At 48.8% G+C, this 260,185-nt stretch overlaps 5 protein-coding genes, 1 long non-coding RNA gene and 2 other non-coding genes across 23 annotated transcripts; 2 read left to right on the top strand and 6 right to left on the bottom strand.

Moving 5' to 3' along the window:
* Nucleotides 1-9,115: 9,115 nt before the first annotated feature.
* TRPV4 (transient receptor potential cation channel subfamily V member 4) lies at nucleotides 9,116-29,907 on the bottom strand. 5 transcript variants are annotated; one of them, XM_047088348.1, is made up of 16 exons: nucleotides 29,834-29,907; nucleotides 29,522-29,731; nucleotides 26,999-27,171; nucleotides 23,063-23,215; nucleotides 22,163-22,303; nucleotides 20,848-21,146; nucleotides 18,656-18,835; nucleotides 17,266-17,424; nucleotides 16,913-17,005; nucleotides 16,587-16,660; nucleotides 15,743-15,908; nucleotides 15,452-15,518; nucleotides 12,380-12,696; nucleotides 11,236-11,363; nucleotides 9,728-9,849; nucleotides 9,116-9,273 (listed from the first exon to the last, which is right to left on the bottom strand). In XM_047088348.1, the coding sequence occupies exons 1-16, from the start codon at nucleotides 29,905-29,907 to the stop codon at nucleotides 9,116-9,118; spliced, it is 2,514 nt and encodes an 837-aa protein (XP_046944304.1). The 5 variants fall into 5 exon arrangements, with proteins under 5 accessions (XP_046944304.1, XP_046944303.1, XP_046944305.1 ...); XM_047088347.1 differs by having other exon boundaries at nucleotides 29,522-29,907; XM_047088349.1 differs by lacking the exon at nucleotides 22,163-22,303 and having other exon boundaries at nucleotides 29,522-29,907.
* Nucleotides 29,908-54,972: 25,065 nt separating this feature from the next.
* On the bottom strand, nucleotides 54,973-77,739 carry GLTP (glycolipid transfer protein). The gene is made up of 5 exons (XM_047088383.1): nucleotides 77,548-77,739; nucleotides 61,965-62,023; nucleotides 60,795-60,928; nucleotides 57,979-58,129; nucleotides 54,973-56,140 (listed from the first exon to the last, which is right to left on the bottom strand). Exons 1-5 carry the CDS (start codon nucleotides 77,648-77,650, stop codon nucleotides 55,958-55,960), a joined length of 630 nt encoding a protein of 209 aa, XP_046944339.1. The 5' UTR covers nucleotides 77,651-77,739; the 3' UTR covers nucleotides 54,973-55,957.
* Nucleotides 77,740-97,220: 19,481 nt separating this feature from the next.
* TCHP (trichoplein keratin filament binding) lies at nucleotides 97,221-112,826 on the top strand. 2 transcript variants are annotated; one of them, XM_047088129.1, is made up of 13 exons: nucleotides 97,222-97,405; nucleotides 99,174-99,367; nucleotides 100,574-100,784; nucleotides 101,378-101,434; nucleotides 103,125-103,193; nucleotides 103,864-104,037; nucleotides 105,168-105,280; nucleotides 105,427-105,493; nucleotides 106,412-106,584; nucleotides 107,441-107,522; nucleotides 109,515-109,700; nucleotides 110,279-110,422; nucleotides 111,559-112,826. In XM_047088129.1, exons 2-13 carry the CDS (start codon nucleotides 99,174-99,176, stop codon nucleotides 111,589-111,591), a joined length of 1,503 nt encoding a protein of 500 aa, XP_046944085.1. In that variant the 5' UTR covers nucleotides 97,222-97,405; the 3' UTR covers nucleotides 111,592-112,826. The 2 variants fall into 2 exon arrangements, with proteins under 2 accessions (XP_046944086.1, XP_046944085.1); XM_047088130.1 differs by lacking the exons at nucleotides 110,279-110,422; nucleotides 111,559-112,826 and having other exon boundaries at nucleotides 97,221-97,405; nucleotides 107,383-107,522; nucleotides 109,515-109,640.
* Nucleotides 99,361-121,340, bottom strand: LOC124518239 (uncharacterized). Its single transcript, XR_006963640.1, has 3 exons — nucleotides 121,299-121,340; nucleotides 119,078-119,271; nucleotides 99,361-99,512 (listed from the first exon to the last, which is right to left on the bottom strand). It is a non-coding gene; the product is annotated as an uncharacterized LOC124518239 (long non-coding RNA).
* A 375-nt stretch (nucleotides 121,341-121,715) lies between these two features.
* Nucleotides 121,716-173,764, bottom strand: GIT2 (GIT ArfGAP 2). 11 transcript variants are annotated; one of them, XM_047088204.1, is made up of 20 exons: nucleotides 173,592-173,757; nucleotides 169,281-169,414; nucleotides 167,652-167,764; nucleotides 166,682-166,787; nucleotides 164,582-164,668; nucleotides 164,338-164,468; nucleotides 162,081-162,175; nucleotides 154,217-154,262; nucleotides 153,035-153,083; nucleotides 149,649-149,721; nucleotides 149,299-149,396; nucleotides 148,176-148,287; nucleotides 143,460-143,602; nucleotides 141,231-141,380; nucleotides 137,294-137,542; nucleotides 135,607-135,696; nucleotides 131,322-131,404; nucleotides 130,548-130,736; nucleotides 125,747-125,810; nucleotides 121,716-125,039 (listed from the first exon to the last, which is right to left on the bottom strand). In XM_047088204.1, the coding sequence occupies exons 1-20, from the start codon at nucleotides 173,641-173,643 to the stop codon at nucleotides 124,827-124,829; spliced, it is 2,277 nt and encodes a 758-aa protein (XP_046944160.1). In that variant the 5' UTR covers nucleotides 173,644-173,757; the 3' UTR covers nucleotides 121,716-124,826. The 11 variants fall into 11 exon arrangements, with proteins under 11 accessions (XP_046944160.1, XP_046944159.1, XP_046944163.1 ...); XM_047088203.1 differs by having other exon boundaries at nucleotides 153,035-153,086; XM_047088207.1 differs by lacking the exon at nucleotides 141,231-141,380 and having other exon boundaries at nucleotides 173,592-173,758.
* Nucleotides 147,892-147,953, bottom strand: LOC124518562 (U7 small nuclear RNA). Its single transcript, XR_006963691.1, has one exon. It is a non-coding gene; the product is annotated as a U7 small nuclear RNA (small nuclear RNA).
* Nucleotides 173,765-176,464: 2,700 nt separating the features above from the next.
* ANKRD13A (ankyrin repeat domain 13A) lies at nucleotides 176,465-209,632 on the top strand. Its single transcript, XM_047087937.1, has 15 exons — nucleotides 176,465-176,723; nucleotides 187,041-187,173; nucleotides 188,001-188,125; nucleotides 191,770-191,815; nucleotides 192,969-193,112; nucleotides 194,173-194,362; nucleotides 198,202-198,268; nucleotides 199,634-199,715; nucleotides 200,558-200,619; nucleotides 201,309-201,439; nucleotides 201,949-202,106; nucleotides 202,818-202,931; nucleotides 204,830-204,990; nucleotides 206,546-206,613; nucleotides 207,558-209,632. Exons 1-15 carry the CDS (start codon nucleotides 176,628-176,630, stop codon nucleotides 207,751-207,753), a joined length of 1,773 nt encoding a protein of 590 aa, XP_046943893.1. The 5' UTR covers nucleotides 176,465-176,627; the 3' UTR covers nucleotides 207,754-209,632.
* LOC124518563 (U7 small nuclear RNA) lies at nucleotides 193,607-193,667 on the bottom strand. The gene has a single exon (XR_006963692.1). It is a non-coding gene; the product is annotated as a U7 small nuclear RNA (small nuclear RNA).
* Nucleotides 209,633-260,185: the final 50,553 nt, after the last annotated feature.

The following is a 260,185-nucleotide window of genomic DNA, read 5'->3' on the forward strand; positions in this document are numbered from 1 at the left end:
CGGCAACAGGTCTGCGGAGCGGCTGAGACAGAACCAAGCCCGGGCCCCTTGGCTCCTTCCCTGAATGGTGCCGAGGTGGTCTGGGGATGGTGTCTCCCTGCATCACGAGATGCCTTCCCAGCTTTTCCCCTGTGCCTGACCCGCTCCAAGCGTCCACGGGGCAGTATGGCCGTGGGCAGGCCAAAGTGGCTGTGGCAGTGACCTTCTCCCTGGCCAGCCCCGGCACACACCCACTCCAGGCCCCGGCGCCTGGAGATCTGCAGACCCCCCCACCCCGGGACACTTGGCATTCATCAGGCACCTAACTTTGTGCTGGGCACGTTCATACACACTGTGCCTCACTGGAGCCTCGCCACATCCTTGCAAGGTAGTAGGTGTCTGAGAGGAAGAAACCGAGGCTCAGAGATGTTAGGTGACCTGCCTAAGGTCACACAGCAATTCTGAAAAGTTGGGGTCTGGACCCCACAGCATGGACTCTTTTTCACATCCTGTCTCTGCCCTCTCCCCGGGCAGGGGAGCCCGCCATCTGGCCTGGGGGACCTGGGGAGCCCCCAGTTTGTTTTCGTTGTTATTTTTTTTAAGTTTTTAAATTTTTTTTTTAAGTTTATTTATTTTTGAGAGGCAGAGCGAGCAGGGGAGAGGCAGAGAGAGGGACAGAGTTTGTGAAGCGGGCTGTGTGCCGACAGCAGAGAGCCGACACAGGGCCTGAACCCATGAACCATGAGATCATGACCTGAGCCCAAGTGGGACGCTTAACTGACTGAGCCCCCAGGAGCCCCACCCCCAGTTTGTTTGATGCAGGCCTCCCTTCCCATGCTCCGAGCCCCACCTGGGTGCCAGGGCGGGACCCAGGCCCTTCTGCACATCACTGTCACGCCCTGGGGAGCAGCCCCGGGGTCCTGCTGGTGACAAGCTGAGAAGGTACTGCCAGGCAGGCCGCTGGGGGTGATCATAAGTGGGAAGCAGAGAGCAGTTGACAAAGAGCTTTTCTGACCTCCCGAAATGGGAGTCTCACAGCAGCTGCATCAGGTACGTATGCAACAAAGTCATCCCCATCTTAGGGGATGAGAACGCAGAACCTGAGGATGGCCTGGCAGACCGACAGGAGGGGTGCGTCAGGCCCCCCACCGGCTCGGGCAGCCTCCGCCCTCACGCAGAGCTGCAGCCGGCCTGGGGCCGCGCAGTGCCGGGGAGGTCCCTGGAGGTGGGCAGCCCAGAAGGCCCAGCCTCTGGAGTGAGCTAGAAGCAGACTGGAGTCGGAGCTTTGCTCCTCCGAGTGACCCTGGACCAGCGAGGGAATTCAAGAACACGAAAGCACCGTTCTGGAACTTGGAGAGGGGCAGAGGGACAGGGTCTAGGGCTAGATTCAGGGCTGGGTGGCGGCCTGTGGCTCAGCTGTTCCCAGGGGCCGCCTCCGCACCAACGTGATCTCCCGGTAGCCCAGGTCCCCACGTCCTGGGCCCACGGCCAGGGGCATCAGGGGAGCTCACCGAGGCAAGCCTGGAGCCACAGGCCGAGCCAGGTCCCTTCATTTGGAGATGCTGGAATTGCAGATTGAGGACCCGCCTCCTATCCGGGAAAGGCTCCACTTTTGTGGGGCGGGGCCTGCGCGTGGGCGGTGGGGGCACGTGGCACAGACAGACTGGGCCGGCCCCAGGGTCCGGCTGGGGTTCTGGCCCTGCCCTAGCACCGGCTTCCCCCGGCGCCTTGGCCAGGCTCCTTCTTCCCAGGAGCTGAACTAGCTGAGCGCGAAGAGCCTTCCAGAATCACCATGCTGACATGCCGCAGCCCTGCCCTTTATATCATCGCCTCGCAGTGCAGGCGACCACGACGTTACCATCGACGCTACAATCACCAAGGGCCCACAGTCACCCCAGGCACACTGGTCACCAGGCTCGGTGCTAAACGGTGTTAGTCGCCACGACCATTCACCACGATACGGGTGCACGTCCCCGTGTCCCAGGTGAGGCTAGTGACGCCCCCAGGGAGGGCAATCGCTTTGCCCGGCGTCAGCTGAGGCCGGAGGAGGGCGAAGCAGCTGGGATCGAACCCAGGCCTGTCTGATTCAGAGTCTGACCTCTGACCTGCCGCGCTTTGCGGAGAACAATAAACTACCACCAAGCCCCAGATGTGGCCCCCTGGGCTCCAGCACCAAGGTCCAGCCTTGGGGCCCCCACTGCCGGCTGCAGGGTGTGGTGCTGGGTGAAGGGGCAGAGGGGACAATCTGCCCTCTGTCTGTCCCCCCCCCCTCCCCAACCAGAGCTTGTGCAAGCCCTTCCCTGTCTCCAAGCCCCTCCTGGCGACCCCAGGCTCCTCCTCCTGCTGTGGGCTCACACCCCTGAGAGCTGAACTGTCCCACGCGGTAGCCACACGCGGCTGGCACGGAACTTCGAGGATTATTAGCACTTACTTCATTAACAAGGGCTACAAGACCACCCCATCTTACAGACTCCAGAGCTGCCCGCGAGGGGCTTGAGAGCCTGGGCAAATATTTCAGTGGAGGGTCCGGTACAGGGGACACTCACCTTTCCGGGAAGCTCTGTGCTTTCTTGACCCATGTGCCAGCCTTCAGAGCCCCTCCCCACTTCCGGAGAGGGGAACCTGAGACCACGTCAACCCCTGAACTTGCCCGGCAGCAGCCAGCGACCTCGAACCTACGCTAGGGCTTCCAGCTGCGCCGAGACTCCGCCCCCACACGTGCACCCTGTCCCACTGCGCCTGCGCATCCCAGGCTCCCTTAAAGGGCCCTGGTGGTCCTACCCGCCCCCTGCGCGGGCCTGGAAGGTGGAGCCCAGCTAGGGGGGCGGATGGACTGAAGGATTTCTGTTTAAATCACCAGCACGGCCAGCTCACTAGGACTGTGGTGGCGGGAGGGGAGGAGGCCGGGAAACTGGCTTCAGTAACTCTTCCACTCCATAGGTGACTCGGGGGGGACTTGTGTGACCTCGATTCCAGATCTGTCAAAGGAGGTCGTGGCATCTGAAGGACGGGATGTCACCAGGTGATGTGTGATCAGAATGACAGGGCAAATGGGCCCTGTGAGAGGGACCTGCCTGAGGGCAGTGGGGTCTAGCGGTTAGAGGATCAGACAGACCTGGTTCCAAGGTTGACACTGCCCCTCATGAGCATGTGGCCTTTGGCAAGTGACCACCCCTCTCCGAGCTGCCTATTTCTCCACTGTAAAGAGACTGGTATTACCGCATTATCACCGTGTGCGGTTGAACATAGGAAACAGGTGGCCAAGTCCCCTAGGGAACACAGTCCGCTTTAGAGAAGATGCCCCCAAAGTTAGGTGTGTTATTTCTGTCATCACCTACTCCAGCTGCTTTCACCTTGGAAAGTGCGTTTCCACGTAAAAAGAGGTCCAAAAACAGATGCATCCCTCTCCCTCTACCTTGGAGACGCCCAAATCATATTAGCATATTAAAGGCTCTGAAAAGTCCTTCAGGCAAAGTATCCATCCTTTTAACCCAGCATTTCCCTAACTTTTTTTTAGTTCCTTTTTTTAATGTTTATTTTTAATTTTTTTTAAGTTTATTCATTTTTGAGAGGCAGAGACAGAGCGTGAGCGGGGGGAGGAGCAGAGAAAGAGGAAGACACAGAATCCGAAGCAGACTCCAGGCTCGGAGCTGTCAGCACAGAGCCCGACGTGGGGCTAGAACTCACGAACTGCAAGATCATGACCTGAGCCAAAGTCGGATGCTTATTAATGTTTATTTATTTTTGAGAGAGAGAGAGAGAGAGAGAGAGAGAGAGAGACTGAGCATGCGCAAGGGAGGGGCAGAGAGAGAAAGGGAGACACAGATTCTGAAGCAGGCTCCGGACTCTGAGCTGTCAGCACAGAGCCCAACGCGGGGCTCGAACCCACAAAACTGTGAGACCATGACCTGAGCTGAAGTTGGATGCTCAACTGACTGAGCCACCCACGTGCCCCTATTTATTTTTGAGAGAGAGGGAGAGAGTCGCATTCGCAAGCAAGGGAGAAGCAGAGACAGAGAATCCCAAGCAGACTCGAACTGTCAGCGTGGAGCCCAACGGGGGGCTCGAACTCATGAACTGTGAGATCATGACCTGAGCCAAAAACCAAGAGTCTGACGCTTAACCGACTGAGCTGTCCAGGTGCCCTCCCTAACTTTTTTGATTACCTAAGTTTTTGTTTCTATCCACTAATATCCCAAAGAACAAATACTTCAGGAAATACTGAGTCCTACCTCTTGTACTGCAATTAGGGAAACTGAGTAAGTCCTTCTCTCTGGTGATGTGCTGATCTCAGTTTCCCCAGTTGCAGCACAAAGACTCCTAATGAATTTGTGGCAGAGCAACGGCTGGAATCCAGCCCTGGCCTGGAGTCATTGGGCCTCAATTCTGGGGCCACCACATCCTAGTTGGTCTTTGTCCACCGTGTTGAGCTAGGCCCAAAGAGGGGAAAGGACCCCCAAGAAGAGAGGGGAAGACTTCATTCGACAAGTGGGAGTGAGTACCCCTATTTTGAAAATGACAAAAGTGAGGTTCAGAGAGGGAAGGCAACTTGCCTGAGGGCACACAGCAACTAGGTCTAGACTCTCCCCAGGCAGATCTGGGCCACCTTCTCTCCTTCTCTCTTTGTTGGGAGGTGCGGGACTTCCCGAGTCTTACAGCCTGGGGACATACCCAATGGGGAGCTCAGCTAGGGGTTCTTTCCAAATAAATTGGCTGCTTCCAAGTTCCCTCTGGCCTCCTCTGAGGAGGCCCCCGGGTGTGACCACAGCGGCCCCTGGTGGCCAATCTCCAGGATCCGCAGTCCCACCCTGCTCCAGCCAAAGGCTGCTGTGTGGGATCCACTGGATGCGTCCCAAACCGAGGGGGGCTAAGAGCAAGCGGGCCTCTCTGATGTCACTGAGCACCTGGATCTGGGCACCTGGATTCAAGTCCCACTTCCACCCAAACTCCTCTGTCCTTTCCTGCTAGAAGCCATCACAGATGTTACCATGGAGAAATGGAATGTGCACATGCTCTGGAAAGGCCAAAACACTAAGGGGAAAAAAAATCCCGCCAACCTCCTAGAAGGGTTCTCCTCCTAAGACAGAGGGGGCAAATCCTGACCCCACCACATCTAAGCTGCGTGTTCTTAGGCAAGGTGTTCACTTCATGGGGTGTCACTTTCTTCATCTGTAAAATTGTGATAAAAATGTATTCTGATTTGGGCAAAGTATCAAGAAACCCTGACTCGGTTGTTAAATGAGAAAGAAAAATGATCATCTCAATCATAAGAAGCCTTAAGGTAGGGCGGCCCCAGGGTTGGTTAATTCAGCAGCTCAACGGTATCATCGAAGACCCTTTCTCATCCTTCTATTCCACTAAACCCCTTTATGGTCACAAAATGGCTGCTGCAGTTCCAGGCATCGCATTACAGACCTGAGAGTGCCCAGCAAAGGAGAAGACAGTGTCTTCCTAGATTGCCCTTATTTTCCCAGAAGCCCCCTCTTCCTTCAGCAGACTTCTGTCTTATAGGTCAGAACTGGTTCACATGGCCATTCCTCTACCAATCCCTAGTAAGGGAAACAGAGTCACAGTGGTTGGCTCAGGGGAGCGCATGACCGGAGGAACAGAGTGAAGAACTCTGAACTAAACGGGTGCTGTGGAGAAAGAAGAGGGCATGTGACTTCTGGAAAGGCACCAAACACCTGTCTGTCAGTTCCCAAACATGGTTCCTGAGACGTGAATGCAGAACCCTGAGCACAACGCCTAACACTCCGTGTTCACCTGCTTCCTCCTTTCTGGGATTCCCCCCGAGACCAGAAGATGCCGAGCCCGCTGTCCCTCCCTGGGCTTGGGTCTCCGCTGCCAGCACCCCTTCCATCCCGTCCTCTGCCTCCACCACTACCCCTACTCTTCAACTCATAAGCTTGGGCGAACAAAGATCTCCCCATTGTCCACGGTGGCTTTGAACTCCTAGAAAATAAAAGGTAGGGGGTGCTTGATTCTCATGCGAATGCTTTCAGCAGGGAGCCAAAAATTGATAACAGTAGGAACAGGGGCCTGGAGTATTTAATGGCTCCGTCCAAACAACTGAAACGATCAGAACACACGGTCGTCTGGGCGAGGCGTGGAGACTGCCGGCTACGACATCATTACATTCGGAAATGTCAGACGCGTGCGTTCCGGGGAGATGAACAGTGTGGTTGAAAATGGCTTTTGATTTTTAAAAAATCCCCAGCATTCATCTAAAACAATAATAACAGCTAATAATAACAGGGCATGTAATAATGAAGTATTCATAGGCATAAGAGGTAATTGTTCAATTAAGATCTGAGAGTTTCTGAGACTGTCTTTTCTGATGGGGTCCCATTGTTTTTGACTCTGGTAGCACTAATTATTTCCCAGTAGTGCTTTAAACTTGAGATGAAAAAAGCTCTCCTGTCAAATATGACATACAAGTGCTTTATCATTATTAAATACACATACACGCACATAATAAGAAATCCGGGTTGGAATAAAGTTAGGGGTATGTTCAAAGAGAGAGAGGGTTCTAAATGGGAGCCGACAGTCTCAGGGCTCAGCCAAGACAGCAGGCGACAGCCAGGGTCTTCAGGGCAAAAGTGACCTGGCCTTGTCACCTCTCACCCTCAGGGATCAGTGTTTTCTCTCCAGGATGGGCTCTGCGGGCACAGAACACCTGGGTTCAAATCCCCAGCCAGGTGCCCTGGGCAAGAGTCTTCACCTCTCTGAGCCTGGGGTTCCTCATCTAAAACGTGGGGCGCAGTGGACAGTCTGCCATCCGCTAGCTATTGCCATAACATCGATGCCTGCGCTTAAATCACAAAAACTCATCGGCATTAAAAAAACCCATTCTTCTCATGCATCTTTGGGGTTCCTCTGATCTCACCCAGGCTCCACAGATCTCCTCCCATCCTCCTCCCCGGGGGGGCTAGCCCAGGCATGTCCACTGGCATGCGGTGATTAAAACAGATCTCACAGCCAAGCCGGGGATGCAAAATTACGCTTTGCCCACGGTGGGAGAACACCATGAGGTTATCTCGCAAAGGCACGGACAAAGGGAAGAGTGGGGAATTGGGGCCGTGGACACAGTCTAGCACAGGTACCAACCTTGCAACTTCCCGCGGTAAGCGTCCCCCATTCTCGGTCCCCGTGGGCTAGGGGAAGCCAATGCCATCCCCGGCGCCAGCTCTGCCTTTCAGAGGTCCTGAGCCTCAGGCTTTCTCTGTTACAGAGATTGGCAAGTGATGGAAGAAAGCCGCTGAGGTGCAGCTGGGCGTCGGGGGAAAAAGCCCCGTAGCAAGCAGACCCTAGTGGGCCCGCCCAGGCAAGAGGGATTGCTGGCTGGGGACACTCTTTCTCCAAGTGTCCCTCTGCTTTAGGACACTGCTGCTTCCCGCCGGCTGAAGCAGGAGACACGTGACCCTATTCTGGCCAATGATACAAGAGGGGAGGTCATTTGGGGAAAGGTTTCCTCCCTTATAAAGAGAGAAAAAAGAACCACCATCATCATTCTCTTCACTCCAACATTAGTCTCCCCAACTAATCCTACTCTTTCCACCAATATTACTTTCCCACCAATATTACTTTCCACCAATATTACTCTCGCCCGCCATTATTCTTCCCACCTGCATTACTCTCCCTCCACCAACATTACTCTCCCCAACCAATCCTACTCTTTCCACCAATATCACTCTCCCCCCAATATTACTTTCCACCAATATTACTCTTCCCACACCATTACTCTCCCCCCACCAATATTACTCTCGCCCGCCATTATTCTTCCCACCTGCATTACTCTCCCTCCACCAACATTACTCTCCCCAACCAATCCTACTCTTTCCACCAATATTACTTTCCCACCAATATTACTTTCCACCAATATTACTCTCACCCGCCATTATTCTTCCCACCTGCATTACTCTCCCTCCACCAGCATTACTCTCCCCAACCAATCTTACTCTTTCCACCAATATCACTCTCCCCCCAATATTACTTTCCACCAATATTTCTCTCCCCACCATCACTCTTTCTCACCCACATTACGCTTCCTACTAACGTTTCTCTCCCACTGTTACTCTTTCCCACCAACATTCCTCTTCCTCATCATTACTTTCCCACACCAACATTACTCTTCCCCGTCAGTATTACACTCCTCCACCATTACTTTCCCCTCACCAACATTACTCTCCCCTGCCGGCATTGCTCTATCGCACCATTATTCCTTCCTGCCAACATGACTCTCCCCACACCTCCGTTCTCTCCCCCTACTAACATTCCTCTCCCGCCCAGCATGATCGCCCCCCCCTCAGCCCGCGTGACTCTTCGCCCCTTCCCTGCAAGTCTCCGTCCTCTCCAGCTCGCCCACGTCCCTTAGGCTCACGCTACCACTGCCGCCCAGAGCCCAGCTTCCAACCGCCACCCTCGCGCCACCCTGGTCACTGCTACTGTTCCTCCTTCTCATCCCCGCCCCCACCAGCATCTCTCAGCTCCCCCACCTCGTGGCTGTCATCCCCACGCCCATTACCACTCCCCGCCCACCATCATCCCTACCATCTTCACCATCAGTGAATGCGCATTTATTGAGCACCGACAAATCCCAGACCCTTTACAGAACACACCGCAGGCGCGGCCCCACGCCCTAGGGCCCCGGCCCCACAGCAAAGCCACCCTGCTGCTGCGCAGGGTGCTGTGCGCAGCCCAGGGCGCCGGCTGGGGCTGGGGGCTGGCCGGCAGTGACCTGGAATGAGGTCCTGAGGCCTCGGCCCAGGTTCCATTTGGGGGCAGGGATCACACCACTTTCCTGAGTGCAGAGCAAATAAATAATGGAGAGGCAGGTGTCGGGGCCCCCCGAGACAGAGAGGCCCTGGCATTGGCTTATGTGACTCCATGGGAGTAAGACAGGCAGCCAGGAGCCTGGTGGCCCAGGTGGGGAGGCAGAGCTGGGGGGGCGGCAGCCTGGGGACCAGAGGGTCCTGGGGCCTCCCCTTCATCTCCGCCCGGCCCTCGCCTCTGGGGGTCAAGGGAGCACGTGGGGGATGCCCTGGGAGGCACCACTGAAATGCGGGTGGAGTAGAAACAGGTGGGTGGGGGGACGGGGCTGGACGGCAGGCCAGAGACCCTGCCCCGCCCACAGCCCCTAGAGGGGAGCGGCATCTGTCCTCCACTTGGGGGGGTAACTCTGCTGGTGGCCGTCGCAGCTGGGGGTCCCCATGTTGTCCAGAGGCACCACCACGTCGTCTGGGTTTGAGTTCTTGTTCAGCTCCACCACGCGCGGCACCACCGAGGACCACCGATCTGTGGTGAGCACGACGGAGGGAAGGATGAGGGTAGACAGAGAACGTACGGTACACACCGAGCACCTGCTGTGTACCGGGCGCTCCGTAGTGCTCTGAAGGGGCAGGTATGCTTCTCCCCATCGTTATAGACAGGGAAACTGGGGCTCAGAGAGGTCAAGGCGCCGCCCGGGAACACACAGCAGTAAACGGAAGGGCCAGAATTCAAGCTCAAGGCAGAATGCCTGAGGGCCCATGTCCTGTGTGCGGCGTCTCATGCACTCGGCGTAGAGGAAGGGGATCCCAGGGATGCACAAGCAGCGAAGGCAACAGCCAGCCCATCATGCCCTCCCATTCTATAGATGCGAGCGGCGAGTCCCAGAAAGAGGAGAGGACAGCTCAGAGCAAATCGGGGATGAGGATGACCAGGGCCCCCCGCTCTGCACCCCCGAGTCTCCCCACCCGCTTGCACTCACCCCTCCGGAGCCGGCCCACGGTGTGCGAGAAACCATAGTACTGGTAGTTCTCGCTCTTGCCCGGGTCCTCATTGATGATGCCCAAGTTCTGGTTCCAGTGAGACCAGTTCACCTCGTCCACCCTGCCGGGGCCACAGCAGACAAAGGGTTCGGGGGGGGGAGCCCCCGCCGAGACGGCACCCCTTCCCCGCCCCCAGGCAGCCGCCCTGCTCCAGCCCCCCCAGCACATCCTCCTCCTTTTCCTAAAACTTCTGGTAAAATACACATAACATAACGTTTGCCTTTTGATCCCTTTTTCAGTATACACTTCAGTGGACTAACTATATTCCCAGGCTTGCGTTACCATCACCGCTCTCTAGTTCCAATATTCCCATCACCCCACACAGAAATTCTGTACCCGGGAAGCAGTAACTCCCACTACGTGCCCCGCCGGCCCCCGTAACCCCCGTACCCCGTGTTCTGCTTTCTGTCTCTGTAGATTTCCCTATTCTGCACATTTCACGTAAATGGAATCGTACACTGTGTGCCCTTCTGTGTCTGGTTGTTTTCACGTGGCATCATGTCTTCAAGGTCCAGAGCGTCCTGAACTTCCTCTGGGTGCACCCCGTTTTGCTTATCCCTTCATCTGCAGTGGACACCCTCCTTCCTGACACTCTCTCCCCGGCAAAGGCAGGAGGCAGCCTCTTGGGCCCAAACTGGCTCAATACGCTTCTCCCCTTTTAAAGTGACTTTTTGTCGTTTTCATTCGACCTCCATATTTCGGGCAATTTCTGCGTGCTAGGACCCAGCAAGGAAGATCCATCCCTCGCTTAACAGCGAACTGAGGTTTCTGAACGCTGTTCCCGCAAGGTCACAAAGCTGACAAATTGGAGTCCGGATTTGAGCTCTGGAGCCAAACAGAACAGGACCGGCTGGCTGGCCCGTGAGGTGGGTGCTGTCATCGTCCCCACTTCACAGAGGAGGACACTGGCTTTGCCTGACCCCAAACATGATGGTTGTACTCTATGCCGGCAATGGCTTTACAAAGAGTCACCTTAAAAGAAAAGAGTCACCCAGGGGTTCCCCTGAGAAGGTGGCTCTCCCCGTGCATCCCGGGTAATGGCCCAAGTCCAGGAGGCTCATTCCTCAGTTTCCCCTTCCTGCCGAAGCACTGAAGTGCACCTGTTGTTTTGTCAGTAGAAGATAATGCCTGCAGGTCCCTGCTGTCCCCCCAGCGAGGGACAGAGGAGCTATGTGGACAGCCCAATGGGCACGGGGTGCTAGCTGGGCTTCCCTCACGTGCTAAGGCATCTGATCCGCACAGCTGGCCTGGGTGGGGGGGATGCTATCATCCTCCCCATTTCAGGGATAAAGAAACGGAGGCTGGGAAGTAAACCGACTGGCCCAACATCACCCAATAGCACCGAACTCCACTCGGGCCCATCGGGGACTCAGTGGCTTGGGAAGTTGCAATGGGTAGAAAGCATAAGGAGGCTCCATCTGCGCAGGATGGTTCTGCCCTGCCTCACCTGAAGCACCACCTGCGGTCTGGGGTGCCATCTGAGCTCTTGCCCACGGTCACCATCTCGCCAGAGCGGAAGGCCTTCCTCAGGAACACGGGGAAGGAACGCTCGATGTCCAGAATGGTGGTGGCCCACTGCAGGGAGGAAGGGGCGGGCAGGCCATTGGTGAGCACCCGCTCCCCACTCCCCTCCCCACCGCCTACTGCCCTCAAGGTGCCAGGGTGGGCGGGGTTATCCATTCCACTACCCACAGGGGCCCCGGCAGGAGCACAAATGAGTGAAGTAGGATCCGAGCCCTGTGACGCACTCACAAGGTCACCACTCACTGTGGGGAACACTAGGGCAGGTGGGGAACACTAGGGTGGGGCAAACCAGGGAGCATCCGCCCCACGTAAAGGAGACAGCTGCTGTCACCCATCCTCGCACACCTTGCCAGGCTTCCAACTTTCAAGAAAGGCCAGAAGTCTGGATTTTTACATGCTATCTCTTAACTGTAAATTTTTGCGTTCACTTTTTTTTAAATATGGCAATGCAGAAAATAAGTAAATAAATCTTTGCTGGTCAAACCCAGTCTACAGGCTGCCAGTCTGCATTTTATGAGTTACACCCAGTGGGGAAACTGAGGCCTGGGGAAGTAAGTGGTGTGCATAAAGAGCAAGAGAAGCCTGGGGCTGGTAAAAGCCCCCCCGATACAGATACTGATGCCTCCCTGCGCTGGGGTGGCCCACATCCACGCCAGCCTCATCTCTTGGGCTGTTGGGGGGAGGGGGGCCCAGAAGCTGCCCCCGGGCTTCGCACGGGGCCCCTGCGGAAATGCCCACGCTCTCTGAGCATCCTGTGCCAACAGAGCTCGCTCAGGGTCCCGGGGGAGCCGATGTGTCCCGTAAGCCGGACCACAAGGTGAATCTGAGACCGCTGCTGGCGGTCAGGCAAGAAGCCTCTGGAAATGCATTAGGTACCTCTGGGAAGTAGGCCGTGGCCTACAACATCCATTTTACAGACAGGGTAGCGGAGGCAGAATGAGACGAGCAGTTGGCCCCGAGCAGAAGGCTGAAGGGGGTGCAGTGGGCCAGTCTCTCCGTTCTGGAAGGGGGCGGTGGCTGGCGGGGTGGGGGTGGGGGTGGGGGTGGGAGACCCCCCGGGGCGTCACCTGCAGCTTCCAGATGTGCTTGCTCTCCTTGGACACCTGGCCCACCGTCTCCCCCATGAGGGCGATGAGCATGTTGAGAAGTAGCACGAAGGTGAGGATGATGTAAGTGACAAGCAGGATGATGAAGACCACGGGGTACTTGGTGCTGCTCAGCATCTCCAGGTCACCCATGCCGATGGTCAGCTTGAAGAGGTCCAGGAGGAAGGTGCTGAAGGTCTCGCTGTCGCGGCAGGACGGGTACGTGGGCACCGTGCAGTTGGTGGGGTCCTCGCCGCACACCTTCATGTTGGCGCACGGGTTCAGGAGGGACACCAGGGCTGTGGGAGGGACGGGGTGACATTCCCTGAGTGACGACACGTGCTGAGAGGTGCAGAGCGTCATTCCCATTTGACAGCAGGGAAAACTGAGGCTCGGTGAGGGGAGCGCACCGGCCCAGGGTTACCCAGCCTATAAACCAAGCCGAGGGTCCACAGCCTCTGCTCTTTCCACAAAGTCTTGCTAACGAGGAAGAGGTTCCCAGGATCTAGTCCAGCGGTTCTCAACCAGGAGCCGCTTTTCCCCTAGGGGACATCTGGCAGTGTGTGGCTGTCACAACCAGAGAGGCAGGCAGTGCTACTGGTACCTCGTGGGGAGAGGCCGGGGATGCTGTTAACCACTCCACCATGCACGGGATGCTCCCCACAGAGAATTATCTGGCCCCAAGTGTCAGCGGGGCCAAGGCTGAGAAACCCCAATCCAGCCTATTGCTCTCAGAGGTCTTGGGAGCCTGGAAGGCCAGCATTCCCAGGGGGCAGGCTCTCTGTCGTGCTCCTATTTCCCAGCCCACATCAGCTCAGAGAGGACAGGTGGCAGCCAAAACCAGGTACCAGCTCTGACTGTCCCAGGAGCCATGCTTGCCAAGGCCCTTGCCCTCCCCAGACACCTCAAACCGATCATGGTGCACATCCCTTCCCACTGAGCCCAGACGAGGCTTCAGAGTCCTTCTCAACACAGTTTAGCAGCAACGATTAACCCTACGCCGTCCAGGGCAGGGGGCACGAGGAGGCCGAGCCCCTTCAGTCAGCGGGGCATATCTCATAGCGCCTCCATCTGGGATTGCGGCGAGCGGGTTTCAATACACATGCCGCGGCTGTTGAGTCGCGGAGTGGCTGCTGACCCGTGTGGAGAAGGATTCTGAGACCTTATCTGGACCTATCGGAAAAAAATCACTCTACGATCCATTAGCAATGTCTGCCATGGGCACAAAACAGAATAGTGGCATGTTTGTGTTAGGTCAGCTTCAGGTGAGGGATCCAGTGTCCCCTATCAGGAGAAGCCCTGGAACCAAGCTGACCACGAAGTTGCTACTTTAGCCTCTAAGCCTCTGCCTCAGTTTCTATAATGAGGACTGCAGTGAGGCTGGCCTCTTGACCCGAATCCCAAAACACTGCAGAACCCTTGACGCTCTGTCTAGTTTCTTCCCAGTCCTACCCCTGGGAGGGGGCAGCTGTATCCTGTCCCTATCTCCCCAGCTAAGGCTACAGTTCTTCTCCAGCATAATCCACACAGAACCTTGGCCTCATCTGGGTTAAAATCTCACCATCATCAGATTCCTGTTTCAGTGTTTGTCCCCAGACGAACCTCCTCAGGTGTGAATGTGGCCTGGTGAAGTTTGAGTCAGCTGCTCCCTTTTGGATGCTGGGCGTTGGATGGCAGCTCACCCACCCCTTGGGGACCAGCCCAATGGCTCAGTCAGTTTCCCCATCTCTGGGCCTTCCCTTATGGCCTGTGCCACTGAGGTCCCCTGGTATCATGACATCCCGGAGCAGGCATATTGGAGACAGCCAGAATTGACCTGAACTGTCGGATTAAGTATGAAAATGCATCCTTCCCGGGGCGCCTGGGTGGCTCAGTCGGTTGAGCATCCGACTTCGGCTCAGGTCATGATCTCACAGTTTGTGGGTTTGAGCCCCGCATCAGGCTCTGTGCTGACAGCTCAGAGCCTGGAGCCTGCTTTGGATTCTGTTTCCCCCTCTCTCTGCCCCTCTCCCGCTCATGCTCTGTCTCTCTCTGTCTCTCAAAAATAAATAAATGTTGGGGCGCCTGGGTGGCTCAGTCGGTTAAGCGTCCGACTTTAGCCAGGTCACGATCTCGCGGTCCGTGAGTTCGAGCCCCGCGTCGGGCTCTGGGCTGATGGCTCAGAGCCTGGAGCCTGCTTCGGATTCTGTGTCTCCCTCTCTCTCTGCCCCTCCCCCGTTCATGCTCTGTCTCTCTCTGTCTCAAAAATAAGTAAACGTTAAAAAAATTTTTAAAAAATAAATAAATAAATAAATGTTAAAAAAAAATTTTTTTTTTAAATGCATCCTTCCCTGTCCCCATGTCCCTTCGATGTGGTTTTGCGGGTCTTTTCTTCAAGAGACAGAGTCTATCTCCCGCCCTCTGAATCACAACCGGGCTGTCACTTGCGTTGGCCAAAAGCAGAAGTGACGGTGTGCCAGGCAGCGACAGTGAACACTTCTACTTGCGTTCTTGGAACCCTCAGACCACCATGTGAACACGCCCAAGACGGCTGGAGGATGGGTGACCACGAAGAGAGCAAGATCACCGTCCCCGTGGCCATCCTCTCTAGACGGGCCGGCCAGCAGCCAACCCACAGCTGACTGCAGACACGGGAGCCCATGGAGATGGGCCAGACCTGGCCCGGGTCGGCATGACCACCCAGCTGACCCCAAGACGTGTGAGCAATAGTAGACGATTGGTTGTTTTAAGCCCCTAAGGTTTGGGTGGCTCCTTTTGCAATAATAGCGAATCCACCAATTTTACCATTTCCTAGCTTTTGAACTTGGGACGAGTTATTTAACCTTCCTAAACCTCAGTTTTCTTATCTGTAGAAGGGGTAGTAAAGGCACTCACGCCCCCGACCCATCAGGGGTACTGATGAGGCAGGGATGGGACAGGACTCAGCCCAGTGCCTGGCGCACAGGAAGAACTCAGCACATGCTGGTTACCGTCCTCCGCGTACCACGGCCACCCCACCCCGTGGGGTCCTTGCCCCACCCCGGGCCCCGGGCCCACCTGGCTACCAGAGCTCACCTGAAGCATAGCCAATCATGAAGAGCAAGTAGACCAGCAGGAAGCGGAAAAGGTCTTTGAAGAGGATCTAAGGACCCCGGTGGGAATATGGAGACACAGATGAGACACGTGGTTTCTCGCTTTCCGGTCTTTTCCATCCCAGATCTTCCCACCTCCACCCTATCCCTTCCCCCTCTCCAGCAATGTCCAGACCCTGCCTGCTGCCCCCACAATGCCCCATGTCCTTAGGGCTGAGGGCACCGTCTACATGCATAAGACGCACACAGTCTAGAGGGTTCCCCGGGCCCATACCTTCTGGATCATGATGCTATAGGTTCCCGTCAGCTTCAGCCCGCGGGTAAAGTAAAGGGCGTTCATCCAGCCCAGGACCAAGGCAAAGACCATGACAGCCAGGTAGGCTTCAATTCCCGCCAGGTAGAGGGCCGCTGAGACAATCACTAGCACAGAGTAGATGAAGCTGGAGGGCAGCAGGGGCCAGAGGGGAGAGGGGATAGGGGATGATGAGGCCCTGGAGGTGGAGACGTGCCCCCAAGCCCTCCAGGGTACCAGGACATCCCGATGCCTTCTAGACCCCCAGAAGAGAAACAAAGTGGATGCACTGGGTTCCCCAGCATTCCTGTTGGTCAGAATGCTCAATTAGTTGGCAACTGATGTGTGCGATGGCCCCAAGGCCCTCCAGGATCCCAAAGTGATGCCCAGTGGAGATTTTGTGGCTAAGTGAATTTCATTGTTGTCTAAGAAAAAGGGAAGAGATGTAGTACACATACAGCAACTCATCCTGTGCCCCAGGCAGACATCATTAATCAAGCACAGCGCTCTTACCCACCAAACACAAACATGCCTGAGGATGCTTCACATGCCACTCCTGGCAGACATTAGCAATCAATCACCAGCATAAGACATTGCATTATTTCTATAGAGGTGTATATGGTGAGAACCCTCTAGCAATCATGTCTTGCTTTAAGCAGAAGACTCTATTGCTTGACATTGGCCTTGTCCTGATGTTGGGCTACAGCTGTCTGGGCTGGGTGAACCCGCTCCTAATAGAGTCACCTCCCCAGCAATCTGGATGCTGTCCCTGCCCCAACCGTGCCTTCCTCACCCAGAAGCTGCCAGCCTGGGGACCTCTACTCACTAGAGTAGCTGGAAGGAGCCATCGATGAAGAGAGAATTCACTCCCGGGCATTTCTTCATGAACAAGTCTTTGATCTGGAAGAGGGGAGGAGGCATGTGAGAGCGGGGTAGAGATGGCAGGAGTGCAGGGGGGAGGGGAGAGGAGAGAGGGAAGCAGAGACCAGGTGATGGGTTCTTTTCTTTTGGGGGAGGAGGAAAAAGCAGAGAAGGAGGGTACAGGCTTAGAAGAGAAGGCAGAAAAAGGGAGTGGAAGGGGGGACATAAAAGGAGGAAGGAGGAAGGGAGGAGGGAGGGCAGGGTGGATGGGGTCGGGGGCCAAGCACTCACGTTGGTAAAGAAGAACAGGATGCCGGTCAAGAGCGTGATGATCTCGCCCGCCAGCCTCAGGTAGTCCACGGTGGTGCGGTAAGGGTACGGAGGCTGAGGGGGCAGGTGGCGCACGGGTCCTCACCCAGCCCCTCCAACATCTGGCCCTTGATCCAGACGCGCCCCAACGCCCCCCACACACCTGGATCCTGTGGACCCTCCTCCCTCACTCTCTTCCCCCTGAGTGCGGGGGAGGGGGGCACCCCCCATCCTGTTCCTCAGCTCTCTCCTGTCCCTCCCACAGGGGACCCCGCCCGGGGGTGGGGGGAGGCCCCAGCTGTGCCCCATCTCCTGCCCGGCTCGCAGCCACTCACAGTGCCCTCCAGTGGCTGGTAGTAGGCGGTGAGGGTGAAGATGACCATGGCGCACAGATAGGAGACCACGTTGATGTAGAAGGAGACAGCCCCGAACTTGCGCCACTTGTCCCTCAGCAGTTCATTGATGGGCTCCACGGCCAGCATCTCGTGGCGGTTCTGTGGGAGACAGGGTGATCAGGGGCCACCCTTCCCGGCACGTGGGATCTAAGCTGGCTGACTCTGGCACGCCTTCCCCCACCCTCTGCCTCCTCCTGACCCGCTCTTGAGCGACACTCGAGGATTCATGGGGAACTGGATGGGGATTCAGAATCAACACCAGACTACGGGCTCAGTATTCGAGGCTCCGCCCAATTCTGCCCCAACTTACCTCTGTAGCCTATTCTAGGCTCAGAGAACCCAGAGCCGGAAAGCTATTCTCATGATCCCCAAACTCCAACCTATGGATTTTGCTGGTAGCAAAATCACCTATGTAGCTCATCAAAAATATAAATCCTCGGGCTTCAACCTCAGAAGTTCTGAGTCAGGAAGCAGGAATGGGAAATTTAGCCCCAGGATGACAGACAATTGACTCACCCCGATGCTGAACCCTAGGAAGACATCAATAATTGAGCCCTGCACAATAGTTCTCTATACTGTTGTTTCCCAGGCAGACACTGCCAATCGATCAAAGCTTGTACCAGAGATGCTAAACCTCCCACCACCCCTATTCGAAATCAAGCTAGTCACTAAGTCAAGTTAGTCACTACTTCCAAAGATGAGGGAAGCGAGCTCCAGCAAGGGAAGGCATGTGTCCCAGCTCACAGAGCCGGGGAGGAAAGGGAGACTGTCCGCACCTAGTCCCCAGCATTTGATCAGTGTCCCGTCCCTTCAGTGACTTGACTTTCTTCATAACCATGGATCTGGGCAACAGCATAACCACAGAGGTGCTATTGCAGTGTTATTCCTGAGAGTTAAAGGCAGAAACAAACCCGGATGACCAAGAATAGAAGAATGGTTCATTAAAATGTGGTACATTTACTCGCAGCAATGATATTGCAGAAGAATATTTAATGGTGCAAAACAATGTTCACAAAATACTGCTAAGTGAAAAAAAGAGCTTTCATAACTTCATCTAATGACTACTGATGATAATAGCTGACATATAATGTGTATTCTGTGCCAGACTGTTTCAAATGAACTCATTTGGTTCTCCCAACAACTCCAAGGGATGTGAACTATCCTTATCCCCATTTTACAAAAGAGGAAGCTGGGACTCAGAGAGGTTGGGTCACTTCTCTGGAGCCACACAGCGTGTAAGTTACAGAGCCCCTCCCAGCCCCGGGGTCCCTTCCCTGATCCCAGCCACACCCTTCCTTCCCTAGGCTCTGTCCCCTGCCTTGGTGCTCACCTCGATCTTGCTGTTATACACCAGGATCTCCAGCACAGAGGCCTCTTCCCCACATGTGTCCAGGGAGGAGAGGTCATACAGTGAGGAATACACCGGCCCGTAGGCCCAGTCCTTGAACTTGCGGGACAGGTGCCTCGTATCCTCGTCTGTCACCTCCCGGCGAATGATGTGCTGAAAGACCTGCACGGGGTGGGGGCGGGAGGGTCAGGGGGCCCCAGGGAGGGACACCAATGCTCAGCTTCTCGCATCAGAGGGACCCCGGGGGCCCTGCACAGCCCATCACATGGTGCCTCCCCAGAGAGCAGCACGTAGTGGGGAGGAAATATTTACTTAGCATGTCCTGGGCGCCGGACCCTGTGCTCACATCATCTTGTTCTTACTCTTACCATCTTAGTTTTCAGATGAGCAAACAGAGGCTCAGAGCAAAGAAGGGTGTTCCCTGAAGCCACACAATCAGTCAGCTGAAGCCAGACCGAACCAGGCCAGCCATAAAAATCTGAATTGTAGGGACGCCTGGGTGGCTCAGTCGGTTAAGCGTCCGACTCTTGATTTCGGCTCAGGTCATGATCCCACGGTCGATCGTGGGTCTGAGCCTCACATTGGGCTCTGTGCTGACAGCGCAGAGCCTGCTTGGGATTCTCTCCCCACTACCCCCGCCGCCCCCCGCCGCCCCTCCCCTGCTTGTGCTCTCTAAATAAATAAATACATACATACATAAATAAACTTTAAAAAATGTTTTTGAAAATCTGAATTGTAACGAATATCTTTTTTATGTAATTAAAACAACAATTAACCAGCTTTATTAACATGTTAAATCTAGAAATAATTGTTATATCCAGTCCCTCCTGATGCCACTGCTACTGTATGTAGCCTACACACAGGATATTGAGGAACAGAGAGGGGGTGGAAATTACCCAAGGCCACACAGATTAATAGGGCAAAGCCAGAATTTAAACTTAGGCCTTTTAAACAGAAAATCTTAAAAAATAATAATAATAATGGGGCATCTGGGTGGCTCAGTGGGTTAAGTGTCCAACCCTTGGTCTTGGCTCAGATCATGATCTCATGGTTCATGAGATCGAGCCCTGCATCAGGCTCTGAGCTGACAGTGAGGGGCTTGCTTGGGATTCTCTCTCTCTCTGCCCCTCCCTGCTCATGCTCTCCCTCTCAAAATAAATAAACTTAAAAACACACACACACACACACAAAAAACCTTAAACTCAGGCCTTTTCCACCACCTCAAGACTCTTTTATAAATTGGAATTTTAATAACTTTTGCTATGATTTTAATAGGACAATCATAATCTCTGCCATTTACTGAGCACTTACCACCCACGCCAGGCTCTTTATTAAAAAGCTTTAAATGGATCACCTTATCTAGTTGTCATGTGATCCCAATGGGCACTATTTTCATCCCCATTTTACAGACGAGGACACTGAGCACAGAAAGGGGAGGGGAGATGCCTGCAGTCACACGCTAGGAAGTGGCCGAGCCAGGCTTTGGACCCAGGTGCTCCAGACTCCAGAGCGCCCCGGGTTTTGGTTCTCAATCAGGGCAGTGGTGCCCCCCCCAGGGGACGATTTGGCAATGCGTGGAGACTTCGAGGGTTGTCCCAGCGGTGGGGAGTGCCACTGGTATCTGGGGTTCGAGGTCAGGAATGCGGCTAAACATCCTTCACTGCACAAGACAGTGCGCACACCCCAGAACAATCTAGTCTCAAATGTCAGTCGTGCCCAGGATGAGAAATCCCCTCTGGGCCCTGTGCTGTGAGGCCAGAGGGGGAAAGAACCTGTGGAGGGCCCTGGGGTTGGGGGCTGAGCTAGGACCCTGACAGCGGATTATAGGGGAGTTCACAGGGGTGGGGCCCTGCGGCTTAGATTTCTACGGAGTGCCTTGTCCTGGCTGGCGGGAGTGGGGCGTGATGCTCCCAGTGGCACGGGATGAGGACTGAGGCTCTGGGATGAAGTCGAGCAGTTTGGCTGGACAATAGGGAGCCACAGCAGGTTCTTGAGCCGGGACATCTGCACAATGGGGTTGGCATGATAGCAAGTGGGTGTGCATATTAATAATAATGAATGTCAGCGCAGCCCCCTCCAGTGTGTGTGTGTGTGTGTGTGTGTGTGTGTGTGTGTGTGTGTGTAGAGGAGCGGGGGAGGGGCTGCTATGCCCCACCCCCCCACCCCCCACTCACCCCAATCTTGCCGGTCTTGGCGGCCATCATGAGGGGCGAGAGCCCATCGTTGTTGAGCACGGCCTCCAGGTTGCTGTCGGGGAAGAGGCGAGCACACTTGAGCAGCAACAGGTCGTACATCTTGGTGACGAACTTGGTGTTCTCACGGGTGTTGTCGGCGATGGCCACCAGCGCGTGCAGCACCGTGTTGCCGCGGGAGTCCTGCCGCCGCATGTCCGCCTTCTTGTGCGGGTTCTCTGTCAGGTAGTTGACGATGTGGGGCTGGTTGGTGCAGGCGGCCAGCGACAGGGGCAGCTCGCCTGCAGGCCCGGGAGGAGGCAGGGAGAGGTCAGTGAGGGGGGCCCCGGGGCAGGGCTCCGCCTGTGGGTGCTCGGGGAACACGCGCGCCCCGGGGACACGGGACACAGTGCCAACAGTCCGTGTCCACGTCACGCCGAGGCGGTTGCACATTTCTGCGGGAGACGGGCTGTGGGCTTGCGATTTGGATGCTGCGAGGGATTCTCTGAGGGACCTTGTCCCTGAACTTCAAATAACATGTGCCTTTAAGCAGGGGTGAAATTCAGGGGCGCCTGGGTGGCTCAGCCAGTTAAGCATCTGACTCTTGATTTCAGCTCAGGTTGTGATCTCACGGGGTTCGTGGGTTTGAGCCCCGCTCGGGCTCTGCAATGACCGTGCAGAGCCTGCTTGGGATTCTTTCTCTCTCTCTCTCTCTCTCCTCCTCCTGTCTGTCCCTACCCTGCTCGTGCTCACTCTCTCTCTCAAAACAAATAAATAAAAAATTTTTTTTAATATTTTTTTAATGTTTATTTATTTTTGAGACAGAGAGAGACAGAGCATGAACGAGGGAGGGTCAGAGAGAGAGGGAGACACAGAATCGGAAGCAGGCTCCAGGCTCTGAGCTATCAGCACAGAGCCCGACGCGGGGCTTGAACTCATGGACTGTGAGATCATGACCTGAGCTGAAGTCGGCGCTTAACCGACTGAGCCACCCAGGCACCCCACAAATAAATAAATTTAAAAATATATATAAGCAGGGTGAAATTGAGACTCTTTCCTTGGTTCAGCCGGGACGTGGTGGTGATGGGGTTTGGGCCCTGCGATCGGGCCACTGGTGGGTCTCAAGGACATACTGACAACCTGTCCCAGCCCCAGAGGCTTTCATGGTCCCCACTGCACAGACGGGGAAGCTGAGGCTCAGGGAGGTGAGGCGACCAACACCGACATGGGGCCAGAGCCCTCGGCCAGCAGGGGCTCTAAGTGTCTGGGGAGGGGTCAGGGCTGTGGACACCACCAGGCACCCCAGCCCCCTCCTCACCAAAGTAGAAATAGCCTCCCTCGTCCTTGGGCTGGAAGAAGCGCCCCCGGGCCTGGGCATGGACGTCAGCTCCTTGGGCCACCAGGAGCTCCACGTAGTGTTTGCAGCGGCGCTCGATGGCGATGTGCAGGGCAGTCTGGCCTGGGGAGGGGGGTAGGGACTGTCACCGCAGGCAGAGACCGGACCAGGCTGCAGCGCGGTGGGGTGCAGAATGTGGAAATCAGGCGAGGGGCTGCAGGCCCAGGCCTTGACCGTCTCCACCCAAGGGCGGCAAACGGACCTCCAGACACTGCCCGGATGTGGGATCTCTGACGCACGAAGCCGTGACGTGCTGCACTGTGCATGCAGAATTTTAGACTCAAAGGAGATCCCACATGTAGGATCCCAAGTGTGGGGACTTTGGTCAGACTCACAGGAGGCCTTAATCCAGGAGGAAGCAAAGACACTGTGGTCTCACAGAGTTTGGGACTCGGATAGAAAGTTCACAGACTTTGAATCTTCATATCCAGAAATCTGAAAGGTCAAGTCTGAGTCACAGAACCTCAAAGTTTAGACCCTGACACCTTTGCCTCTTAGCAGTGTGGGCCTGTACAACTATTATCATCGAGCCTTAGGGTGTCCGGAACCGTAGAATCTAGGGATCCCAAACTCCAAGTTCACGGATCACTAAGCTCCCTGCATCTCAGAGTCTTGGATTCAGAATCTGGGATTCTGAAACTCAGAATATCGAGACTGGAAGGGGTAGTTATCGTTCCTTTGTTCATTCAGTGGCCGGTTCCTGGACGCAATGCCGGCACTTGGGGCACAGATGGGAGCTCTTGGGGTGCAGTGGGAATCAGACAAGCAAGGACGGTGCCCCACCGTCACCCTGTGTCACCCCTGCCCCACCCGGGGCCCCACCTCGGTAGTAGATGTCCCGGAAAGGCGAGTTGATGAACTCCCGCATGTTGCCTGTCCGCTCGGCGATGTCCAGGAGCACAGGGATGGTGTCATTACGGCCACTGCTCAGATTCAGCAGGGCCTTGGGCAGACAGGTCTTCCCTGTGGATGGCTCTGGGGGGAGAGACGTACAGGAGGAAGGGCCATCAGTCTGTGGTACGGAGCTCCTGGGCTGCAGGGGACAGGGCACCGGGCAGGGAGCCAGAGGTCCTGGCCCTGCCGCACCTCCCCTCTGAGCCTCTCCCTATCTGTGCCCGTGGTCCCGAGGGGTCCAGTAAACTCAGAGGGGCAGTTTTTCCAAATGAGGGAAGCTGCGGCCTACAGAGATTGGGATTTTCCAAAGCATAACTGGGAGGGAATTTTAAAAATCAAATAAGTGGTGAGGAAGGCTGGGTTAAACAAAGCCAACCATATTTATTTATTACAGGACTTGTCAGAGCCTTTGATATGCCAATGGGGACTGGGAAGCTCTAAAAGCCAGACGCAACAGGCAACGTTTGCCACCTATTGGAACACAGGATCCTCTTCCCGGGAAGCATTTACACCAGTGTCCCTAGAAGGGAGCAGAAGGGGTGCAGCAGTCCCCGACGTGCAGACTGCCCCCCAGAGTGGATATGAAATTACCCAGGAGGGGCGGGAGAGGGTTTTGACCCAGCACCGGTAACACTGAAGGCCTGCCTGCCTTGAGCAAGGTTTCATCTCATTGTCAAACCTCTCTCACGAAGCCGGTCTCCATGTGGTCCCCAACGGGTCCCCACACTGCCCACGGACACTCGCTAATGTCCCTTTGCAATTTCCTTTCCCTTGTGTTAACTTCTGTGATTACACAACTTGACTTACACCTTGAAAGAACGAGTCGATGGAAAGAGAACTCCCCCTGGGAACCCGGCACGGGGCATAATCCTGCTGGGGACTCAGGAATGGTCGCAGCAGGGACGGGATCAGGAATGGGTGAGCTGAGCTGCCTGCTCTGGAGCCAAGCACCTTGGGGTTCAAATCCCGGCTTCCCTCCCAGTTTCCGCGTGACCTTTCGTCTGCTTCTCTTCCCTTTCCAGCTAAACTGAGGCCACGGAGGAAATCGAAGAGCTAATGCATGTTTGCTGATGAGCCCGGCACCAGGCAGATCAAAGTCCTCAAGACATGGGGCTGTTGTACCTGTTACTCCAACTCCGAGGGAGGTGCTTTGGGAATTTCTCTCTAGATGTCAGGAGTCAGTGGGGAGAACGTGCAGGACTCAGAGACCTGAATTCGGTCCCAGTGCCCTCAGGACTGAGGTCTCCTGGACAAGCCTCGTCCCCAGCTGCTTCCTGCTGAACCCCTGGTGCCCAGAGTCACCAGGGAGCTGTTTTCATGAATGAAAAGCAGACTCCAGTTCTCCATCTGTGTAAGTGCGGGGGAGGGGGGGCCTGAATGCTGACCTCAGCATCTTTCCCTCCCCAAACCCACCCCCCAGCCTGCATGTGTCCCCTCTGCAGAGGATGGTGTCCCCATCCAGCCAAAAACCTTTGTGACACCCTTGTCCTTGCCTCCTACAGCCACCGCCAGCATTTCCTATTCAATCCCTCTCCCACTCCCTGTGTCCACTGCCACCCCCCTGGCCCAAGACCCCTGCCTGGCTTCCACCAGGCTCTCAAGCTTTCCTTCAATCCACACAGCAGCTGGAGTGGTCACCTCAGAGTACAGCGTTGACCACAGTGAGCCACAGGGCCTTTGCACAGGCTGTCCCTTCATCCCCTCCATGGTCTTTCTTTCTCTTTTTATCTGGTTAACTGCAACTCATTCAGATTCAGCCTATCACCTCTTCCGGGAAGCTCTCCCAGATTTTCCTGACTAGGTCAGATCCTCCAACATAGCCGCTCGTTGGCACACATTACAGACTACAACTGTTTTTATTCCTGTGATTGCTTGATCAATGTTGATCTCACCCAGGAAACTGTGAGCAACCTGGACAGTGTTGTGTCCGCTTCATTCACCACTGTTCACCCCGTGCCCAGCACAGCATCGGATGAGCTGATCACCGCATGTAATTCCAAACCACAGATCACCGAAAGGGGCTTGTGCAGAGCATGGAATCATACCTTGGATTTGGGTTTCTGCACCCCCAGACCCAGGCTATAGCGGGGTTGGGGGGCTGCCAGCCTGGGTCCTGGGATGAGATGCCCACAGCAAGAGCTTCCCAGAAACGCCAAGGGACACGCAGTTCCAGGACTCCACCACCAGGTGGCGAAGTGGCTCTGCCCTGGGAGCCACCAGGGGAAGGGGGACTTAGTAAATATGTCACATTGGAGGGTTGTCAAACTTTGAGGGGTGGTGGCCACAGACTCCCCTGAGAATCAGATCAGCTCATGAGCCTCTGACTAGAAAATCATGCGGCGGCGGATCCAGGCTTTGCGGGGCTCAGACTTACAGAATTTGGGGGTACTGTTTATGAAAAGAAACATGCAATTATGAAATCAGAATTAGCTCCAGGGCCTTAGAAGGGGCCAGAGCAAACGAGCAGCCCTACAGATGGCTTAATCTGCGTCAAGGACCTCCTGATTAATGCCCCTCTACACATGCACTATTCTCTGCAGATTCAGGGGACCCCCCCACCCCTGCTCATGCACACAGATACGCTTTCCTGGGGGTCCCTCGCCCGGGCGAAAAGCCCCTGACTCGGTCCTGAACTCAGGAGAAGCTGGAGCCTTGCTAGCCCAGCCTGGAGCTGCACTGTCTCGCTGATGACTCGGGTTTGCTCTACCCCGAGGTTTCCCTCTTGTGCCTAATGAACTTGGGGAGGGGCTTGGAAGGGCCGTTTGGTCGGGGCTTAAATGTGGGGTTACCTCCAAATGAGATTATTCACGTAGTCACTGACACCCTCCGGGGGCAGGTCGGACCTGCCACCCCAAGCTGCGGCAACCCTAAGCTCGTGCCACAAATGAGCCACATGGTCTGGCTGGGCACCACGAAGGAATATTTTTTATAAATCCAGTCATTCTCCTCTGACCGCCATGACGATACTGCACAGTATCATTCTGGTGTTCAAAGAATCTGGCCGATAAAGGCATACGTGAAAAATGTACCGCTGGCCAGGTCACCCCGTTTGAGCACTTCATTTACCTGAAGTACTCGAAGCCTCAAAAAATGGGGCCCTTCACCTCCCCGAAGCTTCGTCAGCCCCGAGCCGCAGACTGCCGCCAGCCTTCTCGAGACCGGACCTCCCTTGTGGCAGGTGCCACCGTTCTTAACATTTTACGCTGATTTGTGGGGTCGCTTGGCCAGTGAATTACGGCTCCTCAACCTGGTACCTGGCACGTAGCAGGTGGCTGACGCGGGCCCAGGGGCTCACAGGCAAACTTTGCCAATTTGCAGGGGAGGCCTGGGGTGGCAGAGGGAGCTGAGGCCCCGAGGTGACGAGGCTGAAGGGTGAGCCCTCTGGGCTGTTAGAAGTCCAGGGCAGTGGTGACTGTGGCCTCAGCCTAGGGAGGGGAGTCCAAAAGCTGGGTGGGGGTAGGGCAGAGCCCAGGAGCAGAAGCAGGAATATTCGCTCTGCCAGGACTATGCTAGTATTCCCTAGTTTACGGACGAGGACATTGCGGCTCAGAGAAGCCATATATCTGTAAGCGGTGGAGGTGGGATTCGAACCCAGGTGAGTGGACTCTGCTTACCTCCGACACTGACCTTTCCATAATTGAAGGCTGAAAGAATGAACGAGGGTAGCCAAAGCTACCTTACGAGAGGTAGGAATATGTGAGTAATACGGTGAAGGACACAAGGGTCAGATTCCCTATCCAGTGCTCTTCCTGGCCAGTGCAGCCCATTGACCCAGGGGAAGACGCTAAGAGGAAAGGTGGCCCCCAATGCCAGGCCTCCCCAACCCCCGGTGGCCCGCCCATTACCCCCACCCGGGTGGCTCACCCCGGAACTCCTCGTCAGTCAGGCGCTTCTTGTGGGTCAGCAAGAAGGGAAGCAGCCCATCCAGGTCAGTAGTAGAGCCCCGGGACACGATGTCAAAGAGGATAGGCCGGTTGAAGACTTTAAGGATGGGGGGCGGCTGGGGTGCAGGAGCTTTGGGGCTCTGCGGCTGCTTCCTGGAGGTGGGGGAAGGCAGGATGATGGGAGGGCTCATCCCCCGCCCACCCCGCTGTCTCTGGCCTGAGGGGCCCAGGGGTGGTGGGGGGTGGAAGGGGGCAGCTAGAGCCCTAGGGTGGAACCAGACCGAGGGGAGGGATGGCTGGAGAAACAAAAGAATGTTTTATCCCAACAAAGTCTGGTGCCTACCGTGCCTAGTAGGCACTGGTGCCTAGTGCCTACCGTGTGTTAGGTGGAAACAGACAAAAGAAACAAGCCTACCCATCCATCCACCCACCCACCCATCCATTCATCCACTCTTCCATTCGTCAGTTAGTGAGTACGTACCAAGCCAGAGACCGAAAGAGACACAGATAGTGAGAAAATAAAGGAGGAACACCAGACTAAAAGATAAAGCAACTCATTCATTTATTCAACCACTCGCTCATTAATTTATTCATTCAACAGACTTTTGAGAAAAATGAGCACACAGGTGCCTGGTTCAAGGCCCACCACACAGTGAACACTCAATACACGTTAGCGGACATTGCTTTGTTATTTAGCGCCCACTGTGTGTCCGCAGCCTGCATGTGTGTTTGAAACACTGAGCTGCAGGGGCAGGTAGAGACAGGACGCGACCCACAGGGGGCTGGGAGTGGGGAAGCAGAGAGACAGAGTAAGGGAAAAAATGGATAGTCCTTTGGTCATTCGACAAACACTAACTGGGCACCTACTGTGTGCTAGGTTTTAACAGACAAAGAACTGGGAGCAGCGTGAGCCCAGGGGGCTCCACGAAGGGCAAGAATGCTCTCAGCCACGTCTCCACCCACCCAGTGCCTGGTGCATACGGGGCACACTAAGAATCTGTTAAATGAACGGAGGAAGACAGAAACGGAGACAGTGTAGGGAGCCGAGGAGAGAGGAGGGGAGCCGAGGGGGAGCAGTGACAGAGGCGGGCGGGCAGGAGGGGAGACTGAGGTCAGGCTGTGGGGCAGCAAGAGGGGCTGAGGGGCAGGGAGAGCCGCTGGCAGGCCAGGCGACGGGGACAGCTGCTCTCCTTCCTTCCTCTGCCTGGGCCCCAGACCACCCCCCACCTTGAGGCAGGGCTCCAGCGGCAGGGTGCCAGGGCAGGGCTGCCCCCCCTGAGGATGAGGGCACAGACCGCTATAATCCTGAGAGCACCTGGGAAGCCCCCGTTTCATCCGCTCCCGACCTGTGAACTTGGAACCAAAAAACGAAACGGGAAGGACACCCTCACACCCACACCACACTAGGTGGTGCTTGGGTCTCCGGAGACTTCAGCCACACCCCCAGTTCCTGCAAGGCCCCTCCAAAGCCACTAGCCCTGACTGTCTGGGGTAGGGGCGGGGTGAGGCCCGAAGGAGGGGGTTGGGAAGGGAAAGGGAGGCACGGGGCCCACCAAGCTTCCAGCCGGACCTGGAAGAGATGGGGACACCGGGGCGCTTTGCTGTCCTCTGAGCACAGGTGGAACCGATTGTCCAGCAGCGTGTGGACGGCCGTGAGATCTCGGTCTTTGGGCACACCCAGCCTCTTCAGCCTCGGGCCCTGGTACATGCACTTCCGTCCACTGGAACACCACCCTCACCCCGTGTGGCTGCCCCTTCTCATCCCTTAGCTTTGAGCTTAAACGTTGCCTCCTCCAAGAAGCCCTCCTGGAATACCTTGCCCGTATCAGCTCCCCTCTCTGCCTCAGCACCTCCCCCAGCTCGAACTGTGTGTTCACGTGCCCATTTGCTTGCTTATCGCCTGCCTCACCTTCCACAATGAAGGTAGCAGTGGAGGCTACTCAGTGTCTGAACTCTGTAGGAGCGGTACCTGGTCTGGCTCACCCCTGGAGCCACGGGGCCGACCCCCCTGCCAGGCACGTGGTGGGTGCTTGAGAAACATCCACTAAACGAATCGGTGACTCAGTGAACAAAGAAAGGAGACAGCTCCTGACCGAGCAAGGGCTTCATCCAAGGGCATAAATGAGTCTGTGATCAGCAAGGAGGACAGACAAGGACCAGGCAACAGGCCATCTCCAGACTTCAAGACTGTCCTCCAGACACACACAGAAGCCTGAGAGGGGTTCTTAGGGGTTTTCACGGGGGGACAGCCGGATAGATAGATGACAGATGGGGAGGGAGATATCTGATGAGTGGATGATGGACGGGTGGACAAGTGGACGAGCAGGTGGACAGACAGGTAGCTGGATGAATGACCGAGGAGATGACGGATGGATGGACAGACAGGTGAACAGACAAGTGTATGGAAAAGTGGACAGGTGGGCGAACAGGTAGGTGGATGGATGGACGGGCGGACGGATTCAACACAGAGGAGACCATTGGCCAGGTAGCCAGCAATACTCACTCGATGACCTTCTTCCTCCACCGCCTGTTGTCGCTGGGGTGATGACGATAGGTGCCATAGTCAAAGAGCGAGTCCATGGGTGCCTTCTTGGGTCCAGGCACCACCGAGGACTCATACAGGGTGGACTCCAGCAGGTCAATGGGGTTGGGCACCCCCTTGCGGAAGGCACCCTGGAACTTCATGCGCAGATTTGGTCGCCCATCACCTGGCCCAGCGGGGCGGCTGGTGTCAGCCGGGGAGGGGGAGGGGGAGCCATCCTCCCCTTCAAACAGGTTGGCCAGAGAAGAGAGCGGGAAGGCCTCAGCCCCGGGGGTCCCGCTCTCGTCCCCGGGGGTCTCAGCCACCTCCCCGGGCCCTGCGTGGGGGCCTCCGCTGGGATCCGCCATGCTGACCGGGGACCCGTCTGTGCTGCTCGGCCTGTAAGGGAACGGGAGGGGAGTCAGGCGGAGCCTGGCCAGGGGTGGGGGCTCCAGGAAGCCCCCTCCCACGTGGGCAAACAGCTCGGCTGCCAGCTGCTTCAAAGCCACCGTTGTAATGACAGGGGTGCGGGGTGACCACTCCCAGATGTGGTTGGCTGGCAGCCCCAGGCAACAGCTACAACAGGAGCCTCTTTTAGGGACCTGGAAACGTAAACGGGCCTCAGGTCCAGCTACCCCGGGCATTAGGTGGAGAGAGGAGGAAGGGCCTCAGAGTCATCCTGGGACCCCAGACCCGGAGCCTGGGGCTTACTCCCAACCAACCCCACCAGCTTCAGAGCCCCGCAGAGCAGGGTTCAAATCCAGGCTCCACACTCCGCAACTGTGTGGCACTGGGCAAGCTGACATTTCATGGCCTCGGTTTTCTCATCTGTCAAATGGGGACATCCAGGCAGAGAGCATGCATTCCCGTGGTCAGTGCCTGGCACACAGTAAGCACTAAAACATAACCATTAAATGCATGCTTCGGGCCCTGCAGGTGCTCAGCAAACAGGTGCAAACCCAGTGTGAGCCAGCATTACTCCGTCTCTCCTAGGGCCATCCTTATGACTCCCATTTTGAAGAACAGCAAACTGAGTTTCCAAGACTACAGCTAACTTCCCACGGTGCAAAAACTCTGCTTCCCAGGGCCGAGTGCCGGTCCCTCCCCTCCCCTGTTGGCCTGCCTATCCCCTACCCATCTGTGTCCCCGGCTCAACTGTCCCTTCCTCTGGGAAGCCCTCCCTGACCATCTGTTCGTGGGATTAGTTCATTCCTGGGCCGTGAGCACCAGGAGGCAGGGAACACATCTGTCCTTGTTCACTCCTGCATCCCCAACACCTAGAAAGGTACCACGCGGATGAAGGTATAATTCGTTCCCCCCGTTTCTCAGATGGAGAGACTGGAGGTTTTTGTTTTTGCTTTTAATTTTTTTTTTTTAATGTTTATTTTGTGAGAGAGACAGAGACAGAGTGTGAGTGGGGGAGGGGCAGAGAGAAACAGAGACACAGAATCCGAAGCAGGCTCCAGGCTCTGAGCTGTCAGCACGGAGCCCAATGAGGGGCTTGAACTCACAAACCGCGAGATCATGACCTGAGCCGAAGTCGGACGCTCAACCGACTGAGCCACTCAGGCGCCCCAAGAGACTGGAGCTTTAAGAGGGGCAGTCATGCAGCTTGTAGGGAGAAGAGCTGGACTTGAACCCAGGTCTCTCCAGCTCTGGGCGCGACTGCTAACCAGGAGCAAGGACAGGGAGGCGCAAAGCCCTGGCAGGCCCCTGCCCTCTGCGGCACACTGCTCGGTGGGCGGGGCTGGGCACTGAGGGCGAGTTTCCTGGAACTTTCACCATCCCACCCGGGCTGCAGGGAGATGTCTGAAAAGCTCTCTTTTCTGTATCTTCCTCTGCCTGCCCAACACATTAGCAGAGGACCAAATAAACACTGGTTCCCACCTTGTTTGTTTTCTGGCCGCCAGGAGGGAAGCCTGGGCCAGAGAGGTGAGGGCAAGAGGCCCCTGTGGGTGGGTACAGCGGAGCATCTCGAGGGTCGGAGCTCCTGCCGGGGATGGGCCCTTTTCTGGGCACCAGTGGGGAGGGAGAGCATGGGCTTTAGGGTTATTCAGGACTGGGTTCTAAGCTCACTTGCTATGGACATGCAGCGTGACCTTGGGAAAGTTACTTTAGCTCCCGGAGCCTCAGTTTCCTCCCCTTTAAAATGGGTGCAAAGGCAGCAGCGTTTCATAGTTTTGCAGGAAGAAGTAAATGAGGTCAGGCATTCCCAGTGCCAACTCTGGGAATAAGTTGGGGGCTATCGATGATTCTAATCAAAGGAGGAAGGAAAGGTTAGGAGCACAGGTTCTGAAATCAGATACACCTGGTTCCTGTCCTGGCCCTGGTAACTAGCAGCTGTGTGATCTTGGACAAGTCACTTCCTCTCCCTGGGCCTCGGTTTCTCCACCTGTAAAACCGGGGTGACCACACCTCCTCCTATAGATCTTGGGAGATGTCGGATGGTTTTGTTCTGCAGGAGTGGGGGGCATGATGAGGCAGGGACAGGTATCCATTGGGGTGCAGGCATCTGAGGGGGAAGATTACATTTCCCAGGGCCCAGCCCGATCCACCTCATGGGGGACCCAGGGGTCAGGGGAGAGGAGGCATTGGGGCACATGCCTCCGCGGTCAACACCCTCCCAATTACCACACCCTTTCCCCCACTGGAGCAGAGCCAGACGGACACCCTACCTCAGGGAGCTCCCAACCCCCCACCATGCCTGCGCCCCCTCTCCTAAGGAACCCCAACCCAGACGGCATCCAAGGTTACTGAGGCCTCCATGACAAGGAATCCAAAGTCAGCCGGCCCCAGATTCAAATCTCCTCTCAGCCGCTCACGCCTCACTGGTAGCCTCAGGCAAGGCACATGTGACCATTATTAGCGTTGAGTTACAACGAATAATCATCACGACAATGCACAGGAGAGTTCCCACCACAAGGAGGGATCCAGGCCCAGAAATATCAATAGTGCTGAGACTGAGAAACCCTGCCCTGGAGGGAGGTACGGCTCTCATTCCCACTTTACAGATGAGGAAACGGAGGATCAGAGAGGTTAAGTGGCTTGCCTGCGGCCACACAGCAGGTTAGCGACAGAGCCAGGATTCAAATCTGCACACTTGGCTACAAAGCTTGGGCTACCCTAACCCCTCAGTTGACTGGGCAGGGGCCGGCGGCCAGGCACAGGGCCGGGCACCTGCAGTATCATGTGCGAGCTGTACAACCTGAGAGTCTGGGAGCTAAGGATTATTACTACCAGCCTGGGCTAATTTCTCTGAGCCTCCGTTTCCCCACCTGTAAAATGAGGGTCGTAATGACAGCATCTGTCCCATAGGACTGCTGTGACATAAGGCAGGTCACCTGTCTCTCGGGCACCTAATAAGCACTTGATGAGCACTTTAATCGTCATCGTCACCGACGTGGTACAGCGTGTTCATCTGTCCTCCTCACCCCCCTCCACGCACACACACACACACACACACACGACAGCAAAGCACCCAGCCTGGCATTCATGGCCCGCCAGAGCCCACAAAGCTGGACTACTGCTCCCATTTTATAGTCGAGGAAACTGAGGCCCTGAGGGACCCCCCCCAGGGAGCAAATGGCCATGAAGATGGCCTCTGAATCCTAACTCTGCTACTGCTTCCTCATCAAGCAATGTACACACCAATGAGCACATATGCACACACATGCACACGTGTGCACACACACACACACACACACACAGCCTGCTCTGCTGCTTGCTCTGTGGCAATTCTTTCCGCAAACGCTACCCTGTTCTCTGTGGTCAGGGAGAGTTCACTCCCTGTTCTAATTTGCCCTGTAGCCTATTATTACACGTTCCAAACCAATGCCAGACTTGGGAGGGAAGGGGGGTGCGGGCAGGGAGAGAGGCTGCGAGTCCTCGTGGGTCTCCTCAGCGCGTGAATGTCGCGCATGCTTATTCGCGTCTTTCCCCGTGTGGTATGCGCATGCGCATGCCCGTGGTGAGCCCACCGGGGGCCCACCCCTACCGGGACTCACCCCTACCCAGGACCCACCCCTACCCGGGGCCCACCCCTACCGGGGATCTTTGCAGCGGGCGGCACCCAGCTGGCAGCAGGGCGCTGGGGGCTCAACCAAGGACGTTTATGCCTCAGTGGGAACCTCCCCACACACTGCGCATCACCACTGCATTCACTTCAAGCGGTGGAATCACACATCTTAAGCACAGAGCACGTCTTCTGAATATAAAAACCAGACTGCAGTCCACGCAGAGGGTGGTAGGACAGGATGAATGGGGGGGGGGGTCTGAATCTCAGGGCCCAAGGAGCAGGATTAGAAACCACTCATCTATTCGTTTATTGACCAAATATTTAGTGAGCACCTACAGGGTGCCAGGTGCAGGGGACATAGATGGGAACAGACCTGAGAAAAAACCCCGCCCTCCCGGGGCTGGCCTTCCGGTGGGGAACAGAGTAAACAGCCAGACAAACCAAGAAGCAGAGTCATGTCCAGTGGTGTTCAGAGCTGTGTAGACCAGAGGGGCTCAGGAGTGCTGAGTTAAGGGGTGCAGAGGTCCTGAGCAGGGTGAGGAGATACAGTGATGAGCCAAGGTCCCCAAGCCTCCCTCTCTGCCCTGACAGAGGTCCCAGGCTCTAAAGGACCTGGGGACTCGGTGAGGATGGCCAAACCCACTCCCTCTCCCCCGAGGAGGAGCCCCTGGAGGGAGCTAGTGGAGCATGGAAAAAGTGTGCATTTTCATCAGACAGATCAGGGGGTCGGCTCCCATTCCCACTGCTCATCAGCTGCGTGAGCTTGAGTTAAGTGACTTAACCTCCCTGGGCCTTGCTCTCCTCACCTGTCCATGGGGATCTTAACTGGGTCGTTGTGCGAATTATACAAGTTGAGTCAAGCACCTGGCACAGAGTAAGCCCTCAATAAATAGCGAACTACACGCTCCATGAACGGCAGGCACCTTCTCTCTGAGAATCTCAGACCCAGTGGGGGCGGGGGGGCCTCCTGCACCATCTGCCTGACCCTCCCCGCGCAGAAGGTGGAAGGGGCCCATCCTCACCATTACCCGTGGCTTTGCCTGATCTCATGGAAACCCTGGCACATATTTGTCAAATCCCATCCTCCTGATTCCATGACCCAGGAAAGCTGCTTAAATCTGGTGGCAAGTTTGGGCGTGCAGGGCCACTCCACCCCAGGGAGAAGAATTCCAGGGAGCTAGTTCCTCTCCGTTCCCTCCCTCCTGGGATCGATTCACTCCAACGGGCATCTGTTGAGTGCCACCTGTTTGCAGGGCGCCCAGGGAAACATAAAAGAATGGAGCTTCGTAAGAGTCTGGGAGAGGGGGAGGCAGAGGGATTTTTCCTTCTCCAGACCTTAGCCAGGGCTGTCCCCTCTTTCCCCCCTGGCTGGGTCCCCTTGCTCAGGTCCCCCTCTTCACAGGCACTTCCTGTGAAAAGCCTCCTTGACCTCCAGTCTAAACCAGCTTCCTTGTTCCTCTTTCTGAGAGCAAACTACGCCTCCCTTTATAGCTCTTCCCAGGATTAAACTTGTGCATTTACTTGTATTATTCCTTTATTCATCTTCGCTCTTCTCTGGAGTTTTAGTTCCACGAGGGAGGGACTACTTTGTGTCTGTTGTTTCCCCAGCATCCAGCACCGGGCTGAGGCAGAATGGGACATCGATAAATACTTGCTTTCGTAAACTGTAAGGCAGGGTCTTTCTGAAGCCCCCGGAGGGTGCTTGCAGATCCTTTGACAGGGATGGGGACAGGCTGCAAGGAGGAGGGGGTCTGGCCTGGGCCCGACAGCTGGGACAGAGACAGCAAGGTCCAAAGTGTGGGGACAAGAGAGCGTAGAAGGCACGGGGGACTGATGTGGCCTGAAGCAGGGGAGGAAGAAGGTGGAGGAAGAAAAGATGGGTAGGTGGGTGGGAAGAAGGCAGAGCAAGGGGGGGGGGGGTAGTATGGGGCTCCCAGACAGACCCAGGGCACTTCCTCCCCCCTCCAACCTGGGGCTCTATGCCGCATCTTTGGGGCCCCCATTTCCTGCAGTCCCCTTGGAATAAACACGTCTGTGAGCACCAGTCATTCCAGGTCAGTCTTGGAGGGGCGGTGTGGGTGGGGAAAGGGTTAAGAAAACAGGGATCCCGGAGAGAAAACACCAGCTCTGTCCAACCCCCACCCCCACCTTCCAGGTGAGGAAACTGAGGCTCAGAGAGGTAGAGTCACTCCGACAGTGTTGCCCAGCTCCTGAGAGGGGGAAGCAGGATTCAAACGCATGTGGTCCCAGAACCTGTGCCTTCAGTGGATACTTTACACAGACTGGGGACTCCCGAAGGGAAGGGTGGAAGGAGGGGGTGGGGAAAGCGGCGCTGGGTGGGTAGTAGGGACCACGGGCCCCGAGGCAGATGGCCAGCTCGCCAGCGGTGCGCCCCTGAGCAAGTCACCTGGCCTTCCTGTGCCTCGATTTCCTCACCTGTACCTGGTGATGGTGACAGCACCCACCCCAGGGGACTATTGCGAGGCTGAAATAGGATAGTGCGCGAAATACCGAGCCCGGCACCTGGAGAAGGCACACTCCATAAAGAATGCTGTTGTTAGCGTCCTCGACATCGCTGTATTATTATTATTATCATTGTCATCATCAAAGGGTGGATGAACAGATGTAGGACCAAGGGAGGTATGTATGCCTGCCGGGGAGGGCGGAGTGGCTGGGCCCAGAGCCTGGGACTCTGGCAGCCACCTTGGAGCAGCCGGCTGCGAGCTCAGCCCCTTGGCCAGGCGAAGCCTGCTGCCTGCCAGGCTGTTCGAGGCTCCCTGGCCCCTGGCGGGCGGTGGCCGCAGGGGGCATCACGCCATGCCAGGCACCTTCCCCAGCCAGCCCATATTTACCTAGCAGGTCTCGGCCCAGCCCGCTTCCTGTCTGCTGCACAGCGGCCGCCTGTCCGGCGCAGACAGAGCCCCAGTGTCCTGTAGCCACCACCCCCCCCACCCAGGAGGACGCCCCTCTGAAGCTCACACCACCCAGGCGGGGCAAGGCTGGGGTGACTCATCAGGCCCCACAGAGGGCAAGGCCGTGGGGCCACCGCAGTCACTCGGTCATGCTGCGGGTCCTTGGCTGGAGGGGTCCTGACTGTGCACAAACATCTCCCTGAGCTTTCGCGGGCAGCCATTCACGTCCAAGGGGCCCGAGCCCTGGGGTAGGGGCCACCAGGAGGTAGTATGGCTCGGTGGTTTTAAGAGCGCGTGCCGTGGATCGCAGAAGGCCACACGCTGTCCGATTCCATTTACGTGACATGTCCGGAAGAGGCGAATGCATAGAGACACAGAGCTAGCGGCTGCAGGGGGCGGGAGAGAGCGCGGGGATGGGGACTGCCGAGGGGGAGGGGGTGCTTTTTGGGGTGATGAAAACACACTGGAGCTAGGTGGTGGGAATGTACGTACAACTCCAAATACACTAAAAAACCACTGAATTGCACACTCTGAAAGGGTGAATTGTGTGGTACGTGCACCACATCTCAACTCCCCTTCCTGGCTTGGTGACCTTGGGCAAGTGGCTTCCTTCCCCAAGCCTCAGTTTCCTTGGTGTAACACGGGGATATCGTGGGGCGCCTGGGTGGCTCAGTCGGCGAAGCGTCCAACTTCAGCTCAGGTCATGATCTTGTGGTTCGTGGGTTCAAGCCCCGCATTGGGCTCTGTGCTCACAGTTCAGAGCCTGCTTGGGATTCCCTCTCTCTCTCTCTCTCTCTCAGTCACTCTCGCTCTCTCTCTCTGCCTCTCCCCTCTGTTTCTCAAAAAAATAAACATTAAAAGAAAAAACCACATGGGATGGTCATGAGGATTAAAAAGGTGTAAAGGGTCCAGCAGAGGGTCTGGCCCAGAGCAGAGGCTCAAGAACATGGTGGCCCTGTCGCAGAGGGCAGGGCAGAGCGGGTGCTTGGACCCAGACTTATTGGCTCCAAGGCCAGGGCTCAGGACCGTGCTTGGAGACCTCGCCTTCCAAAAAGGTCTTCTGGCCCCTCATGTCCTTCTCTCACCACCTCCGGGAGGCCACACAGCCCCATTTCCCAGCTGGGAGGCTGAGGCCCAGAGGGGACAAGACCCCCACCCGCCCATGCAGGCATCCCTCCTCCTCATTCTCATGCGCAAAAGGCCTGAGGCTGCCAAGTCAGAGGAGGGAGCAGATACCCAGGGAATGAATGGGTTCACCGGGCCTGGGAAGGGAGCCTGACGCAGAGCAGAAAACCAGTCTGAGACCCTCTCTCCGCCCCAGCCCGCCTCACCAGCAGCCTGTGCCAACAGCAGGCTGTGTCTCTGGTTAACTGCTTAAAGTCATGGCCAAGGCTGGTGCCTGAGATCCCACCGTTAGCAGGGCCTGCCCTCACTGGCACCTTCCACACAGCACCGTTCTGTCTTAATCCAAGTCATGACTCCAGAAGTTAGATACTAGATATTATTGTCTCCATTCCCACGCGAGTGAACCACGTCCCGGCAGAGTGGAGGTGGGGCGGGGGAGGGGGGCTATTTACCCAACACCCACCAGGCACCGAGCGCCTTTACATCTGCCTCTCCCGTGAGGGAGGCATTATCGTTATCCCCGTTTTACACAGCAGCCAAGCGAGGCGCAGAGAGACAAGGGACCCAGCCGAGGTAGCAACTCAACAAGAAGGGACTGTGGCTAGGATTCCAACCGTTTGCTTTTAACCCCATGTGAGTTCATCGCTTTAGGCTCTCTCTGGGGTCACCCTACGAAGCCCTCTCTCTGGGGTCACCCTACGAAGCCCTCTCTCTGGGGTCACCCTTCTACAGCCGCACCCTGTGGAGTTCATCAGGCAGGTGGTGCAGTAGTGAGGCGCTGGGATTTGGAGTCTGAACCTTGGCTCTGCTGCTGAGTAGCTGTGTGACCCCCTCAACCCATGGGTCACTTCACCTCTCCGAGCCTCCGTTTTCTCCTTTCTAGAAGGAAGCTAATCACAGCACCCACTGCTGGGTTGCTTGTTCATCGTGGGTGTCAGATCCTCATCGAGGGCAGCCCCGGGGTGGCCCAGTCGGTTGAGCGTTCGACTTTGGCTCGGGTCACGATCTCACGGTTCGTGGGATGGAGGCCCGCGTCGGGCTCTGTGCTGTCAGCACGGAGCCTGCTTCAGATCTTCTGTCTCCCTCCTTCTCTGCTCCTCCCCTACTTGTGCTCTCTCTCCCTCAAGAAGAAATGAAACATCAAAACAAACTAAAAAAAAAATAAAGTGCAGCCCCAAAGGCTGTGGGGGAATAAAAGGAACTTTTCTGTCCGGTCACCACTGAGTCCCCAGGGCCCAGAACAGGGCCTGGCACTTAGTCGCTGCTCAAGATATACTTGCTGAATGAACGAATGAAGGAATGAACGAATGACAGAACGAATGAAGGAATGGCAGAGGGACCTCTGCCCAACTACCTGCCTAGGTGGCTAACGTCCTGCCTCTCTCCCAACCTTTAACAGATAATTTATGGAGCACTTACAGTGTGCTGGGCTTTCTGACCTGTGAGACCCACACCCACCATGAGGACGACAGCTAATCATGAGTCCGTTTTGCAGGTGAGGAAACTGAGGCTCACGCAGACCGAGACACTTCCCCAAGCCCACTCCGTCTCAGCCAGAGTCTGAATTCGAGTAGGTGGTTTTTTCTGATGCCCCTGCCTTGTTAATTTGTCTGTTCAGTCACCTCTGCCTCCCTCCTTCCCACCTTCCTTCCTTCCTTCCTTCCTTCCTTCCTCTCTTCCTTCCCTACGTCTACAGGTTTTCCTGAGCTCCTCGTCTTTGCAAAAGACAGGAGTGAACCGGGCCGACAGGTCCCTGGCCTGAGGTTCACTGGCCCCCTGCCCACAGGGGTCTCCCCTGAGCCTGTGGGGCACACTTGGGGCATGTGTTACAAGTGCCCCCCACCACCACCAGTACACACACATGAGGAACCATCCCAGAAGGTGGTCACCCTCCCGGTCAGCTGGGTGGAACCCAGGCCACTCCACCCTCAGGGAAAAACAGGCGCCGGTGAGACTGAGGAGCCCTTTGTGCAGGGGGGTGGCAGGGCGGGCGGCCGTTACTCACCACCCAAAGAAAAATAAGAGTATTCCCATTTGGTCAATAGCCTTCCTGTCTGCCCCCCACACCCTCTCCTCCTTCTGCAGCCTTTCCCATCCTCTGACCTCATCTGGAGCAGACCCAAGACCTTTTATGGAGGGCTTCCTATGCCCATGGCACGGTGTCTGATGCTCCCTCACCAATGAAGAAACATGCTCAGAGAGGTGAGGTGACCTACTTGGGGTCACACAGCAGTGGCCAGGGCTTAGGACAGAAAGGGGAAGCCAGTGATCAGGAAGGGGCTCAGAGGCAGGAAGGAAGTCAGAGTCACAGTGAAAGTAAGGGCCTGGCCTCCCTTCCTCGTTCCTGTTCGGCCAGCGTGCCAGTTCACGGGACCCAAGGGAAACCCAGGCAGGGGGGAGTCCAGGCTGGGGCAAGCGTAGTGGCCAGAATGACTCAAATCCCCCTCAAGCTGACGAAGTTCCAACCTCCAGCAGATCCCGGGTGGCAGCCCCAGGAACAGAGAGGTCAAGCTGCCACCTGAGATCACACAGCAGCAAGTAGCAGAGCTAGAATGGGGACCAAGGTGGGTCTGACTCTAAGAGGGGCTGGTCCAAAGTGGAAGCTGAACTGGCCACCGGGCTTTCCAGGGACCCAAGGGGACCAGAGTTGCTTGCTTCTCCCTTGGAGCCCCGGTTTTCTCAGCCATAAAATGAGCTTCACCTTCCGTCCTCTGCCCATCTCCAGTGGGGGCAAGGCTGTGACATCATCGAGGTGAACATCAGGTGACACACTATGTGGCATTGGAGACTGCCCACATCCACCCCACAGAACAGGCACTCTTATTATCCCAATTTTTCAGATGGGGAAACCACAGCCCAGGGAGTAAGGAAACTTACTAAAAGCCGGGAGTTAAACCAGATAGCCAGGTTCCAGCCCTAGTATTTTTGTTTTTATTTTTATGGATTTATTTATTTTTTAAAGTAGGCTCCACACCTGTGGAGCCCAATGCAGGGCTTGAACTCACAACCCCGAGATCAAGACCTGAGCTGAGATCAAGAGTCGGATGCTCAACTGACTGAGCCATCCAGGCATCCCCTCCAGCCTTAGTCTTTAAAGCATTAAATCAGGAAGTAGGAAACGTTGACGGGCTCCTGGCACTCAGTCAATGCCCATAAATATCTCACGGCTGAAAAGGCATCGTCCTTTGTCCAAATGCAAGTCTAGCTTTGCCCCTGCTACGTTCCGCCCACCTGCCTGGCACCGAGGGGCTCTCAGAGGGTGCCCTAGGGACGAGCTGGAGGAAAACGTGTCCTGGAACAGGATGAGGATGAAGACGGTGCTCCGGAGCCCCATCCGTGTGCCTCGGACTGTCTTTGCAAAGTGGCATCTGAGAGCGCCATTTGACAGAAGAGGAAACTGAGGTTCAGAGAGGCCAGGTGACTTGCCCGAGCTTCCCTGGAGAAGGAGCAGGAGACCTAGGACTTAAAGCAGGGCCTGTCTGAGCAATCCAGATTCTTCTCTCTACACCGCAGAGTCTCTTCCCCATGACTTCAGGACGGGACAAATGGGGACAAGCCACCTTGGAAGTTAAGGGCATGGATTTTGGAATCAGACAAACGGAGTTCAGATCCCCGCTCTCCCCCTCCCCAACTAAAAGACCCTGGGCAAGCAGCTTCACTACCGAGACCTCGCAGCTCCACCCTCTCAAAAATGGGAATGATAATAGTTTCATATCCAAATGTACTAAGAGTGTTTGGCTCAGTGCCTGGCACATAGTAAGCGCTCAATAAATGCTCGCGACCATCATAAGGACTACTAATGCGGCCCAGGTTTGGCTTAAGCCAGGCAGAACTCAGTGATCAGAGCACCAGCTTTGGGGCCTAGGGCCACAGGTATCTCAAGAGATCTGAATTAATCTTTAACAGGTGAATTCCACTCCAAATGGGCCATGTGGAGCATTCCAGAGGGCCCGCTGGCATGCAATGTTCTCTTGGCTCCCCAGATCTGGTGTGTGATGAGAAGTGGAGCTGTTCTGTATGGCCCAGTGATTTGGGGAGGGGCCTGCAGTGTCTTTCCCAGAATCAAATGGGGGAAACTGAGGCAGACAGCAGGTCAGGGGCCTGTGAGGGGTCGAGATGCTCACTCCATGCCAATTCCCCCTCCCACCAAGGAACAGGTAAAGGACCGCAAAGGACTTGGGCCCTCTCAAAATGATGTAGTTCAGTCACTCAACTGTGCAGTACAGATTTATGGAGCACCTGACCTGTGCCGGGCACAGTGAGGCCAATCCCTGCCCGATTCTCTCCCTCCCCCCGTCGCCTGCCAGCCACCCCTCTCCAGTCGCCATCCTGGGCCTCGGGCCCCGGGCCGGGATGGCTTCTCCAGCCTGGGGACCGGCCTCCTTGCCTGGCCCTGACTCTGCAGTCAGAGGGACCTTTCCAGACCACACATCTGGCATGTCCCTCCCAGCCTGGACTTCAAGGCTTCTGGGTCTGACCTAGCCCCTGCCTGCCCAATCCCTTGCCCTTCCTGGTCACGTCACACATTCCAGACAAACGGAACAATGTCTTGGCCTTACAAAGTCTAGCTTTACCCACCTGGCAGCAGGTAGTGGTCAGGTCTTTGCTCATAATGTCCTTCCCTTTACCTGAGTGCCCTTTCCCTTACTTATTCTTCAAGGTGTGGCTTGAACCCCCACCTCGATCAAGCCCTCCCCGATCCCTTCCCAGACTTCTCTCCTGGCCCCCATTCATTTGAGAGCACACATTTGCCAAGCATCTACCATACGTGCTCACCTTGCTGGGTGCCCACCTGCCTGGAGGGCACAGCTGGCCGGAGAGGCAATCCCAGTTTGGGGGAGGCGGTGGAGGGGGCCAGAGCCTTCCGGCTAGACCCTGCCCAGGGTCTGAGGCCGACACGAGGTGGAGGGGTGGGGGGGCTTTCCAGGAGGCCTTGCTAGACACAGGAGAAAGTGGCCAAGGCCCTGCTCCCACCAGGTGAACTGCCAGGGCGCCCGCAGCCACTCCCCAGCACATCTTCTCAGCTCTCACCCACACCCCCTCCTCTCACAGTGACCCCCACCCCCCCCCCCCCGACCCCCGGGGTTTTACAAGCCAGACCCTGCCTTGGCCCATGACCTCCACCTGCCATTTGTTTGGGGAGCTCCTCCCCACTCTGATTTACCACCGATTTACCACCGACAAAGGTGGGAAGAGGGGCTCCCTACTGTTATTCGAACAGAATCAACTAGAGAAATGGGGAAATGGCCAGTTACCTGTTTTCACCTCTTCATTACCGGAGCAAGCAAGCACAATGACACTGCTGGGTGAGTTTTGGGAGTGTGTGGCCAGCTCCTGCCAGGAGGTCTGTCCTCCCCACAGCCCTGGGGTGGCCCTCATTTCACCCCCATTTTACAGACGAGCTGTCTCTCAGACAGCCAAAGGACTGACCCAAGGTCACACAAAACTGGGGTGGCACGGGGGGGCCCACATAGGCCTGCCCCTTCTACTTGACCTCTCTAAAGAGACCACCTTTTCAACTTCCTCATTTGGGTCATGGAGTTACCCCCATCCTCACCCCACAGATAAAGTGGCGAAGCTTAAATCCCCGAGTGGGTCTTAGCTCCCAGAACAAAGCTCACACACAGCATCACACAACCCCGGCCCCAGCAGAGCCCAGCAGTAGAGGCTGAGCCAGAGCACCTCCCCCCCCCCCCCAGGGCACCAGGCAGGGAGGGCTCTGGAGCCCGGCAGCCCTGGGTAAAACTTCCACCTGGCTCCACCCCCGACCAGAGCCTCAGTTTCCTCATCTGCAAAATGGGGAGGGCAGACGGGCCGAAGGGCTGGGCAGGGCCAGGCAGGCGGGGTGGTGAGCAGCCCCCGCAGCAGTCAGTCTGTGGCGGGTCTCTGCAGGCTAGTGGGGCGTGCGGGAGGTCTCTCCCCGTCCTGGCGGACCTCCCAGGAGGCTCTGGAGACACAGCCGGAGGTTAAAGATTGTCCTGCCTCTTGGAGGAAGAGCCGTCTCTGGGACTAACTGAGGCCAACGAAGAAGTGGGCCTCTGGAAGTTCCAGACTTCCAATTCCCTCCCGCTTGCTTAGCCACAGAAGGCAGACCTCAGGGCCCCCGACTGCCCCTTCCCAGCCCCCCGAAATGGGGATGCCTCTAAGGTGGGCTGCAGGGCCTCCTCGCCTCTGATTCCTGCGCTTGGCTCCTGGGGACCCCGGGACCTCCCTCCCGCAGACCGGGCGACCCCACGGCCCACGCCGGCGCCCATTTCACAGGTGATAAAACAAACCGAAGCCGAGAGAGACGAGGGGGCGGGTGCGAGGGCACGCAGCGGGGCAGCGGGAGCTGGCGGGACCCCGCGCCTCCTTCCCGCGCCCCGGACCGGAGCCTCGGAGCCTCGGAGACGTCCCCGGGGGCGCCGGCCCCCCTCCTCCCCAGGATCCCTGCCCCGAGGGCCCCGGCCCCACTCACCTCCGGGACCGCGAGGCGCTTCCTGAATCCCGGCCGCCCGGCGCCCGCCCGCCCGCGCCGCGCGACTCTCCTCCCCCGGCTCAGGTTCCAGAGCCGCGCGCCGCCCCCCGGCTGCCCCCGCCCCCGCCGCTCGCCGCCTCCGCTGGGGGCGTGGGGGGAGGACGGAGAGCGGGCTCGGTCCCCGACCCGGGAAGCCGGGCGTCGCGATCGCGGCCGCGGGGCCACAGGCGCTTCCCGGGGAGGGCTCTGCCTGGGGCCCCCGAGATCCCTCCCGGGCTCCTGACCCCGCCACCCCCGGGCAGCTCCTCCTCTGGTAATGGGCGCCTGGAGGGTCCTCCCACCCGGGCATTGGCTCATTCATTCATTCATTCATTGGTAGACAGCCCCCCCCCGCCCCCCGACAGACGCGGCTGCGGGGGACCCTGCCCTGGGGTAGCCCCAAGTCCCACAGAGGAGGCATCTGAGATCCAGACCGTGCTGTCTGGGGCTAGATTCACGTGAGCTCCCTTTCTTCCCCTCTTTACCAGCGCTTAGCAAGGGGCCTGACACCTAGGAGGTGATCAAGGTGTGTTTTTTTTTTTTTATTTTTGTTTTTTAATTTAAAAAAATAATAATAAGTTTTTTTTACATTTATTTATTTTTGAGAGACAGAGACAGAGCGTGAGCAGGGGAGGGGCAGAGAGAGGGAGACACAGAATCAGAGGCAGGTTCCAGGCTCCGAGCTGTCAGCACAGAGTCCGACGCGGGGGAAAAACATGACCTGAGCCGAAGTCCGGCGCTCAACCGACTGAGCCGCCCAGGCGCCCCTGTTTTTTTAATTTTTTATTGGATGGTGAAAGTGAGCTCCTGACATGCAGTCTCGCCTTTTACTTGAATGCCTCCACAGGACGGGCAGCTCACTTCTGCTGGGACTGGTTGGAAGCCCGGTGGGCCTGAGCTCCAGAGCCAAGCTCCCTGAGCACCCCCCACCACAGCTGTGGCTCTGTGCCCTACCCGAGCAGCCAGTCATCTCCACCTCTGCGCCTCTGTGTCCCCACTGTAGAGTAGGGTGTAGGTATGTCCCCAGCCCACAGCCACAGTGGAGAGGCTGGGAGCACCAGGTCCCTGCAGAGCACAGGGAAGGTTCTTAGCCCCTTTATCATTACTGTTCTTCTTTACATTGAGCTGGCTCCACAAAAACAGTGGGGTCCCTCAGCCTGCAAACAGAAATGGCTCCCATGAGGTGTCGGTTCAGCAGCGAGAAAGTCGGATTTGGGCATTGCTGCAGAGGGAGAGAGAGAGAGAGAGAGGGAGAGGAGAGAGAGGAGAACCTGAACAGACATGATGTGTTCACACTGCCAATGCAAAACATTTACAAAAAAAAAAATAAACCCTAATAATTAACTCACCGAGAGTGGCGGGGGTGTGGGGAGGGAGATTTGTCAAGTAAACCTTCCTTCCAAGCAGGCTGTGAGGCAGGGATCGCCCGTGCTCACTGTAGAGATGGGAATCTGAGGCTTGGAGAGGAGTGTGGCTTCTCCAGAAGCGGCTCCCTCCATACTGGGGAGGGGAGAGAAGCTCTTCCGTCTGGGTTTTCAGGATCTTAGAGCAAACAGGCAGCTATCTGGCTGTGGTGAGGAGTGTAAACAGAAGAGGCTCCCTCAGGCCTTCAGACCCAAAGCCTCTCTGCTGGGGGCCTTGCTGGCTGGGAGGAGCGGGCGTCCGGCAAACGAATCTGGGGCCCATTTCTGCAGAGAGGCGCCTCTCGAATGAAAAGAAAATGACAGGATGATCCTGGCTACCAGGAGCCTGATGGAGACGGTGGGGCACGCTCTCCTGCACCAAGCAGGTACCTTGGTGGGTACCTGCTCTCCTCCAAGGTCCGGGGTTAGAGCTGTGAGCCGTCAGCACTAGGGCAGCTAACCTAGGCCCCTCCGGCCCCACATGTCACAGACTGGGCAACTGAGGTCCCATGCAAGGAAGTGACTTTTTTTTGGTCCAGGAGGCGGGATGTTGGCTGCCGCTGATTCAACGGGAGCCACGAGCAAAAGCCTCCCCTTCCAGTGCCTGTGTCCTTATCTGGAAAATAGTACTGGTTTCCATGAGGCAAGGGATCACATCTGTCTTTTTTTTTTAGGTTCATTTATTTTGAGAGAGAATGAAAGAGCATGCACGTGTGCACGTGTGATCGGGAGAGGGGCAGAGAGAGAGAAAGAGAAAGAGAGAGAGAGAGAGAGAGAGAGAGAGAGAGAATCCCAAGCAGGCTCCTTGCTGTCAATACTGAGCCCAGACTCAGGCTCATTCTCACGGAACCATGGGATCATGACCTAAGCCAAAATCAAGAGCCACCCAGGCACCCCCACATCTATCTTGTTCGCAGCTGCAGGACCAGCTTCTGGCACTTAGTAGGTACTTTAAAAATACTGGTTGGGGCGCCTGGATGGCTCAGTTGGTTAAGCATCAGGCTCCTGATTTCAGCTCAGGTCATGATTTTTTTTTTTTTACTATGAAATTTACTGTCAAATTGGTTTCCATACAACACCCAGTGCTCATCCCAACAGGTGCCCTCCTCAGTGCCCATCACCCACCCTCCCCTCCCTCCCACCCCCCATCAACCCTCAGTTTGTTCTCAGTTTTTAAGAGTCTCTTATGTTTTGGCTCCCTCCCTCTCTAACCTCATTTTTTTTTTCCCTTTCCCCCCCACCCCCACCATGGTCTTCTGTTAAGTTTCTCAAGATCCACATACGGCATCTGTCTTTCTCTGTATGACTTATTTCACTTAGCATAACACTCTCCAGTTCCATCCACGTTGCTATAAAAGACCATATTTCTGGGGCGCCTGGGTGGCTCAGTCGGTTAAACGGCCGACTTCAGCTCAGGTCACGATCTCGCGGTCAGTGAGTTCGAGCCCCGCGTCGGGCTCTGGGCTGATGGCTCAGAGCCTGGAGCCTGCTTCCGATTCTGTGTCTCCCTCTCTCTCTGCCCCTCCCCCTTTCATGCTCTGTCTCTCTCTGTCTCAAAAATAAATAAAAAGTTAAAAAAAAAATTAAAAAAAAGACCATATTTCAGTCTTTCTCATTGCCAAGTAGTATTCCACTATGTATGTAAAATGATTTCATGGTTCATGGGATCCAGCCCCGAATCAGGCTCCGTGCTGTGGGCTCGGAGCCTGCTTGGGATTCTCTGTCTCCCTCTCTCTCTGCCCACTGCGCGCTCTCTCTCTCTCTCTCTTGCTCTCAAAGATAAATAAATAAGCTTTTAAAAATAATAAAAAGTAGTAAAAAAAAAATACTGGTTGATCGAGAGCATGGAGGTCTGCCTTTCAGGGAAGGGGTGAGTAGGAAGGGGAAGTGAGGTGCCTAGGACACCCCACAAACACTCGCTGGATTTACTGAACGTGAACAAGGGCCACTGCTAGGATGTGCCTGCCATTATGTGACTGTTTTTGTCACTGGCGAAGCTCTCTGGCCTCTGTCCCGGAAGGACAAGGGCTCTTAACACACAGAAGGAACGTGTCTTAAGGAAGGAAAAAATGTCAAGGCCTTTAGCGCAGGCAGAATCCTGTAGAGGCTACAGCCCGGCCTGGTCCTCTGGCCCACACAGGTTCCAGAGAGCCCCAGGGGGGCTCAGCCGCTATCACAAAGGGAGGTCCCGAGCTGTACCCAGGGTCTGCACTTACCAAGCACCTAGTGTATGCCAGACTCAGGTCCGGGCACCGGGAAGAGATCAGTAGGCCAGATGGGTCAGCATCTCAGGGACTTCACACCTGGTGCACCTGCCCCCAACCCCCGGAGGGTGGTGCCCAGTTATGAAAACAAGACGGGTGCACCTCACTTTCCACTTGGCACGGCTCTGATGATGTCTCCAACCCATCTCCTGACAGCCTGGGAGGAAAGGATTCTTATACCATTTTCCCAGAAAAGGATGCAGACAGACTAGTCATCTGAGATTCCACAGCTGGTAGGATTTGAACCCACGCCCAGGAGACTCTACTCAGGGTAGCACAGCCAGTAAAAATATGGTCTCAAAAAGACAATGGGGTGCCTCAGTCGGTTATGCGTCAGACTCTTGATCTCGGCTCAGGTCATGGTCTCATGGTTCGTAGGATTGAGCCCTGCCCTGGGCTCTGTGCTGTCAGCGAGGAGCCCTCTTGGGATTCTCTCTCACCCTCTCTCTTTGCCCCTCCCCTGCTTGTGCACATGTGCGTGCTCTCTCGCTCTCTCTCTCTCTCAAAAATAAAGAAGTAAATAAACATTTGAAAAATATATGGTCTCAAAAAGACAGACAATGAGAGGCTCATGGGTGGCTCAGTCTGTTGAGCGTCCAACTCATGATTTTGGCTCAGGTCATGATCGCAGGGTCGTGGATGGAACCCTGTGCCGGGTCCACACTGAGTGTGGAGTCTGCTTAAGATTCTCTCTCTCTCTCTCTCTCTCTCTCTCTCTCCCTCTCTCTCTCTCTCTCTCTTTCCTGTGGCCCCTCTCCCCTGCTCTTTCTCTCAAATTAAAAAAAAAAAATGACAATAATAAATGTCCGCGAGGATGTGGAGAGACGGGAGCCCTCACACACTGCTAGTAGAATGTAGGATAGTGCAGCTGCTTTGGAAAACAGTCTGACAGTTCCTCCAAATGTTAAATGTAGGATTACCACAGGAGCCAACAATTCCACTCCGAGCGATAAAGCCAAGAGAAATGAAAACATAGGTCCACACAAAAAACCTTGAATATGAATGTTCATAGCATCGCTATTCGTAATAGCCCCAAATAGAAACAACTCGGATGGTAACTGGATAAATACGATGTGGCATAACTACACAGTGGAAATTACCCAATGATAGAAAGGATGAAGTTTCGCCACTGGCCGCAACATGGATGGGCCTGCAAAAGGAAAAAAGCCGGACAGACATCGGAGGCCACATGTCGCGTGATCCCGTCTGTGTGAGATGCCCAGGACAGGCAAGTCTACAGAGACGGCAAGTAGGTGAATGGTCGCCAGGGGCTGGGGGGAGGCGAGGCTTGGAGGGTGTGGCCCAAAGCGTGTTGGGTCTCTTTTGGGGGTGGCGACAATGGGACAATGGTTCTCGAGCTGATGGGTGACAGTCTCAGTGTAAATATACTACCACGGCCTCAAGGCGGGGAGTCTTCTCCAGCCCCTTCCGCAGGCGGATACACTGAGGCTCCGAACAGTGAAACCCCTTGCCCAAGGTACCTGCCGGGATGCGGTCAGGATTTGAACCCGGCACCGTCTAAATTCAAACGCCACCCGCCCCCCGCAACCCCTACAGCAGCCACCTGGCACTGCCCCAGCCACTGGATGGGACTGGAGAGTGCGGGGCTGTCCAGGTGAGAAATTCTGGCCGGCCTTGTTGTTCTTTCTCCAGTGAGTGCACGGCGTGGATGGGCCCAAGCCGCGATGAGAAGAAAAGACAGAAGAGACAACTGGGGAAAGGTGTGTGCCAGGTGGTGCGTAGGGCTTTCTCCTCATGGACTCCTCCCAGCTACAGGAGAGGAAGCGCACCCAGAGAGGTGAAGGAACCGGCCTGAGGTCACACAGCCGGGAGGGAGGGAGGGCGCCGTGTCTCCACAGTCTCTTCTGGGAGCCTGCCCCAGGAGACAGCAGGCCCCCCATGAAATCACATCCCCCACATTTGCCAAGAAGCCACTGAGACAGGATGCAAGAGGCTGGCGACAAATCAGCTGGTTTGGCCACCCCAGTGCTGCTTGTGACTGGCCCAGAGACCGGAGGCCCTGCCCGGCCAGACACCTTCAGTGGGGCTCCTCTGGAATTCTCCCTGGGGCAGAAACCTGAGAGCAGGTGGGAAGGAAGCCCTTCCCTTCAGAGGACCGTTGCCATGGGCACAGCCACCCTCCTGTGGGTGTGGTTGGGCCTCAGCTGCCCACTGGCATTTCAAAGATAGCCTTCATCTGGAGTTGTGGCGTGGGTGCCAGCGGGGTCTGAGTGATTCAGGGCTCCTCAGCTGGGGTCCCGAGGTAGGCTGCTGGGGGGGTCCGTGAAGGTCCCTGGAGTGATGAGTGAAATCCTCACAGGGAACTAGCACTTTCTGGAGGAAGTCCCCAGGCTTTCGCAGAGGCCTGGGACCCCTCCCCACTCACACATACTTGTGATGAGGGCTCCATTTTCTCAGCCAAGAAGAGGCACAGGTGGGGGGTGGGGAGATAGCCTCTTTTCTGAGTCCAGGAAAAGAACCCGTGGAGATCCTAGGAAAGAGCTTTGTAAACTGTGAATTGGCTTCCTCGCCCTCTGTTCAGAGGCTTATGACTTCCCTTGCTCTTAAAACAAAAACCACACCCCACCTTAATCTCCAGGCTCCAGCCACTCTGCCCTCTCTCCCTCCTTGGTACAAGCTGCTTTTCCGCCTGCCTCAGGGCCTTTGCACTAGTTGTAGCCAGCCCCTTTTCATGGCCTGTTCTTTCTCCCCCTTCAGATCTCAGCTCAAATGTCACCTCCTCAGAGAGCTTTTGTGCCCTCCCCCATCTCCGTCTCCTCCAGTGGTGCAGGAGCCCCTTGGAGGATGGGGCCTTATCTGTCCTTTCCCTGCAGGACCCCCTGAGCCTAGCTCGGGGCCTTGCACATAGTAGGTGCTCAGCAAACAGCAGCTGAACGACTTGCCTTCCAGACAGTTCTCTCTGGGCTAGATGAAGGGCTGCCGAAGAGCGAGTCATCGAGTCATCATCCTCACTGTCCTTTATCAAGCACCCTGTAAGTGCCAGGCCCTGTGCTAAACGCTTTGCATGTGTCATTCCCCTAGAGGTCACGAGAAAGGACTGATGTCCCCGCTTGAAGGTGTAGTGTTGATTTCACTGGAATCACGCGTGCATACCAGGGGCTCCTTACGAGTGACACGAGGTGGCTCCTGGAGATTGACAGCAGGGAGGGAGCTTTGAACTATCTAACCTCCTGATATTATAGATGAGGAAACTAAAGCCCAGAGGGGAGAAGCAACTTGCCCAAAGTCCCACAGCAGATCAGGGCAGAGTTAGAAAAGCAGCCAGGCTGCACGATGTTTCCTGGGCTTTTCGGCTGGCGTGTTCACATGGGTCCTGCTCTGTATCTTTAAGAACGAGGAGTGTGTGAACATGGGCGTGTTAACTGCATTAAGGGCCAGGTTGTCCCTTCAGAAGCCCCTGGTGTGTATCCATAACGCTATCGTGTTCAAACGCCATGACGCCATAGTAATTTTAATAATGACCATCATCATCATATATATATATAATCATAATATATATGATAATAATCATAATACTTTTAAAAAGTGAATAAAGGCCATTTCTTGAACATCTTCTACATGTCGGGCACTTTACACCCATTATATTACGTACTCCTGCTAGGTAGAAGTGTTCCTGTCCCATTTTACAGATGCAGAAACTGAGGCTCAGCGTGGTGAACTGACTTCCCTGGATCACGCAGCTACAAAGTTATAGAACCTGGACTTGAACCCCAAAATGTGCTGGGTGGTGGTGGCGACGGTGGCGGTGCCTGACAGGTAGAAGATGTATCTCGTAGGGGTATCTTGTACGGGAAGTAGCAGCAAAAGCAACAAGATACACCTTTGACACAGAGGCTGAGCTGAATGAAGTCAGAACCCCAAAGCCTCCGCTTGAGAGGCTTCAAAGTTCCCCACCAGGATTCAGTTGGGGCTCCTCACTTGGCCCTTGGAAGCCACCCGGATGACGCTAGCGGGGCCCGGGCGGAGGCGGGGAGATCCGGTCCGGGACCGGCAGGGACTCGCGGCTGTGCCTCGGGGGCACAGTGCCCACAGCGCCACCTACCGGGCCCTGCGGGAGCCGCAGGCGGTCAGCGCGCAGGCGCGCGGCCCCAAGCTGGGGGGGGGCGGGGGAGCGGATGCGTACACCAGGGGAATTCATCCACCAACCCACCAAACCCGAGGAAGGGAGGACCCCTCTATTCTCCTATAACTCTCTGTAAACGAAAATCAGGCCAACACCGAACGATCACGCAGCCCAGCTCCCTAACAGGCAGTTTCATTGACTCTCAAGTGAGCTGGGGACTATTACATCCCCCTTGTACAGATGAGGAAACTGAGGCTCAGAGAGCCGCAGTGGTTTGTCTGTGGCCACTCAGCTGTAACAGAGCCAGGATTCCCTACTCCACCACATCATCCTATACACCCGAACGCATAAATATATCTTTGCAGTTTTATTTAACACTAAGACAGCTTTCTATGCTTCAGACACTTCTAATTGCTTTGCAAATAGTAACATTTATGTTATTTTTTAAGTATATTTCTTTATTTTGAGAGATAGCATGTGCGCAAGCAGGGGAGGAGCAGAGAGACAGAATCGCGTAGGCTCCGAGCTGTCAGCGCAGGGCCACACGGGGCTTGAACCTTGAGATCATGACCTGAGCTGAAATCAAGAGCCAGTGGCTTAACGGACCGAGCCACCCAGGCACCCCAGTAACATTTCATTTAAACCTCGCAACCCGTGGGGCGCCTGGGTGGCTCAGTTGGTTAAGCGTCAGACTTCAGCTCAGGTCACGATCTCACCGTTCCTGAGTTCCAGCCACCCATGGGGCTCTGTGCTGACAGCTCGGAGCCTAGAGCCTGCTTCAGATTCTGTGTCTCCTTCTCTCTTCTGCCCCTGCCCTGCCCACACTCTCTCTCCCTGTGTCTCTCAAAAATAAGCATTAAGATTTTTAAAAACCATTTAAGCCTCACAACCTGTGAGGTGGGTATTAGCAAGACCCCTGTGTTACAGAAAAGGAAACTGAGGCTTTTTTTTAGGGAGAAATGGGTTTCAGTTCCTTGTCTATAATAGAGATGTATTATGATGGGTTTGAAATATTTATTACGGGCTGGAACAATTGTTGTGTTTAGAAGAATGAACCAACAGGTGAATACACCGGTCAACCTCTGTCCAACTTTTGGGCTCATCCAGGTTTCTGCGCACTGTCAGGTTAACGTGGCTCAGGTAAGTGACTCCCCACAGAGGGATGTCCTGGCAGGAAGATGTGCTGGGAGGCGGGCTGACTCTGTCAGCTGGCGCAGAAGTGGCCACAGCTGACGGGAGATACAAATTCAGATGTGAAACCCCAGTGCCTGGCCGGGTCACCCTGGCCAAGTCCTCTTGCCCTGTCCTCGGGGTTCAGTTTCCTCATCTGACAGATGGGGCTCCTGATGCCAGCCCAGGGGGTTCTGAAATGGTGCCTGTAAACCACTTGTACTGGGTGGGCTGGGTACACAGCAGGCGCTCAATGTGTGTTCCTTCCTCCCTGGCCCCGGGGCAGAAATCAGTCCCACTTTGACAAAAACGAAATGGGAGGACGTGGATGCACTGCTGGCTTTGTCTCTGGGCACCCAGTGTGCCCCCTGGGGCCCAGCAGGTGCCAGGAGTGAAGGAGGCTGGCCTGGGCAAATGCCGACCTTCCACAAACACATTGCCTTCCCGGTCCCATCGTATTATGTCAGAGACACGAAGAAAGCCTCTCTTTTTCTAAAGTAATTTCTATCCCCACTGTGGGGCTCGAACACACGACCCCAAGATCAAGAGTCTCATGCTCGGGGGCGCCTGGGTGGGTGAGTCGGTTAAGCATCTGACTTCAGCTCAGGTCATGATCTCATCGTTCCCAAGTTCCAGCCCGGCATCGGGCCCTGTGCTGACAGCTCAGAGCCTGGAGCCTGTTTCAGATTCTGTGTCTCCCTCTCTGTCTCTACCCCTCCCCCACGCGTGTTCTGTCTCTGTCTCAAAAATAAATAAAAATTTTTTTAAAAATTAAAAAAAAAAAAAGAGTCTCATGCTCTACCAACTGAACCAGACAAGCGCCCCAAGAAAAGCTGTTTTTTTATTTTTTTAACGCTTATTTTTGAGAGACAGAGTCAGAGCGTGAGCAGGGGAGGGGCAGGCTCCAGGCTCCGAGCTGTCAGCACAGAGCCCAACGTGGGGCTCAAACCCACGAACTGTGAGATCATCACCCGAGCCGAAGTTGGACGCTTAATCGACTGAGCCCCCCAGGCGCCCCTAGGAAGGTTGTTTCTAAAATGAAGACGCAGAATTCCTTTTAGTTGTGGCAGAATTAAAAAGCCTAAAAAGCAGTTGGAGCTTGGAAAGCCCAGTAGCATTCCTACCCCCAGCAACACTGGAAAATATAATGAAATCAGAGACAGTAGAAATCTCAGTTCGGGCGTCCATCCCTTGGTCGTGCGAGAGGCAGCCTTCCAAACTGGTTACCTGGCTGATTGAACAAGGACCCTTGAAGGTGCTCCATAATTTTCAGGGTCACGTTCATATCCTTTCATCACATGATTTCACACACACACAGCCTGCCCTGGGTGTCTCGCTTATGCCTTGGAGCATCCGTCCCCTGCCCGCCCTCCTCTGCCAGGCTCTTTCCCACCCCACCGCTTCCATGGAGGCTCAGGGCAAGGCATGACTCTCTAAGAGGCATCCCAGGATGCGGCCCCTCATCTGTGGCCCCAGGCACCCTCTGGGCACGGACTACTCTGTATCATCCCTATTGATTTACTGGCCCATCCCGCCCACTAGACTACCAACTCTGTAGGAGCAGGAATGAAGTAAAACAAAGATCCTCTCTCCATTTAACCCAAGTATCAGAAAAAGCATCAGCCTACGAGCAAGCGAATAACTTCAGGTCACAGGTTAGGGAGGCAAGAGGGATTGGTAGGGACTGGGGCAAAATGGAGAATATATTTGTCCACTTGTCCTACCCAGCCAAGGGGGCAATTATTCCCCAGCTCCTGCCACGCAGTCTGATTTTTCTTCTAAAGAAGCTAGAAATCAAGATTTGTGTGTGAAATTTCTCCAGTTTCTCAATGTGGCAACCACTTCTATTTTTGTAAACCACGGAGGCCAGAAAGCAGGGCCCTGGCTGGCCCCCAGTTGTAACCTCTTATCCAGAAGCAGGGGGGGTGGGGAAGGGATCAAGAACCAAAACCAGCACACCAAGGTGATTCCAAAATAGAGATTTGTTTATTAAGGATCATTTAGTCTCTGCATAAAAATCACCAATTGTTCCTCAGTGGGTTTTTAACACACATCAATTCTTTTGGGGCTGCTCTGTTCGCCCCAACACTTTAAAAAATACAGCTCTTTTTAGCGCCAAGAAGGACAGTTAAGGCAGCGAGGCATTTTTCTTGGGTCTCAGTAGATGGAGGGTTCATCCTCTCCCCCTTGAGAGAGTTCACACAGTAGGTAGTTTCTTAGGTTGGAAAAGCTGTCCCTGAAGAAAATAACTATGCAGAAAAATGCAAATATAGTCACATAGGGCCACTCATTTGTGCCTGATAGCTTTAAAATAACCCTCCCCGTGGCCATCAAAGGCTTGCTGGTTGGTTTCGGCTATAAAAAAACTGTCTGGCAAAAGACAGTAAGAAAGAGCAGTATCTTTAATGACTGTTGTGAGGTCGGGCTGTGCAAACCACATGAGAACACACGCCAGTTTGCTTTAAAAAAAAAAAAAAATCCCACAACAGGGGCTCTGTGTAATTTCAGATCAAACTCCTCATGGTCCTTAAAATACCCAAAACATCATTCAGCCAGATCCTAAGGACACATGCTTCTTTTTCAAGGGAGGGGTATGACACACAGTTCCCCCAGAGTTATGCTCCGCGTGGGGGGAGAAAAAAAACAAAAACAAACCTTAGAACTTGATTAGAAACATTAATTGATCTTTCCCACACTGAAATGAAGGGATAAAGTCAGTCTGTGCTGTTGTGAAATTCAAAGGAGATTCGGAAGTAGGATCGTTATTTATTGCTCCGTGAGGATAAACCCCCAAAAATGACTTAAAAATAAAAACCTGGGCCGCCCGGCCCCTGCAGACCCCGGCCGGACTCTGGGCCGCTCCGGGGTGGGGGCACGCGGGCCGGTGCGGGCGGCCCGCCAGCTTGATTCACAGTGATTCGGGTTAGCCGGTTGCTGGGGCGCGCGTGCCTACACCTTGTAGTTGAGCTCGGCGTTCATCTTGGTGTACATCTCGTAGATGACGTCGATGGTGGCCGTGTAGTTGACCAGGAAGAGACGGACCTTCTCCAGGCACTCTTCCTCTGTCACGTTCTGCCCCTTGGAGAGCGCTTTCAGGAAGTCAGACTTGTAGGGTGCCGCGTAGAGCGCTGCCTTGAGACGGGCGAGAGGGGAGGGGGCACAGAGTTAGGGGACCAGCAGGGGCCGCCGGGCGGGGCACAGTGGGGTTCTGGGAGGGGGTGTCCCCGAGGTCCCTGCTACTCATGGTGTCGGAAGGGAAAGGAAGAGGGAGATGCGTGTTCCCTTCTACCCCCGTGAGGGACAGCAGGAAGGACACCAGCTTCGGGGACAGACAGACCTGGGTTCAAATTCCAGCTTGTGCCGCCGACTAGCTGTGAGCCTTGAGCAAGTTACTTAGCCTCTCTGAGCCTCAGTTTCCTCATCTGTAAAATCGGGATGATAATGGCACCCACGGGCATCAGGTTGCTCTCGTAAGGATCAAGGAGGTTGTGCAAAGTACTCAGCATGGCACCAGGCACACAGTAGGTGCTCAGCATGGACGAGCCGCTTCCCTCTGGGTCCCCTGCTCTGGAGAAGGTGGACTGCTTTTTCAGAGACCGCACTTTCGGACCAGGGGAGAGGGCTGCTGACATGGACGGGGGCCTCTTTTCTCCTTCGGGGGGGGGGGGGCAGCGACATGTCCCTAAATTTCAAGGCTCCCCTGACACTTGAAAAGTACAGAGAACAGGTAACGTGCAGAATTGCAGAGCCAGAAAGAAAAGGTTGCAGCTGAGTCAGAAGCTTAGGCTAGGAGTTAGACAGGCTGGGGTGGGTATAAATAATAATATCATCCATACGAACAGCAGCAGTAAAGCTTTGATTTACTGAGTGTAAACCAGGCACCAAGCACTTTGTACATATTAACTCCTTTAATCTTTACTACAACCCTTGGAGGTGAGGCCTAGTTTACGCCCATTTGAAAGATGACGATGCTGAGGCTCAGGGAGGTGGAATCCCAGACCGCATCTTACTGTGTGACCTTGAGCGAGATAATTAACCAACCTCTCTGAGCACCAGATTCCTCATCTGTGAAATGGAGGTGAGGATGTGCGTTCGTGAAGAGTAGAATGTGTGGGCAGCCCGCCCTGGGCCAGGCACACAGGACATGCTGTTATCACTCAGGTGTGGGTTGCAAGGACTTTGCAGGGGGCAACACAGCGTGGGGGAGGGGGAGCAGGGCTTCATGGCACCCACCTGGGCCCTGCCCCCAGCCCCACCAGGGGGGACAGTCAGAGGTGGCCCAGCTCTTCCTGCCTGTACCCAGACTGGCTCCTGTCCCAGCCTGTGCCTTGTAGGAAAGAGACCACCCTGTTGGACCCCGCTTCTCAGGGGACAGGGGATGGGCTGCAGGGGAGGGTGGCCAGGACAGGCTGGGCCAGACGAGGGGCCAAGAGACGAGAGTTAGCCAGAGACAGCATGGGGGGCACCCCAAGGACCTCCTGACATCTTCCCGATGGGCCTCTCAGCTGGCGATCCTGGGGGCCCCCAGGCAACCAGGCTGGTGCTGAAGCCCCACTTCCAGAAACCCTGGCTAATGTCACCCCAACATAAGCCACCAAGAGCCCTGTGGACCCGCGTCTCTTTAGCAGATGCCCTGGTGGGTACAGGAGCCCTTCTTCCCCTCCCTTCCCGGGGTGAGGATCCGGGCAGAATCCAAGGGGCCAAACAGGCCTGCCCGCCAGCGACCCTCGGTCTTCAAGAGTCTCCGCCAGGGTTGCTCCCACAGTCCCCCGGTCAGGCGTCACGGGACACTCAACGGAAACAGCACGGAGCAGCTCTAGGAACACCCACCGCGGCCACAGATGGGGCTGGGCGAGCGCACGTGACAGGGCCCCTGCGTGAGCCAGCCTCACCCCGAATAGGCTCAGCTGGGCCCAACCAGGTCCCCCAGGGCCGCGGCTAAGCCATGGCAGGGGGGGGGGCCGGCTCACCTGGAAGATCTTCTGCACGATCCAGCCGTGGTACTTCTTGAGGGCCATCTCGTAGGCCTTGGTGGCGTTGACGCGGATGAGGTTGGGGTGATTCTCGTCCCGCTCCCCGTCGCAGATGCTCTGGAGGAAGACCTGGATGAAGCGGAGGCCCCTGCGGCCCGGGAGAGAGACGGCGCTTCAGGACCGGGCGCGCTCGGACCCGCCACGCCGCCGGCACACCCCTGCACAGACCCTGACGCACTTGGACCCGAGCGCCCGCTCTGAGCCGCGGGTACGCACACACACGCACGCGCACACACGCTCCCGGTGGTGGTCACTCCTCAGGTGATAGCTTCGACCCCGCTTACGTGTAACGTGACCAGCCGGCTCAGCGCAGCGGCTCCCGAGCACCTTGTCCAGAGGAGACCTGCCGCTGGCCGCTGGCCGCGCTCCCCGCCGGGCTGCGAGGTCTACGAGGCCGGGTCTGGGCCTGCCTTGCCCACTTCTGTGTCCACGCGGCCAGCCCCCGCCACGCGTCAGCTCGCGGACCACGGACTGTGGACACACTGACGGGCCCGCCTTGTGCCTGGACGCCCCGCCTCCACCACCGCCCCAGCCACTGTCCACACCCTCCCGTGGCCGCTTGAGCCCCTCCTCCAGGCCCTTGAATGCACGGCATCTCCTCTCCGGCTCCCTCGGCCCCAGGAGGCTAGGCTCAGCACAACCTGCCCGTTTCACAGAGGAGAACATCGAGGCACCCCCGAAAGGCTCAGGCAAAGGCCAGGATGCGAACCCCACTGTCTGACCCTGGAGCCCGACTCCTTCCTTCCCCATCCTTCCCTCTCCCCCCCGGAGTCCCTGGATGAGCTGCTCTGTTCCTTCCCTGCAGAGAGGTGGGGATCAGGCTGGCGGGGGAGGAGGGGAGGCTTTTAGGGGCAGGAGCACTGGGACTAAAGGGTCTCTTTGTCACCTGTGAGGTAAAGGGAAGTCCTCCATACCTGAATCAGAGCCCTTAACCATCAGGGATCAGCCTGGGCTGTGGGACTGAGCCCAGGGGACAATCCCAGCCCCGTCCTGCCCGGCCACCTCTGCTGAGCCCCTGCCTCGCCACAGCCCTAATGACCGCCCTCTACCCAGCAGCCGGGATGGGGTGCCATCTGACCCTGTGGCTGAACACCTTCATGGCCCTCGGTGGCTCCCCAGCACCCCGATCAGGCTGGGACTCACCTCTGTCCAATCCCGCCTGGTCCCTCCCTGCTCCTGCCTCACATCCAGAACCTGTGAGACCAGACCCTCCGTACTAGCAGGCACCGGGCCTCTCCTGCCCTCCCACCTCTCCAAGGCCTCGTCCTCCTGGGACCCTCCTGCTCAGTCCCAGAGACTCTGCCTGGCACCTCTCCTCCAGGAAGCCCTCCCTGACCTCTCTCCGCTCTAGGCACTGCTACCCTGCTGTCAGGATGCACCCACCAGCCAGATACCCTACTCAGGCTGTGGTATCTGAAGAGGGACCCCACTTGTTCGATGCGGCATCCCACAGGCCCAGCACACAGCAGGTGCTTATTACGTGCTCAGCCAGTTGGCGTCTCCCTTCACCCGCCCTCCCAGTCACCCGGCTCTGCCCGTGTCTGATCGGGACACGAACAATCTAACCGAGCTGAACATCACCATCTGCCTTGCTCCTCCTAAGAAACCGGCAGAACTTGCCGATGGATGAACCAGGGAGCGGGCCTCACCCAGGCCTGTGAGTCTCTCACCGAGAGACAAAAGTGGGTGGGGGTGGTCCCTAAAACATGCTGTGAGGGCGTTAACTGCAGCCCACCCACCCCCCTGACGTCCTCTCGGCTGCGCCCTCCAGGCGGCAGACTCTCTCTGTTCCATTTCACCGAAGAAGTATGTGGTGGGGAGAGGCGGCCGGCTGGGGCTGGGGAGAGACACAGGGGAGGAGCACCCTTCCTGACTGCAGGCCCAAGAGAGGGCAACACTAGGAACATCCATGGGGCGGAGTATGTGCCTGGCTTCATGGCAGCTGCCAGTGGTGTCTACACAGCTAAAGGAGAATTCTGTGGCTGGTAGAGAGCTGTGTGAGCTCAGCCAGCCAACTGCCTGGGCTCTCTGAGCCTTGGTGGTCTTATCTGTGAGATGAGAACAACTGGATGTGGGTCAAGTATCTGCTGGAAGGATGATATATATATATATATATATATATATATATATATATATATATAGTGATTATGAGCGTTCTCAAGTTTGGGGTAAGACTGTCTGGGTTCAAATCCCCTATCAGGGTACCCTGCCTCCAGCCCACGGGACAATTCTGTGCAAATCAGAGAGAGTGCCTTCTCCTCAAGACGCTGTATTTCTGTCAAGAAGCTCTCATAAAGTCGAACCTGGCACGTGCATGATGCAACCAGCCTTAGATAGGACACCTTTGTGCAGTGTACAACCTGCACAACTATGCTTGGCCATTGGGGTCCAGCTCTGACCCTGTGACCTGGGCACATTACTTGGCCTCCAGAGCCCCAGTGGCCTCCCCCTGTGAGATGGGGATGATCACCACACCTAACTCACAGCACACGAAATACGATCAGGCGTAAAAAACGATTAGAACGATGTCTAGAGTGGGCACTCACTTGCTATGCCTCTGATGGGACTGGAACAAGGGAGCATCACCAGCAGGGGGGCCTTGGCCCTTTGGGCACTTTTTCTCGGCATTTCACACACGTGAAAGGAACGGGGGTGGCCTCGGAGGGCAACAGTAGGGTTGGACACTCCTAGTCTGCAGAGCAGGGCCCCCGGGGCTGCACGGCCACACACGCCCTGCCCCCCAAGCCCATCACCTTTTCAGCCACATCAGCGCCAGCGTGGCTCCCACTTTGGGCCACTCTGCTCCGTACATTTCCTTCTCCACCTCCAGGATGTTCTGCAGGGTCCGGAATTTGGCCGGGTTGCTGTCGTACACGGCTTTGATTTTCTGAAACAGAGCACACGGGGTTCTCCCTTGGAAAGGCCGTCCCCACGGACGGCCGGCCCCCACGCCTGGTCGGGGAGCACCCCTCTCCTTCCCACCCGCGCCAGCACCAGCAGCAGGGGCTTGTGCCAGTAACTACATGACAGCAACTACCATGACTGTTCACGTTTACCGAGCACCTTCCGTGAGCCGGGAGGGTTGGCAAAGCCCTTTGTGGGCGCTGCTCTACTGGATCCTCCCAGTGATCCTGATGTTGCTGTCATGATCCCCGTTTGCAGTGGGGAAAGCGAGGCTCAGACAGGGGAAGGGATAGCTGGCAGCGGGATCCGCCATAGACCGGTTCCAGGGTCCATGCTCTCCAACCACGATCGATGGCGCCTCAGACCCTGAGCATCGGAAGTGGACGGTCGCCTTGGGATTCAAAGATGCCCGGGAACAAGGCTCCTGAATCGGAGCTAGGCACTTTGGATCTGAATCCCACCTCCGCTCCTTTCCTTGCTGTGTGACCTTAGGTGAGCCCTTCCACCCCGCTAAGCCCCGGCTTCCTCGTCCGTAAAATGCGGATAATGACAGACCAGCCTCAAAGGGCCGCTGGGCTGACAAAATGAGACAACCCAGCGTGGCCAAGCGGCAGGCCGGGCCGTACGTGGATCCTCACGGGGAGAAGGGCAGTGGCTGGGTGACGGCAGTCCAGGGGATGACCCAGGAATGGGGAGGGGGGAAGGGCCGAGCCAATGCACCCGTGGACTTTGGAGTTTACTTCTCATTTGGTCGGGGTGGATACAAGAACCAGGAGGTTCCTTCCCAGGTCAACCCTTCAGACGGTCATCCCCGTCAGGCTGTGACTGTGAGGTATATGATTTCAAAGGAGCACCAAGAGCCCTGGGCCAGATGACCTGGGGGCCAAGCCTGTTTTCCACGTCTCCTTCCCGTTCCTCAACCTGGGGAGCCTGCGGCCAGGAGCAGGGCACTGGTGACTAATGCAGGTTCACAGTCCCAGTGGAGGTTCCGGGTTGTGGCTGCTGGGCCAAGTACATACCGTGATGTTGCCACTTATGTCTGCCTTGATGGGAGTAAACACTGGGGACCCGAGGCAATCTGGGGACAAAACCAGAAGAGAGATTCAGATTCCCAACAAGGAGGAGATTCAGGAACTCCATAGGCCACAGACGCTTGGGAACCGGAAGGCAGTTCACTTGGTGTGTTTAGGGACGAGCGGAGCTGTTTATAGGTGGTAAGAAGGCTTGTGGGCGAGTTAATTTGGAGCGGTGGGCTCCAGGTGAGACCAGTTTCTTGCTGCAGGACTTGTCAGAGCCTTTAAAATCCAACTGGAATATCTGGGGGGCAAATCCTTTTATCCACAGCGCCCTTTGTTCTTGGACAGCACTGCCCAGAACTTTCTGCAGTGATGGAAATGTTCTATATCTGCATTAATATAGACCCCATGTGGCTACCGAGCACTTGAAATGTGGTGTGACTGAGGAACTGAATTTGTAATTTTACTTGACTTTCATTCATTGAAGTGTAAATAGCACACGTATTGATCAGCACAGCTGTATACAGTACCTTGCAGAAATAATCTTCTGAGAAACCCCTCTTGGCCAACAAGGCGGATCACCGCTAATAGACCAGCTGGCCAGGAGGCAGTCTGAGGAATCTTATGAGGCAGAAGGGCCAGATTTATTAAAAATGACCTTCTCGGGCGCCTGGGTGGCTCAGTCGGTTAAGGGTCCGACTCCGGCTCAGGTCATGATCTCACGTTTCATGGGTTTGAGCCCCGCATCAGGTTCTGTGCTGACAGCTCAGAGCCGGGAGCCCCTGCTCCCAAATCTGTGTCTCCCTCTCTCTCTGCCCCTCCCCTGCTCACGCTCTGTCTCTCTCTCTCTCTCAAAAATAAATAATAAACATTAAAATTTTTTTTTTTTTAAATGACCTTCTCATTCACCAGCCTGTAAGAGAGAAAGAAACTGGCGACGCAGAGGCTCCACGGTTCGGAGACCCAGCCTCAGAGCCCGGGAGAACACGTCAGCAATGGGGTCCCAGTCACTTAACACAGCGTGAGGGACGCGGGCTCAACCTCCACCCTGCTCTGCAGGCACTGGCCTCAGCCTTCCCATCTAGCCAGTGGGGCAACAGGACCGATCAGAGATGCCGCGGGCAGGACTTGAAAGAACCCACCTCCAAGGCACACGTTTTGTTTAGGTCTGGAATCGGAATGTTCTTAATTGGAGGGGGTTTTCCCTTCTTGGTGTTACTGGTGACACCGTTTTTTGTCTTTGGTTTTGAAGTTTATTTATTTTGAGAGCGAGAGAGCGAGCGAGAGGGAGAGCACGGGTGGGGGAGGGACAGCGAGAGAAGAAGAGAGAGAGAGAATCCCAAGCAGGCTGCACTATGCCAGCACAGAGCCAGACTCCGGGTTCAAACTCACGAACCATGAGACCGTGACCTGAGCAGAAACCAAGAGTTGGACGCTTAACCAACTGAGCCACCCAGGCGCCCCGCCAGTGACACCTTTGAGTCGATGAAAGGCAGACCTCGAAATGGGCGGGGCCTGGGACTCTGAGCAGCCTGCCCCCCTCCTTTCCCTCCTTTGTGACCCTCTGGCACTGTCGTGAGGACCTGAGACACCCCACAGGTCAGAGCCCCTTGCTGAGGGCTTGGCATGGAGGAAACACGCAGGGAACGGCTGGTTCCCTCGTGAGCAGGTTCAGCGCGACCCTCACCCTCAGAGCCTGAAGCCAGCTGTGCTCCCCCAACACGTTCTTCCCCCCCTCGTTGCTGTGTCCAGAGACCACAGGGCCCCGGGGACACAGACGCCCGAGCAGGCCACCGTGGGTACCCACGGGAGGGACACGCCAGACTCTCCTCGCCCGGCAGGTCAGGCAGGGGCCTCCGTGTGCACGCCACCTTGGCCACACGGGAGCAGAGGCTTGGGGGAGGGGCAGCTGCAGACTGAATTCCACCCAAGGTGACCCGGCACACCTGGCCAGCCATCTGGAACAGTCCAAGCACAGCTGTTAAAAGAGGTGCATTGGGGAAACGGCTTTAGACACTATAAATGAAATACCCCAGAAGCCAGTGGAAAGAAAGCGGGGAAGGCATCCAGACAGACGGGGTTTGTTTGAATCCTGCCCCGGCCACACCCCAGTTGAGCAAGTCTCCTCGCCTGGGTGCCTCGGTTTCCTCTCATGTCAAATGGGGCAGTAATAGTACTTAATTCATAGGACTGTCACAGGAATTAAAAAACCATGTACTGGACGCATTTAGCAGAGTGCCCGGTGCACGAACACTCAATAAGATGGATTCTGACCATGTTCACGAGTTCAAGCTCCGTGGTCCTGCAAACGTCAGCCAGCTGTGCTCAGAAGCCACGGGCCCTGCGGAATCTCTGCCCAACGGGAACACGCTTGGCCTGTGCCCACATCCCTCTATCCTCTGCCTTCTTGAGGCCCCTCGTCAGGCCCAGGGCAGGCTTCAGGCACAGAATCCTCGGGCTGACTGGCCAGCCTTCTGTCATCCACTGGGCTTCTCTCCCGTGCCTGTGGGGCCAGACCTCCTTCCACGGGGCCGTGCAGGTGCGGCTCCCGGGTGCCGGGCTGGGGGTCCAGACGGCCTGCCCCACTTAATCCTGAGCACTCGGGCCTCCCAAACTACCCCATCCCAATCTTTCATCTTGCCTGACGCACCACTGACTTCATCCAGCAGGGACGGTCGTGGAATTTGCTAACCCTGGAGCACATGACTACGGGCTGCCGCAAAGGACGAGGCGTTCTGGACTTAAATAGTAATGCAAGCAAGCCAGTCGCAGTGACTGTTCCCCTTGACTGTGCAGCCAGGGGTCACCAATGCTGACCCTCACAGGGACCAGGCGGGTCCCCTGGATGTGCTGCATGGGGACTGACTGCTCCTCAGCTCTGGCTGATGGCTTCATGTCCTCATCCTCCAAAAATGCATAATGTCCAAAGATACAGGGTGAACTGATGGATGGAAAAACAGGTGCAGTACAATATTAATGGCAGAATGCAGGTGGTGGGTGTGCAAATATTCACTGTAAAATTCTTTCAATTTTACCTTATGTTTGAAAATTGCCGGGGCACCTGGGTGGCTCAGTGCGTTAAGCGTCCGACTTTGGATCAGGTCGTAATCTCACAGTTCCGTGGGTTTGAGCCCCACATCAGGCTGAGTGCTGACAGCGCAGAGCCTGGAGCCTGCTTTGGATTGTGTCTCCCTCTCTCTCTGCCCCTCCCCTGCTTGCACTTTGTGTCTGTCTCTCTCTCTCTCTCTCAAAAAATAAATAAACATTTAAAAATTAGGAAAAAACTTGTAGCATTTAACATGCTGGGGGAAAAGTCAGGGCTTGTGTTTTTTGTGGGGGTTTTTTTGCTCATAAAGTCGTATTTTTTCCTTTTACTTTTTTTCCGAGTCCGTTTCACGGTGCTTGTGGTTACACGTGTCATTCTATTTACCACCCATCTCCCCCTTGGACTTGAGCTCTGAGAGGGCAGGGACCTGGTCACCTGGGTCCCCCCTCCCCCCCGCCCTGTGCCCCCTGTGCCCAGCATGCGTGGCACGAATGAGTGGCCCGACGGTGGAAACTTCCCTCCAGTCCCACTTTCTATCCACCCACTGGTGGTGCCGATTGACCCGATGCATGGTTCTAGAGGCACCCATACCACCAAGATGGCGGAGAATACGGGGAGGGGATGGGGCCCCAGTTTCTCTGATAAAGGAGAACGTAGGAAGACTGGCCCTGGGGGGCCGCGCGACGTGGGGAGGCATCATACGTGCCAACTGAGTGCTCGGTCCGCGTGTGATCGCTTTCCCTGCTACGGGCCGAGTCGAGGAGAACCTTCCATGGGAGAACGTACAGACCCGGGGCTCCGGAACCAGTCATTGCCAACCACGCATGGGCGGTTTACCGGCCTGTCCCAGTGACACAGGTCATTGAGCATGCATTTCAGAGACGCAGAAAAATGTTATCTGGCCTCCTCGGCTCTGAAAAGAGCTCTTGTGCAGTTTCTGAGCAGTCCTGCCCCGGTGGCAGGGAGAAAGGCTTTTTGTTTCGCGTTCTCCTGACAGTGCGCTATGCGGGTCACGAGGCCGCTGTGGTCAGCAGGAGCCGGGCCCTGGGAGCAGTGGCTATTGTGTGCCGTGGCCACCATGCAGGGACACAGCTTCTGCTCCACCGGGGAGGGCAGGGATGCAGGGCCTAAGTGTACTTCTGGAGCGGGGAGCGGAGGAGGAGCTGAGAGGGACGGCGGGGGGGTGGGCGGACCCCAGGAGAGAGGGGTGGGGAGGCTGACCCCAGAGTCCACTTCCAGCAGGAGAGGCATCTCTGTGCACACACAGATACGCACGTCGGGGTCAGTTTCGGAGCACCTGGGAGCAGGGAGGAGGCGGTGTGGTGCTCTGAGGTCTGCTGGTCTGGGTTCAGGTCCCAGGTCTGTGACTTTGGACAAGTGACTTAACCGTGCCGGGCTCAGGTCCCTCACTGTCTGCAGCCCACAGGTGCCGTGTGCAGGTGCAGTTGAGGCTGAAACCTGCTTCAACATGACCTGCTAAAAGTTCCGGGCTTGTCTGTCTTTGGTGTCGTCCAAGGCCGCCAGGCCCAAAAAAGTCAAGGGACTTGCCTAGGGTCACAAAGAGGAAGCCAGGCACTCAGACGTAATTACAGAACCAGGGCTGGTTCCACTTCTCCCTCACCTTTCTTTCTAGAATGGTCCCAGCCAGGTGAACTCACCAAAAAGGAGAGTACTCTGACAGGAAAACCAGAAGATGATTTTAATCGCCAAGCACATGGTGGCCTTTTGAATAGTTTAAACTCAGGCTGGCCCCTGCTCTGGGCAGACTGTGACACTACCCAGCCTTACCTTTCCTACAGAATGTAGCCGTGCCCCAAAATTACCTTTCTTGTTTTACCAGTTTTGCAGATATACCTCCAAGTTGGTTTTTATTGTTGTCAGCAAACAGACTCTTTAAAATGCCATCCAGAAGCCCTCTGCCAAAAGGGAGGGAGGGGGTTTGGATGGTTTCCTAGTTCCTCATCTTACCTCCAGGGAGAAAGGAAGTTGTGAAAGTTGTGAGAGTTTCTTTCTCCATGAAAGAAAGAGAAAGAAAGAAAGAAAGAAAGAAAGAAAGAAAGAAAGAAAGAAAGAAAAAAGAAGAGAAAGGGAAAGAAAGGAGAGAGAGAGAGAGAGAGAAAGAAAGAAAGAGAGAGAAAGAAAGAAAGAAAGAAAGAAAGAAAGAAAGAAAGAAGAGAAAGGGAAAGAGAGAAAGAAAGAGAGAAAGGGAAAGAGAGAGAAAGAAAGAAAGGAGAGACAGAGAAAGAAAGAGAGGGAAGGAAAAAAGAAAGGAGAGAGAAAGAAAGAAAAAGGGAAAGGAGAGAAAGAGAAAGAAAGAGGGAGAGAGAGAGAAAGAAAGAGGGAGAAAGAAAGAAAGAGAGAAAGAAAGAAAGAAGAAAGGAAAGGATAAGCTAAAACTCCAACGTCTTACTCCATAGGACTACTCCTAATGGGCACAGATTCTAAATACAGATAAGCCTTGGTTATCTGGAATATGTGGCAAATGGCCACTTCTGTTTGGTGTGGAAGGTTTTTCTAAGCATGCTACTCAATCCAGAAGGCATAAGGAAAATACCACAAAGCTGATTACAAAACCCAGAAACCTCTTACATGGGGCATGAGGAGATATCCCATCACCAATCACAGGCAAACAACAAACTGATGGTCGGAGGGCTGGTCTGTGAAACAAACCATAGACTAAAGATAATTATCCTTAATATGTAAAGAGCTCTGATAAATCAATAAGAAACAGCCGAACCTGATAGAAAAATGGCATAACATAGAACAACAACAAAATGTCTTACCTTGACAATAAAAAGAAGATAAAATTAAAACGGCGAAATATTTTTTAGCTGTCTAATGTAACGAATGCCCCAACCTTCTCTAGTTCAACCACTCTGGATGAAACGCATCAAAATGTAACACAAATGTCCCTGCTTTCGTATACCAAGCCACGCACGGTTTTCTAAATAGGGCCATCATCGATGATAGGAATTATGATAAAGGTGTGAGCCAGTAACCTCACAGGCCCCCTGAACCCTTCACTAAATGGCTCTACGTGGCATTTTCAGGTTTTCAGGACCATGTTGCCTAATCGAAAAGAAATTGTTCTTGACGGGCAAGGAGCACCACTCCCTCCTGCTTTCTCTGTAGCGCTTTCATTCTGCTAGATACTTGGGAAACAAATAACGAAGGGGGTCAGCATCAAGGTCAAGCATTTTGTGCATGACCTCCGTGACGATTCTGGCTGGACAACCTCCTACCTGGGATTCACCAGGGTTCAGATGAAGGAGGTTGCCAGAGAGCAGAATGCCCCACAAGCCATCGGTCACCATATGCCACCCAGAATCAGACTCGTTCCTGCTTTTTCCGGCTTCAACGTGGTTGGAAAGCAACAGTTGTTACGAACGCTCTGAGCACGACCACAGCACATATGCAAGCTTCCCCACGACACCTGCCGGACACTGGGCAACGGGGCGACTGAACTGCCCTGCCTGGACCCCCCTCTCATTCCATCTCAGGAATAATTTTGGCAGAGGAATAAAAAGCACTCCTCTTCTTAGACACAAGGCTTTGCTTTCAGCCTGTGTGATTCACGATGGAAACCCCGACCCCAACCAATACTTACTTCAAAAAGGAAGAACAGGATGCCTGTGTCGTTGATGCTAGGAGCCTGGTTTAGGAAGGTTCTATTTCATTTTTTTTTAACGTTTTTATTTATTTTTGAGATAGGGAGAGACAGAGCATGAACGGGGGGAGGGGAAGAGAGAGAGGGAGACACAGAATCTGAAACAGGCTCCAGGCTCTGAGCGGTCAGCACAGAACCCGACGCGGGGCTCCAACTCCCGGACCGCGAGATCGTGACCTGAGCCGAAGTCGGACGCTTAACCGACTGCGCCACCCAGGCGCCCCATGAAGGTTCTATTTCAAATTCAATTTTTTTTTTCAGTAGCTGGATAATTAGGTTCCGTTGTTAAAGATACGGGGCAGATAAACTTTACAGGTCCTGGGTTTTCAAGGACCATAATGGGAGGCACTCAAATTACAGCCCATGGAAGTGAATCATTTATTAATCCACAGGCATGTGGTGTGTGTGTGACGGCTCAGTCTATACTAAGGCCTGCTTTGAGAATGCCCACCTTCGTAAAACTAAGACTTCTCGAGATAAGGCATTTTATTGTTGTGTGAATTGTCATTTTTAAAATTTTTACTGTCTAAAGAGGAAAGGATGTTTACAAAACAATCCTGTGGCACCCGGGTGGCCCAGAGGGTTAAGCGCCCGACTCTTTGATTTCAGCTCAGGTCACGATCTCGTGGGTCGTGGACTTGAGCCCCGTGTCGGGCTCTCTGCTGTCAGCGCAGAGCCCGCTTTGGTTTTCCATCTCTCTCTCTCTCTCTCTCTCTCTCTCTGCCCCGCCCCACTGTCTCAAAAATAAATATTTAAAAACAAAAGAAAACCAATCCAAAACACTGGTTATAAATTAAAAATCACCCCCACGGCATGCCAACTCCCTTTGTCCACAGTTGTCCCCTTCAACAAAAGCCACCCCTGAAGTGGGGATGTGGCTGGGAAACTCATTTTTCTCTACTTGCTGTGTGGCCTGGGAGAAATCAGTTAACCTCTCTGAGCCGCGGCTTCCTCATTTGTAAAATGAGGCCGACAACGGACCCCACCTCAGGACCCTCACCTCATCGGGTCGCTGGGAGGCTTAAATGAGGTGTTGTTTAAAGGGCTTTGCACGGTCTCTGGCACCTAGTAAATGCTCAGGAAAAAAGAAAGTATTCCTTATGCTTATTATTATTATTTATAACATCGTTTTCATCTTTCTCAACAGACAAAGCTTTTCTTCAGAGAGGAAATCCAGAGAAGAAGGCTCCCAATGACTGAGAAATCACAGAAGAAAGAGAGTAAGGGAGGGAGGAGAGAAAGTGGAGCCTACTGATGGATATGGATACAATTAGCAGGAAACCTCCTGTCATAAAATAAGGACTTCGAGTGTACTCCAGACCATTAAAAAAAAAACGGGCTCTCAGACGAGAGTGGAGTGAGGGAACTTGGGGGAACGGCAAGGCAGAAAATGAATCACTTCCGAGCACAGGAAAGTGTGAGCTGGCTGGTTTTTATAGGACCCTGGAGAGGGCGGATCAGCTGTAATGACTTAAAAGCTCAGATACAGTTAACACGCTAACCAAAAAGAAAAAAAAAAAAAAAAGCCCCCGATACAAGTAACACTGTAAGAAAGCAACAAAAGGAGTGAACATCCACCCAGGCGGTTTTTAAACTGAAACAATGAAACCTAAGACCAGAGCCCCTCGGGGTGGCTCACTGAAACCAGCGCTGCTTGGCCAGATGGGGATTTCCTGGCATTCCCCTCCCCCACTCCCAAACAGCAGGGAAGGGCCAGAAACCGGGCTACTTCTGCCCGGAGTAAGACCTCCCGGGTCTTTGAGTGCTGCCCTCCCTTATCACAGGGCCAGCCCACTTCTCAGCCCCGTGGACCACTTCCCAGCTGTGCCGACCTGGTCAACTCCCTTCCCCACTCGGAACCTTGGTTTCTTCTTCTGTAAAATGGTGCTACTCCTTCTGAATTTGTAAGGTCATTAGAAGGCTTAGAAATGAGACAGAGACTCGTTCAAAGCTCGGCACGTGGGCGCCACTCAAGACAGGAGTCACGCTAGCTGTGATCGGGGTCGTGCGTTATATTTTACAAAGCCCTCTGTCACTCGCTCTTCCCATTCCCTTTCAGGTCGACACCTCTGGACAACTCCGCTCTGCTGGGTGCACTGCTGGGCCCCGGGAGGGCCCGACCTCTGCCCCTGAGGGATTCGCAGCGGGGCACTGTTCCTCCAAGCAGCCCTGTGCTGGAGGTGAGGCAGGCCTGGATGAGCTAGCAAGAGACAGAGTGGACACTTTCCCTCCTACTTGTCCATTTGAGTCCCTCCGGGAGCAGAAGCCAGACTTCAGTCCTTGACCTCAGGGCCAGACCTTTCTGAACATGGGGACGAGGAGGATCTACTCGCAGTCCATGGAGGACAAAGCAGGCGGGCACCGGTGGTCTGTGCTCCGCGCTGGTCTCTGGATGTTATAAATGAGGGTGCTGGAGCGGTCTCAGACCAGAAGCTGGCCCCAAGCCCTGGCCGTCGGTCACCAGACCCACAGATGGAGAGACAGCTTCTTTCTGGAAATCTTTGTTTCTTTCCCAGGGGCTGTGTGGCAGTGTCTGAAGGCCTGAGGCCACCCGTCCTATCTGGGCAAAGATGGAGCGATTCTGGGCGCTGAGCACCCAAATCATTTGGGAAGGTCACCTCCATCCTTCTTGGGAGGCCAAGCCCAGTCGGGGCTGGAGGCCTAGAGAGGGGATGAACTTAGGCATGGACACGGCCTTGGCACCGTGGAACCAGGACTCAAGCTCGCGTGGGCTCGGCCTGCCGCCAGGGCCCGTGTTTCTTCCCATTCATCTACCTATGATTTTCAGAGCAAGGCCTTCAGCAGACAACGGACCCAAGTTCAAAGTGACTTCTCCCGGTTGAGCCTCAAAAGCAGCCAACTCACAGCTGTTACAGACACAACCGGCTAACACAGGGGAGTCAGCGGCACCTCTTTCATCAGGGGTCACGCAGATCTTCCCTGGGCCAGGTGAGATCATGAGCGTGACACATCAGAAGGACATCGGGCACACAGTAGGTGCTCCTCAAGTCTAGTGGACCCCCACCCACTACCTGCAAAGGCACTACCAGCCACTAAGAGTCTCCTGGTAGTTTCAAAATGGCAAAACCCTATTGCAGAAAGTGTGTTTTTGGCCTCTTCCTCCCACAGGGACACAGTTTCCTCTAAAAGCATCCCTCACAGGCACACAGTCTATGTCCGGTCCCTACAGAATCCAGCCTTCAACAGACACTCAACCAAAATGATAACTAACCTGCTATAGTAAGACGGTTTAATCCAGTTTCTTGCTCATCTCTCTTGCGATATTAGCTTTAAAACACCGCAGAGATCTGATAGGTGGTCCCGAGTCCCAGGAGGTATTTGTTGCCCTGGGGCAGATAACTTCCCTCAAAGAAGGGGAACTTCTTACTCCCAGGCCAAGGGGTGTTAAGTGGGGCTGGTTCCCAGGCGGTTAACGCCATGTTCCAATTACAGGAGAAGCTGACCTGTTTGGGATGACTGGGTGACTTCTATATCCCAGTCATTCAAATTTGCATTCAAATGAGCAAGGGTTGCGGGGCCCAGCTTGGAGGGCCAATTACGAGGCAAACACCCGGGAGGAAAGCTGCATATCTGGTTTGCGGTTCCGCATCTTGAACCCGTCACTGTGCCCCCTGGACTCTTTAGTGGCCATGCAGGTGGCTCCACGCGGGGCAGAAGGGGGTTTCTCCTCTGCCGGACAGGAAGCCAGGACAGCAAGCGGCACATGGCCAAGACCGCTGCATAAGGAATCCTGAGGCCTGAGGCCCGAGTTCTGGTTTGACCTGAGCTGTGGCTGGGCTCCACTGGTTACCCCCTGGCTGTGTGACCCTGGGCATGTCACCTAACCTCTCAGGCCTCGGTTTCTCTGGCTGTATAACAAGAAGATAATTCTGTCCTTCTGGGCTGCAAATGTCCCCCCCCCCCCCAAATAGAACGAGCACTGAACCAAAGGGATGGGAAATCACTCTTTCTGGGGTTTCCCCTACGACTATTTAATGAGCACCAGATACCTGTAAGGCCTGATTCTCTGAACGTCCATTTAATTACATAAGAGATCTTAAGGAAGAAAAATCATCCCCAGAAAGTGGATGTCAAGAACTGAGAGACGGAGATCATTCCCTTCCACTTCTGCATCTTTAGTTTCTCCCTAAACAGTGAGAACAGACAGGCGTGACTTCATGCACCACGTCCGACTGACCTGGAACAGCGTGTTAAGAAAAACACCGAGGCTGTGTCTAGACTAGAAGGGAGAGAGCGGTATCATGACTGATTAATAATGTCATGTCTGCCATGGGTACGGTTTATGAGTTATGTATTTTTTTAAATTTATTCATTTATTACTATTTAAAAAAACTTTTAATGTTTACATTTATTTTTGAGAGAGAGACAGAGCGGGGGCAGGGGAGGGACAGAGAGAGAGGGAGACACAGAATCTAAAGCAGGCTCCAGGCTCTGAGCTGGCAGCACAGAGCCCGACACGGGGCTCGAACTCACGAACCCTGACATCATGACCTGAGCTGAAGTAGGCTGCCTAACTGACTGAGCCACCCAGGCACTCCATGAGTTATGTATTTTAATTCAGAAAGAGAGAGAAAAGCAAAATTTCTTCTAGAAAGAACCCAGGAAAAAAAAAAAAACAACATGGGAATGGAACCAAGAGCATTCACTCAGCAAATATCACCAGCTCACCTGGGGCCAGGTGCTGAAATAGCTCAAAGTCACAGAATGTGATAGGTTCTGTGGTAGTCTAAGGGAGTCAGGAAAGACTTTCCGGATGAGGTGACTTTCCCGTAGGGATAAGCGGAGCCCAGCCAGGCCAAAGGAAGGTGGTAGGCTGGAGAGGAGGAGGGGTGTGCCGGGCAGAGGCAAGTGATGGCACGGCACCACTTGTGGGGCTGCAAGCCATCCAGAGAGGCTACAACACAGATTTCAAGGTGGGGTAATAGGGAGCCACCGAGGCTTCTAGGCAGGGAGTGACCAGATGAAATGACATCCCTGTCTCTCCCTCCCCCTCTCCCACTGCCTCCGCCCTCTAATTGTTAGTACTGTAGAACATTGCTGCATAATTGACCTAAAAGATGAGAGAGGAAGCCTCACAGAAGTCAGTTGCAAGCTGATCACTCAGACATGAGATCCAATTACTGGGTCAAGGTGGAGAAAGAAGCCAGACAAGGGGCTGGACTCTAAGTGGACATAGTAACGCCTGTACCAACGCCAGAGGTTCAGGCCAGAGATAAGGACGAAGGGCTAGCCCAAGATGTGGACGCTCTAAGCCACACCAGACCCGCAGCCCGAGGAATCAGCATTCACCCGAGCTGACCAACTCTGTCACAAACCACACCCGACAAAAGTGAAAGAAATGTGATTGCTCTAAAAGCTTTCGCATCCTTCAACCCAGCAATTTCACTTCTAAAAATTACAAATAATGAAAGAAGTACACGAAGAAACATATACGAGGATGTTCACTGCAGCGTTGTTTACGAGAGTTGTTTACGAGAGCAGACCACGGGAGAAGCGATGTGTGTGGCCCACAGCAGGGGACTGGTTAATTAAAGGATGACCACATTCAAACAAAGGAATTCTAAGCAGCTGTGACAAATGGTGACAGGCATGGGAAGATGGTCATGCTATACAGTGGGCGGAAAAAAGCAACTTATGCATTTTCCCTTAAGACGGACAAAAATGAGTCCAATAGGAAAGTATTTCGGAATGTCAACAGAGATGCTCTCAAAATAAAAACAAGCAAACCAAAAAACCCGACCTCAAAAGGTTCTGAGAGGATTAGAGTACTAGCACATCGTAAGTGCTCAACAGATGACAGGGAGATTTTTATTTATCATTTCTTCTTGCAAAGTTTTTCCTTCGATACACAGATCTTCCTTACAGCATTCAATACTTTTTAAAAACACAGCTTTCTGGGGCGCCCGGGTGGCTCAGTCGGCTGAGCTCCCGACTTTGGCTCAGAGATCATGACCTCGCAGTTCGTGAGTTCGAGCCCCACATCGAGCTCGCTGCTGTCGGAGAGGGGCCTGCTTGGGATCCTCTGGCCCCCTCCCTCTGCCCCTCCCCCACCTGCGCTCTCTCAAAAATAAATAAACATTTAAAGCAAAACAAAACAGCTTTCAGCCCTTTGCCCTATTTATATGAAGAACAGTGGTTCTCAAACCAGATTTTGTCTCCTCGCACAAGTCGTTGTCCCAACTTGGGGACAGGGAGGTGTTACTGGCATCGAGTAGGTAGAGGCCAGGGATGCCACTAAATGCACAGGACGGCGCCCACCACAAAGCATGATCCTGCCTCAACCGTCAGCCGTGCCATGGTGGAGAGACCCTGATTTAGAGGGAAGCGTGGCTGCAACCTATTTCAGACTTCTTGCATCCACTAAGCCAGACCTGCCCCATTCAAGAAGACACACGCAAGCCACCCGGATCCATCCAGGTGACCACACGCCCCCAAGATGAGACAGAGCCCCTTGTTAGAGCCCACGGTGGATCTCAACGGACCCCTGAGTCCCAGAGAAACGCCACTGGTGGGAGCATCCTCCTAAACCTGAAATCCTCAGGAGAAACTCTTCTCCCAGACAAGCACAATGGTTCAAAATGGATTATCACATTTTTTTTTAAGAGGGCTAAGAATTATTCTGTGTGGGCCAACCCACGGAGGCGTCTGTATAAGTGGGGCCTCTGTCAACAGATGTGCTGCCCCACGGCACATGGCTCACAGCAAAGACAAGGGTCCTTTCAGATCAGAGGAAGGGAGGAGGGGATGCTCTTCAGCCCTGGCATCCTGGCCCTGCTGGCTCCAGGGGCCACCGTCCCCTCTCCTCTAAAAGCAGCCAGATGATCGCATCCGGTGAGGGTGCCCCCAACTGCAGAACCGTAGTACGGGCACCTTTGCCGAAGATAAAGAGATTAACTTGGGGTTTCTCACCTCGACAAGGCAAACATTTGGGGCTGGATCAATTCTTTGTGGTGAAGTTGTCCTCTGCATCGTAGGGTATTTTGCGGCATATCCCTGGCCTCTACCCACTGAATGCCAGCAGCACCTCCCTGCACGCCACCCCCCCCAGCCCCGCCCAACACACACACACACACACACACACACACACACACACACACACATGCACGCACAAGCTGTGACAAACAAAAATGGCTCTAGACATTGCCAGCTGTCCCCTGAGGGGCAAAACCGCCTTCAGTGGAGAACCATTAGCTTAAACAGATTCTGAATCCTTGTCCAGGGCAAGCTGGCTGAGTCCTGCCAATGTTCACAGAACAAGAGGTGGTGGGGGGTGGGGGGAGGCATGCAAATAAAAAGTTCCTCAGTGCCAAAGCCAGTGAGTTCCCGAGCCCCTGCCTGGAGAGTCAGTGTTATTTCAACACTGAGATAACCGATAAGAACATTTCAGACACGCCATGAGGATGGACTAAGCACCTACTATGTGCCAGGCACTGCTCTGGGTACTGAGGGTGCAGCTGCGGACATAAAAGGCCAAGACCCTGCTCTCGGGTTGCTAACCCAGGTCTGAGGATCATACGAACCAGGTGACTGCACTCGCTCCAACCCTGATTAATCATCTACTATGTGAAGGAACCAAAACTGGACCAAGGAACTGATGCGATAACCGCTCCCCCCACAGCCAAGATCCATTTGGCATTTAAGGCCTCACAGCTTTACACACATTTACCCCCTCGCAGCTAGCCTGAGAAATCAGCAAACCCATTTCACAGATGGGGACCACCCACTTAGGGGTAATGGGAGTGGCTGTCCGTGTGCCAGATCTCTTCGGCCCCAGGTCGGTGTTAAGGTTCTGTCAGTTTGTGGGTCACAGCTGAACTCTGTCCTGGGGACAGGTATCTTCCTGCAAGGCCACCGAGTGAATGAGCAGGGCAAGGCGCAGGGCAAGCCCACACGGAAGGGTCAGGTTGCACCTTTAGCCAGGACCCGAAAGGCAAAGGGCAGCGGCCGGTGGTATTGTCTTCTATTTCCCATTTTCCATCCAGGGCCCGGGCCGGGCTCAGGGAGGTGAGGAAGGACGCTCTGAAACTGGCTTAGCGACTGCCTTCCTCATGCTCCCACAGCCTTCCTGGACCTGCCGTATGAGGCAGGGGTCTTCTTCCAGAGCCCATGCCAAGCACTCTGTGTCTGACGTCACCCCACAAAGCAGCTTCCCCTGACCTGACCCCTGTTCTAAATGGAGGAAAAACTTTAGGTGGTTCCCCCTAGAAAGGGGTGCCAGAGTTTCACGAATCCCTCTTCAAAACCTCCCTCCTCATCCTTCCTCCCTTGGAGCAGGGGTGGGGTGTCTTTGATCTGGAATGGGGGAATTCTGAGGACAGAAGCGTTCACACCTGCGAGGGGGAGGCTGGAGAATGTAAGGAAAAGAGAGGGCTTATGGAATGGGAGGGTTATGTTAAGGGGAGGGAGTCGAAAGCCATTCTGAAAAGCAAGAAGGGAATGATAGGGTGAGGGATACAGGATTTGGGGTTGAAGGGGCGGGATGCTTTCGGGGAGATGGGAGGATTGGAAGTGTCAGGAGTGTCTGGGGGAGAGGGATGATTGGGGGAGCCCAAGGAAGTGGAGAACTGGCGCGGCGGGAGGGGGGTGGGCATCTTAAGGAAACGGTGGAGTGTGAGGTGGTGGAGATGAAGGAGTGGAGTGTCTGGAGGAGACGAAGGATCTGGGGGTGTCCGGGAGAGGGAGAACCTGGGGTGCCTGTAAGGAAAGGGGGTCTTGGGTGCCTGGGGAAATAGGATCTGGAGTGTCCGGGAGAGGGACGGCTGGAGGATGCTCGGGAGAAGGGGGGTTCGGGTGCATCTGGGAGCGCTCCGGAGAAGAGCTGCGGGCTGGCTCCCCCATTCACCCCTGCTCACCGAAGAAGGGCGGCAGGTGGGACACCGCCTCGAGGAAGGGCCCCGTCTCGATCTGCTTGTCCGCGGGCAGCGGCTTCAGCAGGTGCTCGGCCAGCAGCGCCATTTCGGGGTCGAGGCCGGCGGTGATGCCCCAGCCGGCGCCGCGGGCGTCCACGCCGCCCCCCGGGCCGCCGCCGTCAGCGCTGGGGCCGTCACTGCCGCCCGCCGCAGACTCAGGGGACGCCAGCGTCGCCACTTCCGCCCTCGCCGCGCCCGCGTAGCCGAGCGCTCAGCGCCGCCCGCAGGCCAAGCGCCTAAGCGCCCAGACGCGCCGCCCCGCCCCCACCCGCCCGCGCCAATCCGCGCCCGCCGTCGCGCCCGCCCGTCCAATCCGCGCCCGTCGCCGCCCGCCTCCCCGCCGCCATTGGTCAGGGGGCGGGGCCGGCCAGTCCGGCCTGAAAGCGCGCGGACTCGCCAGTCTAGGTCCGCCCAGGTGAGCCGCTCCCAGGTGAACCTTCTGCGGGCGTTCCCTGCGGCCCCGGCGGCGTGTTCCCCCTCCGCCCCCAACCCGGGAGGACCGGCTCGGGCCGGGTCCTCGCCTGATGGGGGCGTAGAGCTGCCCAGGTCACAACTCCACTCACCTACCAGCCCAATTTTACAGCCCAACACAGCCAGCACCCCCGAGGACACCTGTTTCCCCAAGAACAGAGCCTGTCTGTCCTCCAACAGCCCCAAGCAACCTGTTGGACGCTGTTCGGGTCGCAGTTCTCTTTAGCTGCAACCAATGGGGACGTTTGACTGTTCTTCAATGATCTTTCACCTGTTGGACGCTGCTCAAGTCACAAGTTTAACTCGGCCATGCCTAGCTAAGACTCCCGTTTCCTGAAATCTGGGGTCCTGTCTGACCTGAACGGTCTGATGTTACCTAAGGGACCTGGCCCAGTTTACCATCCAACTCAACCACCATCAGACTGAACCCTTGTTTCCCCAAACCTAACCTCAGACCAATAGCCCAGGATACATGCTTGTCACCACTTGGAGCACAATTCACATCAGCCACAACCCACCTAGATCCTTGTGTCCTAAAACCCAACACCCATCTTCTCCAAAAAAATCTAGCACACAGTTGTTGAGAGCTTCTCATTCATTCTGGAATTAATATTTACTTGTGCCCAGTCTGTGCCGTGCACGGTGCTAGGTAGGAATTGTGGATAAAAGGTGTGAACCGTACAGCAAAATTCCTGCTCTTGTGATGCTGGCTTTCTAGTTTGGGAGACAATACAATACGATACACAAGTAAGACAATTTCGGACACTAATAACTATAAATGAAGAAAATAAAACAGCAGAATGTCAGAGGGTGACTGAGGGAGATAGGATGTAGGAGGTTTGGGCAATAAGTATCTACGAAGAGCTGAGATCTGAAGGAGTATTAGGAGACAGCCAGAGTGGCTGGAGCATGTGCAAAAGCCTTAAGGTGACAAAGAGCTTGGGTGTGTGCAAGCAACCGGCGGGGGGGGGGGGGGGGTATGAGAGTGGAGAGATAGGAGTTTATTTTATTTTTTCAACGTTTTTTATTTATTTTTGGGACAGAGAGAGACAGAGCATGAACGGGGGAGGGGCAGAGAGAGAGGGAGACACAGAATCGGAAACAGGCTCCAGGCTCTGAGCCATCAGCCCAGAGCCCGACGTGGGGCTCGAACTCACGGACCGCGAGATCGTGACCTGGCTGAAGTCGGACGCTTAACCGACTGCGCCACCCAGGCGCCCCAAGAGTTTATTTAGCTAAGGCAGGTGAGCAGGGGCATGTTGGGTTAGGTAGGGGGTGATACAGAGTTTGGACTTCATGTTAAGGGCAATGAGAAATCACTAGTGCCAGAAAAATCATTGCTAAACTATATGAAATATTCTTTTTTTTTAAATTTTTTTTTCAACGTTTTTTATTTATTTTGGGACAGAGAGAGACAGAGCATGAACGGGGAGGGGCAGAGAGAGAGGGAGACACAGAATCGGAAACAGGCTCCAGGCTCCGAGCCATCAGCCCAGAGCCTGACGCGGGGCTCGAACTCACGGACCGCGAGATCGTGACCTGGCTGAAGTCGGACGCTTAACCGACTGCGCCACCCAGGCGCCCCTTACTTTTTTTTTTTTTTAATTTTTTTTCAACGTTTTTTTATATGAAATATTCTTAATTTAGTCTTTCAGGAGGCAGATGGGAGAAGAGAGAGACTGTTCCACATCAAGGCTATAACCCAAGTGCAGTTGGGAAGTGAGGGGGTCTGTCTGAGGGAGACAAAGCTATCATCATTCTTGCTCATGACACAGATCTTGACATGTCCCATCAAGTCAGATCTCTCACTGATAGGAACCCAAGTCATCAACCTTGGCTTGTTCCCACCCCACCCAACCTCCCCACCTCAGGCATCTTAAGATACCATCTCCTTGAAGCCTCACCATCCTACCCAGCACCCTGACCCGGTGCCAGTACCCCACCCACCTTTCAGACACCTCCATCAATTCCACAGAGAGATCACAACCTACTACGAGGACTTCCAGCATCAGACAACACCCTGATTTCTCAACTTGCGGCATCCCAGCCAAACCACCCGGAGACTATGGCCACTACAAGAAATTCAGGTCTAGGGGTGCCTGGGTGGCTCAGCTGGTTGAGCGTCCGCCTCTTGATTTCGGCTCAAGTTGTGGCCTCACGGTTGTAGGATCGAGCTCTGCGCTGAGCGTGGAACCTACTTGAGATTCTCTCTCTCCCTCTCTCTCTCTGCGCCCTCCCCCCACCAAATAAATAAATAAACATTAAAAAAAGAAATTCAAAAAAAAAAATTAAAAAAAAAAAAAAGGGGCGCCTGGGTGGCGCAGTCGGTTAGGCGTCCGACTTCAGCCAGGTCACGATCTCGCGGTCCATGAGTTCGAGCCCCACGTCGGGCTCTGGGCTGATGGCTCAGAGCCTGGAGCCTGTTTCCGATTCTGTGTCTCCCTCTCTCTCTGCCCCTCCCCCGTTCATGCTCTGTCTCTCTCTGTCCCAAAAATAAATAAACGTTGAAAAAAAAAATTAAAAAAAAAAAAAAGAAATTCAAGTCTATAAGAATTGTCTTGCCATGGAACATATATTTAATGTGCTGAGAAAGGTCATTGCTCTTGGTTCATAGAGTATCTTGAAAGTTCATCTATCGACCCATCTTGCCTACCCAGACAGCCAGCCAGCCAACAAATGTTTTAAGTACCTGCTCTGGGTGATTCCCATAGTTTATCATAGAGGTTGGGCTGGTCCCAGGGGGCAGGCTGGTAGCATCACGGATGCTGTGGGCTAGGTTTTATACAGTAAGGAGTGGTGGGGACTGTGGAGAAGAGGTCACCTGGCCCATCTAAAGGGCGGTGTGGCTGTCCACCTAGCCACTCATTGCCCAGAATTGTTAGCATTTCAGATTTCTCAAGAAGTCAGAAACCTAGAATAGGGGGTAAAATCTCTTGATTTTTAGGTATTGGCAGCTAATTCAAAAATTTTTAAAAACATCATGTAGGGGCAACTGGGTGGCTCAGTCGGTTAAGTGCCTGACTCCTGATTTCAGCTCAGGTCCTGATCTCAGGGTCATGAGTTCAACCTGTGTCGGGCACGGAGCCTCCCTAAAAAATAAAAATAAAAATAAAAAACACTATGCAAGCCACACAAAACATTTCTTTTTTTTCTTTTGACACAATCTCAAATTTACAGAGAAGTTACAAGTACAATTCAAATAGCTGTTTATCCCTGAACCACTGGAGCATAAGTTGCTGACACAATGCCCCACCACCTTAAATATTTCAACGTGTATTTCCTCCCAACAAGGATGTTCTCCAGTGGAATCACAGTACGTACATCTGTCAATGCAGGAAATTAACACTGATACATTAGTACCATCTAATGCTCAGATCTATTCAAGTTTCACCATTTGACCAAATGATGAACTTTGTAGCAAAAAGGTCCGGTTCAGAATCTCACGTTGCTTGTAGTTAGTTGTCCTGTGAGGTTTCTTGAGGCTTTTTCTGTCTGGAACATTCCCGAGTCTTTCTTTGGCTCTCATGACCTGGATACTATGAAGAGGCAAGGCAGTTATTTGGAGAATATGTCTCTGTTTATGTTTGTTTGATGTTTCCTCTTTTTTTAATTTTATTTATTTATTTATTGAGAAGGGAGTGGCAGAGACAGAGGGGGAGAGAGAGAGAGAGAGAGAGAGAGAGAGAGAGAGAATCCCAAGCAGGCTCTGTACTGTCAGTGAGGAGCCCAGTGTGGGGCTTGAACTCACGAACTGTGAGATCATGACCTGAGCCAAAATCTAGAGTCGGATGCTTAACCAGCTGAGCCACCCAGGCGTCCTTCATGTTTCCTCTTCATTAGATTTGGGCCACGCATCTTAGATTAGATGCAGATTGTGGATTCTATACATCACGAACCATCACAGAAGTGATGTGCTGTGTCTCTCATTATATCTTAATAGATAATCTGTGACTTCAATTGGTCCCACTATTGATGTTAATTCGATCACTTGTATGAGGTGGTGCCTTCCAGGCTTCTCCACTGTGTAGTGCATCTGCTCTTTTCCTCCTTGAAACAAATAGATATTTCAGAGGGAAGTACTGTGAGACCAGGTAAATGTCCCATCTCTGATCAAACTTTCCATTTATTTATTTATGTCCATGCAGACAGAGGTAAATGATTCCATGAGTTACAAACACGTTACTGTTATTCTTTATTTGGGTGCCTAAATTAGCTTAGATTGGGTCTGTGATGGTCCCTTCCAGCTGGCTTCTGTGTCCTTCAGACATGTCACCATCGTTGTTACTGGGGTGTCACCGCTCCCAGATCCGCCCCATGGACAGAGCTATACACACGTGCACACCCACATATGCACACACATTTCTATCCATCCTTGTCTATATTTGTCTTGATGGTCCTCAGCTACATTAAAAATCATGAGGGGGCGCCTGGGTGGCGCAGTCGGTTGAGCGTCCGACTTCAGCCAGGTCACGATCTCGCGGTCCGTGAGTTCGAGCCCCGCGTCTGGCTCTGGGCTGATGGCTCGGAGCCTGGAGCCTGTTTCCGATTCTGTGTCTCCCTCTCTCTCTGCCCCTCCCCCGTTCATGCTCTGTCTCTCTCTGTCCCAAAAATAAATAAACGTTGAAAAAAAAATTAAAAAAAAAAATCATGAGGTCAGGGGTGCCTGAGTGGCTCAGGTCATGATCTCACGGTTCGTGAGTTCGAGCCCCGCGTCGGGCTCTGTGCTGACAGCTCAGAGCCTGGAGCCTGCTTCGGATTCTGTGTCTCCCTCTCTCTCTGCCCCTCTCCAACTCTCTCTCCCTCTCTCTCAAAAATAAACTTTTTTTTAAGCTAAAAGAATCATGAGTTCATCTTAATAGATCCAATGCTAATTCCAGATTTTCCTGTTTCCACATCGGTGATTCCCTTGTCCAACCATGAGAGACCTGGTATATTCTCATTGTTTTCAATGTGTTCACTCATGTGGCCAATCCCCCATGTGCAACAATTTCTTATTATTGATGCCTCCTTCTCCCCAACAAGGATGCCCTTTACAGCCTGCTCAAGCTCGGCTGCCTTTCCACGAGGATGCCCTCTTCACTTGCATGAGCTCTGGCCACCCATGCTGGGCTACCCTCCTCATCCCATTTGGGCTATGACGTCCTCTGGGACCAGCATACACCCTCTCCCCATTCCCCTGCTACTGATGCTTACCTTGCTGGGACTCCCCCCCACCGCCCCAATGGTTCTTGGATTGAACTGTTCAAGATCAGAAGGGAGGGGAAAGGAGGAGATATGGAAGGAACAGGGGAGGAGCAAAATAAGCCTTTGGCAAGCTGGCCTTAGCGTCCTGCGGTGGGGCAGACATTCACACATTCAATAAGTACGTGTTGAGTGTTTACTCTGGACCACAGAGAAACAGAGGATGAAATCATCAATAAATAAAGTGTTATGGGGGAAATATGGCCAGACACAGAGGAACCATCTCATCTTTTTGGATCGTTGGGCCATCCTGCTGGCTCTGTTGGTTGCAAACCCCTCTCAAGCCGAACTGCAAGACCAGCTTGGCCAGCAGAGTTGACTCTCATGGTTGGAACTGACTCAGTGGGGGTGAGGTGTTCACCCAACAACATTTCATCATTTTCCTGAGCCAGCCCCACCCAGCGCTGTTAATAGCTTCTTCCCAAACTGAGTCATCAAATCCTGGTTACTCAAACTGTCTCTCCCCAACGCCATCTGTTGGGATGGACAAAGTAGGCCAAATTCATGGTCTTTCTGACATTTTATCCTACGACTCAGCCTTCCCACATGCAACATCGTAATAATCACAGGTCATGTTTTTTGAGCATTTGCTGTGTTTAAAGCCCCACACCTCCACTTTCCAGCTGGGTGGCCGCGGACAAGTCATTTCCTGTGTGAGTTTCCTGTGGCTGCTATATAACGAAGGACCACAAACCCGGTGATTTAAAACAACCAGAAAATTATTCTCTCTGTTTTGGAGGTCAGAAGTGTGAAATCTGTATCACCAGGGCAAAATCAAGGTGAGCGCAGCACGGCATGACCTGGGAGAGCTCTAGAGGAGAAACTGTCCCTTGCCTCTCCCAGCTTCTGAGGGCTCCAGGGATCCTCTGGCTATGGACGCATGGCTCCAACATCTGCCTCTGTCTCCACACAGCCTCCCTCGTGTCTGCACAGTCTCCCCGTCTCTGTCCTATAAGGGTGCTTGTGATGGCAGTTAGGGCCCACCCAGACAATGCAGGATAACCCCCCCCCATCACAAGACCCTGAACTTAATTACACCTGCGAAGACCCCTTCTTCCAAATAAGGACAGATTGAGGGGTTCCAGGGATTGGGAGCCCATCTCTTTGGGGGCCATTACTCAGCCTACCACACGTCCCCTCTCTAAGCCCCAGCGGTCTTGTTGGGGAGCAAGAAGATCCTGTCCCCTCGAGGTCCTAGCTGGACCAAGAATCAAATTGATGTAAGACAGATTAACAGGAGAAAATCAGATTTAGTTTTGTATGTACAGGAAATCCACACAGACATGGAAGTTCCAAAGACAGGCAAAATGAGATCTATGTGTCATGCTGAACTAAGGAGAAGGGGACAGGGGGTCTGGGACTTCAAAGGGAAGGAATGCAATTCACAGGAAGATGAAAAAGAGTAACTGGTAAACAAATGTTTTCTGGGCCACTCGGAAACAATGGGACATAGAGAGGACTTGTTTTTCCTTTCATTTAAATCCAAGTAAGTTAACATACAGTGTAATAATGGTTTCAGGAGTAGAATTGAGCGATTCATCACTTACGTGTAACACCCAGTGCTCATCCCAACAAGTGCCCTCCTTGGTGCCCGTCACCCATTTCGCCCATCCCCCCACACACCTCCCCTCCAGCAAGAGAGGACTTTGATCAAAGTGGCCCCTCCCTGTCCACCGTGCCTGGTTCACATCCTAAAGTAGTTACGTTCTTGTGCTAGCCTCTCCCCGGAGCCGGTCCTCTATCTAAAGTCTTTTTAGGCAGTTCTAGGGGGAGGTAAGGAACTTTTCCTGAAGCTGCTGGGGTTTGATGGCTTTTTAACTCTAAATAGCTCTCATGCCAAAGTGGCCCATCTTGGGGTGGCCCGGCCTGGGCCCCTACAATCCCGTCGGTAAAAAGAGGATAGGAATAACGGCCACTACCTCTCAGGGCTGACGTGAGGTTGAAAGGGTTAATGTAAATCAGGCGGTCGGGAGGTTGGCAAGCAGGCAGGCAGCCCTCGATGAATGGCGTGGTTATTATGAATTGATTTCTTGAGTTATTTCTACCCAGGACTGGCAGTTGTGGGGGTAATTGATTCCAGTGATGTCACCTCTCCAACTGCCAGGTTTTCAGCAGGACTAAATGTGCCAAATGGGCTTTGTTGAGCCAACTCCTCTGGGTGTGAAAGAGCCGCCATGCCAACCCGCCTTGCTGTTTCCAGGGCCCGTCTGCTGCTTTTCCCTAATTAACGCAAAGGCGACACCCGCCAGCAGGCCCACTCGCTGCCATCCCGGGAAAACGGCACAGCGCACTGCAGCTAAATATTTGAACATTTTTTCAGTTTCCGGATGAAAATAGCATTTGGGGCACTTAAACAGCACAGAGTAGAGGAAAGGGAGGAATACCACGTCATCCTTGCGCCCCTGCAGCAGGGGGGAGGCGGGGGGGGGGCTCCGGGGAACATGCTGAAAGGAGACCCAGCCACTGTGTGCCTGACCTAACACAACGTCATGGCCAATTACCAATGTTATTCAGTGGGAGAAATAGAAAAAGTGAAACCTGGTCTTCTTCATTCCATTCAACTCCACAATCACTTTTTAAAAATGTTTATCTATTTCTTTTTGAGAGAAAGAGATAGAGAGCGAGCAGGGGAGGGGCAGAGAGAGAGGGAGAGAGAGAATCCCAAGCAGCCCTGCACTATCAGCACAGAGCCTGATGCAGGGCTTGAGCTCATAAACCACAAGATCATGACCCGAGTGGAAACCAAGAGTCGAACGCTTACCGGACTGAGCCACCCAGGCGCCTCTCAACTCCACAATCACTTCTTAAGCTTCTCCCGCGGGCCAGGCTCTGCTAGGGATTTGTGGGCGCCAAGATGGCACCCTGTCCAGGAGCTCACAGAAACTTGTATTGTTGTTGACAGAAATGAATCACACACTGAATCTAAGCCATCTGAGAATGAGGACATAAGGGAACCTAGAGGAGCACAGGTTCTGGAGTCGGACAGACATGGGATCAAACCCTGCTTCTACCTGTGTGATGTTGAGCAAATGACATAACCTCTCTGAGCCTCAGTTTCCTCATCTGTGAAATGGGGATCCTAAGAGCACCTCCTTCAAAGTGTTGAGGACAGTATTCAAGGAGATAGTATATTAAAAAAAACATTTTTAATGTTTATTTTTGAGAGAGAGAGAGACAGAGAGACAGAGCGCGAGTAAGGGAGGGGCAGAGAGAGAGGGAGACACAGAATCCGAAGCAGGCTTCAGGCTCTGAGCTGTCAGCACAGAGCCCGACGTGGGGCTCGAACTCGGGAATGGCAAGATCATGACCTGAGCCACCGTCTGATGCTCAACCGACTGAGCCACCCAGGTGCCCCAAGGAGATGGCATATTTAAAGATTCGCCCAGGACACAGGTTGGCACTTGACACAAGTCATGTGGGGATGCCCAAGATGATGTTGCTGATGATCGACATGCCCTCCCCAGCTCTCAGAAATTCTGGGTAACGCTGGGAGCCCGGTGAGGTGGAAAGCACCCAGGCCCACCTGTCAGGGGACCCAGGATCTGGTTCCAACTCTGTTGATTGGTTTCAAGACTTGATGGATGTCCCTATTTTTTAAAAAAAAATTTTAATGTTTATTTTTGAGGCGGGGGAGGAGCAGAGAGGGAAACACAAAATCTGAAGCAGGCTCCAGGCTCTGAACTGTCAGCACAGAACCTGATATGGGGCTTGAACTCACAAACCGCAAGATCATGACCTGAGTTGAAACCAGACGCCTAACTGACTGAGCCACCCAGGCACCCCTTGATGTCCCTTTTTCGAGCCTCATTTCCTGCCGACTATTAGGTGAGTAGGTCTGGCACCATAACTCGAGGCCCCTTCGCCCTGAGCACGCTATGAATGCGCACACACGAGTTGTGTCTTTCCACAGCGTCGGCTTTCTTCCATCATAGAGCAAGGCTAACACAATTATAAAGCAGGTTCAGGATTCCAAGTTCAATGACATTTCACCACGTGATTCACTTGGCTTCTCACAGGGCACACGGAGCAGGAGAGAAGTTGCACAACAAACAAGATAACAGAGGGCGTAAGAAGTGAACGAAAAAGACACACAGTCTGTAGGTCCCCAGTGAAGATAAGGTAAGATAAGTCCAGTCTAGGTCAGCTCTCGCCACTGGCTGCTTATTATGTCCAAGCAGGGAAGGGTCTCAGTTCTTTTTTCTTTTTTTTTTTAATTTTTAAATGTTTACTTATTTTTCAGAGAAAAAGAGAGAGTGCGCAAGCAGGGAGGGGCAGAGAGAGAGGGAGACACAGAATCCGAAGCAGGCTCCAGGCTCCGAGCCGTCAGCACAGAGCCCTATGCCGGGCTCAAACTCACAGACCGTGAGATCATGACCTGAGCCAAAGTCGGACGCTCAACCGACTGAGCCACCCAGGCGCCCCATCACCCTTCTACCTTCTTTTTTTTTCAACGTTTATTTATTTTTGGGACAGAGAGAGACAGAGCATGAACGGGGGAGGGGCAGAGAGAGAGGGAGACACAGAATCGGAAACAGGCTCCAGGCTCCGAGCCATCAGCCCAGAGCCTGACGCGGGGCTCGAACTCACGGACCGCGAGATCGTGACCTGGCTGAAGTCGGACGCTTAACCGACTGCGCCACCCAGGCGCCCCACACCCTTCTACCTTCTAATTCCAATAGTGGCTTTGCGGGGGGGGGGGGTGTCCCTCTCTCCTGCTGCCCCAAGCCAGTAATGGGAGAACTTTATTGTCCTCAAGAGACACACGTGAGGAGACAGGCCAAGGGCTGAAGCTTTCCCAGGGACAAAGGCGCTCGAAATGCAGCAGAAGAGTCTGGGAACACCCCAGGCGCTTGCTCAGCTGAGATGGCACTAATTTTCAGGAACCAGTCCTGGCACACGGCCCAGGTTTAGGGACACACCTCTCTGGCAAAGGCGTGGCCTTCCCACTCATGCCTTCATGCCCCTGACTACTTGTGTGCTTAAGTTAGTACCCCCCTGGCCGGAGTTTCACTCACTCACTCATCAAGTATTTATTAAGCAGCTACAAGGTACCGATCAGTCTGGCAGAGACTGGGACACACAGCAGGAGCAAGGCAGCAAGTCCCTATTCTCATGGAGTTCAGTTTGGTGTGGGCAGGTTATTAATTAAAATTTTTTTCAACATTTATTTATTTCTGAGAGATAGAGACAGAGCAGAGAGAGACACACACACAGAATTTGAAACAGGCTCCAGGCTCCGAGCTGTCAGCACAGAGCCTGACGAGGAGCTCGAACCCACGGACCGTGAGATCATGACCTGAGCCGAAGTCGGATGCTTCACCGACCGAGCCACTCAGTTGCCGACTTAAGTGACCAACTTAACCATTTAGGCGCCCCAGGTTATGAATGTTTACCAATCATTTCACACTGCAGTGAACACTATGGGGAAAATGCAGGGTGTCCTGAGGCCAGGCAACTTGATGTCATTAGAGAAGATCAGGGAGGGCTTCCCAGAGGAAGTGGCATTTATAAGATCTGAAGGATGAGGAAGAGTTAGAAGTAGGGCAGAGCCTTCCAGGCAGAGGGCACAGCATGGCAGAAATGCAGGCCACAGGGCTTAAAGGAACGGCCAATATGGCAGGCAAGGTTGGCCAACAGCCAACGTTGGGTCCAGTAACTTGTTCAAGGTGTGGACTTCATGTAGAGGGAGAGGGGGAGCCCAGGAAGGCTCAAAGTTGAGCAGAGAAGGGAGTTGCTCTCACACCATTCTCCAATCACCCTGAACTTGGTAACTTAGGAAGTGGAAGCTCTCTACCGTCCAGGGATGGCCCCTGGGTGCCCATGTCCAGGAAAGCCATGGAAAAGCTGGCTTGATGCCCCATCTCGGTGGGCCACGCCCACATCTGACAGCCCAGCAGAATGGAACCGGTGTGGACTTTGGGATGGGGACCCCGACTCATGACACTGGCCATGAGCGTCCTCTGCCCAACCACACTGAGCCTCAGTGTCCCCATCTGAAAAGTGGGGTTGCGATAACTCATTCTTCCTGGAGACACCGTGAGAAGAGAAATCACAGAGGCGCAGAGGACAATAGATGTTCAATAAGTGCCACGCAGGTACTGGCTGAGTCTCTCTCCCCTTCTCTGCAGCTTGTTTCTGTCTCGGCTCGCTGAGGCCACCAGCTGCTCTCACAAGACACACCGACTCTGCCACTTGCCCCATTTGGGTATGTCCTTCCCTTCTCTGTGTAAAGTCAAGGGTGAGCTCCACCAAGCTGGGTCAGGTGGTTCTTCAACTGTGGTCTTGGGCCCCCCCACTCCCACACAGGGAGAACTGGGGTGGGGATGTGGGGGGGGACCTCTGACATCGGTTCTCCAGCTGCTGTCGTGGATCAAGAATTACAGGCCGATTCTAAAACTGAAGGTCTCGCACATCACGTTGTTTTCCAGGAAGCCTGCTGTTTACACAGGGTGCGGGCGTTCTTCTGAAATTCAGCCGTGGCAAAGGCAAGCAGCCTGAATGATTCAAGTTCTATTCTAGGCCCCTGCTGCACCCCTGGGAGTTGGGGGGGCATTCTTTCAGCACCGGCTCCTGTGTGTGGGCCACAGCAAACTGCCAACCTGCCTGGGGAAAGGGGTGTTTGAATATTTTGTTTTCTAGTGTCTTTTTTGGCCAGCAATACCTTGACCATGAAAAAACCATCCCTGCCTCCAGTGTGGTATGTGCCGTGGAGTGTTATTATTATTATTATTATCATCATCATTATTATTATTTTCCATGACCTGGTTTTGTATATTAGATAATAGTTGAAACACACGCTGAGCGGCTGCACAACATTGTGAGTGTGCTTAATGCCACTGAATTGCACACTTAAAAACGATTAAAATTGGGGTGCCTCAGAGGCTCAGTCAGTTGAGTGTCCGACTCTTGGTTTTGGCTCAGGTCATGATCTCATGGTTGGTGAGACTGAACCCTGAGTCGGGCTCCTCGCTGAGCCTGCAGCCTGCTTGGGAGTCTCTCTCTCCCTCTGTCCCTCTCCCCCGCCTGCACACATGCTCTAAAACAAAAATAAATACATTTTTAAAATGTTTAACGTGGTTGATTTTATAAGTGTATTTTAATGCCCTCCTCCCCAAATGTTATCCATATGTATATACACATACATACTGCACTGTGAGTGATGCTGCTCTAGAAAAGTCTGTCGATGGGAATGTTTCCTGGTAACTGAAAAATGACATAAAGCAAGAAGACTATTGTATCCTGTAAAAGGAGTCCCATTGTACGTATATATCACATCTTCTTTATCCATCAACAATTCTGTACCGTATAGTTAAAGCTTTGTTAAGGGGGTAGATATCAAGTTATGTGTTTGTTTTTTTTTTTTACTATAAAACAGTAATAAAAAGAAAGATCTTAAAAGAAAAAAGGAAAGGAGAAAGAAAGAAAGAAAGAAAGAAAGAAAGAAAGAAAGAAAGAAAAGAAAGAAAAGAAAGGAAGAACCAAGCTCTGGGACTGGGGCCCATGGGATAGGTCGATTCTGTTTCTGACATCGCCATCAAGCAGCGACCCTTCTCTCTTCTTGCCCTGTGATGGTCGTGGTCAGCTGTGTCGGTGGCATGCTCCTGCTGGGGTTATGGCTGCAGCAGTACCACAGGTCTCTTGCATATATAACAGCACCCAGGAGTTGCCCCACCCCCACCCCCAGCAGACATCCCCTGAAGTGTCTTTGGTTAGAACTGGGCCCCACCCCCTCTCCCCCACAAGGGTGTGGGTCCACCGTAGTTGGGTTAGACAAATCAGGATTTCTTCCTGAACCACAGAGAGAAGGCAATACCCCAACCCCAATCAGGGTGTAGCTTGAGCAGGGAAACTGGGGGGAATGGTGGGGAGTTTATCAACCGCTCGTATGCAAATAAGTAACAATTTCCCAGCGCCTTCCTTTAGGAGGGGGGAAATGAACCCAGCACTTACAGAGGCAGGCGCTACACATAAAATTGTATCAGGGCAATTATGACACCAACAGGTATCATTTATCAAGTTCCCACAATGTGCTGGCCCTGGGCTAAGGCAGCTGTCAATAACAAATTCGTACTATCATCCCTATTTCACAGATAGGAAAATTAAAGCTCAGTGACACCAAATGATTCAGAGCTACACAGAGGCTGCTTCCTTCATACGCGGCTGGCCTTGAAAAATAAAAGGAATCCCCCCCAAAAAAAAGTTAGTGTTGTTCCATCAGACAAATGTATTCCAGCAGGTGGAAGCAGGCTGTACGACTTGAATGGGAGGTTCTGGAACAGAATTCCATTTTTCAGCTTCCTCTGCACATAGGAACAGGTCTGTTCGAATAGGGTCTGATCAGCTCACCTGATTGACAAATAGAGCATCCGTGGTAATGGAAGGTCCTGGCCACGCACCTGAAGAGGGCAGACTTACCTGTACAGGTTTCTCTCAGGGTGATGACCTCCAAACTGGGAGGAAGGAGGTAAGCAGAGGCCAGGAGGGCTTAGAAGGATAAGAGATGTGGTAGCTATTTGGGGGGGGGGGGTTGGTAAAAAACAAAAAGCAAAGCCAAATGAAATTGAATGACAATAATTAAAAGTGTCCCCCTTTCCTCCTGTGGTGGGTGGAATACTGACCTCCAAAGATGTCCACCCCCTAATTCCAGAACCTGTGAACAGGTTACCTTGGCTATGTGGAAGAAGGGGCTTTGCAGAGGTGGTTAAGGTTAAAAACCTTGGGATGGGAAGGTTATCCTGAATCATCCAGGTGGGCACATGAATCCTTAAAAGTGGAGAAGATTCCCCAGCTGAGGCCGAGCAGATGCGGCTGGCGAAGAATGGGCAGAAGGAGATGCTAGGCTGTGGGCTGTGAAGACGAAAGAAAGCCCAGGAACGTGGCAGCCTCCAGAAGCCTGAAGAAGGCAAAGACACCCATTCTTCCCTGGAGCCTCCGGAAATGTAGCCGTGTCGGGAGCGTGAACTTGACTCCTTGAACTCAACCCTGTGAGACTTCTGTCCTACAGAAGTACCTAATGAACATAAGATGTTAGTAACGGAAAAAGGAGTATAAAGCAGAAGGAACTCTCTGTACTATCTTTGTATTTTTCTGTGAATCGAAAACTATTCTAAAGTGTATGAAAAGTACAGATAAGCTTCCAGTTAAATAAGTCACAGGGATGACAAGTACAGCAAAGGGAATACGGTCAATAATATTGTAATAACTTTCGCGGAAGATGGGGACTACACTCATGGTGGTGAGCATTTCGTTATATATACATTTCGTTACATATTGGATCTGTGTTATACACCTGAAACTAACATGATATTATGTATCAACCATACGTCAATTAATACTTTTTGAACTTAGGGGCACCTGGGTGGCTTAGTCTGTTGAGCCTCTGACTTAGGTTCGGGTCATGATCTTACAGTTTGTGAGTTTGAGCCCCCACATTGGGCTCTCAGCTGTCAGCATGGAACCCACTTCAGATCCTCTGTCCCTCCCCCCCCCGCCCCTCCCCTGCTTGTGCTTACTTTCTCAAAAATAAATAAACATTAAAAAATTTTTTTGAAATTTATTTTTATTTTTTAATTTGATACTTTTTTTTTTTTTTTAGAGAGACAGTGAAAATGCGAGAGGGAGAGAGGGAGAGAGGGAGAGAGGGAGAGAGGGAGAGAGGGAGAGAATCCCAAGCAGGCTTCATGCTCAGTGTGGAGCCTGAATCTGGGCTCAGTCCCACGACCCTTGGATCATGACCTGAGCTGAACTCGGCATAGGACATTCAACCCACTGAGCCACCCAGGCACCCCAAAACTTTTTTTTCAATGTTTATTTATTTTTGAGAGAGACAGACAGAGCATGAGCAAGAGAGGAGCAGAGAGAGAGAGGGGAGGCACAGAATCTGAAGCAGGCTCCAGGCTCTGAGCTGTCAGCACAGAGCCCATCCGATGTGGGGCTCGAACCCATGAATCACGAGATCATGACCTGAGCCGAAGTCGAACACTTAACTGACTGAACCCCCCAGGTGCCCCCCCAAAATTTTTTAATTAAAGAGATAAACTACCAAAAATGGGAAAGAATACAGATGCCCAGACCCCACCCCTGACCACCTACATCAGAACCTGTCTCCGGGATCAAGCATGAGGATTTAAAAAAATTTCTCTAGGTGATCCAGACCTGCAACCAAGGTTGAAAGCCATTCATGCATTGAAAGTACCTCATAAAGTCTAAGGCACGATGGAAGTGAGGTTGTTATGATTAACCAACCAATGCCTTATTTTTTTGTTAATTACACAAGCAACGGCGACCATCATAAATTCAAAAACCTGGAGGGAAATAAAAATTCAAATCACCCTGAATCCTGCCCCCTAGTGATATCCACTGTTTCTGGTGAATGCCATTTTACACTTTTTTTCTCACAGATACCTACATTTATGATTATTCCCATTGTTGTTATTAAAACACAAAACTGGGGCTCCAGCAGGCAGCCTCGTAGCCCCAGGATCTCTGAGCTGCTGGCCTACTTCAGCATCCGGGAGGATGGGGAGCCCAGCCCAGGTGAGAAGAGAGCAGCTGGGTGGCTGATGTTGAAATTCCGTGAAACCCCAGCATAGACCCATGTGCCTTGGCAATGACACCTGCTAATTAAGTGAGGCCACAGCATGGCCTCCAGCACTGTCACGTTTCAGCCAACGGGGAGCTGCTCCCATGCGGCCACACCATCTCCCCGGTCCTGTTTTCTCCTGCCCTGCTAGGACACCCAGAGACACAAGTCCAAGAACAGCCCTCCTCACCGCGCTGGCCCAGGGCCCAGCATGTACGGCATCCACCTGCCTGGATTTCCCCTCTCAGCCCCCTGTGGGCCATAGTCATCAACCTGTCACTAAATATTTAACATCGTTGAACTCTTTAAATGGCCCAGCTGGTCCACATCTGCCAGCCTCTTTTAAGAGCCACACCTGCAAGTCACAGGCTCTTGGAAAAGCAGTCTGAAGAGGGATCGTAAGCTCTGGGGGTTGCGTGGAAATCCTGGCTCTCCTAGTCCTTGCTGTGTGACCTCAAGAGAGTGACTTGACTTCTCCAGGGTCTCAGTTCCCTCGTGTACAGAATGGAGGCAGGACTCCCGCGGGAGGGAGGCTTAAATGAGTATTCCAGCAACGTGAGTTCTGTTTTTTCTTTTTGCTTTTGTTATCATGCTCCCACCCCCCCCTTTTTTTTAAGTTTATTTATTTTAGAGAGAGAGAGCATGAACAGGGGAGGGGCAGAGAGAGACAGACAGACAGAGACAGAGACACAGAGAGAGAGAATCCCAAGCAGGCCCTGCACTACCAGCGCGAAGCCTGGTGCAGGGCTCAAACTCACTAACGGTGAAATCACGGCCTGAGCTGAAACGAAGAGTTGGACACTTAACTGACTGGGCCATCCAGGCGCCCCTCCCCTTTTCTTCTGAAGAAGAAGGGATTCAAATGCAGGGAATCTACTCATTCATTCTCAGCAAATACTATGGTGAGCCTACCATGTGCTGGATGCCAAGACGACAGCAGGGAAGCCCGGGCCCCAGAATCAGAGCAGGGCTTCCGCCACCCTCCCCAGGCAAGGGATGCCACTTTCTGAGGCTCAGTTTAGTCAACTTTAAAATGGGAATAATAAACGGTCCCTGGCAGGCTTAGTCGGAGCATGAGACTCTTGATCTTGGGGTTATGAGTTCAAGCCCCACCGTTGGGTATAGGGTGGGTATAAAAATAAAATCTTAAAAAAATAAAATGGGAATGATAAAATATCTCACAGGGGTTCTGGGAGGATCAAAGGAAAAGATACTTGTAAAGATGCTTAATGAGCTACAGGTAGCTATGTAACCATGAGGGTAGAGGTTGACTAAGTGGGGGTCCAGTGGGGATGACTGTTGAGCAGAAGAGACCTAGAGACCATGGCCTGGGGACCAGGCTAGTCAGGCCCTAAGCCCTGGAATCCCACTAATGGAGCTTGTTTAGTCCTTTAAGGCCATCATACAGATAAGAAAACCTAGGACCAGGTGGCTAAGGGGACTCACTCAAGAGTCACAAAATCAGGACCTGAAGGAGGTCTCCCCCTACCCAATTCACTTATTTCTGAAGTTCCTACCACATTCACAGAGACCCACCAATAAGCATTTATGTCTTGGGTTCTTTTGCTGGACTGACCCCCAGTGGGTAGCTGCCTCCCCTGCCCATTGGGGACACGATATGGAAAAGGCCTTGAGCTTGGCCAAAGGGGTAGGCACCAACAGAAGAGTAACCCTGGGGAATCTCACGCACGGGGCAGGGCAGACCCTGAGTCAACTAAGTAAAGGGAGATGTATAAAAAAGAGTACTTACCTGAGATTGACCAGGTGGTCTCCACCGAAACTTCATTTCGTCTCACAAGGGCAACCTTAAACAACAGCACTGGTGGTATTCTTGTTCAAGGGTAAACTGAGGCACATTCTAATTTTTCAAGAGTTTATTTGGGCATATATTTTAACTGGGTGATGCCACACCAAAGGTGGGTAGGAGCTCTCTGCCACCAGGCAGGAGCTGGGGGAGAGCTTTCTTTTTACAAAGAAGACATGGAAGCAAAGCAAGGAAATAATTTTATTGGCTACCACATAGGTAGTTGTTTTATCTGGGAAAGGCTAGGTGGCTGTTTGTGATTGGTTGTCCTTACATTTAATTTTCTCAGACTCTAGGGGCACCTGGGTGACTCAGTCACTTAAGGGTCCGATTTCAGCTCAGGTCATGGTTTCACTATCTGTGGGTTCAAGGCCTGTGTCGAGCTCTGTGTTGACAGCTCAGAGCCTGGAGCCTGCTTGGGATTCTGTGTCTCCCGCTCTATCTCTGCCCTTCCCCCACTTGTACGCACGAGCTCTCTCTTTCTCAAAGATGAATAAACGTTAATATTCTCAGATTCTAGGGCCTTGATTCTGGCTTAGGTTTCAGTTTGCGTCCTAAGCAAGCAAGGCATCAGGGCTGTCCTGGTCTAATGGTATCCCTGTTCAATTACTTTCATATTCTCATTTCACAGAGAGATGAAGTGACATGCCCAAGACCCCACAAGTAGCTTGGCAGAGGTTGGAATAGAGGCCAAAGTGTTCAAGATACTTCACCGCACCAGAAAAAACAGATGAATAAGAATGAAGGGAGGAATGAAGGGAATTAAATACAAAGAATGGGAAAATGAAAGAAAAGAGGATGAATGAGTGAAGTTTGTTATCTTTTTTTTTTTTTTTTGGTAAACTTATTTGAAAAATAAAAATTTTTAATACTAAGTACACCCAACGTGGGTCTTGAACTCATGACCCTGACATCAAGAGTCGCATGCTCTAGGTTCACCTTAATTATCTTTTTCACACATAAAACAATACGTGTAACACATGTGGGTCAGAAAACACCAATAGAACCAACACTCTGGAACTCACCACCAAGCGAAAGACAATCGTTTCCAATAACGTGTATCTATTTAGGCCAGCGGTTCTCCGAGCTGGTTGCACACTGAGTGCCCCTGGGGAGCTAAGACAACCTCTGACACCCTGAGAACCTGATGGGACTCATCTGGAGTTTGGTCTGTATTTATTTATTTTTACTTCTTTAACGGCATCTAGACTTAAGCCTTCCCTAGGTGATTCTCGTGTGCAGCCAGGTTTGAGAACCACTGATTTATATTCTCCTCCCCTGTCGTATCCCCCTGACTTCCCTCCACCCTCACCTACATTCCCCTCACCCCCCCCCCCCCCAACACACACACTCCAGGTAACCACCACCCTGAATTTTGAGTAGTAGTGACTGGATGCCTTTACCCTCCTCCTTGCTGGTTTCCGGGACCAGCGACGTTTGCGATTGATCTCCCTCCCCCCACGAGAGGGCGCCAGAGAAAAATCACAACCTCCTTTCTGTCTGAGCGTCCGGTATCGCGTTGGAGGCGGCTTGGCCCTCGCGGCGCTCCGTCATTGGTCTGTTGCCCCGGCAACAAGCGGCGAAACCGCCGGAGTTGGTGCTGGGCGGCCCCGGAAGCGTGGCCGCGGGACCTGTCGGGCTTGGTTGGGGCATGCGGGAGCTCGGCGGGGGCAGTCTTCGGGAACTCCGGGGCGCGGAGAAACGTGAGTCGGGCATTGGGCTCGGCCGGAGCCGGCGTGGGGGCCCGAACGCGCGGAGCCCGGCCGCCGTGGCCCGGTGTTGGCGGGAACCGCGGCGGGCGCCGGGGGACCGGCCGTCGAGTCCTCACTGTTCCCTGCGCACTCTGGGTCCGACGCTTTGCTCTGCAAAGCGTACGTGGATGTGAAGGCTGCGTGAAGGATGCGACTGATGCGGGATCGGAGTCTTGTTTCTTGATTCCCGGCGGAAAGCTTTTCCGCGGGCGGCTTGCAGGGCAAGGAAAAAATCATGTCAGGCGCGCCACAGGTTTAAGACAGGTTATAAAGGAGCAGCTGCGGGCCACGTTTGGTCCATAGACGTAGATTATTTCCCCCCAGGTCTGAGCACTGAGTTTGAGGCTTGGCCTGGACCCAGACAGACGTTCCGTAAGCACTGTCGTAACCAGGCACAGTGTAGACCCTGCCCAGGAGGACAGCTCTGGGGTCAGGGAACGTGTACGGAGTAAGACTGCTCTCTGCTTTCAAGTCTCCAGTTATGGCCCCATTTGCTCCGTGACCCGGGCAAATCGATTTCTTCCTGGGTCTCAGTTTCTCCATCTGTAAGATGAGGGCAGGCGAGGCCGCTCCCTGGGGGCTGCCAGAGCCAGGGCTTGTTGGTCCCAACAGGCAGACTCTTGACTGGGCCCTGGCCTGAGACTGATATGAATTAGGATCCCACCTCTTTTATTGCCTCTCCTTCCTGGCTCTGTGGTCTTGGGCAAGTCACTTTACCATTTCGAACTTAAGTTTCTTCACCTGCCAAATAATGGAGTGATTATAACAGTGAAAAAGATCATTCATATATGTCAAGAGCTTGGTACATTTTTTGTTCCTGAGATTATTATTCCTGTTACTTTGTGGGGAGCATAGAAAGCCCCAAGTGCTTGGTCCAGCATTGCTAGGACTGGTTCCCGGTCTTCGTCTGTAGCGCCCTTGATGATGTCTGGCTCACAGCTGAGTGGAGTCCAGGCTTATTTAAAGTGATGCTTTGCAGGAGCACCTGGGTGGCTCAGTCTGTTGAGCATGTGACTCACGATTTCAGTCAGGTCATGATCCCAGAGTGGTGGGATGGAGGCCTGTATCTGGCTCCGTGCTGGGCATGGAGTCTGCTTGAGACTTTTTCTCTCTTTCTCTCTGACCCTCTCCCCGGCTCACGCTCTTTCTCTCTAAAAAAATTTAAAAACAGTGATGATTTGCAGACTTGATGGCACATGATTTTTAAAATGCTGATGCCGGGGCGCCTGGGTGGCTCAGTCGGTTGAGCGTCCGACTTCGGCTCAGGTCACGATCTTGCGGTCCGTGAGTTCGAGCCCCGCGTCGGGCTCTGGGCTGATGGCTCAGAGCCTGGAGCCTGCTTCCGATTCTGTGTCTCCCTCTCTCTCTGCCCCTCCCCCGTTCATGCTCTGTCTCTCTCTGTCCCAAAAATAAATAAAAAAAAAAAGTTAAAAAAAAATAAATAAATAAAATAAAATGCTGATGCCTAGGGTGCCTGGCTGGCTCAGGGGGAAGAGCATGCTAGTCTTGATCTCAGGGTTGTGAGTTCGAGTTCCATGTTGGGTGTAGAGATTACTTTAAAAAAAAAATTAAAAATGCTGATGCCTGGGAGCCTGAGCTAAGACTTCTTTGATGTCATTGGTCTGGAGTGGGATGATTCCAGGGGGCAGCCAAGGGATGAGGACCATTCATTAGGGGGCTGCAGGAGGCTCATTTTCCTACCATTGCTACCATTCCTCAGATGGCACTCCCCACGCTGCCTTCCCAATGGTGCAGCCGGAGGCTCCTGGACCAGCAGATGGCCCGACAGCGACACCGAGAGCAGGAGGCCCGGCTTCGGCAGCAGTGGGACCAGAACAGCCGCTACTTCAAGATGTCTGATATCTGTAGCTCCAAACAGGCGGAGTGGAGCTCCAAGACGTCCTACCAGCGAAGGTAACTGCAGTGACCTTGATGGGATGGAGGCAGGAAACCACTTGTTGTTCAGGGGATGTGGCTGTAAGAACTAAGAACCCCATGGCTAATCAGCATGTTTTCTTGAGGAAGTTGCATAGATTGCATGCATGGTGATGTTTTCCAACTGAAAATTGAAAAAAAAAAAAAAAAAGATCAGTGAATAATACATTTGCATTGAAAAAGAGAAAACAATAAGAAATATGTGTAGAACCTGGAAGTCTTCTTGTAACCCCGTGTCCCCAGAGAGAATCACAGTGAACAGTCTGATACACCTGTCCTCCCATGCTTTTCCCCATTTGTGTGTGTATAAATATTCGCACACACATGCGTCCATTTTTGCAGAATGACATGTAAAAAACATGAAAGTTAAAAGCATGGGCTTTGGAGTCAGACAAACCCAGATGGAATTCCTGACTGTCACTTGCTATATGAATGAGCCTCAGTTTCCTCATCAGTGAAGTGGGGCTAAAACAGAACCTACTTTGTTGGGTGTGTGATTAATAGAAAGCTATCCCTATATATAATACCTAGTATATAGGAATTGCTCAAACAATACTAGCTAGTACTGTTACCACATGCATGTGTGAGACCACTGTACATTTTCTTTTTCTTTTCTTTCTTTTTTTTTTTTAGTTTATTATTTTTGAGAGAAAGCGAGAGCGAGAGCGCAAGCAGGGGAGGGGCAGAGAGAGAGAGGGAGATCATGGCCTGAGCCAAAGTCTGACGCTCAGCCAACTGAGCCGCCAGGGCGCCCCCGCTGTACATTTTCTTTCTTTTTTTTTTTTGAAATGTTTTATTTATTTTTGAGACAGAGAGACAGAGCACGAGCAGGTGAGGGGCAGAGAGAGAGGGAGACACAGAATCCGAAGCAGGCTCCAGGCTCTGAGCTGTCAGCACAGGGCCCAGCGCGGGGCTCGAACTCACGAACCACGGGATCATGACCTGAGCCAAAGTTGGACGCTCAACCGACTGAGCCACCCAGGCGCCCCCAATGTACATTTTCTTATGGCAAAAGCAAGATTCTGTCGTGCACGGTGGTCTGTGACCCGCTGTCTTCACTTTAGCCGGAAGACACTTTACCGTGTCACCGCGTCATGTCCACCTCAGCCTCTCTTACCCACGGCAGAGAGTGTGCCACGTGTGGCTGTAGCGTGACTGACGTGGGGAGGGCTCCTTCTCACCCAGCATGCATGCCTATCAGCGTGAGAAGCTGAAGGAGGAGAAGCGGAAGCAGCTGGAAGCCAGGCGGGAGAGACTGAGGCAGCTGCTGCTGGAGGAGCAGGCCCTGCTGGCCAGACAACTGGAGGAGCTAAGGCTAAGCATGGACGCGCGGGAAGGCAGACTCCGAGAGCGGCATGGCGATCTCAAGTCGGCCCGAGAAGAGCAAAGGAAACTGGTAACTCCTCCTAGCCCTTCTGGAGCCTACGGAGCAGGAGCGTCCCCAGCCCGTCAGTGACACACACACGGGGTCCCTGGGCACACTGGTCTGATGAGACAACGGTAAACTCCAGAGCCTGCAGGGCGAGGTGCTTTGTGCTACGTTGTTCTCCACGTGTGTTTTGCACGAGTCACCTCAGGTCATTACATCCGAGTCCTTTGTCTTTATATCAGTCCTGTGGCCCTAGCAGGCTGCGCGCTGGTATGTTTGATCTTCCAAGTAGCTGTGGGGAATGGTGAGCCCCAGTCTGTGTTTTTAAGCCTGCTGTATATTTTGAAGCAGATTGTCACATCTGGGACCCATCTGTAGCATCAGATCTTGGCGCCCTTCCATCACCACTGTGGGAGTCATTTGTCAGAGCTGTCTGGTTCCACTCTGGTGTCTTCCAGAGCCAGGGATGCAAGGCAGGCAGTAGGTCCGAAGGGCAGGCGCAGTGACAGCGTGCCAGCCGAGGGGCTCTCCGCCTCAGCTGACCGCCACTGTGGGTTATCCAAAATGTGAATGAATTTGAAAAGTGACATCAGGCTTCCCTCTTTGTGTTTCCTTGACAGATTGCCGAACAGCTTCTGTATGAACACTGGAAGAAGAACAACCCCAAACTTCGAGAGGTGAAAACCAGCGAGATCCTTTGCTTTGCCTAAGTAGATAAAATCATGTTTCTCGTCTTGTTTTTGAACTTGCATCTCTTGCTGGGGTGGAACAGAGAACACCCCGGCCACCTGAACGATGCCACATGCAGATCTGGTTTCTTGGGTGTTCAGCCAATACTTATTGAACATTTGCCACATGGTCCAGCACCTGGGCACATGGAGATTAGCTGGGGTTCCCCCTTCTTAGGAACTTGCGGTCCAGTGTGGGTTGCAGTGGGCTGGGAAGGCCCAGGAGGATGGGCATTTGGGGCAGTGCCCCCAGCTCAGTTGTGGGTCAGAGCGGCATCTCAGGAGTTGCGGGGATGGAGGAGTCTGGAAGGACTTGGGTGTTAACTTGATGGTGTAAAGGTGAGGAAAGGACATTCTGGATTGAGGCAGCTGAGCGAGGAGCAGGCTGGAGTCACGAGAGCAGAGTGCATCCAGGGAGTGACGAATGGCTGAGAGTTTGTGATGTCATATGGGGAGCAGGGGCTGCAAGAGTTGAGGCTGGTGAGGCACATGGGCCTGGACCCCAGCCACCCCTGTGTGGCCTTCTCCTGGAAGCGCTGGGGAGCACCTGGATGATTTTAAGCAGGGCTGTGGCGGCACCCTGGCCGCATTTCAGGGAGCAGTAGCTTTGGCAGCAGTGTTGAGGTGAGCAGGGGGTGGGTGAGACCAGGGCAGTGACGGCGGAGACCAGAACAGGGTGGCAGGAGAAAGGAGGACAAATAGGCAAGATCCTGGGGCAGGTGGGGGGCGGTCTGGCTTGGGTGGCATCATTCTGTGGAGACGGGGCTAGAGGAAGATGATCCGTGATGATTTCATTGATGTATTTTAACTTAAATTTTGCGTATATGTTTGGTGGCATTAATTTATTTGTAATTATATTTAGAAAATTGCCAGCCACTAAGTAATAGAACAATTTGGTGCTTTTGAGCCTTGTGCAGTTAGCACTAAGCCACGGGAGGTCTCCTTTCCCTGGCCATTTGAGCGTTTAGGTGGGTGCTCCAAAGTCTTTTACTCAGAAATGTTTATTTAGAACACTCAAGTTAGTTGCGGATGTTTACATTTGTAAGTTGAGAAAGAGATTAAAAATTTTTATAAACAATTTCCCAAACAAAAGCTTTTGGATAGAGTTCAGTTCATTTTCTGATCCAACAGATTCGCTAAACCCGTATCTCTTCTTAATAACCCCAAATGTGTTACATCTGTTGCTGCGGGGAGTACATGTTTATACAGCCACCGCTTCGCAGAGGATGTTTCGAGGAGCCAGGCAAAAGGCTGAGTCTGTGCCTCACCCAGCTCCTGCTGTTCTGGGCCCTGGCATGCTTCAGACCAACCAGGGGTGGCCTCTGAGATCATATTTCCATTCCAGTGTCTGCTGACCTGCCCCTGCACAACCCCCAGGGTACTGGGAGAAAAGTTTGTGTTCCTTTGTTACAACTCCTTAGATCTGTTTCAAACTGCCTGGTCCTTTGGTTTACTGAGTTGCGTTCCAAATCTATATGTTGAGGTCATCTTGTGCTCCCTTGTAAGATACCTGGGCCCCTCTGAGTCCTTGCCTAGGGAACTTCTGGTCACCTGCCAGGGCGTAGCACTGCGCTCTGCAGCGTCCATCTGTCGGATGAACCAGTGAGGAAATGAACATTCTCTGCCTTCTCACCCTCAGATTGAATCAGCCCTTCACAAGGAGCACGTGATAAACTCTTGGAAAATGCAGAAAGAAGAAAAAAAACAGGTGTGGTATATGACTCTGGAAATAGTCCTACATGGCATGGTGCAAGTGCTGTGACTCCAGGTCTCTCAAGTTTTCTTGTTCTGGATGTTAATGAGTCCAGTCCAGGAACAGACTTTATCTCAGTTAACTTCAACACGTTAAAAGCAGACGTCTGTTGCTCCTACATGTACGAGAATCCTTTCCGATCATCCCCAGGGCAGAATAACACCAGTGGCCAGCCACTGGCAGGTGGAAGGTGCATCTTAAAGGTCGCTTTTGCTGCCGGCAGTCTCTTTTGATGTAGCACGCATCATAAACTCTCAACCCGGGCTGACAGCAGCACCTCTGGGGACAAAAGTCCACACCTCCGTGAACCCACAGCTTTGCCTCTGGGTTCATTGGGGAGACTTTTGGAAGGGAAGGAATCCTGACATTGTTGAGCCCCTCCTCTGTGCCGGGCACCGTGCTGAGTACTTCCCCAGCATCCCCTCTGAGGGAAGGATCACTCCATGGTTCCCACTGTGAGAACAGAGCCGGGGAAGACGCACCCTCACCCGGGGTCACGCAGCTGAAAAGTGGCATGACCTCCTCTGTTGTAGACACGTTGGAATGAGGAACAGCGGCGGGGAGCTGGGTCTTTGCTGGCTATGTGACAGATTCTGACCTCCTGCGTTCATCTGACCCCGTGTAGCAAGAAGCCACCCAAGAGGAAGAGAACAAACGGTATGAAAATGAATATGAAAGGGCCCGAAGGGAAGCACTGGAGCGGATGAAAGCAGAAGAGGAGAAGAGGCGGTTGGAGGGCAAACTCCAGGCTGAGGCGCTGCTCCAGCAGGTGGAGGAGCTGAAGCTGAAGGAGTTGGAGGTGAGGGCATGGCCTCCTCCTGTAGCCGCTTGCCGTTATAAAGCAGGCATTTAGGAAGCGGCACCAAAAAGACCATATTGGGGAGGGGTGGTTCTAAGAAATGCAACAGTGCTGGGTTTTCCCTTTGGACACATACTCCTCACCGTGGTTTTTCCATCCCCCTAGGTTGTGCGTCCAGATCCTAGAATGTTCACAATATGGAGCTAATAGCTGTTCTCTTACGTGTGTTTTAGGCTCTATGTGAGAGCCTTCTTAGAACTTGGATTTTCCTGGGGCACCTGGATGGCTCCATTGGTTGAGTGTCCAACTCTTGATTTCGGCTCAGGTCATGATCCCAGGGTTGTAGGATCAAGCCCCACGTCAGGCTCCATGCTGAGCGTGGAGCCTGATTGGGATTCATTCATTCATTCATTCATTCTCTTTCTCTCTCTCTCTCTCTCTCTCTGCCCTTCTGACCCTATACCCAACTCACGTGCTCTCTCTCAAAATTTATCCAAAAAAAAAAAAAAAAGGAACTTGGATTATCCAGTGCACTAAGTAGACTTGACTTAGTCTGATGTTCTAGCACGCAGCTACAGCTCTCCCCAGCTAGCATGTTTTGGATCTCAAGGCATAAACCATGAGGTCTTTGGTTTCGGAGGCCATTCTGAGAATACTGTGTAGTCTCCCTGAGCTAGATACCTGGGCTAGATTTTCCCATCTGGCTGAGGGAAAGCCCGTCCTTCCTTAGGCCCAAATGATTCCAGAACCAGATCCTTAATGCCCACTATCTGCTAGATACTGAGCTGGGTGCTAGAGACACAGCTGTGAGCAAGACCCATGGTCCTGGCCTTCATGGCAGGAACCGTGTCAGGTGCGGAAGGGAATTAAGTTATAGGAAGGTGTGAACAAGTACAGGGTCCTGCAGGAGCATGAAGCATGGATCTGATCCTTGTCCACAGGCCTGGGAAAGGCTCTTGCAGGAAGGGAGTGTGCTGGGCCAAGGGCTCAGAGCCCAGAGGTAAGAGGGAGTTCTGATCACCAGGTGGCCGGGCCAGCCCTGTTGCCTGGCATCTGCCGAAAATACACACGAAGAGTGAAGGAAGCTCTGATTCTGATGACCTTAACTGGGTGCACTGTTGTCACCACAGGCCACCAAACTGAAGAAGGAGCAGGAGAATCTGCTGAAGCAGCGGTGGGAGCTGGAGAGGCTGGAGGAAGAGAGGAAGCAGATGGCAGCCTTCCGGCAGAAGGCAGAGCTGGGGTGTGTGTGCCCAGACGGGCAAGCCTCGTGCTTTCTCAGACTTGCATTGCTGTCCCAAACCAGAAAGATCTGTAGTAAGTAGCTATCTGGCCCCCGCTAATCGTTCATAAGACACTGAAGGCAGACCGTATTTTGCTCCTTTCTAGACGTTTTTTGAGACATCAGTATAATGTGCAACTCAATAGGCGTGCACAGCAGATCCAAGAGGAACTGGTAAGTCTGAGTCAGCCTGGCATTTCTTTCACCCTTTTTGGAAGAAAATGCTTTCTATCGCTCAGAATGAGTGCGTTCTCGCAAGAATAACACACTAGGGGAGATTCCCCCTTGATGAGCTTGCGACCCCCACCCCTCCCCAGGGGGGTCTGCTTTGTTGTGTATTCTAGATACATTTACCCAGCACACACAGAGGGCAGCGGTGGGGTTCTTTAAAACCTGAAGTGGCATTCCTCAGCACAGTCACCTAACAGTAAACCTCAAATCCTTGGAATGAGCTTGTTCTTTTTACTGGCTGCTCAGTGTTCCTGTCAGGTATGTCGATGGGCTCTCTAGTGACACGGGGACAGGGATAGTGAATGAGAGAACCCGCCTACCTCTATCCCTGCCCGCTACTGTCAGGGTGGTCCAGGGGTGGCAGCGCCACTGCTGTTCCCGAGTACATTTTTCCGTCCCAGGACCTCCCAAGTCCCTTGTTCTTTACTGCATCTCGCTGTGGACATGTCCACTACAGCCAGTTCCCTACCGATGCGTGTTTGGGTCATTTTTGTTTTTCCTCTACGGGACCTCTGCAGTGAGCATTTTGTGCATTTGGTTTTGTGCCTTTGGGTCTCTAGTCCATATTCTTAGAAGTGAAACTGTTGTCCAGCCGTGTTCTCAAAAGCTGTGCTACCAGGCATGTCCGAGGGCAGGGACAGGTGCGTGGTGGCAAAGGGGCCTCTCCTGCGTTATTTTAAACCACTCCTAAGTGGTTATACCCTGACTCTTCCCATCTCTATGTAGGGAAGCTTTGGAAGCATCACGAACGTCTGCTGTCAGTGCTGAGTGCAGAAAGGGGGCGCTGTGGGAGCTGCGGTGGGGGGGGGGGTGCTATGGCTGCAGAGGGGCGCCCACCGCGCTTCCTCCTCCACCCTCTAGGAGGCGGACAAGCGCATCCTGCAAGCGCTCCTGGAGAAGGAGGACGAGAACCAGCGCGAGCACCTGGCCAGGCGGGAGCAGGCCGTGGCCGATGCGGCGTGGATGAAGCAGGCCATCGAGGAGCAGCTGCAGCTGGAGAGGGAGCGGGAGGCAGAGCTGCAGCTGCTGTTGAGGTGAGAGGCGATGCCTGCCTGGGCTGGACCCTCCCAGCCTCTGCTCTGGTCCCTTATGTCTCCGCAGGCCACCACCAGGGTCTCCTGTTGTCCCTGAAGCATCCGTCCTTGTTAATCTGCCCATGGGGAGGAGCACATGTTTGCTAGCAGACCCGGCTTGCAGGGGTGTTTCCCTTGTTATTTAAGGTGGAAATCACTAAGGTTTAGAGTAAGGATCTGTTCATTTAAGATCTTAGAAATTTGAAAGGAAATTGTTACAAATTATGGAGATGCTGAATGCTTCTTAGGTCTTTTTTAAATGGGTCTGGATCCTAAAAATCTAGTAGATTGAAAAAATTGAATAACATGTCACATTTATTGGGCACTTCTTGTGGGTCAGACACCGTGCAGAGCGCTTTACCATCCTCCTCTTATTTAATCCTGATATCCATCCGCAGGGTAGGTACTCAGGTCACTTGAGGAGGTCACTGACTTGCCTCAGGCCACAGGGCGAGCTAGCAGTGACCCCAGGAGCAAAGTGACAGAGCTCAGGCACAGCAGGGCTCCTCTGCCTCTCCAGGGTCCTGGTGGCTTCATTTGCCATGGTGTCTAAATGGCCTGGGTGCAAGCCATCACAGTTGTGTTTTGTAAGGAGGTGGGAGCATAAGCCAGGCAACTTAAAGTACTTCCTGTAGGAGTACTCTCCATGAGCTAGTCCAGAGTTGTAAACTGTGAAGAGTTTGCGCGCAGAAGTGGGTTTGAAGGTTGGCCCTATGGAACGTGTGTACCTGATGCGCTGGAGCCCTGTCACGTCTTTAGTTCTCGTCTGCCATTGGTGGTGGCAAGGAGCCTGCTGTCATCCACTCTGTGTTCCCAGGGAAGAGGCCAAGGAAATGTGGGAAAAGAGAGAGGCGGAGTGGGCCCGGGAGAGGAGCGCACGAGACAGACTGATGAGCGAGGTAATCCTGGCTGCGAGCGCGTACTGACCCTGCCAAATGTTCTGGAACACAGGCCTCTCTGCTTATTTTAAATAGACTTATTTAAAAAAAAATTTTTTTTTTGATGTTCTTGAGAGAGAGAGAGAGAGAGAGAGAGACAGAGCATGAGCAGGGGAAGGGCAGAGAGAGAGGGAGACACAGAATCCAAAGCAGCCTCCAGGCTCCCAGCTATCAGCACAGAGGTTGATGTGGAGCTGGAACTCACAAACCACGAGATCATGACCTGAGCCGAAGTTGGGCGCTTAACCATCTGAGCCACCCAGACGCTCCTTTTAAATAGACTTCTAATGTCATTGTGAAAGTAGTATCAGATTTTTAGAAGAAAATTCAGGAGTACAGGAAGTAAGAACAAAGTCACCCAGGTCCCCATTATTTGCATAGTCGCTGTTACTCTGTTTCCTTCCACTCTGTGTGGAAACGTGCAAACATGTCTTTCTGCATATTCCTTATTATACTATCTGTTGAGTTCCAGCATTCTAATGCACTGTTCCATCTCCTTTGTAGATATTTTGATGATATCACACTTAATATATCACGTTGGGTGTACTGTGGGGTTTTTTTCCTATTCCCCTCTTGTGGGTGTTCTTTTTATTCTGATTTTTATTCTGATTTATTCCTGAGGTGTTACAAGAAACATTGCAGTGAACATCTTGGTTCATAAGGCTTTCCATTTTTAGGAAATGGAAATTTCCTAAAAAAATCCTATTTAGGATTTTTTTCTTTGGGGTGCATAACCAGAAGTGGACTCTTGAAAGAACACAACTCGTCAGTATTTAAGTAATGCGTTAAGACGTACCCCAATTTAAAAGGAATGAGGGGCACCTGGGTGGCTCATTTGGTAGGACACGTGGCTTTTGATCCCAGGGTCATGAGTTTGAGCCCGCATTGGGTGTGGAGATTACTTAGTTAAAAAAAAAAAAAAAAAAAAAAAATTTTTTAAAGAAATCTTTTAGAAAAAATCTTTCATTATCCATGTATTGAAAATTAAAGTGGCTTAAAAATGAAAATATTTGGTGCATGTCATTTTGGAATCCGTGGGAAGTCCGGTCCCAGTGGGGCTCTCTCCCTTCTGTGAATACCGGTACTCTGCAACACCTTTGATTTTCCCTATTAAAAACGTTCCTCCTCTTGTGTTGAGCACTGGGTGTGATATGTAATTGATGAATCACTAAATGCTACTCCTGAAACCAATATTACACTGTATGTTAACTAGAATTTAAATACAAATTTGAAAATGAAAAACAAAATTCCTCCTAGTTGTGGCCACTTCACGTGTCCTGTCCCGGGAGCATAACTGTTGGGTACGGCAAGTGGCTTCCCACCGTTCTTGATTCTTTTTTTTTCAACGTTTATTTATTTTTGGGACAGAGAGAGACAGAGCATGAACGGGGGAGGGGCAGAGAGAGAGGGAGACACAGAATCGGAAACAGGCTCCAGGCTCTGAGCCATCAGCCCAGAGCCTGACGACCGTTCTTGATTCTTGAGTCCTGACTGCTCTGGATGTGATCCTGTGCTGTGGCCGGGTCTCAAGCCCAGCAAGGTTTCTGCAAGTATTTAGATCCCGAAGGCTGAGGGGATGACCCAGATTACTTCCGGTCATCTGTGTGGCTTGTGGTTTCTTTCTTTTTCTGGAACCTACCCAGAGGGAGTGAGGCTCACAAGCTTGTTGCTGTTTCTGTGCCTGGGGAGGGAGCTCCATCCGCCTCCTTGGATCTTGTCAGTGCCCAGCTGTCTCTCCCTAATGCGTGGTCTGTGTGGTGGGGACGGTTGGGAAGCCGGGCTGACGTTGCATGGGCCAGTGCTGTGATCTGACTTGCCTTCACGTGGGGTATTCAGGCCTGAGGCTGAGGATGAGGCTGGGTCTTGGGGCAGCTGTAGCCTGTCCACAGCTTGTGGAATAGGGAACTGCTAAGTCGAACTGAAATCTGCCCTTTGCCTTCCTGCTGCGGGTAGGTTCTGACCGGGAGACAACAACAAATACAAGCAAAGCTTGAACAAAACCGACGGGCACAAGAGGAATCCCTGAGACACCGGGAGCAACTTATTCGAAATCTTGAGGAGGTCAGAGAGTCAGCTCGTTGTGAGAAAGAGGAGAGCAAAGAACTGAAATCGGCCAGGAAACAGGAGCTGGAGGCCCAGGTGGGCTGAGCCTGGTGGGGGAGGAAGCCTCAGCAGGGGAATGTGAGCAGCAGGCCTCTTGCTGTGGCCTCTGCACCGTTATGGCACCAGATGCGGGGACCCTTGACGTATTTCCACATCTAGGCACTAAGACCTTGTCCGAGAGGCCCACATTTGTGAGCTCAGTGCACCCATTTCATTTCCAGCTGAAACCCCGACCCTCCTGATTCGTTCCGGCGCCACTCCAGGTCCTCCATGTGTGTGGGAGCGAGGCTGCTGTGCCTACCTGTCATCCCTCTCCTGTCTGCCTCCACAGGCACGTGGCTCGCTGGGCCACCGTTCTCTGTTCAGTTTGGAACCTGGTAGAGAACACAGAATCTTCCAAGCACGTGGCCACACCCGGAGCTTTTCACAAGCTGCACATTACCAGGCGTGCAACCTTTCCAGTCTCATCAGTGCCCTTCCCTCTTGCACTTGCCATCACTGTGCCTTAGCTTGGATTCTCTGACTGGGGTAGATCCACAGGCTTTCCCTCGTGACCTGAAGCAGGGCTCTGCCCAGGGAGCTCGGTCCCGGCTGACTTTGTTCTTGGTGGCCAGGTTGCAGAGCGCCAGCTGCGGGCATGGGAAGAGGACCAGCAGGAGGAAGAGGAGGAAGAGGAGGCCAGGCAGGCAGAGCAGTTCACTGACGCCTTACTGCAGCAGGAGGTGAAGACGATGGCCAAGCAGGGCTCCTGGCCCAAGGTAAGGAGTCTGAAGGGCACAGGCTGCTGGCGCCCAGCCTGGCCCCTGCTGTCCCAGGCCTGTTTGTAGCCCCATCCTAAGCTCCGCTTCCCAGCCAGCTCAGATTCCTCCCTCGTTCCTCTTCTCTTGTGTTTCTCCCTTCTCGACCAGTCGGGAGCCTCGACACGTATCTTAGCCCTTGTTTTGGCCTCAGACAGCCCTTGAGGAGATTTTACTCTGGGCCCTGACTGCTGAGGTGCATGTCATTTGGCCCTGTTTGGGACCAGGAGCCATCTAAGAGCTCTGGCACGGCAGGGGAGAGGTGAAGAGGCAGCTGTCCAGACAGTAGTGCCCGGGCGAGCAGGGGCCTGGTTTCCCTTCCTCTCAGCACCTCTGGTTGCCCCTCCCCTCCCTGATCCTCTTGTCCTCTTCCATCCTTCCCTGTCCTCGGAAGTACGTGAGAGGCCCCTGTGCACGACGCACAGAGAAGCGAGGGTTGTCCCCCTACTCCCAGAGAGCTGGTAACTAATGAAGCCCCTGGGAGCTGGGGGAGGGCCTGGCGGGCATGTTGCGCCTGCCCCTCCTTTACCAGGGCCGCTCGGCCACCCTGGCGCTCCGAAGTGCTGCGAGACGAAGAGGCTGGCTCCTTTGTTTTCAGGTGACTCTGGGAAGCCCGCCCACGAGACAGAGCAGGTTCTTCACCTGCCGCAGAACTGCTTTGTCCTCATCGGCTGGGGCTCTTGAGGTGCAGGCTAACATTTTGGCACGACACTTTGGACCTTTCATGTCTTGGGAAGGTCTCAGCCACACACAGTCCCATATAGACATGTAAAGTCAGATGCTACATCAACGCTAGGAGCTGTGGGCTGTGTCCTAGGATAGGATATATGGTTTCCTGTTGCCTCACCCTAATTGTAAGCTCACTTGACCAGGGATCATTGAGTGCCTCAGGATCAGGTTTTCACGCAGCACATGTGGAAATGTTACAAAAAAGGTAATAAAGTACCTCATTTGTGGTTTAGGGTCCAAGCTTTCTCAGTTGTAAATGAAAACAGCCAACTATACCAGGCTTTCAGCTCTTATTTCGGTTGGGATCAATTCCCAATGCTCCAGAGACTGCTGATCTAATCAGGCTTCTGTTTTCTTTCTTTTCTCAGCCCTACGGACATCCCAGAATTGCTTGGAACTGACTTTGTTGGTGTTGGAAGCACAGAGTGAGGTCCCTGAGGCCCTTGATATGCAGGCACCAGACAGCTGTACGGTGTTCGGTTCGAGTGTTCGGGTCACTGTGTAACAGTTCACTGAGCCTGTTGGGGTCCACAGTCAAACAGAGCAAGGGCCTCACCAGCCAGCGTTCTATAGACATGCAGCACCCAGCAGGAGGCCTTTTCCTGCCTTTCATATCCAAGAAAGGGGCTCTTACAGTCACATGCTGAGAGTGCTGCCACACAGTCCCATGAGAGACCGATAATTGTCAACCTCCAGTAAAGACTCCAGCTGGAGAAATGAGGAAAGTTTCTCAGTTTTTAAACTTGCCACTTAAATTTCACTATTCTGTCAGTAACAGACTCCTAAGTGTCAGTTCAGTTTCTTTCACAGTTTATTAATTTAGTGGCCCCAAAAGGATCATGTCTTATTTTCTGGAAGAAGAAAAGCTGTGAACTCTGAGACAGTCTGATGTGCTCCACAGATGCTTTCCGGAAGGGTGTCGAGAAATAGGTCTTTCTTCCTTTAGGAAACGTGGTGGAATTTCCATGGAGCACTCTGTGTGGTGATCCCAACATGTATGTTAGTTACTAAGCCCCAAAAGGGGGCCTCAAAAGGCCACCTGGTTGACTAACGTTTTGGCACAACACTTTGGACCTCTTGTGTCTTGGAAGAAGGTCTCAGCTACAGGCAGCCTTGTAGGATTTATGTGCCCAGAGGAAGGGGCACGGGGCCTGAAGACTAGATCACACTCAACCAGATCGGCCAGAACTTTCTCCTCCCACTGTTCTAACAATATGATACAGTTCTAGATTAATCTCTACAAATAGCTACAAGTTCCTTGCAGCAATAACCCTATTTTTATTTGTATTTTTTTTTTCATATTCTTCCTCTGAGGTTTCAGTTTTCATTATACTGTATTTAAGGTTCCACATTTCAGTAAATTATAGCTAATTATAGATAGGGCTGTGTGCCAGGTTGTTAAAAACCAGAGTTTATTTTTTAAAAATCCTGAGTGTAAAGGCTGCATTGCCTTTCACATCCATTGTGCTATAAAAACAAACGGAGCAGCAAACTGCATCCTTAATCTGTTTTTCGTTTTCTTGTCTTGAATTTCTTTGGATAGGACCCCCTGAGCACCACTTTCGTTATGCTTGCTCATATTTGCTTCCTCCGTTTCAGATGTTCGTTTATCGTGAAATAAAGTTTTGGTCTGACAGCATGGCTTCCAGACTTTGTTACTGTTGCTTGTATTAATTATCGCAAAGTGGGTTGTATGGAATGATAGATTTTTACTGATTTAGTCCATCTCTCCTACAGCTTTCCATATTTTCTATGACTGCTCACATTTTCTAGGTTCTACTCATTTTTCTTGTGAAAGTGGTGTTGTCTCCCATCCAATTTCCACTGGATCCTCTTTTAAGTAAACCACAGGGAATTATTAGGAATCCTATACTGTCTGAGCTCCAGTACAGAGTAGATGTGGACAGATGGGAGATAAGAACATAAATATTTACTGAATATTTTTTATTTCTTTGAATATCTTGTTTTGGAAGGCTGCTGGTAATATTCCTTATCGGCACTAAAAATCTGTGTTGTGCTGGTTCTCTACCTTAATTCAGTTGGTTAAGCGTCAGACTCTTGGTTTCAGTTCATGTCATGATTTCATGGTTTGGTTGGTGGGATCCAGCCCTGCCTTGCTTGGGCTCCAGGCTGACTGCAGGGAGCCTGCTTGGGATTCTCTCTCTGCCCCTCCCCCGCTACCTATCTCTGAAAAGAAAGAAACAAAAAATAAATGTTTCTTTAAAGGAAAAAAAAAAATTCCTAACCTCGGCCAAAATAATTGTTTCTAAGTTTAGAGCTCCCAGGATAGCCCACACAGTCCTCTTGTCTCATGTATAGTTGGTGCTGTGATTACGTATGTATATCGGCTTTATTGTTTTTAAGCACCTTTTTCTACTCCCTGTAAAACTAGTGATTTCTTAGGTTATTCTTCACAGATCTTCTGCGCAGTTCAGTTCCTTTAGAACAGATGGTGCAGAAGCCACTACTAATATAAAATGCTTATTTTTTGGGGCGCCTGGGTGGCGCAGTCGGTTAAGCGTCCGACTTCAGCCAGGTCACGATCTCGCGGTCCGTGAGTTCGAGCCCCGCGTCAGGCTCTGGGCTGATGGCTCGGAGCCTGGAGCCTGTTTCCGATTCTGTGTCTCCCTCTCTCTCTGCCTCTCCCCCGTTCATGCTCTGTCTCTCTCTGTCCCAAAAATAAATAAACATTGAAAAAAAATGCTTATTTTTTGTATTTTTACTCTTTCTGCTCATTCAGCACATATTCTGGGTTAATTCTTGAGAAGGGTATAAGGTCTGTGTCTGGATTCATGTGTTTTTGGCCTGTAGGTGTCCAGTTGTTCCAACACCATCTGTTGTATGGACTTTCCTCCTTTGTCAAAGATCAGTTGACTGTATTTATGTCAGTGTACTTCTGGGCTCCTCACTCTGTTCCATTGATCTGTTTATTCTTTCGCCAATACCACAAACTTCTATAATCAATACCACTGTCTTGATTACTGTTGCTTTATTGTAAATCTTGAAATCAGGTAGTAGCATTTGTTCTTCTCCTTCAATATTATGTTGGGTCTTTTGCCTTTCCACATCAACTTTAGAATCATTTGTTCAATATCCACAAAAGAACTCGCTGGAATTTTTTTATTTTTAAGTAGTCTCTGTACCCAACATGGCACTCCAACTTGCAACCCCGAGAAGAAGAGTCAGTCGCACGCTCCACTGACTGAACCAGCCAAGTGCTCCAGTTGCTGGGATTTTGACTGGGACTGCATTGAATCTTTAGATCAAGTTGGGAAGAAGTGACATCTTAACCTTCCTATCCATGGACGTGGAATATTTCTCCATTTCTTTCTTTTCAGAAATTTCATTCATCAGAATTTTGTAGTTTTCCTCATCTAGCTCTTATATTATTTTTTTTAGGATTTATACCTACAGTATTTCATTTTTGGGTGCTAATGTAAATGGTACTGTGTTTTAAATTTCAAATTCCACCTCTTCATTGCTAATGTATAGGAAGATAACTCATATTTGTACATTAACTTTGTATCCTGTACCTTGCTATAATTGCTTATTAGTTCCAGGAGGTGTTTTCGTTCTTTCAGATTTTCTACATAGAGATGATCATGTCATCTGTGAACAAAGACAATTTTATTTCTTCCTTCCCAATCTCTACAGCTTTTACTTCCTTTTCTCCTCTTCCTGAATTAGCTAAAATTTCCAGTACTTTGTTGAAAAAGAGTGATGAGAGGGGACATCTTTGCCTTGTATCTGACCTCAGTGGGAAAGCTTTGAGTTTCTTACCATTGATATGATATTAGCTGTAGGTTTTTGTAGTTTTGTTTTGTTTTGTTTTATTTTGTTTTTGTCAAGTAGAAGTTCCCCTAGGGGCACCTAGGTGGCTCAGTCAGTTAAGCATCTGACTTCGGCTCAGGTCATGATCTTGCGGTTCACGGGTTCAAGCCCCGTGTCAGGCTCTGTGCTGACAGCTCGGAGCCTGGAGCCTACTTCATGGATTCCGTGCGTGTGTCTCTCTGCCCCTCTCGTGCTCATACTTTCAAAAATAAATAAAACATTTTTAAAAAGTTCCTCTCTATTCCTATTTGCTAAGAGTTTTTATTATGAATGGGTGTTGAATTTTTTCAAATGTTTTTTCTGCATCTATTGATATGATGTGATTTTTCTTTTTTAGATTAGTGATGTGATGGATTACATTAATTGAATGTTGAACCAGCCTTTACACCTGGGACAAATCCCACTTGGTTTTGGCATATAATTCTTTTTATGCACTGTTGGATTCAATTTGCTAATATTTTGTTGAGGATTTTTGCATCTATGTTCATGAGATACTGATCTGTAGTTTTCTTCTCTTGTAATGTCCTTGCCTATGTTTGGCATTAGGATAATACTGGCCTCACAGAATGGGTTGGGAAGTATTCTTTCTGCATCTATCTTCTAAAAAAGATTATGGGGAATTGGTATACCTTGTTCCTTAACTGTTTGGTAGAACTCACCAGTGAATCCATCTGGGCCAGCCTGGTGCTTTATGTTTTGGAAGGTTATTACTGATTGCATTTCTTAAGTAGAGATAGGCCTGTGTAGATTGTTTCTTCTTAATGTGAATTTTGACATCATGTCTTCAAAGGAATTGGTCCATTTCAGCTGGGTTATCAATTTGTGGGCATAGAATTGATATAGTAGTCCTTTATTGTTTTGATTTTTATATCCATGGGAACTGTAGTGATGTCCCCTCTTCATTTCTGATATTAGTAATCTGTATCCTCTCTTTTTGTCTTAGCCTGGCTAGAGGCTTCTTGATTTTATTGATCTTTCTAAGGGACCATTTTTTTTGGTTTTGTTGATTTTTGTCTATTGATTTTCTGTTTTCTAATTCTGTTGTAGTTAACATACAGATTTGTTGCTCCATCTGGGTTGACAATACAAATGGGGTTATTTGGGCACTTATGCAAAGTCACCCTGGCCTTTGCCAGTTGTAACCCGTGGAGTGCCAGCCTTTAGTTCCAGCCCTCTCTTCACCACACAGGCCCTTCCTACGTGATATGAGCCAGGCTTCTGGACTCCAGCGCCATCTCCACATTAGTATTCCCTGGATCTGTATCTCTAATCCATACTTCTATATCCACCACCACTTTTACATCCCTACTTTGATATGCATCTCAAAGGTGCCTCAAACTCAGCACAACAAGACTATCAAATGACCTTTCCTACTAAACTCCTATCATTAAGTAAAGCAACAGCAACAACCATCTGGCTCTTCTCCAGTGTTCTCAGATAAGTCAATGGCACCACCATCCATCCTGCCAGCTGCAGGAGCCATAAGCCTAGGGGCAGTGAGTCCTGTTACTCTGACCTCCTGCAGCTTCCATCTACTTTGCTCCCTCTGCCCCTATCTTTCATGGCTACCACTGACTTCTGTCTGAAGTCACCCCTTCACCTCACTTTCTTCTCTAGAATGTATGTGCCATGCTACCTCCTGGCCCAGGAAATATACATAACAATCAGATTGGTACAAAGGTTTTCCTCACAGCATTAGTTACAATAGCAAACACTGATAACCTGGATGTCCAACACTGGGAGGCTGTTTGAGTTTTGGTTATTATGTGGTACATTAAAATGAAATGGAATGCTTAAATTATTTTTTTTTAAGTTCTGCAGAAATGTTCATGCTGTGTTAAAATGTCCAAAAGTGGGTTGCCTAGCTGGCTCAGTCAGTAAAGCACGCAACTCTTGATCTTGAGTCATGAGTTCAAACCCCACGTTGGGTATAGAGGTTAGTTTTAAAAAGAACTAAAAAGCCCAAAGGCAATATTTACATACTTCAAGGGCCCTTTTAAGGAACAAAACACTCTGTGGGTATTTCTAAAAGTTGGGATAATGGCTATTTTTCATTTTGGGTGCTTTTCTATATTTTACACAGAGAACATAATCTTTGAAATAAGGGGAAACTTTTTTAAAAAATGAAAAAGGCAGGGGTGCCTGCGTGGCTCAGTTGGTTGAGCGTCTGACTCTTGATTTGGCTCAAGGTCATGATTCCAGGGTGGTGGGATTGAGCCCCACGTTGGGCTCTGTGCTGACAGAGGGGGAGCCTCCTTGGGATTCTCTCTCTCTGCCCCTCCCCTGCCTATGCTTGCTCTCTCTCTCTCAAAATAAGTAAATACACTTAAAAAGAGAAGGAAAATTCCTATGAATAATAATAATAAAAACAATAAATAGAATCTAATGGAAAAATGGGTAAACACTCAAATCGGCACTGCACAAAAGAGGAAATCTAAATGGCAAATAACACGGAAAAGCACACAACCATATTATAATCACAGAAATGCACACTGAAACCAGGAGATACTACCACAAACCCACTGAATTGATAAAAAACATTTTAAGATTTTATTTTTTAGTAATCTCTACCCACAACGTGGGGCTTGAATTTACAAACACTGAGATCAAGAGTCACACACTCCACTGACTGAGCCAGCCGTGTGCCCCTGGATTGACAAAATTAGCAAAGCTTTTTATACCACTGCTCATGAAGATGCAGAACAATGGGGAATCTCATATTCTGCTGGTACAACACTTTGGGAAAAGGAATAAAAACAGCATTACTTTTGGAGATGCACATTCTCAATGACCCAGGAGGCTCCACACCCAGGCATATATGTATCCCCTAGAGAAGTAGAGTCCTATATGTACCAAAAGACATACCTTTCAAAGCATTTTCTTAAGAGCCAACAACTAAAAATAACTCAAATGTCTGTCAATAAAATACTAGATAAATAAATCATGTGTATACGTTCCACGAATGCTACACAGCATGGAAAATCTAAGCAGAGGCACGCACTTTGACCTAGTTAACTCACAATGTTGAGGGAAAGAAGAGAATACATCCGTAGGGTTCCATTCACATATTGAAAACCAGCGAAACAAAGCTCTTACTTAGGGCTGGGCACACACACGGCATGGAACCAAAAAATGAGGAAGCAGTGTGCACGAAAGTCTAGGGGAAGGAGGGGCCCACGGGGACTCCTAGGTGGTCACATTATAATTTGATGCGGATGTGGCAGACATATTTCTGTATTTAGATTCATATGGGGGTGGTGGCAAAGTGTATGGGTGAAGAGCAGAGAGCATGGCCCTGACTGGCCTGGGCTCTTGTCCTGACGGTCCACCACACAGAGGCCAGGTGACCCCTCTTTGGGCCCAGTTCTTCATTTATGAAATGTGGAGAACAGCAACGTGTGTGTGTGGTAAGAGAAACAATGCGCAAAGGACAAGTGGACCTGTTTTCCTGCCAAGCGGGTACCTCCCTGCCCCTAGGAAACAACCTGCCTGTGGCGGAATCACCCTTGTCTCTGTCGTGGGACCTGGGCAGGATTTTCATCTTGTTTTAATTGGAAGAAGCAGGTCAGATTCAGGCTTCCACCCTCAATGGGGAGTTGTCCCCCTGTTCTAGGGCTGGGTGGACACCCCTCTACCCTGTGCCGCGCTGTGAATAGAGTCCTCCTGCTTCTAGCAGCAGGTACAGGGCTTCTCCTTCCAGAAGGGCTGACTTGGGGCAGTCAACATGCCATGTGGAATCTGTGAGGTCCCCCAATCACTGAAACTGGTGAAACGGGCAATGTCCTCCACTCACAGAGCAGTCTCACTTGAGCAGCGGTTCCCGAGTGTCTCAATTTGAAGCAGACCAAAACAATTGGAAATATTTGTGGCAATAGTAAGGAATGGAAAGACTCAACACAAACGCGGCCACCCAGACTCCATTCCTCCAGGCCTGCCAGGCAGGCAGAGGACCACACAGAGACCAGCATCGGTCTTTCTGTTCTGACACTCCCAGGCAAGCGGAATGTTTGGAGATGGGGGCCACCAAGCCTGCTCCACGCCTCCTTCCCACCTTACCTCTGCCAAGCTCTAGGCTGGTCTTCACCTTCTTCTGCTTCCAGAGGCTCTGCCACCTGTCTGTTCCTCCAGCCACCTTCCTCAGATGGTCCACTGCACCAGCAGAGCCCCGTAATTAAGAGCACAGGCCCCATGCTCTAACTTCCTGCACCGCCACCAACTGGGCTTTGAGGTCTGAGCCTCGGTTTCCTCATCTGCAAAATGGGGGTAGTTTCAGTTCCTACTTTACGAAATGGTACCCACAGTATGTGCTAGTATTCACTCAGCCCCCATGTGCAGGAAGGGGGTAGGTGTTGGGGGAAGTGTTGAAAGGGTCAGGGCCTGGGAAGGGGAGGGCTGGAAGAGGGAAGCAGATAACAAGTGTGGTGCAAGGGGAGGCCCAGGTCAATCTTAGATCTGAGGCCCGAAGGGGGTCCAAGTTAGACTTCAAAAGTTCCCTGTCCTTAAGGTGTTCCAGGCCCATGGGCCAGACAGGGCCTGCGGGACAGAGCAATGGGGAAAGGCCATGGCCAGGGAGGAGCTCTGAAGGGGATGGGTACAGAGCTGGCCAAGGGGAGGGCAGGACACGGATCCCTGCTATAAGAACGGAGGGGGGGTTGCTGAGAGGGAAGAGAAGGGGAAGAGGAGTCCCTAGGGAGGGAAGGTGCTGGAAGGGGTGAGAAGAGGGATTTTGGAGGAGGAAAGGTGGGTCCTAGGAGAGAAGCTGCATTTGGGGGAAACGGGGCAGACGTTCTCAGTGTGTTGAGGCAGTTTTGGGGGCCTGGGAAGGGAGTACAGTCGGGAAGCTGTGCAGCAAGAGCCTGGGTGGGAGCGAAGATGGCAGTGAGGAGGGAAGCAGCAAGGTTCGCACACACCTCTCCTTGTCCCCGGCAGCCCCTCCCCTGGGGACCTGCTCCGTGGTGGGCTGACCGAGCCCCTATAAAAGCAGTGAGGAGGGAGTTTGTCCCACCTCATGTGGCCCTGGCTTTTGGCGGGGTGGCTGGCTGGCAGAGGCATGGACCACAGTGTCCCCTGCCTGGCGTCTGTGGGCCACGGGGCCCGGCTCCCAGACATTCCTGCGCGCCAGTGTGTTGGGCAGCGGGTCACCGTCGGGTGGTTGCCGAGTTGTCCCTGTGGTGAGACTGCCACCGTGCAGCCGCACAGGTGAGAAAGCGCTGCTCACAGTACTTGGGAGCCAGTGGACAGTCTTCATGGGTCATCTGGCAAACGCTGGAGGGGTCCCATCTTAGGGGTCACAAGCCGACTGTGCCCCACTTGTCCACAATCTCACGTCACGCACCGGTCCCCCTCTGATCTCCGGTCTCGACCCTGGGGGAACAGGGCCACCCCCTGGCTTCTCCACATTTTCTGAGACTGCGGTAATGGGCCAGGGTCAGGAAAACCCAACTGGGCCGATTAAGAGGAAGAGCAACCGGACTAAGGATAAGTCACAAGCTCCCCAATGTGGGGGCCTCAACTCCCCAGGGGGTGATCTTCCCCACTGCACAATGGAACAGCTCCTGCTGCATGGGGTGCGGGGGGATTAAATGTGTGAACACGTGGGAAGACCCCAGCACAGCGCCTCGCAGGGCCAACAGCTGATACAAGCTAGCGGTCATTAGAATTCTTATGAAGACATGTCTAATATCAGAAGGCAAGGACGTGTGTGGTGGGGGGCTGTAGACGGTCTACAGCAGTGCTTCTCTAGTGTGGGTCCAGACCGGCGGGCGCAGCACCTCCTGGGAACCTGTCAGAAATGCCAACTCCCCAGCTATGGTCTGAGTCGGAGGCTGTGTTCCAGCAAGCCCTCCCGGGGGCCATGACGCTGGTGCCTGTGAGAGCCTCCCGGGTGTGAGCTGCTGGGTCTGGGGCCTCAAACCGGCTCACAGAGAGAGAATGCTCCATTTTCCCCAGCCTTGTTGCTTGGAAAGGCACTGTGATGGCCAGGCCCCGCCCCTTCTTCTGTTTGAGAGAAGAGACCCGAGTCACCTCCCCAGAGGACAACTGTTGGGGACTAAGGGTGGCCCTGATTGAACCCAGGTACATCCCATTGTCCCTGTGGGAACCTGCCTTAAGAGACCGAAATAACCCCACAACTCCTTCACCTGGTAAAGGAGGTGAGGGCTACTGTGCCCAGCTGGCTTTTGCTGAATTTGAAAAATTAAACTTTAGGAGTGAACACATCATGGTAAGATCAATGGAGCAGATAATCCTGATGCACAATTTCTTTTAAGAAAGCTACCTGCTAAGGGGCGCCTGAGTAGCTCGGTCGGTTGAGCGTCCAACTTCAGCTCAGGTCATGATCTCACGGTTCGTGAGTTCCAGCCTTGCGTTGGGCTCCGGGCTGACAGCTCAGAGCCTGGAGTCCGCTTCAGATTCTGTGTCTCGCTCTGTATGCCCCTCCGTTGCTTGCACTCTGTGTCTCGCATTGTCTCAAAAATAAATAAACGTTAAAAAAAAAATTAAGAAAAAAAAAAGCTACCTGCTAAGCACAAGGAGGAAAAAGGTCGTAATTCCTGTAAACTCACAAGAGTCCCCCGGGTAGAAAAATATTCACTACTGTCTCATTAAAGATTAGGTTATGGGAGAACTTTCTTGAAACTTTGACAGAGTATCTGGAAACATCACCTCATTGACGTGAACAGAATTACCACAAAGACACTATAGAGCCTGTTTATTGCATAACTAGCAGGCACAAATTCCAAAACGATTTTACAACGCTTACAGGGTTGTACAATAATTACAGGAATAGAATGTACAATAAACACAAAAAGTACAGAATAACGAGTGACATGGATAAAACACATCTGAACAAAAGGCATTTTGTTTTTCCTATGCAGCATTTTCTTTTGTAAAAAAAAAAAAAAAGGGTGCCTTTCACCGGGACAAGGAAAGAAGGAACATTCTACGATTGGGGAGCTCACAGCCGCTGTGGACAGACACATGCTAGCCTCACTCTTGGTTCCGCAGCATCAATCCCTGGAGGCAGGGGGTAACAGCTCCCGAGGTGCGCGTCTACACTTCCAATTTTATGAAATGCCGCATTTGATCTTTGGGCCCGATTCCCTGTTCTTTGGCAAATAAGAACTATTTGCGTTCTGAGGCAGAGGAGGACTTCAGCTAAAGGAGCTTCGGGGCGGAGCGGTCTCCTCTTCAGCAAGCGCCAGTTTCATAAAGTGCACCTTCATCCTCTCGGCTCGGGCGGGAGGAAGATTTGAGAACTAAGAGTGACGAGTGACCTTAGAGAACGCAGACGTTAGTGCAAGGCTACGGGACACACGTGCAAAAGATGGTGAACAGCCGTTCAGACAACAGAACTGGGTCTCAGAAGAGGTGAGGAAGTGTTCAGGGCACCGAAGGGAGGCTGGCAGCCCCTGTCATGCACGTCACTCCACCTAGAACTTCCTTCGGGGCGTTGGCACTGTGGGTTGACAGAGCAAACGTCTGCGCCGCTCTTACAATCGGAGATGCTCTCTGGGTCCCACACTCTTGGACTTTGTCTAGGGGCACAGAGACAAAGTCCTCCGTCACCAGTCCTTGAGTGTTCCAGTGAAGACGCCACCGCACCCACCGCAGACAACTCATTATTTAGAAGCCCGCCCTCCCTGGGAGGTCGAGGCACCAGCCCAGGACTGCCACTGGGCTTCCCCGAGGCCCCTGCATGGGCCCAACATGAGGGCAGGTGTGTGCAAGAAAGAGAAGGGACAGCTAAGTATGTGCAGCATGCAGCAAAGGTTATCAGATGGGGCTCGAACTTAATTTAAGGTAGAAGGCATCCCCTCAGCATCCAACAGGAACATGGCACTTAGGATTGTGCAGAAAAGTGGATGAGTCTTTTGGAGATGTGGACCCTTTCCCCGCGCTACTCAGTGTAGCAAAATCTGGCAAAAGCATCCACACGCTGGGTCTTAGTAAACCAAACACCATCACGGTGCTTCCTTCATGACAGCATACGGTCAAGCTATAAAGATGTTTGTGAATCAAACAGTTCTGTGAAAACACAGGCTTATTTAGCACGTATTTAGGCAACTGTGATTACTTTGACTTCTTCACGTGTATGAGCACTACGGGACAGAATACATGGGTAAGATGAGGACTCAAAGCAACTTAACACAGGGTAGGGGTGGCCACGTTACAGGTAAGGCTTGGAGGTAAACCAGGTGCGACCTCATACTGCAGCTGACAGGACCCCTGGGCAGAGGCTGTGAGCTGGCAGCCCGGAGGTCACAGTTCCCCCGCACGTGTGCTCTGAGAATGTTTAGTCACCAACATTTATAAACAGAGGAATGGCACAAATAATATCCATGTTTTTGAAGTCTCTTAAAAAATCAAAGCTCCGGCCAGCTCGGGCCCACTTTTCCACAAGGCAGCCTGGGTGAGGCCGGGGAGCTGCTGTCCCCATCAGGTACACCGTTGCTCCCTGACTGTCCTCCGCCCCTGCTCTACACCTGGCTCACTGCATTCATCTCCATCAATGCTGCCTGGCCCCTCTGGTCTAGGTCAGGGTCTGAGCCACACCCACGCAACTGCCGCAATAAGCGGGGGCAGGAACATGCTTTAGCATTCAGAACAAGAAAGGTCTTTTCTTCAGTAGCTTAAAAACCAACGTCAATATGTTCCAGAACTTAAACCTGTGCTTTTGTAGCTTTGGGATAGCCGGTGGTCAGCTAGGAATTCATGAAAGAGGATGTCTCATTTTTACGTACCAGCGATACAATGGAGGAGAAACAAACTCAGATGACCGCAGACACCTTACCTTACGAGAAGTCCTTAAAAGTGATGAGATTTACCAAACAGGCCATGTGACGAAGCTTTCGTGGTTAAAGGAGTAATCGAGTTCTGGGGAAGAGATAGGTTACCACGTCAGGGAGCAGGTAATTTCTCTTCCCGTGGTTTATGGCAGTGGTATCTGAATGGGGTGGCACAGAGTAAGTTATGGCTTGTGGGACGTGGCTCCTCCTTGCCGCACGTCTGGAATGACACATCTGGTTTCCTGTGAGAAGGCAGAGCCCTGAACCACGCGTGATGATGTGGCAGCACTCCCACCTGGACAGGGCCACAGGACACGTGACGTGGGGTATGAGTACTTATCTGGCACCACGGAGACTTCAGGATGATAGCAAAATAGAGACAGAAGATCAAGACAGAAACATCAAATAAAAGAACGTCTACCAAGACAGAACAGGTAAAACAAACGGAGCAGTCCATTGTTTCCAAGTGAGACTGTTACGCTACTTTTAGAGAGTGGCAAAGTCCTTTCTCTACATCCGTGTTTGGAAACACCCTAAACTTAAAGATTCCTGCACTAGGGTGGAAAAACTCGCTTATTGCACAATGCTTGGTAGGGAACAGATGAGGTGGAATTTTTTTTTTTAACCCAATTCTCTCCAGAAAATGTTTCACTAAAAATCTCATTTATAGTTTTAACCCTAGACGGGCAGTTTTAAAGGGATGGAAAAGTTCTAACAAACTTGAAACAATGAAGCTATGCTTTTGAATGACTATGACCATCAACTCAACAACAGTCACGGACAGCACAACAGAACACTGGAGAGGAAACTGGCAGACAGGCACAAAATAAGGCAAGTGGGTTAAATTAATAGTCAAAAGTTTTGTTAGAAAACATGCAAAAATAATACTGAGTTTCTTAAAAACAGTTTTAAACTTTCATTGAATGTCTGTTTCTGTAAAAACTGCCAGAATTCCACGTCTGCATTTGAAACTGGACTTTTAAAAAGCCTAGAAAATAGGAGGGCTGGCGCCGAGCTGCTCAGTTGTTGTTCTCTTTGGTGGTGATGGTGACCAGCTGCTTGGCGGCCTTGGCAATGTCGTACGCGCACTGGATGACCTGCTGTGTGACCAGCTGGATGTCCGTGGGCGGGCCGGCGTCCCCCGGGAGGGTCTTCTTGCACTCTGACTGAAGTCGGTAGGCGCTGGACGTCAGCAAGCGCAGGGAAGTCCTCACCGTGTCAGACTTGGGTTTCTAAACGGAAGAACACAGTCATCTGCCGTGAACTGCAGGCTGGACGCCCAAAAGCGGGGACGAGCCTTCTTGTGAAGACAGCTCAAGCTGTTCCACAGCAAACGGCGGTTCTGTCACGCCCTTCCCCAGAGGCAGCACACAGGACACGGCAAGCTGCCCGGCCCACAGCGTGCGAGATGCCCACGTGCTTGCACTCAAAGGTCAAAGTGCATGCAGTGTCAATTTAGTAGGATATCCTATTCGGAGGTGGTTTTTGACAATGTTAATCCACTTGGGTGAAATATTCCAGACACCATTTTAACCTATTAGTGCTTTGCCTTTAGCACGGTGCTCACACATTCTTATTAAAACCAAGATCCGTGTAGGACAAAATTATTCCCATGTCTGCATATTTAAAACGTATGCTACAAAGAGGTTAATATAAAAGGTCCTGAGAAAATTTCTTTCAGTTCATTTAAAAGGGTCTGAACCGACTGGGGTGCCTGGGTGGCTCAGTCGGCTAAGCATCCAGCTCTTGATTTCGGTTCAGTTCATAATCTCGTGGTTCAGGAGATTGAGCCTCACGTCGGGCTCTGCAATGGCAGTGCAGAACCTGCCTGGGATTCTCTCTCTCCCTCTGTCCCTCCCCTGCTCGCCCACTCTCTCTCTCTCAAAATAAATAAACATGAAAAGAAAAAGGGATCTGAACCAAGTAGGAAGTGACTTACTTTGGGGAATAATGCTGCCATTTCAGTAACAGCTACGTGTATCCTCTCTGAGCAGGGAATATAACTGCAAGAATATCGAAGAGGTTATTCAAAGACAGCAGAAATAACGCAGAGACAGAGAGTACCTGGGGGCCAGAATGGGTTCCATTTATATGTCCCCCACGAAGGGGCTGAGGCCACAGACAGCCCACTGTGGATGTCACCCCAAAAGAAGCAGGGTCCACACCCTTTCTCCAAAGTTCATTCATTCTGATAAAAAGTCTCCACACATGGGACGTAGGTGACATACATGACTCGTTAGGGGAAGCCACAGAACAGTCAGTCTATAAAGATATTCACACTTCCTCCAGTAGGTCATTTGTTTTTCAGGTGCTTCATCTCCCTAATTTCTTGAAAGACAAACAAGGATTCCCATGCACAGGCCACAGAACTTAAAAATAAAGGACTGGAAAACATTTCTTAAAATTACAACTGGAGCTTGGGGCACCTGGATGGCTCAATTGGTTGAGTGTCTGACTTCGGCTCAGGTCATGATCTCACGGTTTATGGGTTCGAGCCCTGTGTTGGGCTCTGTGCTGACAGCTGGGAGCCTGGAGCCTGCTTCGGATTCTGTGTCTCCCTCTCTCTCTGCTCCTCCCCCACACATGCTCTGTCTCTCTCTGCCTCTCAAAAATAAAGAAAACTAATTTTTAAAAAAAATTTTTTTAAAAATCATAGCCAGAGCCTACACCTCAACACCCACATGTTGGTTAAAACTGACGGACACTTCTAAATTCCTTCTATTCAAATGCATCTCAACCATTAGGGAATTGAAAGCTTTACTTTGGGTAAAGAGAAAACACTGAGTCAGCTCTTATACTGGATCAGACACTTACCTACTTTCTCATGAAGCTGCCATGACTCTGTTTGTAACAGGCAGCCATGAACACAGCCGGCACTCTCTCTGCTCGCTTCACGAGCTCTAAGAAGACAAAGCGCATTGGCTCTGCCTGTCCTCATGCTTTCCATCAGGCTGCCTGGCCTCCTAGGGGTCCCCTAGATGACAGTCTGAGAGCTGAGGCTTCAGGAACACCGATGGAGTGCCAACTCTGTTCTCAGCACTTTGTGGAGACTCATGTGCTCCTCCCAATGGCCCTATGAGGCTGGTATTATTAACACACCCATTTTTCAAATGAGCAAACTGAGGCCTGGAGAAGGAGAGAACTTGCCCAAGGTCCCACCACTGGTGAGAGAGAGCTGAGCTCAAACCCGGCTGTCCAGCACCTGGGCCTGGGCCTCTCACTGACACACCACAGTCCTCTCCTGGGATCAGAGACACAACAGATTTACGCCTTTCTTTATAGCAAGCCTCTTTCCACTCGTGACTGGTGATTCTGACTTCTCAGGTGATGGGAACTGGAAGAATGGAGACTTCGGTTTCATTCAGGATTCTTATTCTTGATATTGTAACATGCGACATATGAGGCTAGTTTCCTGCGCCTTAAAAACGTTAGGCTTCTGCGCTGAGTAGTATGTTTTACAAACTACTACTGCAGAGAAAAGACAGACTGAAGACGGGACTGAGCAACAGTTCTGAGACAGCACACTGCCACCCAGGCTTGGGTTTTATTTCTGGGAGAGCTGACCCACAGAGCCCAAAAGGGAAATGCGATATGGGAAAAGCTCTTTGGTAGCCTGTTGGTGGCATGTTAGGAAATACAGTGCAAATACCCAGGTTTGGCCTTCCACAAGCACCCATGTGGCTGTTTAAAAATTTCCCTTCCAAGATAGAACCAAATCCTGTTCAGCATCCAGCCTAACAACTAACATTCTTTCCCCATTTTTTAAGTCATGAAGTTAGCTTCTGCTTAAAGACTGCCATAAGCACCTCTGTACTTCATCTTTGTAAGAAATCTAGTCTCAAAACTATTTTAATTAAGACTGGGGCGTCTGGGTGGCTCAGTCGGTTGAGAATCCAACTTCGGCTCAGGTCATGATCTCGAGGTCAGTGAGTTTGAGCCCCGTGTCAGGCTCTGTGCTGACAGCTCGGAGCCTGGAGCCTGCTTTGGATTCTGCCTCCCTCTTTCTCTGCCCCTCCCCAGCTCACACTCTGTTCTGTCTCTCAAAAACAAATAAACGTTTAAAAAATTTGAAAAAAAAAAAAACAACTGTTTTAATTAAGACTGGCTATGTTTTAGTTAAATCATTACATTTCCAGAAAGTGGTTTATATTATCCCAAAATACTTTCAAATGGGAAATCCTGACTTTTACCTTTGCAAGCAATTAGAACCACACACCACATAGTAACAAAATGGCCCACACAGAAGGGGTTATTTCACTTGTAAATATGAAGGGGCAACAACCCATCTGGTCACACAAATGCTCAGAAAAAGACCCTGTTATAGCAGCCACTGATTCAGGCCTAAATGTTACTTAAATCAACATGCCCATGAAAAATACATTAACGCTGGTTAACATCTTCATTTTGACTCCAAAATAGAATTCAACCTTCCCCTTGCTGCACAGAAGCAGGGATGCCTTGCTTTTCCTAAGGATACCTCCCCAAAACTCACTCAGTATGAAATACTTTAGGATGTCCTCAATGAACCACAAAAGCAAGCATGCACAGATTAAGGAGAAAGTTCATGTTCACAACTTCCAGCTCTTATCTTTCCTCAAAGAAGGCTTGTGTGCATAGTGTGAGGTCTAATAGTGTGTGCATGTGTGTGTATGCGAAAGAGACAGACACGGACCAGGAGTGGGGCTGTAAGCTCAGGGTGGACACCAGACTCAGAGAAAGTGGGGACTGTGGGCAGCTTGCTAGGCTCAAGGGACAGGGGCAAAGCCTGAGTGTGCCCACATGGGCTGCTGGTCTACTCAGAGTGAGCACAGGTAACAGATAAACAAGAGGAGAGAATAGGAGGAAAAGGCGTGGGTTTAATCAGTACAACTCAGAGTTATAAATGAAAGTGTCTCGCATATGTTAAGTAACCACAGACTTCAGTAATTCTGTGCAACTCGTAAAACATAAATTCTCTAGGTCAATTCTGATTTAAACTAAAGAGAGTGAACTAACGATTGAACTCTGCATCATCCTCTCAGGGTCTTAAAAAAAATCAGATCTTCATGTTTTTTGCATGGATTTGTACATCTTAAAAAAAAAAAAAAAAGGTGTGTGGGGGAGGAACTTCCCCAATTGTGCCAAGCACCGTATTTCTTTCGGTTGAGGACAGAAATGGCCTCCAGGCAGATGTTTCCATTTTTGACAATGCAATGTAAACATATTTTTTTGTTTGAAATACAAGCATGGTACTTGTGAACTAGAGTAAATCTGTTGTCAACTGGTAAGCACTGGCAGCTTGTGGAGTGCGGGGGGATGGGGAGGAGCAGTGTGTGATAAAGAAGCTGCCTGGGAAGGAGGGAGATAAACAGCCGCCTAATTCCCATGGACCTCTGAGGACCCTCCAGCAGTCCATCCAGGAGGACAAACGCTCATCCTTCACTGAACACAGACTGCTCCTTTCTCACCAAGTAGGAAACAGTGACATTGGGGAAAGTCAGAACTGCAGAGAAAAAAGGGAAAGGGGAGAGCAGGGCAGTCTAGCCTGGCGATACCGGGAACACAGAGAAGGCAAAAGATTCTGGCCCATCTTTATGTGGAAGGAGAGAACAGAGAGGACCAAGAAGGAGCAGTACCGTGTCCCCTGAACAACTTCTGTTACTGCACTGCACGCAAAGGAGCTCTTCACCCGAGCACTAAACTTTACTGACCTACGGAAAACAGTGAGATCGTTCTGGGGTTTCGACGGACCTCTGCTGCTTTCTTAAACCCAATGGGAGGATGTTAAATGCTTCATGAGTGTGTCCAGATGCGGCTGGCCATGTGAAACTAGGACACTGCTCAGGACAGTTAACGACCCACCACTAGTTCTCAGAGAACCCGTGCTCAGGGAACAGAAAGATGAGCTGGGACAAGAGCCAGTCCCTTCTCCACCGGAAGAAATAACTTTGCAGGATATGGTTCTGCTCAGAGTAAGATGAATCTCATTTCAGGAGCGCAGGTGACGATTAGGTCAATTGTTATTTGTAAACCACTTGTTTCTTAGATGTTTATGCATGCGTACACGCATGAACACATATACACGCACATGAGGGAGGCCTAAGAAATCAAGTTCATGCCAAGATACCTTTTATGCCAGGGGCGCCTGGGTGGCTCAGTCGGTTAAGTGTCTGGCTTCGGCTTAGGTCACGATCTCACGGTTTGTGAGTTCAAGCCCCACGTCAGGCTCTGTGCTGGCAGCTCAGAGCCTGGAACCTGCTTCAGCTTCTGTGTCTCCCTCTCTCTCTGCCCCTCCCCCACTCATGCTCTTTCTCTCTCTCTCAAAAATAAACACTAAGAAAAAAAAAAAAGATACCTTTTATGCCAGCCAACTCAACTCTAGCAAGGGCACACACAGGGAGCACAGTGGCTGGAAGAATCAACGGCAAGCCCTAATGAGCAGCTTCTTGCCCCTCACCATCCAGCACCAGCAATATCACTACCCCAACCATGCTGCAATTTTACTTCTAGAGGCATCTGCTTCCAGAGCCCTTCGTAAGAATGCAGAAAATTGAAAACATCATGTTAAAAAAAACTCACCATCCAAATCTACAAATCTTTTCTTAAGCCTGTTGTGTAAACCTGGATTTTCAAAAAATCTTAAAAAAAAAAAAAAAAATCAGTATATTGGGGAAAAAAAGAAAAAATCCCTGTTCCTAATGGAGCAGCCTCTCTTGCAAAGCATGTCCATTTTTCCAGGCAGGATTTTCAAACCTCCTTACCTGTCGTGTTTATTTTCTTGAGCGGCTCGTAGGAGCTCCTGTATGTTTTTGGTGATCTGTTCAGTTTTCCGGATGACGTCTTCCGTGCTGGGGAGGATGGGGCTTGGGGCTGCGTGGGGTTCTGCCGTATCTGGTACTGAGCCATCGCCTTGCCACACCACACTCCTCTGCCTTCCTTTTCTGCCTGACCTGCCAACATTAAAGAAGTGGCCTGCTGTGACAGGTGCTCATGAGCTGCTGCTCTGCTTCTAGGAGCCACTGCATGTGCATCTGCTGCTGCATGAGCTGGCTGCTCTTGTGTCTTGTGGTTTCCTTTATCCTGTCTTGCAGGGGACTCACGGTGAGGCTGTGTCAACAACAGGCAGTCACAGCTCACGGGGCAGCTGTTTCATTCTACCACGGGGCTGGAAATTATGACTCCCGGAGAAAGGGTAAAGATGGCAGCAGGGAGGAGGTGCTGTCATTAAGCCATCCCTAATCCAGCTCATCCCTTGGGGTATAAGCATAGAATGCGACCCGATGTTGACTTAAGATACCGATTTTAAGCACACTATAGACACTCAGAGACGGTCTGTGACCAGCCGGTAAAAGAACAGGCCCCTGGGGTAATACGGGGTAAGAGGTTGGACTATGAACTTATGCGTCCATATTTCATAACCTTATGGGTCTGAACATAGAGTGGAGACACGTGGGGGATGAACTGCATCCCCTAAGCACGGCCACTAGGTCTCAGGTTTGAGAGCCCGCCCCAGGGCAGTCCTCCCACAGCTGTACCCCGTGTCGTCCGGGTCTGTGTCATTGGGGGTGTTGTCATAGTCACTTTCAGGCGTGCTGTTCTGCTTCTCCAGCCTGGATGCCTGAGAGAGAAAAAGGCAACGCCCATTAGTTTTGAGCACAAGACATCTGGGAGCCTTGCCTAGGAATCATTACCTGTTAGGCCACGGGGCCTTTGTGGCCCAGATCTCACTTGGGCCAGGAGCCAACCCTTTATTGAAAATTTAGTAAAAGATGAATAGTAGACCCAGAAATGGTTTCTCTTTTTCTTGGCACCATTTTCTTCTTAGCTCAGTGGCAACTCCATAAACAGATCCTTGGTATAAACTAACACAGACATGCAAGGCAACACCCGTGTTTGGTTCTCTAAGGAATATGGAGTTTAACTATAATATAATGCACAGGCCAGCGCTTACGTATCCAGAGACCGCCAGCACTGGAAGCCAGCTGTAGATTATCTACTCTAATACCAGATGAGAAAATGAAGGGCCAAAGAGCTGGGGGACAAAGCTAGTGCCACAGAGTCAGCAGAAACCCAGCAGCGAGAACCTAGGTCCTATCTCCTACCACCTCCACTATTCCATGCCTTGCGCCCTGACGACTGTCACCATTCCAAACATTTAGGGCTAAGAACTACCCTCAGAGACAGTTTATACGAGCCACACAAGAAAACCAGCACTATTAACTTACTGCTGCATGTTGTTTGTGAACCAAAATGGGTTAACCCGGCATGACACTTGGTCTCCAACCACTTTTATTTTCCCCAAAAAATCTATCTCTTAGAATATAAATATCTGACGCAACTGTGGAGATCAAAAAAACGGTGCACAGATTCAAAAGAGGGATCCTAAAAATGTTTTGGGCAAATGGCAGCATGGCAAAGTACAGGGCCTTCCAGGGTGACAGAATTTGAAGGGGAACACATTTCTCTGAAGGACACTATGTTAGTTCTGGAGTGTTTAATAAACATAATTTCCCCTCAGTATTTATTTTATCCATAGTGCTTGAGAATTTCTTCATCTAGAACAGGTGTCAGTGGAAGCTGATTCAAAACCTAACCTGATTACCTTGCAAAATACAAATATGAGTGATTTCCACCTTTATACCTGAATTTAATCCAAGTTAATCATGTGACTAAGGAATTTTATCAATGATGCAATAAATGTGGCTAAAGATACAGCTGTAAACTAAGACCCTTGTTTAAACCTATGGAGACCTTGTAGCTTCATCCAAAAAAAAATGGCTACCACAGAATTGGCCAGTTTTAAGAGTCTATATAAGGTCCAATTATTTGCTCCTTGCTGGTAATGCTGCTTGGCTCTCTGAAGGCCGGATGCAGACAGGCAAGACCGTCAGCCCCAGAGTGGAGAAAGACTCCTTATTCACACCACATTTTGCTTTACTCTCCCCATAGCCTCTCTTCCTCCTCCCAGGGCAAGGGCTCCCTTCTTCTGTGGGCTGAGGTTTTCCCACTTTTCTGAGGGCTCTATTTGGTCCTAGCCACTCTAAGATAAGATACTTGCTAGGCTCCTAAAATTCAACGTGAACTCATACTTCTCCCACTCAAACGCATCTGGCAAATGATTTAAAATACTGGCTTGGTGCCACAGGAGAGTCTGTAAAGCTGAGTTCTATAAAATCTACAACCTTCCAGATCCCTGTGTTTACTACCAGTAAGCAGTTCTACTTCAACCGCTGCTTTATTCTGACCTGGCCTTATGAATCTATCAGTGAGTTACTGACCACTACAAGTGTAGCTGGAAGACCAAAGCTAGGCACTGTACCTAGTGCAGGGAATGGGGACAGCTGGCTCTTCCAGAGGTGATCTAAAAAAAGCTCCCCCAAAACAAGCAAACAAAAATACCCCATCTTACCTTTCACAGGGAATGCTTAATCTTTAAATTTCTTTTCCTTTAGTTTTTATATATGCACATACAAGGATGAGTGTATGTGTGTGCGTGAGTGTGTCTGTACACACACACATGCACACACATACATAAATGAAATGTAAAAAACTTGCACTTAAATAATTATTCTAGAAAATTCATCCAGAGCTGCTCCAGTGGAAATATCTAGAAAACAGAATTAAACCCAGAGAATCTCACATTTTTATAATCAATCTTTTTGCTTTCCTTGAGGTAAATGTGATAATTACAAATCAAATGCATTACCCCACGATTAACAAAAGCACCAGGTCTCATTTAAACATTTTAGAAGAGTAACAACTCATATATCTAATAAAAGTACTCAGGAAACGTTCCTCAAGCACAGAAAACAACGTATGGCAGTAACCATCCAGGAAATCAGTTACTTACGGATTCAGTCTTTCATCGTTGTCAAACAAAAGCACAGGACAGGATTTCAAATTAGCCAGCATTTAATTTTATGAAAATTACTGTACACATGCAGAGGTAAGATCAAGACCTATTAGTTCAAAGTGCTGCTCTCTCAAAGCTGTTAGTAGAAAAGTTACCTTCTAGCTGGTGCTGGTTCAGTTTACTGAACAGATGTGCAGTTGTCTCTGAATACAGACATGCCATAAATACCTAAACTCATACAGAAGCAGTCAGGAATAATCAAGATTATCAGTTTCAATGATGTAACTGTTAATCTTGTATAAAACACTGTCTCAGCAAGCAGTCCTTGCAAGGATTCTAAAACTACCAAAGACGACAGACTTTTTAAAAGACAAATCTCCCAGTGGGCAAAAGAGGTCTACTTGACTCTTATTAACAAAATTTCAAAGGAGAGGTTTCATTTCTATTTAACTGTCCCTTAGTTTAACCAAAAAAAACCATAATAAAAACATCGCAGTTCAGAACTGCCAAGACTCAGTACTGTACATCAAGAATGCTTTTCAACAGACTACCTCCAAGTGCGGAAGAGAGCCCCAAAGGGCCCCCATGAGCCATATGGCACCTGCAGTGGGAAAGAACCACTCTGTCATTCCTACTGATGTGGAGGGAATGGAAAAAGGCCCAGTGCAAACCCCACCCTATCTGTGAGGGTAGCTCCTCACGCACAGCCACCTTCCCTCCTCTAGGATTGGTTACACTATCCTTCTATTAAAGAAAGAGTGAGCCATGACCTGAACTCAGGCCATCAAAGCATATGCTCTCTCCACCATGATCCCAGCTTACCATCATGCACTCTGTGCAGGAAAGGGATTTTTTTTTTAAGTTTTTTTTTTTTTCTTTTAAATTTAAGTAGTCTCTACACCCAACGTGGGGCTCAAATTCAGGACTCTTGAGATCAAGAGTCCCATGCTTTTCCAACTGAGCCAGTCAGGTGGCCCAGGAAAGGATTTTTTAAACTGATGGTGCCTTTGGGAGCAGGGAGTCCCTAGGACCCTTTGACTTACCAAGAGGCTGGGTGTGGAGAAGGTGCTTAATAGAGACTGCTGTCTGCCTACTCTAAAAGAAGCTTACCTGAATCATGTGTGGTTACTGAGAATGTAAATTACACATCCGCAAGCTGGCCTTGACCAACTCATCAAGTGAACGGCTTCATACTAACAGCCGCCTACACCTCCAATGCTGTCACATGTTGCAATCCTGATGTAGGACACAGGGACTGCAACACCTGGGTATGTCAGGAATGGCATTCACATAAAAAATGCAACAGGTTGGGGCGCCTGGGTGGCTCAGTCGGTTAAGCGTCCGACTTCAGCTCAGGTCACGATCTCACGGTCTGTGAGTTTGAGACCCGCGTCGGGCTCTGGGCTGATGGCTCAGAGCCTGGAGCCTGCTTCCGATTCTGTGTCTCCCTCTCTCTCTGACCCTCCCCCGTTCATGCTCTGTCTCTCTCTGTCTCAAAAATAAATAAACGTTAAAAAAAAAAAAATTTAAAAAAAAATGCAACAGGTTAAAAAAAAAAAAGCATGATGATGTCTTAGTGTTTCAGTTGGTCCAAATATCTAATAACTGTTGCTCTGGACAAATTTGACATGTTTGCCTTGCTACAATATTTAACCAGCAGCCAGCTAATTTTCTGAAGGTTTAAAAAGACCGTATGTTTCAAATAAATGTTAAAGGGTGAACTGCAAACACTGTTAAATATTAAGGGAAACTGAGCAACGTTGGGTTAGACCAAAGGGAGACCGCTTCGGACAGACATGCGCGTGTGCATGTGCCTGCGCGCCACTGTGCTGAGACACCGGGGTGAGCACTGCCTCATGCAGGACAGAAGGGCAGTTAGTGGAGGGACAGGAGGGCCAGGGGAAGCACAAGGCGCCCAGGAGCACTGCCCCTCCTCCAGAGAGCAGACAGGTCAGAGTGTACTTAACCCTTCGGGCGCTTTCATCCCTCGACCAGGAAAGTGTGGAGGGGAAGGAAGGCAGAGACGAAGAGGAGGTCACAAGCGCACTCCTCCCGATCTGGAAGGGGAAAAAGAAACACGCTCGGGGAAAATACAAAACAAACAAAAATCCCTACCACCTACCCTGGCTTCAGCCTGGGGTTTCCTGGTCAAAGAATCCTAAACAGCAACTCACTACGTGAGATCAGTGCTGAAACTTCTGTGACAGGCAGGCTGACTGCCATGTTAGCTGATGACAGGTCCCCAGAAATGTTTACTCCTTTAGTGAGATACCTCCCAGAAATTACTCAGAATTTATAAAGCTACTTTTCTATAAGAGAAAAGAGAACACCTAGCATAATTTATGAATTTTGTCAATAGTTTTTTTTTTAATGGATAGCCTAAACAAGTATTTGTTTTTTAATCAGGACATACAGGAAATGAGAAACTATATAAACGGTTAAGTTGGTTTATGTTATAAATCTACTCTTCAATACAGATACAGAACTTTTGCAATAAAGTGACATCACATTCTAAGTGTTTCTAAAGTAAAAAAGTATACTATGAAAACTGACAAAGTGGCTTTTCCTAACTTTTGTTTTTAGCTAAACAAATATAAGATTCTTCCGTTAGTTCAATGGCATTTCCATGACACCAAATGTATCAAATCAATTGCCTTAGAATGTTTTGGTCCAAACAACTTAAAAACTTGAAATAAAGGAGTCCTAATTACAATATAACATCACTGAAATTTTACCACACTAAAGCTTGACAAAATTAAACTAGGGTTTAATTTACTAGACCATATCCTTTACTCTGCATTTACTCTGAGAATTTTTTGAAAACGCCTATAAAATTTGAAGAAATAGTAACTTTCACATTCGAAACGATAAAGACTACTCTCTGAAAAAACAGAAGTTCCCAATGTCTATAGCGTCCTGTCAAAACACGGGTTTTTAAAAAATAATCCAAGACAGATGTAATATTTGAAAACCTCACAACACAATACTCATCCCACTGTAAAATAAGATTGTTAGCAGCCTGTTACGGAACACAATCTTTGGAATACAATCTTTGTAAAACCAGTGTAGAGTTTTTACATTTCATTTGTGTGAAATGACAAAGCCACATTTTCTCCACCAAGGGGACAAGGGAGTGCAGAAGTTAAGCAGGCAGGCTGACCACACGCGGAGAGGCTGCGGAGCCCCGGGGGCTTCCAGACCTGCCCACCGGGAGGAGCAGAGAAGCACCTTGAATTCTAAGGGCTCCATTTCATAAAGGGGCAAGTGCCTGTCTACCTCAAAGAAGACAGCACTTTTGCTGGTGACCTTCATAATTTGTTTTTGTTTTTAGAAGTGGGGAAGGAAGCTTGTTACAAAGAACGTTCCAGTACTGGCTGGCTGGGAAAGATATTATGGATATGAGGGAGAGCAGAGGGAGAGGAGCTGAACAAGAGCCAGAGTCCCAAACTTTGTTGGGAAACTTTCAGCCAACGGCCCTATCTGCTTGTGGGAATACAAGCATCTGTTGACATGTTAATACAGCAAACACAAGGATAACTCTCCTAGCCTAGTTTGGCAAAGCAGAGACACGGGGATGTGCTGGTTCAGAAGAGAGAAAGCAACGGTCAGGATGGACAGAGAGTGAACAGCAGAAGCGCCAGTGGTGTTACTTACGTGCGCGGGGAAAGGCTGGAGTCTCGTCCTGCTCTCTTCGGGGTGGTTCACTTCTCCCATTGGGAGATATGGTTTCTGACCTGATCCCGTCTCGTACATGGACATGGGCCTACTGCCCCGGGCAGACGGACGTCGCTTTAAGGAAGAGTGGTTGGAAGTGTCTGTGTACTCAGAACCAGTTTGCACCTGATATATATTGGTTGTGGCCTGTTTCCTGAGGTTCGAATTTTCACTCTGGAGTGTTTGAAGCTGAAAGAAATGTTTGGCAGTGGGACGGTGTTTTTCTACAGCAAGCAGAAAAAGCAAACACCAAGTAAACACATACAACTACCAGCTTTAAACAGTAAGAACAGTAACGGCTAGCTGGGTCGAAAGTTATAGCAACTACAAACGAGAACTCTTTCTCCTAGAATGAGCGACACGCAATCAACTCACTTCATCACTTCAGCAAATTAAACAGCTTAGTTTCTCATTGTGGCAAAGTTGCAGTTTGGACTTTTTAAAAACGAAATGTCTAACTACTTAAAAACTGGTTATGGTGGGCCTGGGAAATGTTTGTGGGCAAGCTGTATTCTGGAATGTTCTTAGGCTGTTTCAAGCAAGAGTTTGAGATCATTAAGACGTCACTTAGGTAACTCGCTTTTCAAATGATTCCTGAGCGATTTGCAAATGCCAAAAATGCCAGCAGACACCATGGAAGCAGCACAGAGATAACCAGGGTTGCTTTGCAAAGCAAGAAAGACAGTGAAGTTCAGCTTATGAAAAATCAGATGAGCTACTGCTTCCCAAAAAGCCAACAAGGAAAATTAGGATCAATAAATTTTTATTGCAGAATACTCTTGATATTCCAAACAATTTAGCACTTTTAAAAAAGAGAGGGAACTGAATCACGGTACGTTTGCTATATTAACATATCACGAAGAAAACTGGAGGCCTATCGAACTACGTTAACATCTTCGTCTGAATGCTCCACGTAGCACGCGTGCTTCCCTCTGGTGATCGGTCATCTTTCCGCCAGGGCCGGGATACCTGGCCTCGCTCTCCTTTGGCTTTTGTCACTCAAAAACGCGACCATGGCAGTGTCAGCTTTAAACACTCTAATGTGCCTGGCACCACCCTACTTTAGTTAGAGGCTGTCACTTGGAGACCCTGATTGCTCTTTCCATTCCTCACATGCAGGCTGCTTCATGGTGTTTGGTGAATTAGAGTTAGGGGGTCAGCAAGGAATCGTGTCACTCCTTAGCGTCTGGCATTTCAAACACAATTAACTGAGTCCAGTCCTGCACAGTGTCCTTCCTCTCTGGTGCTCCTTCATCTTCCATGACAATTTATAAGCTGGGGGTGGTGTAAGTTCAGCTGTCTACTCTTTGACAGAGACTGTAAACTCTGACCAAATTCCCCACCAGGGCCAAGGCTTAAGTCCGCAAGCAAATGTATTTGCACCAGAAGATCATTACTTTCTCAATAGCAAGCCCATTCAGGGATAGGAGTTACTTTCAATTTTTATTTAGAAAGCACCGATCTGTGAAAAATACACCAATAGTGGCTGCTCCTCTTCATTAATTAGCATCTTTTCCAAGCAACTGTTAAATATGAAAGATCAGATACAAATCATGCTACTTTGTCAACTATAAATATACAAGAACGTTTACCTAACTTTGAAACAAAACCAACACATCTTTGCAAAATAAGCAAATTCTACATACTTTATAGTCATAGTGCCAAATTTTTGTGACAGTCTGACTTACTGCTTCTGCCACAGAAATCCCCTCATTTCTTGTTTTTTTCTATATGTGATCCACTAAAGAATGGCAGACAGATTGCTTCTATACCACAAAGGCTTTCAGGGTATAACTTCTATCTGCGACTTGTTTTCCAAAGAAAGAACAGCTGCAAAGTGATAAGCAGCCACCGAAAATTCCTACATTCCAGGACAGAGGCAGGCATCAGGTGCCTGTCAAACTATTAGAGAGCCCCCATCCTAAAGTGAAATGGACACAGTGCAGGGAGTGAGGAGAACAGACACATGCCTCTGGATGAGCAACTGGGGTGTCTGGTCATGTGTCTGTGTAAAAACCTTCCCTTAGGGTTTTTTAGACAAGGTCTTGAAACGTGAAACTTCATCTTAACGCTTTTCATGCCTCTAAAACATCCAGCGTGGATTTTACTTGAATGTGTTTTGATGAGCATAAGTTCCTTGTCTTGATTTCAAAAAATTTTAGTCCTCTGTATTTAGAGATGTTCTAGAATAAATATGATTGATGCCAATCTTAATAAGAATCAGATCATACTTTTTGTTTGGAAGGAGTGTAACAGGTAATGAAAACTTACAGATAATTCAATAGTTCCAGAAATCAAGAGCATTTCTAAGAATTGAGGAGATAATCCATGAGCAATGGCAAATAATTTCACTCTGCATTTCTCAAGGTTCAAGACATTTGTTTTCAAAGATACGAGGTTATCTCTGGTGACTTCTATAAATACTAAAAGAGCATTTTAGAAAAAAAAATGAAAATGAAAAAAAGGTGATGCTTAGCAGACTGATTTATACTGGCAAAGTCGGCATGTTTCAGAAAGAGTCACCTCAACAAATGTATTAGTTCAGTTAATGGGACAAACTATAATTCATTAAATAGAAGATACTTCAGAAAAGACAGAGGAAGTGCAAGCCCTCTATGATTACACAGCAAAAGGGCTCTTGGTCTGCCTTGTTCATGGCTGCACACCAGCCCTAGACAGGGCCAGGCTGGCACAGAACAGGTGTTGGATAGAAATCTGGTTGATCTTCAAGCAGTATTGTAGGTTTGGAGCATTTTTCTAAAAAAAAAAAAAAAAAAGGTCTAGATCTCAACATCAAAAGAATTCTAGACCAAGACCCAGGTGAGAGTGCACTGCGGTGCCTGTCCTTGACAGGCAGAGGGGACAGGCTTTTTAGTTCTTTGGCCTTCCTTTAGGGAGCGTCACTGGAAAGGGCCCAGTCACAAAGGGAGCGGACCTTGTCCTCTGTTCTTGATAATGATTCTGAAACACTACTCTTCAAATGACAGAATTAAGGCACAGACACATACTTTGTTTTGTTTCTGCTTAAGGGAAGCGCACAAAATCTCATCTTGTAGAGAACTGAATGATGGTAATAGCACCCACAAAGTCTTGGACAGAATTGAGAATTTTTAAAACTTCCTTTTCTTAGCCTTCTCGTAAAGAGTTATGTCCATAACCCCCCTCTTAAGCATATTCCTTGCTACTATTAGCCACACTCCTTTTGGAGATTAATATGTTCATATATTTCTCACTCTCCCAAAAAAGGAGCGAATGAGAAAATGCCAGACAAATGGGATTTGTACAGCTCTCACTCATGCACATGAAAAATGTTTTCTTGTATTTACTGAGTGCCTACTCTGTGGCAGGCCCTGCTGTAGGCTCTGAGGCCATCATAAATTAGAAGTACCGGTGGAAAACAGAGTGGGGGTGTGGGATGGAGCTGCTGGAGCTGGTGGGTAACAACTGAGACTAAGAGTGAGCAGGGATGACAGCCCCTGCACGGAGTGCTGGTCAGCACAGACACTTGTCCAGGCCTTTTGTCCGCTCTGTCTTCACGGTGTGATTAGTCTTTAGAAGGAGCAATAAACAGCAAGGACTGCATCCCTGGAGGGGCATGCAGATTCCCAGGGAGCACGGAGTAGTGCAAAGGTGGCCACAACTAGGTTATTACGTGTCAACTACTTGGGAAATTCACTCTGGATTTATTTCCCATCAAAACCACTTCGTCTGAACTCCAAATACACACTGCTTCCAAAAAGACAGCTTGGCCAAAGGTTCTTAGGTCTGTTACAATAACTGCTTTTCTCCCCCTCTGCCCACAAGCATCGTGCCTGGGATTCTTCCTTATGCTACAGGGTTAAAGAGTCAATCATCCTGGCATTTATTGACATGTTACCTTTTTCTGCATAATTCTCAGCTCGTCACTCAAGTTGTTATTCACCTTCATTAGCTGTTGTATCTTGGCCTCAGAAGCCACTAGAGCGTTTTTGACCTCCATAAATTCCTGCACAGTGACTGGTCCATCTGATAAATCTGAATCTAGGCTCTAAAAATAAATTGGGGAAAATGTTCACAATCGGAGATGATGATAACATTCAAGACTCACAGCTAAAGAATTTCTAAAGTCTGACCATGCCAGCTGGACTGCAAAGTTAATCAAACCAAATCAAGCCTTCAGGGAGTAATGCAAAAATAAAACATAAAGGTAGAATTACTGTAATACTTGAAAAATACTAGAGTCGATATTTTCTAACAGAACAGGAGGTGCAGCCCTAAATCTAGTCTGACGATGACTCTCTCAGTGCATTTTTCTGGTATTGCCTGACTTTCTCTTGCCCATTCCTTTTTCTTTAAAGGTTTTAAGTAATCTCTGCACCCTATGTGGGGCTCGAACTCACAACCCCAAGATCAAGAGTCACATGCAACTGAACCAGCCAGGTACCCTCCTTTTCTTTTTAAAAATTCGTTCTTTCAGTAATTCCTTCATTCCAATCTGTATTGAGCATCAGGCAGTGTTCTAGGGACTTGGGATATGTAAAAAGAGAAAACAAAGATCCCTGCTTCCAGTGTTTGCACCCCAGCAGAGTGGGAGAGAGACAGAAGATGACAAGTGCTGTGGAAAAGAGAATATGGAGCAGGGTAAGGGGCCGGGGAGAGAAGTAGGGGTGAAGTGGGTGCGTTTTAATAAGGCAGGTGGGATAAGCCTTTGGGTAGGTGAGACATGAGTAACAGCCAGAAGGACATTAGTCAAGTGGAAGGACAGTAGTTGAGTGACTGTCCGGAGGAGGAACGTTCTAGCCAGCAGCAGAGCTCAGCTAGAGGGCGTGGGTGTGCAAGGCAGAGAGGAAGAAGCCAGTTGGTAGGATCTGGTCATGACTTTGGCTTTTGCTCTGACTGAACCTGGTGCTTCAGGGACACTGGACAGAGGCGGATAAGATGGGGCAAGTGACCTCTGCTGTCCCCTCCGCATCCCCTGCATCTGCCAGGGGCTCCACCCTTCTTACAGTCGTGTGAGCTGGACAGCTCTGGACACATCCTCTTTAAGTCCATACCCCGACTGCACACATCCAACTTATCACTGTTTATTTGTCTTCCTGTCCACCTGTTCTCAAACGTTTGCTGAGCCCCCCTCTGTGGGCCAGATCTGGGGCAAGGTCCTGGTGACTCAGCAGTGGGTGAACCGGCCAGGCCTCTACTGCTTCTCCCTGGGCCCACGTTTACTCTGCTACCAAGACTTCCCTTCCACCCAGACTCTCTCAGCACGGGGCCCGTGGTGGCCCGCGTCAGCTCTTGTCTGGACCTCCAGCACTACCCCACCTGAGTTTCTTATCTTCCTCCACTCTCTGACCCGCCGAGAACAGTACTCCCAAAAGAGAGGAACCCAAACTGCTGACCTTAGCCCTCCTCACCTGCCTAAGAGCTTCTCGGGCTCTGTGCTGTCCGCCAAGGTGTGGACTCTTCAGCCTGGTGTCACATTCCTCTGTGGTATGAGCCCTGCCCTCTGCTGCAGCTCTGAGTTCCACTCGTTTTTGGCTGTCTCTACACATGAGCGGGTTCCTCCAGACGCCCTCTTTCACTTTCCCTCTGCCTAGACCACCCTTCTCTGCCTCTCCACATGCCTAACCCTGTGCGTCCTTTAAGGCATATATTAACTGCCACCCCACTTACACAGCCTCCCCTGACACCTGTCCTCAGCAACAAGCTGCATCTCCTCACACACCCCTACCCCCCAGCTTCCGTTTGTGCTTCTTATGACACCTTTGTACCATTGAGAGCAGTTCTCTCTCCTACTAGGCAACTAGGCAGGGAGAGCCTCACAGGAAAGGGACCAGGCCTCATTCGGGAGAGTATTATCCAGAGAAGTCACTCAGTAAACATTTGTCGGAAGAATAAAATGCACTGGTCCCTGCTCACAAGTTTTATAAAGTCACAACTAAAGCTGTGATTTGGCAACAGACTTAGAGACACGGACCCCCTGTTGACCTCACTGGTCTAAGCTGGTAATAAGCCGAACAGTACCTCCAGAGCACTTTTCACAGTGGTTGATAAATAAGGCGATTTTGCAGGAGGAAAGATTTCAGAAAGAAACATGTTCTTCCTTTCTGTGTGCAACATGTCACCTCACCTTCTGCCTATTTGCCTTGCTTGCAGTAGGTTCCAGATCCGTGTCTTCATCTGAGGCCACACTGTCATAGTCCGGCTGGTCATTGTCTTGACTCTCGACACTGTGCTGGTTACTGATTGTTTTCAGTATGAGCTCCACGTTGTCTATCAACAGAAACAAACAACTTTTCTTCAGGCCTAAAAAACCTTTTATCCCCAAAATCCACTGGGAGGATTTTTGGGTTTAGCCATTTAAAGACTAAAAGAAAATGACAGAAATAGCAATGTTATATTCACACCAAAACAGGAATCACAGAGGTTATCAACCAGAAAGGGGCTTACTATCAACTGCATGGAGGTATTTAAGCATCCCTGCAGGCCACTTAGCAAATGTGGGCAAATTAATTAGGTGGTTTAGGAAAGTGCTGCTCAGATTGAGAAGGCAGGCTCCCAAGTTTCTCATTATTCCAGGAGACAGAGCACAGAGCTTAGTTCCAACTCATGGAAATAACACTGTAACTACTATAAGATTAACTGGGATTCTATTTTAATTGTAACTTGTTTACAAGGTAATGACATGGAAAAGAAACTGTTAAAATGGAGCCTAGTGAACTTGGTGCTCAAAGAACAGGCTCCTGGCATTTAGTCAGCTGACTGCCAGAGAGGAGAAAACAACTCAGTGGACACACATACCCATGCCAGGAAGGTATGGCCTACAGGGGAGCAGGGATGATTCCACAGGCTCTAACACGCTTTGAATAAAACATTTCACAAGTTATCCAAGCCTCTCCAACTTCTCTCAGTCAACTCAAGCTGACCTCTGATTTCCAGTGTTATTTCTGGTTTGTATCTGGGTGACAAATTATGGTTACTCAAAAGGAATTTTAAGTTTTCAAATTAATATTTAAAATATATGTATCATCTGACTACAGAAATAATACTCAATGCTGGGGTGCCTGGGTCGCTCAGTCAGTTGAGCGTCTGACTCCTAATTTCAGCTCAGGTCATGATCCCATGGTCCTGCGTTGGGCTCTGTGCTGAGTGTGGAGCCTGCTTAGGATTCTCTCTCTCTGTCTCTCTCTTTCTCTCTCGCTCTCTCTCTCCCCACCCCCTTACCCCTCTACCCCACTCACTCTAGCTAAAAATACATATAATAATAATAATAATAATAGAAAAGAGGCAATACTCCATATAGAATAATGGTAATCACTCCTAGCTATTGATCTATGTTGGTCTATACCCTTCCAGAGTTTTCCCTAAACATATACATATAAAGAGCCAATTTCATCAATAGCAGTTGGTATGGTATAGAAAGTTGCTGTGAAGACTAAATTAGCAAATCCTGAACCAGTGACCATCGTTTCTGTGGAAACACAGGGTTGGGTTCCTGCCAGCCTCTGGTCACATCATTTCTGTCAACCAATCAATATAGAACCTTACTTTATGTGTGTTTCTGTTTAAAGGCACCTTTAGAATATATATCTATATATTTTTACGAGCGCCTGGGTGGCTCAGTGAGTTAACCATCTGACTTTGGCTCAGGTTATGATCTCACAGTTTGTGAGTTTGAGCACCACATCAGCTCTGCAGTCAGCATAAAGCCCGCTTCAGCTCCTCTGCCCTCGTCCCTCCCCCACCTCACTTATGCTCTTTCTCTCTCTCTCCCTAAAATAAATAAACACTGAATATATACATATGTGTTTATTTATATTTATGTTTAATATAATATATATTTATATTTAATGTTTATTTATTTATTTTGAGAGAGAGAGAGCACGCACATGCAGAGGGGCAGAGAGAGGGAGACTGAGAGAATCCCAAGCAGGCTCTGTGCTGTCAGCGAAAAGTCCAATGTGGGGCTCAAACTCATGAACCATGAGATCATGACCTGAGCCAAAATCAAGAGTCAGACACTTAAACTGAGACTGAGCTACTGAGGTGCCCCTAAAAACACCTTAAAATGTTTTTTTGTTTTTAATGTTTATTTTCGAGAGAGAGAGAGGGCAAGGGAGGAACAGAGAGAGACACACAGAATCCAAAGCAGGCTCCAGGCTCTGAGCTGTCAGCACAGAGCCTGACATAGGGCTTGAACTCATGAACCGTGAGATGATGACCTGCAGAGCCAAAGTCGGACACTTAATCAACTGAGCCACCCAGGCGCCCCATAAAAACACCTTTAATATACATTGTCGATTCATTAACATTGAACTGACAGCGAACAGCACTATCCAATTCATGTGCGAACGAACCTTATCTCACACAGGTATTTTCTCCATAAGGCACATCACAGCCTCCTTGTGCTTAGGAGCCCCAGAGAGCACTTGAGTACAATGCCGCGGGCCCATTTTAAGCAGCAAAATCATCAACAAAAGGCACAAAAATGTAAAAATGTGGTACTAAGTAGACCTAAAAAGGACACTTATTAACAATATGAGAATTGAGACAAAAAGGCAGAGCACGGCCTAGTTCAGTTTCAGCTGGGAATGTGTGTTTTGGGTGACTCAAATATTTTGCCACTCTGCACATGTCCACGAGTTTCCATGGGAGTACTGATGTTGAGGTTACAGATAAATTTCAGTTAACAGATGAATTTGCAAATATGGGATCTGCAAATAACGACGGCTGATTATGTATTTACACAGTACTTCCATGTGATATATTCACTTGCACATATGTATGTGTATAAATGGTCTCCTTACAAAACTGCGATTACACTAAACCTTTTTTAGAAAAACTGATTTATTACTTTATATCACTATATTCTTTAGGAAAAAAAAGGTTGCACTACTCAAATATATTCAAATTCTCACTGCTTACCTGTTGCAAACTGTTACCTGTTTCTAATGTTTTCAGTGTTACATATATGTGTAACATCTTTGATTATTTACCCTCAAGTTAGCTAGAAATGGAACCACCAAATCAAAGAGTATGTACATTTTGACATTTCAAATTTACATAAGGACCTTTACCACTACACCTTTGCCAAAATTTAGTAAATTTCCTTAGAATCTGCTTATTCCTGTTGAACTAGTAAAATCAAAAACTGATGTCAGTTGATGATTACTGTCTTTGGGGAATACGATGCTAACTGAAAACTTAATTTTTATAGTCTGTACTTCTTCCGTTTAAATGCTTTAGGGGCGCCTGGGTGGCGCAGTCGGTTAAGCGTCCGACTTCAGCCAGGTCACGATCTCGCGGTGCGTGAGTTCGAGCCCCGCGTCAGGCTCTGGGCTGATGGCTCAGAGCCTGGAGCCTGTTTCCCATTCTGTGTCTCCCTCTCTCTCTGCCCCTCCCCCGTTCATGCTCTGTCTCTCTCTGTCCCAAAAATAAATAAACGTTGAAAAAAAAAAAATTTAAATGCTTTAATAATAGGGGCACCTGGGTGGCTGAGTCAGTTAAAGCATCTGACTTTGGCTCAGGTCATGATCTCCCGGTTCGTGGGCTTGAGCCCTGTGTCAGGTTCTGTGCTGACAGCTCAGAGCCTAGAGCCTGCTTCGGATTCTATGTCTCCCTCTCTCTCTGCCCCTCCCCCACTCACGCTCTGTCTCTCTTTCTCTCTCTCTCTCTAAAATATAAATAAACATTAAAAAAATTTAAATGCTTTATAATAAAAAACATATTCTACGGGCACCTTGGGGGCTCAGTCAGTTGAGTCTACTCTTGATCTCGGCTCAGGTCATGATCTCACAGTTCGTGGGATTGAGCCCCACATCAGGCAGGCTCTGTACTGACAGCATTGAACGTGCTTGGGATTCTCTCTCCCCTTCTCTCTCTGCCCCCACCCCCCCACTTGTGTGCACACACCTTCTCTCTCTCTCAAAATAAGTAAACTTAGGAAAAAATGTATTATATATAATTAGAAAAAAAACCAGTAAGTATAGAGTAACGGGAGATGGGGAAAAGTGTGTTCCTAAGCACAGACTCAGGACGCTGAGCTACTGAACTAGATGCAACAGGGCATCTTGGAAATGGGGCTTGGTGCTCTCTACAATTTTATTTTTTTTTTTTTTTTTTTTTTAATTTTTATTTTCAACGTTTATTTATTTTTGGGACAAAGAGAGAGACAGAGCATGAACGGGGGAGGGGCAGAGAGAGAGGGAGACACAGAATCGGAAACAGGCTCCAGGCTCTGAGCCATCAGCCCAGAGCCTGACGCGGGGCTCGAACTCACGGACCGCGAGATCGTGACCTGGCTGAAGTCGGACGCTTAACCGACTGCGCCACCCAGGCGCCCCTACAATTTTAAACCACAACAATTCTTACTGAAGACATCTAAAGTTTATAGTAACAAGTTTTAATTATTTAGAACTCAGTTTTGTATGTAAGCAACAGCAGGTAAGCTGTAATATCAATTAAGAGGGTTGATTTTCTTATGCCCTTTAATAAGATCTAAGTCAGACTTTTGGGTTAATTTCAGGATGCATTTTTTGTTTTTTTTTTAACTGGGAGGAGTTGGGGGGTTTCCAGTAAGGACTGGAAAACCTGACAGACAAATTCTAAAAGAGCTGTAACACTCCGGATGCAATTCTATAGGAAGATAGGTGATCTAAGAGGAAGAAACATATAAGGTAAATTTGAATAGCAGTTAGTAACACTGAAATATTTATCATTCATCAGGGCTCAAAAAAGGTAAACTTTTCATTATGACTGCTTTAATTAGTTTGTCATTTTAAACTTAACACGTGTGTCAAGTTTAGAAGACCAAAGAAGCAAACATTTAGTGGTTTGAAACAGTTACCTTTTGAACCAGAAAGAGGACTGCCTTGCTGTCTCCTCTTGGCATCACTGAGAATGTCGATGACCAGTGTGGCAAACTCATGGGCGTTAAACCGAGCTAGTTTCTGTCTGCCCTGAGTGAGAAAATAATTGGAAATATTTCCACATGTGAAAACATATGCGTCAATATTCACATAAAACCAGTTACACTATCGTCAGATTTCAGCAGACTTCCAAACATGATCAAAGTACCACCGCAGGTTAATGGAGTCACACATCAATGTTTTCCTTGCAAATAGTCTAGAACCATCTACATAAGAGAACTAGATACCATTTAAATTCTCACAGTGCACATTTCTGAACAAAAACAAAATGTTTCTACCTGATGCTTTTTTCCATTACAATTCAATTTTAGAGTAGACCCAATAATGAAAAATTTGGAAGAAAACTGTAAAACTTCAAGGTAAAGTTAAAAATGCTGGGAACTGCCATTGCCATTAATCAATAAACATTAAAAACCCTTCCCAATTTACTCAACTTTTCTCCTCATTATGGGTGCTTAGGCTGTTTTGAATGCTCTATTATTTTATACAGTGCTTTGAAGAAAATCACCGTGCACAATTCTTTGTATTTTTATTTTACTAGCATATATTCCCAACTAAAGATTTCTGGTGTGAAAGGATGGACTTAATTTTGAGGCTTTTAAAATCAGTTAACAAACTGACTTTCTGAAGTCTACAGCAACAGAAACTCTTACCTGCAGCATCAGAAAGCCCATTTCACCATACCCCTACCAGCTTCAAGTATCCTTTATTACATTCTTTATTAATTGGGTTGATGAAATTTTCATTAATGCTTTCTTGGATCACTAATAAGGTTAAACATTTCTTCACATTTGTAAGCCATTTATATTTCCTTCGTGAATTGTTTCATATTCTTTGACAGGCTTCTGTTTACATTTTTTGCTTTTCTTACCAATTTCTTGAGTTTTTTGTGCGCGCGTGTGTGTGTGTATATATATAAAGGACAGTTAACATTTTAATCAAACAAAAATGTAAAATACCTGTCCTGGGAAAATGAAATACCATGTTATCAGCCATTCTCCAAATAACACTACCAGTTCCTTCTCAGATTCGGCCACTTGCCTGATTCCGTGTTGAAGAGTACTCAGGATTGACCGGAAGGAAGGGGACGACAGTTGTCTCGGTTACCAGGGTGCTGTGGTTTTGCGTGGCAAGCCAGACTAGCCAGAGGAAAGAGCCAGAGATAGAATCTTATCACCATGGGTGCGCCACCGCCCCTCTGACAGCCGCGGCTCCCATGTCATGAGGGAGACTCAGGGAAGCACACTCCGAAACCAACATACACAAAAGTAAATGTCGACACACGCATCATCAGGACAGGAGAAATCAGGCAAGTAAAACACTGAGGTGGGCAGCTTGTCACTGCCCACTGACAACAGAAGCTTATTAGAAAAAGCCACGTGTTCAGTCACCTGCATCAGTCTCTCGCCTGTCAACTTCATCGTACACATCCATGGCAAGTTCTTCAAACAAATGATTACTTAGCTGCAAGTAAAAAAATATCAGGAACACAAGGGATAAGGATTAACACTAGCAGAATGAGTGGGCATTGTGACTTATTCACCCTTTGATCTCCAATGTCTTATCCAAAGCCAGTGCTTAGTAAAATACCGACTGTTAAACAGACAATAACATTTCCAGAACAGTACAGCTCCTCTAGAAATTTCTGCCTCCCACAGCAGCCTCACTCCTTTGTAATAGGTAGACAGGGGTGTGCTATGAAGGAGTAAGAGGCATCTGAAGTGCACAATCTCAAAAGTAGGGTCCAGTTCTCCACTCTTCACGTGACATCACCCTTTAAAGTCCCCCTCTTCTGCTCGTGAGCAACTGCCAGTGCCTCTGAATATAAAGAATCCTAAACCCTTGATGGGATAGAGACGCCAAAACATGCCATTCTGAAAAGATAAAACATGCCACCGCACAAGCTACCACCCAGACTTCAGCAAGTCTCTGCTGTATTCTTCAGTAAGCAGGCTTCCAATCCCCCAAACCAAGTGTCCCCAGCAAAAAACACCTGTCTATACTCAGTACATTGTGCAGTGTTGGCCAACAAAACAATCTCCACACTGCCTGGAACACCTGCCTGGCGGCCACTGGGATAAACAAAACACTCAGGGTCTTCCTCAAGCCACATGAGGCTAAGCGTCCACCAGGTGGCTCTAGTTCTCTGCACTTTTCCCCTCATAAAAAACACCCAGATGTTTGGTGGCAGTCACTTTTTAGTTGACACTGAATGTCTTTTATTCCTGACCGTATTCCTTACGTCCACCCACAGTACCTGGCACAGAGATGGGGCCCAGGAAATATCCAGCACACGCTGACCAGAAGGTATTTTATGTGGCAATTTAAAATGCTGGCTACACAGACCTTGTGAGAGCTTGCTAAAATGAATACAATTGCTGGATGAAAGAAGCAGGATATAAAATCCTATAATTATGATTGAGCTTCCATTAAAAAAAAATGATAGGCATATGAAACGAGAATTAGAAGAAACATATCAAAATACTGTGCCTGAATCCATTAAGAATACAGTGAATGAAAAGGATTCCCCTTGTCCATTTTCCAAATTTTCTCTAGTGTGGTTAACTTATATTTGTAATTGAAAATAAGCTCTGATAGCGTTTTGCTGGATAAGGTGACGAGCGACTGGAGACCTAAACTTGCATCACAAATATCGGTCTCTTTCCAATAAGGGGCTACAAGCTAAGATTATTATTACTGACAGTAACTACAACAGCAATACTGAGGGCTCACACCTCAGGTACTGTGCTACTGTCATCATATTAATACTCATGACACTTCTGTGCAGATAGAAACTATGATCATCCCACCCTACAGACAAGGAGATTGAGGCCCAGAAATTAGCAGCTTGCCTAAAGCCACAAAGCCAGCAAGTAATGGACCTGAGATCCAAGTTTAAGTCTCTCCAAATGTTAACGCTTAACTAATTCAAGAAACACATTAGTCTAATTATATTTTTCTCAGTTTCTTATCAGGGAGGGAGATACTGTGGGACAACACTCTGATCAAGCTGTGGCACTGATCAAGCTGTCCCTTGTGAGGAGACCACTGGGTGGGGTCAATAGGTATTGACAGCAGCCTGTCTCACTGAGCAGTTCAGATCTGCAGCCACTGATGGATCGTAAGTCCTCTTTCCAGGAGAGGACACCACAGCGCACAAAGGCTAAGGAGCTTGTCAGAGATGAGCTCTCTAACTGACCAGTCTGACCACAGCCCAGGTTCTTGGGATCTGTACTCAACTTTGTTCCACATATTTGTCTAGTGCCTGCCACATGCTAGAGATTACAGACATAACCCCACCTTTATGCGGTTTTCAGTCTAGCAAATGTAGGTTAGTTAAGGGAGCCTGAGTATTATCTATAACGTCTGAATTATTTAAAATAAAAATTGGCTTATATACTCTTAAGTAATTAAAATGAAATCACAGACTATTTGGTGCTATCTGATTCCAAAGGTTATCATCTTAATCATGCTACCATATGACCGCCTTAATTTAAGAAAGGTGATAAAACACACAGACACACAAAACCACAGATACAGAACACAGAGACACCAGATTGCATAAAATACATTTATTTCATATCACAAATACTAGTAACGATAGACTCACTTGTATGTCATATTCAGTACTTAGTATTATTTGGAGCGCTAGTGAAGAGGAACGAGGAGAAAGTCCTACATTAGGGGAGAGGTGCAGCTTCAGAGTCAGGCTTGGGGAAACTTCACCTATACTGTCAAGGTGGTCAGATTTCAGTTACTTGAACGACAAAAGGGCTGGAAGCTGGGGAAGGAGAAGACTGCAAAAAGACAGGATTCCCGAGAGAGGACCTGAAGGTGGCCTTAGAGAGTGTAAACCCAAAAAGAAACAAACACTTGCGCTTGCACACATGTGTGCATGCACACACACGCACAAACACACACATGCATGTGCGCAGGTACGCAGCGGGAATCAGATGGAAAGCAGGGCAAAAACTGAATGGTGAGAACTGGATGACACTCTTTGAGGTGAAGAAAAGAAGTTAGGAATCTTGGTTCAGATCCAGAGGGCTGTGAGGACAGCCAGAGGCTGGAAATCTGGTGGTTACAGTGGTTGGGGAAGCACCCTGGTGAGGCTTCAACTGGGGGGGGGGGGGCCCAACAAAGGGAAAGCGCTCCCAGAGAAGCTGGCTGGTCAGGGTCCTGACTAGGGCTGAGGTGGGCAGGCTGGAAAGAAGTATGCAGACCGAAGGGAGCTGGGTGAGCTCTGAGTGCACACCCGGGGCAGGACCACCAGCCCTCGACAGCATGCACTTACAAAGCTCTGATGAATGAAGCGGGCTAAGCAAGACCATGATACTGGCGGCTGGACCCCAGATGGCAGCGGGTGGAGCTGCGGTACTCACCATTCCAGTACCAAATTGTGCCATTCCCTAGTGTGCTATAAGGCTACCGGAAGGAATCCTACGAAGTGTGTCCCGCTTACTGTTTTACAGGGAGAGAAACTAAGGAACTCTTATGAAAAGAAACAGCTTCCTAATGTCAAAGGCACAGTCTTCACTTTGAAAACGACAGAGAAAAAACGCCATTACTTGAAGCAGAGCCAATAAATTGGATCTACTAAACTTAATAGTACTTCCCATCTTCTTCTCTACATACTCAGTGCTCTGCTTCTGATTTAACAACATCTGAGAGTATGAAAAGTCATCTGATGTAACAGGTAACGGGCTAAGGATAGGAATTAGCAGGATGCATGAACTGAACTCCACACTGAACTTCACTAGGAAACAGAGATACTCACAGATTGAAGCTTCTTCTTAGCAGCTTTTGCCAATTCAGACAAATCCAGGCTGCTAAGAAAATGTACAAAACTAATAAGCACATAAATAAAAACCATTTTTGTGAGCTTGGCAGAAGATTAAGATAGTCAAGGCATCAAGACATTAATTACAGTTCATGGACATGGTCAGAAACAAAAATTCTACAGCCCATTAGAGTTAGTGAGAAAACTCTGAACACAAAAACTTGTAACTCCTTTTAGAAATATCATGCTCAGGTAACATAGTAAAGGGAAAAATAATCACCGGATAACTAAAAGACAAAAACTACTGCCAGGCTAGTCGCCAACCCCTTTATGTGAGAAGTCACAATTCTTAAAGTATTAAAAAAAAAAAAAAAAAAAGCATGACAGAAGGAAATACGCAAAGGGCAGAATGAGAAAAACCAGAAGGGCAAGATTACATCTAGAACAGCAGCTAATCATTTCATAAACTCTTGACAGTATTTGTGCAAAGGTAATTGGTTAAATAAGAATTTCAAGTTCATTCCTGCAGCTGTGAACTCATCTAACCTCACAGACCAGGGGTAGGCAGATTATAGCCCATTTTTTTGTTCGGTTCCTGAGCTAAATGTTTTTACATTCTTACATGGTTTGGGAAAAAAAATCCCAAAACAAAAGAAAAATATTTCATAATGTGAAGAATTCTATGAAATCCACATTTCAGTGTCCAGAAATAAAATCTTCTTGCAACTGATATGCCCTTCATTTACATAACATTCACGGATGCGTGCATCTACAATTGGCAGAATAGTTGTGACAGAGGCTGTGTGGCCCACAAAGCCTAAAATATTTATTATTCAGCCCTTAAAAATTTTGCCAGTCATGGTTATAGACAAAGAATATCTTCTATTACAATACAGAAATATTCTGAGATATCTATAGACACAATACACTGTCCCAACTGGCTAAAATTGGGACATCCCTAACTCCAATTTTCTTACTAGTAAATTTGTTACGTGTACTCTTTCAAGCTTAAGTTTTACATGGTGGTTTACTTACAGCCGTCTTATTTCCAAATTGTATAGCCATAAAAGAGAAAAATGTATGGGCTTTGTTAAATACAAAATATAATACACTTAAACACTATACAACCAAGGAAATAACAGTGACAGATAAAATTGATTGGTATTTCAACAGCCTTACCTGTCTGCCATTTGAGGTATTATAAAGTGCTGTCCATTTTTGTGATCTGAAAGAGAAATCAAGCCAAAGTTTTGGTCATACAAACACTGATAGGATCTATAAAGAAACACCGTAATTATTTTTTCAATTTACATTTTGCAATTAGCATTTTCTCATAATTAGGAATTATGTGGGAGGGGCAGAGGTTGCCAGTTTGGCTACAAACTCCCTAAGGCCTGGCCAGTAGCAAGAATCACAGTCCCATTTTCAACTGATACAAAGGTCCAGACACCATTAGGCAGAAAGGTTATGTTCACGTTAATCCTACACTTCATCCATCCCCAGTATAACTGATGACCTTTAGTTACGGACAGAACTTGTGGGGAGCTGAATAAGCTCAGAGCAAGCTTCCATCAGCTCTCCATGTGGGATGGGGGAGCACCCTTGGGGTCTTGTGGCTCACCTTCAAATTAATCAATTAGCATAAAACCATCAGGGCTGAGGCAGGCGGTCTTGGCAGATCCAGGCAGGGCTTAATAACCTAGTCCTCACCTAGCTTTTGGAGGGCACTGATCACATGCCAATGAATAAAAAGCCATTCTATGCATTCACATACAGGTTTTTGTGTAACTATCAGTCTTTATTTCTCTTGGATAAATAGCTAGCAGTGGGACTGCTAGGTTGTGGAGGTATTAGGTCAATGTGTGCACAACTTGGTAAGAAACTGCTAGACTTTTTGACAGAGTAGCTCTATCATTTTGTTTTCCAACCAGCAGTGTATGACAGTTACAGTTGCTTCACATCTTCCCATTCAGATTGCCAGTTTCTTAGGGGTTTTTAAATTTCAGTCATTCTAAAAGGCGTGTAGCGGTACCTCACTGTGCTTTTAATTTGCATTTCCCTAATGGCTGATGATGCTGAGCGCCTCACTTCATGTGCTCATTTGTCATCTGGATATGGTCTTTGCCCGGTTTTTATAGGGCTGTTTGTTTTCTTACATTTGAATTTTATATATTTAGGTATAAATATTCTGGATCCAAGTTCTTTGTTGGACATGTGATTTCCTAGTATTTTCTCCCAGGCTGTGGCTTGTTTTTCACTCTCTTAATTACAGTTTTTGCAGAGCAAAAGCTTTCAATTTTGACAAAGTCCAATTCATCAGTATTTTCTTTTATGGACTGTGCTTTTATGTTACATCTAAACACTTCACCTAATGCAAGATCACAGATTTTCTTCTAGACATTTTATAGTTTTACATTTAGATCTATGATCTATTTTTAGTTTTTACGCCAGTGTGGGAGGTACTGAAGTTTCTACTTCTGCACATGGATGCCCAGTTCCTCCAACACTGAAAAGACTATCTTCCTCCACTGAATTGCCTTTGCAACTATCCAAAATCAACTGAACATATTTGTGTGTCTACTCCTGGATGCTGTCTACTGTTTCAAAGACTTGTATGTCTGTCTCTTCACCGTCTGAGTACAGCAAAACTTGACAGCAAGAGTTAAAATTGGATGGTGTGATTCTGCCCACATTCTCCTTCTTTTGCAAAATGGTCTCTTGGCTATTCTAGTTCCTCTGCCTTTCCATGTAAATTTTAGAATCAGCACATCCAAGTATGCAAGAAAATCCTTGAATTACACTAACTTTACAAATTAATTTGTAGAGAAATGACGTTAACTCTATTGAGTGTTCCAACCCATGAAGAGTTCTCTTTCCACTTATTCAGGTCTTCCTGGATTGCTTTCAGCATTTGGTAGTTTTCAGCATGCAGATCCCACAAATATTTTGCCAGATTTCTACCTAAGCTTCCAATGTGGAGCTATTATAAATGTTACTGTTTTTCTAGGTTCAGTCTCCAATTATCCAATGCTAATCTACAGAAGTATGATTGATTTTTGATTGCTTCCCTTGTATTCATTCTGCAACCTTGCTAAACTCACTTATTTGTTCTAAGAACTGTAGATTCCTTGGGATTTTCAACATAGAAACCATCTCATTTATGATGAATTGTATCTGTTTCATTCCAATCTATATGCCTTTTGTTTTTCTTGCCTTATGGCACTGGTTAGGATTTCCAGAGCAATGTTGAATAAGAGTGGTAAGAGTAGACATCTTGGCCTTGTTTCTGATAGTCAAGCAAAAACATTCAATCTTTCGTCATTAAGGAAGATGTTAGCTGTGGGTCTCTACTGATACTCTTTATCAGGTTAAGGAAGTCCTTTCTATTCTAAGTTTGCTCTTTTCTTATCATGAAAGAATGTTGAATTCTGTTACATATTTTTCTGCATCAACTGATAAGATTGATGACTTTTTTTCAGTCTGTTAATGTGATAAATCACATTAAATGATTTTCAAATATTTAATCAGTTTTGGCATTTAGAAACCTTACTTGGTTATGATACATATATATATATATATATGGTCGGATTTGATCTGCTAACACTTTGTTGAGGATTTTGGTGTCCATGTTCACGAGGGCTATTTTTTTGTGCTGTTTTTGCTGGGTTTGGTACCAGGGTAACGGTGGCTTCACAAAATGACTTCAGAGGTGTTTCCTACCTTTTATTTTCTAAATATCATGCAGAATTAATGTTATTTCTTCTTCAAATACTTGGTAGAATAGTTTCATTTAATGTGCAAAACCTGAAAAGTGAATTCCTAACACTTAAAAATACCCATTAAGTATCATAATTGCAAAGCTAGCAAATCACATGAGTCATCAAGCGTATCTGTTGTATAGTTATATGGCAACACCACTTCAGCTAGTTCACAGTACTTAACAGTGAAATCATCTGGGTTGGGGTTTTCTTAAATGGAAGATTTTAAAGTACAAATTCAAATTCTTTAAAATGTAAGATTATGGATTTACATGATCTCTTTCTTATTGGGTGGTGGTTGGTAGTTTGTGGTTTTCAAGGAATGGTTACCTTTTTTTTAAGTTTATTTTGAGAGTGGGAGGAAGGGAGAGAGAGAGACAGTGAGTTCACATGCATGAGCGAGCAGGGAAGGGGCAGAGAAAGACACCGCGTTGTCAGTGCAGAGCCTGACACAGGGCTTGAGCTCACGAACCGTGAGATCATGACTTAGGCCAACATCAAGAGTCTGACACTTAATCGACCGAGCCACCCAGGTGCCCCAGGAATTGGTTAATTTTATCTAAGTTGTCCAATTTGTGTGCATAGAATTATTTATAATATGGGTAGACCTTTATCAATTTCATTGAAATTTTCAAAGAATCAGCTTCTGGTTTCATTAATTTCTCTCTACTGCTTTCCTTTTTCAATTTCATTGATTTCCACTCTTATCTATTATTTCCCACCTCCTACTTGCTTAGAGTTTATTTTACTCATCTTTTCAGATGAGTAAGCAGTAAGAAACTCATAGTTTCTTAAGGGGAAAGCTTAGGTTGAGGACCTTTCTTGTGTTCTAATGTAAGAATTTAATACTATAAAATTTCCTCTAAGCATTGCGTTAGCAGCATCCCTTAAATTTCGGCATGTTGTACTTTCATTCATCTGAAAGTATTTTCTAATTTCCCTTAAGAGTTCCTCTTAGACTTATATTTAGAACTGTGTTGTTGGGCACCTGGATCGCTCAGTTGGTTGAGCATCTCACTCTTGATTTTGGCTCAGGTCATGATCCAAGGTGGTGGAATCGAGCCCAGCATTGGGCTCTGCACTCTGTGTGGAGGCTGCTTGGGAATTCTCTCTCCCCCTGCCCTTCTCTAACTTGTGCTTTCCCTCTCTCTAAAAATAAAAAATAATAATAATTAAAAAAAAGAACTGTGTTGTTCATTTCTAAGCATCTGGTTATTTCCAAGTTATATTTTTATTATTTATTACTAGCTTAATTCCATTATGGTCAGAGAATATACTCTGTAGAATTTTAATTCTTTTATTTATTTTTAAGTTTATTTATTTTGAGAGTGAGTACTCACGTGAGCACGAGAATTCATTTTATTCTGAAAATGTTAGGCAGAGCATGCTATAAATGTCAACTAGATGCAGTTGGTTGACGGGTTTCAGCTTGCTATCTTTGCTGATTTTAATTAAATTAATTTATTTATTTTAAATAGGCTCCATGCCCAACATGGGACTTGAACTCATGATCCCAAGTTCAAAAGTTGCATGTGAGCCTGCCAGGTGCCCCGTATCTTTGCTGATTTTCTATCCACCAGTTCTGTTACTAAATGAAGACTGCTGAATGAATATCCAAGAATTGTGGATTTCTCCTTTCAGTTCTATCAAAATTTGCTTCATGGATTTTGAAACTCTGTTGCTGGGTGTATACACATTCAGAACTGTTACATCTTCTTGGTGAATTGACTGCATCACCAAGTTATGTCCCTCTCTATCCCTGCTAATTTTCCTTGCTCTCAAAGTCTATTTTGATGTTAATACAACCCCTCTAGATTTCTTTCACTTAGTGTTTGCATGGTGTATCTTTTTATACCTTTCTGCTTTTAAATTACCTCTATCATTATATTTAAAGTGGGTTTCTTGTAGATAGCAGTTAGAGCTTACTGTCTTAAATCCATTCTGACAATCTTATTAGCTTTTTAGTTAGTACATTTAGATCATTAACATTTAATGTAATTATTCATATGTTTGGATTTAAGTCTATGATTTTATTATTTAGTTTCTGTTTGGGCCTCAGTTTTTGTGCCTATCTCTCCCCTTTTCTCTCTTTTCTGGATTGTTTTGAATTAAAGTATCTTTTGATAATATTTGAGTAATTTTTAACATTCAATTTTATCTCTAGATGTTTTGACTACATATCACTGTATAGTCCAATTTTAGTGATTGTGCTAGGCATTACAGTACACATAACCTTTTAGTCTACTTAGAAATAATATTTTGCCATTTTAAGATGAATGCAGAAACTTTATCTCTGTATTTCTTTTACCTGCTCCCTTTTTATGTCGTAGCTATCAAATGTATCCCAGTGACATAGGCTGAAAATCCCACTAGACAATACTGTAACTTCTGCATTAAACTCACTCATATCTCAAAGAACTTAAGAGGAAAATAAAATCTCTTATATTTATCCAGATATTTATCACTTCAGTTGTTCTTGTTTACTCCTGAAGTTCCAGATTCCCTCTGGTATCATTTCCCTTCTACCAAAAGACTTTCCTTAGCATTTCTGTTAGAGCAACTAGTTCTCTTACCTTCATCTTAAAATATATTTTGCCTTCGTTCTTGAAGGTTCTTTTCACTGGAAATGGAATTCTGAGCTGACAGTTCTTTTCTTTTTTTCAGTACTTGTCTCCATGGTTTCCAATTAAAATTCATAGTCATTCAAATAACTGTCCTTTTATATGTTATATGTCAGTTTTTTTCCTTGGCTGCTTTCAAATGTTTTGTCTTTAGTTTTCAGCAGTTTGATTTTGATGTGTCTGAATGAGGATTTCATTGAGTTTATCCTGTTTGGGATTCTCTGAGCTTTCTTGAATCTGCAAGTCTGTCTTTTGCCAAATTTAGAGTTGTTGTGAACCCATGTTTCTTCAATATTTTTTCTGCACCACGCTTTCTGATCTCTTTCTGGGAGTCTGAAGATAAAAACATAACTTTCTGATATTGTCTCCTACATCCCTGGGGCTCTGTGTTCAATTTCTTTTTCCTCCCACTTTTTTATTCTCTCTGTTGCTCAAACTGGGTAATTTCTAGTGATGTATTTCAATTCATTGAGTTTTTTCTTTGCCATCTCCAATCTTTTAAGCCCATCCATGAGTTTTAAATTTTTAGTTACTGTATTTTTCAGTTCAACATTTTTTTTTTTAATGTTTATTTATTTTTTAGAGAGAGAGAGATTGAGAGATGGTGTGGGCAGGGGTAGGGATTGGGGCGGAGACAGGAGAATCCCAAACAGGCTCTCCACCGCCAGAGCAGAGCCCAATGTGGGGCTCAATCTCACGACAGCGAAATCATGCTGAGCCAAACTCCAGGGGGGGGATACTCAACTGACTGAGCCACCCAGGTGTCCCACAGTTCAACGTTTCTATCTGGTTCATTTCTGTATCTTCTGTTTTTCTACTAAGACCTTCTATATTTCTACGTGATTCAAGAACATTCACACTTACTTCTTTAACCATGATGTTCCTATTGCTTTAGACTGTGTTAATTCCAACATCTGTGTCATCTGGGGATGGCCTTTGTTGACTGCATTTTCCCCTGCAAGTCTTTTGGGATTTTCCTGGTTCTTTGTATGTCAAGTAATTACGGTTGATATCCTGAACGTTTTGAATATGATATTGTGAGACTCTGAGTCTTCTTTAAATTCTATGGAGAATGTTAACATTTTTGTTTTAGCAGACAACAGACCAGGTTAGGCTCTGCCTCCTGGGCCAAGTGGCAAGAGAACAGAGAGAAAAATAAAAGCAATCAGAATTCCTCTCACGCTCTTGGTCAGAGACTCAGGCAGCTGTGCTGCCATTGCCACAGGAGTGCCTAGGGTCTAGGGTGGGAGGAAAAGGAGGAGGAGAAAAAAAACCCCAGGGGAATCCCCCACCTCTCTGTCCTGTAGGAATCTCATTTACTGCTCCTTAGACCAGAGAGAGAAGGCTTCTTGCACCTGCTCCGCACTTCCAGGTTTCAGGCCATCTCCAAGGCCATCTCAGAAGTAAAATAGACAGGACACTCACCACTAGCTCCGTGGTACTTTGAGTTCCTAAACCACCAGCCAGAGTCCTCAGATAGCTAGTCCACGCATTTGGTCCAGGGTTTTTATCGTATTAGCAGGAAAGAAACGGTGGGGTATGCTCACCCCATCTCACTGGGAAGTAGAACACACCAGGGGCTCTAACTCTGTAATACAGCCAGGTTAGGGAACTGCTGTATATGTGCACGAAGATATCCTAATCAGGAACTGGCAAACTTTCTGTAAGGGCCCAGACGGTAACATTTTTGGCTTTGCAGCCATATGATCTCTCTTGCAAATACTCAACCTATTCCTTTCTTTCCTTCTTTAATTACGTAATCTCTGCACTCAATGGGGAGCTGAAACTCATGACCCCAAGATCAAGAGTCACATGCTGTGCCAACTGAGCCGGCCAGGCTCCCCTCAACCTACTCAGTTCTGCTGTAGTAGTGTGAAAGCAGCCACAGACAATATGTAAATGAATAGGCAGGGCTATCTTACAACAAAACTTTATTTAAACAAACAGGTGACAGGCTAGATTTGGCCCATAGACCATGGTTTGCTGACCCTAGTTCTGCTTCATAAATAAAGTTGGCTAATGGCAAAGTTTACTTTTGACCTCTTTTCCATTCCTTTTTTTTTTTTTTAAGTTTATTCATTTTTGAGAGAGACAGAGAGAGAGAGAGAGAGACAGAGAGAAAGTGAGTTAGCGGGGGAGGGGCAGAGAGAGAGGGAGGCACAGAATCTGAAGCAGGCTCCAGGTTCTGAGCTGTCAGCACAGAGCCTGACGCAGGGCTCAAACTCATGAACCGTGAGATCACGACCTGAGTCATAGTCAGACACCCAACCAAGCCATCCAGGCACCCCTTTTCCATTCCTTTTATAGCAGAATTCTTCAAATAACTACACAAGTTACTGCTCTGCTCTTCCGATCCCAGTTCCATTGTGTGCAAGAACTATGGTGTACATTCAATTTTGGTTCAATTGTGCTGATTCTTGAAACAGTCACTCCTCTGGAGCTAAAATAAAGTCTTAGAGACTAAAATTCAAGGAGATTTGACTACCCTTATATCCTTTGCATGAAACTGAAAATGCTATAGTTATTTCAAGTAAAAATCCTTATTTATTTGTACTTTTCTTGAGGATATGTTAAAGCAGTATAACAGCAGTAACAGCATCCCAACTTGTTTTTCCAGAGGCTGACTGACTGAAGGTGTGGAGAGGCCACTAGCCTTTCACTCACCTGGTTTCCTGCCACAGAGATAGAAGGCTAGTCTGTCAGTCAGCTCATACTGTATTTCTACAAGACGCTCTGCCAGCTCATGGTGCCCTCCTTGCCTATCAAGAGAAAACAAAGTACCAGTTATATTCCTCACCAGCCACTGGGTCTAGAATAAAAAAGGACAGAGATGTCTTCCAAGACACCTGAGCAATTTACCAAATGCAACTTCTCAGAATAATCAACCTTTTGTGTGAGGTAAACTTCCAAGGTCTACTCTTATTCCCACCTCTATAAACTTTTTGTAATCTGAACTACTCCCTTTCCTTTAATTTACAAAACAATACTTAATAAGGAAATCATGGACTTCTGTGAGGGATGAAGAATAACTTCATCTAAGGAGGTACAACATAAAACTAATAAATGGTCTAGAGTACAGGTTCTCAAAATTGAATTAGAATGCTTTAGAAAACATACAGATATCCAGGCCCCAACCTCGGAAATTCTGAATCAGTCAGGATGGGATGAGTGTGAACATCAGTATTATGAAGAAGGTCCTTCCCCTAGAGGCTCTTGCAGCCAGTCTGACTCTGGATGAGTTCAGTAACCACTTCAAGGTCTTTAATTCAGGGAGAGACCAAAAAGAACACACAGCTCACACCTGTAACTATTTTACATCCTTAACTTCAATTTCCATAACAGAAAACATTAGGTTTGCCTTTAGTGTCTTATGAAATAAGTATTTAAACTGTTTGAAATCCTTCTGGTAACACGGCACATAAATAAGTTATTACATTGAGAGACTATTATATATGCAAGGTACACATGAGGAAATTCCAATGTAAGTGATAGTACCATGTACCTAGGGCTCACTTCCTCTTAAAAGATAAAGCCTAGTTTCTGTCAGTTTCTCTTCCCACCATTCAAGACACTACAGAATATTCCTCCAACATACTACACGTTTGATTTCTGAGATACGCATCTTTTTTTCCTCATTTTTTTAAACAGCTGTGAAATCAGGAAGTATGTGACAATTGATGGTACATCCATCATTATTTTTTTTAAGTTTATTTATTTATTTTAAGAGAAAGAGCAGGGGAGGAGCAGAGAGAGAATCCCAAGCAGGCTCCACGCTATTAGCACAGAGCCCAATGCAGGACTCTAACCCACAAACTGCAAGACTGTGACCTGAGCCAAACTCAAGAGTCAGATGTTTACCAACTGAGCGACTCAGGTGCCCCCATCCATCATTAAATTGTCCGAGTTTTTTCTCATTTTTTAGTGGTATATGAGATAATTATGACCCGTACAATCGGCGGAGTCTCAGATCTGATGAAATACTATATTCCTCAGTATCTCAGCTCACCCTGCTCTATCCAGTGAAGCACTTTGCTGTGCTGAACGTGCCCTATCCATCCCTCCCTCCTGAACTTGACTCAGGCCTTTCTTTTTCACCTGGAATGTCTTACTTAGCTTCTCTTTCACACCCCCAAATCCAACCCATTTTTCAAAGTCCAACTAAAGAAATTTCTTAATGATTTAGGCCACAATGAAAAAACCCTATATATGCCTTTTAAGATGAGTTGTCCATTCTGGCAATGAATTCCATGTTATCTTGCTTCATTTAACTCTTTCATGCATTTTTGAATCATCTCCTCTATGAGATAATAAATTCTGGGAAGGCACAGTTTTGTCATCTCACCCATTTTATCCTCTGCAGAAAAGAGTACAGTGCCTTGCAGTTAATAAAGTTAATTTGCAAGAAGAAGAAAGATAAGCCACCTTCTATCATTTAAAGGATATTCAAGACTAATTTATGGATTTGTTTATTCTTCCAGCATTTCACAGTCAAAGTTTTTAAACCAAGAAGAATTTTATAGCAAGCACTCATATGTCGGCTACCTAAAACCTACAATTAACATTTTACCCTGTACTTGTTTAATCATAGATCTATCCATACGGATCTGTTCTTAAGTTCAAGCAATGACTAAACATGTTAAAAAACTGAGGGGTGGGGTCTGCAATTCTTGATACTTGATTTGGCTCAAATACCATTGCATTTTAAGTCACGTGAAAGACTGAAAGCTAACTGGTTAATGGGTCTACCCTCTGTGACTTTGTCAGCCTCTGCGCTCGTTTGTATCTGCAAAATAATAGGACGCAAATCCTTAACTTCAAGGGGTTAAATGTTAACCATATGCAATTTAGCCACCTAACAATGAATCATACCCAATATAAATAATCCCTAACCAAGGGAGCGACCAGAATCTAGGTCTCTTACCTTGCATAATCAACAGGAGTTTTTCCACTAGAATCCTGTGTGCCCGGGTCTGCTCCATATACTGCCAATAATTCCGCCTGTAAAATCTGCCCTGCTTTGGAGGCAACATGGAGTGGGGTGTTTCCTTTTTCCTGAGTATTAATAAAAAGTAGGCAAACAAGCAAATTAAATAAAACTAAAGGCTACACAAACACAACCCACTTAGTTTCAATTTAATATCTGAATCAATTCATGCTTTTCTCACAGGGTGAAAGAAGTTGGCTTGTGCTCCTAAAGATAACAGCCTCAAACAGGTTTCGAGATTCCCTGTTCTCACGCTTGAATGGAGTTGCTGAAAAACACAAACCAAAAAAATGTTTACTAAAAGCGTAAAGAACGGTGTACTAGAGCAACTGGCAGATCATTTTAACATAAATTACGTGAGTAACAATCTTCATTTAGCTCAGTAAGATGGATGAAGCAGTCTCTCCCTTGCTGGTCACAACCACCTCTGGGTTCTCAGGTGGGGCCAGGTGCACTTTACTGAGAAGGAAACAAGGGCTGGGAAAGCCGACAGGCCCAGATACATGATCTGTCTAGGGGGCACAGCCAGACCTGGAGTGACAGGCAGTATGAGAAGGGGGTTGAACATGGTTCTGAAGTCTCAAAGACCAAAATTTCAAACCATACACCCTTCAAGTTGTGTGACCTTGCGGGAAGTTCTTTAAGCAATCTGAGCCTTCGTTTTCTCATCTCTAAAATGGTGATAACGATGCCACCTATTATTCACAGGGTTACTGTAAGGAGTCAATGATATAACAAAGTGCTTTGCATGGAGCCTGGTACACAGGAAATGCTCAAAGAATACAGCTGCTGTTGTTTTTATAACCGTTGTTATCATCTGCTGTTGTTATTGGCCCGCTCCATATACTGCATATCCCACACCGCATAAACTACAGGATTCTGCCTTATAGCACACCCTCTCCACAACACCACTCTTGGCGCTGTATACAATACTTTAACCAAGTCTGATTTTAACCAAATACATTAACCAGGGTCTATTGAAATAGGCCTGTGTATACCAAATTCTGTACCACTGCAGAAAAGCTTTTACACATGCAGAAGATGAGCTTTCCTTCAAGTCCAACCTAGAATTGTCCAAAATGCCATATCTCTTAATCTAAGAATGCAGAAACCTACTGCAGCAACTATATCCATGCCTTATTTTTAAAATTAGCTTATTTAATAATTTTCAATTGGTAAAAAAAACCCATGCCAAGCCTTATTAATTAACAGAAACAATTACATGTACTTCTTTTTTTTGGAATGTTTATTTATTTTTGAGAGAGAGGGACAGAGCATGAGCCAGGGAGGGGCAGAGAGAGAGGGAGACACAGAATCTGAGGCAGGCTCCAGGCTCTGAGCTGTCAGCACAGAGCCCAACGCGGGGCTCGAACTCACAAGCCGCAAGATCATGACCTGAGACGAAGTCAGACGCTCAACTGACTAAGCCACACAGGCGCCCCCCAATTACATGTACTTCTATGCAAACTTTAAAAAATCTGACTTGTGAGTGCCCATGCTCTGCGTGAACATTTCCTAAAGGCAATGCTTTGAAAATAAAGATACGTATTTCTCAGGGCATCTCTCAAAAACATGCAAAGGCCCACATAAAGAAAGGCGGCTACTCGTTTTGCAAGTATAATAAAGAATCCTGAGCACTACAGCTTTGAGTCATCCTGCTTCCTGAAGACCCTACTCAGTATACAACCTGGATGCCTAAAGAAGTCCCTCAAGCTTTCCAGTCCCTTCTAGAAACAACTCAAGGATGGTTCCTATTTCAAAGTTAATCAAAAAACTTATAGAAATATAATTGTATTGTTTTATTAAAAAATATTTTTTTAAGTTTTATTTATTTATTTTGAAAAAGAGAGAGTATGAGCAGGGGAGGGACAGAGAGAGAAAATCCAACCAGGCTCCACACCGATAGCGTGGGGCTCAAACCCATGAACCATGAAATCCATGGCCTGAGCCAAAGTCAAGAGTCCCAGATGCTTGACCAACTGAGCCACCCAGGCGCTCCTAGAAATACAACTTTAAAACTGTATCTGAAAAACACAAATTGTTTTCTAGATACATACTTATTTTTTCTCTTTGCCCTTGTACCTCCACTAAGATGAATGGCTGCCATTTCAATTAAGATTAAAGATGAAACCAATTCCAAAAAAGGCTGTTATTAATTATTTAGAATACAGAAAGGAGTTTTTGTGTTGTTTTTCCCTTCTTCCTCTTTAAGTTTTTTTTCAAGCAAAACAATACACTGTTTCATCCAGCAACAGTAGGGATTTTAAAAGGTGCGGCCCACCTTGCTAAGGTCTTTGGCAGTCACACTGTCGTCATCCCGGCAAGGCAAGCGATGCACAAACGCCAACATCTGATACTTGGCTCTGATGAATTCTGCTTTATTAGGACTGTTCGAAAACAAAAAGGAAAACAGCTCACTTGCAATGCAGATGCAACATTCCCCATTCTTCAGGTTGTAAAAAGAAGAGGAAGTGACCCGTATCTCCCACTAGAGAAGAAAATGAACAATAGAGAAATAAATTCCAGCAGGAGTTTAAGACGTGCAGTCTCAAAACATCGATTAGTCATTCTCATGGCCAGGACTGCAGAGGACTTGCTTTTTATAGCACCTCTCCACTCTTTGTAATTCTCTTTTTTAAAACTTTTTTTAAGTTTATTTACGTATTCTGAGAGAATGAGAGAGAGTGCACAAGAGGGGGAGGGGCAGAGACAGGGAGAGAAAGAATCCTAAGCAGTCTCCGTCTGCACTGACAGTGCGCAGAGCCCAATGTGGGGCTCAAACTCATGAATCGTGAGATCGTGACCTAAGCCAAGATCAAGAGTGGGACATTTAACTGACTGAGCCACCCAGGGGCCCCTCTTTATAATTTTAGTAATTGACCTAGTGGCCTTGCAAGGAAGGGGCATTTCATCCCATCCTTTAGGTGAACCATCAGGCAGACTGGAGCCCAGAACCGAGATTTCTGGTTGACTGCCTCTTGTTTGAGCACCTAAGCTTAAATCTGATTACATGAACAGCCTCTGAGCCTTTGTCTCGAACTGGAGAAGCCACTGACTTGTGCTATGCAACCATGCAGAGGAGATGGTCCTGTGCCCGGTCTTCTGCATTTCTAAAAGCAAAAGGCTCAATGCACAACTGAGGTGTACCCACCTCCTGTGCTGCCCTGTGAAAGCTGGTCAAAAGTAGCTGTGCACCTTTAAGTGGGCCCCGTGTGTCACAAAGAAATAAAAGTATTAAACATTCCACTCACTGTACTTTATCCTGTGGATTAGCTTTACGTCTTCCGCTCATAACAGAGGCAGGGTCCAGCAATGAATGCTCCCATATAGAATTAGCACCATTATTATACAAGGTTTCAACCATCTAAAACCAAGCAGTGTAAAATCATATTTTAATTTCTTTCCACAAATATTCCCTGGGAATTGTAGTAACTGAACTGGGAAAACCAAGCCCCATTACAAATACTAGCATGATGGGGATATCCCACAAATCACTGCTTTCTGATTCTAGAATGAGAACAATGAACCTGCATGCAGGATTCAGGTTTGACCAGGAGGACAGCTAAAGACCTAAGAGGGTTTGATTAAATTGTTTTTATAGATTATGGAGGAAGAGTACTTTGGCCTTTTAGTGCAGTATTTCCCAAGCCTGATCATCCAAATACTATTTTCAAGATTCCTAACAACCCACATACTGTCTAGACTATCCACCTAATATTTTTCTTTAAATCCACCCATTTTTTAAAACTTGTACTAGCAATTGTGGCTTGATGTGCTAGTTAAAGTTCTCTTATACACATTAAAATAATGCAACCATTAAAATAAATCCTTGAGTATTACCTACATCTGTCTTGAGTACCACTGGTGGTTCATGTGCCATACTTTCAGAATTGATCTTTTAGCGTCAAGCCTGGCATTTTAAACTACTCATCTCTGGACTTTCTTCAGGCCCTATAATGAAATCTGTAAACAAAGACCTGAGAGCAGTAAACACCTACTTTCACATGAGATGGAGCTGTTAGAAACTTCTCAGCGTAAGTTATTAATAAACCATACTTCCAATTTCATTTCAAAGCACGCTCCTGACACAGCCCCATCTGTGCTTTGTATTGGTGCAGATACCATCACATCAGAGACCCAAACCCACTTGTTTTGGCTCCTTGGTTTATATGGGTAAGTTTAAGGGACACGCTGTACAGCTGCCACAGATCTAGTAAAATATGTACTCAAGACAAATGAAGGCAAAACACATGCTTAATTCTGAGTTCCAATGGAACTTGAAGAATGTGTACCCCAAAATAGAAGTACAGGTGACATGACATTCAACCCCAAATAAACCAAATAGCTCACTTAACACTTAGCAGGGTGTTGGGCATTCAACTGACACATGTTAACTTAATTTGGTCTCTAACTGGTTAAGAAAAACTTCAAGAAAGCTTAAATCACATGTTTCGGAAATTTCTGAGGAATCTCAGTCCATGCTTCCAACAAAGCAGGAAACGTAATAAAAAGTTTCTGAGACTGCAGCCTTCAGAAACATTTATCATAGCATAGGGAAAAGATGGGCCATTTAACAACAATTTCTGGTGACAGTCTAGAAAGTCAGCAGTGAAACATTACCAAAAAACTTTAACAATTATTTATCTATCTATAATTGAGCTTTTGGGGCCAGATTTATTTGTTAGGAGAGGGGGAAAAAAACAATCGTAAACAACGAATTTAGTTCTCACACACAGCACTGATAGGCACGGCACCTCTATTCAGTTATGATTCAAACACTGCTGTTAAGATTTAAGAAGCACAGTGGAAGAAATGTTAGTTGCTAAAAGCAAGAGCCCCGAAAGCTCCAATTACATGCTGGGTGAGTCCTTACTCTTTACCTGCAGCAGCGTGGGAGGCCACGGCGCGTGCTTCAGGTGCCTTACTTGGGAGACGTGGCGCCCCAGGCTCCGGTGGACGCTGCAGCACTCGTCACAGATAAAAGTCCCCCGGTTTACTGATGCCCAGGAAGGGTCTGGAAGGAAGAATGACATCTCAGTGGCAGGGACACCGGGGGCTGCTATGCTGCCAGACGGGCCCAGGTGACCGAGGTTTGGTTTTTCAGAAAAACTAGACCTTTCTGCTGCTCTAGAATGCTAGTGGACATACCAAGCTGGTGAGCCTGTCTGATGGTGCCACCTATGTTGGCTTGACTCGGCACAACGTGAAATGAGACTAAACACGAGTTGAAGCCCTAAATAAGCAGCTGTCCCCTTTCCGGTCCAGGGCCACAGTCTGTAGCCCTGATGGGATCTACCATCTCAGATGCTCGCTCCTTCATTCCACATAAGACAAGCAAACTGAGAGGGTACGCATGAATCATCTCAAACCCATCTCCACAAAGGGCAAGAGAACATAATCATGTCAGTGAATAATCCACATTATCTGAAGCATTATCTCAAGCAAATCTACTAATCTACTGCCATACCTCCACACGGCTCCATGCTTAGCAGAAAGCTGCAAGAAACATGACAACAGACCTGCTTGGCTATGTGGCTCAAAGGACGGACTGAGGAACCTGGCCTTTGTTAGGAAATGTTCTATGACATCCATTACTCATTTCAAATAAACGGCCGAGTCCCCCCCTCCCCCTCCCCACCTTACAATTGATCTGAAGGAACAGAAGCTGTAATGGCAGCAGCTTCACAGAGGCAAAGATGTAAAATAAAAACGAGTAATATTTTTGGTGCGGGTACAATACTTTTTTCCCACGAAATCCCACGGAACTTCAGCAGACATCCTCTGAGACAGGAATAATTCGCACTTGGTAGGCAGTAAGAATAATCCACACCGGGCAAGTAAACTGAACACATACTTAGAAACCCCAGATAAAAACAGACTTTCTCTATGTTGTCAGACTCACAATGGGGTGACAATAGGTGCCACTCAAGCTGCCTGATCTGAGAATTATATTTAAGAATTCTTCAATGTCCACAAAAATCTCTGAAATGCATGTACACCATCTTTACCATGTTTAACAGTTTATTCAAACCCTTTCCGACCGTACAGTGAAAAGTTATGATTTCAATCAGAGACAAATCCTGGGAGTCAGAGGGTGTGGTGGTTGAGACGGTGGTTCTGCAGACAAGCAGTCCGGGTTGGAACCCCAACTCTGCCACTTCCTGCACAATGATCTCAGGCAAGTAATTTCTTTGAGCATCCTCATCATGGATCAAATGGGAATAATAGGGGGCGCCTGGGTGGCGCAGTCGGTTAAGCGTCCGACTTCAGCCAGGTCACGATCTCGCGGTCCGTGAGTTCGAGCCCCGCGTCAGGCTCTGGGCTGATGGCTCAGAGCCTGGAGCCTGTTTCCGATTCTGTGTCTCCCTCTCTCTCTGCCCCTCCCCCGTTCATGCTCTGTCTCTCTCTGTCCCAAAAATAAATACACGTTGAAACCTATGAGGGGTTGTAATGGATGTAACAATCATAAAAAAAAAAAAACTTAAAAAAAAAAAATGGGAATAATAGCATACCTCAGGCGAGGGTGGCCAGAAAGGGTAAAGTGCCTTGTATATAGTAAGTACTTAGTAATATCAACAGTTCTAACTTTTCTAAATTATTTTCTAAGTAGCGTTCAGATATTTTCAAGAGGCCACTGAAATTCATGACAACTGGAAAAAGGTTTTGTCAATACTTAAAACATCAAATGTGTCAGACGAACACAACTATAGCGAAAGACTCAAGTGGGGTTTCTGGGTAGGTGGGTGCAGAGGAGGAGCTATTTAAAATGAACTAGATTCACTAAAAAAAAAAAAAGAGTAAAATATTTGCTAAGATTTGATCATGGTCAAGTGTTTGCCATGAAATAAAACAGAAACAAAATCATTCAATGAAGTAGAACTCTGTCAGTACGACTATAGAATCCTGAAAAACAAAAATTGAAAATATCAAAGTGAAAGATACCTACAAAGATACATAAGAACCCTTCTTTTTGTAGTACAGTACTCATGCTACTACTATGGTGGGGGGAGACTAGTTTGAAACCTAGCTTTGGTTTTCAAACATCATTCAGAGGATTCACAGTGTTCTTGGAGAAAACTAAACAGGAACAAGACAAACAAGGATTTAACACCCAGTAAGCAAGGTTCTCCATCACTTCAACATCATGGATCAGAATCCCATGGAAAAAAATGTTAGAATGTTCACAATAGAGTAAAATCAAAATCGAGTTCTTATGACGTTGGGTAGAACCTTCCCAGTTTACCTAAATGTTCTGTGCTGGGGCTTCCTGACCAGGACTCCAAGAACAACACAAATGAGCTTCAGAAATGTCTGGGACCCCATGAAGGAATTATAACATGAATTCCGTGTGAAAGAGTGACTAAATGTGCATTTTCCAGAGAGAAGGGCTTCGCAGTCATCAGAATTTTTAAAGGGACCCCTAAGAGAAAGAGGTGACTCTTTGACTAGGGCTCTGTAGAAAAGGCAGTGCAAATTCCTAGCTGCTCAAGTTCACACAACATTTCAAGGTAGCCTAATTATATTCAAAACAGGAAGGAAATGACTCAAGTCTCTGTAGATTAGGCATTTGAGACAACTAAAACGATACAATGGAAGAGAAAATGTTCTGAAATACGCACAAAATGCTGCACAAGGGCAAGACAGTCATAAGCATGGCAATGGAGAACTCAGCTTTCCTTTGTCCCCTACCATCTAGTGGGGAGTCAAGAACACACGTTCCAAGAGGAAGTCTGAATCTAGACTCATGTGAATCAAACACATCACAGAAAGTTCAACTGCAAACAAGAAAATAAGGAAGTGGAACAAATAACTTTTTTAGAGAATACGATGGAGTCTGTATAACCCACACTAACTTGAGGTACTCTTTTTCAGCTCTCCACCCTCCTCCCCATCTTCAAAGGAAACTGGTAACCCCACTTGCACTACACAGGCCATGAAATAACCACATAAGGTTTGAGTTATCACAGTACTATTTAAAATCAGTCTCCACTTCCATATGACAAGATGAAGTTCAGAGCAGTTGCAAAAACACTGCTGTGCAATGATTACGTTATGGTTGTTAATTGGACACTAACATACCAAAGAAAGCCATCTTACCTTTGAATGACTTCAAATTTCAAAGCACTCAAAATCCAAGCACAGAAAATAGCATAGAGACCTGTCAATTCAGTTCCAATTGCTAAGAGGGATCTGAACTCTAAATCTGAAAATTACACAGGGAAGAATGGTTTTGGCCTTTCAACGCACCCATAGGCCTATCCTGCCCGAATGCCCCCAAGTGTGTCTATTTGATTTTGTTTGTTTTGTAGGTTGTAATTAATGTAAGATTCAGAAACTCAACTCTAGCTTTAAGAGACTGCAAAGGTTCTGTACCAAACACCACAATACAAAAAAGAAACAAACTTTGATGAGATAATCCTAAGAATATTCATTGACTCTTACCACTGAATGTGGTTCTCCCAATTATCTCCATCGGAAAAATAAGGAAATTAAGGCCGGGCCAAATGAAATCACCAGCCCAAGGTCACCCACAGGCAAACCTAGTTTGAACCCAGGCCGTCCAGATCCCAAAACTCAAGACACGCACTGCCTCCCAAGTGCTGGATGTGTTTCCAAGACCCTAAAGTCCTGGAGATTCTCCCCGGTGGAGGTGGAGTGGGGAACCGGGATGTTAGGAGCAGGGAAATCATCTACGGGAGTCCCCTGGAGAGTATCGGTGAACGGAAGCGACGAGTGCGCCCACCCTGGGCAGGGCCCCCTCGCAGGGCGGGGGTCCGGGGGGGGGCTGTGAGGGGAGGGAGGGAACACCTGCAGCCTCTGGGGGCCGCAGCCGGGAGAACGCTCGCATTTTACTTCTGTAATTGGCCTTCCTGTGGATTGCCCAAGCCCCTTCCTGTTGGGGAAGCGGCCCCGACCCCGCAGCCTCCCCGCCCGGCCTGGGACAGAGGAGACGAGAGGGGATGAGTGGGGATGAGAGGGGAGGGAGGGACGGGAGGGCGGCGGCCCCCTTTCCCGCCCGGCTCTGACAGGCCCGGGACGGGTCCCGTTCCGAGGCCTCCCCGCCTCTTCCTCCCCGCGACCCCAAGTGTGGGGTTCGGCCGCCGGGACCCGCCCGACCCGAGGGGGCGGCCCCAGGGCAGGGGTCCCTCTGAGTAGAGCTAAGCAGAGCGGGCCTGGCCGGTGCGACTCACCCGGCCCGCTACAGTCCGCGCACACCTCGCTGCTCCGAAGCCGCTTCGACATGGCTCTCGCCTCCCACCTGCCGGGAATCAGGGTCCCGGGGACAGCGAAGGCGGCGGCGGCAGCGCTTCCGCTCTAACGGGTCCCCGCGGCGGCGGCGGCGCTGGCGGAGGCGCCTCTCCCCTCAGCGCCTCGCAGCCGCGGCGCAGCACGCACGCGCGGGGAGGGGCCCTTCGTTGACGGGCAGATCACGTGACAGGAAGGGGCACGCTGCCTTGTCGCCATCTTGAGTGAGGGCAGCATCTTCTGCCCTGCTTACAAGTTTTCTTCAATTTGGGTTTCCCTTTCTGGAGGAGATTCTTTGTCCCCGCACTGATTAATACCAAGGGAAACAGCAAAATCTAGTCGCCAGAGCTCTGCAGCCACAGCCTTCCTGAGGCAATCAATAGTTAAGTCACTTAATAGAACTGGTCAAGTTCACTCACTTATTCATTCTTTTGGTCAATAAATACTTGTGGAGCATCTATGTTCCACACACTGTTCCCAGCGCTGGAGAAAAAATTGAGCAAAGAAGACAAAATTTCCTGTCTTTATGGAGCTTATATTATGTTGTGGTAGATAGATCTACAATAAAATATGTAAAATAAGGAACGTTAGATGTGTCTTTGAATGCAATTTTAGTCTCATCTGCAAAATGGAGCTGATGGGACCGGTTGTTTTGTTTTGTTTTGTTTTTTTGCATGTTATGCCACATAAGAATGATTCTTACATTTTTAAAGTGTTGTAAAGAAAAAAAGAAGATGAAGTGGATGAAGAATATTCCATGAAACTCATATATGGCCTGCAGAGCTAAATATTTATTGTGCGACTAAAGACAAATGGAATCACTTAACAGAAAAATGTGGTGTGCCTGCCTCATAGTAAGCACTCAATAATAGTAGCTCCCACAATTATTGACATTTGGTGTTACTATTCTTTTCTAATCTCAATTTTTTTGTTTTTGAGAAGAATAATAACCTACAATGATTTATGGGATGGTGTGAAATGAACACAGTGAGGGGAGATTAATCGGCATGAGAGAAGAGATGTGACCCTATGCTAATGAATATTTATTGTATGTCTTGTATGTAAATGCAACCATGATCTCCATTCTGCAAATCCTGGATGCCTTTTAAGGGTCAGGCACTGTTTTGACTTTAGATATTCTGTGGAGTTTTTCAACTTATGAATAGGAGAGATGTTTAATGAACATGGAACGATGAACAGAAAGATTAAAGATTAAATTGCACAAAGCATCTGAAAAGATAGGAAGTCTTGGAAGAGATCAAAGAAGCCCTGGTTTTGGTCCATCTCTCCGTTTTTGTTTTTGTTTTTTTTTTCAATGTTTATTTATTTATTTTGAGAGAAAGAGAGTGTGAGGAAGAGGGAAGAGAGAGAATCCCGAGCAGCCTGTTGGTGGGGCTTGATCTCATGACTGTGAGATCACCACTTGAGCCTACATCGAGTCAAACCCTTAACCAACTGAACCACACTGGCGCCCCCAGCCACCTCTCTATTTTGATAAATGTGTGGTGTAGGAATAGCTGCATAATTCCCACACATTCCAGAGTGAGAGCCTCTGGGTGCCATCCTGATGCTCCTGCATCCTGTTTTGGTTCACAGACTCACAAATCTTCTGGACTCAACACGTGTGGACAATGGATTAGGCCAGGCTTCTTGAACAGCTGCTGTTGCAGGCATCTGAAAAGCTGGATGTGCACAAGCAGGGGAGGTGAAGGGTATGCTTTCAGGATGCATTAAATAACTTTGCCCAGCTGTGTGGTCTCGTTGTAGACAACTGTGCAAATAGCTTACGCTGGTGAGTAGCTGTCAAGTTGACTTGGCTCTTCATTGAATCAAAGAGCTGTAGTGCCTTAGGTTGAAATCCAAAGAATGAACTTAATATTTGCAAGCTGTGGTCACGTTTGGGTAGTATCTACCCAAGTATGGCCTTTTCTGCCATAATCCAAAATTCAACTGGCTAGCTTCAAAAATAGATGAGCCTCATATGTGGAATAAACCACTGCCATAGGTAACTTTGAATCTTCACCCAGTTCGGAGTTCAGATGAGAACAGTGGTTCTCAACTGGGAATGATGGTTCTCTTCCAAGGGTCATTTGGCAGTGTCTGGAGACATTTGGGGCGGGAGTGCTAGTGGCATCTCGTGGATAGAAAGGCATCCTACAAAGCACGGGACAACCCCCACAGAAAGAAAATTGCTCACTTTAAAACGTGCAGATGTTGAGAAACCCTGAGAAAGAACTGTCTCCTTGTTATGCAAATCTTTAACGCCACTTCTCCAGAGTTTAGAATCCTTCCTTTAAATTTGTTTGGTGTTGCCCACTTCCAAAATGGCTTCTGGCTAATCATGCACGCACTGCCCAGTTCCAAAAAGGCTCCAAGGGAGTCAGTTACTGGAATGGTTTGGTCCAGGCCTCCGCTGTCACCCCCTGAACTCAGAGCCGATGGAAGAGGCCCAGTTGTGGGCCGAACCATGTGAGCTTGCTGGAGCAGGGGGAAAGGGGCTGGTGACGGGTAGGCCGAGTTTTCCACGTCGAGATCATGGGCTAAGGAAGAGAGTTTCCTCTCTTTTTTGGGCTTGCACTGTGTTTCCCGGTGCGCATCTGGGGGTAGGGGGGATCGGGCCGACCAAGGGCCGGGTGGCTGGCCTCGCCTCCCCCCGCCTCGGTGTGCGGTGGTTCGCCCCGCGCACTTCCCAGTTTGGGGCAGTTCGGCCCGCAGAAGTCGGTTCGGGAGCTGTCAGCGCGGGCGGGAGCGCGGCGGGGCGCGGGGTGGGCGCGGCCGACCCCCGTCCCCGACCCGGCCCGCGACCCCCGACCTCCCGCGCGCCCCGCACCCGGCCCGTAGGCCGCCCCGCCGCGTACCGTGCCGTTCGCTTGCTGCGTTTTCTCTCCCTCTCTCGCCGGCCGCCGGGCGGGCACCGGAGACCCCGCCGAGGCTGAGGCTTGTCAAGCGGGCGGTGAGGGCCCGGCTGCGGCCTTCTCGCCATGTCCTCGACCCGCGACAACAGCGGCCACTTCCCCTTGCACCTCCTGGTCTGGAACAACGACTACCGGCAGCTGGAGAAGGAGCTGCGGGGCCAGGTGAGGGGCGGGGCGGGGGTCCGCCCACGGTGAGGGGTGGGGGGAGTCAGGGGTCGCTTCGAGCCCCTGAGCCCATCTCTAGCCCTCTGCCTTCGGGGCCCCGCAGACCCCTTCTTCACCTCTGCAGCCGTGGGACAGTAATAGTAGGACGTGTATCGGAGTGCTTACTGTGTGCCAGGCCCTGTGCCAAGGGCTTTATAAACCATCTATACTGCCTTTCCAACAGTCCTAGGAGGTAGGTACCTTTATTACATTTGCCATAGAAGGAAACTGAGGCTCTCAGAGCTTCTGTGCCTTGCGTAAGGTCGCCCACCTAATAAATACCAAGTCGAGATTTTAACTCCGGCCGACTGGCTCCAGAGTGCACGGTCTTAACAAATTAGGCTCCACTGCCTCTCCCAAAGAGGTGAGAGCAGCACGCACCGCTCACCCCCACCCCCCTCCTCCCAACCCTTTTTGTATGAAAGGGCTTGGTTGGGGTTTGGAGTCCAGGTTCTAACTCGCCCTGTGACCTTGGGCAAGGCACGTTCCCTCGCTGGCCCAGGGAGGCTGATGATACACACCAAAGTTTGAGAATCTCTGGTGCACAGGGTTCTTAAAATCCCTTCTGGTCCTAAAGTGCTTTGATTCCTCGTCTTTTATTTATTGCCTTCTCTTTAAAGCAGTGGTTCTCAATTGGAGGTGATTTGAACACGCACCTCTGACTCCCAATGGTAATGCATGGAGACATTTTTGTGCTACAAGTAGGGAATGGGAGCTACTGGGATCTTAGAGGTAGGGATCAAGGGCGCTGCCCACCGTCCTACGCTGCACAGGACAGCTCCCCGCAACAGAATTATCTGGCCCAAAATGTCAGTAGTGTTTTGCTTGAGGAACCCGGATGTTAAAGGCACCTCAACAATTCTGGGAGTTATTGGTGCAGTCAAGTTACAAGCTCACGTACTTAGCAGTTACGGTAAGGATTTGTACTTTGGTGTAACTCTTGTTGACTTCATTTTATCCAGCGTGTTGCTTAAAAAATCTGTTGAGCACCCACTGGAAGTCAAAAGTTGCTCTTTTTTCATTTAAACCCTCTGTCCAGACAGAATAAACTTTTATTGGAAGAGTCATTGGTCTTAATTAGATCATGCCCCCAGAGTAAATGACTCACCATTAGGTGTCCCGGTATACCTGGTGATTTAATTCCCTTTCTGTTACTGGACGTGGCCCAGAGGGAATCCTCCATCACTTTGCTCTCAGCTGAAAGTGTCTCACCTTGGACAGTTGAAAAATGACCCAGGCAATCCTGCTGTGTTTTGCATCTGCACTTCCTCAGTATTGGGGCTACCCCCAGTTTCTTGTGAAATAGTAAGATAAAGTACAAAGAAAGTCCTAGAACTAAGCTCCCTTTTGCTAGACAATTTCGTCATCATCATTAAACCACATACTTTTTCAACACTGATTCCTGAAAACAGCAGGCTTTCTATTCATTGGAGATGAAGAAAAGAGTTTGAGTGCAGTGCAGTTTTTCTCTGTAGAAAAACTTGTTTGATAAGAACACAGTCTCGGTTATAGTCTAAAATGTGGCAGGGGCGCCCGGGTGGCTCAGTTGGTTGAGCGTCTGACTTCGGCTCAGGTTCAGAGCTCGAGCCCTGCATTGGGCTCTGTGCTGGCCGCTCAGAGCTCGGAGCCTGCTTTGGATTCTGCGTCTCCCTCTCTCTGTGCCCTTACCCCGCTCATGCTCTGTCTGTGTGTGTTTCTCTCTCAAAAATAAATAGTTAAAAAAATGTGGCATAGTTATCTCCACATTCTGTAAGCTGTGTAAAAAAAAAAAATGTCCATTGAAAGTTCTCTGTGCGGGGCGCGTGGGTGGCGCAGTCGGTTAAGCGTCCGACTTCAACCAGGTCACGATCTCGCGGTCCGTGAGTTCGAGCCCCGCGTCAGGCTCTGGGCTGATGGCTCAGAGCCTGGAGCCTGTTTCCGATTCTGTGTCTCCCTCTCTCTCTGCCCCTTCCCCGTTCATGCTCTGTCTCTCTCTGTCCCAAAAATAAACGTTGAAAAAAAAAAAATTTAAATAAAAAAAAAAAAAAAAAGAAAGTTCTCTGTGCTTCTTCCCTTGAGAAATGTTAAGCACATTCGTGATGAGAGAATCATAATTTTGCAGCAGATTTTCCTGGAGTGAACTTGTACTGTCAAGGGAGTCAAAGGAACAATACTCATTCTTGCTAATTATTTGGTTTTGCCTCTATTACCGGTTATCACTGTAGACCATTTCCGAGTATACCAGTTTCCTCTGGATAAGAGGTAGTTAAGTGTATTCATAAAGAACATCTTCCCCCTGAAAGCTTGACTGTCATGACCACGTCATCTAATCTCAGTCCTGAAACTTGGCCACTGAAGGGGTCGAGATGGGGCTGGCTGGCTTCAAGGGTGTGTGTGCTACCTGTGGTCAGCAAGGGCCTGTGCTTGGTTTAATGCTCTGCTGTCACTGTCATGAAATTCCTCATTATTTTTTTTTTTGGAAAAGGAGCCTTGCGTGTTCATTTTCTGCTAGGCCCTGCAAATTATGTAACCGGTTCAGGGTTAAGAAGTTGAACGTGGCCATCATTAAAATATGTGACAGGAGATACTTCGTTGCTTTCTTATTTGTCAAGATCTCTTGATGATGCAACAGCTTCCTACTTCTGTGACTTAAAGGCAGTTCTGTTAAATGCTGATTACGTTGTGAGCCTGGGCTAGTTCTTCACCCTTGCTGGATTGTTTCATCTGTAAAAACAGGGAGAGTAGCACTGCAAGCCTACTCTTTTGCCAGGCACTGTGGCAAAGTGCTTTATATGCACTTTTAGATTTGATTCTCACACCGAATCCCCTGGAGTGAATGCTATCACAATCCCCATTTTACAGATAAGGAGACCAGATGAGGTGGAGAGGCTCAGTTGCATGCTTAGCCAGTGGCTGCACCAGGGTGTGGACTCAGAGAGCTGGACTCTGCCCTAGTGCTGTATTCTTAACCCTTCCATTCTACTTCTTTCCATAAAAGTACTTCCATTTCACGGTTGCGGACAATAAGGCAGAGAACAGATCGGAGAGTGCGGCCACATAGTAAATGGGAGTAACCTCCTGTGTCATCATTGCTGCTGTGATTCTGTTTCTTTTCTGTATGCTCCAGTTTTTCTGCAAGGAACCTATACTGGCTGCATAATTAAAAACAAAAAGTTCCTGTCACCCAGCAGTACAAGCAGCTGTTTCACTTGGCGTTTCGTTTGCCAGAAAGCCTCTGCTGGCCGGTCCTTCATTCCTTCCATCCCACGAGTGAGACTTGAAGCAGGCACATGGGTGGCTGTAAGAATTGTGTTTTGTTCTAAGAGCAGCAGCACAGAAAGAATCAAGTTCATCCAGAGGAAGAGGACAGGCACGTTTGTGAGTGTGTGTGAGTCAGCCCCCACCCCGAGGTCTTGCTGCAAGCTGGAGCGTGGAGTTTGCCAACTCTGCAGTAGTTTTAGGCTTTCCATGTTGGCTCAGCAGAAGCACTTTATTAAGTGCCTCTTAACGCATCAGCTCTCTGGTCTTTAATATTCAGTGGGGCCTTGAAGTTGTGCAGTGGAGATGATTTGTGTCATGGTTATGATGTTTGTCATTTAGGTAGAGAAGTCTGTGAAACATCTCCGGCCTTCTTACAGATGCTGGGAGAATGAGCGAACACTTAACAGGGACATATGTAAAGGTCAGCAGTGTACCTTATATGTGTGGTGGGGCGGGGGGGGGGGTACCCAGGACCCAGTAGGGTGGAGGGTGGCAGATGAGGCCCAACTCGACGGCCAGCCCCCTGTTAGGAAGCCAGCAGGTGAAAGCCCACCACCATCAGGGCAAGAGGAAGAGGATGTTCTAGGCAGCAGCAGTACTCAGAGCTGAACAGGGAGCCACCCCGGGGTTCTCGCCCCAGTCTACAGCAGGCCAAGTCGGGCACTGGGTGCACATTCAGGTTGGCGCCTGTTGGCTGGCATCCTGCCAGGAGCCAGGCATCCAAGATGAAGAGCTAGCCTGCTCTCGGGTGCTCTCCCGTGGCCCTGGGGGCTCAGGCTCACCGGAGGGAACTACACCCATGGATACCATTTCCTGCCTGATTTGGGGTGGGGGAGTCAGTGTGGGCCACAGCCGCAGAGGACCAGGGCAGTCTGAGATGCACAGGAATGAGGGTGGTTGACTCCTGAGAGAATGGAAGGCCAGTTAGCAGCCTCTTCCCGGAGGCCCTGCAAGAGGTCACAGTGAAAGTTTATGAAGCACTTGCTTCATGCGAGGTGCTAGGTGCTAGGTGCGGTGGGGAGGCCCAGAAGGTTTGAGAAATTCACCTGAGGCCAGTCAGGGCCTGGAAGCGGGCCTATCATCTGGCTCTGCAGCCTACACTCAAAGCTTGGCCTCTTCCTGCCTCCGGAGGGCGGCAGGATGTAAACAAGGCTTGGAGCAAGCAAAGTTAGTGGGCTTAAATTAGCACATAGGAAGGAGATGTGCAGAACTCTCATTCCTGTTCCTCTTTGGGGGAACTGTTATAATTTAAAGAGGTGAGCATTTTTAATTTGGTACAGTTCATGATTGAAGAAAGCTAAAGGAAAAACCAAAGTGATCAGCTTCCAATGTGAATTCCAGTTTAATTCCAAAAGCTCTCGCCCACCGAGCTAATGTCGTTGGTTGGAGACCCTTATATTAACTGTAATGAAATTTGAACAGATCCCTGTTAGGGAGAAAGTTTCAGCTTATATGAAACTCCATATGTGGGTGTATGATAATAAGAGCTAATTCTTAGTGCTTCTACGGGGTTAAGTATTGTGCCTTAACTCTTGTAAGAACTCTGTAAGGTAGGTGTTTTTTATTGTTCCCAGTTTACAAGGGAGCAAACTGAAGTCCAACCGAAATTAAGCAATTCGTTAAACAGTATATAGATAATAGGTTAGTTGTACGTATTACATAAAGCACATACATACGTAGGATTTTTTTTTTTTACGTAGGTTTTTGTTTAAACATCTTTGTTGAGATATAATTCACCCATTAAAGTGTATCATTCAGTGGTTTTTAGTATATTAACTGAGTTGTGTCACCATCACCACTATCAAATTCCAGAACATCTTCATTACCCCAAAAAGAAACCCCATCCCCCTGAATCACTCCCGATTTCCCCTCAACTTCTTCAGCCCCAGGAGACCACGAATCTACTTGCTGCCTCTATAGATTGCCTATTCTGGATGCTTCCTACAAATGGAATCATACAGTATGTGGCCTTTTGTGTCTGGCTTCTTTCATGTAGCACGTTTTGGAGGTTCATCCACGTGTGGTATTTATCAGTACTTCATTCTTTTCTATGGCCGAATAATATTCCATTGTCTGGGTGTACCACATTTTGTTTATCCATTTACCAGCTGATGGATATTTTTGTTCCCCCCTGCCACTATTTCGCTATATGAATAATGCTGCTATGCACATTTGTGTATAAGTTTTCATATGAGTGTGTTTTTCTTTTTCTTGGGTAAATACGAGAGGAATTGTGGGGTCATATGGTCACTCTATGTTTGACTTTTTTTTTCTTTTAACCCACACTTGAGTTATTTTTTTTTTTTTAGTAAAATTTTTTTTTAATGTTTGTTTATTTTTGAGAGAGAAAGATCAGGAGAGGAGCAGAGAGAGATGGAGGGGACACAGAGTCTGAAGCAGGCTCCAGGGTCTGGAGCTGTCAGCGCAGAGCCCAACGCGGGGCTCAAATTCACGAGCTGCGAGATCATGACCTGAGCTGAAATGGGGTGATTAACCAACTGAGCCACCCAGCCGCCCCTATATTTGACATTTTGAGGAACTGCCAATTGTTTTTCCAAATTGGCTGCACCCATTTTACATTCCCACCAGCAGTGGATGAGGGTTCCAGTTGCTCCACGTTCATGTCAACACTTGCTAGTCTTTATGACTGCAGTCATCCTAGTGGGTGTGCAGTGCTACCTAACTGCAGTTTTGATGGACATTCCCCTAGTGGTTAGTGAAATTGAATCTCTTTTCACATACTTCTTTGCACTGGCATATCTTCTTTGAAGAAATGTCTATTCCAATTCTATTTTCATTTAAACATTGGGTTATTTGTCTTTTTTATTCTCGAGAAGTTAAGGTTCTTCATATATTCTGGATACTAGCCCCTTATCAGATAAATGACTTGAAACTATTTTTTTCCCATTCTGTGGAATGTTTTTTTGTTTGTTTGTTTGTTTGTTTTTCCTTTTTTATGATATCATGTGAGGTACAAAAGTGTTCAATTCTGGTGAAGTGCAGTTTGTCTGTATTTTCTTTGGTCTCTTATGCTTTTGGTTTTGTGTCTGATTAGATTTTACCTAACCCAAGGTCACAAAGACGTACTCCTATTTTTCTTCTAAGGGTTCTGTTGTTTTAGCTCTTACATTTGGGTTTATGATCAACTTATTTTTTTTAATTTAACTTTTTTAATCTTTATTTATTTTTGAGAAAGAGAGAGAGACAGAGCATGAGCTGGGGAGACGCAGAGAGTGAGAGAGACACAGAATGTGAAGCAGGGTCCAGGCTCTGAGCTGTCAGCACAAAGCCCCATGTAGGGCTTGAACTCATGAACTGCCAGATCAAGACCTGAGCTGAAGTTTGACACTTAACCAACTGAGCCACTCAGGCGCCCCTCAATTTATTTTTTTTTAAGTTTATTTATTTATTTTGAGAGAGAGAGAGAGAGAGAGAGAGAGAGAGCGAGCAAGCAAGCACCAGCCGGGGAGAGGCAGAGAGAGAGGGAGAGAAAGCGAATCCCAAGCAGGCTGTGTGCTCACGAACCGTGAGATCATGACCTGAGCTGAAGAGTCGGATGCTTAACTGCCTGAGCCAGCCAGGTGCCCTGGGCTGATGATCAGTTTAGAGCTTAGTCTTGTTTGGGCTGCTGTAACAAAATACCATAGACGGCATAGTTTATAAACAATGGAAATTAATTTCTTACAGTTCAGGAGGCTCTAAGTCCAAGAAAATGGTGCAGCAGATTAGGTGTGGTGGCTGGAGAGGGCTCTCTTCCTGGTTCCTAGCAGTAGCTTTCTCACTGTGTCCTCACATGGTGGGAGGGGGGCTGGCAAGCTCTCTGGGGTCTCTTTTGCTAAGACACTAATTCCACTCATGAGGGCCCCACCCTCATGACCTAAGCACCTCCCAGAGGCCCCACTTCTAATACCATCATCTTTGAAGGTTAGTATTTCAGAGCACATTCACATGCATCTACTGAGATGATAATGCGTTTTTTATTTTATCTTATCCTATTGATACGATATATTACACTACTCATCAGATGTTAATCCACCTTTGCATTCAGGATAAATCTCACTTGGTCCTGGTGTTGAACAGCTCTTTTTATGTGTTGCTAAATTTGTTTTGCTAATATATTGTTGAGGATTTTGCGTCTATCTTTGTAAGGGGTAGTGGGCTGTGGTTTTCTTTTTTTGTGATGCGTTTGTCGTCAGGATAATACTGGGCTCGTACAGTGAGGTGGGAAGTTTTCCTTTATCTTCCATTTTTTTGGAAGAGTTTGTGAAGAATTGATATTAATTCTTTGAATGTTTGGTAGAATCCACCAGTGAAGTGATCTGGGCCTGAGACTTTTTTTCCTGGGAAGTTTAAAAATTACTGATTCAGTCCCTTGTTAGAAATTGTTAAGATTTTCTGTTTTTTCTTCAGTCAGTTTTGCTAGTTTGTATCTGTCTAGGAATATGTGCCTTTCATTTAAGTTCTGTTACTCAGTTGGCATACAGTTGTTCATAGTATTCCTTTTAAATATTTTGTGTTTCTGTAGAGTTGGTAGTGATATCCCCTCTTTCATTCCTCCTTTCAGTAACTGGAGTCTTTTCTCTTTCATTTCTTGGTCAAACTAGCTGAAAGTTTGTCAATTTTGTTGATATTTACCAAGAACCAATTTTTAGTTTTGTTGATTTTTCTGTGTTGATTTGCTATCCTGTTTTGCTAATTTCTACTTTAATCATCCACTGTTTAAAAAAAAAAAGTTCAAAGTTTATTTATTTTGAAGGAGAAAGAGAGTATGAGTCAGGGAGGGGCAGAGAAAGAGAGAGAGAGAGAGAGAGAGAGAGAGAGATTGAGAGAGAGAGAATCTCAAGCAGGCTCCACACTGTCATTGCAGAGCCAGGCACGAGGCTCAAACTCACGAACCGTGGGTTCATGACCTGAGCTGAAATCAAGAGTTGGATGCTTCACCGACTGAGCCCACCCAGGTGCCCCTGGCACAGTCATCCGCTGTTTTTAATAACAGTCACCATAATATAGTATTCTTTCCTTCTCTCCTTTCAAAGGAGAAAGAGACACATGAGGCCCTTCAGAGCTACAATTAGCAAAATACACAATGTGCTGCTGTCCATCTCATACATGTGGTTTTACCTGTGGTTCGAAATAGGAAAGAGCCAACAACTTAGTGTATTTGGCTTTGATTTTACACATCATATCTAGTGGTTGCCCAGGAGCTTGGGTGTCAATCCTTAGTCTGAGATGTTAGTTTTGTTCTGGGGTGTGACTTGCATTAGGTAGAATTTCCCCATTTCTGTGATAAATATTGTTAAGCATTTCCTGTCTGTCAGGCCGTGTCCTAAACCCATAACCTCTCCTGTAGACTGAACTTGTTTGGTGAGAAAACAGTCTATATAACAGACGTGTAAGGAAATAATGAATTTGCTAATTATTTCTTTCCTGCTAAACTTCAACTCAGTTAAAAGTCTTAGCTGTATTACTTTTTTAAAAACAATGATTTACTGCAGAGTAGAGACTAGGGTGGTGGAGGAAGCTAAGAAATATAAGACTTGGATCTGGCCCTTTGGAATTCTCAGTCTTTGGTGAGATAGACAAGCCATACCCTTGGGAAAAGCCAGGGAATCCTGGGAGGTGCCCTGGGCCCCATGCCAGGAGATGTGTTGGTATTCCAGTGCCTGAGAGAACACTGAGGCCTGGGATTGGTCCAGGAGGACGTGTGTTCACTCAGCAGAATGCCTTCCGCCACTGCTGTTATTCCTCGATAACAGTTCCTGTCTTCACTGCAGAGTGGCCATGATGCAATTAGCAAAGCAGGGAAGTTCAGTAGCTGGTGGACAGCAGTTGCCTCGTTCTGTTTGCCTTCCTCCCCTATGGCCAGTACGTGGCATGTTCTGGGTATCTGTGGAGGCTGCGTAGCAACCAGCATCTCAAATCAAGAGAAAGCACATCTTCTAAGAAGTAGATGACACTTTTATATCCCAAAAGTCCCATGGCAGTTTACTGTGTCCTTGGAAGAACGTTCAGTGTCATCTTTGGGAGGCAGCATTCAGCGTTCAGACTGAGCTCCCGCCAGAGAAACTGCCACTTGGCTCTGGCCACCCAACGCAGGTGGCAGAGGGCGGGCTGGAATAGGCATAAAGAGCGAAAGCCAAACCGCTGTGTCTGGCACGGGGAAGAAAACCTTCAAGGGGAAATGGACCAAAACGGCATGTGCTTGTTCTCACATTTACCTATAAATATGTCCACATACACGCCTGGCAGGTCATGTGTGTCACAGGACCCGTGGATGCTGCTACGTTAGGGCGCTTGGAAATCCATTCAGAGTAATGAGAGTGGCGTTTTGGTGGGAACCCAGCTAGAGAATGTAATTTTATTCTAACCCAAATTATCTTCTGAACTTTCGGTTTTGCTTGAAGTCCTACACTTCCGGTTCTAGACCTGAGTGCTGACATATGCTTGAGAAGTCCCCCGTGTTCTGTGTCAGAGGGTGGCTGCATTTCATGAAAGCTCCTAGCCTTTACTTAGTCTTACTTTGAGTGCCGTTGAGAGCAAAAGATGTGTTTCATTATCTGAGGCTTATAGCCAACGTTTATTTATTAGGCATTTAACTTTATAGAAAAAGGAACTCAGTAGTTATCATCTTTATTTATAGCCAAATTAATATTTCAACCACGCCCACGTGCAAGCATTCATTTTCCTACATATTTCTGTAGTTAATGTGTAAATACGATTTTCTATTTTTATACTAAATTAAAATTTTTTTTAACTTATTTATTTATTTTGAGAGAGAGCGTGAGCAGGAGGGGCAGAGAGAGGGGGAGAGAGAATCCCAAGCAGGCTCTGCACTGCCAGCTCAGTCTGACCCGGGACTTGAACTCACGAACCGTGAGATCATGACCTGAGCTGAAATCAAGAGTCGGACACTTAACTGACCGAGCCACCCAGGCGCCCCGATTTTTATACTAAATTTTATCTCTTAAACACATTTCCATGTTTTGATATAATATACAGTATACGATCCTGTAAACACTAGTGTTTACTTCACAGAATGTGGAGGCTCTGGATCCACGAGGTCGAACCTTACTGCACCTTGCTGTTTCTCTGGGACATTTGGAATCTGCTAGAGTCTTGCTCCGACATAAAGCAGATGTTACAAAAGAAAATCGTGAGGGATGGACAGGCAAGTATACTTTTAAAATCAAATTGAAAACCTTTTGTTTTGCTTTCATCTGAAACCAAACTGAATAAAGGCCAGTCCCAATTATAATTGTCCTCAGGTTATTTTTACCTTAAGACTCTTTCTCTCTTGGGACCAGGGACCGGGGTGAGTTGATGAGGGCCTTGGAGGCTTGCTGGCTGGCCTGCAGCACGATGGTCAGAATTGTGTCCTGGGCCAGAAGCCCTCGGTAGAGGGTGACTCCTATCCAGAAAGCAGCTCTGAGTACAAACCCTTGTACCATACACGAGTATGGAGGCCGGACTCCCTCTGAGGAATGTGATGTTAACTCCAGTGAATCTGTCAGCATAGGCAAAATCAAAAAGAAATTATGGCTAAAAGTAGCCTTTTCCAATGAAACTCTGGCATTTCACTTGACTGCAAGCTATCTATCATACTGTCGGTCAGAGTGATTTTATGTTGGCTGAACAAGGAGATGCATAAGCGCTACCTGCCCGATCCCCACGTGACCACAGTTGTGCGATCACACAGATAAAGCCAGCTCAGCTCTCTGAAGACACGCAGGATTTCAGAACCAGTGGGAAGAAAGGGGGTGTGGGGGGAGGATCGAAGTTGGTTTGATCAAGAGGCTACGAGTGCTGTATTTTCTTTTCACTGTTAAGAGCTAGCTATAAGCAGCCATGGTCATAAAAGTGAGGTGGGACTGTAGCCTCTGTGTCTCTGAAGAAAATGTTAGTCTTTGATCTGTAGATTCTTTTCAGACTGGCTGAGGAATTTGTCAGAGAGCATGAGACTACTGAGTGATGACGTTTCACCATTTTGGTTTCCAGTTTTACACGAGGCTGTGAGCACTGGTGACCCCGAGATGGTGTGCGCCGTTCTGCAGCACCGGGACTACCACAACACGTCCATGGCCCTGGAAGGGGTGCCTGAGCTGCTCCAGAAGATTCTCGAGGTATCCGTAAAAATCTGACGATGCCATGATGTGGGTCAATTGCTGACAGCGTAGCCGGAGACACAATTGGACATCCACGTGTACCTTCGTGAGAGTTTTTCAGTCATAAACATGCTCTGTTTAATACCAAATAGTATTGTTGCTTTTCTACTAAATGTATGAGGTCTTTCACAAATTACGTTTCTGGGTCACTAGACCTACCCTTTTAAGTGCTACTTAAACATGATAGCTTAAGACAAATATACATCAACTAATTTTCCGGGTGCTCGTCTTCTTAACAGTGGCCTTCTGAGCACAGGTCATCTTGAGGAAATTGTGATGAGCATTGGTTACTGTACCGGGGTTTCCAGGGCCCGTGAGCTCCGATGTCTGTGTGCACCTTCTCCTTGCCACACCTGTTGACTCCAGCCATTAGCATTTTTTGACTTCAAATCTGTTGGCTTCGTTTGTTGACAGCCCAGTGGCTTTTGGCCAGTAATGACAGTTATCTGTGAATTAAGGTTTATGGGCTCTGTGATACTCGAGGGTCATTTTTATAGCAGTTTGCCTCCAGGCTCATCGACCATTTTGCATGACGGCTGCCATTTTTCAGACAGTCTTTGTTACCTGCAGCAATGTTCTTAGGAGTCAGTTGTGCAATATTCTCAGGGCAACAGGAGACAAGAAAGGACCTGTGCCTCAATCTTCCTGTCATTTATTCTCCATTTAAGCACATGAGTGAGCTTCCCAAAATATCTCCAAAGATATTTGCCAGATAAGTCCGCTGCACAGCTTTAGTCAATATTTCTTGAGAAAAATTTTTCTTGAGAAAAATTAACAGCTCTGTTGAGGAAAGGAACAGTTTTGCAATGAGTAAGCCAATCACTGCCCGTTATCTGAGCACTCTTTTTTTTTTTTTTTAATTTTAATTTAAATTTTTTTAAATTTACATCCAAATTAGTTAGCATATACTGCAACAATGATTTCCGGAGTAAATTCCTTAATGCCCCTTACCCGTTTAGCCCATCCCCCTTCCCACAACCCCTCCAGGAACCCTCAGTTTGTTCTCCATATTTATGAGTCTCTTCTGTTGTGTCCCCCTCCCTGTTTTTATATTATTTTTGTTTCCTTTTCCTTATGTTCCCCAGTTTTGTCTCTTAAAGTCCTCATATGAGTGAAGTCATATGATTTTTGTCTTTCTCTGACTGACTAATTTCACTTAGCATAATACCCTCCAGTTCCATCCATGTAGTTGCAAATGGCAAGATTTCATTCTTTTTGATTGCCGAGTAATACTCCATTGTATATATATACCACATCTTCTTTATCCATTCATCCATCGATTGACATTTGGGCTCTTTGCATACTTTGGCTATTGTTGATAGTGCTGCTATAAACATGGGGGTGCACGTGCCCCTTTGAAACAGCATACCTGTATCCCTTGGATAAATACATAGTAGTGCAATTGCTGGGTTGTAGGGTAGTTCTATTTTTAGTTTTTTGAGGAACCTCCACACTGTTTTCCACAGTGGCTGCACCAGTTTGCATTCCCACCAGTTCGCAGTGCAAAAGAGATCCTCTTTCTCTGCATCCTCACCAACATCTGTTGTTGCCTGAGTTGTTAACGTTAGCCATTCTGACAGGTGTGAGGTGGTATCTCATGGTTTTGATTTGTATTTCCCTGATGATGAGTGACATTGAGCATTTTTTCATGTGTCAGTTGGGCCATCTGGATGTCTTCTTTGGAGAAGTGTCTATTCATGTCTTTTGCCCATTTCTTCACTGGATTATTTGGTTTTTGGGTGTTGAGTTTGATAAGTTCTCTATAGATTTTGGATACTAACCCTTTGTCTGATATGTTGTTTGCAAATATCTTCTCCCATTCTGTTGGTTGCCTTTTAGTTTTACTGATTGTTTCCTTTGCTGTGAGCACTCTTTTTAAAAAAATTTTTTTTTTCAACGTTTATTTATTTTTGGGACAGAGAGAGACAGAGCATGAATGGGGGAGGGGCAGAGAGAGAGGGAGACACAGAATCAGAAACAGGCTCCAGGCTCTGAGCCATCAGCCCAGAGCCCGACGCGGGGCTCGAACTCACGGACCGCGAGATCGTGACCTGGCTGAAGTCGGACGCTTAACCGACTGCGCCACCCAGGCGCCCCGAGCACTCTTTTTTAAAGACATATTTGTATGACACTCAAGCAAAAGCATTCCTAGAGATACTCCTTTTTCATGGGCTGCATGAATCCTTCCATGAAATACGAAATGGTTGTATGCATTGTGTTTAAACAGTTGTGTCTGGTGTGCAAAGACCAAGTGGGTTTATTGTTTTCTTATCTAACGTACCAGAGGAGGAACTAAAAACACATCTGCCCACTCAGCAAAACAGCAAATGACTTAATGTGGACTCACCCTCTTTTAAAAAATTCAGTGTAAAGGACTTTCTTTTCTTACCTGTATTGATCCATAGCAGTAAACTGCATTGTACTGTGCTCTCTGCTTGAAGGTGTAGACAGCCTGTGAATGACCTGTGTGCCCAGTGGCACCAGATGCTGTGGTTGACATTTTGTCTTTCAACAGTCTCCTTAAAACAAGCCCACCTTTTCTTGTGTGCTGCCCCTCAGAGGGCCTTTGCCCATCACTGGGATTGTGGTTTTACTCTAGGCTAGATCCTTGCCCTTCCTGTCCTGTCCTGTAAAAACTGTGACAAACCACGGGGGTGGGAAGGAACAGAACAACATCTGGGATTTCTAGCATTTCTCTTCTTGGATGGTAACTGCTGGACTTCTTAAGAGCTCTCCAAGAACCTTCTGTAAAAATTCGTGGCAGGTCAGGGGCGCCTGGGTGGCTCAGTTGGTTGAGCATCCGACTTTGGCTCAGGTCATGATCTCATTGGTGGGTTCGAGCCCCACATCGGGCTCTGTGCTGACCGAACCTGCTTTGGATTCTCTGTCTTCCTTTCTCTCTCCTCCTCCCCACCCCCAACCCCCTAACCCCCTATGTGTGCACACTCTTTCTATGTCAAAAATAAATAAACATTAAAAGAAAATTACAGAATTCATGGTAGGTCAGAAAGTCATCCTAAACAGGGCTGCTCTGGTGGTGTAAAATTTTATAAAGCCAAGTACTAAAAGTTTAAGAGGAAAATGAGGGCAGAAGTCTCTTAACTGGAGGGAAAATCAATTTCCTGGGGAAGTGATGTCTGGCAGCCTCTTCTGGTTTCGAGGTCCAGTGAATATGAAGCACTTGCCAGCACACAAACTTTTACAGTCAAGTTCCCTGTAGAATAGACGGACTTGACATTCCTTTCTCGCTGCCCAGGACAGTCTGTTACCCACACTGCCTGGCAGTGCGTAAGCCCATCTTCCAGGCTCATCTTTCTGCTACTGTTAGGAACCAGACTCTCCTAAATCAGATTTGATTTTATCCCCCTCTAACCTTGTTGCCTTCAGTTAACTTTATTGACTGTCTAGACATATTTTATATCGAGGTAAAATATCAGCCTGCGTATAAAATAAGCACTTATTTTTGACGGGTTTGCATTTTATGTTTCTTCTTATTTTCTCTGTTCTCTCGTCCTCCCCCTCTAAAACCTCATTAACCCTTACCATGTTTGCATTTAGTTTATGGCACCAAGGGTCATTTACTTTAAACCTTTGTCCTTCAGGCTCCGGATTTCTATGTGCAGATGAAATGGGAATTCACCAGCTGGGGTGAGTGGCTCTGGGCTTAAAATTTATTTGTTTCCAGATGTATTGACCCTGAATAGAAGTTTATTTTTCCTTTCTAAGATTTTAATGTGTATATATTTTTAAGTCTAAGAAATGCATGGTAAAAAAATAAAGAAAAACCATCACCTATAGTCTCACTTAAGCACAACTTAAGCTGTTAATGCTTTGGATGTTTTCCTTCTCGTTTTTGCCCCTACGCACAGAGATTTTTCTCCCAGGTATCTGTAAATATAATATAGAGACAGTTTTTTCTCCACTTTTTGTCACTTAATAGGAGACACTTGTCCATATTATTAGTTTTTTAAGATGTCACTTTAAATGGCTACAGTTTTAGTAAGAAGATTTACCCTAATTTATTACTCATTTCCTTATGTGGTTCAACTTGCTTCTTTCAAACTTGTTATTAGAAAGAAGAGGAGGAGATGGATGTTGGAATAGCTTGATTTTTCACAAAGTGGATGTATTGCTCCAAAATCTTATGTAAGGCAAAGTGACTGACAGTAATTTTCATAGATGTTCCACTTTTATTCTTTGTAGATCAGTTAATAACAGCTCCTAACTCCCAGGCTGCCAGCCATTTCACTCTGACTTCCCTTCCAGGCAAGAAGTCACATTCGTAATGAAACATTTAAATGAAGTAAAAAAGTATGGGAAAGAAGAGAACTTCAGGTTCTTCTGGAAAACTTACAAGTTCTTCTCTCATGCAAATATCTGCATTTTTCAGATATTTTAGGTTTGATATTTTGAGGGGCGGATATGCCAGTGTGTTAGGGCACAGCGACGTGGTAGGAGCAGCATATGTGAGCAAGAAGGCCAGATGGACACATTCGGTAGCCCTGATGATGGTCAAAAAGACAGGTCCGTGTTGGGATCAGGGATGTCCTTGGGAAATTCACGTGTCTGGACAAAGACACATCTGCACCTCCATAAAGAGCTACAGAACAAAAGGTCCATTTTTAGTTTTGAAAAGTGGCTTCCCTATTGTAAGTGGGGGAGCCACACCCAGTTCTGAGGGTCACCGTCATGCGTGCCGCTCCTGTCTTTTTATTATTAAAGCTGGAATCCTGATTCCTTGGGCCTGTGTGCTCTGCTTGGCCCTCGAGTTTTTCCTCAGTAGTACACTTCTCTTCTCCAGTGCCCTTGGTTTCCAGAATATGCCCGAATGATGTCTGTCGCATTTGGAAAAGTGGTGCCAAACTGCGTGTGGATATCACGTTGCTGGGATTTGAGAACATGAGCTGGATAAGAGGGAGGCGCAGTTTTATATTTAAGGGAGAAGGTGAGTGATTCTATTCAGTTTTCATAATCACTGTTCACACTAAGTGACAGAGTGATTTTTAATTTTTTTTTTGTTTATTTACTTTTTGAGAGAGAAAGAGAAACAGAGCTTGAGCAGGGGAGGGGCAGAGAAAGGGAGAGAGGGAGACACAGAATCTGAAACAGGCTCCAGGCTCTTAGCTGTCAGCACAGAGCCAGACACGAGGCTCAAACCCACAAACCGTGGGATCATGACCTGAGCTGAAGTCAGACGCTTAACTGACTGAGCTACCCAGGCACCCCGACAAGAGTGATTTTTAACCATCAAAATGTGTTTGCATTCCTATACCTTATCTGATACTGTCTGGGGCATGTGTTTTGTGTTTTTTGTTTTTGTTGGTTATTCTTGTTAATTATTCAACTCTCAATTCCTCTATTTCTTTTTTGGATAGTTCTCTCTCTCTCTCTGTTTCTCTGGGGTTTTTTTTGTTTGTTTGTTTGTTTGTTTGTTTTTAAGGGGTCTTCTGGTAAGGACTGGAAAGACTGCTAGACAAATTCTAAAGGAGCTGTAACACTTTGGATAGTTCTGTTCATTCTCTAGCCCCTATCATTTACCACCAAACACTGTCACCATTTGGAATGTCCCACGTTCCTGAGCCCAGAATTTGAGACTCTGTCTTGTATCTCTTTATATCCCCTCTGTAAGCAGGCATGATCCTCCTATCAGAGGGTGAGAAAAGTGGCATTGCCAGCCCAATGTTGTGCATAAATGATTTATGTTAATTGTGTAAATGGTATATTTTAAAAAGTACACAGATGTATTGCTAACAAATAATGCATATTGTTGTAAATGTCTGCAACTTTGGGGAAGACGGCCCCGAGCCTCCTGTGGGTTGTGGCAAACTGGCCGGATAATCCCCATGTAAGTAGGTGGTCAGTAATCATAGTATTCAGGTTTTATCTGGTAGGTGGCCCTTGGTGGGGGGCAAATGTGAAAGACAATGCATTTTAACTTTTGAGGCTTCCTTGTTTTTGCATCTTGCTGGCATGGCCCTTAGTTACGCTCTTGTTTCCATTAACAGACAACCGGGCGGAGCTGATGGAAGTCAACCATGATGACAGGGTGGTCACCACCGAGCACTTTGACCTGTCCCAAGAAATGGAGCGCCTCACCCTGGACTTGATGAAACCAAAAAGTAGGGAAGTTGAGAGACGGCTCACGAGCCCAGTCATTAACACCAGCCTCGATACTAAAAATATTGCTTTTGAAAGGTACGCATTTAGGTTCTGCATTTTAATATCCGATCCCTTTACTGCCATCTTTGGTGGCATGTAGATATGAATTGGAAATTATGGGTGGATTGGGATTTCTCTATATGGCATAATAAGCACTAGTGGATTTTCAAGTTGCTCTCTGTTCTAACCAAAAAGAAGCCATAGCCGACATCCTCTTTCATAGATCATTTTATAGACATTAACGTTGGTTAAGTCTTGGAGAAACATCTTCATACTCTTTTATGGGCCCTTTCTAATGGATTTTACTTGAATTTTATTTTTGTTTTGGTGTTTGGGGACCCACAAGACCCCCTAGTCCCAGACCATGGAGCTTTGCGAGTCTCTGGAAGCTAGAATTGACCCAGTATTGATTGTGGTTGTACTGATACTAGTCAGATCCACACTTACCATATAGTTAAATGTGGTTCTCTTCCCCTGTGAGGCCTAATAGTTTAGAGCCAAGAGTCTGGAGGGATTGCAGTTCTATTCCAGACTCCACCAGAAGAAGCTTCTGGAGAGGTTTGTGCCTTGGTTCACCTGGATGAGAACACTGTCTCTGGTCGTCTGCCTCTGAGCCCTGCAGAGGCATGAAGAGGTTCGGAATGTAAGGGAAGCGGAAGCTGTCAGAGCTATTTGCCTGAGTGATTTTCCCACAGAACGCACTGAGCTGAGGGAATCTGTAAGAGCCCTGAGTGTTTGCCTAGGATGTCACATCCAGCTCTCTGTAAACCAAAGCAGCATAACCTGAGCTAATGTGGACACACATTATCCTGGATCTAGGCTTTCTTTACTCTTAATGAATATACTAACTCTCCTCTTTTTTTTCTTTTTCTTTTCTTCTTTGTTTCCATAAAATATGTTAGTGAGACAAACTTTTCTGTTGAGTCAAACATAAGACTCAAGTGCCCTTTTTCTTCTGATTTAGATGGAGCTGTGGAATTAGGGCATCTGTTAGCAGTAGAAGAGAAAGCCAAATGCCAGCCCACGTGGTGTCCCAGTACCGCTGCTGTGTTGGCAGCGGTAGCCCTGGGAGGCAGGCGCAGTCCCCCATCACCAGTCTCCTGGCACCCCAGCCTTGCCAGGTGACGGCTGTCTGTCAGGAATGGGCCGTGGCTTTACCTGGTAGCATCTCGGGAAGACTCCTTCAGGCTTCGGCACACACCTCTGTAGACAGGGAGGGCCCCTGCAGCAAAGGGCTCTGTTCCTAAAGCTGGGAAATAGCGGGGCCCGTCCTCAGTGCCACGGCCCGGCTGCGGAGGTGGAAGTTGGAAGGACTGAATGCCATTGGCAGGGCTGCTAAGTAACCATGTAGCTTTTGGGAGGTGGCTCTGTCTCTCCACGTTTCTGCTTCCTTACCTGAAAGAAAGAAAGGAGTGAATCTCGAGATGACGTTGCTAAAGCCCCCACGACTCTACGATGCCATGAGGAGAGCCGCCGTTCCCTCTGGGTCATCGGCAGAGTTGCTAGAGTCACTGTTCTGACATGTAACTTACAAAGCGTGTGCCGATTACTGGCGGCTACCCCACGGAGGGCAAATGGGAAACGGTGGCACTTCCCATTTTTACTGAGGGGCTGAGGCACCTCTGGGATTTGTATGGTCACTAGTTCTTCAGACGGTTCGGGTTAACCTCCTTTGGCAACTGACAGTGGGTCTCTGAGAGAGGATTTCTGGAAAACAGCTGCTTTTTTTCTGTGGTGCTCAGAACTCAGTATATGCAGTCAGTGAGCTGCTTATGCATCGAGCAAGGGTTTGAGCCACTTGAGTGTGAGATTTGCTGGTAGAGAAAGTGCACACCTCCTTCTTACTAGAGGTGGGAGCATGCGCTTGATTGACTTCGGAAGGTGTGCTCTCTTAGGAGAGTCGTTTTCATCCATTTCTTTCTTCTGATCTGTTGCTGAGAGCTTGATGCTTGCTTCCTGCATGAGTTTTTGGCCTGCCAGTATGTCCCCTCTGGCTGCAGTCTGGGTTTTTCTCTTCTCTGAAAGAGTATGCTCTGGCAACCTAAAGCAGAACATTCTCTGCTGCCCTCAGAGCCTCTCTCTGAATTGCGTAGCAGCCTCCAAGCCACAGGGCTTGCTCAGCGGCTTTTGGTGTGGCAGCCTCAGCGGAGAAGGGCAGAGGTAAAAATGCAGAGGGGGAGCTGGGTCTTGCCCTGTCATCTTCAGATGCCTCTGTGCATAAAGTTAATCAAGGGTTGAGGAGTTATTAGAATTTGGGGCTTAAAATAGGATGCCGAATTTAATAACCAAGCTGTCAGCGTGGGGATGGAAAGGGAGGCAGAGCAGCCAGGATTGCCAGTTGAGCGGATGCAAAGGAGTGAGCAGCCTAGTGGTCTCCAGGGAGAGGGGGCGGCTCCGTCTCCCCAGCATGCTCACGGGATGAAGTGGGGCAGATGGAGTCATCCTTTGGTACCTCGGCAGACCGTGTGCCAGAAAGCAGTCCTTTCCCAGGCCAGAATATCAAGTGACTAGGTGAAAGGCAAGGAACCGAGGACTGACTTTGTTAACTATAAAAGGACGATCTTGATTTTCAATTATTGAAGCTAAGAGGGGACTCTGGTTTGTTAATCAGTGTGGACCCTGCCCCCCGCCCCCAGGACTGCGGTTTTGTTTCTGAAGTGTAAAGTGGAGATAAGCTAGCATTTGGTGTAATCCCTTTGGGGTTTCCCTCTCTCCCTCCGTGGGTCATGCTGCACTAATTGTGGACAACTACTTGGAAAATTAAAGCCCTGGTCCTTCCTTTCTCTGATGAGCTGTAACATACACATAAAACTCTGTATGCCCTGTCTGGACTAATGAAACTGGAAACACGAGACGCAAATTACACGGATCTTTGTGAGCTGGCCAATCTGCTGGCTCCCGGAGCTTCCTGCGTGATGTCCCCACTTTCCTCTGGGGTCAGGGTGGAAGGCAGGCAGTTGTCCTACGCAGGGCCAAGTGCAGCAGTCACAGTGGAGCTAGGATGTGATGTCCTAGACAAAAGGGCAGACCAGGCTTGTCAGGGCTTCCCTGTGAGTGGTAGTATTTCCCAGGACGCGCTGCTTTGAAAAAGAACCAGAACCTCTTGGCTGCTCTTGGTTCCTAAATGCATTTTTCCCCAGGAGTATGTTGAGTCGAATAACTGGGTTTTCAGGCACTTTAGCAGTGCTGTCGTTGCTGCTGGGATGCTAGGCTACTTTAATAGCAGTCCTACAGACCTGGAGTCATTGTCTGGGCTGAAAAACTGCTTTTAACATCCTTTCCCCTGCTGTACCAAACCTGGTAAAACGTGTGACTCCCAAGCCGTTTTGCAGGCATTAATGGCTTCTCCAAGCAGCTCGCCACAGTGAGGAGTTCCTGCCCCACCCGCTCTCTCCTGAGGAGCAGGATGGTCTGTGCCTCGTTGTTCTAAGAATTCCTCAGTTGAGATGCGGCTGCTCATGGGGACAGAGCCACTGATGTCCATATCCACAGTTAAGGTGATCCGGATAAATGCTCTGACCCAGATACCACCTCGTGGCAAGCCCTTGGACGCTGGTCATCTTCACTCATTTCTTTAGGACAGCTGTCCAGTCAATGTCACCACCTTTGTCGCCTGTGCTGGCAGTTTTTGTAAAGACACCAAGAATAGAGGCTTTCTATGCCAGGGGTGAGGCGAGCTGATTAGTAACAGTGGGAGGGGGTGGGGCTACTTAAGCCATCTGTCACTGAGAGCATCCTTTTGTGGACAATAGGACCGTAATCTCCAAGTGTCCTTCACCAACTTAAGCTGGGGGAAATAAACTGTAAAGGCTGCAGGGATAAATCTGAATGGCATATTGTACATGTAGAAATTTGTGGTGTTCACTTTTTATCAGAACTAAATCCGGATTCTGGGGCTGGAGGACAGATAAAGCAGAAGTTGTTAATGGTTACGAAGCAAAGGTAAAAGGAAACTCTTAAAATAAGATTTAATATAGCTATTTAGCTTCTATGCAAATGAGGAGTCTGTTCAGATTTTTTCATGCATCTGTGCCGTGGAGATGCTCTGGGGGAAAAAATGCTGCTTAGTGTCTCTCACTTGGATTTGTATCTGATCTGATGTGCAGAAAATGGGCTCGCATGTCCTGAGGAGGTCCCTAGGTATGCCAAAAGAGAAACTATGTCGTAGAGAAATGAACACGGGTGCCAGTTGTCCCCAGAGGAGTGACTGTTCCTTTAATTCTTTAAGCAGAAAAAGAAAGGATTAGACTGAAACCTGCATGTTGATCTTTTTTTTTTTTTAATAACCTGAGTGGGTTAAAAAAAAAAAAAAAGTAAAGTAGCTTTAATGAGCCTCCATTTTCGTAGTCAGCCTAATTGGACCCAGTGGCCTGACACCCACTTACATGACATCAGTGCGTTAAGAACGTAGTTGTCATAGTGCAGACAACTGTCAGTCGAGTCATCTGGCATCTTGTTAGCTGGGACGCCTCTGTCTCCTGGCCTTTCGTTAGCCCTGCAGTACAGCAGGGACTGATGGCTCCCGTGCCGGACGGAGTGCGGTGCCGCAGGATCCTCTGGTGACCTCGGAGGGGGCAAAGAGGCTTACGTCATGCTCAGCGAGACACATTTAGACACAGTCGTTCCGCTGCTTCCTCAGTCTTTGAATGTTGGGAATCCACGTATGGCATACAGCTAATTCTCTGTTTACCGTGAGATTTGATCTTCCAGACCTCCAAATTTCTCAGTCAACCTTGACAACAGAGCATTCACTCTGGCGGTGAAAATAATTTTTTGTCCATCGATGGAATCCCTTTTAAGTAGTGACTCGCTGGTTTCCTCTGAAGCCTCACAGGTAGAGAGAACCTTGTGTTCATTCCGTTTTCCTTCTGCCCAGCAGATGGCTGTCTAAGTCCGTCCTATTATAAGATCGCCACAAATCAGCAGAGAAGTACGTGGGGCCAGTTTGGGTGCCTTAGCGCTAGAAATCCAGCCGGGAGGCCTCAGTATCAGGACATTTGTTTGAGAGCGATTAGCAACACAAAGGGCAGGCAGGGAGATGCAGCCCGTCCCTGCCCCGTTTACTCCTCGGTCTTTAAAACTGTCAGAGATGCCAAGTAGTTGCTGATGCATTTCTAAGTTGATTAGCTTGTATATTTTCTCGGAGGGATCCTAATGATTGTCAACCATTTCTCATTTTTATTTTGCTGGAATTTTTTTTTCTTTTCTTTATTTATTTTTTGGCTTCAGCATTCTTGCTCTTGCTATGCTTATTTTTTGAGTTTTGATTCCCTGTGTCACTGTTTTCTTTTGCACACGTCTCCCAAGGTTTACACAGTAAACAATGTGAGTGTGATAACCAAAATCCGGACCGAACACCTGACCGAGGAAGAAAAAAAGAGATACAAAGGTAATTCTCCCCGCTTTTCCTTAGGCTAGAGAGAGCCTTTGTTGGTTTCGTTCATTTTGGGGGTTAACATGATCAGGTCAGGCTAATCCTAGCCCTAACTTCCTTTTTACAAAAATCTCCTTTAGACTGACCTGTTCTTGAAGGTATTACCTGTAGTTAGCTTCAAGGGGAGTTAAAGCCATTCAGGTGAATCGTTTCCGAAGAAACAAGAAGGCAGGGAAGGTAGTTAAGGATATCGGAGACTAGTTCTCACCAGAATGAGTGATTTAGTCCAAACTCTCACCGTGAAAGATTTGGACAGAACCGGGGCTGTGAGCCAAAGCATTGCCAATACGTGGTTGTTCTCGCACAGCCCCACCGGTGGCCAGTCTTGTGGCCTTGTGAAGTTACCTGCACCCTCTGTGGCTCAGGTCCCTCAGCAGTGAAACGGCGGTGCTTGGGAGGATGAGATGAGCTCCCTCACGCAAACCTTTGAGACGGTCCCTCAGTGAGGCCAGCGCTCAGTTACTGTTCGCCGCCCCCACTGCCACCAGGACTCTGGTTTGACAGATGAGGACCCTGCGGCCCAGTCAGCCTCACTCCTGTATCCAAACTCTTGCTGCTTTTCTGCTTTACTTCTGGTAGCTGTTGTTCATCTAGGTTAGAGACCCTGATAAAAAGTATGTCCTATAAGGGATAACTTAGCCGATGGTTGACTGTGGATGATTTTGCCACCCTATCCATAAATGGACTTCCTGATGTAGGTAGCTGGGATCCAAAACTTTAAGATAGCATGAGAATCTCTTTCTGTAGTCACAAGTAAGGTATAATATTAGACATTAAACCTTTCCCCCCTTCTGTAGCGGACAGGAACCCCCTGGAGTCTTTGCTGGGAACCGTGGAACACCAGTTTGGTGCTCAAGGGGTAAGTGGAAGCAGCGAGTTCTCAGGTTCAACAAAGGACATGACTTTTCTGTGCCGCGATGGCATTTACTGAATCCTAAAGAGGCCACTCTGGCTGCAATGCTGAAGAGCGCTCCCAAGCCAGAACTCCAGATACTCTTTTAGAAGAGAATTAGATGAATCTTGCAGGTAAAAATTTTAGAGGAGGGTCGTGACTGTAGAAGGTGCCTTCTCATCTGTAAACTTAAACAAGATTCAGGACTTTTTATTTCAACCGAGTGCCTTCACAGACATTTTCTGACTTGATCCTTCCTAACTACATGAAGTTGGTACAGTCGATCGCAGAGGGTCAGAGAAATGAGATTCCCTTTCCAGTGTCCTGAGCGAGAGCATGACAGATTTGGAACTTAAACTCCCATGCCTTCCAGATCTTCCATGCTGTCAGATATTTCTCTCTCTGTTTCTATAATCAGGAGATAAAAATGCAAAGGAGAGTGGAGAAATGTTTTGACACGGGAAACCCATTAGGCTTGCTACATAATGCCTTTATAGATTTTCAGCGCAGTAACTGAAAGAAAAGGGGAGAGGAAATGACTAGAACTTCCTGATCTGTAGTTGGTTAACGTGTCCGCCTCAGAGGCTGAGTGCTGTAGGCCTCCACTTGTGAGCACCATTTGGCATTTCTAATTCCCCCGAGTTCTGGCTCGGCAGGACCTCACCACAGAGTGTGCCACCGCCAACAACCCCACGGCCATCACGCCGGATGAATACTTTAATGAAGAGTTTGATCTGAAAGACCGGGACATCGGAAGGCCGAAGGAGCTCACGATTAGAACGCAAAAGTAAGACTCAGCGGCCATTTTCAGCTTACAGATTCTTGTCTCAGAAGTTCTGCTGTTTCCTGGTGTCCTGTTGTCATTTTTGTGTCCCCTTCCTTTAAACATAATTTGAAGTTACTTCACCTGATAAAAGCTAACAGTAGATTGCCCATCTTCTTATTAAGCCCTTCTCCAAATAGAATAGAGATGGGATGTAAGAATTCCTTGTGTTTTTTGCTGCCAACAAGCTTCAGCTGATCAAATGAAATGATCGCACCAGCTATCAGCGTCTTCAGTCAATTCAGACTGCTGCAGGGGGAGGTCACAGGGCAGGCCGTTTCTCCTGATTGCCAGATTGCACGGTGATCTGCATTCTTCACGGGTCTCACCCCTTCCCTGCTCCGCATTAAGAGAAGTATGGTGACTGGGCAGACGGGGCAGTGAGGAAGCTGGTGTTGTCTAGCTGGCTGCGTAGAAGCGGTCCCACTTCTCTGGGGACGACGGCCTCAGCCTTGTGTCGGTCGGTCCCGCAGGTTTAAAGCGATGCTGTGGATGTGCGAGGACTTTCCGTTGTCCCTCGTGGAGCAGGTCGTCCCCATCATTGACCTCATGGCCCGAACCAGCGCTCACTTTGCGCGGCTCAGAGATTTCATCAAGCTGGAGTTCCCACCTGGATTTCCTGTCAAGATAGGTACCGTCTACCATCTGGAAACCCCGGAGCATCTGTAGGCTTTTGTGGGTGACAGGATGTGCTTCTGGGCTTCGGAGCATTTGAGGCAAAGGTGGCAGGCGGCAGCTGATCAAATGATCAGGCAAAGGTAGCAGACCTGATGGAGCAGGACACAGTTACCCTCTTGCTTACCACGGCTGGAGAAGTGTCATGGTTCTTGGTTCTTTTGCATGTCAGAATTAGATCCCCCAGCCACCAGTTCTATTTACCGATGATGCTAACAGATGTAAAAAGGCACAAAAATGTGACACCTTCATTGTTTTCATGTCAAACCTTACTTAAGTTAAGCATCAGATCAGATAGTTTCTTGAGGAAGACCGTGGACACCATCAGTATGTTTTAGGGCCCGCACTGGAATGCCTAACACCATATATAACACATACAACTTGTAAGGAACTTAAATTTTGGACAGTTGCATATTTGTGACACATTGTTCAATGCCGGCTCAACCACTTATTCACTGTGATCTAGGAAAAGTTGCTTAACCTCTCTGAATCTCAGTTTCCCCATCTGTATATCAGGGAGGGTTGTTACGTTCGGGAAGTCCTCCTTATAAAAAGTATTTGACATTGACTTATAAAAAGTATTTACTAGCACTGTAAGCACTCAGGAAATGACGACTACTGTTATTATTCGCGTAAAGTTTATTTATAAAAGCTTTTATTTTGTTAGAAATTCCTTTGTTTCATGTCTTAAATGCACGGATTACATTTGGAAACGTTAATGGCTGTAGCACTGCTGAAGAAACTGGATCTCAGAATGTGGAGGGGACCCAGGTGGATTCAGGTAAAGTTGGGGCTTTGTGATTTAAAACACACACACACACACACACACACACACACACACACACACATACACGCACACATTCAGTTATTATAAACTAATTATTCACTTTGACATTGGAGTATCTTATGAAGTAGATCTCTGCTCTGAATGAGAGAAAAGTTTAGATTTCATTTAGAGTCCGTGAAAAAACAACTTGTAGAATATGACCCCACTTGTATTAAAAAGACAGCATAGTCCTAAGACCCAACTTTATTGAGGTGTATGAATGCTCCCACTTTAAGTGTGACAGTTCAGTGCATTTTTTAAAAATGTATATTTTATTTTATTTTTGAGAGAGAGAGAGCATAAGCGGGAGAGGGGTGGAGAGAGAGGGGCAGATCCAAAGTTGGCTCTGTGCTGACAGCAGAAAGCCCGATGCGGGGCTCAAACTCAAGAACTTCAAGATCATGACCTGAGGCAAAGTCAACGCTTAACTGACTGAGCCACCCAGCTGCCCTTAGTTTATGTATTTTACAGTTTATTTACTTATTTTGAGGGAAAGTGAGTTGGGGAGGGGTAGAGAGAATCCCAGTCAGGTTCTGTGCTGTCAGTGCAGAGCCTGATGAGGGGCACAACCTCAACAACCCTGGGATCATGACCTGAGCCAAAATCAAGAGTTGGAAGCTCAACTAGCCACCCAGGTGCCCCTAGTTCAGTGCCCCCAGTTCATTTTAACAAACGTGTGTACCCATGTAACCACCACCACAATCAAGATGTAGAATAATTCTGTTACCCCCCAAAATTTCCTTAGGCTCCCTTACCTTCCATCCAAATTCTTTTGGATGCTACTGTAAATTTTTTTTTTCAACGTTTATTTATTTTTGGGACAGAGAGAGACAGAGCATGAACGGGGGAGGGGCAGAGAGAGAGGGAGACACAGAATCGGAAACAGGCTCCAGGCTCTGAGCCATCAGCCCAGAGCCCGATGCGGGGCTCGAACTCACGGACCACGAGATCGTGACCTGGCTGAAGTCGGACGCTTAACCGACTGCGCCACCCAGGCGCCCCATTGGATGCTACTGTAAATGGATTATTTACTCAATTTTATTTTCTAGTTACTCATTGATAGTTTATAGAAACATAACAATTTGTTTTTGTTTTTGTTTTTTTTCACTGTGTAAAAAATAGTGTTCTTGTGTCTTGGGCTAGTTGAGGGATACATAGACATGTTATTATCTTTTTATTTTAGTTTACAGACCTATACTTTTTTCATGTGTTTACCATATTTCATAAAAAGGAAAAAATACAAAGATCTTGATGTGACTGAGTATACACATATACGCACTGCATTCCTCAAAAGACATACAAGTAAACACTGGTTACCTCTGGACTTTGGAAATAAGAGAAAGAGGGTGGAGAGAGAGAGAGAAATCTTTATTTTTCTTGACCATGAGTTAATTTTATTACTAAAATAGAAAAAACAAAAAGGCAGTATTTTGGTACTTTTCTCTGTCAAGGTTTTTCTTCCTCAAAATCTCTCATAGTAGCAAGCCTTGATTTTAATCGTTTTAATTCTCTCATTTTTTTAACTGAAAATGTTTTTATAAATTTTAAATTATAAACGGGGGTGCCTAGGTGGCTCAGTCGGTTGAGTCCGACTTCAGCTCAGGTCACGATCTCACAGTCTGTGGGTTCAAGCCCCGTGTCGGCCTCTGTGCTGACAGCTCAGAGTCTGGAGCGTGCTTCAGATTCGGTGTCTCCCTCTCTCTCTCTGCCCTTCCCCCACTCACGCTCTGTTTCTGTCTCTCAAGGGTGAATAAACATTAAAAACAATTTTTTTTTTAATTTTAAATTATGAACGTAAAATGGAACTTCATTTTACTGATTCAGGCACCGGACTGTCACCCCTTGTGTTTCAGCTTCCCAGGTCACAAACTTTGAGGTTGATCAGTCTGTTTTTGAAATCCCGGAATCTTATCACGTTCAAGACAATGGCAGAAATGTGCATTTACAAGACGAAGATTACGAGATAATGCAGTTTGCCATCCAGCAGAGTTTACTGGAGTCCAGCAGGAGCCAGGTGCCTTTATCAGAACAAATGGCAGGGAAGGGGAGGTTTCCAGTTTTAGCTAACTCGGAAGACTCACCCTACATAATGAGAGTTTGGTGTAGTCACGGTATTTACAGAGATATTTTCTGTACCTGGTCTTCCACAAAAGCATCTTACATGACACCATCTGCACAGCCCCCGTTAGGAGCATTCACAGGATGTCTCCCGATAGACTTTCCTTCCAGGTTCACCCATGCAGCCAATAACCATGTATTTGTCAGATGGAGTGCGCTAATTTTCTAGTACTGAAACCGTAAGTCCATGCCAGTTCACATCATTGTACTTTTTCTGGAATATCGTCCATGTGTTGGTAGGTCTCGTAAGACTGCATGTGGATTTAAATCCCAGCTTTCTCCCCATGGCAGACCAGTCACACTGTTGTGGCCGCTCAGTAAGTGTGTGATGAAAACAGTGGCTGATTCTTTGTTAAATTTTGTTTTTTGCTCAAATGTTTTATTGCATTGTAAGGGGCATAATCCCAAACTCTGGCAGAGTGCCTAGCTAAGGGTGGAGCTAAGGATAGGGCAGACCAGCATAAGAACCCTTGCCCTCTGTCTTTTCAGGTGAGTCTTTCCCCAGGTCCCCTCGCCCAACATCAGTCCTTCCATCCCGACAGTGTGGTCCCCTCGCCCAACATCAAGTCCTTCCATCCCTGCCCCCGTGGCTCTCCTGGACACTGCTGGGGTCCGGACTGCTTCTGTTTCCACCACCTTTTGGCGTGTCCTGGGCTCCTGGAGCCTGTCTGTCTGTTGGTTGGTTTCTTGTTTCCTTCCATCATTCGTCCAGCATGTTTGCAGAGTGGAAATTCCGTGGTGAAGCGGCCCCAGCCCCCGCATTCACAGGTCGGCTAAGCTTTGAGAGGGGCACCCTCTCAACGCTCCAGTGTCCAAGCTCAGATTTTTGGCATTCTGGTTTTATTCTGGAGACTCAGAGACTGGGCAGTGTGAGCCCTACCCACGTCCATTTCCCATGGCTCCATTCTTAGAACCATTCAGTTGCTGCTGGGCCAAGGACCACACCCACGGCCAGCATATTCACTTTGTGAGGCCTCCTGGGAGAAGACTCAGTGCCTGGACATCACGGTCAGTCCAGTACGCTCTCCTTCCCCTCAAATAGTGAGCTTATTTTTCCCCCTAATACCTGCATAAACCTTTGTTGAGCATAAATTTTGCAAAGGGGAGTAGCCAGAGTCAAAGATGACAAATATTGAATTAGGTAGTGTCACCTTGCTTAAAGGAGTTGTCTGCTTTGTTCATTTAAACTTTGCCCAAAGCTGTTCTGATAGACTGTTCTGTGTCAAGTATGAGAGGCTGTGGGTGTTAATCACAGCAGCATACCATATACCACCTGACAGTTAGGTGTCGTTTTTGAGATGACCCAAGTCCCTGTTCATTTTTTGCACAGTGCCACCAATAATGGGCATGTCAACACTTCCAGTTTTGTTCTTGCCACTTCCATTTCCTAATCGGTACGACACCTGTTCCTTCTAGCAGGTATTCATGTCCATCACGTTTGTTTTTTGTAGGAACTTTCAGGACCAGCTTCGAATGGAGGGATCAACCAGACACATGCCTATGACGCCCAGTATGAGAGGTGACTGGCGTGACTCTTAGTGATTACACCCAGGTGGACATAGGCACTTGGTGCCAGCATCCTGCCTGGCAGGAGAGACTTGAGAGTTGGCTCTTCTGCTTCTTCTTGTGGCAGTTACTCGCTGAAGTCGTTCTAAACGCTTGGTAGCCTTGTTTCCAGGAACCGTTGATAGAGTTGTTTGTGGACTAGTCCCAGGCCAGTGCCGTTGGCAGAAAGGTGCCTAGTTAATGGCTTTTTGATCGGTCTGATCTTCTGCAAAGAATGTATGATTACACAGGGTCTGAGAAACCCTCAGTGGGAAGTTTATACGATTTTAAAAATGATGAGGCTTTGGGGAACAGCTACAGACACAAGTAGATTATGTTTTTTTTTTTTTAACGTTTATTTATTTTTGAGACAGGGAGAGACAGAGCATGAACGGGGGAGGGTCAGAAAGAGAGGGAGACACAGAATCTGAAACAGGCTCCAGGCTCTGAGCTGTCAGCACAGAGCCCGACGCGGGGCTCGAACTCACGGATCGCGAGATCATGACCTGAGCCGAAGTCGGACGCCCAACCGACTGAGCCACCCAGGCGCCCCTAGATTATCTTTTTAAAGGAGGGGGTGGTAGACACTGGAAACCTTTATTCTGTAAGTATTTTCACATACTCCAGGCAGAAACGAAAGCCTGTTGAAGAACTTGGGTTTTGCTTTAAAAGAGATCAAGTGCCATTCCTCACCCCATCACTTAGTAGCTGGGTGATCTCGGGCAGGTTTCTTTACCTCTCTGCGCCTCGGGCTTCTCCCCGGTACACGGCACCCACGCCTCCAGGGTTCTGTGGGATTGAATGGCACGATGCACGTGCAGTGCCGATCAGGTGCCTGGCGTGGGGTGCTCTCGGTGAGCGGTCAACTGTAGATGCTGCTGCTGATCGGTCTTCCTCCCCCTCTTCCTTCTACCGCAGGGCCATCCAGGAGAGCCTCCTCACCAGCACGGAAGGCCTGTGCCCTGGTGCTATGAGCGAGACAAGCCGTTTTGACAGCGACTTGCAGCTGGCCATGGAGCTCTCTGCCAAAGAGCTGGAGGAGCGGGAGCTCCGGCTGCGGGAGGAGGAGGCGGAGCTCCAGCAGGTCTTACAGCTGTCTCTGACTGACAAATAGACCTTTGTGCCCACGGCCGCGCCCAGCGGAGGTTCTGGGCTGCACGCGAGCTGCGCGCCAGTGCTGCGTCACCAGTGCCCCGGGGCCGAGGGCCTGCGCCTCGCAGCCTCGCACGTATGTGGCAGACAGCAGCTGCCCTTTCTTTACTCAGAGGTGCAAGACCAGGGGCTCCCGGGCCCACCCACGACCCTCCCCCTGGAAAGGGGCTGGGGACCGGCAGGCCCCATCTCCAGGCTAAGGGGAGGAGAGCATCGTCACTTTCCATTAGCTGTATTGGCTTGCAGGTCACGTTTTTACTACCAGCTTTAGACAAAAACCCCAATCCCCGCGAGTTTGTAGATTACTTTTTACCAAGGAGTGATAACAAAACAAGTTATTGCAGAGTCAGGGTGCTTTTATATATGAGAGCAGCAGCCTTTTTAGAGCGTGGTTTATGAGAATTTATGAGACGCTTCTTTACAGTTCACCAAAGAAATGGATAATCTGTGCCGATCTACTCTTTTGTTTTTACCTTTATACAGGGTTTCTAGGACACTATCACTGTTCCTCCTCCTTCTCCACCTTCGTCCATTCCTTCCACCCCCAGCTAAAGTTAAAGAGGAGACATGTACAGGACAGGTTTTAGATTAGGGCTATTTGCATCACATTAGGATATACAAATGACCACGGATGTTGCCTTAGCCTTAAAAATTACCAATAGTTTCAAACCACCTCACTCCACTTACTGAGGGGTCTGAGTTGAATTTATAAAGGCGGTTCCTTTGAGAGCAGGATCTTCCAGGCTAAATCCAAGGCAGCTAATCCTGGCCCTGAAGGAGCAGCTAGGAGAGCCTGAGGCTTGTTGTTGAATGGGGCAGGCTGGCCAACACAGCGGGACAGCCCAGAACCAAAACCAGGTGTGTTCCACGCCCTCCCTCGTGAAAGATTTCCACGTCGAGGCCTGGGACGGCCCCCCCGCGGGCCTGGGCTCACTACAGAGGAAGGGGTAGACTTGCAGTTAGAAGAGTAGCTCTGTGTTCCAAAGGGAAAATGATGACTCCGCATCGCTTTTTAGAGTTCAAGTCAGCATCTTTCTGGATAAATATATTTTTTAACAGAATCTTTTTATTATTTTTAAAAGATGTAAAAACAACTCCTCCCATCAGTAGCAATACAAGGTTATACATTTTAACCAGATTTTTCTCAGGCCTTTTTTGGATACCTTTAGTAGTTAACGATTTTATCTGACCCTTCTGTAAATAACCATCGCACAACACAACGGAAGAAGCCAGGGGAACAGAGATGAGGGCACCGTCCCTCTGGCCCGCCTCTTCGTCCCCACAGGCTGCACTGAAATGCCCTGGTAAACAACAGCCCCCTTCGTTCTGCATCTATTTCCTATCTGTTGCGCTCCTTTAGGGATCGGAAGGGAGACATAGACTACTGTTAGAGTGAACGTCTGTATCCTACAGTGAGCGTTGCCAGTAAAACGTTCTTAGCCACAAAGAACCGTGCTTTTGATTCCACATAACCTTCTGCCTTGTCTGTCACGGTCCGGCCAAGATTCTTTGTCTGCACACAAGGCCAGTGTACTGCAGTGTCACATTCGTTTCAAAGACCCAGCTTGGCACTCCCGTTCACCTAGCGTTTTCCCTGCGTGAAGACGCTTCTTGGGAATAGCTGCAGTTAGGCCACGTCGTTTACTCACTGCGGTGAATCATCAGTAATTTCTGTGTTTGCATTCCATTGTTGTGCTTCCTGAGGTCTTGGGCTCCCCAGGAAGTCAGTTAAAAAGGGACTGAGCGTGTGTCCACCGTTGCAGCGTGTTTCATTTACGTGTCCACTCTCGTAAAATGCAAATAAAGATTGCTTCCCAAGAGGGTGCTCGTACGATATCCTAGACCGCCTTGGAGTCTTTTTTTTCCCTTTTCATACGGTTTCTCTGGTCGCTCCCACTTCCTGTTACGTACGTGACCGGAGCACGAGGATGCCTTGCGATACTCAAGAGTATGTGACAAAGGTGACCTGCCCCTCCCAGCCTTCCCACCCGGGTCCACACACCGAGTGCTACTCGTTTCAGAAGGAAACTAAAAAGCCAGCTGGTGCCGGGGCTGCTGCCAGACCCCAGTCCGCCTGCCGGAGATGGCCAGCCCTCGAGGAGCGCGGGGAGCCAGGCTGACATCAGATCGCTCATGTGACTGAATGAATCCGCTCTCCCCTCTGAAGTTGAAATGCTTCATGAGGCTGTCCTCACAAGTTGAGGTGAGGGTGGGGGCTTCCAGGTTTATCCTACACCTAATTATGTTGCGATTAAAACAAAAAAAGGGCAGTGACTGGCAAAAAATGTTTGGGTTCCAGAAACAAGGCCTTGGTGTTTCCCAGAAGATGTGAAGGAGCTGCTCTGCTTTTGGGGGTAAAATAACACTGAGCCGGGGGGGGGAGGGACACCATAAAGAAAACTTAGTTGTCAGTCATGAAAGGCAGTAGCTGGATTATTTAATTAAAAGACTAATGGTTTCTTTACCTTTAGGTTCATTAAAGCTTAGGGGGCCCGGCCGAGCAACTTCTGCACGTAAGACAGTGCTAGGAGCTAAGTACAACAAAGTGCTCGACACTCTTCCCGGAGCACTTATAAAGTGAGGGATCTGTCGAGGAAGCTAAGTGTGTACGTGACACCAGGGGACAGAGACCTGCCAAACCACCACTTTCCTGCTGAACGTGGAAGACCTCAAAGACAAAGTGCATGACAGCAGCCCCACGGGACTATGTGCAGTGCCGTGAAGGGCTTCAGAATCCACACGAGGCCTGTGCCTGGAAATGTGTGGATTTAAGATTGAGGTCCAGCTGGAAAAAATGTAATATACTCCTACGTCTTCCAGAGTCCCTAAATCCCGAGCAGCGCTTGCAGATTTAGTAATCTCCATTTTAAAGGAAGTTGAGATGAGGGGCGCCTGGGTGGCTCAGTTAAGTGTCTGACTTCGGCTCAGGTCATCATCTCACAGTTCGTGGGTTTGAGCTCTGCATCGGGCTCTGTGCTGACAGCTCAGAGCTGGAGCCTGCTTTGGATTCTGTGTCTCCTCTCTCTCTCTCTCTCTCAAAAATAAACGTTAAAAATTTTTTTTTAAATAAAACTACTGTTTACTAAGAGAAATCATTTTTATGATTGGTATAAAGGAAGTGAACATTGCTCATCTGGGTATACGGTAGGTATTCAGGGCACTGTTCAGTTTGGGAGGTCTGGGCTACCTCCCCACCCTGTATAACCAGAGATGAAGGTAAAATAATTCCATGTAAAGGACTAGTGGTCAGTCTCTCATGCATGAATGTTTTGGGTAAAACTCGCTCTCCCCCAGAATTGAGATTTGTATCCTTACTCTGTAATAAGCCTCTTTCGATAAAGATTACCCTCTAACTTTAGCTTGCAGTCTCATACTGAACAGATGGTAATGTTGGAATGAAGGTGTAGGCTAGGTTTGGGTTTGTATGTGGAAGAACTATTGCAAGATTGTTTCAGAAAACCGGAACATGATCCTACTGTAACCTGCCTAGTGATCACTGAGCAAACAAACAGCAGGCTACAAGGTTTATGGGCCTACCAAGTTCTTTTTTTGTTTGTTTAATTTTATTTATTTAGAGACAATGTGCAAGCAGGGAAGGGGTAGAAAGAGGGAGAGCCAGAATCCCAAGCAGGCTCTGAGTCACCAGTGCGGTGCCCAATGTGGGGCTCAAACCCACGAACCGAGATCATGACTGGAGCCAAGATCAAGAGTCGGATGCTTAACCAACGGAGCCATCCAGGCACCCTGGGCCTACCAAGTTTTTACTGTTTCCCTTTAAAATCCAAAAAATTGTTACACATTTTTAGGCAGCATATCAAAACGGCCCTCCAGATAAGGTGGGGGTGTGCACTTCTGGGACTTAACTGTCAATGCCAGTCTCAGAATCCCACCTACTCCTCCCCACTGCAGTCAGTCAATAACCACGGTCTTTTATAGGACAGGCCAACGGTGGTGACCCCTCCTTATTTATATTGGTTTCACAGCATTTGATCTTCACCACAATTAAGAAAGATAAAAGTGTGTACACATCACTTTACAGATGAAAAAACTAAGGCTCTAGAGAAGTTAAGCCTGTCTGTAATTAGAGCTGGGACCAGAATCCAGGTCTTCTGACCCCTAACCCAGCCTGAGAGATTACTTACGGCCCAGTCTTCTGAAATAATACCTTGGCTTGGGGCAGCTGTCTTATTTTACACATAAACTTAAAATTCAACTTCACGGTGCTTCCCTGAGTAGATCGGATTCAAATGCACAGCAGCAATTTAGACGCTTGGGAAATAATCACTAGGAGTAAAACAGCATGTTAAGGTTTACTTTAATTGACACTTTGCTCAACAGTGAACATTCAATGGCTCAATGTCAGGGTTACAAACAAAATCCTTAAGTCAAACAGTTACAGTCTCCCACATTAGTTATTTCACATTTAGTGCAGATTAAAAAAAAATCAGTGCTGTGACTGAAGTACAAGGTAAGCATTTCAATTTAATAAAAAAATTAAACTTAGCACCCTTAAAATAAATACTGATAACCACTTTGTATCATTTCAATAGGAAAAAAAATCCAGTCTAACAGTGCAAAATAGCAGCGTTTTCGAGGTTGAAATTAAATCTGTGCAAACACACACCCACCTGCCACTTTGCCTCCTACAATGAACACACGCTTCTGTTGGTTGAGAACCTCCTCACCCTGGGCTAAAAAGAGTTCCTGCTGAGTTTCTTTTAGGTTCCAAATCTGCAAAGCTGCCACAAGTTTTAGGCCACCACCTAGAAAGACTTAAGCGCAGCCCAAGGGAGATCAATGTGTTTCGGTGGGATGGAGCTCTTTTTCAGATAGACCAACCAGTAACGTTTCCAGTCTAACTCAGAACCTTCCAGCCGAAGGTGCGTGCGGTCACAGGCCTACGTGATGTGACCCTGACCTGAACGGGGGCATTTGAGTGCAGAGTCGATGCAGCATGAGGAGTGACAGCCTAAGTTCCCCACAGCTGACACTGCTCTGCAACCGGAGCATTCTAGGCCAACTCAGTGTGATTAAAAACATATGTGATTCTTAACCCCACTGTGACCAAATGGTTCTTCTAAGAAGGGAATGTCTACATGTTAAGTCTACTTCTAATGAGTATTTTCAAACATTCAGACCTTCCCAGTGTGGTTTTAACACTGCTCACATAGTTACTGTCTTCTCATCTCTACACGAAACCTGGAGCTTCAGGTTTTCCTTGTAACAAGTGTAAGTGCAGCCAGGTACAAAAAGAAACACTGAGAAGCAGACCCAATTATTTGCATTACAGTGTTAGGAAAAAATAACTGCCAGTTGTTTTTTTCTAAATCATTTCACATTTGACAACAGTCCAGACTGAAGGTCATCTCCAAGCAGGAAGGTGCTGATTCCAACTTCTCCAATGACCCACGTGCAACACAATTTATTCTTTTCTCAAATACTCGTAGAAGAACTGGTTTGCTCGGCTGTCACCGACGCCGAATGGGTTTATAGACACAAAATGCCAGCAGGATCACGGTCACCAGCAGGATGCTGAAAATGGTTCCCATCAACACTGCAAAAGGAAGACAGGTTACCTCCTAGCGGCAGCTCCAGCTTCTGTAGCTCATCCGTTCACGGACGATGATTTATCAAATGCCACTCGGTGCCAGGCACTGCGCCGGGTGTGTGGGAGACGGACACAAACAGATTCTCTCTTGGGATGTTTCCACGTATGTGGGAGAGAAAACGTAAATAAGAGCATCTCACGTGGCTTGAAGGAATGCGACAGTGACGGGTAGAGGCTAGGTAACAGCAGGGAGGGAGGTGGAGAGAGGACCTGAGAAGGTGACACACAAATGGCAGACCACGATGAAGGAAGGAGCTGGCCGCCCAAAGACCTGCAGGGAGAGCACTGCGGCCCCGAGGGCCAGCAAGGGAAGGCCCTGAGGGCCACACAAGCCCAGAAAGCCAATGAATGGAACGAGGCAAACATGGCTGAAGGGGAAGGAAGAAAGGCAGGAAATGAAGTGAGAGGAAGGCTGGAGCCAGTTCACGCAGGGCTTTGTAGACCATGAAGGCAACATGGGATTTAAGATGACTTTGAGGACCTGACGTAAAGAATGACATGATCTGGTTCAGCAGGGAAAACAGATCCCTCTGGCTGCTATACGGAGAACCATCTGATTATAGGGCACAAGAACAGAAGCAGAGAGCCCAACCACATTTTTAAGTTTAAAAAAATTTTTTAATGTTTATTTATTTTTAACAGAGACAGAGCACGAGCAGGGGACGGGCAGACAGAGAGGGAGACACAGAATCCGAAGCAGGCTTCAGGCTCTGAGCTGCCAGCACAGAGCCCAACATGGGGCTCAAACCCACGAACCATGAGATCATGACCTGAAGTCAGATACTTAACCGACTAAGCCACGCAGGTGCCCCTCATTTTTTTTTTTTTTTTTACGTTTATTTAGTTTTGAGAGAGATAGCATGAGTGGGGAAGGCGCAAAGAGAGAGGGGGACAGAAGTTCTGAAGCAGGCTCGGTGCTGACAGCAGAGAGCCCAATGTGGGGCTCGAAATCACAAACCGTGAGATCATGACCTGAGCTGAAGTTGACGCTTAACCGACTAAGCCACCCAGGCGCACAACTACGTTAAAGTCATTCATAAAAACTGAGATGAAAAAAAAAGAGTGAAGCATTTCAATCTCTAGATGAGTCTTGACAAAGGCCTTCTGAGCCAAGAAGCAATGAACTAAGTTCACAAACCTATTACATTTTGGAGAGCAAATTTCACATCTAAAATCTCCAGGAGCTCCAGTGAGAAATAGGGCCTCCAACTCATCACCTGGGTTGAGCCCCGGTACAGTACTAGACATAAGAACCAGGGCTTTAAACTAACATAACCCAGGGCACCTGGGTGGCTCAGTCGGTTAAGTGTCTGACTCTTGATTTCAGCTCAGGTCACGATCTCACGGTTTGTCCTGTGTCGGGCTCCGTGCTGATGATGCAGAGTCTGCTTGGGATTCTCTCTCTCCCCCCCTCTCTCTGCCTCTCCATCATGCTCTTGCTCTCTCTCAAAATAAATAAAGAAAAATTTTAAAAATAATTAACGTAACCAGCAACCCAGCGAAAGAAAGGGCAATCCCATTTGTGTGACTACCTCAGAGCTCTTTGGAGAGTTCAAAATGTTACCTTCACCAAGCAAATGTACATTTGTTTTTAAATATGTGGGCCCATGCCAGGTTCCAGTTGGAGCCTAACCATGGTTGTTCTCCACTGTGGCTACTGAAAAAATAAGATTTGACCACAGTTTTATTTAAGTCAGTAATGTGGGGGTATTTGTGATCTCTACAAAAATGCCCCCACACTGAACCCAGTTATTATTTAAAAGATGACTCTCTCTCTCTCTCTCTCTATATATATATATATATATTTATACAAGGGGGGAAGGGGAAGAAAAGACACAGGTGACAAAGACAACCTACAACTTATACAAGCTAAAAGTCGTATCTCAAAAACAGGCCTCATTACCTAAATACCTGCCCTTATTTTCAAAGTCTCGAATTCCATGAATTTGACTGAAACTGAACCTAGGTTGCCTTATTCTATTTAAACCATTTTTTATTGCATTTTACATTTTGGAAGCGCTCTGGAAAAAAAAACAAACTCCAAAAGCAGGAACGCAGGTGACTGGAAGTGGAGAATGGAATCTCAAAACTGTTTTAAAATAATGAATTGTTAGCTACACAATATCCGTTTGGACAGCGATCCATTTGGGGCCTGACAAATTCTATTCTTCATCTTTTTACCTCTCTCACACTTTGCACATGGTATTAGCTGCCTGAACGGCAGGTGCAGGCAGAACCTAAGACTATTTAGGTCAGCTTCATTTCCTACATCTATCAAAGGTGGCAAATAAAACCCACCCCACCAGGGTTCTTGAAACTTACCTATGGTAACCTATGAAAAGCACTCAGCAACAGTGTGGACATATAACATGCATATTATAATTGAAAGCCATTATTATGCCCTGAATAGGCAACATAGCACAGTGGTCAAGAATTCAGGGTTTGGGGTCAGACTGGGTTCCCAGACTGGGAATCCCAATGTAGATCATAGACAGGCTGTGTGATCTTAACGTAAGTTATACAATCTCTCTGTGTTTGTTCCCTCCTCTGAAAAGATGGGAGACAAAAATACCCACTGCACAGGACTGTTAGGAAAATGTTTCTCAAACCATCTGTGGTAAAGGACTAGATTTTATAACTTTTAGCCTGTCCCAGGTCATTACTATGTGCATGACTATTTAGCAGCTCCCTCTGCCTGCAAAGCATTACAGTCCAGGGACACCTGGGACTGGTCTCTACTTGCTTGCAACAATGTTGCAACAATGTCAAATTTTTAAATTTCTAAACGCTTAGTTTCTGTAGTCCTCTCTTTGCAGATAAGTGGTTTGGGGACCCACTGGTCTGCAGACCACTCTATGAACAGTATTTTTCTACAGCATTGCTTCTCAACCAGGGGGATCTGGCCTCCAGCAGACATCTGGTAATGTCCAGAGATATTCTGATTATCCTCATTAGGAGCCAGGTGTGCAACTGGCATCTAGTGGGTAAAGGCTGGGGATGCCACTCAACGTCTTCTTTTTTTTAATGTTGTTTAATTTTTAATATTTTTAAGTTTATTTATTTTGAGACAGAGAGAGTGAACAAGATAGCAAGTGTGCAAGTGGGGGAGGGGCCGAGAGAGGGGGGTGGAAACAGAGGATCCCAGGCAGGTTCTGCACTGTCAGCACAGAGCCCTACGTGGGGCTTGAACTCATGAACCATGAGATCATGACCTGAGCCAAAGTCAGATGCTTAACTGACTGAGCCACCCAGGCACCCCTAATAATGGTGCTCAGGACAGTGGGCCTCGCCTCCCCCAAACCCCACCAAAAACCATCTGGTCCAAAATGTCAGTAGTACCCAGGTGGAGAAACTCTGTTCTAAAGGATTAAGCCACAGAGCACGTGGAACCCACTCAGGAGAATGCTGAGTGACAGAATGCTGAATGTATCAATACAGTAAGTGGTCGATACATATATTCAATATGAATTCATGAGGAGTCAAGATAACCCAAAATGATTCTCTGTGGCATAGAGATACAGATGTACCCATGAGGTACAGTGGGAAAGGAAGGACTTTGACTTTGGCAGAAGTCGGCCAAGCTTTAAGCTTCAGGACCCCTTTCAAAGCCAGCCGTATGTATGTATGTATGTATGTGTGTGTCTTTTAGAGCTCCTCCCAAAAGGTAGGTTTCAAGCTCCACAAAACCGAGGTTCTAGTACAAGTTTCTCCTGCTCTCTGAAGATAGTGTGCCTATGAAATCTTTAGTAAGCAGAAATGGTGGGAAGGGAAAAAGCAATTACCATTAATTTACACGGAATCACGTCTGAGCTTCCCAGACCCCCAAACAACCTGTCTTAGGCTTTTCCGATTCCTTAAGACACATTTCAAAGCTATAACAGCTTGATGCTAAGATGCCGAGTCTAGCTCCAGGGAAGGAGTTTGGCGGTGCCACTCCCGCTGCTCGGAGGTGTGCACTGCAGAAAACCTGCCCAACGCTATTTCCACTTTTTGCCTTTAACCCTCTTCCGGTTTCTTTAGGTTAGCGAAAACAGGTACTAATTTGGCTCTTTTCTTCAGAGTGAAGGGGCATAACGAAAACGCTCGAAAAGCAGGGCGGGGGGGGGGATACACTGTGTTCCAATACCACTATTCTAGCTGTGTAAACGTAGGCAATTAACTTCATCTCTTTGAATTTCACTTTGATCCGTAAAACAGGGCTGCACTCCTCCTTACCTTTCTCATTAAGTCACCCTTGTTGTCTAGCCTGGGCCCGCGCAGCCAGAGAAGTGGGGGTTCGACTCCCAGGTCATTCATGCAACCAGCACACAGGGGGAGCCCACTGGGTACCAGCCCCGGCGCGGAACCTTCGGAAAAGAGCTGCACCTTCACACCCCGCCCCCGCCGCCCGCCAGCCCGCGGTCGCTCACCCAGGTTCTGCCCACGCAGCACGGCATACGGCCTGCTCCGCTCCGGCGGCTCCACGGGGCTCGGGGCCTCCGCCTGCCCCGCCAGGAGGCTGCCCAGGCCGAAGCACAGCCACCGCCACACACGACGCAGCATCTTCCCAGGCTCGAAGCGGCGGCGACTTCACTTCCGCCGAAAGCCTCGCCTCCGTCCCCGCCCGCGCACCTCCTTCCGCCGCTGCTTCCGGCCATCCGGCGCACGCCGTTACCAGGGTAACCATAAATCCCTGGACCAGTGTAGCCCTGTCGCAAGTGGTTCCTACGGGATTAGCATTCCCGTTTGGCGAGCGTTTCCGCCCGGGGCCAATTTTCAGCGGGATCACCGGTCCGTCTGGGGCAACGTCCACCTCGATCACCATTCCGCTGTGACCAACGTTCCCCTTTTTGTGAGCTCCACGCGGGTTACGTAGGAGTCTGCTGCGTCCATTTTGGGTCTATCGAAGGTTTTTTGGTTTGTTTTGTTTTTTGTTCGTTCGTTTGTTTGTTTTAACGACTGTGCATTTTCTTTTTCGATCTTCGCCACAGGCCCAAGAAATAGACACTGTATTGCCATCTGACAAATGCCACCTTCTCAAGAAGCCCTTACCTGGACATCCTTTTCTAAAATTGCAACTCTCCCACTCACTCAACATACATACACTCTCCCTCCCCTTGTTCCCTCTCTCTCCCGCATCCCTCTTAACTCATCCCCATTTACATTAATGCGTTCAATGTACATTTTATTATTTTCTGAGTACCTGCTATCCCTCCTAGAATGTCAGGTCCCTGAAGGCAGAGATTTCATTCTTGCTCGCCGCTCTGTCCCAGAGCCTAGACTAGTAACATAGTACGTTCTCTGAATGCTTGCTGAATAAATGAGGAAACAGAGCTTAGTTAAGTGTTTGGCTTTGTAAGTGGCAGAGCTAGACTTTGACCCATATATAGTTCTGAACCTGGAGGCTTTACCACTGCAGGCACTGCCTGGCCTCATTTTTAAGGCTTGATTTGCAGTTTACCATTGTTTACCTCACAATGCAAAGAGATGGAAAAGCATTCTGTCAACTCTCTGTAGTCCTATCCTGTGAAAATTAATAAAGAGAAACCTTGTTAAAACGGACTTAGCATGCTAGAAGGGGAAGCTTCTAGCTTCTAGAAAGGGAGAGGCACACCACTTAATGTCACTTATAGGAAGAACTGTCAATTACAGACCCAACAGAAGAATCCTCCAGAGGAAAGAATCATCAATTCCAGGCCCCTGTAGGAAAAGATATACATTGCATCTCCTACAATAAATTGACTAGCCCATGCAACCCAGACAATGAGAAACTGTCATTGCCCTGAATTCTTGCTTTTCTCCAATGGAATTTCCTTCAAAATAACCCCTCCCAACTTTGTTCCTCTTGGCCATAAGTTTCTCTCCTTTGTTTGTTGGACTTGTCTACGGTTTTGCCATAGCTTGCATATTCTGAATTTCAATTCTCTTTTAATCCCAAATAAACTCATTTTTGCTGGTAAAATATCTGATTATTTTTTTCTTAAGCTTAACAATCCAAACTCAGGAGATCCCAAAGGGGAGTGTCTTCATTTATTAAAAAAACAAAACAAAACAAACAATAGTAGGTGCCTCTCACTCACCTGACCTCATAGCTTTCACGTTAGTTAAAAAGACAGATATTCACCAATCACACGGAGGTTTATATAATTCAAATTTGTGACAGATACCATAAGAAGAAAAAAGAAATAATGACAATAATAATAACAATTTTGAGTTTAGGCATCAGCTAAGTGTATTGCCAGTAGGCTGGTAGATTTCCTTTGTAGATATCTGCCCTGGGAACTGCTGGAATGTAGGGCATGCAACAAATCTCTGCCTGAAAGAAGGAAGGAAAAAGCTTCTCTTTAGCCAAGATCAGGGACCTAACTCATTTTTCATGGAAAGTCAATCAGCCCATCCTAATATCCATGGGTTCCTGATGTCTTTAAAAGTAGAAAGAGGTAGTACGGCATAGTGACAAGACTTCCAATTTCTGTCTTGCTGACCACTAGATTACCTCTGTGGATCTCAGTGTCTGAGATAATAGGGATGATCTATAAGAGAGTTTGCTTCTGAGTTGCTAGAGGACTGAATGAGATAATACATGCAACTGACATCATACATTATAAGTGATTGAGATGTTGACTGTTACTATTCTCGAAAATACGTCTTGGAAAAGTGGGTTTAAAATGGACCCTGGGGCGCCTGGGTGGCTCAGTTGGTTAAGCATCTGACTCGTGGTTTCAGCTCAGGTCATGATCTCACGGTTATATAGACACAGAGGTTGACAGCATGGAGCCTGCTTGGGATTCTCTCTCTCTCCCTCTCTCTGTCCCTTTCCCACTCATACTTTCTCTCTCTCAAAATAAATAAATACACTTAAAAATTATTTAAAAAATTAAATGAACCCTGAAAGTCATTGTAGTCTAACAGTTTGTGGGTTATTGGATGCCTAGCTTCATCTTTCTTGGCTGCCTATCATTTAACCATTTCAATTTGAACTTACACTCCCTTCAAAAAAAGAATGAGAAAAACAAGAGAATAAGCAATTGTTTAATGAGAATATATTCTGTGTAATTACGCCCCAGGCACTTTGACCTTCTTTTTGTTCCTGCATCAGGATTTTTACTGTTCCCTTTGCCTGTACTGCTCTTCCCTGAGATATGTGCATGGCAGGCAACTGTCCACCATTGAGTCTTCCGCCCAGATATGCATTCCTCAGAGTGCCCTTTCTGGAGCCCCCGACACAGCCTCCACACTCACTCTTCTTCAAGCCCATCTTCTCTTCTGTATAGTTGTCATCACTATCTTTTTTTTTTATGTTTATTTATTTATTTTTGAAAGAGAGAGAGAGTGCACTATCAGGGGGAGGGGCAGTGAGAGAGGGAGACAGAATCTGAAACAGGCTCCAGGCTCTGAGCTGTTAGTACAGAGCCTGACACAGGGCTTGAACTCATGAACCACGAGATCAGGACCTGAGCTGAAGTCCATCACTTAACCAACTGAGCTACCCAAATGCCCCAGTTGAATGTTGAGTAAGCAAAAAGGCGAGGGGAGGAAGAAAAACAATAAAAATATTGAAAATAGCCTGTTTTCTCCACTTAGTAACATTACATCTATTTGTACAGTACTAAAACAGCAGACCATTTACAATTAAATGTAGTAATTTCTACCTCCAAATTCTCACACCCTTGACTTTCTGATGCTCGGCTCGTTGTACTTTATACTCTGGTGATTTGTGAACATCTTATTTCTCTAACGGGACTGTAAACTTCTTCCATCAGGGTTGTAGGACATTCAGTTAAATTTTAATTTTGCATAAACAGTGAGTAACATTTAGTAAAAGTGCAACCCTAATATTGCATGGGATATCATATTAGTTGTTTACCTGCAACTCAAACGTAAGTGGGCCTCCTGTATTTTTATTTGCTAAATCTGACAACTCTACCTTCAGAGCACAATCTGAAACTCATTCATTTTTATATCTTTCCTTCCCAACTTCCTAACATGGTGTGCTTTGCACACAGTAGGTGCTCAGTAAATGCATGTGTAATGAATACTTGCGTGATCATAGACTGTAGTATTAATCTGTGATGTCCAAGTCCCTACGGTTTAGGTAATACATTTCCATTTATAGTTTTTTCCCCCAGAGAAACATAAACAAAAGCAAAAATGGCAAAATTTTGGGACTTGCCAATAATCAATCAATCAGCTAATTAATTAGTATTGTGGTTAAAGATACATAATATTTATCATTTTTACCACTCATAAATGTACAATTCAGTGGCATTACATTAAATACATTAATAATGTTGTATAACCATCACCACTATTTATATCCAAAACTTGTTCATCATCCTCCACTAAAACTCTCTACCCATTAGACAATAACTCTCCCTTCTCCCCTCCCCAGTCACTGATAACCTCTATTCTGTTACCAGTAACAGAATAACCTGTACTGTTTTTAAATTCCAGGTAACCTCTACTTTCTCTTCCTATGAATTTAACTATACTGGGTACCTCATGTAAGTGGGATCATCTAATATTTGTCCTTCTGTGTCTGGCTTATTTCACTAAGCATAATGTTTTCAAGGTCCATTCATATGATCACATATTTCAAAATTTCATTCCTTTTTGTGGCTGAATAATATTGTTATATATATTTCTTTTTTTTTAAGTTTTCTGTATTTAAGTAATCTCTACACCCAATATGGGACTCAGATTCATGACCCCAAGATCAAGAGTCATGTGCTGTTCTGACTGAGCCAGCCAGGTACCCCTCCATTATATATATTTCCATCTATCTATCTATCTATCTATCTATCGATATCTTGTGTATCCATTCATTCATTGTTGGACACTTGGGTTGTTTCCACCCTTTGGCTATTGTGAATAATTTTGTTATGAACATTATTATACAAATACATGTTTAAGTTCCTGCTTTCTATTCTTTTGGATATATATACCTAGGAATGCGATTGCTGGATCATATGATTAGTTCTACATTTAGCCTTTTGAGAAACTGCCAAACCGTTTTGCATAAGAGCTGCATCACTTTATATTCCCCTCACAAATGCAGGAGGGTTCCAATTTCTCCACATCATTGCCAACACTTGCTATTTTCTGGGGTTTTTTTAATTACATAAAAAACTATATCTACCCTAGTAGGTATAAAGTGGTATATCATTGTGGTTTTGATTTGCATTGAGAGGCACCAGTTTGTTAAAATTTACACTTATTTTGAAATTATTTATTTTGAAATTCCAGTGTAATTAACATACAGTGTTGTATTAGTTTCAGTGTATAATATAACAATTCAACAATTCTATACATTACTCAGTGCTCATCACGGTAAGAGTACTCTTAATCCCCTTCACCTATTCACTCATCACCCCACCCACCTCTCCTCTGGTGCCCACCAGTTTGTTCCCTATATTTAAGAGTCTGGTGTTTTGCTTGTCTCTTTTTTTCTTTGTTCGTTTGTTTTGATTCATAAGTTCCACATATGAGTGAAACCATATGGTATTTGTCTTTCTCTGACTGGCTTATTTCATTTAGCATTATAGTCTTTAGATCCATCCATGGTGTTGCAAATGGCAATATTTCATTCTTTTTTATGGCTGAGTAATTTTCCATCATATGTGTATGTGTATATATATATATATATATATATATATATATATCTCCATCATATATATGTGTATATATATAATTTTCCATCATATATATGTGAATATGTACCACATCTTCTTTATCCATTCATCAATCAATGGACATTTGGGCTGCTTCTATAGCTTAGCTACTGTAAATAACACTGCAATAAACATAGGGGTGCATGTATCTAATTCAAAAAGATATATGTGCCCCTATGTTCATTGCAGCATTATTTACAACAGCCAAGATATGGAAGGTGCCAGTTTTAACTTAGGAAAGGAGTGTTTTGTGACTGTGGTTTAGGAAGATACTTTGGTGGCCTTTTTGGTTATGAAAGGCAAAGCCCGGATGATGGTCTGGAATGGAGAACTGAAGACAAAAGAAGCTAAATTGCTTAAATAGTAAAATCATCTTAATTTCTCATTTTCACCTGACACCTGAAATATACATGGTGGAGGCCCTGAGATTAAAGCATGATACAGATGGGAGAATGGCTGGGTTGGGAGAAAGCCAACCCCAGCCTTCTGGTATCAGAAGGCTCACAAGATGGACGGTTGGTGCTATCTGGTATTTGGGTGTCTCTGGTTTCCTGTGATGGGCTCCAAAACCACCTTCTGCCCAAAACTTTAGTCCACCTGGGCTGCTATGACAAAATACTATACACTATGGAGTCTATAAACAACAAAAATTATTGCTCACAGTTCCAGAGGCTGGAAAAGTACAAGATCAAGGCAGTGTTGTTACTGAACCAAAATTTGGCTGTCCATCACTGGAAAGATCATCATTCATTGTTGCTCAAGAGATGAGTTTTGACTGGAAAGGAATTTGAGGTTTATTCAGGAAGCCAGCAACCAGGTGAGAGGGTGGACTCCTGTCCAAAAGCCAACTTCTGCCTGGCCCAGGCATTTTTATTTTTTTAAGTAGGCTCCACACCCAGCATGGAGCTCAACACAGGACTTGAACTCACAACCCTGAGATCAAGACCTGGGCTGAGATCAACTGAGCTACCCAAGCACCCCATGGCCCATGCATTTTTAAAGGGGTTTAACCAGGACACCTGGGTGGCTCAGTCAGTTGAGCATCTGACTCCTGATCATGATCTGGTGGTTTGTGGGTTCAAGCCCCGTGTTGGGCTCTGTGCTGACAGCACAGAGCCTGCTTGAGATTCTCTCTCTCCCTCTCTCTCTGCTACCCTTCCCCCCAACTTGCTCTTTCTCTTTCTCTCTCAAAATAAATAAACTTAAAAAAGATTAAAAAGGGGGCTAAGGTAGTTAATAACCAAAGGGAGTGCAGGGGCCTGCAACATTTCTTCATCACATACAGACTCGATGCCAGCCACAAATGTTATTTCAGTGCTTGGGGTTTGAGCCAGGGGGTCTCATTCTTCTTTCATAATGTGCATGAGTATTCTGTTCTTTGTGCAAAGGAGGGCACAGGCTACAGATAGACATCTGTGTGACCTAAACAAAAGAAAAATATTTTGCTAAAAAAAATTGCTAGGCTAATCAGACAGGCGAGGTGGCTTCAAACAGACTTGCTGGCCTCTGTGGCCTAGGCAAGTTCTGATACTTCACTCAAGGCCAGTGGCCTGCAAATCTCAAAGCATGTAAATTGGTTCTGTTACAGATCAAGGGCCTTAGGTTAGCAAGTAAAGAGTGTGTTCACTTGAAGCAAGTTAACCCTTAAGACCCGCTGGAGTGCTACTATAGCATCATGGTCATTATCGCATGAGACACCTTTTCCTCTTCACAGCTGGTGCCTTCTTACTTTGTCGTGGTGGAAGGGGCAAGGTAGCTCTATGGGATGTCTTCTATAATCCCATTTGTGAGGGCTCCACCTTCATGACCTAATCACCTCCCAAGGCCCCACCTCCTGATGCCATCACATTGGGGGCTAGGATTTCAACATGTGAATTTAGGGGTACACAAGCATTCAGGTCATAGCGGGGGGTCATGCACAATAATGCATAATGGGGCATTTGGGGAATAGAGGAGGGGGGTTGAGTCCATGTTTGGGGTGACTCAGGCTAAAGATATGACTGCAGCCTTAGGAGTGTTGAGGAAATCACGCAGGGTAACAGGAAAGCATACGGGAGAAGTTCTGAGCAAGAAGTGAACATCAGGAGACTCACTGGAGATGTTGAAGAAGGCTCAGGACATCCCATGGTGTTGATAAAATGAATTCTGGTTTTGCCTGCCCAGCATCTATTCCCCTTCTTCCAGTTATAGCAGGTGCCCTGTGGGGAATCACCCATCCTACCAGGCTTATGGGGTAATACATCTCCTACATAGCCCCACCGGTGAACACGTGACCCAGATGTGACCAATCAGCATCATCCGTCCCTCTGGCTACCCTGATTGGTTCCCAATCCTGAGCATGTGACTCTGAGCTAGCCCAATGGGAATTACAGCCAAGCCGGTTTTTGTGTTTTGTTTTGTTTTGTTTTGTTTTGTTTTGTTTTGTTTTGTTTCGCCTGAGTTACTAACCGCCACTTTGGGCATCTGTTGTTGGGATGATGAAGCCAACACGCAAGAAAAGAGAGATCTGAGATTATCGCGTGACATGGTGGAAGTACGATGACAACTGTGCCTCTAGCTGGGACTCCTGGGCTAGAGTTTGCAGTCACTGCAAAATTCATGTAGAGTCCTGCAGTCACTTAAGCCAATCAATTTCTTTTTTTTTTTTTTTTTTTTTTTGCTTTAGCTTATTTGTTGAGTTGGGTGGCTGTGACTGTTACCCAAAAGGATCCTGACATGGTGGACCCTGGAGAAGCCCGAGTTGAAGAAGTACTCCAGTTATCTTAGCAAAGGGAATGGCTGGCTGGATTGTTGACCTGTCGCATCGGCTGAAGCTGGACACAACCGTCTGTGCTCCCATCTCCTCCCTCTGACATCGGCAGTTCATCTCAGTGCACGTTGTCCTGAAACAGGAATCCCGATATGGCCTTCGTGTCCTTTTTGACTATTTTTCTTCCTGGGGCATTGAAGATTACAGTTTGAAAAATGTTAAAACTCTAGCAGAAGTGGAGTGTCAGATGATGACAGGGGACTGGCGTCCAAAAAAGTTATGTATTTAAAATACAGCTGCAAAATGTACATTTGCAGCTACATTTGGAGCAGAAAAAAGCAAGGGCCTTCTTCGGTACAGCTTGTCCCTTTTGTTGTTAACGAAGGTTGCCTTTTTAAAAATTTCCTTAAACAGGATCATGTGTATGCTCTTGTGTCCTGAGACAGGGTGAAATTTACTTCTGCGAACAATCTCATTTTATGTATCTTTATTTTTTTAATGTTTATTCTATTTATATTTTGAGAGAGAGCGTGAGCAAGCAGGGGAGGGGCAGAGAGGAAGAGAATCCCAACCGGGCTCTGCACTGTCAGTCCGAATGTCGGGCTCAAACTCACAAACCGTGAGATAATGACCTGAGCTGAAATCAAGAGTTGGACGCTTAACCGAGCCACCCAGGTGCCCTGCCAACAGTCTCATTTTAAAACCATCAACTCCAGCAGCTTTTGTCCTTTGTCAGTTTGAGTACAACCTACTTTGAGCACTTCTGAAGTTACATATTTTGTTTGTTTGATGACACCAAGTCATAATTGTATTTCAGAGACTTATGCTCCTGGCCAGGGAGTTTTCTGTGCAAATAAACCTTCTTTTTTTCCCGTAATTATTCTGCTTCAAAGTTGGTGTTAAGAGTCAGGAATTAACTCCAACAAGTAAACCATTTGAAATCTGTCACCAGACACTTATTTTCAACCAGCAGGAAGCAAATGTGAGTTCATTTGCCTCATTCTCTATGTTTGGCAGTTTGTGTGGAAAGGCTCTTGCCTAGGGAGAGGGCAGGGAGTGGGGGAAGGGTGTTTGAAGAAATTACCCTGATATTTACATTTGCTGGATGCTCAATATTTCCTCAGGGGCTGTGGCAAGTGCTTGTCTTTTCCTCAAGACCATAATGTATCGACTTTCCCCCTGAACTGGGGACTGAAGGATACACCTAACTCTAGATTAGAAGGAGTTAAAGGAGACATTTGCAATGCAACAGAATTGACAAGCCATTGCATCACGCTTAGATTATGTGACTTGAAGCCACAGTTTTTTTCTCTGTACATTCTAGGGTCTGGAAAGCTACCACAACTCCCATCATTTTCCTTACCATGTGCTTCTGACTTTCCTTTTGGAAAGTCTGTTTATTTTCCTCTCTCTGTACCCTGAACTGCCCCAAGCCAAAAGTACAATGGGGTGGTTACAAGCATAGAGTCTTGAGCCAAAACGCTTGGGGTCAAGTTTTCACTTCTTTCTAGCTATGTAACTTAACCTCTGTAGGCCTCGGGTTCCTCTTCTGTAAAATGGGTGTGATAGCAGATATTCTGCCTTGTAGGGTAGTTGTAAGGGCTAAATGAGGTGACACTCATGCATGGCAAGTGTTGGTCAGAACTGAAACTCACCGCTGGGTTAGCTGTAGGCTTATCCTCCACCCAGACTGTTAGGTCTGTTACAGTAAGGATGTGAATTTGCATGTATGTATGTTAGTCTGTATAAATGGTGACAAAGACTAAAAATGCCATGTGTCTCATGTCTACAGAGTTAAGCTTGGTGCAAGTCATGAAGGAGTCCGGTAATTTGGTAGAGTCAGTCCAAAGATAAAGAGGCTCTGCAGGGGTGCCTGGGTGGCTCAGTAGGTTAAGCCTCTGAGTCTTGATTTCGTCTCAGGTCATGATCTCACGGTTAGTGGGATCGAGCCCTGCGTCAGACCCATCCTGACAGTGTGGAAGCTGCTTGAGATTGTTTGTCTGTCTCTCTCTCCCTCTGCCCCTCCCCTACTTGTACTGTCTCTCAAAAATAAATAAATAAATAAATAAATAAATAAACATTTTTTTAAAAAAGGCTCTCTCTGTTTGAAAGGCCTGGACATCTAGAGGTAGGGAGGGTCAGGATTAGAAGTGCAGCCTGTTCTCTCTCCCTTACTCAGTCCTTCAGCTCAGGCCCCAAAGTATCTTTCTCCACTAGGGGGCGTCGACATCTGACTCAGGCTTTGAGCCTCAGTTTGGCTTCTCTGGCCTCAGACACGCATCCAGGTGCTGGGGGTTAAGGACATGGAAGATGGGCTAGTGAGGAGCTTTCTGTTGGAATTTACTAGTGAGAGAGACTGCCAGGTCACGCCTTTCTATTTTGTATTCTTTCTATCCCAGTATCAAGACAATGATTAACTTGAAATCTTTCTTTTAGCAGATGTTTTTGAGCACTAGTATAAATCTGGAACTAGGTTGCCCATAATTCATTATCTTCTTTTTTCTGTTTTATTATAATGTATAATTGATATATATCCAGTGCAAATAATTGGTCTAAATACAATGTTATATTAGTTTCAGGTGCACAACATATTGATTGGATCATTCTATATATTACTCTGTTGACCATGACGAGTGTAGTCACTGTACAATGTTATTAAAATATTATTGGCTGGAGGTGCCTGAGTGGCTCAGTCGGTTAAGCGTCCAACTCTTGATTTCAGCTCAGATCATGATCTCACGATTTGGGAGTTTGAGCCCCACACATGCTTGTGTCATTACAGATTGGATTGTTCACAGATATGATTCGAGCAGCGAGGATGAAGAACCCGCAGGGAGGGAACAGCCCTCAGGTGCATCAGGAAACGGTTCCTGGGAGCAGTCAGGTTATACCTGCAGCTTTGGAGACTGAGGAAGCGGGGTGTGAAATCAGAGAGAAAAGGAAATGTGTGTCCTTCTCGTATTTTAATGATGTAGGAATAAGAGCTGTCATGTCTGTTGGCTTAGGGTATACTGTTTTGAATCATCTTTCCTTGCTTTGTTATTTAAAGTTTCTCTTTCCCCCAAGACCGGCTCTTTTCTGCTCTGCCTCTGCCAAGCGTCAAAGCCTCGGCGATGTTAGGCTCGCACGTCTTGGGAATTGAGCAGGGGCAGTTACTGGGTCGGGTTTGGTGCGACCTGTGACAGAGGCAGTCCGATGAGGCACTCTGTCACGCACACTTGAACTGGAGACAAAGTGCTTCCGTGTGAGCCGGGCACTGGGGACCCAGGGACCCTCTCCCTCTGCACCTTCAGGTCACGGAGCAGCACCTCCATGGGCCACCCTCAGCTTTGCCCGTGGGTGAAAGGGCGCTCCCGGGGTGAGCATCACAGAGAATGTTCCCTCTCGGCCTCCTTCCTGCACGTGCTCCAGGGACCTTCTGCAGAAGCGAGGTGAGAGATGCTCCCTGGAGCACATTTCTCTCCTCCTCTCCTCATCCAAATCCCGGGTCCCTGGACCAGAATAAATCCCGTACTTGCCTCCCTGTGAGAGAGACCTCTGTGCGGCTGTCCCGAGGCCCTCCCTCGTTGGCAGGAATTCTAGAGGCCTGTGTGAAGGCTTCCGGGCCGGCCGCACACACTGGCTCTCACAGCCCCGCTGAGCTGTCTCCTAGGACTGAACAGGCCCAAGACAGAGGCTCTTGGCAGTGGGGCTGGGGTTCCTGCCCCTGTCACATCCCACTGCTCCAACCACACAGCAATGGGCCTGCTCCCCACACCACGCTTATAGCCCACACTGTGATCTTTCTTGTGCTGGCCCGGGCCCTCCCCTACTCTTCCCAGTGCTCAGGGCAAAGGCTGGCAGGCACAGGTGTTTCTGTGGCTGCACCGGTGGGTGTTTTCCCTTTGCTTGGCCTATAGACTGGGCCACTTTGGATAAATTATATTACCTCTAATGTCATGGTCACCCTCCCTAAGGGGCTCGGGGACCCATGTGGAGGACAAGGTTGTGTGAACGTCCAGTGTCTCCCAAGTACCTAAGGTCGGAGCAGGCACAGGTCACATGATATGGGGAATTGGTGGTCACTCTCCACGGGCCCAGCACAACCATGAAGGTGCCCCTGGATTTGGCTGGATCGATTAGTTGATGGATTGACTGGTTAGGGAAGGTCGCAGTATACCCATGGTTGTGGTTCCACTGTCCCCATATTGGAGAAAACTACTAAGGTGGAGGCTGACCAGGAGACGGGAAATGGACAGGAATCAGGAGGCAGGAAGGAGGCCAGGTGGTCACCGGGAGAGGGAAATTGGGAGGCGGGCAGTGTCTTGCACACAAAGTCCTGGGGACAGTGACTGCCACTCGGAGGGACGGGGTGGCTCAGGTGCTGCTTCCTGGTCCCAGGTATGGAATCTGAGGGCTGGGAAGGACCTAGAGACCCTGGACCTGCTCCTCATCACATTGGAGAAAGGATCGGATCAGGGCTCCAGGGGGACTGCAGCCCTGAGGACAGAATTGCCATCTGGGGTTGGGGCAAATCCCGGGGGCAGCGGCCTGAGTTCTCACCTCACCTTGACCTCACCCTCCCTTCCCCAAGGCCACCCCATCACTGTCGCTGCCTCTGTGTGCACAGAAGTCTGCTTTACAGATCCCGAGGATTAGGATGCAGACCCCAGCCATCTGCATATAATTTACTTCCCACTTCCAGCTCTTTTCTATTTATTTCCTGCCCATAAATCTCCTGTGTGACTCTTCCCTGCTCTCTCTTTGGACGATTCTCATCCTGAAGGACCCAGTCCCGTCCAGGCACAGGAGGTCCTCGCATCTCCAGTGTCTATACAATCTCCCCGCCACCCCCTCACCCACTTTCTCAGCAGCACCCTGGCTCCAGACCTGAGCTCTGCATGACTGAATCCCGCCGAGCAGCCTTGAGTGGTGGGCCAAGAGCAGGGCTGGAATGAGGAGGGCTGGGCCCACACTGCTGGAGGGCCCCCCTGGAAGCCTGGGTCTGCCCTGGCCGACCCCCTCCTGGTGCTCTCCTGCCCCAGAGAGGGGGTGGGGGCCTCTGGAATCACAGGACTGTCTTCTGCCTTACAGCTACCAAGGTCACACAATTTAAAAAAAAGAATTATTCCATCAGGAATCTGGTTCCAGAAATCCTCCTGTCCTGGACTCAAGAGAATGAATCAAGAAAGGAGGGGCATGGAGTGGAACAGGAGGAGGAAATGGAGTGCAGAGAGGCAGGAGGAAGGGCAGAAGGCAAGCAAGTGCCCTTCAGGGAAACTCAACCTCCAGGAGCACGCTGGGGTGGCTGTAAATGCACAGGACCTCTCGGGAGGACATGAAGGTCATGGCCACTGCCACAGTGAATGTACTGACAACATTTCCCAGGGAGTGGACACTGTACATTTGCTGGACCGAGGCCTCCACTGGCTGCTGAATTTGGGAGACAGGGCTGGAGGCACCTGCTGGGCCACCGTGTGCCGGACTGCAGGAGGAGCAGGTCACATCCTGTTCTTTGTGAAAAGTGTCCCTGGAGGGTTCAAGAACCCAGTTCTGCAGGACCCTATCCCGCCCAACCCTCTCAAGGTAAACAAAGAGCACTTCAGCCAATCAATACGGTGAGACAGTGCGGAGGTGGGCTTGACTTCTCGTAGTTCAGGCTCCAGGGGGAAGGGGGTGGAGGACAGAGGCCCAGAGCCTCCCTGTCAATCAAGTAGGGCAACTACCCTGGCCCAGCTCCGCATCCTCAAGGGCACATAGCAGCCTGCCATCAAGTAGGGGCCATAGCAGCCTCCAATCCAGGCTGGGAGGTGCCCAAGATCAGGAGTCCCCTCAACCCCTGCAGAGTCCTGTGGACGACCTGGGTCACCTCATGGCACCATTTCTCAGGCTGGGATTCTATAGATTTTCCATACATACATATAAAAACCAAACAGAGCAGAAAAATTTGAAGGAAATTCAATGCAGTGCTAACTTGGAATATGTTAAGGAGTTAGGATTACAAATTACTGACATTCCTCTTTCCAATTTTGTAAATAAATAAAACAAACATAACTCGTATTGTATTTTAAAAAGCAGTGTCTTCTGTGACCTTACCCTGCTGGAATATGCTAACGACATATAATTCATGATATTAACATGAAGTGTACTGGCTGTGTTTTAATTGAAAGCCGTAGGCAAAGTTTGACAGGGTGTTGTTAGTAAGAAAGATTATGAGCGAGGAAAAGGGGGGAGAGTTTGACAGTCCACTGTGACTGTGCAGGTGTCATGATGGGCTGTAGTGCACTCCATGTGGGGTTGGGGGACAGGGTCACCACTCTCACCCTGTGCCGTTAGATCTCTTGCTCCTCACGGGACCCAGAGGGGGGAACTTGTCCTTTTCCTCTTGTAATTCCTTACATTGTGTTCCCCAACTGGAGCTTTGCATAGAAAGGAGCTTGCCTGCCTCCCCGGGGATAGGGGTGAAGTGTTCCTTGCCCACAGGAAAGGGTCTGGTCTATAAGGGTCACCTATATTTGACTGGACCTTGTGTTTCAACATCTCACTTAGCCGAGGCCAATTCCTATGTCATGTCCCGGAGGTGAGTCACAGGACCTGGGACAGGACAGATGCCTCACCTTGGTTCTTCAGCATCCTTCTGTGAAGCTTAGAGAAGTTCTCAAAGGGCACTCCAGGTCCTCGATCTTGGACACCAGCTTCCCCAGCTGGCCATCTGTCTTGATCTTATCCTTCCGAGTGACTGCAGACAGAATGGGCCACAGTGATCCTTCTTCACAGGGCTCCTTCTGCCATGAATTGATGCACTGGAGGCAGCAGACACAACATAGGTTTTTCAAGGTAACTGAGGCAGATGAGACATCTACATCCTTCTTTAAAATATTCAGCCATACCCACTCTATGTGGAAAAATGAGCATGATATTAGAGTTTCCTAATGACTTAAATGAATAGGAGTGCGTGGGGTTTTATCCTCTTTGCTTGCATAGACATGTCATGTACCTACTATGTGTCATCCCTATACTAGGAAATGACATACGCTACAAATAAGTGACTCTTAGTGCCGATCTTTTGATATTTGAGATGCTAATTAGAATAAAAGACTCGATTGGTCATTCAGCTTTGACCTGAGCTGGTAAAATGGACCAGACATGAGGTGTCCAATAGTACAGCCACCAACCACACGTGGCAATCAAGCCCCTGGAATTCAGCTCCTCTGAATTGAGCCGTGTTCTGAGTGTAAAATGCACACTGATTCGGAAGACAGAATAAGGAAAAAAAGAAACTCTCCTGTTGAGATTTTTAAAACAATGTATTTTTTTTAACGTTTATTTATTTTTGAGACAGGGAGAGACAGAGCATGAACGGGGGAGGGTCAGAAAGAGAGGGAGACACAGAATCTGAAACAGGCTCCAGGCTCTGAGCTGTCAGCACAGAGCCCGACGCGGGGCCCGAACTCACGGACCGCGAGATCATGACCTGAGCTGAAGTCGGATGCTTAACCGACTGAGCCACCCAGGCGCCCCTAAAACAATGTATTTTTGAAATCGATACATGTTGATGGACTTCAAGCTGTATTACAAAGCTGTAATCATCAAGACAGTATGGTGCTGGCACAAAAACAGACACCCTGATCAATGGAACAGAATAGAGAACCCAGAAATGGACCCACAAACATATGGCCAACTAATCTTTGACAAAGCAGGAAAGAATATCCAATGGAATAAAGACAGTCTCTTCAGCAAGTGGTGCTGGGAAAACGGGACAGCAACATGAGGAAGAATGAACCTGGACCACTTTCTTACACCGTACACAAAAATAAACTCAAAATGGATGAGAGATCTAAATGTAAGACACGAAGCTATCAAAATCCTTGAGGAGAAAGCAGGCAAAAACCTCTTTGGCCCTGGCCACAGCAACTTCTTAGTCAACAGATCTCCAGAGGCAAGGGAAAAAAAGCAAAAATGATCTATTGGGACCTCATCAAAATAAAAAGCTCTGCACAGCAAAGGAAACAATCAGCAAAACTAAAAGGCAACCGACAGAATGGGAGAAGATATTTGCAAACGACATATCAGATAAAGGGTCAGTATCCAAAATCTATCCAGAACTTATCAAACTCAACACCCAAAAAAACAAATAATCCAGTGGAGAAATGGGCAAAAGACATGAATAGACACTTCCAAAGAAGACATCCAGATGGCCCAACTGACACATGAAAAAATGCTCCACATCACTCATCGTCAGGGAAATACAAATCAAAACCACAATGAGATACCACCTCACACCTGTCAGAATGGCTAACATTAACAACTCAGGCAACAACAGATGTTGGCGAGGATGCAGAGAAAGAGGATCTCTTTTGCATTGTTGGTGGGAATGCAAGCTGGTGCAGCCACTCTGGAAAACAGTATGGAGGTTCCTCAAAAAACTAAAAATAGAACTACCCTACAACCCAGCAATTGCACTACTAGGTATTTATCCAAGGGATACAGGTGTGCTGTTTCAAAGGGGCACATGCATCCCCTGTTTATAGCAGCACTATCAACAATAGCCAAAGTATGGAAAGAGCCCAAATGTCCATCGATGGATGAATGGATAAAGAAGATGTGGTATATATATACAATGGAGTATTACTCGGCAATCAAAAAGAATGAAATCTTGCCATTTGCAACTACGTGGATGGAACGGGAGGGTATTATGCTAAGTGAAATTAGTCAGTCAGAGAAAGACAACAATCATATGACTTCACTCATAGGAGGACTTTAAGAGACAAAACAGGGGAACATAAGGGAAGGGAAACAAAAATAATATAAAAACAGGGAGGGGCACAAAACAGAAGAGATTCATAAATATGGACAATAAACTGAGGTTACTGGAGGGGTTGTGGGAGGGGGGGTGGGCTAAATGGGTAAGGGCACTAAGGAATCTACTCCTGAAATCATTGTTGCACTATATTCTAACCCACTTGGATGTAAAATAAAAAAATAAAAAAATAAAAAAACTTTGCTTAATCATTTTTATTTTGCGCAATCTCTATGCCCAATGTGGGGCTCACACTCATGAGCCTTGAGATCAATAGTCACATGTTCCACTCGCTGAGCCAGCTAGGCACCCCTTGACTTCCAATCTCTTATTTTATTTCTTTTCCCAATCTTTTAAATAAACCATGTCTCTGGGGCTTACATGGGTGGACTTTCAGTTATAGTTAAATCAGGTTTGGGAAGCATGTGATCAGCATATTTGTTAAGTAACTTATGAATTAAACCAGCCTCGAGTGAATAATTTAATAAAGTATTATAATCATCTAACATCAGGTCCACTGTAAGATGTAGTTTGCCGTATAACAACTCAAAAGGGCTGAGTCCTATAGATTGTTGTGGAGTAGTCCTCATTCTGAGAAGTTCTATTGAAAAAGTAACCTAATTTTCTTGTCTCTGGACTAAGTTTAGTAAGATGTCATTTTAAAGTATGATTAATATGGGGCTCCTGGGTGGCCTAGTTGGTTGAGCATCCGACTCTTGGTTTCAGCTCAGGCCATGAACCCAGGGTCATGGGATAGAGCCCTGTGTTGGGCTCTGCACTGAGCATGGAGTCTGCCTAAGATTCTCTCTCTCCCTCTGCCCCTCTCCTCCACTGGCTCTTTTTCTCTTAAGAAAAAAAAAAAAAAAGTATGATCAGCTTTCTCTACCTTCCCAGAGGATTATGTGGATGCCAGGCTGAGTGTAGAAAATATTTAACTTTTTTTTTTAGTGTTTATTCATTTTGAGAGAGAGAGAGAGAGAGAGAGAGGGCGAGCCAACGTGTGAGCAGGGGAGGGGCAGAAAGAGAGGGAGAGAGAAAAATCCCAAGCAGAGCCCAATGCAGGGCTTGATCTCGCTAACCATGAGATCATGATCATGACCTGGAGCTGAGATCAAGAGTTGTACTCTCAAACAACTGAGCCACCTAGGTGCACCAAGAAGAGGTCTTTTAAATCAAAGAACTGTAAACCAGTTAGCATCACCAGGGACATGGGTGAGAACAGTATATAGATTTGGCACTATGGGATGGATGGGTACAATTGCCTCGTTTATAAAGGCTCTTAAGGGGCGCCTGGGTGGCGCAGTCGGTTAAGCGTCCGACTTCAGCCAGGTCACGATCTCGCGGTCCGTGAGTTCGAGCCCCGCGTCAGGCTCTGGGCTGATGGCTCAGAGCCTGGAGCCTGTTTCCGATTCTGTGTCTCCCTCTCTCTCTGCCCCTCTCCCGTTCATGCTCTGTCTCTCTCTGTCCCAAAAATAAATAAACGTTGAAAAAAAATTAAAAAAAATAAAAATAAAAAAAATAAAGGCTCTTAAGTCTTGCACAGTTTGATAGTCCCCATTTGGCTTTTTTACTGGTAAAATTGGAATATTATAAGGAGATTGACAAGGCCTTAAAATACCATGTTTGAGAAACTTATCAATAAACGGTTGTAAGCCAGCTTTATTTTACCCAGGCGCCCCCTTTAAGGTCACTTTAACTGGTTGGGCTTTAAGAGCCTGTCCTGGGACGCTGCAAACCCAGACCTGTGGATTTACTTCCTTCCACATATTAGAAGGGATATCAGGGTAAGGTTTGAATTCTCCAGATGTTAATAAGCCATCTTCCTAAGAACAAACCTGCTCCCTAGCATATACATTAAGTCTCATCCAAGTAATGGAGTGGGACAAGACAGAAGGAAGAGAAAAACATGACTAACAACTGACTTTTGTATTTACAGGTTAAAGGCATTGTCTGACAGCATGTTTTTGTTTCCCTCTCTATGCCAACAATTTTATGGTTAGAAAGACAAGGCTGAGTGCTGAATAAGAACAGAGTAAGCGTGGGGCGCCTGGGTGGCGCAGTCGGTTAAGCGTCCGACTTCAGCCAGGTCACGATCTCACGGTCCGTGAGTTCGAGCCCCGCGTCAGGCTCTGGGCTGATGGCTCAGAGCCTGGAGCCTGTTTCCGATTCTGTGTCTCACTCTCTCTCTGCCCCTCCCCCGTTCATGCTCTGTCTCTCTCTGTCCCAAAAATAAATAAACGTTGAAAAAAAAAAAGAAAAAAAAAAAAGAACAGAGTAAGCGGCTCGTGTATCAATAAGGAAATTGATAAACTTACCTTCCACACCCTGGGCAACCCAGGGCTCAGTCATCTGAGCAGCCTTGGGGCCCTGTCAGGCCAGATCCTCTGGTGAGTTGCTGCCTCTCTCTCTCTGGAAATGAGAACAGTCTCTCTTCCCATGTCCTTCTTTCTCACAGGCAGGACATGGCCCCAGTGGAGAATGTTTGTTTGGACATTCCTTGCTGCAATGTCCCATCTGGCCACACCTATATATAGCATGAGGTCTTACCTGGTCCTTTCTCTGATATCGGCTTTTTCTTTGGCCCCTGGTTAGTCTGGCACTGGGGTGAATCCACAGCAGTGGTAGCCACTATTTAGGCCTGTATTTTACCCTGCAGTTTAGTTTTCTGGTCCTTTTCCTGTCTTAAAACCTTATCTCTAACGGGTGCCTGAGGGGCTCGGATTTCAGCTCAGATCGTGATCTCATAGTCATGAGATCAAGCCCTGTGTTGGGCTCATGCTGAGAGGGGTGCTTCCTTCAGATTCTCTATTTCCCTCTCTTCCTCTCTCTCAAAATAAAGAAATAAACATTAAAAAACACATGACCTTATCTCTATTTTGAAAAATTCAATGGGGTGACGCGGCGCCTAGGTGGCTCAGTTAGTTAAGAGTCAGACTTCCGCTCAGGTAATGATCTCACGGTTTGTGAGTTTGAGCCCCACATCGGGCTCTGTGCTGACAGTTTGGAGCCTGCTTGGGATTCTACCCCCCTCCCCCCCCGCCCCTTCTCTCTCAAAATAAATAAACTTAAAAAAAGAATTCCAGGGGTGCGTGACTTGCTCAGTTGGTGACTCTTAATCTTAGGGTCGTGAGTTCAAAGCCCCACACAAGAAACGGGGCCTAGTTAAAATAAAAAAAAAAAAGTAAAAATAAATGAATAGAAACTCCAGTAGCTACCTCTGGTAGGCGCTGGATGGGGGGGTGAAGGGTCTAAACCATTTTAGTCTATTTTCGGTGGATGTCAGGCGATGACTGATATATATAAAATACATGTTTAATATAGTTTTTCCCTCAAGCTATGTTGGGTCTAGATTTGTATATTTTACTGATGGCTGCTACCAAACGACTCTGAAATAGACCTGGATATGAGACACTAAGAGAAAAATTACCAGGTGTACTCACAACTGCAAAGAAAAGACCTCCCCCCCCCCCCCCAACGCCGTTCCCAGAGCCAGCCAGGGCGTGCCCGGTTGTGGTCTGACCTAAAGGGGGGAACCAATCAAGTTCTGCTGAGTGTTCAAATTTAAATGTCTTCCAATAACAGCTCTGTAACCACAAAAAAAAAATCCCTAACTTGTTTGTGCCTGTCTATAAAAGCTGTAAGATCCTCGCTGGGGGCCTCTTAGCATCACCGGCAACGAGTGCGCGGAGGACCGGGTTTGAACCTGCAATAAACGACCCTTGCCGCTTGGCTTTGACTCTGGACTCCGGTAGTTTGTTTTCGGGGGGTCTCTCGAATCGGGGGATATCATTTGGGGGCTCATCCGGGATCCCCCCAAACCCACCAGACCCCAAGTCAACGGGTCATCCCTGAGACCGATCAGTAAGTGAGCCAGCTCTGTCTGTTTCTGTTTGTCTGTTCATTTCTGGCTCTCCCGCGCGGGATGTGTATCGGTGACTGACACAGCCCTGGCGGACGCGCTATAGGGCAGTCGGTCGGGTCCAGTAGGAGACGTCCACTGGCACCCGTCTGGGGCACCTTTTTGGGCCCATCGGAATTTTTCTGTTCGGGTGGCAGACACCCGAAACGCGCTAGCGATCTAAGTGTTGTGTTCTCTATTCTATAACCTTTAAGTGTTAAACTCCTTCTCTTTCACAGGTGACCTGGCCTGGCCCAGCCAGAAATCCTCATAACTTTACTGTTTCTCCTTTTAATCCTTTCCTCCACCTCCAGGATACAGATGGGCCAATCTCAAAGCACTCCTCTTTCTCTCCTCGTTGCTAACTTCAGGGATGTTAGAACCAGAGGACAGAATTTGAGTTTAGACATCCGGCGGGGAAAATTAATAACCCTCTGCCACTCCGAATGGCCAACCTTCGGCGTTGGATGGCCAACCGAAGGAACTTTCTGCCTCCCTAAAATTGCTAAGGTGAAATCAAAGATTTTTCTACCGGGTCGCGAGGGACACCCGGATCAGATTCCCTACATTCTTGTATGGCGGAATTTAGTGGAAAATCCACCCCCTTGGTTGGCCCCCTTCCTATCCTCGGGAACGTGTAAGGTCCTTGCCATGCGGCCTGCAGATCCCCCAAAATCAAGGACGCCAGCCGCGCCCTTGTATCCCATATCGCCCGATAGTCAGGACCTACTATCCCTAGACCCTCCACCCTATCATCCCCCTCCCCTCGTGACCCAGACCCTGCCCGCAGCAGCCGCCCCACCAGTCGCCCCGCTAGTTGCCCCCCCTAGGGGAACAGGGAGGATGGGAAGCGGCAGCTGCGCCGGAACCAGGAGGACAGGAGGCAGCAGCCCCGCCGGGCCCCATTGAAAACGGAACCAACCGCGAGGGGCCAGCCGGCCGAACCCGTGGGCACACCCAGCGTGAGCCAAACCCTCGCTTCCCTGACTCCACTGTGGCCCTACCCCGGTGGGAAATAGGACCCCCGATGAAACAGGCAACTCCTGACTCCAGTATTGGCCCTTTTCCACCAGTGACGTTTACAACTGGAAAATACAGAACGCTCGATTCTCTGATAACCCGAAAGACCTAATAGCTCTTTTAGACAGTGTCCTGTTCACCCACCAGCCCACCTGGGATGACTGTCAGCAGCTCCTCCGCATCCTGTTCACTACAGAGGAGCGAGAGAGGATCCAATTAGAAGCAAGAAAGCTGGTTCCCGGAGACGACAGTCGGCCGACATCTAACCCTGACCTCATTAATGCGGCTTTCCCCCGAACCAGACCTCCACAGGACGAATGGGACTACAACACGGCAGAAGGTAGGGGAAGGCTACTCATTTATCGCCAGACTCTGATGGCGGGTCTCCGGGCTGCAGCTTGCAAGCCCACCAATTTGGCTAAGGTATATTCGGTCATACAGGGAAAGGCAGAGAGTCCAGCTGCTTATTTAGAGAGATTAATGGAAGCCTTTAGGCAGTTTACCCCCATGGATCCAGAAGTCCCTGAGAACCAGGCTGCTGTCGTTATGTCCTTTGTAAATCAAGCAGCTCCTGACATTAAGAAAAAACTCCAAAGACTAGAGGATTTAGAAGGTAAACAGATCCAGGATCTGCTCCGTATAGCACAACGGGTCTACAACAACAGGGATGCCCCAGAAGAGAGACAGATCAAGGCCACAGAGAAAATGACTAAAGTCCTGGCCTCTATAGTCCAGAAAGAACAGCCACCCCCAGAAGGCACTCAAACAACACACCCTCCCAGGCAGCACTTAGATAAAGATCAATGCTCCTATTGTAAAGAAAAAGGCCATTGGATACGAGAATGCCCCAAGAAGAAACAAACCGCCCCAGCCAAGGACAATGGCAGCCTAAAATAGCCCCCATACTATTTACCCAAGATACGGAATAGGGAGGACGAGGTAGGACGAGGTTCGGATCCCCTCCCCGAACCTAGGGTAACATTGCAAGTGGAGGGGACCCCGGTCCAGTTCCTAGTTGATACCGGGGCACAGCACTCAGTTCTGGTCAAGCCCCACGGAAAAGTATCTGAAAAATCATCCTGGGTACAAGGGGCCACCAGAATAAAGAAGTACCCCTGGACAACTCAGAGGACTATGGACTTGGGAACTGGGAAGGTAACCCACTCCTTCCTGGTCATTCCCGACAGCCCCTGCCCCCTGTTGGGGAGGGATTTGCTTACCAAAACGGGGGCCCAAATTCATTTCCAACCGGGGGGACCCACAGTGACTGAGAAACCGAGGTGGTTTGGGCAGAAGCCCTATACCCAGGAACCTCGGCCCAGAAGGCTGAACTAAAAGCCTTAACCCAGGCCCTAAAATTAGGAAGAGACCGCAAGCTAATCGTGTACACTGATAGCCGATATGCCTTTGCCACCGCTCATGTGCATGAGGCGATATACAGAGAACGGGGGCTCCTCACAGCTGAAGGGAAAGACATCAAAAATAAAGAAGAGATTCTAGCCCTGCTAGCAGCCTTATGGGAACCCAAAAAGCTAGCGATTGTGCTTTGCCCAGGACACCAGAAGACAACCGACCCAGTTTCCCGGGGCAACAATTTGGCCGATCAGACTGCAAAAAAAAACAAAAAAACCATAGCTCGGCCCCCAGCACAATTGCTGACCCTACAGCTGCCGGACCCCGGGAATTGCTCCCCAGCCCTGAGTATTCAGAAAGCAACATTCAATGGATGAGTAAACTTCCTATGACCCGAATCAAAGATGGCTGGTGGAGAGACTCCAAAAGCAGCATTACACTCCCAGATAAACTAGGATAGCAAGTTCTAGAGCGGATCCATCGCAGCACCCACTTAGGTTCCTGGCGAATGTTGGACTTACTGAGACAGACTGGACTAAAAATCAGAAATGTCTCTGATAAGGTCGATCAAGTAGTCACTAAATGTACAGTGTGCCAACTCAACAATGCGAGTAGCAATCCTCAGACAACAGGGGTAAGACAAAGAGGGAGCAGACCGGGGACCTATTGGGAAGTAGATTTCACTGAGGTAAAACCAGGAAAATATGGATATAAGTATTTGTTAGTTTTTGTAGATACCTTTTCAGGATGGACTGAAGCCTTTCCAACCAAGAATGAAACGGCGCAGATTGTAGCCAAAAAGATCCTGGAAGAAATCCTGCCCAGGTATGGTTTTCAAGTAATGATAGGGTCAGACAATGGACCTGCATTCATCTCTAAGGTAAGTCAGGGACTGGCTTCCATACTTGGGGCTGATTGGAAATTACATTGTACATACCGACCCCAAAGCTCTGGACAGGTAGAGAGAATGAACAGAACATTAAAGGAGACCCTGACCAAATTGACCATGGAGACTGGCGCTAATTGGGTGGTCCTTCTCCCCTATGCTCTGTTCAGGGTGCGTAATTCCCCATACAAACTGGGACTCACACCCTATGAAATAATACATGGTAGACCACCCCCCATCATCCCTAACCTAAAAGATAACCTTGTCAAAGCTGAGAACGATAATAGTCTTGAATTCTTGTTCTCCCTACAAGCCTTGCAGAGGGTCCATGAAGATGTATGGCCCAAATTAAAGGAACTCTATGAGACTGGACCCCTGCCTATTCCACATCAATTCCGGCCAGGGGATTGGGTCCTCGTCAAACGTCATCGGCAGGGAACTCTGGAGCCCAGGTGGAAAGGACCCTTCCAGGTCATCCTGACAACGCCTACTGCCATCAAAGTAGACGGAATCGCCACCTGGATCCATTTCGCCCACGCCAAACCAGTGGACCCGTTCTCAGACCTCATCGGACCTTCAAAGACAACCTGGACTGTTGATCGGACTAAGGACAATCCTTTAAAATTGACCCTACGCCGCCAACGGACTGAGCCAGCCGTAACTATGGTACTTGCCCTCCTCTTGATTGTTCTGCAAATTCTGTCTGTAAATCCAAATCCCCACACCCCCTATAATTTGACATGGGAAATTACTAACTTAGAGACTCATGAAATCTACAACAAAACCCTAGGAACTGCCCCATTAAATACCTGGTGGCCAGATTTATATTTTAATTTAGAAAAAGTTAGTCCATTAGAAGAAATGGAAGGAGGTAAATGGAGGCAACTGCAAAGGAGGGTATCAACAAGTAGAAATGGATTTTATGCATGTCCGGGATTTAGGACGGGGGCGATGAGGCACACATGTGGAGGGTTTGAAACCCTCTATTGCGCAGCCTGGAGTTGCGTCACCTCCAATGATGGGGAATGGAAGTGGGAAGTAAAACCCCAATTTATTGAAATGTCCCATGTCCGACCATGTACCCGCACCAGGTATGATGAAAACTGTAACCTTATTCGTGTAAGATTTACAGAGGAAGGGGGGCGCCTGGGTGGCTCAGTCGGTTAAGCAGCCGACTTCAGCTCAGGTCATGATCTCGCGGTCTGTGAGTTCGAGCCCCGCGTCGGGCTCTGTGCTGACAGCTCAGAGCCTGGAACCTGTTTCAGATTCTGTGCCTCCTTCTCTCTCTGACCCTCCCCTGTTCATGCTCTGTCTGTCTCTGTCTCAAAAATAAATAAACATTAAAAAAAATTAAAAAAAAAAGATTTACAGAGGAAGGGAAAAAAGACAGGCGATGGGTCTTAGGACTCACTTGGGGACTCTACTTATATCAACGTCCCCTCTTTGGTACTGCCATTCAAATAAAATTAAAAGTCTCCCCTCTTGTACAACCGGTGGGGCCAAATCAAGTATTAGGAAAAAAAAAAAAGACGAGCCTATCCCCAGGCAGATCCCCACTACTCCCTCCAGCAGGAACCCCGTCCTTACCCCAGGAGTAAAAGCACAAGCTGTCCAAGAAAATCAGAACCCAGAAGGCATAATAGACTCCCTATGGAAATTGCTAACAGCAGCGTATGAGGCCTTAAAACCGATCGGACCTTGAGGCAACAAGGGCCTGCTGGCTATGTTATGATATAAAACCCCCCTTCTACGAAGCCATAGGTCTAGCTGCCCCTTTTTCACAGTCAGGAGAAGAGTCGCCAGCAGCTTGCAAGTGGAATCGAAAGGGCCCTGGCCTCACACTCCAAGCGGTCACTGGCAATGGGACTTGTATAGGAAAGGTCCCCTCTAGCCATATCCAGCTCTGTGCCCCGACTAATTACTCTATAGATGAATCTAAATGGATAATTCCAGCTCCTGACAGTTGGTGGATTTGTTCTAAGACAGGGCTCACCCCATGTGTTAGCAGAGATGTTTTTAATTCGTCACCCGAATATTGTATCATGGTATTAGTATTTCCAAAGGTTATTTACCACCGAGAAAATGTTGTATATGATCTGTGGACAGAAGGGACGGAAGCAAGAGAGTCAATAAGAACAAAACGGGAACCTTTAAGGCCATAACCTTGGCCACCTTTTTTGGCCTCGGTACCATAGGGGCAGGAACAGGGATCTCATCACTAGTCATCCAGCACCGGGGGGTTCAATAGCCTAAGGGCAGCCATTGATGAGGATATAGCCAGACTTGAGGACTCAATCTCGCACCTCGAAAAATCTCTGACCTCCCTTTCTGAAGTAGTCTTACAGAACCGAAGGGGGCTAGATCTAGTCTTCCTCCAACAGGGAGGTTTATGTGCAGCCTTAAGAGAAGAATGTTGTTTTTATGCTGACCACACCGGAGTAGTCCGAGAGTCCATGGCTAAAGTTAGAGAAGACCTGGCCAAACGGAGGCGTGAACAAGAACAACAACAAGGCTGGTTTGAGTCTTGGTTCAATCAGTCCCCATGGCTAGCTACCCTGCTTTCTGCTTTAGCTGGGCCCCTTATACTCCTCTTTCTCCTCCTCACCTTCAGGCTTTATATTATTAATAAACTAGTTGCCTTTATCAAAGACCGAGTTAACACGATCCAACTGATGGTCCTTAGGACCCAATACCAACCCGTCATTACCGAAACATTTGAGTCAGACACATAAGATCCAAGATTGGCTCTTAAAGCGCCAAAGAGAGGGGAGAATGAGAGACTAAGAGAAAAATTACCAGGTGTACTCACAACTGCAAAGAAAAGACCCCCCCCCCCCCACGCCGTTCCCGGAGCCAGCCAGGGCGTGCCCGGTTGTGGTCTGACCTAAAGGCAGGAACCAATCAAGTTCTGCTGAGAGGTTTGAAAAAAGGCGGGAACCAATCAAGTCCTGCTGAGTGTTCAAATTTAAATGTCAACCAATAACAGCTCTGTAACCACAAAAAAATCCCTAACTTGTTTGTGCCTGCCTATAAAAGCTGTAAGATCCTCGCTGGGGGCCTCTTAGCATCACCGGCAACGAGTGCGCGTAGGACCGGGTTCGAACCTGCAATAAACGACCCTTGCCGCTTGGCTTTGACTCTGGACTCTGGTGGTTTGTTTTCGGGGGGGTCTCTCGAATCGGGGCATATCAGATTTTCATCAGCTCCTTGAGGAACTTTCTGAATTTTAACAAAACTTCCAGGTTTAGAATCTTTTTTCATTCCTTCCATTGAACAAGCCATCTTATGGTTTCCTCTTTCCCTTTGCCTGCCTGCATAATTCCAATGTGGTTCAGTATTTGGGACAGCAGCGCCCCCTACCGTGTAACAATCTCTATCTCTGGCTGCTAGTTCATCAGCAAATTCTTGAGTCCCTGCCCAGATAGGGTTCTTTTCCTCATGGGTACAAGAACGAGTTAATATAACATGGATATCTTGACAGGTCAAATGAAACATAATAGATAACTGTTGAAAACCCTCAATAACTTGACAAGGGTTTTCAGAATAGCATCCTAGTTGTTTTATCTGAGCCAGGTCTGCCATGGAGAATGGGACAGGGACTCAAATTGTGCCCACTTCTTCATTAGCAACCTCCCGAGGGGGATATAGTCCAGACTTTGGAGGAGCTCCTGGAAGATGGGGGTTCCACTCCTGGCATGCCCAGCTGGGTTGGGAGCAGAAGAGTCTTGGGGCTTATAGGAGGGATAGTAACAGAGTCAATGTCCCCTTTGTCTGAACTGGATGATGATTCCTCGGGTAGCCCAGGTTTGTTAGAAGGAGGGGACCTATTTAGACAATCACCATCCAATATGTCCAGAGGGGGTTTATTAACCTGCTTGGTGGCTAAACACATTCTGTAAGAAGCCCTTATGTCACGATCTTGATTTAAGGTCATGAAGGCCCGGACATAGGGCACTTTGGTCCATTTGCCTTGTTTCCTGCAGAAGATACCTAGTTGGCGTATAGTATTTAAGTTTATTGTTGCATTAATGGACCATTTTTCCTCGTCTCTTAGGGAGTAATGAGCCCATGCATTATTACAGAAGATGAGTCTTTTCTTCTTTAAATCTTGCAATCCAAATTGGTTCCAATGGGTTAAGAGATGCCCCAACAGGGAGCCCTTAGGGACTGAAGAGGAAGATCCCATGGTCCTATAAAAGTGGAAAAGTCCATTACCATACCCCCCTGACTCCTGGGTGGCATCCCACTCAGGATCATATCAAGGGTTTCTAGTGTTCAAAGCGACAAGAGGCATCCCTCAAAGAGCCATGTTGAGTACTGACTTTTTTCCTGAAGGGATGTCGACATCCCTTTGCTTCCTTATTGTTTTTCCCAGACACAATAGGTGCCGGTAGATGGAGCAAGAGACCCTGCTGTTTTAACCCGTGGAAATGCTAAGAATTTGCAGGAGGGGAAATACCTAACGTTACAATTTAAGTAGTCAGTAGAGGACATTGATGAGCAATAGTAAAGATGGAAATCCATCGTGGTCTAAGGGACATTTCAACACATGTAGTCTTTATAGCCAATTTCCCTAGGAAACGGTCCCAGTTGGGTTTTAATTCAATCAGGTTTTGGTTTTAGCTGGCTCTGAGTGGAGGTCTCTCAGGTAGAAGAGCTAGACCAGAGATGTGGAGGGGATCACAATTGGACCAATGAAGAGGAGACCTCACATGGGAGTCTTACAAAAGGCAACTCTGTGTAAGAATAAGAATACAGAGAGAGCACCAAGTTTCTGCGTCTTATTACCATTCTGATCAAAGTACTAACTTCCAGCCAAAAGGCAGGCTTTTGTTCCTCTCTGTAACATAGCCACGGGCTAGAAAATTGTAGCCTGAGAAATCGACATGAAAGTGTTCCAATAAGACCACATTCTTGAAAAGCCTCTGAAATAAAAGAAGAGGGAATAACTCACCAAGTTTGCACCAAGGCTCAGAGTCCAGACAAGAGGAATAGCCCCACGTTAGGCGCCAAAAATAATTTTAGGCCAGTGAGGGAACAGTCAAGAAAGAATTTTTGAGACGTTTTGGGTGCAAAAAGATCCTTTTATTATAGCATGGAGACAGGAGACAAGACTGGAGGGAGAAAGAGTTGCCCTGGGATCCTGAGGTGCAACTGATTAGGTATTTAGGAATTGGGTGGGGGAGAGGCAGGTAGAGACAAAGGAAGTCTTTATTTATTTATTTTTTTTAATTTTTTTTTTCAACGTTTATTTATTTTTGGGACAGAGAGAGACAGAGCATGAACGGGCGAGGGGCAGAGAGAGAGGGAGACACAGAATCGGAAACAGGCTCCAGGCTCTGAGCCATCAGCCCAGAGCCCGACGCGGGGCTCGAACTCACGGACCGCGAGATCGTGACCTGGCTGAAGTCGGAGGCTTAACCGACTGCGCCACCCAGGCGCCCCCAAAGGAAGTCTTTAAAGGGATTTCTGTGTGTTACAGAAGAATTACAGGATCCTGGAGGTCTGGCTATTGTCAAGCTAATGTTGCTTTTTGCCTCTGGCAAAACATTAACATTAAGGCAGTTGTGAATTCTTTGAGGAAAGTCACACTGTCTCCGTCTCTGGTATTTATCAAAGGGCTGCAAGTTGTAAGTAAATTTCATTTTATCTACATTTCTTTTGCCTTTGTTCTCATCTGTGTCTCCCACCAGAGACTGCCCTCTGCTGTGTGGCCTTGGACAGGTCACAGGCCCTCTGAACCTTGGTTTTCCCCTCTGAAAAGGAGGATAATGTTATTTCCACATCGTGTGACGGGAAGAAACTACTGAACTGGATTTTCAGAGTTCCTGCCTTGAAAGCCTGTGTTTAAAGTCATAAAACCCTAAAGACCCTGGGGACATGGCCACAATGTGAGAATTTAGAAGTAAGAGTTGCTGAGCCTCCCCTCTTTGCCTCCCTTCCCCCTCCCCACCCTAATTCTGGCCAAATAACTCCTCTTCATCCATCTGGAGCACCTGACTGCACCCGCTGAAACCCCTCAGCCACCCTGGGAGGTGGCAGGGCAAGGAGGCCATCCTCATTCCTGGTCCCAAGGCCCAGCCATGGCCCTGCCATGGCCCCACACAGCCCTCCCCACAGACCCAGCTGTTTCTTAGCCCAGCCTGGCCCCTGGGGTTCTGGCTGGGGAAGGGAGAGGGAGGGCACAGCTGGTGTGGTTCTTGCTCCGAAGGGCTTTTCCTCTACTGGGCACCTCGTGAGCGGGGAGTTCTCCCAGTTTAACATCCTGCAGAAGGTATCCACCCTCAAGGATGGTGACTTCGTCTTGACTGAAAGGTGCTCATCTTCCCTCCTTCCTCCTAAGCCCCCAGCCCACCTGGCCTCTGGCTCTCCCACTGTGTGCCCTCTCAGACCACAGGGGGCAGGTGGGGGTGAAGGTGAGGGGTGTGGTGAGAGCTGACAGCTGGGGAGGGAGGTGATCAGGATGACTGGGGTGGGGGGGCTGATACAACATGCCTCTGTACCTCTTTTGCCTTCCTCCTCCCTTCTGGACCGCAGAGCCTCTCCTCCCCCAGACTGAGGGTTACTAGAAGAGAACATGTGGGGGCACCCAGGTGTAATACAAGCGTCTGACTTTGGCTCAGGTCATGATCTCACGGTTCGTGAGTTCAAGCCACGCGTCTGGCTCTGGTGTTGTCAGCACACAGCCCGCTCCAGACCCTGTCTCCCTCTCTTTCTGCCCCTCCCCTACTCATGCTCTCTCTCTCTCTCTCCCTCTCTCAAAAATGAATAAACATTAAAAAAATTTAAAAGAGAACATGGGAACTTTTATCCAGTGTTGCACAGAGAGCAGGTTCGACAAATGGAAGCCAAAAGGGCCTCTTCTGACTCCTCAGGCTACCCTCCAGGGTCTGCCAGGACTTGAGGGCACGACCCATAGTGAGGGCCAGCCACCAGGCAGACAGAGGACAAGAAGTCAGGTGGCTGCAGGAGTGATGGCCAGAGGACCCTGTCAGAAGGGACCCATGGCAGATCTGAGGACATGTTTCCCCTATTGGCCTCTGACCCATGCACTTAGACTTGATACAAGATTCCAGAGGCCCAGAGAGTCTTTTCTGGGCTGTGAGGCCTTGCACAAGTCACTATTCTGAACCTTTGTTTCCTCATGCACAAATGGGATGACAAGTCTCTAGCTCAGAGAGCCGCTGCTGTGATATCACAGAGAGAAGGCTCTTGATGCTCAAAGCAGCAGGTTTGGCCAAGATTCCTTGCTTGAGATAGCAAAGGAACGGGGGAAATCTGGAGGGTAGAGTCAGGGGAGAGAGAGGAGGCAATGCCCAGGGAGCTGCAGGTAGGAGTGGAGGCCAGCAAGTACAGAGAAGCCCCAGAACCCCACTGAGGGATGGGAGCAGCTGAGGTAAAGGCCACGAACCGGGGTCATCACAGTTGCTGCTCTTGCCCTTATCTCCAGCACCGCCATCTTGATTTACTTAAGCTTTAAGTACCAGACGGCAGACCACTGGTACCCATCTGAACTTTGGGCCCGTTTTCATGCCCACAAGCACCTGGGCTGGCATGCTGACTGCATCCGTGATACCTTTGGCGTGCCCTTGTGGACCCAGGTGAGGAGAGCCATCTGGGGATTGTTGACTGTCAGGGACCCGGGAGGAGGCAGGGACCACAGCCTGAGCCCACCCTTTGCCCCCATTAGGTGTTGGCACCACTCATTGGAGTCCATGTGACTGAGGAGAAGGTGGAGCGCAACAGGGCCGCCACGGACTGGGCACTGCAGTGGCTGGAGGACAAGTTCCTGGGGGGCTGGGCCTTCCTCAACAGCCAGCAGGTGACGCTGGCTGACCTCATGGTGCTGGAGGAGCTGGTGCAGGTACCAGCTTGGCCAGAGGAGGATTATCTGTGGGCAGCATTCCTCCTATCATCATGCCCATTACACAGACAGAAACACTGAGGCCTACAGAAAGCTAGGAATTTGCCCAGAATCACAGAGCAAGTTTCTCTTTGAATTAGTGATGGAGCCCTGACCTCCTGCTCCCCTCCTGTGTGTATTTCATGCTGGTGCTCTTGGGCCCTAATGTTGGCCACACTGCCCTGGGCCTTACGTGGGGTTTGGGGAAGGGGCCTGACATTGAGGCCTCAGTATCACTTTAACTTTCCCATCCTTGTCCCCACAGCCTGTGGCTCTTGGCTGTGACCTATTTGAGGGACAGCTGAAACTGGCAGCATGGCGTGACTGAGTAGAGGCTTTCCTGGGTACTGATCTGTGCCAGGAGACCCATGGCCCCATCTTGAACATCCTAGAGCAGACGGCTAACAAAACAGTCCTGCAGCCTCCACCAGAACTCTCCCCCTATATGCTATTTTATATTTCTAGGATCCCCTGAGGAATCTGGAATAGGGACTGATGGTTGGAGGCCAGGAGATTAGCAATAAAGATTCATTCTTAGTTTCTTACTTGTCCTTTTTCATCTTTTCCATCTTGCCTCAGTGTCTTGTTTCTGACCCCAGGAGGAGCTCTGCACAGGCAGGATACCTTATGTCCTTGGTAGTGCTTCTTCTCAGTGCAGCGGATACAATAATCAATAGAAGACTAAAATCTACCATATGTGAAAAGCTCTGAAAATTCAATAACATGAAGAAAAAGAAATCAACTAAAAATCAGCAAATGTCATTGGTCTTTTAAAAATAATGAAGACTCTTTGGGGCACCTGGGTGGCTCAGTCGGTTGAGCGTCCGACTTCGGCTCAGGTCATGATCTCATGGTTCGTGGGTTTGGGCCCTGTGTCGGGCTCTTTGCTGACAGCTCAGAGCCTGGAGCCTGCTTCGGATTCTGTGTCTCTCTCTCTCTCTGCTCCTCCCCTACTCACACTCTGTCTCTCTCTCAAAAATAAAGATTAAAAAAAATTTTTTTTTTAAATAATGAAGACTCCAACTTGAATAAAGAACCAAGAACTATTGTTTTTTTGTTTTTTGTTTTTTTAATTTTTATTTATTTTTTAAGTAGGCTCTATGCCCAGTGTGGAGCCCAACTTGGGACTTGAACTCATGATCTTGAGATCAAGATCTGAGCTGAGACCAAGAGTTGGATGCTTAACCAACTGAGCCACCCAGGCCCTAGACTTATTGGTTTTATTACACTGTTGTATTATATGTATGGAATAAAAGTATGTTCCAATAACCCTCATCACAGTTAACCAAAGTAACCTCACAGATAACAAGTCAATATAGCATTGGTACCAGGACAACAAAATATTAAGAAATCAATGAGAATTGAAAACTACTAAGGGATATAGATGGTGTTTCATGGGATATGGTAATGATTTTTGAAGTCTGGGAAACTTAAAAGACAACTAGCACTCCTGTCTTCCAGCAGTTTGAGCATAACAGCAAACTATGGGGTTATAGATTGTTGCATAAGCCACCGTGTATATCAGCTGGGTTTATTTGTATGACCAAGCCCACATCAGTAATTTTGGCAGAGAGAATGTAATAAAAAGAATTGGTCACCAGGCACGATAGAACTCCACTGGCAAAGAAAACCCAGATTATCCCAGAGACAGCCAATAACCCTAGGGCTGGGGGACCAAGGGAGGAAATTGGAAGTATTAAAATCCAGGTGCTGAAGGAGAAGTAGAACTTAGGTCTCTGAGGAGAGTGTTGCTGCCTCCAGAACCCCAAAGATGGCCCCATAGGACTGAGATCAGACCTTGGAAAAGGGACTGATGGAAGAGGGTTCTGGTATCTCTCAGGGTGAATGAAAACAATGGTCCTAAGAGTGTTGTGTTGGAAAACTGCAAACTGAGTTCAACTGCAGTTATGGGAGAATCACTGCCCCCAGAGCAAAGACCTGTTGGTGTGGGGATGTTGATGGTGTCGGGAACCTTTGACCTCCTCTAGCCTCCTACTCAGTTCATGGTATCAGTGTTTTAAGGCAGGGCTTAATCCTGTGTCTAATACCCCATGGTGTAGGGCATGATCTAAAAACCTCTGTTCTTGGAGAAGCTGGTGGTCAATTGCATCCCTGTGGCCATTTCTGCCTGGGCATCAAAATGTCTTCATTTATTTGAACAGGAGTGCTAGAAGAGAAAAACGATTCTGAGGAAAATGGGTTTCTCCACATAAGATTTTATACCCAACCAAAATAGCACTCTTGTGGGAAGATAGAAAATGCCAGCTGTGCACCTCTCCTGAGCTACCTAACAAAAGCAAGGTGTGCTTTTCGGGAGGGAGTTCAACCAAACAGAAGATAAGAAGACATTGACCCAGGACCATACTAACATCTAGAATACTGGGTAAGAAGCAATGGGCTCAACCCCAGGTGTCACCACCCCCAACTAACTGTGATGAGATCCCTGACAGTGATGGAAGGGTGGCTTGAAACAAAGCCCCAGGCCAGGTGGGAGACTTCTGTCTTCAAATCCACCATGTGTCCAGCCATCAGTCCCTATTCCAGACTCCTCAGGAGATCCTGGAAATACAAAATAGCATATATGAGTAGAGTTCTGGTGGGGGTTGCGGGACTGTTTTGTTGGCTGCCTGCTCCAGGATGTTCAAAATTCGGCCATGAGTCTCCTGGCCCAGATCAGTACCCAAGAAAGCTGATGGTTTGGCACTTCTTCTTTATTCTCTGGAACTGTCTCCTAATCCTGGGTCTTGTGGCTATTTTTCAGTTTTGATTTGTCGGTTTCCTACACCCTGATTTTGGTGTGTTCTGCCAGGTGGTGAAAGAGTCAGCCTCCAGCTGCCCTCCTGGTGAATCCCCAGTGGGAATGAGGTGGCCTCTCATTGGCCCCAGTCATGCTTGCCCTCAGACCTCCATGCTAGTCACAGTGTCCTGCCCCACCATGAACCTGGCACGCTACCTGCACCTGGTGTCCCAGGCCAGCTGCCCCATCACATCTTCACCAGGTGGAATGGCATCTCCTCCAAGCCGGACTCAGCAGTACTTCTCCAAGGCCCTGATCCTCCCAAGGTCCCCCTCCTCCTCCTCCTAAAGTCCCCCTCCTCACCCCCCACCTTCTTGGAGTCCAGAACTTTTGGGATCTTTTCCATCTGTGCCTGGCAGCCTTCCTTACCCAGAGGGAAGTCAGTCATGTCAGAACATAACCACCACTTCATGCCTCCTCCCTGTGAACCTTGGGCAGTGTGACTTAAGTGACAAACATTTATTTCTCAACACTTCTGGAGTTTGGGAAGCACAATATCAAGATGCCCATAGATACAGTATTTGATGAGAGCCTGCTTCCTGGTTCATAAATGGCTGTCTTCTTTCCATGTCCTCATGTGGTAGAAGGGGCTAAAGAGTTCCCTGGAATCTCTCTTACAAGGTCAGTAATCTCATTCACAAGGGACTCATACCATCACCTTGGGAGGTAGGATTGCATCATATAAATTTGGAGAAGGGAATTCAAATATCTAGCCCATAGTAGGGAGATCCCAAGCCTTGCCAGGAGTTTTAAATAGATAGATGATAGATAGATAGATAGATAGATAGATAAAATATTTAATGTTTATTTATTCATTTTTAAAAGAGAGGGAGCGGGGGGAGGGACAGAGAGAGAGGAAGAGAGAATCCCAAGCAGGCTCTGCACAGTCAGCACAGAGCCCGATGTAGGTCTCAAACCCACCCACTATGAGATCATGACCTGAGCCAAAATCAAGATTTGGACACTTAACAGACTAAGCCATCCAGGCATCCCTATTCATTTATTTTTACATTAGTACAGACAGAGATACTTTCTAGAAAATGATCGATCGTATAGACTTGCTCAAAGAAAAACGTACCCCATTATATGGTTTCAGTGAGGTTGCATGAGAAAAAATTCACATCTGTACTGATTCTTAAAACGTACTTTTCACCACCCTGTATCTTTGGGTTCAAAGTACAGATTACTGGGGTGCCTGGCTGGCTCAGTCAGTAGAGCATGTGATTCTTGATCTCAGGGTTGTACATCTGAGCTCCACATTGAGTGTAGAGATTACTTAGAAATAAAATCTTTTTTGAGGTGCTTGGGAGGCTCAGTCTGTTTAGAAAAAGACCCATATGATCATAACCTGCAATAAGTTGTCCAGCACCATAAGGTCTCAGGCCACGTTGTTTTGGTATCTGGGCCTTGCTTCCAGTTACAGATACAAGACAAGACACAGGGAGAGGTCAGTCAAATACACATCTGGAATCCAGACACTCCAGCTGCGTAAAATCACACAGTTGTCTAGCATCAGCATTAAGTCTCCAAATTGAGATACCAATGAGGTTGTTAGCATGGAGAATTTTTTTCCTGATGAGCTGCGAGCTCTGCCTGGGCTTGCTTCAATGCGTCTAACACCAAATAGGTTTCAGACCAACTGTGACTGAATTTTGACAGTTTCATTGTATATTCCATTCGATGAATCCTGCCCTAAGGGCTTGAAACAGTGAAATCACTGTCATACAGGTTTCTAAACAAGTCTGCAGACCTGACCGTGGATCAAAGGCATCTGCTGCCATTATTTTGTGGCATCCTGCATCTTCGGAGAGATTTGTAGTTGTATTTGAATAAGAAAATAGCAGTGAAGTGGTAACTGGTGAAAAGGTTGGTGTGATGGACCAGGAGGCACTGGTGTCAGGGAGACACTAGTTATTGAGAAGTATTTTGATACATGGTCATTTCATTAGAGAACTTTTTTTTTTTTTTAAGAACTGGGGCAGCTGAGTTATATAGTATGCTTCTTTTTTCTTAAGTTTTTTTTTTAATGCTTATTTTTGAGAGAGGGAGATAGAGATCAAATGCAAGTGTGGAAGGGGCAGAGAAAGAGAGGGACAGAGAATCCAAAGCGGGCTCTGCGCTGACAGCGGCGAGCCTGATGCAGGGCTTGAACTCATCATGGACCATGAGATCATGACCTGAGCCAAAGTCGGACGCTTAACCAACTGAACCACCCCGGTGCCCCTGTATAATATGCTTCTGATGAGCCACGCCCAGCTCTGAGCACAATGCATGTATGAGCTCACTGAGTCACTGAGTAAAGTGCGCTTTACTACGGTGCACGGTGGCCACTGCACCTGTGGACGGGAACAGGGCCACCCAGTTCCTGCTAATGGACCAGTAATCTGTGACTATTACTGCCACTGCCCTCGTGGGTCACTGCTGAATACAACTGTGGGACACTCCCACAAATGGCATTGCTGGGTAAGGGTATCGTGCGTCTTTTTTTTTTTTTTTTCCGGAAATGGAATGATTTTTAAAAATCATTTATTTATTAAAAAATACTTTTTAGTGGACACACAGTTATGCCATTTTCAGGTGTACAGCATAGTGATTTGACAACTCTGTACTTTATGCTGTGCTCACAAATGTAGCTGCCATCCTTCACTATACGATGCTCTTACAATATCATTGACTGTATGTGCTGTACCTTTCATCCCTTTGACTTATTCATTCCATAACTGGAAGCCTGTACCTCCACTCCCCTTCAACTATTTTCCCAATGCCCTCACCCCGTCTTCCCTCTGGCACCCAATAGTTCGTCCTCTGTAGTTATAGATTCGATTCTGCTATCACAGGCCATTTTCAAACAAAAAAAGTTTTTCACAGTTTATTTATTTATTTTGAGAGGGTTGCAGAGAGAGAGAGAGGGAGAGAGAATCCCAAGCAGGCTCTGCACTGTCAGCACAGATCCCAATACTGGGCTCAATCTCACAAACCATGAGATCATGACCAGAGCCCAAATCAAGAGCCAGATGCTTAACCAACTGAGGAACCCAGATGCCCCAGGGATTTTTTTAAAAAGGTGTATTTATTTATTTATTGAGAGAGAGAGAGAGAGAGAGAGAGAGAAATGTGAGTGGGGGAGGGGCAGAGAGAGAGGGAGAGAGAGTATCTCAAGCAGGCTCCACGCTGTCAGCGCAGAGCAGAACCCAACTTTGGGCTCGATCTCAGGAATGGTGAGATCTCAGGAAAAGTGAGATCATGACCTGAGCCAAAACCAAGAGTGGGATGCTTAACTGACTGAACCACCCAAGTGATCCTGAGTCAGGGATTTTTTTTTTTTAATTTTTTTTCAACGTTTTTTATTTATTTTTGGGACAGAGAGAGACAGAGCATGAACGGGTGAGGGGCAGAGAGAGAGGGAGACACAGAATCGGAAACAGGCTCCAGGCTCCGAGCCATCAGCCCAGAGCCTGACGCGGGGCTCGAACTCACAGACCGCGAGATCGTGACCTGGCTGAAGTCGGACGCTTAACCGACTGCGCCACCCAGGCGCCCCTTGAGTCAGGGATTTTTAAAGGCCATCAGAAGAAGGTCTGGGGAAAGCGGAGAGGAGTCACATGACTCCTCAGCCAAAGAAAGTTGGTAAATATGGGAGGGTCAATCTCATTTTGTTGTGCTCAGAGAGTCAGTGGTTCTGGGTTCTGGCTGGCTTTTTTTTTTTTTTTTTTTTTTTAATGTTTATTTATTTTTGAGAGAGTGCAAGTGGGGCAGGGGCAGAGAGAGAGGGAGACAATCCGAAGCAGGCTCCAGGCTCTGAGCTGTCAGCACAGAGCCTGATGAGGGGCTGGAACTCATGAACCACAATATCATGACCTGAGCCAAAGTGAGACACTTAACCCACTGAGCCACCTACCCTGGCTGGTTTCTTTATGAAAACTTGATCTCCTGCAAAACAACAGAATTCACAGTTGGCTATCATGGCATCGAGCATGAATATTATCTTACGGAAACAAGGTGGCAGAGAAGCAGATTTGGGGGAAAGATTTGAGCTGCACTACCTGCCTTGTTAACTCTTGGTTAACCCTTGGTGAATGGTTTCACTAGCATCTTAGCGGTGTCTCAAGAAGGAAAGAACACAGCGTCTTTAATCACTGAAAGCAGGGGTGCCTGGGTGGCTCAGTCGGTTAAGCGTCCGACTTAGGCTCAGGTCATGATCTCACGGTCCGTGAGTTCGAGCCCCGCGTTGGGCTCTGTGCTGACAGCCCAGAGCCTGGAGCCTGCTTCAGATTCTGTGTCTCCCTCTCTCTCTGACCCTCCCCCATTCATGCTCTGTCTCTCTCTGTCTCAAAAATAAATAAACATTAAACAAAAAATTAAAAAAAAATCACTGAAAGCCAACACCCTGTTTTGTAATCAAGGGCTTCTCATCACCAACCACATGCCTGAACACAAAACTTCTGGGAAATTGCACTTATGTCACAGAAACAGACCTTGTCAAAGTACACGACACTTTCAAGTTTCTTACAGTTCCATTTGACAATATTTGTTTTCCAGTGAGTGAATAGTTTTCTTATGAGAGAGCCAGGATCCAGTCTCCCAGGCACCCCCTTTCCCCCTGCTACAGCGGGAGGCCACGTGGCACATGTGGCTGCAGTTCTTAGATGTGACAGTAGATGTCAGTGCCAACCAATAAATGGGGTCCTTAACCTAGGGCTCTGAGCCCCTTTCCCTGGGCCTTGGTGCCCCTGCTTGGTCCAGCCTGTGTCATTTCCAGCCTGAGTCCAGGCTCCCATGTTACATCTGTCCTGCCCTGGGGGCCCCGGGGGTTGTCTTCCCCCTCAGATCCTGTTCTGATGGCCTCCCTTTCAGAGATCCTTCATACTTGTTTGCTTTCCTGGGCCTTTTCCATCTTTCCCCAGGGGGTTGGGGGTGGAGGCAGCCTGTGCCTTCTAGATCCAAACCAGCTATTTTGTTGTTCAAACAATTGGATGGTTTCTCTTTCAACAGACACTGCAATAAAGTATAAGAAGTAAACGAACAATAAAGTTAATGAAGTTAAACAGTCACTGTGAGTTCAGTGTAGGTGACAGCTATGTCCGGGAAGGAGGCCACAACCGAACTAGCCATGCTGGGCACCATCGTAGGACGGAGGGGCAGCAGGATCCCCAGGTTGCCTGCCAGGAGGAGAGACAGAAGAGACTCCTAGAAGTGACCTTAAATCCCAAATTGGTCTCGGCAGAGGGAAGGGCCTGAGCTAATGCTGGAAGCAGGAAGGTTGAGTGTGTTTGACTCTCCAGCAGCCGGGTGTGGCCAAGGGCATATGCTGGGAGACCAAGGTCAACGTGGCAAGATGAGCACAGGCTCTTGAGCCACGCTGAGGACTGGGCGTTAGTTCCCAGGAACTGTAATTGCCCAGGTACATAACCAGCTGGGGGGAGGGTGGGGGCATGGCCTGACCGCTGGATGGTGGAGTGGGGTAGAGAGAGCTGGGTGGAGGACAGGATGAAGGGGAATGTATCAATGGCAGAGACTTCTTCTGCCAGAAGCCTGCAAGTTTTTGAGGGAGGTGGGAATGGCTAAGTACCAGGGTCCTCAAGGCCACTGCCCCCACCCTGCCTGCAAATACCAGACAGCAGCCCCCTGATGCCATCTCACTTGTAGGCCCATGCCCGCATGAATGAGTGCCCGAGCTGGCATGACGACTGTGTCCAGGACACCCTCTCGGCATGCCTGTGTGGACCCAGGTGAGAGGGGTGATGAGGGAGTGTGACAGGCGTGGGCAAGGCCAAGGTGCTGGAGGGTGGGGCTGCAGACTGAGCCCACCCTCCACTCACCTGACTCGTGCTGGTTCTGCTCGTTTGTAGGCAAGTGCCCAGGGAGAAGCTGGGTAGGAACAGGGACAGACAAATTCCTGAGAGGCAGGGCTTTCGTCTCAAGTTCCCAGGTGACGCTGGTTGACTTTATGCTGCTGAAGGAGCTGCTGGTGCAGGCATGAGCTCAGACCAGCCAGGCAGCCTCCCTCCGCTGACCCTGCCTAGAGGGCCAGGGGGGCCAAAATCTCTGTTTGACAGATGGTGGGATCCTTCCCTGGCTTTCCTCAGGTCCTGTGGCTGCCCTTGGGGTCAGTGGCATGGCTATCCCTGTCTCCTGTATTGGAGTCTAGAATCAAAGCCTCAGCACTGACCTGTCCGTGAGCCCTATGACCCATGTGGGGCTTGGCTGTGTTGTGCTGGGAAGAGTGGTCATGGCTGGTGGCATAGCAGGAGTTAATGGAGGCTTTCCTGGGTACAGGGTTGTGCCAGGGCCACAGCCCCATCCTGAAGATCCAGGGGGCAGGTGGTCAATCCCTCCCGGGGGCCCCACCAGAGTTACATCATAGGTCCGCTTAGAAGGCTGGGAGATATAAGAAAGACTCCTCTCTGGTCACCTATCCTTGGCCTTTTGGTTTGTCGGAGTCTCTTTGTTGGATGAGCGAATGAATGAGCAAATGAGTAATGAATGAGTGAATGAGAGTCCCTTGCTGCCCTCCTCCCTATCTCTGTCTCCCCACCTTGCTTCCAGGTTACTCGCTGTCTATTCCTCCCTTCTCTTGCTCCTCCCCTTCACCGTAGGACTGTGACCCCTATCCGATATGGTAAACCCAGTTGGGGTTTTCTGTGCAGGGTTGGGTTACAGGTCCCAGGGTATTGGACCCAGGGCTCCCTGATGACTCTGGACATGCCAAGTCTGAGCCCAGCCTCCCGTCTACAGACTTGCTGGATGGCTGCTGGCTTTGCTGGGCCTGCCTGGCTTCAATCCCTTCTGCCTGGGCTCCAGGATGGCTGGCTCTGGACAGCCTGGCTCCTGGAGGCTGCCCAGCCCTTGTCCTCCTCCACCAGGGAAGAATCTGAGCCAGCTGTGTTCCTTCTGCAGACAGTCGCTTTCCCGGCCTCTCCTTGGGAATGACAATGCACTTCAGCAGGGGTCAGCCTTGGGCCTGTTCCCAGTCCTTCCTTCCCAGGAACTCCTATCACAGCCCTAGGACCCTGCCTGATCCAATCAGAGTGGTCAAGGGATACAGGGTCTTCACTGGCTGGGCTGGACCATGAACTATCCTTAAAACTAAGGGTGGGGTCAGCTCTGCCCAAGCCACATGTCCTGTGAGTATATGTGTTTGTAAGGGGTGCAATGTGTCCCTAAAAGTCCTGCCTGGCAGACTTCAGTTCCTATGAAAACAGTGGGGAAGGCATTAGAGTTCCCTTGCATGGTCAGTGGCTCTGACCTCCTCAGGTCCCAGAATGGGGCTGGGGGCAGCTTCCTGGGAGACCATGGCTCAGTTCCCAGGGGGCTACTCTGGCTTGCTACCTGCTCCGCGAGTCACCCCACCGGCCAGGGCCAGTGTGGATGCCAGGCCCCAGCTCCCAACCCACCCATGGCTGTTGTCTGGGTTCATGGAGGCCCTGCCCCACAACCTCACCCTCAGTGTCTCAAGACTTGGGTTCTGACAGAAGAGAAGTGCACGGGACAGTCCAAGAGGAAGGCTGAGAGGCAAATGGACAAGGTTGGAGAGTGTGGGGAGAGGGAGCACTGCAGGGCTGAGGGTGCTTGGGAGCATGGGATCAGATTTGGAATTGAGAAATCCCCTCTGGTGCTGTGTGGACCAGGACAGCGGGCCCTGGGATGGAAGTAGAAGGGCTGGTGAGGAAGCTGGTGAGGCCGGAGGGAACAGGTGTGGGTAAGGAGAGGGAAGACTCCAGGGGGCTGGTCTGAGCCCCAGGGGGTGGGGG

This window comes from Lynx rufus, unplaced genomic scaffold (genome assembly GCF_022079265.1).
Source record: "Lynx rufus isolate CCGP_SWC_20201006 ecotype Redwood Valley unplaced genomic scaffold, mLynRuf1.p SCAF_24, whole genome shotgun sequence".
NCBI lineage: Eukaryota > Metazoa > Chordata > Mammalia > Carnivora > Felidae > Lynx > Lynx rufus.

Excerpts from the sequence above, each read along its gene's own strand:
- TRPV4 (XM_047088347.1), bottom strand. The coding sequence starts at position 29,907 with ATGGCGGATCCCAGCGGAGGCCCCCACGCAGGGCCCGGGGAGGTGGCT. Across the intron at positions 23,216-26,998 it reads GACTGACGAGGAGTTCCGGG|AGCCATCCACAGGGAAGACC; the intron begins GTGAGCCACCCG and ends CTCTCCCCCCAG. Across the intron at positions 17,006-17,265 it reads ACCAGCCACTGGAGGGCACT|CCTCCGTACCCTTACCGCAC; the intron begins GTGAGTGGCTGC and ends CTGCCCCCTCAG.
- GLTP (XM_047088383.1), bottom strand. The coding sequence starts at position 77,650 with ATGGCGCTGCTGGCCGAGCACCTGCTGAAGCCGCTGCCCGCGGACAAG. Across the intron at positions 62,024-77,547 it reads CCACCTGCCGCCCTTCTTCG|ATTGCCTCGGGTCCCCAGTG; the intron begins GTGAGCAGGGGT and ends TTTTGTCCCCAG. Across the intron at positions 56,141-57,978 it reads TCGTGCAGAAGATCTTCCAG|GCAGCGCTCTACGCGGCACC; the intron begins GTGAGCCGGCCC and ends GCCCGTCTCAAG.
- TCHP (XM_047088129.1), top strand. The coding sequence starts at position 99,174 with ATGGCACTCCCCACGCTGCCTTCCCAATGGTGCAGCCGGAGGCTCCTG. Across the intron at positions 100,785-101,377 it reads GAGAAGAGCAAAGGAAACTG|ATTGCCGAACAGCTTCTGTA; the intron begins GTAACTCCTCCT and ends TTTCCTTGACAG. Across the intron at positions 107,523-109,514 it reads GAGACAGACTGATGAGCGAG|GTTCTGACCGGGAGACAACA; the intron begins GTAATCCTGGCT and ends TGCTGCGGGTAG.
- GIT2 (XM_047088203.1), bottom strand. The coding sequence starts at position 173,643 with ATGTCGAAGCGGCTTCGGAGCAGCGAGGTGTGCGCGGACTGTAGCGGG. Across the intron at positions 164,469-164,581 it reads AAGCCAACTTCTTTCACCCT|GAAAAAGGAAACACCCCACT; the intron begins GTGAGAAAAGCA and ends ATTAATACTCAG. Across the intron at positions 130,737-131,321 it reads ACAGACCCGGACGACACGGG|GTCAGGCAGAAAAGGAAGGC; the intron begins GTACAGCTGTGG and ends TAATGTTGGCAG.
- ANKRD13A (XM_047087937.1), top strand. The coding sequence starts at position 176,628 with ATGTCCTCGACCCGCGACAACAGCGGCCACTTCCCCTTGCACCTCCTG. Across the intron at positions 198,269-199,633 it reads TTAATGGTTACGAAGCAAAG|GTTTACACAGTAAACAATGT; the intron begins GTAAAAGGAAAC and ends ACGTCTCCCAAG. Across the intron at positions 206,614-207,557 it reads TATGACGCCCAGTATGAGAG|GGCCATCCAGGAGAGCCTCC; the intron begins GTGACTGGCGTG and ends CTTCTACCGCAG.